This window comes from Lepidochelys kempii, chromosome 6 (genome assembly GCF_965140265.1).
Source record: "Lepidochelys kempii isolate rLepKem1 chromosome 6, rLepKem1.hap2, whole genome shotgun sequence".
NCBI classification, from domain to species: Eukaryota; Metazoa; Chordata; order Testudines; family Cheloniidae; genus Lepidochelys; species Lepidochelys kempii.
Genome location: NC_133261.1, coordinates 119,559,940 through 119,848,297, shown reverse-complemented (window position 1 = coordinate 119,848,297; position 288,358 = coordinate 119,559,940). Strand labels below are relative to the sequence as shown.

Genomic DNA, 288,358 nt, shown 5'->3' with positions numbered 1-288,358 from the left:
GCCCACTGCCAGAGACTTTCACTGATACATGTAGCTACACATCACAGTGTGGACGCAGCTTGCTTTTCACTGTGGCATGTAGCTACACATACACTACACCCTGCCGCCAGTGGTGAGCAGTGTAGACATATGTTAAAAGATGACATTTTTCATGAGCAAGAAATCCCACATTTCAGTCAACTCTAATCAAAATGCTTTTTTTCAATATGGTAAAAAAAACCACATTGTGTTTAATTTGTTTTGACTTATATTTTTGTGTATATTATATTTAATATTTTATATTCTATTATGTTTCAACACTGTCAAAATGAAACATTTGGTACTGTACTGATAAAAGTATTTTGACATTATCAACTTGGTTCGAGGTTTCCAAATCAAAACTTTTTCAAAATTTCCATTCTGCAAAACATTTAAACTTTTCGTTTCAGTTTAGAACAAAAACATTTTTTTCCTGCAAAATGGAAATTTTGAAAAAAAAATTGGAAACATCAAATCATTTTGATGATGTAAAAAATATCATATCATGCCCCTGATAAATAATAATACTATGCCTGTGATAATGTCAGAGTTCCCCATGGGAATGAAAGTCTGTTTTCTGACCTAATTTAGTCTAAAAGTGACTGGCACACAGTTTAAATGAGTGGAAAAACCACATATGTCTTCTCTGCACGTCAAAAGAAAGATGGATTACATGCACCTCCCTTTCTCAGCTGTAGCTTCAGGAGCATCTCAATTGCTGGATACAATGCACAGCCACTCTTGGGCTGAAATTTGACAAGGGAACACTTAAATCTACTTTTTCCTCCTGACCAATGAGATTTAATTTGCAATGTTCAATTCGCCATGACTGCACAATAATTGCAGGACTAAATCACCAATAGCTGTTTACTGTTGGTGGAAACGAAGATTATAAAGCACCAAAGTCCACCGAATACCAGCAGCTACAGTGGCCATTGCTGGAAAGCAATTTGTCACTGCAGTTAGGTACAGTTGCTTCCCTGGCAAGCAGGGGAGGGAATTATCATACCAATTCTCCCATTCTTTGTTTTCCTAAAAGGCGAAAACTTTTAAGTCCACCTAAGCCTGAACGTCCACACTGCAATTAAATGGCCTCTTAGCCCGAGTGCAAGTCAGCTGGTACAGGCCAGCCATAGAGTTTTTAATGGCTGTGTAGAGGTAATTGCAGGGAAGGCGCCTGGGAGTGAACCTGGAGGGTTGTTGGGTGTGGGTGAGAGAACTCCTGCCCCTGATGTCCCTGCGCCCCCCCACTCAACCCCCTGTCCCTCGTCCCCATGTGGCTCTGCACCTCCCATCCCATGTGTCCCTGCACCCGCACTCAGTCACCCCCTGCCCTCTGTCCCCATCTGTCCCTGCACCCCCCATCGCCATCTGGACCCTGCACCCCCGCTCCCATTTAGCCTCTGCTCCAGTCTGTTCCCGCAACTAACACTTCTGACCCCAGTCTATATGACCCCCCCACAGCAGCCCCAAGGGCCCCACTCTGTCTTCCCTTCCCCCCATATCTCCTCACCTGGCCCCGCGGGCAGGGCGCTGTGAAGAATGCAGCTGCTGCTCTCTCCCTGTTGGCTGCTGACTGCTATGGCTGGTGAGCTGTGAGCCACCTGCCTCTGTTCTGGCACCACAGCAGCCCCTGGTGGGTGAAAGGCAAAATTGCAGCACCTCTCCAGAAGAATGTATTTTCCATGGAGAAAAAAAAAATTCTGTGTAACATATGAATTCTGCCATGTGTGCAGTGGCCCAGGATTCCCTAGGAATAAACAAGGTGCCAGTAGTGGAGGAAATCTGAAACTTAAGCCAAGATTTCCAAAAGTGACTAGTGATTTTGGGTGCTTTATAGGGGTGCTGAACACCCAGTCTCTGAAGATTCAGTCCCTTTAAGGTGGCTCAAATTAGGTACAATGGCATAGCTACAATAAGAAAAGGAGTACTTGTGGCACCTTAGAAACTAACCAATTTATTTGAGCACAAGCTTTCGTGAGCTACAGCTCACTTCATCGGATGCATACTGTGGAAAGTGTAGAAGATCTTTACACACAAAGATCTTCTACACTTTCCACAGTATGCAGCCAATGAAGTGAGCTGTAGCTCACGAAAGCGTATGCTCAAATAAATTGGTTAGTCTCTCTAAGGTGCCACAAGTCCTCCTTTTCTTTTTGCGAACACAGACTAACACGGCTGTTACTCTGAAACATAGCTACAATAGTGCAAGTGGTGCAGTCATGGCAGGACCCATGCAGTTATGGGGGGCCCAGCCAAACAGTACAGCTCTCTTGCACTTCATCTGGTGCACAGGGTCACAAGACACTCTCTCAAATTTTGCCCTGGTGCCCCTCCATTGATGGAGGGGCAGTGGGGGGCCACATTTGAGTGGCATTGCAACTGGGCATGCTGCCAGGTTGCAGCACCATTCAGGTTTGGCTCGTCCATGCCTCCATCATGATGGTGGGGCATCTGGGCCAAATTTCAGTGAATATCATTACAGTGGGTTCACAGCACTACTCAGGATTGGTCCAGCCCCTCCTCCATCACTACAAAGGGTAGTGAAAAGGCCAAAAATGAGTGGCACTGTGCCCCATGTACTAGGTCATAATGCCACTCATCACTCAAATTTGGCTGGTGCTGTGTGAGTGTGGGGCAGGTAATGGGAGCACATGGAGTTGCTGAGCAGCCAGGATTAGGAGGAGCCATCCTAAATCAGGATCAGAGCAGAACGCTGAGCTGGGGGCACCAGTAAGTAGCCAGGAAGGTCCCAGGACAATTGGTGAGAGGTTGGGAGGGCTGAGTTGTTGGCGACTTACTGGTGAGTGGGGAGTGTTGGGGAACTGCAAGGTGAGGGGGATGGGATGGGTGGATAAGCAAAATTTTAGATTTTGGAATCAGGAAGGGGACCCCTAATCTATTCTTGCACCTAGGCCCTTGTTACCCCACTGGTTGGGAGCCCAAAAAATTGGGGCACCCAAAGCCACTGTTGAAAACCTTAGTCTTGGTGGCTACTTCTAGACTTACTTTTAAATAGAAGAAGCTGTTACCAATCGGTCCCAGGGGAAATGTTAGAAATAGATGTTTTACATGTCATGTATTTAGCCAGCACCCCTTTGTCACCACTGACCCATTAAAAACAGTAGACAAAAAGCAGTCTCCATGCAAGAAATCTGAAACTGGAAAAATGGGACTTTCTGAACAGGCTGAGTTCCCATTTCTAAACCCCTGACTTTAAGACTCTTTGTTTTGTATTGCCACAGAAGTGGGCTCCATCGGTCATGAATATGGGTTGAGAGACTCTACTATCAGGCTTTAAGAACATAGCATGGGAGGACTGGAAGGATGGCCCAGTGGTTAGGGCAGCAGCCTAGGCTGTGAGAGATTGAGGTTTAAGTCCCTGCTCTTTGTGCCTCAGTTACAAATGGGGATAATAGCATTGCTCTACCTTACAGGAGAGCTGTGAGGATAAATACAGTAAAGATTGTGAGGCACTTGGATACTATGGTGATGGGCCATATAAGTACCTAAGACAGATACAGGACACTTGCTAGCCTCAAGGGCTCTATTATGCAGCAATACCACCAGTACAGAAGGGCCAGACTCATTTGGTTCATTAATTAGGAATAGATTCGTTAAAAATATATTCCTCTCAGCCCCTGCATAATTTGATGGGCACATTGTACACAGCAGAGAAGAGATCTTATTTCAGGAGGGCCCTTCTAGCCATCAGTCCCTAGGGCAGTGGAGTGGTGCCATCCTACAGAAGGTGATGAGAGGGTGGATGGTCATTGGCCTGGTATCAGATGACTTCTGGTGCTCAGCTTGCATCCATCTCAGAAGCTGCAGCTGGCGTGTCCTCCCAGCCTTTCAAGGGGAGTGAGTCTTTCAGGGAGCACATCAGGTGCTTGGGCATTTATCTCACTGGTATTGGTGGGAGTATTGCCTGAGAAAGGATCTGAGCCAGTGCTGCAGGATTTCCCCCATATCACTGTCTATATTTAATGGGACTCAAGGTTGTGTTTGCAGTAGGAAGAAAGATAACGCCCAGCAAATCTATGCAGGGACTAGAAGTTCTGTTCCAGGGGAAATGCTGCAATTTCAAAATGTGTTTTTGTTCTGAAATGGAATGAAAACACACAAAAAACATTTTAAAAAGTGTTTGGTTTAGGACGACTGAAACATTTCATTCCAACTAGGACTTGATTTTAAAATTAATATAAAACAAACTTCTAATGAAGTCATTTTGGAACGAACACCAAACATGTTCTATTCCAATAAGGAAAGCTTGGTTTTGATTAGTTTTTTCAAAACAAAAAGTTTTGTCACAATTGACACATTCCCTTGGAAACTTTTAATTTTACCGTGATGTCATTTTCTGACAGGAAAACATTCCCCTGGAAAATTTTCAACCACATCCAGTTCCCAGAATAATTGGTTAAAGCACTTCCAGGATCCAGTGAGGACCTACCATTTATTCTGTGGCAGAGGAAACGATATGTCAGGATTGACGGTACTTCAGATCAGAACAGATTCTGATGAGTTTATACTGACTCTTAATGTGTGTACATTTTTCACAGGAGGGCTTGGCGGGCTCCTAATTACAGTGATGAACACTGGAGAAATGCCTAAGAGTATAAGAAATAATGAATTGCAGCAAATTTATGTTTTCAGCTGTACTTTTAACACATACTTTCAATTTAATAAAGCCTGATAGTCAGACTAACGTCATCACATCCACGACTGTCTTCTCCTGTGACTCCCTTCTGGGATTACCTAGCATTCAGCCTCCTTCCTGCTGGTAAGCTTGTGTTGATAAAATATGTATCATCACAGAAAAGAACAGTGCAGGCCTTCTTAGAGGTGCTTTTCAGGGGTTGTGAGTCAAAAGCACTTATGAGAGTTGTTATTTTCTGATCTATTAACAACTGTTTGCTTGTGTTACACAACATTTGCATTAGGAGATGGTGAAATCATTTTAGTAAGTATTAGGCTGGGCATGTCCCCATTTTTTTATAGAGATTTATACAAAGGGAGAACACTTTCATGAAGGAGTCTAGCTGAAAGATGGGAACACTCTAGGCAGCCTTACTGGCAATATAAAAATCATTATCATCAGAGATTTCATACAAGTTTGGCAAATAAAACACACACACACACACACACACAAAAGAGAACCCAAGATGTGCAGCAACTCTAGAGAAAGTTGTGGGCTCGGAAGTGTTCCAAGAGAACATAATGGTTCAAGATGTGGCCAATAGCAGTGCCTTGTCCTAAGGAGAATCAACTGTATAGGCTGCTGTCCCTCATAGGATCTTGCTTCCAGTCCCTGCAAAAGGAGGAGCAGTCTTTCCTTAAGCAGTGCTACAGTGAAGCTGTAAGGCTGGTCTAGTATCCCAAATTATACACATATGCCATTCACCTGGTGTTATCTGGACCGGTGATCTGCTAGGTCACTCTAATCCTCGACTCTAGGATCCAACCTTACCCTGCTCTGTTCTGAGAGCCCCCGCTCCCGGGCCGTTCACGCACAGCTTCTGGCATGTAACCTGCTCCCAGCTACATGAGTGAGCATTTTTGGCCAGCCGCTGCTTGGATTGTTTTTAGAGTAACAGCCGTGTTAGTCTGTATTCGCAAAAAGAAAAGGAGTACTTGTGGCACCTTAGAGACTTACCAATTTATTTGAGCATGAGCTTTCGTGAGCTACAGCTCACTTCATCGGATGCATACCGTGGAAACTGCAGCAGACTTTATATACACACAGAGAATATGAAACAATACCTCCTCCCACCCCACTGTCCTGCTGGTAATAGCTTATCTAAAAAAGAAAAGGAGTACTTGTGGCACCTTAGAGACTAACCAATTTATTTGAGCATGAGCTTTCGTGAGCTACAGCTCACTTCGCTCATGCTCAAATAAATTGGTTAGTCTCTAAGGTGCCACAAGTCCTCCTTTTCTTTTTGCGAATACAGACTAACACGGCTGTTACTCTGAAGCTTATCTAAAGTGATCATCAGGTTGGGCCATTTCCAGCACAAATCCAGGTTTTCTCACCCTCCACCCCCCCACACAAATTCACTCTCCTGCTGGTGATAGCCCATCCAAAGTGACAACTCTTTACACAATGTGCATGATAATCAAGTTGGGCCATTTCCTGCACAAATCCAGGTTCTCTCACCCCCTGTGCAGGAAATGGCCCAACTTGATTATCATGCACATTGTGTAAAGAGTTGTCACTTTGGATGGGCTATCACCAGCAGGAGAGTGAATTTGTGTGGGGGGGTGGAGGGTGAGAAAACCTGGATTTGTGCTGGAAATGGCCCAACCTGATGATCACTTTAGATAAACTATTACCAGCAGGACAGTGGGGTGGGAGGAGATATTGTTTCATATTCTCTGTGTATATATAAAGTCTGCTGCAGTTTCCACGGTATGCATCCGATGAAGTGAGCTGTAGCTCACGAAAGCTCATGCTCAAATAAATTGGTTAGTCTCTAAGGTGCCACAAGTACTCCTTTTCTGCTTGGATTGTGCAACTGAATGACACGAGCCAATATCTCCGGTCCCAGACACAACCCTAGGACCCTCCATCTTGCAGGGTCCAGTTATGCCGACTGGACGCTGCAAGCTTATATGAGTTTGTCAATTTAACAAAGAAATTGATATGTACCAGGCTTGTTATCCCAAGGGGAGTCTCTGACATGCTTCAAACCAAACACACTGCTTCAGGTAAAATAAACAAACAAATTTATTAACTACAAAAGATAGATTTTAAGTGATTATAAGTCAAAGCACAAGAAATCAGATTTGGTCAAATGAAATAAAAGCAAAACACATTCTAAGCTGCTCTTAACACTTTCAGTGCCCTTACAAACTTAGATGCTTCTCACCACAGGCTGGCTGGTTGCTCTTCAGTCAGGCTCTCCCCTTTGATCAGCGTTTCAGTTGCTTGGTGGTGGTATCTGTAGATGGAGGTGGGAGAGCCAGCGTCGCAAACATCTCTCCCTTTTATCATGTCCTTTCTTCCCTCTTGGATTTTTCCCCCCCTTCAGAGTCAGGTGAGCATTACCTCATCATAGTACTCAAACTGACCAAGGGAAGGGGGGTGACTCACTGGAGAGTCCAACAAATCCTTTGTTGCTGCCTAGGTCAGTGTCCTTTGTTCCTGTGAGACTGGGCTTGGTTTGTCTCATACACACGCTGATGAGGTGTGAACTGCCTCTCTGCTCCTGGAGAGTTTTGCCTGGGCTTGTTTTAAGCCATGAGGACATATTTTCAGCCTCATAACTATACACATGTAATTACAACCTATAACATTACTATAACAACAATGTTCAGTGCATCATGAGCCTTCCAAAGAAACCAGACATGACAAACTTTGCATTGGATACCAAACAATTATATTGTAAGGATGAACATGGGGGTTCAGGGGGTTCCCCCGAGGTACAGAGTGTCACAATACAGTTAACTTGATTTCAGGCTGTCACTCTAAGGGCATTATACCATGATGATGACCACAGTGTAAGTACCATCAACCACTCGAAGGGCCCTGCCAGAACAACAGATGCAAAACCTGCAGACAATCTCCACCGCTACAATGATATACACCCCCACAACTCACCTTTCAAGATCCTACACATGCCTATCACAACATGTGGTGTACCTCATCCAATGCACTAAATGCCCCAATAACAACGTTGTGGGTGAAACCAGACAACCATTACACTCTCAAATGAACTCACAGGAAAATGATAAAAGACAAAAATATCCTGTCATCTGTGGGTGTACACTTTTCACAAAGCGTTCTCTCTATACCTGACCTCTCAGTCTTCATCCTCAAAGGAAACCTGCACAACACTTTCAAAAGACGAGCCTGGGAGCTTAAATTCATAGCTTTGCTAGACACTAAAAATCATGGACTGAATAGAGACGCTGGAATTATGGCTTATTACAACAATTGGTAAGCCACTAACAACCTTTCCCCTTATGACTGGAGTGGTGTTAATGGGTCACTTCACCTTGAATAGTCCTTTGAAATATGTGTTCACTACTTCTGCTAAACAATCTGTTCCATCTTGTATTTGGCTGTGACCCTTTTAGTACGTTTCCCAGATCTGAAGAAGAGCTCTGTGTAAGCTTGATAGCTTGTCTCACTAACAGAAGTTGGTCCAATAAAAGATATTACCTCACCCACCTTGTCTCTCTAATACCCTGGGACCAACATGACTACAACGACACTGCATACTTGGTGTCAATGTCATTTACCATTTTTCCTGCCTCTCTTCTCCTGCCTTGCACACAATCATTAAGACATAGCCCCACTGACTCTTGTTGAGCTGTACTGTCTTTTGAATTTCCTCCAAACCATTCACTCTCTTTGAAGAGCCTGGGATTTACAAAAACGTTGGTGCTTTTTCCCAGAAGATAAACTTACTTTCCCCCATTTGTGTATTTACGGAGCAATTAATAGCAAAGACCAAAAAAATCAAATGGCAAGTGCATCTGAAAAGCAACAGAGGAGAGTTTCACTGTCCTAAATGTACATGGATGTGATGGTGTTTAATTAAAATGCTGCAGCAAATAATACTCATTACAATTAACAAAGAAAGCAGAAAAGGTTTGCTTTATATCCAAATAAATGAGCAGACAGCCCAAATCCCTAGAGTGAGGGAATGAAATAGCATTAAGCTGCCTGCAATCATTTTTCCTCTAAAATAATCGTTTCTGGCCACTGTATCACAGGTGCATCCGCTTTTCAATTTATTTCTTAATTACATTTTCCTTTTAGAATTTTCCCTCTGACTTCAAGTGCCATAATTCATCTATCTCCCTTCCTTCCTTTCTAAAAGTTTCCTTAGAATCAACAGTAAACTTCAATGTATGAGCAAGCCAGGAAATCGGAGAACCCTGATCTAAATGGGAAATGGCATCTCTTTAGCTTGGTATGAAAACAAACAAATGGAAGAATTTTCAAAAAATGCAATGGGAGCAGAATGCTCATGACGTGTCTGCAGTAGTCTTGGCTTTAGTCTTCCTCAACCCTCTTCCAAAGACTAATCCTCCAAATCTTTAGCGCATACACAGCACTTAACAAGTTTGCAAAGAACTGGTCAAATATTAACTAATTAATCCACCGGGCACCAATTTTGGGGCCTGATCCCACAAACCATCATGGGATGCCTAGTGTTCACTCACTAACGTCAACCAGACTGCTCCTGCGTTGAAGGAGTGGTGTCAGCGAGGTCTGGCCCTCTGTTAGTTCCAGAGAAATTACATGGCAACTGCTACATTCTGAAATAATACATGGGACGTGGTAAAATATGATGCACTCTAACTATGCCATATGAATTTCACCTGACCACCTACAGCGTGAACCTCTCTATAGTAGAACACCTGACATGTAGTAATACATGGAACACAGGGGGAAAGTGCTCTAGAACTGTAATTTTTCTGGGGGGGGGGGAAGTGTGCTGAAGACCCATTTAAATCAACAGGGCTTCATGTCGGGGCACAGCTCCACCTACACAGGGCAGTTTCCAGGATTAGAGTCCTAAATTTATCATGTGTAGGCCCGGTCCAAGCCTGTGAAGTGAGTGGGAGTCTTCTGTCGGCTTCAATGGGCTTTGGATCAGGCAGCATGTGCAGAATGACTCATGGGGCCGCTATCAAGCAAGGAAACTATCTGCACTTGTTTCACTGGGAACGTGGAAATCAGCCTTCACTTTCAGCAGCAGCCTTTGAGAGCTACCCAATGATATTCTTACAAGTCTCAGAAAAGACAAGTTTTTGAATCCATCATAATGTGTTTGTGACTTTCACCGTCTTCATTTTTTTTTATAGACAAGGCATACAATTTTATATGTATTTTTTGCTAATGCAATCTGAAAACCTATTAGTAGCGACTTGTATTTTTATCAGTAGAAATGCAGATTTAATCTGAAATCATCATCAACATGTTCTCATTACGCCTCTGGCATTTAGGGCAGCGACGAAGCTCCTCCACTCCTGTCTGTTTCTGGTAAGTCTTTCAATGGTTCCCCAGCTGTGCCCCAGGTTTTTCAGCTCAGCTTCCACAGCTCTTCGCTATGTTGTTTTTGGGCCGCCTCATTTTTGCTTGCCTTCCAGTGTCCATCTTATTGCTACTCTGGTGATGGAATCAGTTTCCACCTGAAGCACATGGCCGATCCATCTCTCACACCTCCTGGTAATGATAGTGCTCATATTCTCTTGGCTGCACTGTGTCAATAGATCTTGGTTTGAGATTGTTCTGGGCCAAAAGGTACGGAGGATTTTTCTGAGGCAGGTTGTAGAGAATGAAGACAGTTTGGACAAGTCATACTTTCTCATTCCACAGCATTCTGCACTATAATGTTATGTTGAAAGTATGCAGCTATGTAACCTACTAATCCATTAGGACTTGGGCATTTCATTAGTACAGAGAAGCTTTCATTGCCTGCTCAAGCTCAGGAACTTGTTTACAAGGGAAAGGCACATAATTTAAACTCGTAAACTTGGGTACCACCCACACATACACAGATGCCATAGCAATCTCCTTGGATTCAAGGGGCAGCTGATGGCAGCATACTTGGACTTTGCTTAAAGTTCACAAAGCAAGGCCAGTTACTCCCCACACTGTTTTGTGCCTGGCAGCATTGCCTATGCAGTCACTATACTGGTACTGTAGTGTGTACTCAGGAAGGAATGACCTGAGTACAGTCAAATGCTAAGAAATCTCAGTGATCCATTTTAAACTGGTAAACAGCACCAATAAGCCTGCAGTGAGTGTGACAGCATCTGAACACAGAGGGGTAGAAAAGTGCAGAGGAAAGGAAATGCCATTTGGCAACAGTCCCAGGAGATCATTCAGCCGGATTTTTTCCAACCAAGATCAGAAATGACATTTCCCCCTTAGATTTGCCCAGACAGTTTGATGTGACTTACGGGGGCCATTAGGAGTTCCTCTCCCTACCACTGCTCCATCCCTTACGTCCTGTCCTCCTTTGACTAAGGATATGTCTACATTCCCAGCACTACAGGTGCACAGCTGCATCTATACTGTTGTAGTGTAAACACTTACTACAGTGACAGTAGGGGAGTTTCCATCGCTTTCGTACATTCACCCCTTTTCACTCCCCTGAGTGACATAGGTAGGTCGACCTAAGTTTTAGCTATAGACTAGGCCTCAGAATTCTTTCTTCTCTAGTTTCCCATCTACTCTGTCTTCCCTTGTAGTTCACTGTCCTTTTCCAATGTCCCTTTCCTCTATACTGTCTCCTCCTGCTCTCCCTGCCTCTCCATATCCTTACCCAAGCTTTCCCACATGGTCCTCCCTGGTCTGGCTGGCTCGCAGTTTTTCATTCCCGAGACATAGGAGGATTCCCGGGAGCGGATCCTCCTTGCAGATCGTAAGTGGTATAAATAGTATTCCACTGAATGTGACCTCCACAAAAGGAAGTGAAACCAGTCTGGAAGGTGAGGGCACATGCTCAAAGTGCTCAGGGAAGAGACCGGGACATGTAGATGTTACTCTGCTGTTGGAGTGAGAAATTCTTTGGCCTTGTCTACACCAGCATTTCTCTTCCAACCATCTGCTACAGCTTCACCCACACTAGCAAAGATAGGAGCACTAGTGTGGACAGGCTCCTGGCATTTCAACCACTCTGTGGTCTGGATCTGCTGCAAGCTGTGGGTGGAGCTGCACTTGCAATAGGAAAATGGTGGGAAACTACAAGAAAAAACATGAATCTGTAATAGCCAAGAAACTGCTGTTGTAAGAGCCAGTAGGATGGTTCAGCTCCCATTTATACCAGGGTAAATCCACAGTAATTCCTCAGTTAACAACCACAAGGGGTCCAGCGTAGCTTTGAGTTCTTTTACAGCCCAGCAGCAGTCCTCTCATTTTTTAAAAATAAGCTCTTCATTTACGGGGTGGGGCTGGGGTTTGCCAGGGCCAGGCCGAGACAGACTTGTGTCAGCTGGGCACACACCAAAGTCATCCAGGCCTCATCATGGCAGGATGAACTACCTTCCCCTACTGACTCAGGGGATGCTAGTGCATTGGTGGGGCCAGCATTGGAGATGATGCCCAGGTGAAGAAATCATTTCCTTTCCCCTCACATCAGGATACAGACTCCCTAGGCTTTGTCTACACTAACACTTTTGTCCGTTAAACTTTTGTCAGTCAGGGGTGTGAAAAAACACACCCCTGACTGACATAAGTTCCACTGACAAATGTGCTGGCGTGGACGTTCTCCTGCCAACATAGCAAATGCCGCTCATTAGGGGTGGTTTAATTATGCCACCAGGAGAGCCCTCTCCTGCCGACATAGAGCGGCTACACGGGAGACCTTACAGTGGCTCAGCTGCAGCGATACTTGCAGCTGGAAGGTCTGTAGTGTAGACATAGCCTCAGTGAGGGTCTTTTTAAGTCACTTAACCTCCCAGCTGTCTGCTTATTCAGCTGTGGACAACCTGCCATTTAACTCCTAGATCTTCTGCTTAGGTGGTGGAGGCAAAACTCAGTTACCTGACACGTCAGAAAGGAGCTGGTTCTGATCCAAACATGCACAGTGCATGAAGAAAGAGACAAAACAATCAGCATATTTATTTGACCACTTGAGCCATTACACAGCTCCTGTTTGCAAATATAGGGCTGTGTCTCATAGCTGATGCATCCTGGCTCAGTTAAATTTAAAATTTGCTCTAAGGGAATAGTTTGTAATTGGGTTATGCACGTTTTAATTAGTTCTACTTCAAAAAAAGCACACAATGCAATTTCCGAAATCAACAGCTTGCAGAGCAGGGTTTTTTTTGGTTGGTTGTTTTTTTGTTTTTTTTTTGTCACAAAAGCAAAGTCAAGTTAGTTGTATTTAATGGTGTGCTTAAACATATCAAACCCCTCCAAATTTCCTACAAAAACAGGGGACCTTTAACAAGTCTAATGATTAATGATACTTTTCAAATGTTAAATGCCTTGTTGAATAATTAATACATTTCAGTTGTTTCATTGTAGATTACCCCTTTATCTCTGTGCTAGGCTGTTTAATGTTTCTTAAGGCAAGCACCCGTTAAGTAGCCACACAGAATGTTAATGGGGCAAGCAGAAGGATTTTAACTATAGGAAGAGAAATAAAAGTCGTGTCTAACTCTGCTAAAAATACTGAGTTTACCAATAATTTTTAGAACCCAACTCAGCCCTAGGTGAGAGTGATGTCAGTTTGCCAGCAAGTGTAGATGGGGCCAAATTGTTAGCATTGCTGAAAATGGCAGCTGCAGAATTGATACCCTCCCCTTTTAACTGGAAGTCTAAGGGCACTTTCATTTGTGGCTAAAATAAAAGGCCGAACACATTACGTATTATATTACTGCTACTGAAAAAGCATTAAGATGCGTGTTATTTATGTTGTGCAGAGATTTTAAAAGATAAAAACACCCAATTTTACTTTCAAAGCACCCTCTTAGAATCTAGTGCTGAGAGACTTTCACGTCTTTATCCAGTCGCTGTGAGGAGAAGAGAAGAAGAGCAAACATTATTCGTCATCACTTAAAGCGTGGAGACTTGCGTGATACAGTTTTAAAAAAATTGGAGTATCCAAAGTAGCTTGGAGTGGCTTTCAAAAAGTATTGCATTTAGTATAGTACAAAACAGGACTTTTTTGTCCCCTACGTGGGCATGGCCTAATGGGAACGTTTGCATTTCGGTAGCTAAATACAACTCTCTCAATGGTAAAACGTTCAGGGTATGTCTTAAGGCCCGGCTTGACAAAGCCTTGGCTGGGATGGTTTAGTTGGGGATTGGTCCTGCTTTGAGAAGGGGGTTGGACTAGATGACCTCCTGAGGTCCCTTCCAACCCTGATAGTCTATGATTCTATGATACACTGCTGCTGGGAGCATGCCAACTGGACAGGCAGACGCATGCTAGATTGAGCAAGATTAACACACTAAAAATATCAGAGTGGACACTGTTTCATGAGTTAGCCACCTGAGTTTGGACCCAGGGGGCCAGGTGGCTAGCTTGTGCTCATATGGCTAGGCCATGCCACTATATCCACACTGCTATTTGTAGTAAGCTAGCTCGGCCAGAGCTAGTGCATGTCTGTCTACCCAAGGTGGAAGGCATGCTTCCAACTGCAGTGTAGACAGACCCTCAGTGACTTCTCTGGCAGCAAAGGTAGCCCTTTGGAAAATGTCATCGTCAGCCATTTTATATACACATTACTCAGAAAAAATAACTATCTTAAAAGAATATTAAAATTGCGGTCACTCACTCAAAAGTGAAGAAAGTTTTAAAGGTGCCTGTGCAATCTTACTGCAGCCCTTTTGTGTGCATGTATTTTGATACAGTCTATAATCACATAGAATCATAGAATATCAGGGTTGGAAGGGACCCCAGAAGGTCATCTAGTCCAACCCCCTGCTTGAAGCAGGACCAATTCCCAGTTAAATCATCCCAGCCAGGGCTTTGTCAAGCCTGACCTTAAAAACCTCTAAGGAAGGAGATTCTACCACCTCCCTAGGTAACGCATTCCAGTGTTTCACCACCCTCTTAGTGAAAAATTTTTTCCTAATATCCAATCTAAACCTCCCCCACTGCAACTTGAGACCATTACTCCTCGTTCTGTCATCTGCTACCATTGAGAACAGTCTAGAGCTATCCTCTTTGGAACCCCCTTTCAGGTAGTTAAAGCAGCTATCAAATCCCCCCTCATTCTTCTCTTCTGCAGGCTAAACAATCCCAGCTCCCTCAGCCTCGCCTCATAACTCATGTGTTCCAGTCCCCTAATCATTTTTGTTGCCCTTCGCTGGACTCTCTCCAGTTTATCCACATCCTTCTTGAAGTGTGGGGCCCAAAACTGGACACAGTACTCCAGATGAGGCCTCACCAATGTCGAATAGAGGGGAACGATCACGTCCCTCGATCTGCTCGCTATGCCCCTACTTATACATCCCAAAATGCCATTGGCCTTCTTGGCAACAAGGGCACACTGCTGACTCATATCCAGCTTCTCGTCCACTGTCACCCCTAGGTCCTTTTCCGCAGAACTGCTGCCTAGCCATTCGGTCCCTCGTCTGTAGCTGTGCATTGGGTTCTTCCGTCCTAAGTGCAGGACCCTGCACTTATCCTTATTGAACCTCATCAGATTTCTTTTGGCCCAATCCTCCAATTTGTCTAGGTCCTTCTGTATCCTATCCCTCCCCTCCAGCGTATCTACCACTCCTCCCAGTTTAGTATCATCCGCAAATTTGCTGAGAGTGCAATCCACACCATCCTCCAGATCATTTATGAAGATATTGAACAAAACCGGCCCCAGGACCGACCCTTGGGGCACTCCACTTGATACCGGCTGCCAACTAGACATGGAGCCATTGATCACTACCCATTGAGCCCGACAATCTAGCCAACTTTCTACCCACCTTATAGTGCATTCATCCAGCCCATACTTCCTTAACTTGCTGACAAGAATACTGTGGGACACCGTGTCAAAAGCTTTGCTAAAGTCAAGAAACAATACATCCACTGCTTTCCCTTCATCCACAGAACCAGTAATCTCATCATAGAAGGCGATTAGATTAGTCAGGCATGACCTTCCCTTGGTGAATCCATGCTGGCTGTTCCTGATCACTTTCCTCTCATGCAAGTGCTTCAGGATTGATTCTTTGAGGACCTGCTCCATGATTTTTCCAGGGACTGAGGTGAGGCTGACTGGCCTGTAGTTCCCAGGATCCTCCTTCTTCCCTTTTTTAAAGATTGGCACTACATTAGCCTTTTTCCAGTCATCCGGGACTGCCCCAGTTCGCCACGAGTTTTCAAAGATAATGGCCAATGGCTCTGCAATCACAGCCGCCAATTCCTTCAGCACTCTCGGATGCAACTCGTCCGGCCCCATGGACTTGTGCACGTCCAGCTTTTCTAAATAGTCCCTAACCACCTCTATCTCCACAGAGGGCTGGCCATCTCTTCCCCATTTTGTGATGCCCAGCGCAGCAGTCTGGGAGCTGACCTTGTTAGTGAAAACAGAGGCAAAAAAAGCATTGAGTACATTAGCTTTTTCCACATCCTCTGTCACTAGGTTGCCTCCCTCATTCAGTAAGGGGCCCACACATTCCTTGGCTTTCTTCTTGTTGCCAACATACCTGAAGAAACCCTTCTTGTTACTCTTGACATCTCTGGCTAGCTGCAGCTCCAGGTGCGATTTGGCCCTCCTGATATCATTCCTACATGCCCGAGCAATATTTTTATACTCTTCCCTGGTCATATGTCCAACCTTCCACTTCTTGTAAGCTTCTTTTTTATGTTTAAGATCCGCTAGGATTTCACCATTAAGCCAAGCTGGTCGCCTGCCATATTTACTATTCTTTCGACTCATTGGGATGGTTTGTCCCTGTAACCTCAACAGGGATCTATGTCACGTGCTCTCTTTCCACAGGACCCTGCCTCATTCAGTCACAGGCGGATGGTGCTGTGGGGACAGAAGTGTGGGTGGTCATGCCTAATGGTTAGAGTCAGGTGCAAAACCAAAGGTCAGAGCTGGAGACAGAGTCGGGTGCCAACCCAGGGATAGAAGCCAGAGTCAGCGTCAGGATAGGACATAGGAGCAGGGACCTGGAGTAGGCAGGAACTAGGGACAGACAGGAGTCTGGGATAAAGAGGAAAAGGACTAGGAACAGGCAGAGCTCAGGAGTCAGGTAAGTAGGTAGCTTCCACAGTAGCAGTCAGTTAGTCAGGGCTTTCTCAGACCACTTTCTATACCTTTTTTGGGTCTAAATAGAGTTTCCCAGCCAACTGATGGCACTGGACGTTTCTTCCAATCAGGGGCTTTGTGGACAGGGCCTTTTGCAAACTAGCACGTCACTTTCCGCCTTCTCCAGTTGTTCGGTGAGCTGCGAAGTGGTGGCCATAGTGTGAGCACTGCCCGTGGCCTACGTTCGAGGCCTGCAACCGCTCACAGATGCTCACTTAATGAGCTGCTAATCAGTTTTATTTTATCCTCGTTGTTCAATGTGTACCCCTGCAGCCCTGGTCTGATGCATGCTCAGTCACCCTGATGACGGTGCTTGCACAGTCTGGTTACTCAAAGGAGCCATGAGGGGATGGAGCATGCTCAGTGAGGACAGAATCTTCAGAGATTGTAGTTGTGAAGCTCTAACAAATCTATTGAAAAACATCTCAGTTTGCACATGCTCAAATTCGGGTGGATTTTCTCAGTAAAAAGCATATCACTGGTTTAGCACCCCCCTTCTCCCCCCCGCCCCCCGGCAAAACTTCAAGTCCCTGCTCCAATGCATGGTGGCACTAGAACTTCTCAAACAAAGGTTGCCAGAATGTTTTTTAACATAGCAAAACAATGTATTTTCCCTAGTCTCATTCTCAGAAATAGCTGAAGCATTTTAGCTGAAAATGGTCCCAGAAATATCCACCTATGGCAGTCACCCACCAGGTTAGTTTCAGCCTGAGCAGTTAAAGTTTGGCAATATTATAAGCAACTGAAAACAGGGTCTTATAATGGGAAGTGTTGGAGAACCTTAGTATACATATACACAGGAACACTTATTAAATTAGTTATGAGGGAGTCAGATTTTCAGTAAATGGTGCTACTCTTCATTATTTCAAAAGGTAAAGCTGGTGTTAGTGAAATTTAAACAAACAAGGACCAAGATGTATTGGTGCTTCGCCAGCTGAGGATCTGGCCCTAAATATGAGTTTATTGTTGGTGAAAGGTTCTGGATTATCAGAGCTGAAGACAAAAGCCCTCTTTTTAGACACAAAGCAGGCACAGAATGGACAGTAGAAGATCAGGCTCCCCATGTTGCTCAGATTATGAAGCCCAGTGCTGTCATCAATCTGGGAATATTAAGATTAAAAATTCTAAAAATAAAATCATGAGCGAGCGTTAAATTTCACCACTCAGTTCAGTTACATTCCTTCCCCTGGTAGTGTCCCGACTTGGTATGTCAACTATACATATAAAATGATGGAGTCTAAATTAGCTGTTACCACTCAAGAAAGAGATCTTAGAGTCATTGTGGATAGTTCTCTGAAAACATCCACTCAATGTGCAGCGGCAGTCAAAAAAACGAACTGAATGTTGGCAATCATTAAGAAAGGGATAGATAATAAAAGACAGAAAATATCATATTGCCTCTATATAAATCCATGGTACGCCCACATCTTGAATACTGCATGCAGATGTGGTTGCCCCATCTCAAAAAGATATATTGGACTTGGAAAAGGTTCAGAAAAGGGCAACAAAAAAGATTAGGGGTATAGAACAGCTTCCGTATGAGGAGAGATTAATAAAACTGGGAGTTTTCATCTTGGAAAAGAGACAACTAAGGGGGGAAGGGGTCTATAAAATCATGTCTGGTGTGTAGAAAGTAAATAATGAAGTGTTATTTACTCCTTCTCATAACACAAGAACTAGGTTTAGGCAGCAGGTTTAAAACAAACAAAAGGAAGTATTTTTTCACACAATGCACAGTCAACTTGTGGAACTCCTTGCCAGAGGATGTTGTGAAGGCCAAGACTATAACAGAGTTCAAAAAAGAATGAGATAAATTCATGGAGGATAGGTCCATCAATGGCTATTTAGCCAGGATGGGCAGGGATGGTGTCCCTAGCCTTGTTTGCCAGAAGCTGGGAATGAGCAACAGGGGATGGATCACTTGATGATTACCTGTTCTGTTCATTACCTCTGGGGCACTTGGCATTAGCCACTGTCAGAAGTTAGGATACTGGACTAGATGGACCTTTGGTCTGACCCAGTATGGCTGTCCTTATGTATGTTATATACACAGACACCAACTTCCAGGAAATAAAGGAAGACACAATGAAGTGCACAATCGTGAAACAACTGTTCATAAACAGCTTGGTAGGTGAACCAATGCCATGGCAAGCGGAATCTGATTGAATGTTGCTCTCCATAAGGACAACAAATAGGCAGCGAATATGGTCCTGTTACTGTGATACTTAACCAGCCACATCCTAAAATGTAGCTTGGTTAATACAAGAGATTGTATGTGACAGCTTGATAACTCATAAGGTGATTTGGAGAAAAGGAGTCTAAGGTAACAGAATGGGCTGTAAGTATTTCATGGGCCTGAGTCTCAAGGAAGGATGGAATTCTTCATAGAGTTGCTGGGTAGGATAATTAGGAGGAACACTATGAAACTGTGCCAAGAGAAGTTTAGTGTTAAATCAGTGTGGACCAGATTCTGATCTTAGTTACACTGGTTTAAATCAGGAGTAACAACTGAATTCAATGGAGTTACTCTGGATCTATCCCTATGAAACAGATCGGGATCTGTTCCTAAACATCAACTTTCAGTTTTGTATCACTATTAACATACAGCACCTAACTCATGTGCATGGCTTTTGCGAGAGGGATGTGTAAAATAAAACATCATAGCAACAAATAAGAGATAATGGAAATAGACTAAAACACGTCTCCCCTTGAAATATCATCGTGTTGTAAAGTTTTTCCCAAACATCGTCTTTTCACCAAAGATCTAAACATTAGAGAAATGGTGCTCTTTTATAAATCTGCATAACAAATAACTTATATTCCATGTTTAAGAAGTAGTTGAATGCTAAAGTGGTAACCAGTGCAGAAAATTGTAAGCTGTATAAGCTAGAAAATGTCATTGCTAAATTTCAGGACACAGATTCTCTAAACACTAGCTGCTTTTCTACTTCTGCACTGATATCATACTTTGGTGTTTAATCTCCAGTGAAAGAGGACTGGGGCAATAAACTTTATAATCAGGTCTTCACTGGTGACATTGCAAATGCTGAATACTTGGAATTCAGTGGAATGCCTTGGTTTGGCGCAAAAGGTTTAGGAAACTGTATATCTCTTCGTTATTGAACCATGCTCCTGTTCAGAGCACTGCATGAACCCTAAATAAATTGCTTTGTGGAGAGCTGAAGTGAGAGAAAAAAAAAGTATAACAAAGGAAACTTGAGATCGAGGGTCAGAAAATGCAGCTGCCCTATAAAACGAGTATTGTTTGCAGAATAACACATTCTTCCATAAGGGCCTTAAAACTCAACTTATGTAGGAAAAATCTGATCCTAATGTCTGACAGAGTTGCTGAACCCATACAGCAGTTTAACACAAATCCAGTTTGTGTGATGATTTACAATGCCTAGGCTGCTGGAGCAATCTTGCCAATGTAAGTAGGCTATCAGCAAGCAATGGAATTAGGCCAAAAATAGTTCTGATGTAAGCAGGTGCAATTCCATCAACCGGGGTGAATTAGGCTCAGAATTGGTAGAATCATGATGAGATAAATGAAAGATGCTAGAATAAATCCTACATTAGGGTGGGTCACCATTTATTCAGTCAGAAGATTGCCAGTACTTCTATCTAATGAAATATGGCTGTTTGTTTTTCCTGCTTGCTGTCAGAGGTTAAGGATCAGGGACTGTGGTTAAATCAAACTCTGGTTCAGCAGACAATTGTCCATAGCTGTTGGGACTAATAGGATATGACTGTAGGTCATCGTCTTTATCAACACCTTGCTGTTCCCTTAGTACATACGGGACTGAGTATGGTACTGTATGTAAAGGTTGGAAAGCCAAAAATTTAACAGAGTAACTTTAAAAAAATGTCTGTAGGTGAAGTCCATAGGGTACTTTCTGTTCCACTTATCTGTCTCCCAAAACAAGCACTTCAAGGCAAATTTTCTGTGTAATAACATGAGAGCCACTGTCATAAATATAAAGGAAAGGGTAAACCCCTTTGAAATCCCTCCTGGCCAGGAGAAAGCTCCTCTCACCTGTAAAGGGTTAAGAAGCTAAAGGTAACCTCGCTGGCACCTGACCAAAATGACCAATGAGGAGACAAGATACTTTCAAAAGCTGGGAGGAGGGAGAGAAACAAAGGGTCTGTGTCTGTCTGTCTATATTCTGTCTTGGCCGGGGATAGACCAGGAATGGAGTCTTAGAACTTTTAGTAAGTAATCTAGCTAGGTACGTGTTAGATTATGATTTCTTTAAATGGCTGAGAAAAGAACTGTGCTGAATAGAATAACTATTTCTGTCTGTGTATCTTTTTTGTAACTTAAGGTTTTGCCTAGAGGGGTTCTCTATGTTTTGAATCTAATTACCCTGTAAGGTATCTACCATCCTGATTTTACAGGGGGGATTTCTTTATTTCTATTTACTTCTATTTTTATTAAAAGTCTTCTTGTAAGAAAACTGAATGCTTTTTCATTGTTCTCAGATCCAAGGGTTTGGGTCTGTGGTCACCTATGCAAATTGGTGAGGCTTTTTATCCAACATTTCCCAGGAAAAGGGGGGTGCAAGTGTTGGGAGGATTGTTCATTGTTCTTAAGATCCAAGGGTCTGGGTCTGTAGTCACCCAGGCAAACTGGTGAGGCTTTTTACCAAACCTTGTCCAGGAAGTGGGGTGCAAGGTTTTGGGAAGTATTTTGGGGGGAAGGACGCGTCCAAACAGCTCTTCCCCAGTAACCAGTATTAGTTTTGTGGTGGTAGCGGCCAATCCAAGGACAGAGGGTGGAATATTTTGTACCTTGGGGAAGTTTTGACCTAAGCTGGTAAAGATAAGCTTAGGAGGTTTTTCATGCAGGTCCCCACATCTGTACCCTAGAGTTCAGAGTGGGGGAGGAACCTTGACAGCCACTCGTGTGCATATGTTACAAGTCTATGTCTGCATATATACAGACATCACTGATCATGCGTATGACTAGAACCCTTAACCTTCCACATCAAAAGCCCCTTTGAGCTAAAGGAGTAACTCTTTGCCATAAATATGTAGTTGGTTCTTTCAAATGATTCTTTCAAAGTCTCCCCCAACCCCAACCAGTTTTAGTGATGAGAATCTGGCTCATAGTCTTTAATGTAGCTAGAACAGAAAGAACAATTACTCTTTGAAGGACACAAGTGGAGTGGCATAAAGGATACATTTTGGACAACTTTGCAGCTAAGTGCAAAAATTGCCATGGAAAGGCATTTACCTACAAAAGACTCGCATATTCAGGGCTGGGGGAGTTCACAAATTCACTAAGGTCTAGTTGCCACCCTTACTCAGGATTTAGAGTTGGTCTGGAATTTTTCAACAAAACGTTTTTTTGGTCCAAAACTGCCTATTTCTCAAAAGCAAAGCTTTTTGTAGAAACATACTGGTTCTGACTATCCTTTCGTCAAGAAGGTTTCTCAGGTCCAGGATAGAATTTCTGGTCAAAACCAGAGGCACATATTCAGAGCATGGACTTGAATCTACATCACCCACTTCGCAGTCAGGTGCACAAACCGCTTAGCTATCTGGAGTGGCTTTTCTTTCTCTCACATACAAGGTTTCAGTTTTGTTCTGATGAGAAATGGGAAAAATTTTTGAAGTCTCAAAAATTGTCATGGGACAGACAGAAAAGCCATTTCCTGCCCTGCTGGTCTCACGTTGAGGAGCACTATATTCCCAGTGATGTCCGTGGCACTATTTGAGCAGTAAGGTAATCCTCAGTGCCAGAAAAAGTGCCAAAATCTGGCCCGATGACAAAGGCACAATAGGCCATGACCATAGCTGCAGTGAAATGGTAATAGCGAAACAAATGGCCTGATAAGATTTTGTATATTCCAGTTGTTTTTAGTCATGCCAGCTTTGTCCCTCATTCTCTAATAAGATTCTCAAATGCATTCTCAAATCCCTTTATGAATTTAAAGGACCTGGTAAATGTAAGTAATTAAAAAGAAATTAAATTGATTTTAAGAATGAATTTCGCACAACACTACCGTATATAATTATCAAATATAAAAGCACTCTGGGCTAGAAAATGTGCTTTGTGAGGTGGACTGTGTGGTATTTTCATGATTTCCATTCAATACTCAGTAACTGTGTGAGTGGATACTGGTGTGATTTCACTTCTCAGCATACCACGACAGCAGGTGAATAAGGGAAGAGTTATTTTTGGAAACAAATTGCCAAATGAGAAGCAGAGAACCATATCCTCAGCTGGTGTAAATCCCCAGAGCAGCACTGGCTGTAACGGAGCTATGCCAACGTACATCGGCTGAGGCTTTGGCCCTGAAATTCAGTTTGCCATAATTGTCCTTCATTTGGATTTGCTTTGTGCGAGCCAAGTTTTGTTCACAACACTGTTAATTATAAATGGATTTCAGACCTATAGCTAGATCCCATCTTGTAATGAAACAAAGTTCACGTGGACAGAAGCAGAAGTCAGAGATGCCCTGGTTTTGCTCAGCCAGTTTGATATTTGGTTCTCCCAACTCTGCTGCCTTTGCGCCCCTGTGTGCTGAGAAAACAGTGCCGGGGAGATGGGGACAAGTATCTCTGTACCAACACATCAGGGGTTCCAATCCCTGTATCTAGGAATGAGGCCACACATCCTGACAAAAACTGCAGCCGCTACTTAACGTGTCACCCCATCTCCTTAGTAATACTGGTTTCCCCAATGACTAGAGAGTGCACTTCTGAGTCTCTGACCTCCTGTCCAAAGCCCTCCATTAGACTGGCCCGAAAAGAGAACCCCTCTCCCTCTGAGACATGCCACAACAGCTGTGCTCCCCTGGAATAAATTAACCTCATCGCCCAATGGGGGAAGCTCGTGAGTGTGGGAGACAGAACTTTCAAAGGAGCTGGTGCCGCACTACGTAACCCAGCACCAGAATGACACCCATCCTCAGTGTGTTCACAACTAAGTACAAAACCCCCGTCTCTAACATAGCTCCCCCTCTGTGCATTCGCTGCACACCAATATGCACACTAAGACAAGCTCACCCAAAGCTATACACGAATAAAGATTTCTCCTGCTGATTGGGAAGGAAGGGTGGAAAAAGGTTATTTCTATTTGTAAACATTTGGGAGGTGCTCAGATGGTAAGGCGACAGAGCTTGTATACTAACCTAAACAGATCCAGTGAGAAGGATTTCTGTGACCCGCTCGCCTGACTTTAGAATTTCCTAAACTTCAAATCTAGTTATCTCTAGAAGCACGGCAATTAAGCAGTCAACAAGTTAAACATTTACTTGCCAGCAGCTGGGTAACTTCCATGTTGGGTTACTTCGGCAACCAACGCTCTAGAAAAACCTAGACATCGTGACAGACAAGAGGAAGCATTTTCTGTCCCATTGGCTTGATGTATGTCACTTGGGGCAAATCTTCAACTGGGGTAAATCAGTGTAGCTCCATTAAGGTCAGAGCTGTGCCCGTTCACACCAGCTGAGGAGTTAGCCCACTGAATTTTTATTTTTGGCCCCATTTAGTCTTATTTGTTGATAGACTGCTCTCGCTAGTCACTGTGCTGTTCTAGTTTGCTAAACCTCTAGGAATTCTATGTTTGGCTAGGTATTCAATTTTATTTTCCCATTAGCAGAAGGTAACTGCTTTCAAATGAATATTAGAAGAACATTAAAGGTTCAGCTATCCCTAATCTTTATGGATTCAGACCAGTTCAAAACAGATCCTTTGGTTTATCCTATGAGCTGAGAGCTATCTGTTTGAGGGACTTAGTCCAAAGATACAGTAGAAAGCAGATAGCTTGGCTAAGCTGATTTCTGCTGCACAAGTGGGTCTAAAAAAGCACATCATATCCAGGATTATCTTTATATTTGTGGTTAAATTTGACAGAATTCAAGCATTCTCCATTTATTTCAGGGTATAGACTGAACAAAGTAGTTACTTTAGTGGTTGGTACATAAAAGAGTTTTTTATCCCAGTACAGATCATTTACATGTTCATTTGTCGGTAGCTCACTCCGGAAGAAAATCAAGATTTCAGCAGCTTCTATCACACTGCAGGGGAACAAAGGAAACCTCATTCGTTCAGGTGTTTGAATATCAGGTTTATAAAAACTGAGAGATTATGGCTGCCCAGTTTGATCCGGTGACAAACTCTACATGGAATGAGATCCTAGCTAGACGGAGTTAAGAGTGAGAATGCAACATAAAATGTATTTTACCTTTTAGAGGGAGCCCTGAGAAGTATTGTAAAATAATGATTGAGCCTTGGAAAAGAGCACAGTTCATCACACAGCTCTGACAACCCAGATGTATGTTTGCTGGAGGCGTTCTCTCTGCTTTGAAAGGCTGATCTCCGGTGCTTAATTTGCAGTGAAAGAGGTGCTGGAGCGCTAGCAATTAGGTGCCGGGGCTTGAGCAATTTTTTTTTTTTTACATTCATAACTGAGGCGGCAAGCCCAGACGTACTGGGGCGATGAGAAGCACTGGCACAAATTAAGCAACAATCATCTCTAGAAAACAATTCTCTTCCTTAAAGGTTAGGTCTCTTACTTGGCCAAGGAAGCCAAAACAATCCACCAGTTAGGTCAGTGATATTTCAATTGAGCAAGATCATTAACACGATGCTCAAAGTGTTCACGCTTTTGATGCCCGAAGTTAATCCATATTTAGGCATTTAAAAACTGGTCCGATTTTCAGAGCTGCTGAGTAGTCAGTGAGCGAGCCAAAGGGTGTGACAAACAGGTGATGTGCAATCTCCCAGGCTTCTACTGCTCCTGGGCAGCAAAACACGAACAGTGGCCAAAATGACTTCTTCCGGCTACAACTAAGCATGACACCCTGCCCATTGCTGTCCAGTGAGTGCATAGCCAGAGTGACCTACACTCTCCTGGCCCCCGGACTGTGATACTGCCAGGCACTCTGCACCGAGGGGTTGATGACAAAGGCCAAACAAAAGTTCATTGTGAGTAAGGATGGCACAATCACGGCCTGAGAGAAGTTCAGCATTACTGCTGCTGAGAAGTAGTAGGGCTCACTAAGATGTATCTTTTTTGCAGTGTTCATGAAGAGGGGAGTGGCAATAACTCACCTATTAGAAGAAACAAACGTAGTAGAACATGCCTGCATTGCTGTTCTTTAAATGACAATCCTAACAGCCTTGTCTAGGTCAGTGTTTTTATCCCAGTAGGCCTGCGGCAGCCACCGTTTCCTCTTTGTCTGATTTGTAATCACAGCAGATACTTCTCCTCTGTGGCTCCCTGGGTTCAGTAACTCTGGGTGCATGTGTGCATGCATGCATTTTGTGCTTTGCATGGTACATTTCTTATTGATATATTTTGTAGGATGCACCATTCACCTCTTAATTTGACAGCAAGTGACTGTTATACACATTCATTCTGGCTTGGAATGAAAGCCAGAGCCTTGTACCTCTATTACTGAATAACATCTATGCAATGCTGGGAAGGAACTTCACTTGTATTGCTATCAGACCATGCTTCTATCTTTCCTTCCCAGTTTCAGAAATGTTAGCAATGTCACCGAACGATTGCCTTTGTACTCGGCTCTTGGAAATGCCCACTGCACAGCCCCACTTCTCCAGCATAATGACAAAGCGGGTATCCCGAGTCCATCAAAGACGAGGTTGAAAGTGTAGGTACGTCAGGTCCAACAGTAGAAGTTCAAAGCAGAATGGAATGGTATTGATTTAAAGGAACAAATGATGAAAGTGGAGGTTGGCAGAAGCCCTGCAGCCCAGTGAGCATCAGCAGTGCACTTTCTGCAATGCAGCTATCCGAAGCTCAGCGTATTAATTAGTGACGCCGCCTCACGGACCTAGCATTTAAAAAGGACAAGGAGAGAGGTTTGCTTAGCTTTGTTACGTTTACTTCAACTTATTAGCACAAAAGGGGTTATTGCCTCTCCAGTGTGGTCTAGTTCTTGTTCAAGGTACTATACGGCTGTACTGCACTATGTATAAACCACAGACGAAGACAGTAGCTTCCAGAATATTGTAGGATCAAAGAACTCCAGTCTCGAGGACTAATTTAAATTTAAAATTTCAGTTGGACTTTGACAGCCAAGGCCCTGAAATACAGAAACACACATACTCGCCAAAGCTAGATTGGGTTACTGTTTAAAAAGCAAGCCAGCAGTGAGGAAATGCAGGATGGTGTTAAAACTCCGAAACGAAGCCCTGTTACAGCAAGGTTAATCTCCATGGTCTCCGGTATTCAGTACCGTCAACCCCACCCATAGTTTCTGAATGTTCCAGGCTCCCCAAAAGTCATGAGACTGGCTTAAAAATAGTAAGATTCTTAAAGTAATACATTTGGAGTTCTTTTTATTTGCTTTCTGGCTTTTACACCTTTGGGATTCAAGTCTTCTCAGCAGCCATAAAGGCTAGAAATGTACTCCCTCCACTCCCCCCAAATGAAAACTGAGATTCTGTTGTAGTCACATGACGCCAGCATCTAGGATCTTAAGAAAACCACCAGGTATCACAAGACTCAAGAGAAAAATAATGAGAGTTGGTAACACTATCTGTGGTAGAGCAGGGAAATGATCCCATGTCTCCGGCTAGTCCCCTAACCACTAGAGATCCAGCCATTGACAATAGGAATGGGCTCCAAGAGCTGGATCTGCCTCAGCTGCAGAACAGGCTGCTGCAGAAGGAACCAAGCTCTGGGAGGGAGTTTGGGTGCTGGAGGGGGCTCAGGGCTGGGGAAGGTGGTTGACGTGCAGGAGGCAGTGCAGGCTCCAGGAGGGAGTTTGGGTGCTGGAGGGGGCTCAGGGCTGGAGCAGGGGGTTGGGTGCAGAAGGGGGTGTAGGGTGCACACTCTGGAGGGGAGTTGGGATGTGGGGCGGGGCTCCGGGCTGGGATGCAGGAGGGGGTGTGGGCTCTAGGAAGCAGTTTGGGTGCGGGAGGAGGCTCAGATCTTGGGCAGGGAGTTGGGATGCGGGTAAGGGGTGTGGGCTCCGGCCCGGCAGCGCTTACCTCAGTCGGCTCCCGGGCGGCAGCACAGCAGGGCTAAGGCAGGCTCCCTGCCTGCCCTGGTTCCATGCCGCTCCTGGAAGTGGCTGGCATGTCCCTGAAGCCCCCACCCCAGGGGGACAGGGGGCTCTGCAAGTTGCCTCTGCCTGCAGGCACCACCCCCACAGCTCCAACTGGCCAGAGTTCCCGGCCAATAGAAGCTGCCGAGTTGGTGCTTGGGGCACGGGCAGCACGCGGAGCCCACTCCCCTCCCCCCAATACCCAGGGGCTGCAGGGTGGTGCTGGCTACTTCCAGGAGCAGCACAGGACCAGGGCAGACAGGGAGCCTGCCTTAGCCCTGCTGCGCTGCCAGACTTTTAGTGGCCTAAAATCTCCCAATTTGACTTCAGTAGCCTCTGGGAGACAAAGCCAGATTCTGGGAGACTCCCGGTGAAACCAGGAGGGTTGGCAACCCTAGATGGATCCCTCGATGACCTGTTCTGTTCATTCCCCCGAAGCACCTGGCATTGGCCACTGTTGGGAGAAAGGATACTGGGCTAGATGAACCTTTGGACTGACTCAGTATGGCCATTCTTATGTTCTATTCTTTGGCTGTAATTTGTGGTTGTTATTTTAAGATGGGTATTTTGTTTGATTTGCATTTGATTTTCGTGGGGGTGGATAAAAATGGAAGGTTGTAACTGTAATTAGCTGAGTCAGTGTATATAGAGACACAGCATGGGACAGGGATATAACCTGTCATAACCCTGACCCTTGTCATGTGACTGAGACCGGGAAGTAAAGTTTGGTCTTTCACTTGCATTCCCATGTGACACATCTTGATTAACAAATTCCTGTCAGTTTTAATAGCGTTTTTAGAGGACTTTGGTATCTTTACATTATTAGAGAATCCACATCCAATTTCCTTCTCTATAAGAGGGTTCTAATAATCTATCAGGCAGGTGGCAAATGTAATTACTTGCTTTGGGCTATTTTGGAATTTTTATTGCAAAAGCCAGGTATGTTACTGTTCATGGGAATAAAGTAACAGCTTGAAAGATCTACAGGTATCACCACCAGCACCTCAGCTTGCAATGCAGGATAGTCACTCAAAGAGAGGACAGGACATTTTAGATATTCCACTCATACTACACTTTAGCTTTGCTGAAAGCTCGGACTGCTAAGAGTTGAAACCTTGAGGAAAATGCTTTAAAGTCCTTGAGGTCTTGATCTTGCTTAACCCAAGGGACTAGTGCTGAGTCAACCATTGCAAAGCAGAAAGTAATGAGCAGGAGCAGAAGTGTAGGGGAACTCATGCCTGCATTGAGGACAGCACTGTTGCATGGGCACCAAATTACTCCTAGCAGAAGCAACGAATTCAAAGAGCAGCACCTTTATCATTTCTAAACAGAAATTACTTTGCACACTCTCTTCATCTATATGCTTCCAAATAATTTAAACATCTATTTTCATGTTAGTTTGCAAAGGAATACATTCCTGGGCTGACACGTTGACTCGCAGTGTGTGCGCATATGAGAATTTGGCTTGTATGTTACATTTCAACACAATGCAACTTTACAGCTGATGCATAGGCCATCAAGATATAGACAGATATTACACCTACCACTGCCTGGCATGCTAACCATGTCTTATTGTTTCTTTGTATTCCTCCATCTGTCTGTCCCCGTTTGTTCTCTCTTAGATTGTAAGTTCCTTGGGGCTGGGACCATCTTTTTGTTCTATGTTTGTACATTGTCTAGCACAAGGGGGTCCAGGTCCATGACTACGGCTCCTAGGGTGCTATGACAATACAAATAATTAGATATAATAAAGAGATAGGGGCCATGTAAGTTCTTGAAGATATATGGGAAATATCTATTATAATATCTATTATTATAAGATGGAATAGCAAGTCTCAGAGCCCAGGCAACAGAGCCAGGCTCACGAGGCTCATGCTACGGGTAGAGCCCTGCAAATCCAGGGATTTCTGCTTCAGATCCGTGGATCATTTTTGCGGATAGTGGAGCGGATGCGGATACAACCGCGCAGGACTCTATGGATCTGGAGCGGAGACAGAGACATGTTCGCACGGGGCCGAGCCAAGCTGAGTCATGCCTGGCCAGTCCCAAACCACTTTGGAGGCGCTTTGCCTCTTCCCAGCGCCCACTGGGCAGCTTATAAAGCACAGCCTGGTCCCTAGCCCCCTTTTTTGTGCTGTAGAGTTGTAAGGCCTGTGAGCTCAGACAGCAGAAGAGTGATGCTGATGGAGCTGCTAATGATACAAAAGTTGCTGTACCTCTGGCCATAACAATGAGGTAAAAGCAGTTTGCTGCAAAAGCGTGAGACTGGCCACACGTTCTGACAACAGTGGAAAGAAACGAACGTACATTCCCGGCTGCCTATTGTGAAAGCTCGTTTTCATGTGATTTCCTTAGAAAACAAAGCCAGTGATTCTCTAGGGCTTTGTAGGCAGGCTTTAAAATTGGTATAAAAGAGAGAGAATGGCTGCTCCCAGATGATACCTCAGACACAGGCAATGCTTGGGAGATGTGGCAAACAAAAGTGAGTACAGAGAAATAATACAAAGGGACAGGTGGGATAGAAATACGAGTTGGAAAGAAGATGAGATACAGTCTGCAGAAGTGCAAGCTACCTGGGGAATAATGATCCAAAACTTTTACAGTGAGGGAGACCCTCAGAAACAGCAATGCTGAAAGAGACGAAGGCCATATCCAACAAAGCACTTAAACTAGTGCATAATTTAAGCACATCATTTCAATGGGACTATTCACATGCTTCAAGTTAAGAGTGTGCATCAATACTCTGACAGATCTGGGCCTTAATGAGTGTGGACAGTAACTTACATATTTCAGTCACGGGATATTGTAACACCCAGCTCATATGATTCTGGTCCACATATGCAGTCAAACCTCACGCACCCCGGAAAAGATTACCTTTGTCTACACGGAAATGAAGATCAATTTCTTAATCACTGACGTACTTCTGTTCCATGTGTATTTTGCAACTAACATTAACAAAGTCTCAACTGGCATTTTCAAAATAGTTGAAAAATGAAGATCACTTAGGTGTCCTTTCTCCCTCCCGTGAACTGCTTATGAGATTTCTAAGTAAGATATAACAACCATGTCTAACTCAGATTATAACCACCTTCAAGTTATTTTAGTTTTACCTAAATTCTTTCAACTCTTTCTGTAAAACACATCAAAATTCATCTGTACAAAAGGATACAACATCAAAGAACTCCTATGCATTAAATGTCAACATGCTTTATTCATTATGAATTAGTCTATTTACATCTGCCTTGACTTGAACCAGGAAGATCTAATTTTAGCATCTTTAAAGTGAGTTAATTTAGTTTTTTAAGCAGGGAAATAAAAACTGTCCTATTAAGGTGATACTTACATTAAAGTAGAGGTTAGTGTCGCTTTGTTTTTAATTACATCACATTTAAGATGAGAACATAGGGGGAAATAGCATTCCACTGTTATTATGAAAATGTAAAGGGGGCAGCTCACCTGTACCCATTATGAAAAGCTTTTATTTTTGTGCTAATTTAATTTAAACTATGGAAAATATTCCTCTTAAACTGGTTGTCATGGTTATAAAATCCCCTAAGAAATTATGCACATCTGCCTCCACTGAGGGAAACATTCATGGCATGATTTAGCATGAAAAACTCAACCACTCACCCATTTTCAGACGTACTTATTATGTTACTTTATATTAAACGCCCCCGCCAAAAAAAAAACAACCATCACCACCAACCACCACTCCGCTCACACAGTTTTCACCAAATATACTATGGAGGGCAGTTAATCTTGACAAGTTCTACTCTGTTTTGTTTGTTGTTTTGGGTGTTCATTTTTAAGGTAAATTATCTGGAAATTAATAGTCATACACAGACACACATGAATTGTAAAAGTGCATTTTGCTTCTCATCTTAGAGATGCAGCCAGTGCCTCAGTTCCCCCTCATTGCATCTTGGTTTCCTTCTCCCTGCCAGAGTAGTTCAGTCCTGTGGCCAAAACGAACCCTCCCACCCCCTTCTGGGATAAGGAAAATTCTAACTGAACAGAAGTCCAAAACCTTCACCCCTTGGTGCTGAGGCGCACAAAATGTCTTCTACTACATGAAAAACTTACCTCTCCACAAGGTACACATTCCTCTGTCTGTCTCTAAGCCTCCTCCCTTGCCTTTTTCCATAACCCCTCTCATTTGGGAGCTCTGTTGCAAGTGTTGTCCAGATCTCTCCCAGTTCTGATGAAAGAGAGATTGTTATATAGTCCCACCCCATTACCCAGCAGGCATTGCTCACAACTCCCAGAATGCCTAGGCTCTGGGCTGCAAGACTGTGTGGGGCCAAGGCATACCCTTTAAAGGAGCAGCACACCTTGTTACAGAATTCTGTATTTTGTCTTGGATGTCATCTCCTGAGACTTGTTTTTGTTTTATACTTGGAGTAGATAGATTTGTGTGTAGCTTTTATGAAACACATGCAGCTCTGGAATGAGGTAACATTCTCTAGGACCTTAAAAGGAAAGAGATAGGAGAAGAAGGCAACAATGGGACAGATCCTCATCTGGTGTAAATCAGCATAGCTCTTGCCCCTACAAGTCTCTAGCTTAACATAGCCCCAGATCAAATTACAGATACAGAGAAATCTCGGATTCTAGATCACTCTATTGCTTGTATACTTACCAGTGGCCAGATTGTTAACTGCTTATGGGACTTCAGGTGTCTGCTCGTGCCTGTAACTGCTTTTCATTGGGAGAAAGAGGATCAAAATGTGGCCCTGAAAAGATAACAAACGGGAAGGTTGGCATCTTGGCATGAATGAGGAGTTCAGCACTAGGTCTCCCTCAAACAATCACTAGGTGAACCAGCTTGTAAGGCTTTGGATACCTTCATGCATAGATAAAGGCCCATGGGAAAGACTCACCCGACCTACTTTCAAACATGGACACAGTGTTACTCTTTTCTGTATTCTGTTTTTAATAGAAAATGAGTCCATTCCCTTCCCGTATATCTTCTCATGTGTGCATGTTCCAAGATCCATCCATGATAATCTGAATGGAAAAATAGAAGAAACTGAAAAAAGGACAATGTCTGTCCTAAACTTACTGGCTCCCACTTCTCCACCATAGCAAACACGAACTATTTGTCTTCACTTTCTTGACCCTTAGCAACCCACCTCAGCTCTACCTATCATCTCTCAGATGCTGCTGAGATATCTACTACCTGTCTTTGCTTTGCTAACAATGGCAGACTTGATTGCTCATTTGCCACATTTTCCAGCAAGCCTCTTCATGCTTTCTCCCATGTTGCCTCTCCTGTAGGGGAGGAGCTCTCCCATAAACATACCATGCTGTCCTCCTTCAAATACACCTCTGCCCCGATTCCTACCAAAAAATCTAGACAAAAGCAGCTGATTTTCTGCAACTGCTCCTTATCACGCTGTCCACAGTCGTCTCAGTGTTGTCTTGTGCTTTCTTCCAGTGTGTTTGCCGTATCCACCTGTCACTTGTCTTTGACTTAGATTGGAAATTCTTCAGGGCAACGGCTGTGTTTTTGTTATGTGTTCGTACAGCGCTGAGCACGATGGGGCCTGGGCCTTTAAATAACAACAATAATAGTAAACCAATCATTGGGCCGGCTCCTGTCACCTTTTGACTTGTTGAATATGACCTTACTCTCCAAGTAGCTCCATAGAAATAAATGGCAGCTCTTGCAGAGTTGTATGTATCCCGTATGGTTTGCCACTCAGTCATATATATGAGTAAATGCGACAATTCTATCTATCTATCTATCTCCTTAGTCTCATTCTCATACATATTATCAATACATGGATTTCATAAGCTCTCAAATGACCCCCTCTGTCTTATGTTGTGGAGAGTGCCTGTCATTTGAGGCCACTTGAGACTGATCATCTGTCCATTCTGCCTCTGTCAGTAGAGCATTGGTCTCTCCAGTGTCTGAAGACAATTGGCTTCACTGCTATCACAGTTGTTCAGAACTGCATTGCCCTGAGAAAGGAGGACAGAGTTGTAAAAGTTAGCAATGGAAAAGGCTTATTAAATCGACCCATCTATCTTCCTGCCAATCAAGGATTATTCCCTAGAGTGCATTTTCTAGGGTTTTGCCCAGTCTAGTTTTAAAAACGCTCTGTCCTCTGCTTCCCCTGTGCACAGCCTAATTCATCTCACTATCAGGATTGTTTGCTTGGTCTCGTCTTCAGTATCATTTCTTTGTCCTGAACGGTGATCACAGCTCCTCTCAATTCACTACCATCTGTGAATTTCATGACTGTGCTATTAACTCCCCTTCCCAGATAATTCAAGGAGCTGTTAAATAAAACTAGTCCTACCAGCAATGTCTGTGGGCCCAGACTGGACACCTTGCCCTGAATTTGATACATTGCTGTTTATCAGTACCTTTTGTCTGATGTCTTTTTGCCAGTTTCCAGTCCACATGACAGTGTCGTCAGCCATGCCAATGTGAAACGCGAGAAGCAGTATCAAATCCTTTACTACAATATTTAACCTGCTGTAGACACTTTGTTCGCTCATTTAGTCTGTGAGACAAAGCAAATACATCTTTAAATGGGATTTTTAAAGGTATCTATGGGAGTTAGGCACCCAACTCTCTTTGAAAGTCAATAGGAGTTGGGCACCTAACTCTCCTTTTGAAAATTTCCATCTTAATATACACTGAATATTACTGGCCACATAGTTAATTCCTAGACAACGGTGCTTTTTTCTAGTGCTGGAATCCATCACCCAGGGTGAGTGTCCTCTCCAAGCAGTACAGCATTAGCCAACAAAGACTGAAACAACATGACATATGCATTGCAGCTCTGGCATTCCATGTGCCTGTATCAAGATGGGTTTAGTTACCTATATCTGTCTATGTCTCTGCAAGACAATAGGTTGAACATCCACTAGTGGACACACAAAGCTTTAAGTGAATCAGAATACAGCATGTTAAGTTACCCCCAACTAGCACCCTATTTCTTGTTTTCCAGTGGATTAGAGTTTGTGAAAGAAGTCACCCTGCTAACCCTGCAGCCTCAACTCTGTCCATTCACAGCACAAACAGTGTCAACTCAGGCATCTCCCCAACTCATTGTTTCACAGTCATGACCTACAGGGATGGGATAGTAGGTCCAGTAGCAGATTAGCCATTGGGCCTATAGGGTCCATGTCCAGGGCCCCTGGAAAAATGAGTGCCCCTATGCCCTGATCTGCTGTGCCCAACTGCCCAGCACTCCTGCAGGGGAGTGTAGCAAGCCCCTTACACCCCAACCCCGCTCCCCGGAAGGAGCACTGGGCAGGCAGAGCAGGGCAAGCCCCCATGCTGTGACCCCACTCTCCAGCAGGAGCGCCGGGTGCGGGAAGCCCCCGTGCCCCAACCCCATTTCCCCAGATTTTCTAGGATGCCTCCATTTTTGGCTTTGGCTAGATTGTCAGAGGTGCTGAGCACCCATCACTGGAGTGGGGGGTACTTGCACTTCTAAAAATCAGGACTCGAGGACCCAAATCCTCAAATGATTTTAGGTATTTAATCCCCACTGAAATGGATAATTCAATGGGATTTGTAGGACTTAAACACCTTTGAGGATCTGGGCCTGGGAGTCTCTTCTCTGCCTGCAGAGTGGGAATAGATTCCATATGTGTATCAGACGTCCCTCTTCTCTCCAGTCTCATAATTCACATTGTTCTCATTGAGCTCATTTTTATTCCCTCCGACAGCAAGTTCACAGTGGAGCTGTTGGCAGTTGGCCCTGAATAGCCTTTAACATGTGAGTGGCCTTCTTATATTGCTGTACCTTGTGATCGTGATGAACTTTAGAACAAGGAGCCTAAAAAAATAGTGAAAACACTTTCTCAGCCAAAACACTAGGTCCAAATTCCTAGGGACCAACTCTGTCCCAAGAACTGAAGAAGAAACTGCCTGACAAAACTAGCAAGACTATAGCATTCCTTCAAAGACTGGACAGTGCTCCCCTCTTAAGAAAAATAACTTGTCAAAGTTTGTGGTCCAGCCTCTCCTGTTGACTTGTTCCATAACAGTATTACCTATACTGGACTACAGCCAAAAGTTCCCAATCAAGATCAGGGCCTCCTTACACCAGGCACGGTACGAACACTTTCGTTAACTCTTGGCACATAACTGCCAGAGCCTTTTAAAAAGGGTAGTATTATTGAATCCAATTATTTTTTACTCACCTCCATGTTCATAGAGGACATGACCTTGAGGTGCTGAGCATCTGCAATATCCATAGACTAGGGGATTGTGGGAACATAGCACCTCTCAGGATCCAGCTGGGAGCAATTAGACCAGAGCATTGCTCCATTTTGAAGTCCAGTGCAGCGAAAGCTAATTACAGAAGCTCCTGAAGCTCAGACTCATTAAAAGATATCTTTGATCGACAATGGCTGATGAGAGACTGACATCACCAGTCTTTGGATGTCTCGGACACGGTGTTTCAGTTCACGAGGGTAAAGGTGAGAAAAGCGACCTTTTGAACGAAAGGACCAGGGTTAGCGTTCTAAGGCTGTCACCTACTGTAACCCCATTTAATATTGGTCCACCCGATCTTGGTGCCCAGTTCAATTTATTGATGTTAGTACATTTCAGTTATTTTTAAAATTAAAAAGTTTCTATAAACTTAGAGGAAACAAATTTTTTTATTTGCTTACATATCGCATGAATAAATACAGATTTACAGATCCTAGTGTGCAAATGTATTGTCTTATATGTCAGGGATAAATCATGCATGCAAATTGTGCACCAACGTCATGAAATGGGCTACAAATGCAATAAAAACTAAGGTATTCAAAAGCTGAACAAATTAAGAGGGGGTGCCGAAGATGCTCCTCACCTGAGGTGCTATTTGTTCTAGGACTGGCCCTGGGGCCATATGGAAATCATGGAATCATCTGAGAGGGCCATGGATGTTATGTGAACTCTAGGTTAGCATGGTCAAATAACCTTTCTTTATCAATCCTCTGAGACATGCACTCAAAATGTTCCGATTGTTTAGAAGTGAATGGTGCAACTTGTGCTGTGAGATGAGCAGATGCAGCAAATTTAATGGTATAAGAATTTCCAATGTAACAGAGTTTGCTCATTACATCTTAGCTACTTTATTCTGTCTAAAGTTTATGATGATCACTTTAGCCTCACTCTCTTTTAAATGATGCCATTGTGGACAAATTAAAAGAGAAATGGATATAGGAAGTTCCCTGGCAAAGCATGGTCTGATCAGAGGAAGGAACCAATCAGAATCAATCTTCTGTCTCTGTGTTGTTTCCCTATCTGAGCTATCTTATATGTAGTGTTTATTTGTTAGCTACTAAAAAAACAGTAATATCAGCCTTGAAGTGTAAATCTTCAATGCAGCCTGTTGGGTGTTAATGGAATTTGTGCATACTTTATCATTTACTTTTCACTAACTTTTAGGACTTGGGAAATTTGCGCTAGCATAGGTACATCAATGCCATTACACTGATGTAACTCTATGATGTAGACGCAAAACATCATTGTTAAATTGGTCTAGTACTGTGATAAGTTACATTGATCCAAGTCCCATCCATCTTCCACATGTGCAGTGCATCTACCGTGGCTAGCTACACCAGTGCAAAAAAAAAAAAAAAGTATAGATAAGGCCTTGCATCTTACTAACACAGAGACATACATCACCATGCCCTGTATAGGACAGCCAAAACCTCATTAAATGTCAAACTGTAGTAAGGTCCAGTCAATTCAGTTTGCCTTGGAAAATCACTGAACCTTTCAGTCCAAACTTTCAGTAAGCCTCTTAAGTGTCTTAAGTGAATGTTTGCAAGTTCATATATCTGCATACATAAAGTGCCTCATTTGTGCATCTGTATCAATCTGGATGGAATTTGAGGAATGAGCACAGGATACAGGAAGGAAGAGTTTGAAGGAGACACCAGGAAGTCAGTCTGTGTGCATGTGGCTGGAATGCTGACTGCAGTTGCAGCATCTCTTTAAAATAATTCTCTTAATAAAAGTGAGTTTCGTTTTACAAGCATCAAGTCTGTTCATGTTATTACCCAGCACAAGGTACATGACACACATAAACAGACATTGGTCGACGTGGAGCAGTAAATGCTCATCTCCCTTCTTGTCTGCATGTTCATCTGCAGGGCACATGCTCACTGTGCACATGCAAATGCGGGTGCTCACCTGTTAAGAGGCCGAGTTCAGGAGGCCAGCTGAAACTTTACGTTCACGATTGCCCAGCTCTTGTAGCTCTTTCAGAGGCACAACTTCCCGTAAGGTCAACAGGAGCTGCATCTACCAGGGACTGCAGGATCTGACCCTGTGTGTGGTGAGCACTTGTGCCATAAATAACTTCAAAAATAAGCAGAACTCCCACATCACACCTGCATGGCTAAACATCAGATGGTACCATCCACCAGTCACAAATCAGCCCCTACAAATAAAGCTGTTACCACCCCAGTATTGGTCTCTCTTCGAGTCATCCTGGCAGCTCTCCATCTAAACTCTGGTTCTTGGAGCTGAGACACACACAGAATTAGAATGGTCACAAAGCCATGCAGAAAAGGCCACCCCCTTGACACTGCTAGTTTCCTAACTGGCAAAAGCCTACTGTAATTACAATACAAGACAAGCAGCAGAGGCAGTTCCTGCCACTGGTTTTCTGAGATGAAAATTATGGCCTGCCTTAACATGACTTTTGACAAGTATTTCACCTGTCCTCCCTCTGTGTTTAAGCCCAGTGCATTTTCGGTGCAGCTGAGAATGTTGGACCTAATCGATAACCCTGTGTGCTAAAAGAGTACAGTGCTTGATATTTTTCAAGGTAAATAGGAAACACTTTCTTTCAGGAGATTCTGGTTCTATAGACAGTAATACAACTTTGCATCCTGATGATAGCATTTGAGGCATAGTGTCAGTCCAGGTAAGAGGTTACAAAGTTAGAATAAATCTTTGGAACATGAATCCCATGGTACTACTTTCCTGATGGAGACATGACTGAGTAAAAGACTGCAGTGACATATCTGGAGTTGGTGCAGATCCTGCTTTCCAGAACTCGAGGAATGCAGAGACCATGTAAGTATTTGCCTGGACTCTCTGACAAAGAATGAATTTAGCCCATAGAACCTGACGCAAAGCCCCTCAAAGTCAACGTCTGTAAACCTCAGTGAGTTTGGGATAAGGCCCACAGTTTGTATAGTTGTTTGAACAGTTAATGTATAGAGTTGATAGGGAATTTCCAAACTAAATGTTTTTCCTTGAGAAAATGTCAATTCGTCAAAAATGAAACCATTTGCGGGAAAGAGTCAGTTTCAACAAATCTCCCAAGTCAAAAAGAATTTGGATTTTTTTTTAATGATTGAAATGTCTCATTTTGATATTTTTGAAACTACTTGTTTTGTTTTCCAGTTCAAAATCAATTTTTGTTTTGAAATCTCAGTTAATTTATAGTAAAAAAAAATTAAAAATAAAAAAATGAAACATTTCGAAAATATGAAAACAAAATGTTTTGATTGACCCACTCCATTTTATTTATTATTAGTTTGCAAAACTTTTGGGGATTTTGACTTTTTATCCTGATTTGGGACAGGAAAAAAACCTGAAATCTTGAAAACCATCCTGGTATGGGAAAGACATTTCCCACTGAACTCTATTAATTTCAGCTTGTCCGGGGCTAGAAGTGAGCAGCACTCCATGGGAGGCTCTGTGCTGTACCGAATCTCAAGTCTAACAATAGTTTTTGTAGTTCACAAAACGCAGTAAAAATGTGCAGGAAATAACTCTGAAAATGGAGCATGTTTTCTGCTTTGGCCAGACTCAGCTAATATGTAAACAGAAGTAGTTAAAGACCCAACAGAGGTAACTACACAGCCATACAAGTTCAATAAAATGCACTTTTTATTCTGTATCAATGAAAAAAAATCCACATTTAAATAAAGATGTGTGAAAAAAAACCAAACCCAAAGTTGATCCTCCCTGATGAAGTACAGTTTATTGTGCTGAAACCCATAATCCTTTTGGGTTAGAAACATATGCCTGCTAATGCTTCTAAAGTGACACTCATTTTCCTGTTGTTGAATTTTAGAAAACCAGAAACTTGCTGTAAGTGATCCTATTTTGATCACACATTGTCACTTCATAAATTGACACATTTGTCACAGTTAGTTAAAGCATTCCCACATACTCCCTGTCAACAGTCATGTGATAGGTCAAGGGTGCATCTGCTATTTCTATAATACAAGTTGACATACAGTTTTCTCTGCAGAAATACAGTCTTTGCCTGACAGAATCTGAGATCATTGTGTAGATTTTGGGTATGGTAACAGAAGTGCATTTTTATTATAGCTGTTTAGTTTGAAATTCTTATTTTCCACTAGTTTTTACAAGCTTCCCTCTGTCAAAATACAGGTTTAAATTGCTTTTGTAGAAATAATCCTGAAAGGCAGAGGCATTTAAAATCCCCAAATCCCTAATATATTAACAACAGCAAAAAGATATTTTAGGATGTTAAAAAATATCAACAGTAATATTAGTGCCATTATCTGTGTTTGCATTAGGAAGATGTACAAAGAGCAGCAACTAGGAACAAAAGAAAATATTCTACAGGCAGTGTGGGAAAAATAGGTTTTCTGTTCTTTGAAGCCGATGGCTGAGACTTGCTCACTTTTAGCATTGATATTTATGCTATACTTATATTTTTCAGAGCGGTGATGGAAAAAATATTTCTGGTACTGCCCAACATCTATATGACAGTTTTACAAGAAGGATTTTAACATCTTGTTGCAATACACACATATTCCAATGCCTTGGAATTTTCAAGCAGAACGATGGATTATAGAGCAGCAAAGGAGGATTGGGTTTATTAAGTGCTAGACTCGACAGAGTGATTGGGTCACAACCCAACAATAAATCAGTAAGCAGCAGGCTTATGGCACACAGCTGACTGCTGCCAGCCACCATGGACCCATGGAAAAAAAATGCATCTTGGATGCAAAGCTGCACGCTCAACCCCCTCAGATCACAGCTAGGGGGAGAGTAGCATGTGTGCTTAGCCCTCATGCATAAACCACACTGTTATCTGTCTGTGGTGGGGTAGGGTAGGGTTTTTAATTGGCAAGTGTCAATGTTGTAGTGGATCCAGGCTCAGTTTAGCTTTAAACTGTCATTATAGGGGAATGAGGCTTTTAGAAAAAAACAGAGCAATATTATTTTTATTATAACTGTAAATATATGTAGATACTAGGGAAATATCCTCCTGCCCCTCAGTCTACTACCTGCATGAAAATGCAACGCAGTGATGTCATAATTACACTGCCCCTGTCAGCAAGTGAAACGCACATTGCTGCAAATATAAGCCCATCCCCACCAAATCAAGCGGGGCCCGTGTTCCAGTGGGTTTTCTCCACATGGCGGTCCTCAGGCCACGCACACCTCACCAAGGGAATTTTCTTCTTGGCATTCTAAATATTTACAGTCAAGTGCCTTGTGGAGCCCAACCCTCTATTAGCTTTGCTGTTTTTAAAAGAACGTGGGTGAACTCCTGACTCCACTCAAGTCAATGGCAAAAATCCCCATTGACTCCAGCAGAGCCAGGATTTCATGCCTTGAATCACAGTCGTGGGGCTAGATTCTGCCAAGTGCCATGTAATCCACACCCAGTCAGGGCAGCACTCTGTCCCTCTCTGGTGGTGGCTGGGCCACATATAGAGGCTGAGGAGGTTGCTACAGCGCTGGCTGACAGAGCTGGGTCTTTTAGATCCGGCAGTCAAGGGTCATGGAAAATGACAATGATGCTGGTTGGGGACAGAGCTGTGCAAACCCAGAAGTGCTTTAGCAGTATCAGCAGCTTCCCTGCTTTGGGTTGCGTCTCCCTGTGGTGCAGGAGTCCAGGCTGAAATGTAGCTAGTGCCTTCTGTCTACATTATTTGCTTTTTTCCTGGCAGAAATAGTTTTATCCTCCTTGTTATTTTTAAATATGCTTCTTCCCAGGAGATTTTGCATAAAAAAATCTAGAGACTTATTCTAGAGTATTCTAGGCAGCAGTGAATTTTTAACAAGTATTTTGGATGGAGATTACTGGCAGGTTAAACACCAAGAATAAGCCAATAGATCAAAGACCTTCCTCATTAAAAAAATATCCTTTCACTGGTGGGTCGAGCTGATTTTATGATAATGTTATTCACTGTCCCAATTGTCAAAAGCAAACTCTAAATTTCTGCCTGCATTTCACACACAGTGTTTTGTGGATGTAATATCTTGGATTTATTCACATTAGAGATGGGGGATGAACTAAAACCCTGGATCCAAGCAGCCCAGGCCTTGAGGAAGTTCTGATCCAGATCAGAATACTGTGCCTTGGCCCCATCTGTAAATGCCTACTCTAAAGGCCATACAAATTAATGTAAAGGCTCCTATTGACTTCAGTGGGTTGTGGATCAGATCCTATGTTATGTAGACAAACCAGTCAGTTAAAGGTCTGAGTGGCCTGTACAAAATGCTGTTTACACATGACAATCCATAGCCAAAAATGTACATACTCAAAATTACGAGCACAAGTTTAGAGGCTACTTTGATCACACAGTAGATCACACAGTCAATGGTTGGAATTTGCGCAGATTATTATAAAATCTGCAGTAACTGTAGTTGCTAGCAACACACAGGTTCTTTCCGGCATACACAGGAAAACAAATAATTGCCCCATTGCTTACGCCAATGGAACATTATGTCAGCAAGCCTCCTACTTCTACATGATTTCATTTTGAAATCCAAGCAGGAAACAGAGGAAACCGTTTTGTTTTTAAAAAAGGAAAATATCCTGGTTTTTGTGCTAGGTTTTGTTGTAAATCTATCCTTCAAGAAATGCAAATATTAGCACAATACATATGTCTGTGTATGTATGCACAAGTGCAGTGATGTGCAGCTACTAAGGTCGCTGAGTAAGGTTTTTTCATGCATAACAGAATAAATTGTTTTGCAAAGTTTAGGAAGCTTGTCAAGGGTCTAATTATCCTATTGATGTGAAGAGAAATTTGGCATATGACCCCTGCCAATACTAACAGAATTTTGGTACATAAACTCCACATGCAGGCATGGGATTTTTAGACATCCAGCATGCGAGCTTTTACTCTCTGTTGTTTGGTTCAAAATATCCTGAACATTCATATCTCCTGTATCCATGCACTATATGCCCCTATGTCTGCTCTGTATTCAGATGTACAGCTGGCTGCCTGCGTTTGTTTGTAATATGGAGACTCATAATTATGCAAAAAATAAGTTTGTGGCCAAGCAACACTTGACGATATAACTGCAGAAGGTGGTAATTAGTTCTGCAGGGACAACTGAGGACTAATTAGGAAGACGAATATGGATGTTGGTTTTTTTTAAAGAAACCTTTTCTTTCATAATTTGGACAAGAAACCAGAAATACAAAATCAGATGAAGCCTCAGATTAATTGGACAGCACAGGAGTCCTGAGAATAACATATCTAGTTACTGAGCATAACTGAACTGCTTGATCTTCAAATAAAAATCACCCTGTACACCTCTCCACTGTCCTGAATTAGATAGTAGTGAGTCATGAATATCTTTGAAGTTTGGTGGCACCTTAAAGACTAACAGATTTATTTGGGCATAAGCTTTCGTGGGTAAAAGACACTTCTTCTGATGCATCTCAAGAAGTGGGTTTTTTACCCACGAAAGCTTATTCTCAAATAAATCTGTCAGGCTTTAAGGTGCCACTGGACTCCTCATTGTTTTTGTGGATACAGACTAACACGGCTACCCCTCTAATACATGCATATCTTTGTTCCTTCTTAAGCAATGGCTTAAAAAAGTGGACCCCACCAAATATGCTCTCCTTTTTGGGCATAAAAACTAGTAACAGAGGAAGCCGGCATGATGACTCAGGAAATTCAGCAGAAACCAGGCCCCTGAACAGGAAAGAAACTCAGTGGCCTGGCCTAACAGCAATGGAAATATTGACTGGAGCAAAGCCCCAGGGTTTGCCAGAGGAAATGGAGAGGAACTTTTCAAGCAGCAGACAGCATGAGTATAGAGTGAGGGCTATGGTAAACTTCACTTAAAGTGCAACTGATGGAGGACAACAAATGGAATGACGCTGTCTGGTATAGGATAGAATGAGTTCTGGCATAGTGTCTCACTGGAGTCCCAGTTAGCATACTAGATGACTGGAGTAACCAAAAATTTAAATCTGGGTTATTTCTAAAGGCCTGATGATTATTAAGGAGAGTAAGGTTTGCAGGACTTGATCCTGAAATGGGTTATTGAACAAAACCTTCATTAATGCTGGGTATTGATTTGCACTGTTATTCATGACTCAACATCGGGGACTGGAAGCCTTAAACTCCTAAACCAGCATTTGAGTGAATGTCCCATTTTTGAAAGTGACATTCATGTAGGAGCATAAATCTCATCAAATGTTAATTGCAGTTAGGCTCCTATGGCACTTGGGTGCATTTGAAAATTTTACTTTAGAGTTTTTAAATGTTTGATCTCAATATAAGCCATCTGTGATGCTCCTCCATTCTCCAGTGCTGCAGTTTACTTTAAAAGGGTGGAACAGATTAACAGTGGGATGTCTGTCAGTCTTGACAATATCTATTTAAACCACCGGACATATAAATCAGCCCCCCCACCCCAGAATAATTACAGTGTAAAGAACATATTTGCAAAAATACTGCACATTTAAAACATCTTCTTTACAAAAGTAAGAAACAGGTGCTGTATAAAAAGACAACTTATTTCATCACTCTTTACATTTCAGATTTTGGACTCTCTATATAAAGCTTCTGAACAAGATGGTAAGACAAGTATGTCGTTAATAATGGGAAAACACCCAACAGTTTCGTAATCCATCTGGGGATTTACACTTGAGTAATGATCTGACAAGACTGTGTTTGCAGGTGTAGATGGCTCACAAGTATTGGAATTAGATTTGGGTGTTATTTATTGTCTTGGCTGAGTTGTCACTACGTTTTGCATCATTTTATGCCATAGCTTATTTACAAAACCTGTACTTCTAATTTCAGATTTTAGATAAAATTTACTCACTGGAATTTCATTTCTTGACAGAACAGATGCAAGTTACTAGGTCTGAGCATTTATTACACAACACAGGGAAGGAAAGAAAAATCCTCTTTTAGAAGCGACATATAATTTCTCATTAGAACCTCACCTACAACCCTCTTGTTGTAGCGTGTCTGAATTAGAACGCAAGCTCATTGAGGCAGGGACCCTTTTAATGGTCTGTAAAGTACCACACCCACGCACCGACCGTACATGGCTGTAGAATCAATTCTAAATAACAATCCGAACAGATTGCAGGGTAAACATACCGGTGAAAGTTCAGATCATAGGCTCCGACTCTGTGGGTGCTCCAGCCCTGAAGCAGCCCTGGAAAAAAATTAGCGGGTGCTTAGCACCCACCAGCAGCCAAGCTCCCCTTCTCCCCCCAGTGCCTCCCGCCCGGCAGCGGCTTTGCTGATCAACTCTTCCCCCTCCCTCCCAGAGCCTCCTGGACACCGCGGAACAGCTGTTCTGTAGCCTGCAGGCGGTGCTGGGAGGGAGGGGGAGGAGCAGGGACGGGGTGCACTTGGGGGAGGGAAGAGGTGGAGCAGGGGCAGGAAGAAACAGGGTAGAGTGGGGCCTTGGAGGAAGGGGTGGAGTGGGGGTGGGGCTGGGGGTGGAGAAGGGGCGGGAAGAGGCAGGGCAGGGGTGGGGGCTTGGAGGAAGGGGTGGAGTGGGGGCAGGCCTGGGGCAGAGTGGGGTTTGAGCACCCCCCGGGTAGAGAGGAAAGTGGTGCCTATGTTCAGAATTATAAAAGCTTAAAACCCAACACATTCCCAGTTCTTTGGGTTTCGGCTATTTTTTCTAAAAGATCTGCTCTAGAAATTATTTTGGGGGAGTTCTCTAGTCCATGTCATACAGGAGATCCAAGAAGGTGATCACAGTGGTCCCTTCTGGCCTTGGGATCTAAATATTTTCTTCAGTGAAATAATAATATTCTGTATGTGAGACATTCCTGCTTTATTTCTTAAACAGCTTTCTTTTTCACTTAATTCCCTTTCTTCCTTTCTGCTCACTTTTCCTGCTGTCTTCCCAGTTGTATGGCACCACTCCATGGCGCTCTGCAGGAAAGTGTTGCCATCTAGCCAGTTTCCTAGTAAGTTATCCATTATTTAGCTCCAAAGCTCTCTTTTAATTACTTGTTCTCATGGGACGACTCTATGTGTTGGCCTCATTCCACTGTCCCAAATGTCAGTATAACAATACCCAGCTTCTATCTCTCTCTGTAGATCTCAAAGCATTTTACAAAGGAGGGCAATAAAATATCTCATTTTACAGATGGGGAAACTGAGGCACTAAGCCAAGACATGACCAAGCAGCAGAGCCAGGACTAGACCCCAGGCCTCTCAAGCCCCTGGACAGAGTCCAATCGACCAGGCATCCCACATATAGGTTATAAAACCAAATGATACCCCACAAATCTCAGTCTGTACCCCACACCAACCCATAGCCTGCCATCTTCCCATTTTTTTCTATGCCATCATCACTTGCTGCGTGTGTCTAATTCAATTTAAAAGCCCCTCCTGGCAGGGAGCTGGTTGATTGTTACACGCCACAAACACCTATGTGTCATATGAATCATATACAGCAAAGGGCCTCTGTAGGTATGTCTACACTACATTAAACCTCCCCACCCCTGGCCCCGAACCGCAGGGCCCAGGTCAGCTGACTCAGGCTCACAGGGCTCAGGCTGTGGGGCTATAAAATTGCAGTGTAGACACTTGGACTCGGGATAAGAGACCCTCCCTCTTGCAGGATCTCAGCACCCGGGCTCCAGCCAAATGTTTACACTGTAATTTTGTAGTCTCGCAGCTCAAGCCCTGAGACTCTGAGTCAGCTGGCCCAAGCTAGCTACAGCCATACCGCAGGGCTTTACTGCAGTGTAAACACACTCCGTGAGGTCACAAAACTCCCCGCAAAAAAGTTGAAATTTTTTTTAGAGAATTTTAAAGAAACCTGTGAGTGGGGAGTAGGCCACCACAATACCATGCTACAGATTTAAGGTCAAATTTTCAAAACTGATCCATAAGTGACGTAGGAGCCTACGGCTTTGTCTAACAGACCAATGTGGTACCATTTTAACTATCCCCATGCAGGTAAAGCAGTACAGCCCCCTTGTAGGGACACAGTTATATCTGTATCAATGTACTTCTGTATAGGAAGGGGAATACGCGATACTAGCGTACTCCATTATCCCGGTCCAACTGCATCTCCTATTTAGTAACGAATCATGCCCATATCCAACCTAGTTATGCTGGTGCAAAAACCATGTGTGGATGAGGCCCAGATCCCATTTCCAAACATGACTGAGGCCCAGTCGCCCAGATCTACCAATGTAGTTAGGCACCGAACACCCAAAGATTTACATGGGAGTTAGGCGCCTAAATGCCTTTGAGAATCTGTGCCTGAGGTACTTAGTAGCCTATGGGTTCATCTAAACAGAAACAATGAGCTGCAGTGGCATGTCTCAGAGTCAGGGTCTACAGCTTTGGGCTTGTACTTGGGTGCTCAAAATAGCTGGGCATGAGCTGGGCTCTGAAACCCACCTCCTTCCTCAGGCTTCGGAGCCCGAGCTCCAGCCTGAACGTTAACATGGCGATTCCTAGTGCTGTAGCATGAGCCCTGTGAGCCTGTCTGTAGATCCAGGCCCTCAGACTTGGTGCTCCAGAGGGGAAGCGGGGGGAAGAGGGGTTGCCATGTAGACAAGAGGGTTTGTCATTTAGGTAAGAGGGTAAGCCTCTAACCCCTCACTAGGTTGTGTCAGAAGGTCCACCAATAGTTGGCAAATACGTTTACCACATTCTCACCGAGCCTGAACGGTGAGATACAACTTGCTGAACGGTTGTATCATCTGAGTATGCAATCTAGCCTGCAATATACTGTCCCACTGCAGTACACAAGGCCATTGGTCTTTATTGCTGAACACTCACCATGGCTAGTGATTTGATTCACCATGCTTTAGGGGTCTCCAAGCTGTTGTGTGTTCTGTCTTTGCATCTATTTTATCAACAAAATATTCTTTGATTAAAAGAACTCACTCGTTTTTTCTTCTAGAACGAATGCGGACTGTTTCATCTATTATTAAATGCCCTACAATAGTCCGCTGGACAACTTGTGCTTGATTATGAAACATTCTGATCCGCATGGAAGATTAAAACAATCTCGAAATTAGAAATCTCATTTGTTACTTGCATCAAAAATTAAACGTCGAAATTATCTAGAACAAAGTTATCTGCATGCATGTGATTTAGTTGGGGGTTGGTCCTGCTTTGAGCAGGGGGTTGGACTAGAAGACCTCCTGAGGTCTCTTCCAACCCTAATCTTCTATGATTCTGTGTGGAAACCCAGACCCCTAATCCTGCAATTGGGTCAGCTTCTGCAGACCCTTCACCCCCACCAAAGTCAGTGTGCTCTGTATAGGTCTACGTAAAGGGCCAGGGCCAGTCGGTCAGAATTACATAGACAAGTGCTCTGCTCCCTGCCCTGAACTCCCAGAGAGTAAGGATTTCGGGATAGTTTCAGAAAAGACAAGAAAAATACAATCTACCTCTTTCCAGTCCTCAAAGGTACAGAGCACTCTCTGCTCACACTGACGTGAATGGGAGATGGAAAGCTCACTACCTTGCAGATTTGGGTCTTTATATGAGGAGCCCAGCACCCCCATTTCTCAAATACCCTAATAAAAGTATCCTGGCATCAGGATTCTGAAGTGCTATAGAAGGGGCTGAGGGCCTCACAGCGGAGTATTTATTTATTCAAGAGACTAAGTGTGGTTCTGCACTGAAAACCAATTGTAAAATGGCATGGTTGGCATTACTGATCCAATTTTTTTTGCTTTAAACAGTTTTCTTATGGAAAATGCTGTTTCAACAAAGGAAATGTTTGTGTGTGAAATCCTATTTTGATGACATTTCGCTTAGGAAAAAAATTGGAAAAAACATTTTTAAAATGTTGAAAGATCCCCTTTTTCCACACTTTTGGAATGGAAAGTTTCAATTTTTCATTTCAAAATGACTTTATCCAAACAAAACATTTCAATTAACCCAAATTTTGCAAAAAATTTTCAAAATTTTGGCTTTTAATTCTGATTCCTTTGTTCAAAATCTCCAAAATTTTTCATGGGACAGAAAATCTGTTTTCCAACCAGCTTTAATTGAGGAGCTTCGTATTTATGGTTACTTGATGATTTCTAGTTCAACTGTGCTCAGATTACAAACAATGAAATGTTATTTTTCCAACGGTCAGCTCTGCAAACTCAGCCTGGGATCCAAAAATTAATCTGTATTCTTTCAGCCTCATGCATTTTCACCAGAGTAAAGACTTTTGTAGGCCAAAATCAACCTACAGTTCAGACCCGTTGCTTTCAATGAAGTTGGAACTGAGGGATGAATTTGGATCTATAATCGGAATTTCGCTCCAACATGCTCATTCAGGAGATGATCCTTTCTCATTTATGCCAAAGGGAGATTTGCCATTGACTTCAATGAGAATAAGAGCCAACTCTTATAGCTGTGTTGGCTTTGCTGTGCTAACAGGAAGAAAACACAGCAAAAGCATATTTTTGCCACACAAGTAAATCAGTTATACCCTAATCCCCAGCCCTCTCTGAAGAAAGAAAACTTTCACAAATCAGAAATTAGAACAGTCAGGCAATATTTAGCTACTTAAGCTTCCATGGTTTAATTACTCAGAGTTTTTGAGCTTGATGTAATTCTACAGTTTTGCTCAAATTATGTCTATAATATTATGCAAAATTATTATTAAAGGTGTTTCATTTGTGTTGGAAAGTGAATATATACACTTTTTCCTGACAGGTGTCTTGTCCAGAAAATAAAATCCACTTATGTGTTTGTAAAGCGCTTTGAACACATAAAGCGCTACATAAGTACTAAGAATTATCGCTCTTACGATTATGCAGCAGGAGCATTTGTATTTTTACACATATCTCAGAAATAATCTTAACGCATGCAACTGAATGCTCCCGATATGTCTACTAGAGTGCTGATTCAGGCATCAGAGGATTTTTTGTTTGTTTGTTAAAGTAGGTTTCACTTCAAATCAAGTTTGATTTGGATCATTAGATCACTGTATTGCTCTGCTTGGAAAATTAGAGTGATATTTACAGGGTTCATGAAACTCATGCTTCCTTAATGAAAAGAGTATACCTCATTCAACATCACCATCAGCCACATCATGCAAACAAAGGAACAAGGGGACTGGAAAACAAGATAAATGACCCTTTCGGTAGCTACTTCATGAAACAACATGTAATGCATTGTTCATTTATAGTCAAAAATGCATGGGCCAAATTTTCCAGATGGTAACCACAAAGGCTGCGCCTGCAAAATGTGCCTGCAAACACACCTTTGAGCTGCAAATGGAGACTGGAGTATCCAATTTGCATGCCCCAGTTATTGTACGAATAGCCACTGCAATCCCGTTGAAAATTTGGCTCTGTATGCATTGCCTCATACAGGATATGAATGGATTCAGTGGATCTTTGTGATGATATAGGAGTACCATCGGGGTGCCGGAGCAATTTTTATTGTGGGGGTGCTAAGAACCATTGACCCATTGTAAACCCTGTATATGATGGAAACCACTTCAAGCCAGCCCCTAGTTCCGGCACCCATGAATATCAGAGTAAGAGCAGCACAGGGACAAGAATTGACACTGAACCTGGAAAAACCTTGTATGTTCCATGAACTTACTAGTTTATAGTATGCATAGCTTTTAGCCAGTATGCATTTTTAACCAGTATAGTTGTACCTGAACTGTAATTGATACAGTTATCTCAAAAATTTTTCAAGGTCAGTTTAGTTTAGTTACATGTTCTCTCACTGTAAAGCCGCATGAAGTTACACCTAATTTAAAGAGTGTAAAAAAAATCCTCTTACATGCCATGCAGTTCTGGTTAACGTTAGTTACAGAGAAAGAACTAAATCCCCCACAAAGGCAAAGAAATTCACAGTTAAGGCTAAAGCTTCCTAACACATCCTGTTATACCCTGCAGAATAACACAGAGGCATATTCCCCTCCTGTTTCATTCATGTAACTTCCTGTTAATATGGAACGGGAGTTATGTGCACATGGGTCAAAGTCCTGTCCCCTGTACAGTCTGAATAATTAGGCTATTCACTGGGAGGTTCAGGGGGGATGAAAGGGCAAGAATCCTCTTTTCTAGGCAAATAGGCGCTACACCCATGGGGGTGCCTTCCCACACAGTGGAAGTGGCCAGCGATTGGCATAGTCACAGCTCACCTGGATCTACCCCTGGGGCATTCCTCTCCCAACCTCATCCTCTGTGCTGAAGTGCAGGGAGCCACAGCTGAGTTGTGCACCACAACATGCAGGGGGCTGCCGAAATTTTGCCCTGGCTCCCAGAATTGCCATTCAGGCCGTGCAGCAAAACCATAGAATCATAGAATATCAGGGTTGGAAGGGACCTCGGGAGGTCATCTAGTCCAACCCCCTGCTCAAAGCAGGACCAATCCCCAATTTTTGCCCCAGTTCCCGAAATGGCCCCCTCAAGGATTGAACTCACAACCCTGGGTTTAGCAGGCCAATGCTCAAACCACTGAGCTATCCCTCTCCCCCACATTGGTTCCACTGCAATGGAGGAGAGGGGAGATGCGGAGAATATAACACCTGGCAAGTTTGCTACTACCAACCACAGTCCTGTAACATGTGCAGCAGCTAGGAACATTGGAGAGAGATCCAGGAAAATTAATAGTTGTGTATAGGCTTTAACCAGAGATTAAAGTCACACACTTAAACCTGTAAACTTACCACTTAAGATGTATCCACAAAACGCATGCTGCATATGTAGCCCCCACACCTCTGTGGACACATAAGGGCTTAAATCCCTAAGTCTGGCCTCCCTTTCTCCAAGTGCAACTTGTATCCCCAAAATGAACTGTGGTTGCCCCATGTATCTCCAGCTACCTCATTTGTACCTGCAGTAGAACAGCAGATGCAAAAATGCAGCCACAAAAAGGAAGTATGTGACGGAGCAGAGTGAGCGGGCTGCGTAGGCACCAGGCTTTGAAAATAATTGTCCACAATTGTTGTTGAAGTGGCATCTCGCCCTCCCCCATCAACACACCTTGTGAATTTCCTGAAGGAGGGGGCTTGAGGGGAAAAAAGAAAAGAAAGAAAATTGTGTCCTAAAAGCCTGTGAGAATTGACACAACAGCCGCAATGACGTCTTTGGCTTTGTTCTGGTCTTTTGTGGAATTACGTATTTCAATTTGATATTAAGAGGCATGTTCACCCTGGGATGAAAGTTTGTAACTTCCACTGCTATAAATGATTCCGTTTGCACAGGGGAACTGTTTTGGGTTTGTTTGTTTTTTAGTTACCTGATAAAAAGCAATGGCTCTGATCGTCTAACTGGTGAGGATGCGTACTAATTATGGAAACTGATGTATTTTACCGGACTGATTGTAAAAGCTTTTTGTGCAAATTTGTATTTGCTATAGGCACTTTTTAGAAAGTGGGATTATGACACAGGAGGCCATAAAGCGTGTTACTGAACTCCTCCGTTGGAGTCAGTATGGTCCATTGGGTCAGCCTAGCATGGTCTAAAACCCCTGTGGGCACTGTTGTTGAAAAAAGCACCCTCACAAGCAGCATTTGCCCTGATCCGCAGCTGGTGTAAATTGGTGTGGCTCCGTTACAGTCAATGGACCTGTGTCAATTTCGGACAGCAGTGGATCAGGCCCAAGTAGATTTTAAAGTCTTGCTCGTGTGGGAGATCCATCTTTTCAAACTCCTGTAGCGAGCTGAGTAAAGTTCACCCATGGCAGACAGTGCCGGCGTAAGCACCCTTCCTCACTAATGCCACGCACTGGCAATGCATGACTGTGACGCTGTATGCTAAGCAATCGCACAAACGGCATGTGGGCTCTCGGTGTGTTGCTCACCAGCCGCATGGAGGGCGCTGATGGGCTATGGTAAGGGGTTATAGGATCAAATGTACAACTGGCATGCAGGGGCTGCAGTCCTGCAGCTTCAGCCTGATCCAAAGTCCACTGAAGTCAAGGTTAAGTTCAACAGCATTTGTATCAGGCACCCAGTCCTCAGATGGGGTTGGATTTCCTCTCCCCAGCTTTCCCACGCCTCTTCCTCCCACAGTCATATTACCCTGGCTCAATGTGGGTGAAGTGAATGTCTCCCTTAGTGAATATACAGCCTGATCTCTCTCTCCCACCATCCCCGCCACTGGCAATTTTAGAGTTACAAACATCGTTTTAAAAAGGAGGAAGAATTAACACAACCATTTAACATCAGGCTTTGGACACCACTTGTTACAACCTCCCAATGAGTTGAGCCTAGATTTCCCTCTCTCTCACTGAGACCTTTTGTGTGATGTCTCAGCCAGGAGCAATTTTTTGGAAGCTGCCATCAACCCTTGAAAAAACTGAGTTTCTAATAAAGACATTGAGGTTGTGTCTACACTGCAGTTAGACACCCGTGGCTGACCTGGGCCAGCTGACTCTGGCTTGTGGGGCTCGGGCTAAGGGGCTGTTTAACTGCAGTGTAGATGTCTGGGCTCTGACTGGAGCTTGGGCTTTAGGACCCTGCAAGGTGGGAGGTCTCAGAACTTGGGCTGCAGCCCAAACCTAAAGGTCTACACTGCAATTAAACAGCCTCTTAGCCTGCATTCTGTGAGCCCTAGTCAGCTGGCATGGGCCAGCCACAGGTGTCTAACTGCAGTGTACACATACCCTGACAGACTCAGACACTGTAGCCAAATACTGGTACAAAAATCGACATAACGTTATTCTGACAGGAGGCTTTCAAGTAATAGTTTCTGCCCTCCCACACGCAAAAAGAAATACAGGGCGTGTGTGTGAGATGTTTTGTTTTGCTATTTTGTACATAATCTTTCATTATTATTGTTTCTTATGTATAATGTTGAGAGGAGGAGGGCAGCTGAGATAAAATGCATTTGCATGCAGAACACCCCCAGTGATAATTTCCAACATTTTAGACTGTCACCTACTGTCCCTTTAAATTCAGCTGACTCCTCCACTTCCTTTGTAGGAAACACAAATCTATCACTAGATATACATTATAACACAATGGAACGATACCAGGAAGTGATTCTAATAGAAGACTGAGCATGTCTTCGGCCTCATGTTAATCTACCGTTTAACTCAGCAGAGAGGACAGTGAGGAAAGAAATGCTCAATTCACCCAGCCCGAGATTAAAACTGTCATGGCAATATTGGCAGGTTGGACCCTGATTCTTTAAATAGTAACATTGCCTTTGTTAAACAAAAGTAATCCTTTTATTACATAATAGAGATTATAAATAAATGTAAAGTGTGCATGCAGTCAACTGCATATTATACAAGCAATATCTACGTCAATAATTGTTTTCTTTGGCAGGCCAGAATCCAGCTGGACATGCAATATTTACATATCAAAATCCTTGTTGTGTTCAAGTCATATTGGATGCAAGTGAAAATATATATGTATATATATTTACTGTATACACACACACACATATATATATGTATACAGGCATATATACACAATTACATATATACTGTATACATATATACACATAGGTATATGTTAAAAGTGGATTTCATCTTTTTCTGATTCAGGTGATGCAGGCCTTGAAACACTAAAAATATCTTGACAAGGTATTTGGGGGGGCAACTCGGGTGATAAATGGGACTTGGGGGAAGAGGTCTGGGACACGTTCTTTTCAGACAATATTTTTAAAATCTCTGCCACCTGTTTCTCAAGGGCAGTCATCCTGCTGCTTAGCAACTGGATATCCTCTTTGAGTTCGTGTTTGACTTCCTGTAGTGTGGTTTGTAAGGCCTGCTCAGGAATGGGATAAAATGGGTGTTTTGCATCAGCTTGGATAGGGCTGTGTTCCAGGGGGCTGCGAGTCTCACCAGCTTTATCCAAACGAAGGTCACTTTTTGTTATTCCACTGTCACAAGAGTCTGTTTTCCTCAGTGGATTTTTAGTTACACTGTTCTCTGAGTCATTGCACTTGGGGTCGTCGGACAATAGCCCCATTGACTCAGCCTTTGTGACATTATTCCAGTCTTCCTTTTTCTCCTCTGGGGCTCCCATATTGTTCTTAAGTCGAAGCCACCCTTTCCCATTCCCATTCTTCATCCTGATGGGACTGTTAACTTTGAGACATTTTTCAGGGTTGCCATTTGGCTTAAGTTCCATTGTGTCCCTGTTGTTCTGCTTGATTGTGTCACTGGTTTTCACATAAGCCAGGGATGTTTGAATGGGTGTGATCTGAGACACAGTGACCACACTTGTGCCAGTGATGGAGGCCCCATTCTGCATGGTACGGCTCTCCACTTGAAGCTGGTTCCTCTCTGGGTCGATGTGTGTTGTGCCTTGATTCCGCATCTCCTTCTGCTGCTTGAACTTCTGAAAGAGCTTTCTCACGGGGTGGTCCACAGGGATGCTCAGGGTCACTTCATTCTTCTGGCGCAGGCGCTCCTCTTCTTCCTTCTTGACATCGCTGATTTTTCGGAAAATGATCTGTGAGGGATAAACCCAAAACACGGTGAGAAGACAATGGATTTTGAACACCAAACTATGGCTAATGTAATTCGAAGATGTAGAAACAACACAGTGCTGATCAGAAAAGTCCATGCCCTGAACAGCTTCCGGTTTAATTTAAGACAAGAGGGTGTATCAAAACAAACCAATAAGGGAAGAAGCATGGGATAATGAGGGTAAAAGAGACAGGAATATAGGGTTACACAGATGACAATTCCTCAGTTTGGATGTGTCAAGTAATTCAAAAGTGAGAGTTTTTAAAGACTAATGTAATGCAGTTTATTACAATATCATACCTGGTGCATAATTTGTAATGATAGAGGTGCCAGGGCTCAAGCAAGTAGGTGCCAGAGCTCCAGCAATATTTTTACTTTCATAACTGAGGTGGCAAGTCCCGGCAAAAATTAAGCACTGATCATACCACAAGCTTCTCTGGGAGAATGAGCCCAAGGCTCAAGCTCAGGAATTGGTTTGGAACTAAACCATACAATGACCCGATTAACTGGTCTTTATGTGGTATGTTAGGAGAAAACAGGATTTCTGTAAACAGAGCTAAACAGAAGCTGCATAAGAACTAGAATGTGGATAGGCTGGTAGTGGGTAATCGCAGGAGAAAGTGGGAGGCAAATGAAGGTGGCCTAAGCTAAGAAAGAATCAAGGATGTCATGAGTGAGGTCAGGAGAACTGTTGTGAATCAGTAGCAATCAAGGAACAGACCTAGTCACAGAAAGAGAGTCATAGACACAAAACGGGGCACATCTAAAGCAGATTTAGTCACAGAATGCCAGAACGGGCGTGAAGGATGAGATGGATGAAATTTATTGCATTTGCTTATGCAAGGTGATTGAGAGGCATGTGCCCTTAAAGGCATTGAACTGAACAAGCCAGGGTAATGTTACAAACCAGCCTGCTAAACAAAACATTCCAAAGGGTGAGACTGATCAGAGCCCAGTGCTTTTTGTTAAAATGTCTCAGTCCCATTTTGCTAGTTTGGGTTTCTTTCTTTTTTTTGGAATAAGCGATTGCAAGGCAGGACAGGAAAACTCCCTTGCACCATAGTCTGTGGTGTGAATGATTAGTGAGGCCCACGCGTCAATCAAATGTCTCAGCACGTCCACTTTAAAACAGATTTTGGGTGCACAGTTGATTCCACTTTTTCACAAAGTAAAACTCAGTCTTTTATGTTTATGACAATATATTATTTGTATTGAGTATCATGGACCAGGGCACTAGTGTGCTGGGTGCTGTACAAACACAGAACTAGAAGACAGTCAATGCTCCCAAAGAGCTTGCAATCTAAGCATAAGACGAGACAGATGGATACAGACAGAGAGACTACAAGAATACAAGAAAACAGTGAAACAAGGCGGCATGATAGGGAGTGATTACAACACCGCCAGTGGCCATAATAATAAATCATAGTAATACGTGTCCGTAATTAAATATTTTAAAAATATATACTTCCAAGAGCTGTCTGTATATGCAAACACATATTTCTTTTCAAGCCTCACATAAAATGAAACCTTCTTAATTGCATTGGCTTGAATGGAGTTACAGTAGGGAGGAATTTAGCTCACTGAGATAATCTGAAATCAACACGGACATCAAAGCTCCCACGGCTTCCTCACAGAAACCTTTCAAATACAGTAAATATATTCTTGTGGGCCACTAGAAGATGCAGCTGCTTATAATAATGTAGAAAGTTAACACGTTTATTATAAGCCCAGTTTAAAAGGCATGGACTCCTGGAAGAGGCTTTCATCTGACTCATCTGATCTAGATGCAATACATTCATATCTTCATTTAGAAGCTGCCCTTGATTAGCGCCTGCCCTCTTGCAATAGTAACACCTGTATCATGCAAGCCACAGAGGACAGAAAATACATTTAATAGAAGGTGCCTTTGATTAAAGAGGGAATTAATTACATTTAATTGAAGCCACAGTCTCTAAATGAAGATACAGAGGTTTGTTATTTTTTCCACGGGAGACCTTCTACTTAGGCAGAGCATATGCATATCTCTCTGACCACAGAACATTGAACATGCACAGCTGGTGTACCAAGCCCAGTGGTTGACTGGTAAGGTATTCACATGGGTGGTTCACAAAGATGTCAAAGGTTTCCTTCCCCATCCCTGCTAGACTGTAAACTTCTAGACTGTAGACTGCTAGACTGTAACAGTTATGCCATGGCTTTGTTTATGGGCAGGTCCCAGGAGGAGGACTGTAGAGACTATGTCTTGTGCAGACACAGTCCCTCTCTGGGCTTGTAGGAAGGTTTTAGAATAAAAAGGGTTAAGGTTAGTTTAGCTTGGGTAAGAAAATATATCAGCTTATTAACTTGTGTACAAATGTAGGCAGCTAAGCAAGTGTAATAAGTCCTTGCGAAAAAATAGATTCAAAAATGTAAATAAAATGTAACAGCAAGCAAGACAGGTCTGGAGAGGATGCTAAGCTTAAAATATGCCTGATAAAAAAAAGAAGGGCTTCTAAACTGGTTTTAATAGACAAAGGAAAGTTGTGTTGTGGTGTAATAAGCTTATAGTAACCTCTAACAGGCCAGTCTTATTTTCAAATTTGGGCCTATGTGAGACGATAAAATACCAGGTGTAGCCATCCATACCTTTAAAATAATCTAAAAGGAAGAGGACCAACAGCCATATCTTGTTTTAGTCAAGGCCAAGAAAAGGCCAAGAAAGGGGGCAAACCTGAACTGACCAAAACCTGGCTTTCACCTCAAATAATAATTGTCAATATAACATCACTTGTTTATTATACTGTATAAGAGAGTCAGGCTTGCTAAAGATAGTTATCACATCCTACCTGATCATACTGGAACCAGCCAGGATAAGTGGGTTGCCCCAAGGATGGATCTTTTCAAAAGTCTCTTGATCAAACACTTAGGAATGTTTGTTACTGTATGGCTGTATTAATTGCTTATTACTTAGAGGTTTAGATGTGTTAAGAGAAATTGCATACATATCATTTGGCCTTTGGATTTAATAAAGGAATATACCATGAAATCAGTGTTCGCTGGTACCCTGTATTACCAATATCTATAACAACAATTCCAGAAGAGCTTCTCTGTGAACATGGAAGATGAGCAAGCTGCTCATCCACAGCTAGCCCTGCTGTGTGGTTTGTGCAAGGGCAAATTGAAATCACAACCCCATCTTTCCATCCTGTCCTTCTCTGATCCTTTTCAGCATCTTGCTCTGCAGTCGTGAGCAACCCCCAAGTTCCCAAGGACTGCTACTGCAGGAGCCCTGGCACAGCTACACAAGGAAGGGCTCTCCCATTCCTGCCAAAGGCACGAGTTTTCAGGGCTCACTCTACACGCAGGGCATTACAGGGTGCAGCTTCTACTGGGTATTACTGCACAGGGACAACCTGGAGTCATAGGAACGGACTGTTAAAACTTCCCCTATGCAGCTGCAAAGGTAGATTAGTGACAAGAATGAATCAGAGGAAAGTGACGTCTTTCTCTTCATCACCCATTACTAACAGAACACAAACAATATTGACCATGGTCCTGTTTTTAACTGAGATTGATTTCTCTTCCTCCCCGCAGGACCAAACACTCACAATTCACCCAACACTAAACACACCCTGTTCTCATTCTACTCAGATTTTTTTAATTCTCCTTTTTATCTCCCAAGTACAAAAGGAATCTGGCCAGTGGTTAACTTTAAACACAGAACAGGATTCAACATGAATTCAACACCCAAAAGACCAACTACCTGATTTAACGGAGTCCATACCTTACCCTCCCCAAGTGGACCCTTCAAAGCTCCAGAAAATTAATGCTCTTCTCTACTTAATATATGGGAGGCATCTTTCAAGAACAGCTTATCCACGTGGATATTAGATATGGGCAACACTGAGACACGTGGGTTTGGGTTCTGTCTTTCTAGGTGACCTTCACCACAGTCTCTGAACCCCTAGTTAGTACAATGTTTGGTGAACCAAAGTTATTCGTGCTCCAGAGATGAGCTGCTCCAGCCTGGTAAGGTATGACATGTGACATATGAGTGACAAAGCAATTCAGCTAATGTTTGGGTGTGTGGCAGACTTCAGTATGCCATCTTTATTAGCTTTCAGGTCTTTAGGGGAAAGATGGTCCAGGGCTTTGGTTGCTAGCTCAGGACTCAGGAGACCTAAGCTCAATTCCCAGCCCCAAACTTCCTGTGTGACCTAGGGCAAGTCACTTAGGGCCAGATTGTTAAAAGTATTTGGGCACCTAATTCCCATTGATTAGTCTCTCAGTGCCTCAGTTCCTCATCTGAAAAATGGGGATAATAAATAGTACTTCCTTACCCCACAGGGGTGTTGTGAGGCTCGACAGACAGATAAACAGATTCCCCAGACTGGATCACTTTGTCCTAGTGGAAATGTGACTGCTGTAACTGGGAATAAAGTGATGATTATGCACACAATTTTCATCAGATTTTAATCGTACTGAGGAAGGAAATACTGATAACTTGCTCATCCAGGACAAGATTCTGAGCAGGGCTCTAATAGTAGGAGGAAGAGGTAGTGGCTGGAGCTCCTAGGAGGGAATTCTGGATAAGTCAGACAGAATACCCACAAAGCTCCACACTCCAGAGCAGTAACCACTCTTGGACACTCACTGAGCTGTCCATTCTGCCTCCACCCAACAAAGGAGGCACAGTCCATAGACCCGCCTTCGCCCAGTCCCTTTCAGGGATCTAGAACTCACACCAGCACCAGCTGGGAACAAGGCTTCGCTCATCAAGATTCTGGCCAACATTGGGGGAGAGATAAGGGGAGCTCCTTGCACTTTCTATGGTCAGTAAAAGGAGCAAAGAGTCCTGTGGCACCTTATAGACTAACAGACATATTGGAGCATAAGCTTTCGTGGGATGCATGTAGTGGAAATTTCCAGAGGCAGGTATCAATATGCAAGCAAGAATCAAGCAAGGGATAACAAGGTTAGTTCAATCAGGGAGGATGAGGCCCTCTTCTAGCAGTGGAGGTGTGAACACCAAGGAAGGAGAAACTGCTTTTGTCGTTGGCGAGCCAGTCACAGTCTTTGTTTAAATCCTGAGCTGATGGTGTCAAATTAGCAAATGAACTGAAGCTCAGCAGTTTCTCTTTGAAGCCTGGTCCTATGGTCAGTGTAAATAAGACAGATCTAGGACACAATAGCATATTCCTGACATGTGTAGTGTGTGTATGTAGATGTCATAGGCCCCCAGAGCAGAATAGCTTATCCCTGCACTGATTAGACTGCATGCGAGCAGGCAACATGCATTTAGTAAAGAATAACATTCCTGACTCGTGCAGACTGTGTGTTATATGTATCTAGAAGAGAAGAGCGCGTTTCTGGCAAGTCTGGTGTTTGTGTGATGCGTGTCTAAAATATTGCAGCCTGGTTCTGAGGTATGCAGTGCAAGGAATGTGCATCTAGAACCAAATACTGTAGCATGTTTCAGCTCTCTTTTGTTTGTACCTACTTATACCTTTAGAATGTAAGTTCTTTGAAGCAGGGACAGTTCAACACAGTTCATCTCCTGGCCCAGACCATGTACATGTTGGGAACTATATATTGTTATTTCTAGGCAAGGTGTTTAATAGGGATAGGCCTTGAACACAGAACTGCAGGCCATATGCTCAGTAGATGTCAACTGGCACGGCTACATAGGCTTCAATGGAGTTATGCCAGTTTATATCACCTGAGGACCTGGCTTAGCATGTTTCTGACACACGCAGTGTGTGTGGGAGGAAAGACAGATTTCATCACAGTTACGGCATGTGCAGGGTACACAGGGTGGGTGTCAGGCTAATTCACACCTTCTTCCCCCCCAAATATTTCGGCTCTTTGATTCTAGTCATAGCAAGATTAGCATTGGCATGAACTTTTTCTTATTTCTCCATTTCAGGGTGGCGTTGTCTATCCAAGCTACAATGGCTATTGTCTCTGGGATCACTGTTATTCTTAATCACAAGGATGTGGTACATGACTGGAAATTAAAATGAATATAAATCAAAGCCCGTCCGCAATTTTTCAAAGAATATACAAGAATCACCTAAAGGGGGCACAACACTGTTGGTCAGGCAGCATGTAAAAGAAGGTGTATCTGTGTCTGTGTGATTGTGGTGCGGGGGGTGTGAGAGTGAGAAAGAGAGAAAAAGAAAAGGTTGGAGCTGGGAAAAAAAGTCCTGTGTTCTCCTTCCCCCCCCCCTTGAAATCAGCTGTGAGGAAATGCCCCAGTAATGCCATCCTTTGAAAAACACTGGCTTTTAAAATGCTCTCAGACACTGTGTTATCCTGTTATTTTTTAAATGGAGATTGAGTTAAGCGAATCTCTCCCATCACCAATCCATTTTAGATATTAAATTTGCTCAGTTAGGCAAAAGGAAAAATGAAGGCAGCATCACTTTTCAAGCAGGTACTCAGCATGCTTACTGAAATTCCTACTTCCTAAAAAGAAAAATCTGCTGAGAATACTGAAAGGAGATATGTTAAAGGCATATTTATAGAGTGTTTTTTTACCCACAAAGGATCCTAAATTGCTTTACAAATATTAAACTGATATATGAACTCTGCTACATAGACAAATCACTTCATCCATTGCTGAAATGCAGCCAGCTCTGGGGTGAAATGTAGCATCTGTATAAATAGTTCACAACAGAATAACAATGTAAGCTAGGAAACTAAATATACTTTAGCTATGTGGAAGAGCAGGGAGAATGATAGGTAAGGAAAATAAAATGATCTGAGCTGCAGTTTGGCCAGGACGCCAGAGTTAATTCTTTGAGAAGTGCCACAAGATTTATAAGGACTACACTTAATCAAGACTTTGGGTTTACATAAAATCCAAAACAGCCCTGCCAACTGGGCATTCATTCAGTATTAACTCAGAGGAAAGAATGCAATCTACTAAATCATCCACACTATTTCCTGCAACAAGCAGGAATTATTTGAGGTTTCCCATCCAACTATCACACTGGTCCAACTCTGCTTATTGTGTGAAATCTGATGAAATCATGGCACAAAGTGATATGCCGGTAGGTCATAGCTTTTCATTATAAGAAAAGCTGCTGTATAGATAGGCCACAGTTAACATCTTCTGTGGCTGCACACATATAGGCAAAGTCTTGTTTAACATCATTCCTCTTGTACGGAGCTATGTGTTTTTCAACCTGTCACCCTTTAAAAGATAACGGCCCTGAGGGAAAATTACAGATCTAGATTTTCACCAACTATTTAACAGAGTTCCATGCCAGAGTTTAGGGCAGGGGTCGGCAAATTATGGCCTGGGGGCTGCATCTGGCCCTCCAGACATTTTAATCTGGCCCTCGAGCTCCTGCTGGAGAGTGGGATCCGGGGCTTGCCCCGCTCTGCGTGGCTCCCAGAAGCAGTGGCATGTCCCCCCTCTGGCTCCTATGCGTAAAGGCAGCCAAGGAGCTCCGCACACTGCCCCCACCCCTGCAGTTCCCACTGGCTGGGAACCATGGCCAATGGGAGCTAAAGGGGCAGTGACTGCAGACAGGGCAGCATGCAGAGCCACCTGGCCATGCCTCCATGTAGGAGCTGGAGGGGGGACATGCCACTGCTTCTGGGAGCTGCTTGAGGTAAGCGCTGCCTGGAGCCTGCACCCCGATCCCTTCCTGCACCCCAATCCCCTGCCCCAGCCCTGATTTCCCTCCCACTCTCCAAACCCCTTAGTCTCAGGCCGGAGCACCCTCCTGCACTCCCAACCCCTCATCCCCAGCCCCACCCCAGAGTCCACACCCCCAGCCAGAGCCCTCACCCCCACCCTGTACCCCAACCCCTTGCCCCAGCCATGTGCCCCCTCCAGCACCCTGAATGCCTCAAATCTGGCCCCACCCCAGAGCCCACACCCCCAGTCAGAGCCCTCATCCCAACGCCCAATTTTGTGAGCATTCCTGGCTCGCCATACAATTTCCATACCCAGATGTGGCCCTCAGGCCAAAAAGTTTGCCTACCCCTGGTTTAGTGGCTACAGTTGTGGAACAGGATGCTATGAAAAGGGGCAAAACAGCCAGGAAGTTGGTTACAATGGATAACTCAAGACCACAATAAATAGAAATTCAATACACACAGGCAAAGAATTATTATTTATACTGGCACTGTAGCCCTTCTTAGAAGCCCCGACCAGGATGGGGGCCTATTGTGCCAACTGCTGAATGAACACAGAGTAACTGTGGGCTGCAATACCTGGATCTGATTTTGCTTGTTGGGGTTAGTGTGAGCTGGGTGGTGCTGGTGGCCTGAGATATACAGGAGGTCCAATTTGATTAGCTGATGCTCCCTTCTGGGTTTGGACTCTCAGCTGCCTTGTCAAACCCACTAAGGGGCAGGGCAGAGTTTGGGTCTTTGGTGAGTTCAACCCCGTTTTTCTACTTGCCGTGAGCCTTTGTAAAGTGACTAAACTCTCGCAAGATTGAAAGAAGCTCAATTCAAGAAGGAAGAATACTGAACTCTCACCATTTGAAAGACAGATCCATGCGGTTAGAAATCAAGAAATTACTTAGAAATCCAGAAGTATCCAGTTACTGTACACAAGGAGCCATATTTTCTGAAAGCAAAGCACAACCTACACTCACCTCTGTGCAAGAAAAACCCTGCCTTTGCGCATGAAAAAGCGGATGCATGTGCACACACAACTCTGCCTCTGCTAAAACTTGGTCCTGAAACGTACATGTTGGCAAAACCTCAAGTCTCATTGGAGGCAATTGATAAGGCACTGGATGGGGAGTCAGGAGACCTGGGTCCTATTCCTAGCTTTGCCACTGAACTATCGCGTGATCGTGGGCAAACCATTTCACCCTCTGATTCCCATCCTATCTTTGCCCCTCTTGCTTATTTAGATGGCAAGCTCTCCAGGGTAGAAACTGCCCATCCCTCTGTAAGTGAATACAGTGCCTAGCACAATGGAGCTGCTAGATGTTCCTGGAATAGAAATATTAAAAAAATCAGAATACTACATAGACCACAAGAGCTGAAATTCCTTGGAAAATGGTGACATGCTTATTTTAAACACTTACACCGGGAGAGCTAGTTCTTCTTCCCTCAACACTTTCTAAGAGAGGTTACACACTGATATTTCCAAACGCAAGCACTGGAAACAGAAGCAGACCCCAGAGGAACTTAGTTGGAAGAAACTAAATTAATCTTTATGTACAGTGCTTCTCCCAAGGTAAAGAAACATACTCCTTGTTCATAGCAAGTGCTAAACCTCTTAACGTGATGGGAATTAAGTGTCAGAATTCATTTCCTTTATGCAAGGGACTATGACCATGTGCTCGGTGACACAAAGCTGTGTTGTGAGACCGGGCTGCTGCTTTCCTTCCCTTTGATGTATTTATTTTTGAAAGGTTATTTGGGGGTTGCATGGGGAGAGAGGTTTGCTATTGCGCTAGTGAAGGTTAAGTAAAGGTTAACTGACTGTCAGCCCTCAAAACTGAAGAGTTTTGTTTATCTACAAGGCAGGAACAGTAAAGAGAGCAGTAACCTGAGATTCTCCATGCTTATCTAAACCCTGATCTCTCTTCCATCCTCTCGTGTAATGAAAGGTAATTCAGGCTGAATGTTAATCCAACCCAATACTGGGCCAATTCCAAACAGAGACTCTACCTGCTGTGACCAATACTGAGCAATAGTTACATTTGCTACAGAGCCATTCCCAGCAGGTAGAGTGCAGTGTAACCAAACCTAAAGACAAACCTTGAAGTCTGAAGCAGGAATGAAGGATGAGAAAACTAGTTCAAGCCTGGGACATGCAACGGCTCTTTCTTTTCCATCCATTCTGCTGTATCTATGAACTGATAGCTTTGTCCACCACTTTGCGATGTAACCCTTGTCCTTCCCCTTGTTTGAACATGCCTTGCAAGTAACTATTCCCTCCATCCCCGTAGGTCTCAGTACCACCACTGTCAAAAGTATTTTCAAAGGCCACCTGGATCTACTTACAAAGGACACAGAATCGGTGAGTTCAGGAGATAAAACAGAAGAATAGGACAGGTTTCAGAGTAGCAGCCATATTAGTCTGTACTTGCAAAAAGAAAAGGAGGACTTGTGGCACCTTAGAGACTAACCAATTTATTTGAGCAAAAGCTTTCTTGAGCTACAGCTCACTTCATCGGATGCATTCAGTGGAAAATTCTGGGTGGGGTTTCTGTCAGCCACTTGGAGAAAAACGGAAGTAGCTATCATCAGACTGTATCATTTGGTACCACTGCTACTTTCTTATTAAGTACGTCAATTCGTCTCGCTAGCACATTGAAATACATTGTCAAGGGGCTGACAGAAACCCCACCCAGAATTTTCCACCGAATGCATCCGATGAAGTGAGCTGTAGCTCACCAAAGCTCATGCTCAAATAAATTGGTTAGTCTCTAAGGTGCCACAAGTCCTCCTTTTCTTTTTTCAGAAGAATATGGTGAGTGAGTGGAAGGATGGATTACAATAAGCTTTAAAAAAGACATATATTTCATGCCAGGTGATAACTTCCTATTGCTAGGATGTTGAATTGTTGTTCTTATGGAATATAACACATGGTTGCACCTAGTCAAATGAAATGTGTGGAAATACATGTGTGAGATAATGGCTCTCATTTTTCATGGTAACAAGTACAGTAGCAAAATCGAGAGACATACTCATAGATTCTGAGCCAGAAGGGACTACTATGATCTAGTCTGGCCACCTGTATTACATAGGCCAGATGACTTCCCTGAATTGATTCCTGTTGGAATTAGAACATCTCTTTTAGGAAAACTTCCAATCTTGATTTAAAAATTGCCAGTGTGGGAGGATCTAGCACAACCCCTTAATACATTGTTGTGTTGATTAATTACCCTCACTGTTAATCATTTGCGCCTTATTTCCAGTCTGAATTTGTCTTGCTTCAACTTCCGGTCATTGGATCTTGGTTGGCTGGATAGATCAAGATTTTCAGAAGTGCCCTCATTTTTGGGTGACCAGCCTGAGACACCTTAAAGGGGCTTGATATTTCAAAAGCACTGAGCATCCACCTGTGAAGGCCAGATGCCACCTAAAATGGAATTTGTCTGGTGAGGCAGGCTCAGTGATCTTGTTCACAATACATTCCAGCACCTCCTTACCTCCAGTCTCAGGGAAAGCTTGAATCAGTGCCAGCTGCACACACTTTTTAATTGTTCACTGGGACACTCATGGGCTTCCCAGTGAAGAGAGAGCGCACATGGCCATGAAATGGCTGGATCAAACTGGGTAACCAAAATCACTGGACACTTTTGAAAATCCTGTTCTGAAATTAAACGGCAATGTTTCTTTAGCTATGGTTCTAATAAAGTCTCCATCACCATAGTAGCTGAGTGGCTCAGTTTGAAGTATTGATCCTCAAACAGCTCTGTAAGGTATGGAAGTACAATTATCCCCTTAACTGAGTCACAGAGAGGCTAAGGGCTTGTTTACATGGGGATACTCACAAAAGTTAATCCAAACTATCTTTTAAAGTGTATTAACTAAACTGCATCAAACCTCTGTGTGGACACTTATTCAGCATTAAAGTGGCCAAAATCTGATTTAGCCTTGGTCTACACTATAGACCTAACTCTGTAAGTGTCTACACATGTATCTCACCCACTACACTGATTTAATAACTCCACCTCCGCGAAGGGCGTAGTGCTTATGTCGATGTAGTTAGGTCGATGCAGTGTCAGTGTAGAAGCTGCGTTACTTACATCGACTGTTGCTGCCTTTCAGAAGCCATCCCACAATGCCCCACACTGACAATTAAATTGATGCAAGCACTCCTGGTGAGAACATGCACCTGCTGACACAAGCAGCATAGTGTGGACATCCAAAAGCAGTTTAATTACTTCAGTGGCTGTAAGTCAATGTAACTTAGGTCAACTCAATTTTGTAGTACAGACTTGTCCTCTAGAAGTGAATTAAACTAAATCGAATTAAGGTCACTTTAATTCTGAATACGAATATGCATACGGGTAAATGCAGTCAACCAAGGGCTTGTCTATACCTAAAGTGTTTCAGCGGTGCAGATGAACCGAGGCAGCTGCATTGCTGTAGCACTTAGTGAAGATGCTACCTACATGGACGGGAGGGCTTCTCCCCTTGGCATAGGTACTCCACTTCCCCAAGAGGTGGTAGCTACCAGAGCTCTGTCTACACTGGGAATTTGGTTAGTATCACTCAGGGGTGTGGATTTTCCAACCCCCTGAGCGACGGACGTAGTTATATTGACATAGGTTTATAGTGTGTACCAGGGCTAATCCTCTTTAAATTCTCATCTTCAGTTAATTCAGATTAACTTTCTTGAGTGTCCCTGTGTAGACAAACACTAAGTGATCTGCCCACACTAAGTCCAGGTCTACACTACAGACCTAAATCAAATGCCAAGTGAGTGGACCTCTGCAGCCACAGGGGCTACGGTTAAGGGGTGGAGGGATGAGAACAAGTTCTCAAGCCAAAAGGAGCAGATGCAGCCAGCAGAAGGACAACCATACAATTTGTGACAACAGCAAAGCAGCAGCAAAGAACGCTGCAGTGCATTAAGTGTCTGAGCCAACTTCCATTAAAATCAATGGAAGTCTTCCCACACGGGATGGATTGGGCCCTGAAGTGGCCAGTCATTTAGAATCCTGCACTGGCTGGGTTCCCCGGCCAGCAGAAGGCACAGGGCAGTTGCTCTGCCTGTCCTTGTGACTCAGCTTTTTACACACACAAGTAGGACTTGGCCTTTACATGCAGAAATGAAGGAAAGCTAAAGCTGCAAGAACCAAAGCAAACTTCTTGCGGTATCACCGGCGCTCCTTTCCTAATGCAGCACCTGGACTCCTATTTCAAACTCCGGCTTGAGGCTGCTTCATTCTATTCGCTCCCCTGTAAATCTTTACGACTTCTTAGCTCACTCTATTAATTTAAATTCCTGGGATGCATAATGGATGGATGGAAATGACGGCTTTATTGTTCTTCAGCCCGGTGTACTCTTCAGATATCTTTACTTTGATGTGAAAGTCAGCCTTAAAAACAAATTATTCTAACCAGTATTTTAATTGCTCTCCAATAAATTCTGCTTAATCCTCCTGTACCCAGAGCAGTGTTTTGCCTTTAAAACATTGCTCCATTTGCAGGGAGGGAAGAAATCACTATATGTGACTGTGCAATGAAAATGATTGATTACTGTGCAATTAGTTAATCTCCAGAATAGGAATGCTTCATGAAGAATCTTTCATGCTGGATTTAGGAGGAAAAGAAGATTTCCGTGGCTTAGTCTGCTGGTTGCTTGAAAGAAGCTGTAGATAATAACCTTTTTTTTTTGCAAATTTTCATTGATCCTGACTTCACAGATATTATAGCACGCAAAGGAAAAAAGGCTTCCTGCCAGGGACATTTTAATTTTGCTGCAGAGAAACCATATTCATATAGTTTCATTGTAAACTATTAAAAAATTGACCGGGAGAGGTATGAAGATTTCCATCAAAAATAACAAAGCAAATGTCATTAGCGGGCAAAGGGGTTGAAAAAAACCTTTCAAAGGGAATTTAAGAACACGTGTTGGAAAGCACGTCATAGAAGATTAGGGTTGGAAGAGACCTCAGGAGGTCATCTAGTCCAATCCCCTGCTCAAAGCAGAACCAATACCAACTAAATCATCCCAGCCAAGGCTTTGTCAAGCCGAGACTTAAAAACCTCTAATGGGTTAATCTCATTTCTGAAGCAACACTCAGGACATATAAGGTACACTCTAAGTAAGGAAGGGGTTCTAACTGGGGGAGACCGACCAGGAGAACTGCACAATAGCCACTCTCAGGCAATTTACAGGAGCCCAACACCCCCCATCACCGCTTTACTACTTGCTCTGTGCTGTAGCCATTAGATATTTTGGACCAAATTTTTGAGTCACTTTCCAATCCGCATTCATGACCAATTTGCATGGCACCCACTTGAACTCAGAGAGAGGCATCCCTGCACACAGACTGAGCAAAGGAGGGTGATTGGTTTGCAAACAGGCAAGTGTATTTGAGAGAGGCTAGTTGGAAATTTGGCCCTGTCTGTCAATATGCTTGATGGGGATCTGAATTTCTACCGAACTATTTCAAAACACATCTAGCTTGAAGAACAGGCTGTGATCTCAGTCCCATGCATCACATGCTTTGCTAAAGCATTTAACAACTGGGAGAGGTCGACCACTGGCTAGTAGGAAGGAGGAGCTATTTTCAGTTTTCTCCTGTATATTCCACAGTGCCTAGGCTGAGAGATTAAATTAAAATACAATTAAAGGTTTACCCTTTCATGGGAATTCAGTTTAAGATTAAGGGCCCAGTTCTATAGGCTTGCGTTGACTGCAGTGTTAGCTCGAGGTGCAAATTGAGTGCTGCCCCTAACCAAACTCCCAGGGGTACACAAAAATCTCTAGTTTGAGTTAAGTGATGCTTTAAACTCAAGCAAGCAGGGGGGTGGGTTGAAGGTGGCATACTGCTGATGCTGCAGTTGGTAATACAGTGGGAACACAGCTATTCTGTACAGCTTGAGTACAGGTTTGCAGCAGCGCTGCTCCCACTCAGGCTAGGTTAAATCCAGAAGAGTGGAGTATGGATAATTTGAGCTAACACAGCAGTGAAAACAAGCATTATGTTGTGCTGAGTCACTTAGGCCAGGGTTTCTCAACCTGTGGGTCGCGACCCAAAATTGGGTCACCAGAATGTGTCAAAGGGTCTTGTGGGAAGCCCAGGAGGGGAGGAGGTTGGGTCCTGCCCCCGAGGATGTGGAAGACCCTGAGGGGGTGGGGGGTGCAGAACCCACCCCATACTTGCACTGCAGTCACCCCACAGTGGCAGCTCCTGAAGCAATGGTCCTATGGAACTGGCGTGGGTCAGCTCCCAGCTCCAGGCATTGGAATCTGGTGTCTAAGGTCACGGCACCACTCAGGTTTGGCCCTACTGCCCCTCCGTCATGATGACGGAGGGGCTTGCTAGGCCAAATTTGAGTGAGTGGCACTGTGACCCTGTGTGCCAGGTCACCACACCACTCACACAAGATGGCTGGCTGGCTCCCCCTTGGTGGAGCTGAGCCAAACCTAAGTGGGACTGCAACCCCGGAGGTCACAAGACCTAGAGCAGGGAGCTGAGCCCTACCAGCCCCACAGGGCAGGAGCAACCACTATGGTTTGCACAGTGTACCTATTAAGTTCTCAGTACTTATTATGTTAATGTATATATTATATATGGGGGGTAAGAAATATTTAGTAACCAGGTGTTTTTTGCACTAGGCTATTTACTGGGCTGCAACAGGCTATCAAGGTTTCCAAATGGGTCCCTGAGCCCAAAAAGGTTGAGAACCACTCACTTAGACCAGTGCAAACTGGATGTGAAATGCCACCAAATCAGAACAGCATCATTTTACACCCACATTGCACTGGTGTAAATGTCTGCACAAGGTGCAGGGTAAGGATGAATTGGGCCGCTATCTTGGGGGATGGACACTGGATCCTAAAAGTGGTATCAGAACAGGGTTAATTAGAGATATGCTATGCTTTTAAATTAGGGAACAAAATCCACCCCCGACACACACACACTTTTGGGTAATGTTAAGTTCCTTGAACTACTGCAAACACATTTTGTGAGGATAGGAAAGTCTCACATCACATATGTTTAGACATCAAACCAACCTCCCTTTAAAGTAACACACACTGCTCTTTGCACCCTCTAAGGAAAACTCATTTGTTCTCATTGTTGCTCATTTCACTTTGCAGAGAAATGCAACTGCCACTGGCCATTCTGACCTATTTTGGTTTTTACGCCATACCCATCGCTTGCTATCTGTGCCTAAGCAACACGACTCACATCTGACAACGTGGATTTCTCCCCTCTTCTCTGGGGGGAGGGGGGCAATTTTTGTTTTTTTGTTTTTTAATTTTAATGGCTGTATTTGATGCCTGCTGTACTCTGGATTTCTAGTTCTGAAGGCACGTTGAAGAAGTGCTTCTTGCACCTCGGATAGACAATACGATGGAAACTCAACATACAAACAGCCACTGTTATTTTAAACAGTAATGTAACAGCCAAGCACAGAACGGTGATGCCCTGTCAGATGTACCTGCTCACGCCTGAAATGCTTCAATCCTCACATAGGGCTAGATCTAGACATTAGGCTCGGCCCAGAGTAAGGGGCAGCATGTCTCTGCGCGGTCCCGAGAGAAGGTGCAGGGGGGTACTGAGTATAGGCGCTGACTTCCTAATGTGCTAGGGCAGAGGTGGGCAAACTAGGGACCCTCCGGCCCGGCCCCTGAGCTCCTGACCCGGGAGTCTAGTCCCTGTCCCCTCCCCTGCTGTTCCCCCTCCCGAGCAGCCTCACCTCACCTCGCAGCCGGCACCATGCTCTGGGCAGGGGGGCTGTGAGCTCCTGGGGCAGCGCAGCTGCAGAGCCCGGCCTGACCCAGGGCTTTGTGGTGCGCGGTGCGTGGCTGGCTCCAGCCGGGCAGCATGGCTGTAGAGCTGCCAGCCACCGGTGCTCCAGGCAGCGCAGTCAGGGGGCAGGGGGGGTTGAACAGAGGGCAGCGGAGTTCAGGGTGGTGGTCAGGGGGTGGGGGTATAGATGGGGTCGGGGCAGTCGGAGGGCAGGGATTGGGGGGTTGAATGGGGGAAGGGGTCCTGCGAGGGGCAGTCAGGAAGGAGATGGGGGGTTGGATGGGGCGACGGGGGCCAGTCAGAGGCAGAGGTTCTGGGGGCAGTCAGGAATGAGAAGGGGGGTTGGATGGGGCAGTGGGGGGCAGTCAGGGGCAGGGGTTCTGGGTGCGGTCAGGGGACAGTGAGCAGGGGCGGGTGGATGGGGCAGGGGTCCTGGGGTGGGCAGTCAGGGGCCAGTGAGCGGGGGGGGCAGGGGTCCTGGGGGCGCAGTCAGGGGTAGGGGTTCTGGGGGCGGTCAGGGGACAGTGAGCAGGGGCAGGTGGGTGGAACAGGGAACCGGGGGGGGGGTGGGCACAGCCTCTCCTAACCGGCCCTCCATACAATTTCCTAAACCTGATATGGCCCTCAGGCCAAAAAGTTTGCCCGCCCCTTTGCTGGGGGGGGGGTGCTCCGCCCTGGGCTCTGCCCCAGGCCCCACCCCCACGCCTCCCCTTCCCCCAAGGCCCCACCCTCACCCTGCCTCTTCCTGCCACTGCCATGCTCCTGTCCTGCCTCTTCCTGCCCCATTCCACCCCCTCCCCTGCAATGCTCCCCGCCCTTGCTCCTCTCCCGTGTGCCCCAGCACCTCCTGCACGCCGTGGAACAGCTGAGCAAGAGGCGGGCAAGAGGTGCTGGGGGGGAGGGGGGGCGCCAATTGGCAGGGCTGCCAGTGGGTGGGAGGTGCTGATGGGGGCTGCCAGTGGGTGCGCCCACCTTTTTTTCCCCCAGAGTCGGTACCTATGGAACTGAGACTCAGAGAGGCACAATTCCTCCCCTAAGCCCCCCTTGTTCTGATGTGGGACAGTCAGTCACTCCTTCTCTTTTCAGGATGCAACTTAGGGCTTATCTACATTGACTGAAAAAGATATTCCAAATAACTGTTCCACTGTAGCTATTCCAGAACAACTCCCTGTGTGGACCCTCTTATCCTGGAATAGCTATAGTTCTTTGAATGCACATCTTGCCCTATTCCAAAATAACATCCCTGTGTAGACAAGCCCTTACTGTGTGCCTGACTGGTGGGAAGAGGGAGGGCAGACCCAAATCTCCTCCAACTCCCCACCCTTCTCTCTCCCTTCCTGCCCACTTTCTCACAATAGGGAGTATCAGGGGGTCAGCCTTTGCTCGCCCCTTATCCCCACATTCAGAGCTGGAGCTGCAGCTGGGAGCAAAGGGCAGGGGGGCTTTATGCCCCTTTATTCCCTTGAGTGGCCAAGTAAGAGCTATGGAAAATCTAGTCCATGGATTATTCATCCATTTAGTAGTCTTGCTGTCCTCCCGTCTTGAGCCTATTTCCTGCTTTGTGGGGAGAATTCTACTGAGTTCCTGTAAGAAACAGAGTCATGCTGCTCCTGTAGAACACGGTGGGATTTTGAACTCTTGGGGTGAAATCCTGGCAGCACTGAAACCCATGGGAGTTTTGCCACTGACTTAAGTGGGGCCAGGATTTCACCCTTGGACTGTATAACCAAGAAGAATCACAGCACCTTCGGCCCTTGTTCACAATAAAAAAATGGGCTCTATGGCTTTGTGAAGCAATTTTTGACTGAATTAACTGACACAACCGCTCAATAAGCTGAGTCGGAGCATGAGCAGCCCCTGACGCACTTGAGAGATTACCGCTCAATTATCAGCAGCCCATCAGCATTACTGCCTTGGGAATCACAAGGCTTAATAATTAGCCTGGGGCTTTCTTTTCCCCCCCTACCCAGCCCAGGAGCAGGAGGAGGCATTCATTGAACAGCATCAAAACAAACAAATCAGGCACATATGGCACTAACAAACTGACACTTGCCATGGGATCAATACCCATTATTGGCACCAGTTGGACGAGGCTTAGCTGGTGGCTGCAACACACAGCAGCATTAATTGATTAGGATTTTGCTGCGGTTCAGAGGTGATCCAGGCTGTGACTTAGAAAAATCGATCACTGAGGAGAAAAAAGCCTTTCAAAGAAAGCGGTCTCCAGTTTGCTCAGTGCAGCATCCTTCATATCCACACAGTCCTCTCGCTGAGTGCAAATTGGGAACTGTCATTTTGAAACTGCAGATGACATGCCTTAGCTAAGCTTCCTGTGTGGCAGCCATCTGGCTGAAAAATGGCACTTTTGTGATAGCGCGAAGAGAGATGCCAAGGAATCTGCAAACTAAACTGATTTAACCATAAATTAAACCCCAATAATAATAATACTTGACACCAATCTAGCACTCTTCATTCCCTAGGCCACAAAGTACTTTACAAAGCTGTACGAGTATCATTGCTCCTTTCTACAGAGGGTAAACCAAGGCATAGAGAGGTCACATGACTTACCCAAGGTCACTCAGCAGGTCAATGGCAGAGCTAGGAATAGAATCAAGGTCTCCAGATTGTCAAGATGGTGCCCTACCCATGTTCCCCTAAAAACAAAAACCCTTATTGTATAAAGGTTGACCATAAGATCTCTTTTATTCACTACAGTTTGGCTCAAGCTGGAAAACTGGGATCAGGATTTCAGACAGCCCAAAGTTGAGGGCCCATCTCTGCATTTAATTGATAAAGCTGGGGAGCAGTTTTAACATCTCTGACAATACGTCCTCACACTGCCAAGCCAGACATCTCCCCACCCACGCTGTCAGAGATATCAACTGTAATTCATATTGTTATTTTTAAACACATCTCACCTTTTATACATCGTGAGAAATGCTTCTCACAATGTGAATATTCAGAACATTACAGTACAGTTTCCTTGTAACTCAAAAAGGTTCATACAGTTTAAGGTCAGAAGGGAGCACTCCATCATCTCCTTGACCTCCTGTATAACACTGGCCATTAATTCTCACTCAGATATCCCTATATAATAAGCCCAAAGACTTTAGCTAGACCAAAGTACTTCATTCCTTGTGAGAGTCAACTGTGTGAAACCAGGAGAGAACAGGATAGATTAAGGTGCCTGAGGCCCTGGCAATGGCAGAGAATTGTTTAGGTGAGATCTGCCCAAGCAATCCCAGCAGGTGTCTCCCATTCCAGGCTGCAGAGGAAGGCCAACCCACTCCAAGGTCCCTGACAAACTGATTTTGGGGGAAATTCCTTCCTGACCCGAAATCTGGTGATCAGTTGGATCCGGAGCATGTGAGCAAGACTAACCAGTCAGGGATCTTGAAAGAGGATTCTCTAGACTACCTCAGCAAACCGGTTCAGAGCTTGAGTTCAGGTATCAGCCAAACAAGCTTTCTGCTCCCCCTTCCTGTCAGATTTTTCATTTAGTAGCAGTGTAAAACATTTTCTTCAGTAAAAAAAAAATACACCTTGATTGTGAAAAATAGCTAATCTTGAAGGATATCACTATCTCATTAAGCTTCTTGCCCCAATCACAGTACATTTAATGTATATCTAATGCAATCTCTAATCTGCTTGACCGTATTTATTACGTGCCCGTAACTACCTGCTGTTGTCCCCAAGACAAACACAATTGTTACTACCAAGAGCAAACTCACACACATGTGCACTGGGCCAGATCCTCAACCAGTGTAAGGTGCTGTAGGTTCACTGATGTTTTGGGAGCTATGCTCATTTACACCAGTTGAGGCTCTCATGCACTGTGATCACTTTAAAGGCTGGCAAAAAGAAAATGAACAAGCCCACATAAGTGGAAAGAAAACTCCAATTTAAAGCATTTGAATTAGCTGAACAGCTTGATTTCACCAGTCTACAGGGCTTAATACTCATCCCAGCAAACATGTGTCCATTGCTCATGTTAGTTAAGCAGTTTATCATTTCAGCCTCCAATGCATTTTGTGCCACATTTATCTGTCTGGAGTGGAACTGGAATTTTCAATGTGTGCAGCAGTTGTGGTTCTGCTCCTGGGGCACGGCCCTACTCTCTGAAAGGATAAACGCGATCAATTTAAAATTATTTATCTTCTTCCCTATTGTATATGTCATTCATAGCGGTCAGCTAGGGTGAAATTCACACCCCCCACTCCTCCCACAGGCAGCCCAAGTAAACAGGCTTTGAGCAGGTGGACAACATGGGGATGACTATCATGGACTCCTCCTCCCTAGTCAAAGGGAGGGACTGGAGGTAGATGGGTCCACTGTCCACTGGATCCGTTCTGTTCACAGGGCTATTAGCCACACCCCATCATTCCCTGACTGCCCATTACTACCTCAATATTATATGTGAAACAGGAATCAGCAAGGAGCTCAGCTCTGTGGTGCATAGGGGACTGCAAAGTCTCTGTTGGCTGCTTTGCGTTTTGTGCCTTCAGTTGGTACGCAAGAGGGGCAGGAGGATTTCACCCTTAGTTTCTATTTGGAAGCAACACGTGCAAAAGGATCTCAGTAAATGCATTGATTTCTAAAGGGGAGAGACTCCTTTCCAAACAAGCATTAGAGCCGAAAAATCTAAAGTTGCCAAAAATGAGCTACTCTCTTACTTTAGATAGGGTGGAAATGTACACTCATTTGAATCTTTAAAATGCTTTTCCTTAAATGTTATAGTGGTAGGATATCTATCTAGTGATATCTGGGATGTTCTATTAACTCATCTATAGCAAACTCTGGCTTTATACAGAAGCTGCTAAAAGTGATGTTGTTTATTCACTTTTTCCTTTCCAAGGTTTCCATAATTACTGAAATGCTTTTACTGCAGTCATTTTGGTAAAAACTATGAATTTCTGACTGCATGCACATTAGAACATAACCACTTTTGTTTGGAAATGAACAGTCATAAATAACTTATTTTAAAGTGCAAAACTTCAGATTCACAGGTTCATTTGTTTGAACTGTGACCGAGGCCAGTCTCTTTGTATCAAATCTGCCTTTGCTATGAGCTGATGCACCAAAACCCAGTGTATTTTTCTAACAAGGTGATTTTAGATGTATACAAATGGAGCAGTCATGCCTGCTTTGCTGAGTCAATATCAACCTTTGACCAGAGGAAGGTCAAATAATTAGTTATGGGAGGAACAAAGATTCCAGGCAGAAATTCTAGCTAATGCAAAATCTGGCAGCCCATCCTGCGTGGGACAGGCTGCTGAAAATATATCACAATGGGGCTGAGTGTTTTCACTGGCTCTCACTTGCCTCTGAATCCAGTTCAAGGTCCCCATCTTTAGAGATGGGCTGAGACTGGGTGATCTCAGACATTGCTTCTTACTTGTGACCCAGAGAGACAGCTGCACACATCAGTGAAAATGTAGCCAACATGGCCCATGGTCTTTGAAATAACCTCAGGTTTTTAAGAGGTATCCCTAGGATGCTTAAGCGAAATCTTTCCACCAGCGTTTGTCAATGTTGCCTGACTGAAAGATGCACTGGCAGCTTGTTAGGAAGGGAAACCACTCTTGGAAACAGATTTGAGCCACCTTCCACATTAATATGGTGGAGCCTTCTGCGGAGAGTATAGCTTCCTGCACACAATGATCTTTCTTCTTGTGAACTGACAACTGCTGATGACTGCCCAGTTCAAGATGAAACATTCTATGACAGGACACGTGGCTGCATCCCTATAGAATAAAGACTACTTCATGACTACCTCAATATGGATGACTACCTCACTCTTATGGATGGGCCACACTTTAGCCAGGTGCGCTGGCTACAGGGCTGCCACTCACAGTGTTTTACTCTATACGGTCAAGGGAATAAAGTTTTGTGGAAATGTCAGTAATTGCCCCTGGCACAATGACCTCACTGGAAAGGTAGTTTGTACATAAGCCATAAACATAAAATTTAATCTAACAGAAAGCTTTTAGTGGAGCAAGACATCTATTTTACTGATTTTTTGTAGAAATACTTTATATTTCAATCAGCATCAATTAGTGGGGAGCCTTTTTCCCTTAGGGATGGAGAGGGGAAGGAACATGAGCACTGCAGCTGTCACCTTTCTTTTAGGCAGAGTGGCCGATAGCCAGGAGAGACTCACTAGAGCCACGAGGGAAAGCCACTGATCAATTAGAATGCTGTCTGTGACAAAGGGAAGAAAACACAATGGATCTGGAGAGTTTAAACACAAGGTGGGCCCAACCCCTGGTGGGGGGTATTCCCTTGAAAAGGGAGCCCCAGGCTTTGCCTCATGAAGGGAAGAAAGCAGCGCTGAAAGATATTAGTGATATGGCAGCCATGCTGAGCAGATGTGCTGCTCTAGTATAAAGCCTGCTGAAGTGCCAAAGATCTTGGGTGGTTTGAGGGCACCCAAAGGAATGGCTGGATCCAATTCTTCCATTATTCTGGGCACACCTGCATCACGCCTGCACCTTGAGAACCTAGCTCCAAGGAATCCTGTAAACGGTGACTCTGCAAGGAAGCCCCACCTTTGTGTTAATCTTGGTAGGGGTATCCCCAAGGAGCTTGCACATTTGACAGAGCCTGGAAGGCTAACTGGGACGATGGGTTGGTGAACTGTCGTATCCCTCCCAGTTATCTCTGCACTTGTTAAGTCAATCCCTGTGCTTTTTGTGTTACGTGCCAATAGGCTGAGCCTCTCTAGGAGAGGATACTAGGGATCTGGCTATACAATAGAGTAAAGGGAGCTCTAATTGTGAGTCTCTTGTGTGCTAGCCATTAGCTAATCAGAAGTTGGGTAGCGGGGGGGAAGGGATCCTACAAGCTCCCCTCTGGTTCTGGATGATTTTCCCATTTTCCACTCTTCCTTACCACCTGCATCATGCTGACCTTCTCTTTGAGGAGCTCTGGATATGAATCCCCGCAAAGCTCAGATAGAGTTGCTGTGTGTTCCTATCAGTGTGTTTACCGAGTAACGCAGGATGCTCCTCAGGGGCTGAGCCTGCTGCCTCTGTTTATCTCATTGCTCCAGACTAGAACAAACCGGTTTATAATCCTCCGGTTTGTACACCTTGGGAACGCTGGCTGTAAGTGTGATCAGAAATGGCTTCCTCATGGACACTGAAGGTGGGCCGCTTGATTAGTATGCTGCACGTGTCTGGTGCTTGTGTGGAAGTCCTGCACTGCCAGGGGGATAGTCTTACAGATCTTTCCCTTCCCTGAAATCGATAATTCTGTACTTCCATGTTCATCGCTATGTTTTGCCCTGGTCACACTCTATTAGTGCCCTTTACGCTGTTCTCTCTGCATGCACAATTAACAAAACAACAGCTGGCACAGAATGAGCACTCCTGCTGCTGAGTAGCACCAGATGGAACAATCACAGAACTCTACCTCTGGCTCAATTACCTTAGTTGTCATTCAGACTCTGCATTCGTTTCAAAGTGCTCTGATTGACCTCTAAGGCCCTTCAGGATTGAGGTTAAAACATACATATTCTCTCTCTCTCAATTCTGATCATCCATTATACATCAAAGTCCAGGAGAGGTCATCCAATGCACACCAAGTTAACTACAGTTCCTAAGCTTCCCATATTTAACGGCCAATTCTCCAGCCATTAACCACAATGTCTGTAGTGAACTCCTTGTCTAGAGGTGTCTAGGATGCTGGCGCTCGGGTCCTCCTTAAATCAAAACTGAAAACTCAATTTAATTAGTTTGGCACTGACAAGAACATTCATAAATTGGTCTACATCTTTTGTAGAACTCCTTCAGATTACTTGGCACAAAAAGGCACTCCACAAATGGAAAATGGGGATGCTGTTGTCCACTGCTTCAAGTGTTATGATACAAATAATTAGCAGAACTATAACTGGAGAGTCTGAATAATCTGTTCTGTTGTTACAATTAAAATAAATGCAGCTGTTTGTTTGACGATTCAATTTAGAAAATCAGCATGGATGATATTCAGAAAAGAACTGTGATAGGAACAGAGCTAAATATGAAGCACTAATCAAGAACATATTCTGCATCTGGAAGATCGGCTGCAGAGCTGGCATAATAATGTAACTTTTAGTAAGAGGCCAAAATGAAATTAGAGTCCCCAAAGTTCAAAGGTGCTCTGACAGTTTGATTAATGAAACTGTTGAGGACATCAGAGACTCTTGTACGGATCATTTTTACTGTACTATGATTTTTCTTCACAAATAACTTGTTCCTGAAAGGAAAGGAGTACTAGTGTTAGTCTGTATTTGCAAAAAGAAAAGGAGGACTTGTGGCACCTTAGAGATTAACCAATTTATTTGAGCATAAGCTTTCGTGAGCTACAGCATGAAGTGAGCTAACATGGCTGCTACTCTGAAACTTGTTCCTGAAAGTTATATTCCCTCAGAGATTTCCATCACAACTTTAACCACCACCACCCATTCATGAAACTCTCTCAAGAGCACTCCCACACCAGCATCAACTTCCTAGATACCACAATCAGCTTCAACAATGGAACCCTACAAACGACTATATACAAAAACCCCATGGATCACCACACTTACCTCCACAAATCCAGCTACAACCCAGACACACCAAGAAATCTGTAATATACAACTTGGCATTCAGATACCACAGCTACCTGCTGAAGGTCAGAAAGTGTAGGGAAAAAGTGAGAACTGCCAAAAGCCAAGCAGAGCTGGACCTTGCAAAGGGAATTAAAACCAATAGTAAAAGGTTCTATAGCCACATAAATAAAAAGAAAACAAGTAAGAAGTGGGACTGCTAAGCACTGAGGATGGGGTGGAGATTAAAATTAATCTAGGAAAGGCTCAACCCCATAATGAATACTTTGTCTTTGTTTTTAATAAGCGTAATGAGGAGTTTAGGGGTAATGGCAAGGTGGCTAATGGAAATGAAGATATGGAGATAGAAATTACCACATCCAAGGTGGAAGTCAAACTCAAACAGTTTAATGGGACTAAACTGGGGGCCCGGGTACTCTCCATTCAAGAATATTAATGGAATTGACACATGAAATTGCAAGCCCAACGTCAAGGATTTTTCATGAATCTGTAAACTCAGGGGTTGTATCCTATGTCTGAAGAACTACTAATATTGTACCCATTTTTAAGAAAGAAAAATAGTGATCCACGTAACTAGAGGCCTGTATGTTTGACCTCAATTGTATGCAAGGCTTTAGAACAAATTTTGAAAGAGAAAGCAGTTAGGACATAGAGGTGAACGGTAATTGGGATAAAATACAACACGGTTTTACAAAAGATAGATCATGCCAGATCAACCTGATATCTTTCTTTGAGAAAACAACTGGTTTTTTAGACAAAGAAAATGCTGTAGGTCTAATATACCAGTACGGCATTTGATACAGTTCCACATGGGAAATTATAAGTTAAATTGGAGATGGGGATTAATAATGAGAACTGAAAGGTGGGTAAGGAACTAGTGAAAGTCATGCTGAGAGATGAACTTTCAGGCTGGAGGGAGGTCACTAGTGGAGTTCTTCAGGCATCGGTCTTGGGACCAATCTTATTTAACATTTTTATTAATGACCTTGGCAGAAAAAGTGGAAGTGTACTAATAAAATTTGCAAATTTCTGGAAAAAGGGGTAAACAGTGAGGTGGTAAAATTTGCAGATGAGACAAAACTATTCGTTTAGTGTGTGCATAGTCATCTACCCAAGCAACAGCATCTTCAGTGGCGTGATGCAGTTCTTCGAGGCCACCGCTGAACCTAGTCAGCAGGCATTCACTGACACTGTGCATCATCAGCTGTCTTGTGCTGCAGCTGCACAAAAGGGCTGTCACAAAGACCCCAGCGATACTGGTTGGCTGCACAAAGACCTTGCCTGGTCTGGAACCTGTTCAACAGGGACCATTGGCGATGGGGCAGGTCCAAACCAGGCGGGCAAATTGCGGGGTCGGCGACGAGGGACTGGTTGGGGATTATAACAGATATCCATTCCTCTCGCCAGAATGTTTCCACCCTAACATTCTGGAGTGGTGCATGAGACCATAATGGGCGACATGATGGCAAACGTGCAGCAGTGATTTAGAAAGGTCATTGTGCAGCGGCAGGCTTGAGTTGGCAAGTACTTTCTCCAGTAACTTGCCAGTGGCAACCTCGTTAGCTATGAGGAGGAGCAATGTTGCTCAGAACTGGAAGCCACAGGAGTGGTGTTGGACGCAGGGTGCCAGAGAGGATACACATGGCAGCATATAACTTTGTATCCACCAGTTTGGTATGTGACGATCGACTCCAGACTGGTGGGCAGTACTCCACCACTGAATAGGAGGTGGGAAGAGCTGACATCCGCAAAGTTGGAGCATGAGCATCCCATGATAAACCTGCCAGTTTGCCAAGAAGATTGTTGCATGTCTTAACTTTAGCTGCTATTCTTCAGTCTTTAACTTTAGTCTACTTCAGGTGGGCATGGTAACTCAGTGTGCAGGCTAAGGTCACACCTAAATAGAATGGTTCTACTTCATGCTTCACCTTCTGACCATTCAAATAAACATGAAGTTCTCAGGTTGCACTGTCATGATGAAGATGGAACAAACTGGAAACTGTTTTTATGACACTTGGCTGGAGGTGCCAAGTCTTACAGGAGTCAGGTAACGTTATCATGCCCTGGTTTAAGGTGGCATCAAGCTCGTGAAACGTCCAGGCCTGGGTACCGCAACAGATGTCATCTGCACAAATGAACTTTCATGACTTTGTTGTTGGCAGGTCATTGATTAAAGAGGTTGAACAGGGTTGGAGAAAGCATAAAGCTCTGGGATAACCCATTGCTCTGTCATCTCCAAGCACTCGTCTGCTCCCTCATATGGACTCTGAACTGCTTATCGTGGAGGAACAGTTCAACGACACCTGTGACCCAAGGTAGCAGGACCCGTGATACCTTCACGAACAAGCCAGTTTGCCATACCATATCATACGCTGTTGTTTGATCGATGAAAACAGTGTCTGTTTTCAAGTTTCTCTGGAAGCCATTTTCAACAAATGTGGTCAGCGTGAGTACTTGGTCGCATGTGCTACGGCCTTGGCAAAAGCCAGCTTGGTCGAGGCTCAAAATTCTCTCCACCTTGGGTAATATGCGCTGTAGGACCAAGCGCTCCAGTGCCTTGAAGCACACCCAACAATAATGACAAAACAATTCAAGATAGTTAAGTCCCAAGCAGACTGCGAAGAGCTACAAAAGGATTTCACAAAACTGGGCAACAAAATGGAAGATGAAATTCAATGTTGACAAATGCAAAGTAATGCACATTGGAAAACATAATCCCAACAATACATATAAAAGTATGGGGTCTACATTAGCTGTTACCATTCAAGAAAGAGATCTTGGAGTCATTGTGGATAGTTCTCTGAAAACATCCACTCAATGTGCAGTGGCAGTCAAAAAAGCGAACAGAATGTTGGGAATGATTAAAAAAGGGATAGATGATAGGACAGAAAGTATCACATTGCCTCTATATAAATCCATGGTATGCCCACATCTTGAATACTGCGTGCAGATTTGGTCACCCCATCTCAAAACAGATTGGAATTGGAAAAGGTTCAGAAATTGGGCAACAAAAATGATTAGGGTTAGGGAACTGCCGCCATCTGAGGAGAGATTAATAAGACTGGGACTTTTCAGCTTGGAAAAGAGATGACTAAGGGGGGATATGATAGAGGTCTATAAAATCATGACTAGTGTGGAGAAAGTAAATAAGGGAGCGTTATTTACTCCTTCTCATAACACAAGAACTAGGGTTCACCAAATCAAATTAATAGGCAGCAGGTTTAAAACAAACAAAAGGAAGTGTTTTTTCACACCACGCACAGTCAACCTGTGGAACTTCTTGCCAGAGGATATTGTGAAGGCCAAGACTATAACAGAGTTAACAAAAACGTAGATAAGTTCATAGAGGATAGGTCCATCAATGGCTATCAACCAGGATGGGCAGTGATGGTGTCCCTAGCCTGTTTGCCAGAAGCTGGGAATGGGCAACAGGGGATGGATCACTTGCTGATTACCTGTTCTGTTCATTCCCTCTGGGGCTCCTGGCATTGGCAACTATCGAAAGACAGGATACTGGGCTAGATGGACCTTTGGTCTGACCCATTATGGCCGTTCTTATGCAGATGACACAAAGTTAGGAGGTATTTCAAATTCAGAAGAGACTGGAATACCATACAAGAAGATCTGGATAACTGAAAACTGGAGTAAGAGAAATGTGATGAAATTTAATAGCACAAAGTACAAGGTGCATGCACTTAGGGACTAACAACAAGAATTTGTGTTATAAGCTGGAAATGTATCAGTTAGAAGTGATAAAGGAAGTGAAAGACCTGGTGTATTGATTGATCACAGAATGACTATGAGCTGCCAGTGTGATGCGGCTGTGAAAAGGCTATGCAATCTTAGGATGCATGAGGCAAGGTATTTCCAGTAAAGACAGGGAAGTGTTAGTACCATTATACAAGTTTCAGAGTAGCAGCTGTGTTAGTCTGTATTCGCAAAAAGAAAAGGAGGACTTGTGGCACCTTAGAGACTAACCAATTTATTTGAGCATAAGCTTTCGTGAGCTACAGCTCACTTCATCAGATGCATTCAGAAGCTCACGGAAGCTTATGCTCAAATAAATTGGTTAGTCTCTAAGGTGCCACAAGTCCTCCTTTTCTTTTTACCATTATACAAGGCACTGGTGAGACCTCATGTGGAACACTGTGTGCAGTTCTGGTCTCCCATGTGTAAGAAAGATGAATTCAAACTGGAACTGGCACAGGGAAGAGCTACTATGATGATCAGAGGAATGGAAAACCTAAATACCAGGCAGGGAGAGGCAATATTTAAGTGAAGCACCAATGGTGACATAAGAATAAATGGTTATAAACTGGCCATCAACAAGAAATTAGATGGTTTCTAACCATTCCAAGGGGAGCAGTGGGGGCAAAAAGACTGAGCTTGGTAAGTTTATGGAGGGCATGAAATGATGAGACTGCCTACAATGGCATGCAGCCGATCTGCGACTGCTAGCAGCAAATATCCCCAACAGCAATGGGACACTGGATAGGGAGAGCTCTGAGTTAGTACAGAGAATTCTTTCCCAGGTGTCTGGCTGGTGAGTCTTGCCTAAATACTCAGTGTCTAATTGGGGTGGGGAAGGAATTTTCCCTTTAGTCAGACTGACAGAGACCGGGGGGTGCTTTTGCCTTCCTCTGCAGTAAGGGGCACAGGTCACTTGTAGGTTTCGGCTAGTGTAAATGGTGGTTTCTCTGTAACTTGAATCACGATTTGAGGACTTCAGTAACTCAGCCACAGGTTAGGGGTCTATTGCAGGAGTGGGTGGATAAAGTTCTGTGGCTGCAAGGTGCAAGAGGTCAGACTAGAGGATCATGATGGTCCCTTCTGGCCTTAAAGTCTATGAGTCTAATTTTCTCTGAAGAGAAAGTCCAGGGTACACACCTAAACACACTTATAACCACCTTCTCTAAACAAGGACACTCCACCAGAGAAGTACTGTAGATCACACCATGAACAGGGCCACCCAAATATCCCAGAAGAAATTGCTTCAATATGGGGGGGGGAAATCCCCCACTGATTGCATATCCATAGTTGTCACCTACCATACCACACTAGACCCCATATGGGGTATCATCAAACACTTACAACCCATATTTGATGGGGATCACATCCTGAAAGAAATTTTTCCCAACCCCTCTGTTCTGGCCTTCAAACAACCCCACAACCTCACCAAACCCATCGTCAGGAGCAAGCTCCCCACAGACCAGGACGCATCAACACAAAGCAGCACCAGACCCTGTCAAAACAGATGCAAAACCTATGCTTCTATGATCAATAACCCCCTCCCCCGACACGCCTTTCAAGATACCGGAGTCCCACACATGCCTATCCCAACATGTGGTGTAGCTCATCAAGTGCATCAAAGGCCACAACATCACTACACTCCCCAATGAACTCACGCAGAAAAATGATAAAAGACAAAAACACCATATCACCCGTGGGCAAACACATTTTATAAAGCACCATATTTGACCTCTCAGTCCTCATCCTCAACGGAAACCTGCATAACACCTTCAAAAGATGAGCCTGCGAACTACAATTCACAAATCTGCTGGACACTAAAAACCATGGACTTAACAGAGAGGCTGGTTTTATGGCTCACAACAATTTGTGATGCACCCTCCTGCCTGCTAACCCTTAACTGGTCACTTCCTTTTCACTAGTCTGCAACAGCCAGTGTGAACCCCTTATGCTTAACATTTACCTTAACCGAACACGACTTTTGCACTGGTTATCACCGCAAAGAAATGCTACGTGCTGGAAAATGTTGTTAAATTATATGTGGAGGGAAAAAGAAACTTTCCCAAAAAGTTTGCGTTAACTCATTAATCTTAGTTAAAATAAAAAACCAAAAACAAAACCAGCCCATCCCTTCAAACTTAGCAATCACCAGTTGGTTGGTCCCTTTTTAGTGTTAGCATGTTGCTGTGATTAGCAAGCTATATCAGTTTAAGAGCTGTGCAGGGAAAGCCTGGAAAAGTGGTTTCTAAATGACTGACTTACATTCAACCAGCTCTTGTTGTGGGAATAGCTGTCAGTATGGGCAGGGAACTTGTGGAAAGTCCTGCAAATAAACTGGGACCACTAATACTGGAGTAATGAACATCATGCTGGAAGGTAAACAGAAGCTGAGCCACTGCATTTAAGAAAGAATGCCTCTTATCAGTGCATTACTTTTTCTCATACTGTTTATTCATATACTCCTCTTCTCCCACAGTCCTCTCTGTCTTTATTTCCAGCTGGCCCTATAAAAGCCAGTGAAGCCAGAAGCAGAAGGACCCTCTCTCTAGCCTGTTGTGAGGGACGGACCTGGCTGCTGGGAGCATACCAAGCTACCTGAGGTTTAGCAGGGATGGGGGAAGACCAGAGGAGCTGGGGAGCTCTGGCCTGGAAACCCCCAGGCTGCAGGCCTAGTGGAAGGTCAAATAGGTACTGGAGTTGCAGAGGGCAGCAGGTCCAAACCCCCCTTGCCTATGATGAGTGGCGCTTACACTGCAGTCTATGGCCACTGCCAGTCATCCCCTAGCCCCTGTTCCCTGTGGGAGAAGAGGCGAGGTGGGGGTAAAGGGTTGGGGGTTCCCTGGGAAGGGGAGACCCAGATCTGTGTGGGGTACTGTAGGTGGCAGCACCTCGGCGTGAAAGGGGGCACTGGGGTTCAGGAGGGACTTGGGCCCCAGCAGCAAGCAGGACACCAGCCTGCAGAGGGCATTCTGGAGGCTGGAACGTTAATTCCCTGGATGACCAGCAGGAGGTGCCGCAGGGGTGAGTCCAGCACCGCTATAGGTTGTATAAGTAGGGGCATTGCCAGCAGATTGAGGGACATGATCGTTCCCCTCTATTCGACACTGGTGAGGCCTCATCTGGAGTACTGTGTCCAGTTTTGGGCCCCACACTACAAGAAGGATGTCAAAAAATTGGAAAGAGTCCAGCAAAGGGCAACAAAAATGATTAGGGGGCTGGAGCACATGACTTATGAGGAGAGGCTGAGGGAACTGGGATTGTTTAGTCTGCAGAAGAGAAGAATGAGGTGGGATTTGATAGCGGCTTTCAACTACCTGAAGGGGGGTTCCAAAGAGGATGGATCTAGACTGTTCTTAGTGGTAGCAGATGACAGAACAAGGAGTAATGGTCTCAAGTTGCAGTGGGGGAGGTTTAGGTTGGATGTTAGGAAAAACTTGTTCACTAGGAGGGTGGTGAAGCACTGGAATGGGTTACCTAGGGAGGTGGTGGAATCTCCTTCCTTAGAGGTTTTCAAGGTCAGGCTTGACAAAGCCCTGGCTGGGATGATTTAGTTGGGGATTGGTCCTGCTTTGAGCAGGGAGTTGGACTAGATGACCTCCTGAGGTCCCTTCCAACCTTGATATTCTATAGCTTTGGGTGAAAGGATGTCTGAAAGGAGGCTGAGGTAATATAGACTTGGTCCTCATTCCCCATGGGATCCTGTCTACGCACACTCTGCTTACTTGAACTTCTGTGGGTTTTGAGTGGGGACGGTTCCATAGTTGGTCAGGGGTAGGGCAGAACTACGGGGGAACCACTTTCAGAAGTGCCAATCTTCTGGAAGCCAGCAGGGATACTGCAGAGTAAACTGGCTTCTCTCAGCAGTAGCATAAATGTCCTCTGGTTCCACACCTTCCAAGTCCCCTGGATGCACTAGGCTAGGCACAGGTGAAGAAGCCATGATAGCATGGCTCTTTGGGAGGCACTGGAAACCCAAGATCGGAGAAGCAGCATTGATTATCTGGAGCTACACACAGATGTCCTGAGGTGCAAGGGATTTCACATGGGGCAGGGATATCCTGTCTGTTCTGTGGGTAGCAAACCAATCCCACCTCCCTGACCACATAGAATCATAGAATATCAGGGTTGGAAGGGACCCCAGAAGGTCATCTAGTCCAACCCCCTGCTCAAAGCAGGACCAATTCCCAGTTAAATCATCCCAGCCAGGGCTTTGTCAAGCCTGAAGTGATGTGAACATGATGTGTTGAAAAACCCATGTTCTCAACTAAATGGATTTTTTCCACCCAGCTTTAGTTCTCCTATGGGTTATTCCACATGAGGCAATATCTGAGGCAAGGCGCTTGTAGAAGGCTTGCAGTGATTGTCTGATATGCTCCTGTTCCCAGTTAACCCAAACAGCTTTCTAAGCATTAGCTTTGTTTTCTATTCAATAAGAATTCCTCCGTAGTGTTCTTGGATTTCTCTATCCCTCCCCCACCACACACGTACAAACAAGGAAGGCTCTCCCCTTTGAACTGCCACCATTCAACCAATAAGCTTTATTGAACTCTACTGTTTTCATAGACCTGACAGGGCAGTTCTTCAGCACAATCAATGGGCAGCAAAATGAACGAAATTCCAACCTTGTAAAAACCCCTCTCCACTTCTTTTGGATATATGCCTAACTGAAGAAGAATCCAAGCACCATATTTCTAGACTCAAAAGACCGATTTGTGAACAGAAATAGAGAGTGAAGACCCATGAGGTGGGAAAGTATTATAGTAGCAGAACAACCTAGAGAACCAGAGTCAACAAAATACTAGCAGAATGATTTGCCAGTGAGGGAGAGATTAAAGTGGCAATCAAGATTCTTTTTCAAAAATCTGCTCTCAGTGGTTCTGTCCCAGCCCAATAAGTGAGACCCAAACAAAAAAGATCCAGATGATTATATTTTTCATTCTCCCAAACAGTGAGTTCCCACAGATTAAGAGTTACTATCCTACCCACATACATACACAAATTCACACCACATGTCTGTATACATAAATGAGTAGAATATATGACACTGTGGTTTAAAGATTTTATCACCACAAGATTGGGATGGGCTCATTACTCACGAATGGCAAAAGCTACTTGAGTGGGACCCGCCGACTCTCTCAATGCCATACCGCTGCAGTTGAGGTAGGAGGAGAGCCTTGAGAAGCAGTTTCCTGCATTTAACAGAGAAGGGGCAGGCGGTAGTGTTTTCAGCTGTGGAAGCAGCTTCCCGCTTTGGTCTGAAAGAGCTGGATCTGCAAGGACCATCTGTTCGCCTGACTTTTTTAAGAGGATGGAGGTGATTGTTTATACAGGATGGTTTGGATGTAGAATGTCCCACCTATTGGACTGTGTTGGAAGTGGAGTTTTGCTGGAGTTTGCTGCTAGTTGCACTGTTGGTTTTTTTTCCCAATAATATCAAAGGAGAGCAATACCCAAGCTATCTTACTGTCAATAAACAAAATTAAAATGGAGATATTGGTCCTCCACTTTCTGCAGCACAGCATACTCTTATTCCCTCCCAGCTGCGGAAGAGGGAGATGAAAGTATCAGTTTCACACAACAGAGAAGAAACACCATAACATTATTTTTTAAAAAATGTTTAAAGGGTCAAAAACTTAAAATAAACCCCTTTATTTATTTAAGTGGTCATGCAGGTCGTGTACAGAACCATCTTTGATCAATGTTACTTGATAGCCTACATAATGCTTGGGTGAAATAAGAAGCATCCGTTAATTTTGAGAGCATTGTTAACAGAATAAAATAGGTATTAATTTACAAATAGTGCACCTTAATAAATCACCCTGGAGCTGGATCGTCCCACAGTGTAACTTCATAAATTTAACTAACTACAAGCTAACGTAATTAATTTTCAGTCATGTGCAAGTGACCATTGTAATTGACTTTAACCTGTTTTTCTATGAATGAGCTCGGTCTCTTACATATTACGGATTAATAGATTTGTTAATCCATTCAGATTGCATTTCTTCACGTGGTTGAAAAAGAGAGCAGAGAGCTAAATCCTCCACTGGTGTCAATCAGCATAACTCCATTTACATCAGCTGATGATCTGACTCTTAAACATGCAAAAAAAAATGTGATTTTTTCCCCAGTCTGTATGCACATAAGTACACCCATGTACTGTAACATTAAAAGACCCTTGAAGGAAAAGCACTGTAACAGGCTTGTATTCTCCAGTAAAAAAAATCACCACTGAAATATTGTCCTGACAAATGAAATCAAAGGCTCTTTTGTTTTACATTTTGGAAGAGAAGTTTTGTAACTATTGAAAATTAACAGGCCACCCTTGGTGTGGCCAAGGGTTACTAGTTGGGCCAGTCCTGCTGTCAGTGGAGTCACTGGGTATTTTTCCACTTGCTTAAATGCAAGCAGGATTCAGACCTCTAGAGTAGGTATTTAACAGAGTGATTACATCCACAGTAGAAAAGGAGCCAGCTAGTCCCTTACAGGATTAATGTGGCCTCGGGATAGCATTAACACCGTTAGCACATTGGTTAACCTCTGGATCAGTTTACACTTCAAACATAAAAAGAAAAGGAGGACTTGTGGCACCTTAGAGACTAACCAATTTATTTCAGCATAAGCTTCTGTGAGCTTCAAACATACAATCTACAGGGCAGACCGTGCCTGGCCCCTATGTGAGTGTTAGCACAGTGAGAGCACGTTAGGAGCCTTCCCCCTCTCCCTTGTGCAGCTCATGCAAAGGCAGGTATGACTGCATTCCCTCCCTGAGCTGCTAGCTAGCTAGGTTTTTAGTCCATCCCCCTGCTATCTGAGTACCTGAGGGGGAAGGAGGAGGCAGGACTACAAACCTGTCAGCCATCTCCGCATCAACTCATGGAGCTGGCCAAATGCCTGGGGTGGGGAACACGCTGCACCCTGGAGCGGGTGCAGGAGCAGGTGTGCTTATAGTCCCACAACTTTCTGCAGCGGCCCACTGGGGTGACATGAAAGCCAGAGCAGTTTTCTCTTTGAATCCGTATGCTGTTCTTGTACCCGGCGGAGACATCCGCAGCCCTCCAACGACCCACTTCCCTGCTTTGGCCACCTCAAATTCAAATCTCTGTGTCCTAGAAGGGGTGCAAAAATGCGAGGCATCCCTCATCAGCCAAGAGATTGGAGGACAGAGCTGCTGAGAAACTCCGAGCTTGATTCAGTAACTTTACACTGCAGCAGATGGGCCTGCTCATGTGGCTAAAGGGAGTGGCTACAGACTAGGGGCCGAATGGCTAGGCAGCAGTTCTGCAGAAAAGGACCTAGGGGTGACAGTGGATGAGAAGCTGGATATGAGTCAGTAGTGTGCCCTTGTTGCTAAGAAGGCCAATGGCATTTTGGGATGTATAAGTAGGGGCATAGCGAGCAGATCGAGGGACGTGATCGTTCCCCTCTATTCGACATTGGTGAGGCCTCATCTGGAGTACTGTGTCCAGTTTTGGGCCCCACACTACAAGAAGGATGTGGATAAATTGGAGAGAGTCCAGCGAAGGGCAACAAAAATGATTAGGGGTCTAGAACACATGACTTATGAGGAGCGGCTGAGGGAGCTGGGATTGTTTAGTCTGCAGAAGAGAAGAATGAGGTGGGATTTGATAGCTGCTTTCAACTACCTGAAAGGGGGTTCCAAAGAGGATGGCTCTAGACTGTTCTCAATGGTAGCAGATGACAGAACGAGGAGTAATGGTCTCAAGTTGCAGTGGGGGAGGTTTAGATTGGATATTAGGAAAAACTTTTTCACTATGAGGGTGGTGAAACACTGGAATGCGTTACCTAGGGAGGTGGTAGAATCTCCTTCCTTAGAGGTTTTTAAGATCAGGCTTGACAAAGCCCTGGCTGGGATGATTTAACTGGGAATTGGTCCTGCTTCAAGCAGGGGGTTGGACTAGATGACCTTCTGGGGTCCCTTCCAACCCTGATATTCTATGATTCTATGAGTGTCTACATGGCAAATGAGGGTGTGATTGTCACACAGACAAACATATCCATGCTAGCTTTAATCTAGCTAGCACAAGTAACAATAGAAGAAGGTAGCGTGGTCTAGCAACAAGAAATCAAGCCCAGGGAGCTGGTAAATACTCCAGTGGCTAGTCCATATAAAAGCCCATGCCACCATGCCTACATTACTGCTGTTATCTGTTCAGTTTACATTAAAGTTGGCATGGGCACTGCCTAGTCATGCTACAATCACACCCTCACTTACTGTGTAGACATACCCATTGTGTACTCAGGGTGGCTAAAGGTTGCAGAATTGGGCCCTTTGTCATGAGATGGGGTCAGAGAGATGCCACCTGATTGGATACTGACACAATGCTTCACTGCAAACATCATAATCTAACATCAGAGTGCTGCACCGTAATTAACTGCCATTAGATGCAGTAGCTCTTCACCACTCAGAAGTTAAGTGACTAGGATCAGAAGCTAACATAACGGCAGGTTCTAGAGGAAGAACCTGGAAGGAATTGTCACTAAAACAAAAACAGGTGATAAAACATTTTTGTCATATACAAAAGCTTCTTAAGGTCATAAAGGATACCATGAGGTCTGTTAGGATGTGAAGAAAATGAAATCATATTGATTTTTGTCCAGCATGGCTGCTCTACCCTACAGTCTAGCTAACCTGTATCTATAGGACCTCACTTCCCTGGAGAGCACATCGAGCTAGAACAAGGACAGCTAAGGGGCGAGGAAGGGAAGGGACAGTGTAAAACGATCGTTCCTTTTGCAGATAGGGATGGAGAGGTAAGTGTGGTGAACTCCAAAAGCAAGGCTAAATTGTGACTTGGATTATGCACTCATGAGGAATATAAGAGGGAGTGAGCTCCCCTTTATATTCATGCCCACCAGGCTCCTGGGCTTAGGGTCCGAGCACACGGTAGTAAGAATGCGTTGAGCACTCGCTTACACTGGAACAAGTGGGTGGGAAGAGGCAGGCTCCACTCCCCCTTATTGGCTCCATTCCCACCCTAGTCACTTGCTAGCCCAGCTGAATGGGTTGCAGTTTGCTGCTGTCATAGGCCAAATGCCAGTTACTAGCCATCCCAAAGCGAGGGCTGTGACTGAAGTTGTTGTCTTTGCCTTTGGTAAACGAAAGGGCAGGTACGTTTCACAACGCTGTGTGCAAGAAGCCTTCTAAGCATCCCTGCCTTGGGTCAAAGTGGCAAGTGACTGGTTGGATAACCCATGGCCCAAAAACATATAAAGAAACAAAAATGTTTTTGTCTGAGTATTTGAACTGAATTGATATCAACAAGAAGTGGGTCAAATGAAAATTCATTAGGCACGAGCCACCCACAGTTTGAAAATGAAACTAGAGTCAAAGGCCCAGCAAGCTCTATAAGCCAAAATAGAAACTGGGCTATTGGTTCTGACTTCATACAGTCTTGATCCTGTGCCGCTGACTTAAAATGAGCAGAGAATCATGCTCCGTATAAGAAAGAAAAACATCAACAATGACAGGTTTGGTCACCGGGATTGCCAGGATGCAGTGCCAGAATACACGTGGTGGTCTGTTCTCACTCATGGAGACAGAGACATGAATTCCACAGGATCTTTCATTGACTAATCTATTTCCATTATTCGTGGACAGCTTCTTTTAATTAATAATGCTGTGGAAAATTATTTAACCAAAATGGGTTCTGTTTTTGTCACCACTGGTGACACCTCAAAAGAGGAATCACTGTCACAGGACAAGCAGTGAATCACCGTTTCTAAGGATTCACCAATGGGGTGAGGCAGCTTATCTCAGGAATAGGAAAGCTCACCAATTGCCTGAGTTATATAAGGGCCAGACTGTGAACGCAAATAACCCCATCAACTTTAATTGGACTAAGTCTGAGTAACTGCTGCCTAATGTAAATGCGGGGACTCACAAACTGACCTAAATAACCTTACTGTAGTGTCTACAGCATCCTATATTAAAGTATAGGGGAGTATGAGTGAATGCTATGGTAACTGTATTAATTTAAGGGAAAAGTGGCAAGTTTTTATAGTTCACCACTGCAGTTTATACTTAGTATACCTCTTGGTAATCTCCTCCCAACCCCAAATGGGTGGCAAAGCCCCTCAACATCCTTACAGTATTTCTTACGAAACACTCAAATGATGCACATATGAGAAGCGACCAAAAAAATTTTAGTATTAGTCATCCAACATAAAATTGTATTGATCTAATGCCTCATCCCAAAAGTTTCCATTCCATTTAGCCCAAAGTCCTAGATTAAATGAGACCAGTAATTTGATCTTAGTCTCAAAGGCAAGTCTTTTGAACCCTTTAACAAGGAGGAAGTCTACATCCACCATGCTATGTTCTTTATCAACCAATTGCCAAAGAAAAGCTGAGTGCAGAATCTATTTTGAAAAGTGCAATAAACTCACAACACAAAGGCTCATTATAAATGGCAAAACTGCATTGAATAAAGTGGGAACAATTGTATGCAAAGTAGACTGCCACCGTGCTGAATGACTTTTCACAGCAAACATGCAAAAGTATCAGAGATCCCCAGGACACTTTTAAGCAGATGGAACTATGCATGAACTCTGGAAGTTATATAGTTCTAGGTTCCCCAATTTTAATATGTTCTTAAATCCACATGCTCATTTAGTTTGCTTTCAGGAAAGCCTCCAAAATGGACAAGAATGTGGATACCAACAAAGACGTTAATATGAAACTCGCTTTGAAGAGATACAAGTATTTGGCTTAAATGAAAACAATGGTATTTTTAAGGTCTAAGATTAAAAATCACTAGCAAAAAACAGGGAACTGATTAAAAAATAAATTGTTCTAATTTCAAGTATAGAGAAAAACAATGGGCCATGACATGACATGACCTGAGGATCTGCAGGTAAATAACCTCACATGTTTAAACTGTGTTAGATGAATTATACATCATCCATTATATATTTATATATAAAGACATTCCAACTGCCTTAAATGTATCCTCTCTCTCTTTGCATTCCTATGCCGCATTCTCTAACACACATTCCAACAGTGAATATGCCAGAGATCCTATAGGTACAGTCTTATTCATCACACATCCCTTTTTCAGTCCCTGAGCACCATCTATCCTGTGCACTGGATCAGACACTGTGGAAAATAACAGCATGCAATCATTTATATTTAAAAAACACGGGTGAAATATTGGCCTCACTGAAGTCAATGGCAACACCCCATACTGTAATGCACACCGTACAAAATATATAATATATGACAATCTCTCTGCTACCTGGGGATTTTGCCACTAGTTGGAAGTGGTAGCAAGATCTGGAAACCTGTGTATTTAAAAATATTTGAACTAAGTACTTGTTTTCTTCAGGAACCTATTTGCTGACTCAAAATAGGTCTTGTAAAATGTTGGCCGCCAATAGTATGTTCATTTTTGTGTGTTTGACTCTTTACTAACAATTTTTTTTTTAACTCCACTTGCCAGGGTCTGATTGCTCTGATTGCTCCACAGGCCAAGCTTGTAAAACAAGGCCCTAATCCAAAGAGCACAGATTCTCAAAAGGCATTTCATGAATTACATGTTATAAATATTCTCTCCCACATCGGAAGTTAGTAACTGATTGATGGGCCCTTCGAAGCGCTGGTCTTTAACCTTTAGTTTTCAGAGATGGACATGAATCTCATTACAGTTTTCAAGAATATTTCTAGTTTAATTATTTTCTCTACTTGAAAAAAGTTCCAAGTTCTGTTCCTGCCTTGCAGTCCGGATTAGTGAAAAGCTAGCAGCCACTCTCATTTTATGGGCCCATAAATTTATTGTGATGGATGAACTATCTAACCAACAACAACAACAACAAAATATCTTGAGTTGGTAATACCACGCTGCACAGCTCTGTTAAGTAAGTTATTCAACATGCCAGGTCTCTGGATATTATTGGGGAGTGAGAAAACATTATTTCTCCACCTCAATGTGTCTGTCTCTTTTCTTGTCATGTGGAACTAACCTTTCAGGCTTAGTACTATTACTAATTTATTAGCCTTTTAAATGCCTCAATTGCTGTACAGTCTGTGGATTAAATCTTAATGCTTGCTGAAGCAAAGAGTGCTTTAGAAATGTGTGCGCACGTGTAAAGCAATAAACCAGATGGGGGAACAATTCTCTGTACCTCTGCGTTTGCTACAGTGAGAGCAAACAAACAACCATCTTCTTGAGCACAGAAGAGCCAGCAGTTGATGTTTGTTATAATTAAATGGTGACTCTTAGAAGTGATGACTTAACTAAAAAAAAGATGTTAAATATATTTCTGTTCAAATCAATTAAAGGAGAAAATGATTTTCTTTCCATTTAGGTTAAATGACTACTGCACAAATTGCTGTCATACAATTGTGCAGCCCTGTCAGTCCAATCTCTTGTGACCTGATCGACTGCTTCTGCCCACTTGATGGGACCATTTGTTGGATAGTTAGGGCCACATTTTCTAAGAAATGAACCTTTAAACTAACTGTTTTGTCCCTAGTATAGAACACAAGGGGAAGCATGAACATTTTCTGCCGATGGAACTTAATCCAAAACCCACTGAAGTCACTTACTTAATTGGATTTTGGATTGGGGTATGGTGTTTAAGAGCATAAAAATCTATCTAGTGCCTAGGAATGAAGCACAGGAAATCCCTGCACCAGACTGGCTGAATATCCCAGCATTGTTCTTTTAGGAAAAGGCCTTTCCCCCCACCAAACCTAGTTCCTGGATGTTGAGAAGCTACAGATAGACATCATGTGTGATTCCACATAGCCACGTTCTTCAGAACCTTTTACTGCCAATCCATTCATATTTACTGCTGCCCTACATACCCAACAGGGATCTCTCTCTCCTCTCCCGTGAAAGCCAATCTACATATCTTTCTTTATAAGCTTCACTATGAAATTCAGCTCCTCTTTGCTTTCAGCCACAGCAAGAAAATCCTCCTGGCACAAATCTTCCCTTCCAACGCTCAGTCCAAATACCAGGCTTTGCTCTGGGTAATTCCACCAGTGAAAAGAATTCTCCCACCATTACCGTCAGGGTGTCAAGTGCCTGCATAGGCACTCCACCACCATTACTACAGCCCCTGCGTAGTAACTACCATGGCTGTAACACAGAGGATCCATGTCTAAGTGCTCCATGCAGCCACACTGTGGGCGCTCGCCAGACTGCACCTCCTGGTCCGTAGGGGTTAGCATGCAGGGAACTCGGTTCTGCATTGCACATCTGTATCTGTGCAGCCATCCCTTATATTGCACCCCACCTTGTGGAGCACACTGGTCCCACTGCCAGAAGGCCCTCTTCCTCCTTGGAGGAAGGGAAATTTCCGCTATGTGAATAGCGGAATTGCAGTCCACTGCTTTGTCAGCAAAGTGTTCACATTGCTTTCGGTAATGCAAAGCTCTGGCATGCCTCCAGAGGAAAAGGTGTAGTTTTAGGAAGTCAGTTTAAGTGACAGGTTTTTAGTCACAAGAAGCAAAATTTATATTTTGACACAGCATGAGTTGTATTAGCTTGTCCCATGAAATTGCCTTCAAGCATTTCTTCCCTGGTCTCACATCTGTCCTGGTTCTGCCCAGGTTCTTGAGCAGCGTTTTCAGCTCTGGACTAGCAATTCATAGCACATTGCAGGTAGCAAGGTGGGAATTACAAGAGAGGGTAAGATGACAATCTTAAACCTAAACTGGATTTTTGCTGTGCTCTCTTTTTCGGCCTTAACTCAGACTGGGTGCATCTGTAGGCCCATTTTAACCTCTCCCAACTCTCCCCCTGCTGAGTCACTTCCCTACATCCTGTACTTTGCTGGCTGCATTGACAGCACTAAAGAACCATCATTCTTTTTTCTGGGCAGCATCTTGTACAAGCTACTGTTGCCAGAATGATACTAGGCTCAATGAACCACCAGTCCAGCTGCGCAATTCCTATTTTACTATAAGCATTGAGCACCTTTTTCTCTATGGCTGAATTGTCTTTAAAAAATCATCATAGCCTTACAGTAACTTCAGATGAGATGCCCTAGATGCAGCTATAGAAAAAAAAAGATCCATTTCAACTGTAAAAGGATTTCAGTTAACGCTCAATAATCTATAAATCACTGTTATGAGATTTTCCTATGCAAATCAAATGTATATGATCCTCATCAATCTTTAAAAGCACCTCCATAAAGATTAAATTTTGCAGCTGCAATGCGAATTAAAGGATCTGTTAACTTATTTTCAAGATACATCTTTATAGCTAATTAATTTTCAGATCGAGTGTTCTTTGAAATGACTCATGGATAGTGAGCTTTGCTGATTGATTATAAAATGAGAAGGTGGGTTAAAAAAAGAGAGAGTTGTGAATATAAAATCACTGTCAAGATTGATTAACCTCGACATATTAAAATTCTAAACTGAGTAAGCAAGAGAAGCGGGTATTAACATAATACCTTTGTGGAGTATAATTTATTATTTCACATCAATAAATTCCTCTTAGTTGGTCCATGTCCCATCAGCAAGGCCTCTGATCTAGATTTTAGTAGATGGGAGAGTGAACTTCATTTTGGAAGAAGTAATAATTTGGATTATATTGGACTATAAAACACAGCCTTATATATGATGTAAAAGGAATGAAAAAAGAAAATAAGTGTCATTCATATGTCACCCTCATCGGCAGATACTCTGAACTTCAGATCTACAGGGAGCTTTTAAGGAGCCACCATTAATGAACAGCCACAGCTTTTACTGAAAGTCTAGTTAATCTGCACTGACCTGAAAACATCAAGACTAAATTTGGGATTGCTATTTGCCACACAGACTTTGTGAGCGGTTCTCAATCACTTTTCCCCTAGAAATGGTGAGAATTAGACCAAGTGCATTACCCGTTTCCTCAGATTGCAAGTGAGCGTGAGATTCCTGGAGAAGGAGTTTGCAAAAGCTGTATAAAAGTCCAGAACTTTCAGCAAGGCTTCCCGTTTAATAATATGTAAATCGCAGTACGTCAGTGCCCGGACATTGGCACACGCATGGGCCAAAGTGGTTTCCTTCCAGAAGATATCGCCAAACACATCGCCTTTACCTGCAAAAGAGCAGGACACATTTATTAAACCACACATATACACTGCTCTTCAACAAACCAATTAGTCCCTTCCCCAAATTTTCTTCAGTTCCCAATTATTCTGAATTTAGGCCCAGATTTTTAAAGGTATTTAGGCATTGCTCTGTTCAGCATTGCAAGGCATAATGAATTTTGGATCCTAGGTCTCTTTCAATGAGACTTAGGCTCCTAAGTGCAAAAGTCACAGTCAAATATAAAGGGAAGGGTAACCACCTTTCTGTATACAGTGCTATAAAATCCCTCCTGGCCAGAGGCAAAACCCTTTCACCTGTAAAGGGTTAAGAAGCTAAGGTAACCTCGCTGGCACCTGACCCAAAATGACCAATGAGGGAAAGAGATACTTTCAAATCTGGAGGGAGGGGTGAACAAAGGTTTTGGTCTGTCTGTGTGATGCTTTTGCCGGGAACAGATCAGGAATGCAGCCTTACAACTCCTGTAAAGTTAGTAAGTAATCTATAAGTAATCTAGCTAAAAAATGCGTTAGATTTTCTTTTGTTTAATAGCTGGTAAAATAAGCTGTGTTGGATGGAATGTATATTCCTGTTTTTGTGTCTTTTGTAACTTAAGGTTTTGCCTAGAGGGATTCTCTATGTTTTGAATCTGATTACCCTGTAAGGTATTTACCATCCTGATTTTACAGAGGTGATTCTTTTACCCTTCCTTTAATTAAAATTCTTCTTTTAAGAACCTGATTGATTTTTCATTGTTCTTAAGATCTAAGGGTTTGGGTCTGTGTTCACATGTACCAATTGGTGAGGATTCTTATCAAGCCTTCCCCAGGAAAGGGGGTGTAGGGCTTGGCGGGATATTTTGGGAGAAGACGTCTCCAAGTGGGCTTTTTCCCTGTTCTTTGTTTAAAACGCTTGGTGGTGGCAGCATATGGTTCAAGGACAAGGCAAAGTTTGTACCTTGGGGAAGTTTTTAACCTAAGCTGGTAAGAATAAGCTTAGGGGGTCTTTCATGCAGGTCCCCACATCTGTACCCTAGAGTTCAGAGTGAGGAAGGAAGCTTGACAGTCACTTTTGAAATTGAGACTTATTAAGCTCCTTTTAAAAACTGGATGGGGGGGCAGTTTTTGAAAATTTCACTCTTAAGCACATGCTACAACTATGCATGTGCTATTAAGTGCTTTGCTGAATCTGAGCCTCACTGAAGTATCTAACGATTAGAGCCAATCAAACTATTAATTAAGAATAACATTTGCTAAAAAAATCAACTCCCTTTTTGGCTAGCAAATCATTCACAAATACACCCTGATTCCTGTGAATGAACTTGTTCATTTGCATTCACTGAATAGTTCTGACAAAATAATTTTCTAACTACTTGTTGTCCATGACTGTTTGCATTAAATATTTTCGAATTGTGTTGTGCAGTTGGGCATCTGTTTTTACTCCCTAACTGAATGACATTTTATTTTTAAACAGGAGAATAACAAATGGTAAGTAATTTGTAATGAGCTTGTGTTTTATGTTGTTTTCAGCTGCACAATCATCTGCTCTAAAATTTGTGAAATATTGAGAATTTGTGAACATTTTGAAGAATGTCCAACGGTCATTGCAATGAAAAATTGCAAACAACAAACAAACTGACCCCACAAATCTTAGTGAACTGAACATTGTACTTATATTTAGTTGTATTTGACAATCTGATTTTCTGCCATTTGACCAGTGCTGCTAACAATTAGATTAAGTGATTTTTCTAGATGAAATATTATTAATTATCGATGTTACAGTATTGTCCAAAAGCCCAATCAGGATCAGAGCCCCACTGGATGGGCACTGTAGAAACATATATGAAGACCTCATTCCTGCCTTGAAGATTTTACCAACTAGATTAAGACAAAACTAAATATCTGAACATTTACAGGTACTAGTGTATATAAAATCCATGCCTCCAAAGCTAGGTCTGGCCAAAGCTATTAGGAAGGTAGTGGCTCAAACTATTCATTTTATTTGGATGTTGTAAAGTGAAATGATAGGTACATATCACATTCTGGGTGACAACTCTTCACTGGTCTGAAGCTGATTCTGTCGCAAAAGCAATTTTCGCTATTTTTAGCAGATTGGATTTCCCTAAGGAGATTTTACCTAACTGTGGGTCAAATTTCAGGTCTCAGCTATTCAGCGAGTTATGGAAGTTGTTTGGGGCAAAACAACTAAAAGCCATCCCATATCACCCAGAGACAAATGGTCTGTTGGAGAGGTTCAATGGAATTCTAAAATCTAGGCTCAGAATCAAATAGGAGAACCGGAGTCTGGGACAATGTCACTAACTGATTGTTACCCTATTTGCTATTTGCTTATAGGAAAGTGCCCCAAGAGTCAGCAGGGTTTGCCCCATTTGATCTTCTATATGGAAGAGAAGTGAGGGATCTTATCTGAGACTTCTGAGAAGGGTACACTGTTACAGAAGTTAATGGACTTAATGGAAATGGATCAGACTAACCTCAGGAACAGTCCAAACAAAAGGTGCAGTATGGCCAACATACTTGTAAATGCTCTTTTGAAATGGAGGATCTGCGGTTAGTGCTAAGCACTAAAATGCAGAATTCTTGGGAAGGACCTTTTGCAGTGACAGAAGAGGTGAATGAAGATACAGATCATGTTAAAAGGTCGCATGGTAATGGTGTCCCACAGCTAGTGCATGTAAACAGATTTAAAGCTTATCACAGCAGGCAAGCTATGGTCAACACAAGCTGTTGTGTAGAAAGGGAAACTGAGGCACATTACCTCACTGAACGTCAACCTGACTCACCCATGGAAAGCATTGATCTCTGTGGTGAGTTAACACCAGTTGAAAAGGCAGAGGTGTTATCTGTGCTGCAAGAACATAGACAAGTGTTTTCTAGCAAACCAGGGAAGACTCACTTGCTGACTTATATGACCATTACTGTAGGATTACAGCCATCCCAGCAGGTCCTACCGCACCACTGGCAAGGTATAAGAGCAAATTTGCACAGAAATTCAAAGCATGCTGGACCAGGGCTGCACCTATACACAGACACCCAGACTGTGACCTGCATGCTGTTTGGCTGTTTGTGAACATCCCGTGCTGGGAACTACAACAGCAAAGCATTGTGAGGCACCCAAGGTTATGGGGCAGGCAGTGATACAACCGCACACTGATCTGGATCGTACCCCGGAATGTGACAGTCCAGTTTTGCATAAAAGAAAAGACACATGGTTCAATGTCACAGCTAGAACCAAGTGTCATGACAAATATCTCAAGATTAAAACCTTTCCTCATATTTACTGTAAACCAGAGAAGTGGCAGATCTGAAGTGTAGATCTGCAGTGCTGGTCACTCCATCTCAAAAAGGATATTTGCACACATGAATAACTTAACTCATATGTGGCAAGTTATATGCATAATTATTGGCAAGTTTGAGCCCTAAAATAGCTGTTCTGACAGTGGTTAACAGTTGGGAAGACACCCCCTTTGAGTAGCCAAAATTCCCTTCTCTTGCCTAATTGCTTTTCTAGCAATATGCTGAGTGAGGTCCAATATTTGGACTGTGCCTGATACCCAAATTACCTGAAGCAGCCACTGTAGAAAAAGTGAATGTATAAAAATGAGGGTGGCATTCAGAAGTATCCTCCTCATTTCTTACAAAATGCTCACCTTGATTTTAACAAAAGTTACAAACATTTTTAGGACCCTTAAAAGGAAACAAAGTATAAGGGATTTGGTGTCTAATTCAAAACCCAGTAAAGTCTTTTCATAGAGATTAAGGCCAGATGGGACCATTAGATCATCTAGAACTGAATGCCTGTCAATCACATTTCACCCAGATATCCCTATATTGAGCCCAATTACTTTAGTTAAACAAAAGCATTTCAGTCCTCAGGAGAGTGAACTGTTGTGAGCCACAGGCCAAGACCAGGAAAGAGCGAGGTGCCACCAATGCCCGGGGCCCTTGCCGTGGCAGGAAAATGAAGAGGTGAAATATGCCCAGATGATACCTGTGCCCCTTGCTGCAGAGGAAAGCGAAAAAAACGCAAGGCCTCTGCCAATCTGACCTGGGGGGAAATTCCTTTTTGACCCTGAAATCCGGCGATCAGTTTGACCCTGAGCATGTGAGCAAGACACACCAGCCAGGCATCTAAGAAAGAGGTTTCTTAGCACTCTCTCCATTGCTTTCAATAACCCTTGGATTGGGCCCCAGTGAGGGTTTATTTTATAGCTTGGAGACTTTATTTTCCCAAGGGAAGAACGATAGTACATGTATAATATTTTTTATCGCCCACACTCTCAAATATTTGCAACATTTTCTAAGGATACTTTGCAGCTTTGTTTTGGGAACTACATACACTAACCAAATTAACAATCTAGCTGATCAAACTGATCTCATTGTTCCATGTGGTCTGGGGTTTTATTTCTGTGTACTGTCTATGGTATTGTATGTGCATAATATTATTCACTAGATCTTTGGAGGTTTGCAAAACATGAATAGGAATTTCTATTTGTAGTAAAGTAAAAATTGCTGATGCTTGTCTTGGTTTTATTCATCTCTATTTTACATTCAATAAAAAATAATGTCTATATCTTGGAATTGTCTCTTCTAATGAAGATTATAAAGGCTTTATTTCTTAGTCTGGTTTTCAAAGGATTTTTTTAAAAAATGAGGGTGAATATGGAATACATAATCCAGCTAATGCATTTTACAAAATGAGATGGCATAAAGTTTAAATGCTTATTGCAGAGCATTTATGAGTAATTTATCACTTAGCTAATGTACTGATTTTAAAATTCCTTTCTGTAGTTAATTGTCCTTGTTCATAAACGCAGTTCTGTTTCATACACACACAACACAGTTATATAATTTATTGAAAATAGACCACTTTTTGAAACATGTGCAACAATGCATCAGTTATTTTTTCTTTGTGATGTGCACTTGGAAAAACTGGAGTTTAGCTTTGAGCAACTACAGCCTGCTGTTGAAAATAAGCAATATCGTTGAGTTGTCTCTTATCATTCTCCTCCCACAATGTAAGCGAAATGTTTCTTTTCTTTCTAAATGCAAGGTAATATTACCCAGCAAATTAAAAATAAAAGGTTAAAAGTAGATGATACTTACATGCAACCCTTGTGTAATACTGAGTGTTAAACAATGTACCACAATTTTTTTATAAATGAATCATCCTTCAGAGAAATGAACAGATTTTCATTATTGTTGCTGTTCTGTTAAATAACAAAACAGCAGTGGGATCATCAAATAGATGCTGAGCCACTACAATCATCCAGAGCAATTCATTTATTCACGAGTCAGTTGCCTTTTGAGTCAAATGGCAGTGCGGTAACTTGAAGTGGGGAAGGATTTAAAGGACAGACACAAAAGGTAACACTGACATTTTGTACTTTACGGACGCTGTATGTTTCTTTGAACACAAAGATAAATAGGAGCATTAGCTTCCATGGCACAGCGAAAGCATGGTGATATTATGCTGTGTTCAGACAGCATGAAAACAAGAACAAATAGTTCAAGACTCTTCTGAACTTTTTCCAAATATTTGAAAGCTGCGACACTTGTTAAATCAGCCAAATTTGTTAACAAATGTAATGAGTGAAAACAAAATAAAATCCTGCAACACAATAGAGTTTTCCCCATCAGGGAACACTCAGACACTAATTACATATTATATTTTATCCCCAGCTCACTGATGGCTATTAGTAAATGATGGCAAATATTCATATATTTCTCTTTCACTCTCCTTTCAGATAATTGCAAAGGCTAATTTAGCTAGTTGAAATTAAAAGTCAGATTTTCAAATATAGTTGAATGAACAGCATGTATCTAAGTTATGCAAGCAAATATGCACGCACATATTGCAATTTAGGTATTTAGGCAGGTATGCATGTACAGATATAGCCATGGGCTGGTGTTGCAAAATGGCTGCTTTGAGAGATCTGTAGGGTATACATTTTTAAAATCTGTCTCCACAGTTAGACTCTGACCAAGACTCCTTTAAGGACTTATCCACATATGGAGTTATTCAGGAATAGCTGTCCAGGGATAAATCCATGTGTGCACACTCTTATTCTGAAATGAGAATGCCTTTTTCTGAATTAGCTTAATCCACTTGGAAAATTGAATGAACTAAAAGAGGTACTTAAAAAAATGTACAGAAAAAGGTACTTTTAATCTGGAATAAGAGTGCCTATGGGCTTGTTTCCACTTACCGGGGAATTGACATGTTGTGATTGATCCACCGGGGGTCGATTTAGTGAGTCTAGTGAAGACCTGCTAAATCGACTGAAGATCGCTCTCCCGTCAACTCCAGTACTCCACTGGAACAAGAAGCATAAGGTAAGTCGACGGGAGAGTTGCTCCCGTTGACCCAGTGTGGTGTAGACACTGCAATAAGTCAACCAAAGGTACGTCAACTCCAGCTACGTTATTCACATAGCTGGAGTTGTGTATCTTGGGTCCATCTAGCCCTATAGAGTAGACCTGACCTATGCATGGAAGTTATTCAGAAATAGCTACTGTGCTGTAAATTCATACCCTATCTTATTCTGGAATAATTTTTGACAAGCCTTAAGGAAAGGATCCTGTAGCATCAACATGCTAGGGCCTGATGCACCACTGTCTTTCACCTTGTGTAGACATTACACCAGTGCAAAATGGATGTAAATCACTATGGCTCTGATTCCCATTATCACTAAAGCCTCATCCCACTGCTCTGATAGTGTAAAAGGGGCCTTAAAGTGGGTGAAAATGTGAAAGCTACCAAACCAAAATGGGTAGTTTTTTACATGCACTTTTTACTAGTGTAAATGACTACACAAAGCAAAAGGCAAAAGAGAATCAGGCCCTGGATGTTCATGTGGTTACTACCGTTACGTTGATTTTTGGACTAAAAGAAAGACTGAGATTGGGTCTGCACTTGAAAATTGTATCAGTTTAGCTCTATCAGTTAGAATTGTGATTTTTTTTTACTGCAATAGTTACACAGGTAGACCAGTGGTGCAAGTGTAATCCATTTCTTACAGGTACGGGAGGGCACTTGGGGGGCACGTGACCTCCTCACATGACCCCCACGTGACTCCTCCCTGCCTTGCCCCTAGCCCAGGGGCCCCATGCCCTCCCTGTCCCCTCCCCATGATCCACCCCCCTTATCTAGGGATGGGGGGCCCCTCTGTCCTCCTCCCGCTGCACCTTCGGAACCGCAGCGGTGAAAGGAGCACGGTCCCACGCCCGCAGCTCTTCCGGCATGGCTGTATCGCCCCACCCTTCCACGCAGGGTCTCCTCCATCTGTACAGCAGCCCCGCTCGAGGACAGGGCTGGGGGCAAGGCTGGGGGCAGTACAGCAGCCACACCAGAGGGGCTGCTGGCATGGGGCCGCCCAGTGACCCCATGTTCTGCTCATTTCCCCGCTGCGGTTCCCAGGAGAGCCCGTAATGTACCGCCTTACGTGCACTGCTGAGGTAGACCCCCTGGCCTGGATGTAGTTTCACTGATATGAAGATGCTTTGTACCAGTATAGTTATGCCCCATCCCGTGTGGGAAAAGTTACACCAGTGTAAAGCACTTTTACAACAATACACCTGTGCACACAATAGGGATGGTTGCATTGTTTTATCTAGTTTTAACAGATAAATCAATACTATATTTGAAGGTAGACAAAGCCCTACTCACTCGGAGTTTTTAGAAGGGAACTATCTGGTATAAATTCTAAATGATCTGTTGGATTAAGCCTGAGGAGTTCTAAGTATACATAACAAGTTCATTTTCTTGGAAAACGTGTTCTGGGAGAACTCAGACCTCGGGTTACATTTAAAATTTTTTTCACAAGGAAGCATATTTCCCAGTCTCCTTAATATCTAACTAGACATCCAATTGGTAATGACAGCATTTTTGAAACTGGTTAGAAACATGTAAGGTTTGGGGCCAGATTTTCAGCACAGCCATGCTTGATTGGCTAACTGCCAATTTGTAAGATTCTGCAGTAAATACTCTGACCTCCCCAATGAAGAACAAAGCTACAAGACTTATCAACTTGCTTGGGGCCTGCAAAGACGCTCACAGAAGGTTCACAAAGGTTCCAGTTAAGCTGACTTTCAGAGCCCTGCACATGTCTATATATATATATACACACACACACACACCCCATATATATTTCTCCATCTTAAACTGGCAACAGAAACTGAGCAGAGAAATATCCTAGTAGATGTGAGAGCCGGATAGGACCTTTGGGAAGAAGTCTAGGCAGATACGGGGGAAAAAAATCTCCTGGTAAAAATTATGTAGAAAGGGAAAACAGATAAAAGGGCCCAATCTTCCTTTCTGAAATTATGGCTACCAAGATAAACACCTCCCAGGACAGGAGCAAAAGGGAGACAGATATGAGTGGCTGGACATGGTTTAAGGAGAGCCAGGACAGGTCTCAGTTAAGGCTGGAAGCCTGAAGATTGGGGACAGTGAGTTCGCACTTTCTGCTCAGAATGGGTCACAGATTTATGGTGGCTCAGAGACTGGATTCACAAGGGGTTCGTGTGATGCTGCTGGATCCACAACAGTGCAAATTCATCAGCCATCGCCCCATATACGGAAGGGAGTACAGCCTGATGCTGCAGTAGACTGTGGGATATAGGTACTTTGTTCCCATGAATCTCATAAGCATACAACCCTGTTATTTGTGTTGTGCGTTGAGAATGGTACATGGGCCAAAATCAGGGAATGATACAAACCACCAGACAGTTTGTTTGTTGTTCTATAACAGCTGTTTATTCATACAGGAAATACTCCACAGGGCACATGCCTAGTTTCACCCACCTTCAGATGGATTTTCTCAGATGTTTCCTTTCAGTTGTTTTAATCAGCCAAAGACCAACTTTCAGCAAAAGGGCATCAGGTGTCAAAAATACATAATATCCTGTTAACAGCACTATATGGCTGAACGCTGCTGGAGCAATGTATTTGGACTCAATTTAAAAATGTAAAAAGTTATCTACAGACTACAATGCCTAGAAAATCTTTTCCAAACCTAACACATTGAGAGGAAACTGCATGAATTAAGATTTAATTTGTGTTAAAGCTCTGCATCTCCCCACTGATAAAATATTAAAATGTAAACAATTCTCTAACAAATGCTCTATTCATCAAGGACCTGGGCGGCGTTTACAGGAGGGCTGTCATTATCTAAATGGCTGAGAAGAGCTGCAGAGTCCATGTTTCTAGGCAGTTAATGCAATATATTATCCTGAATCTCTGGCTGCAAAGTGAAATCATAAAATACCGAACCTGGGTATGTGCCAGTAAAATGTTGATGAAGAAGAGCAATTACATGTAACATAGTAAATTCTGCACCAAGGGCTACACAGCAACTGCTGGAAGATACAGTATTTGCTGGTAATTTAGGATGACTCCTAACTGACCACCTGCAAAGCCTAAAATTATATTGCTGGGTGTTGCACATATATATCCCATCTCAGGATTTAGTCTAGTGTGTCTAAATATTTTAGCCATGATCATGGCCTGTGTTATGTCAGAGGTTACACTAGATTAGTTTAAGGTCCCTTCTAACCTTAAAATCTATGAATCTACACTAAAGCAAGAAGGAACTGGCCAACTCTAAATAATCAAAAATAAATATAGGAGAAAACATGTAACATGAAATGCTTTGATTGGTTCATTCATATATTTTTGACTTTCTGTCTTAAGCCCTAGAAAACATAGTGGGGTCTGGGCCTGTAGGTCTTGAAGTCAATGGATATTTTGCCACTGACTACAGTGGAAGTATAACTGGACCCTCTTGGCTAAATTTTCAACAAAGCGCTCAGCTGAAAATCCAACTGTTATTTTGGTACCCAAATGGGAGCAGAGCTCATTTGAAAATCTGGCCATAATTGTGGTCACTGAACACTTGAAAGTCTGGCCCTGAGCTCCTTTGGAAAACCTGGGCCTACCTGCTGCATGGTACTACATAAAATGACAGAATGAAAGAGGTCATTTCAAGCACTTTGGAAAAACAGCAATGGGTTCAAAAATGGCCAATGGAGGGAAAAAGCAACAATGGTATGGAACATGTGCAGAAAGCCAGCTGAACACTGGTAAAGCTTTTTTTGTAAATAATTATTAAAATACAAAATATAACGTGGCACAACTCCAACCTTGTCCCTGTGGGTCCCGCATGTCCAGGAGGTTTATGCTAGCTTCAGAGGCTCACTGCAACCCTCCACGTAGCCTTTCTCTCTAGGGCCAGGGATACAGTCTACTGAGCCCTTTTCATCATAAGCCAGCAATGGAAGTTGGTGAGAGAATTCCCACAGTCTCTGCTGCTCCTACGGCCTCATGCCAAAACAGTTTAGCCTCCTGTCCTGACAGGGGCCTGTTTTCCCCTCCCAGGAGGTGTTTCTGTAGTGTTGAGTTGGGGGGAACCTGGGCCCGCCCTCTACTCCAGGTTCCGGCCCAGGGACCCTAATGGTAGCAGCTGTTGGCAGCCAACCTTTTACCGCCAGAGTTGCTCCATTTCCCTGGGCCACTTCCCCACAGCTCTCCTGCTTCTCCCTTCTTCACCCTTACCTTAGGGCTCCCTTACCAATGACTTGAGGGTGTCTTCAGTAACCAGCCCTTCAGCTGCACTTCCTCTCCTCTGGCTCCTCTCTGCCTGACTGGAGTGAGCCCTTTTATAGTATCAGAGGGGCCTTAAATAGAGTCAGGTGGTCACATTAGCTTAATGGCCTCACCTGACTCTTTGCAGGTTAATTGGAGTCAGGTGTTCTCATTAGCCTGGAGCAGCCCCTGCTCTGGTCAGTCAGGGAACAGAAAACTGTTAATCCAGTGGCCAGTTTATCTGCCTTCTGCTACTCTGCTGTACCCAAATGGCCTGGGTCTATCACAGTAAATAAAACCTATTCAAAGAAACAAGCAACAATAAGGAACCACCAGGAAGAGGAAAAGGTTTATATTAGATCTGACCAGAGGATGACAATTCAATTCCACAGCAACATTCGCTCAGCATAACATCAAGTAAATTCAAAATGTTAATAGGGCTGATGGATGGATTCCTAATACTGCAATTCTAAAGCCTACTTGCATAAATCCAAAAGCCGCTGAGCACTGACTTCACTGGGAGTTGTAATTGATCGGCACCTCCTAGGATTCGCCTCATGCTATTTGCTAGAAGAATCAATTTGTTATCCCTTTGAACCTCAGAATACAGCTGCAATATGGGGTGGAAAAAAATCATTCCCAATTTTCAAATACCTTACTAAAACCAATGAATTATATGCCACTTGCTATGGCGAGCTTTCCCTAATGTTCATGTCTGATATTTGGTAATATTCAGTTTCTAATTCCACTAGGAAGAAATAATGCCTTAAAAGATAACATGTGACCCTGTTTAAAGGAAGCTTAATAACTGAAGGTCTGGGCTTCTGGTAAAATAAAAAATCCAATAAACAACAGGGATGTAGTGGGATTATATGAAGAACACATATAAAAACTGACATACATCACATTAAAATAGACAATTTATCTGATTACATGTGGGGTAAGATCACTAGTGTAGATGAAGTACAAGCTGTCATATATTCATACTGCCTGGGCTACCAAAACTGCTTTCATTCAACAGGGATCAATCACACCTAGGAATTCAGCTCCTTATTATATTTTAATCAGCCCTTTGGGTTGAACCAAATTATTTTTGATCAGTTCCCAGAATCAACATTTAAGTGTAAAGTCATTACCTTTCTTCTGGCATAACATTTTCTTCAAAATACGTTACTTAATCTTCAGGTTTAAAGCAATTCTATGAGTTCTACAGTAAACCATACTATTAAAGGGAGCATCTAGAAATACTTGGTCGGCATTTAACACCACCACTTACATAAGATTCTTTGCCAGACGCAAATTGTCTGTAACTGCAGTAGGGTGAACTACTATCTGCCCCATGTGAGTGGACACCTGATTTCATTAGCTTGCATTTACTGAAACCTGTTTGGTGGCACATTTCCGCATATAAAGCGATTCTAGTTACTCTATCAAGTTCTACTTGTGACTGGAAAATTACGAAATAGAGTTCTCAGCGTGGCCTGACTTATCAGCAAAGTTTATGACAATTAGACATAAGATTGCTTACCCTTGCCGGTTATTCTTGCAGTTGCAAATGTAACATGGTAAAATTACTAAGCTGTATTCTGCTTCATTTTCTCCAGCTTCATTTTACACCAGAGATGAATTTGGTTTCTTAGCTATTTGATTAGCAGTTATTTCACTCAGACGGTAGAGGAAAATGAAGGTCGTAACAGAGAGAACTTAATGGCACACCAGGGTATTTTCATTAAAGAATCCCAGACTTTGCAGATCACAGGGCTCAATTTGAATTATTCACTCAATTTACTCATTTCTATAATGCCTATTGCTACAGCAGCCGGGTACCTTAATTACAGAAAATTAAGGCACAAAACAAGAACGAAAGCATAACAGAGCTAAACAAAATAACTAGGTCCTCCATCCTGCCCTGAAGCTCACTAGATCCAGGCTCTCATGAGCTTCTAAGGGGAGCAAATTCTAAAGATGAGGAGCCAAGGTCCTCCAAAGCCCTGCCCCTAAACACAAAGGGTCAAGCGCATCCCTACTGTAAGTCCAATGAAAATACTTGTCTGGGACACCAAACCTACTGAGCAACATGGCTGCAGGAGGCGAAAGTGGGGTGGTGAGAATGAATGAATTCATGTACGTAAAGCACCGTGAGATCCTCAGACAGAGTCACACAAAGGCAGTGAGCAAAGTGGGAGAGGTGGACTAGGAGGCACACCAGGTCATACAAGAGATTCGGACTTGATATATATTATTTGGATAGAGCACCCCATAGGAAAGAGGAACACATGATCTCTCAGCTGAAGCACAGAAGTGACAGTCGGAGATCCTGGTTCTGCCACTACCCTGCTGTTCAACCTCAAGCAAGTCACTTGCCTCGCATGTTATTTCTAAAATGAAGCTAATATTTCCCTGCAGAGTGGGGCAGGGTATGGTGAGAATTTAATTAATGTATGTAAAGCCCCTTGAGATGCTCAGAGGACTCCTACAAAGACAGTGAGCAAAGGAGAGGTGGAAGGGAAGAGCCAGGTGACGTGCAGTTTCTTTTCCCTTCTGTGTGAACTGCTTATGGCAGGACAAACTGATAAAAATGGTGTTCTCCATCCTTTGATCTGCACTGCACCATCTTATTGTCATTATAAATGCCTTTGCAAATGCCTCTGAAAGGGATCCTCTTCCAGAACTCCTGAAAGTCTTGCAGCTAATCAGTTCAGAGCAAGAGGAAATCCCCTATTTTGCTTATTATCAGAGTAACAGTTTATCATCCTTTAAACTAGATTTATGCTGTCTACCAATCCCTATGCCACACAATAAATGTAACTCTGTTTCATTGAATTAGCTGTCAGCAGTGATGGCAGAATCGAAGGCACTTCCAGTAATTAAAGCCAATTCTCTTTAACTCAATGTGGTTAAAGGTCTCTCCAGTCAGACAGCACGTAACATAGCTACTGGATTTACGAAATGTAGGAGGTGGAAGTAAAGATCTCTCACCATTATTGCAGAAAAATGATATTCAGTAATGAACAACAAAGCCTACATGAAATTCACTTAATGTTTTTCAGCGCAGCAAATTAGTAATTTATGCTTTGTTTTATTGTAACACCCTCAAAATCATTCATTTGGTAGCACACAGCTCAAGCCTTTCTTCTTTAAAGAGCTGTAACACAAAGAGAGAGGGATCCTTTTTGTCACTGAGATTAGTATTTAGCAGGAGATGGTTCGCTAACTTGACGTACAAAAAATATTTTGATAAAGAAATTGCTGATTTTAGCTTTCGGCATAGCGGCTTCAACCCGGAATACTAGACCTGATGGCTTTTTGCATAAAAACTGTAGTTTAAAATGTCTTAATATCTTCAAGAATGAAGGGAAATGCATCAGGTTTGTGTGTATATGCCTCAATTCAGATTCTCCAGCTGGTACAAACTGGGGATGCCCCTTGGACAAGCTATGTGAGTGCACAAAAGGGCGCACACACGTCTGGCAGTGGGTCAGGACATTTCCTCTCTTGCTCTTGTTCCTTATTTCTTCCTCCGTGCTGCATCCTGCCAGGACAGAATGATGTGATGTGATGAAGACCTGCGTCGACTGGTGTGCTCCCTCCGCTTCCTACATGTACATTAGCCACTGCACAGGTATTGCTTTCTGTCGTCTCCTCTTGTCTCATACCTGGCAGAGCAGCCTGGCGTAATTACAGCCCCTGACGTCCCCAGAGTACCGGCCCAACGAGACATCATAGGAGCCTTCATGCACCAGGCCTTCATGCACCGAGCAGCCCAGCCGGGGCATATGATGCACCTGCTCGAGGGATGCAGCAGTGAAAATACTCCCGCACAAGCTAGGGAGCTGGAGAGAGAATTCTTGTGCAAACACCCTTGGGGCAGTGCAGCTCTGCCGCACTTCCAGTGCAGGGCTCTGCCTTAAAGGCACAGCTGAGGTCATGGCTAGGGGAGATGAGGAACTCAGCCTTTTCAGGTGATTTAGAAAGACAGCTACTCTGTCTTCTCCTTCATTTCAGCCTCCATTAGTTACTCCTGAGGGCATTCTGCGCAAAAAAATTAAAAAATCTGCACACAATATTTTAAAATCCTGCAAATTTTATTGTTCAATAAAACTTTTATTGGTGGAGGTTCCAGCATGGCATTGGGGAGCACAGGCCACAGGCTGCACAGAGACGGGAGATCACGGTACAGCTCCCCGAACCCCAGACACAGACTCAGTGGTGAAGCTGCATCCAACCCTGACACAGTGCATGGACTGGGACTGCCAAAGAAACACCCCAGGGCCCTGCCCTCTTCATGCCAGGTACGCCAGGTGTGGGCAGGCAGGCTCAGCAAGGCAGGAGCCAAGTGTGGAGGGGCTCAGTGTGGGGGGGATCCATGTATGGGCTGAGAGGGTTCTGTATGGGGCAATCCGGGTGTGGGGGGGGATCTAGATGCACAGGGACTTGTTAGGGGGGTGCCGGATGCAACGGTAATAGGACACTGCTGGGGGGTCCAGGTGAAGGTGGTTGGGGCTCAGCTGCAGGGGAGGTCTGGATGTGTGTGTGTGTGTGTGGGGATAGAGCTCAGCAGGGGGATTTGGGTGTGGAGGGCTCGAGGGGGGGGTCCAGATGCTGGGGGAGTGGGGCTCAGTGGGGTGGGGATCCAGGTGCGGCTGATTGAGGCTCAGTGGGGTGCGGGGGGTGGATGGCTCCTCAGGCTGGTCCAGGCACAAGGGGAGTGGGGCTCATCAGAGGGGTTCTGAGTGCGGGGGGGTGGGGGTGAGGCTTGGTGGGAGGGTCTGGGCATGAGGGGTTATGGATGCACAGGGGTTAGGTGGATGGGGGAGCAGCTCCTTGTACAGGGATCCCCCACCCCCTGCAGCTGAGGAGCGATGGGTACAGGAAGTGTGTGTGTGGAGGGAGTTTGCAGAGCTTCCTGCAGCTGGGGGAGAGATTACAGGGTGGGTCTGACCCAATCCCGGATGCCGTGCAGGGGAAGAGGAAGTCCCATCCTCCCTAGCCCAGCCAGGACTAGCAGCTGAGCCTGATGCAGGGTGGGGAGCCACGTCTTCTCCAGTCCTATCCCCTGCCCCACAGTGATTTACCTCTCTGCCAGCTTCCCTGGCACCCAAAACATACTGCTGGGGGGGGACGCATGACCACTCTTGTGGTTCCCCTTGCTTCCCTGTCAGAAAGTCATTTTTCTGTGGGGAAGCAGAGAAATCTGATGGGGACATAAATTCTGCCACGACAGTCAGTGAGAGATTTGTGTTAGGACCAGGTCAACTAGTGCTGCCAAACTTGTAACGACAGGGGGCTCAGCATGCTGTGGCATTCAACCTGCTTTGGTGATAACTGGAGTCTCTTGCATTAGCTGCATTTCTTGCACCTTAATGTGGCCCTGGCTGGGGCAGGTGGCATACTCCCACCTCTTCTTGTTTAATAGGAAAACTGCACCCATTATTTCCCCCGCCCCAATCCCTAGACAAATGTACATTCTGTTTGTACCCTCCCACCAACACTGACCACCTCCTTCATCAACAGGTGGCCTATGTAGAAATTTGAGGATGGTCCAGGGGGAGGAGAAGGTCACGGAGTGAATCAGAGGCTTTCCAGCCAGGGGGATCAAGCAAAGGCCTTCATAAGGGACCTAGATTTGCTTGGGTCAACCCTAATTTGCATGTCTATCTGGCTCAAACCACTATTCATTTTCTGTGGTATTGGCCTGAGGGCCAATTCACAACAATGATGTAAGTGTGTCATTTCACTGCCCAGCAAAGAGTTTCTGTGTCTTTTGTTTCTGACTCAGAAGAAAATTTAGAAAATTTATGTGTCAGTGGGGAAAGAAAAGAAAAAACAACCCAGACTAGAATACAGGCAAGTGAAACAGGCCAGTGTGAAGGTAAACATGGAAAACACTCCTATGAGAGCATAAAAAAACTTTACACATTTCCTCCAGAGGAAGATTTAAAGAATTTCAAGCACACAGATGCCATTCTGTTGTGCTCAGGGACACCCTACCTCTGACCAGTGAGCCAGAGTAGGCAGAAAGAGCACTCCTACAGGAATAAAATGTGAAGGATTTACTGCTAAAGGAGTCTCTCTTGAGACAAAGTGTTTCAGTGCTATGACAACCATTCATCTTTCATGGTCCCAATGCACTGCTACAGTGCCACTGGGCAAGACCAGTTATTATTCGAAGCTAAGCAGAAGGAAAGCATATCCACAGCTCACTGAGCAAATCATTTCTGCTGCGACAAAACTCGCTTGATACAGAATGTCCAAATATCACTCTCCCCTCGAGCTCCGTCGCTCTATTCTAAGAGGAAATTTATCACAAGGTGAAGCTGTAATTAACAGAATACAATGCTGCAAGCCGCTCCATGTGTGTTTCCCTCAGGAAGGTCATTCACTGCAATTGCATTTCCCGACACAACTGCTTCACGATGCTAAAACTGCGCATCATTTTATGATCTCTGGCAAAGCAAGGGCAAGGGCTTTCTAAGAATAGCAAATGAAGTCCACAAGATTTGCCTGAGCAATTTTCCTCTCCAGACACATATCTCACCCCCTTAATTATTTGTTTTACATTTATCTACTCTTCATCCTGTATCCTCTCTTTCAAGATTTGCCAAGATTCATGATCCTCCAAGACAGCTTGTGTTCTACAGGTACTAGGATAGGATAAGACACAGAGACAGAGCCTTTTCAGCAGCTACACCCCAGCTGTGGAACACCTAATGAGGGCAGCCAAAGCCAGGTTTCGATGGAAGACCCACCTCCTGGTAAGTCCTTCCTCCAGGAATAGCATATTCCCAGGATTAACTCACAATTGTAGAGATAGGATGGAAGGAAAAACAAAATGAAACTCACACAATCATGCGCGCTGGGAGCAAGGCAAGTGGTGAGGGTTTTGCCAGTCAGGGAATACTCAGGAACAGCTTTAATTGGCGTGAAGCACTTAGACACAACGACAATAAGCACCTCTGCTTAGACAGGCTGAGACACATGACTGAGTAACTTACATTTCAATCTGGATTGTTAGATAAAACTTGGGGAGCAGCTCCCCATTATTTATGTAGGGTACGACCATTTCAGTAAAGATCACAGTACCTAAAATAGCAACCACCTCATCATCCTGTATGACTTCTAGGGATCCCGACACCACAAAGCAGAGCGCATCTACGCTTTCTCCAGCATGGTAGATGAGGTCTCCTGGAGCACAGTGAATAGTCTGAAACTCCACAGCCAGGGCCCGCAGACAGCCATCACTAGCCAGTCGAAAGGCAGGGTGCTCGTTAAAAACCTTCCGGTTCAGATGCACGCAGATATCTGCCCTCATGTCCTTGGGACAAATGGAAAGAACCTGAATAAAGAAGGGGAAAAAAATCAGCTGGGAATATGATACAAGATCAGTAGGTGTTTTAAGAAAGAGACATTCCTACAGCAGAATATTTTTACCATTGTCACCTTCAGACAGTATTCAGAGAGAGTTTTCCACCTATGTCTGTGATATGGGGATAATGATACTGATCTCATTTGTAAAGTGCTTTGAGATCTACTGATGAGAAGTCCTACGTAAGAGCTTGGCATTATTACATTATAATATCAGTTCCTACGAACATAAATTCTACAAAACACACCATTTACAGTTGGCACTAATTGGCACCCTTACTGGCAGTCTCAGCAGCCTTAGCATCTGAATAACCCACTGATTGACAGAGACGGTCCCTGCGAAAGCAGAGAATTGAGGCAAGTTGATAAGGCAGTGGTGGAAGCAGGGCTGTTCCCTGCTTCAGTGCTTTTAAATGGGCAAGAGTAGGAAAGCAAACCCCAGCACTTGCGCCTTCAGATCACGTTTGTAAAGATGGGAAACTATGCACAAACCACCTAGTTATCTGTTCAGCATGTGCACATGTGAGCTATTGAAAGGGCTACTGATGTATGTCATTTAAATACCTGGCCACCAAAGCCTTGAAATAGATGAGAATTTATTACATGCATTATGGAAGCACCTACAGTCTCAACTGAGATCAGATCCCCATTGTGCCTGGTGCTGTATAAACACATAATAAGGGATGGTCCCTTCCACAAAGAGCTTAGACTCTGAATAAGATACCAAAAGAGCTTCAAGATTAGAATAGGAACAAAAATGTTATGCAATCTCACAATAAGAAATATAAAGCACATGTGAGTGAAAAGCTGCACTGTGACCCTGACGGCAGCCAATGATAGATCACTTGATGTTGGCTGTCCCATGAGACAAATTCTTACCTTAAGTGGCTTTTCCAACAGATACAATAAAGGGAAAGTTAGCAAAGCCTAACCAGTTAAAGAAAGAAAGTGACAAACTGTGAATCACCAGTAATTATAAGAACTAGGCTTGTGAAATGTACATTTAACATGAGCAAATTTTCTCAAACTTGCTAATAGTGATGTAAATCCTAAAGCACATGTTAGCTAATTTACTTGGGAATATTCCCTTTTTAAGACGGCTAACAAAAATGTATGGCAAGGTATAAATTAATCCCAGTGGACACAAATTAACTACCCTGTGAAAGTCTAATATATAGAGAAAATTGCAGGTCAACAAATAACACTGCGCAAGTTCTCACATTACTGAATTAAATCAGTTTGCTCCACAGGCAATAGTGGGAGCCAGTCCCCAGTTCATGAATAGTTTGCCAGTCCTTAGAATGTCAAGGTACACTTTAGCAGAGAGATCCAGGCAACACTGAACTAACTTTGTGGCAACCATGCTCATGTTAATGTAGGAATTAAAGTTAGAATTTTAATTTCTGTTCAATCAAGGTCTGTTATAAAGAATGATATTATTATTATTGTACGATATTGCTAAAAGGTCCAAAACACAGAACTGGCAGACAATAAACTATCCAGATCTTAATTAATTACATTAATGTGTCCCTTCCTTATTTTAATAGATCTAAGTCATATTGTTATCTTTGAGATAATGGATTGGAAAACTGAGAAGGGGATTTACTATCTTATCAGGTACATTATGACAGTCAAGGTAAATATTAAGCATATATATTCACAAATGTTTAAGGCCAAAAGGGACCATTATAATAATCTAATCTGACCATCATCATAATACAGGTCACAGAACCTGGCACAGTAATTTTTACATCTAGCCCATAACTTCTGGTTGAACTACAGTACATCTTTCAACAAGACAATCTTGATTTAAAGGCTCCAAGTGATGGAGAATCTACCATGTCCCTCAGTAACTTCTTCCAATATTTAATTACCCTCACTGTTAAAAATTTACATCTGAATGAATTTGTCTAGCTTCAGCTTCCAACCATTGGAGCCTGTTAAGCCTTTTTCTGTTAAACAGCCAGCTACTATCAGAAATCTCTTCCTCGTGTGGGTACTTGGAAACCATGATGAAGTCACCTTGTAATCTTCTCTTGGATAAACTAAATAGATTGAGCTTCTTTAGTCAGTCACTATTATGCATGTTTTTCTCATGTCTCCTGTGGGATCCTGCAAAAGACGACAATGGGATGGAATCTTCCATAGGATATTGGTTTCTCATTTACAATAACTTTTGAGATCTACCACTTAGCCAGTTTTTAATCAATTTAATAAGGGCTACACTGATTTTGTCTGTGATTTTTTTTGTCAGAATGTCATGCAGGACTAAGTTAAATGCCTTACAGAAGTCTAGTATACTATGTCATCAAAAAACAAGTTAGGCAAGACTTGTTTTCCATAAAGCCATGTTGCCTGCCACCATCTTTTAATTCTTTACTGACTGTGTCCCATATCAGTCTTTCCCTGATTTGGCCCGGTATCGATGTCAAGCTAACCAGACTATTAATTACCTGAGTTATCTCATTTAACTTTTTGAAATATTTGCACAATATTAGGTTTTTCCTCTGCAACATCCCGTTTTCCATGATTTGTTGAAACTGAACATTAATGGTTTAGATAGCTTCTCAGCTAATTTTTTTAATACTTCTGGGTGCAAGTTTTCAGCACCTGCTAATTTCAAAATGCTTACATTTAATAGCTGCTGTTTCAATCCTCCCTATTTACTTATGGAATAGGGAAACTTCTTCCTTATTACTGGAAGATATGAATATATGACCCTGCTGCTTTCCAATAATAATTATTGAATATTTCTTCCTTTTCTGCATCATGACTGGCAACTTTACTATTCTTATCTAGTATCGGACTTATACCATTGCTAGGATTTCCTTTGTTAACAATGTCATTCTTTTAACAATATAAATGGCTTTGACTAAAAGAGGCCATGATCCTTGAAAATTTCCAAACCCTGTGTTCATAATGGATCTTACAAATACCTAAATGATTTTGGCTTCCAAACCTTATGTTCCAATCTTCTATACTTTGGAAGGAAAAAAGAGTGTACTAAAAACCTCTCAAATTCTAATTACTGTAAAATATTACAGAGGGAGGACAAGAATTGTATCCTGAGAGTTTCTCAGATTTCCTGGTTGGTTTGTTTGTTGTTTGGTTAATATAAAGTGATCATACTCATCAAAAATAAAAGACATTCATATACCCAAGAAACATATTAAAACCATTTCAAATACAATTCAATGAGTTAAAAATACAGTACCAAGTGATCAGTCATTCAAACACTGTTCCTATCTTTAAAAAGGGGAACAAGGAAGATCTGGGGAATTATAGACCAGTCAAGCTAACTTTGACACCTGGAAAGATACTGGAACAAATTATTGAACAATCAAATTTTAAGTACCTAGAGGATAACAGGGTTATAAGTAGGGCTGTCAATTAATCACAGTTAAGTCACGCAATTAACTCAAAAAATTAATCATGATTAAAAAAATTAATTGCATTTAATCACACTTTTATTGTCATTGTTAAACAATAGAATACCAATTGAAATGTATTAAATATTTGTGGATGTTTTTCTACATTTTCAAATATATTGATTTCAATTACAACACAGAATACAAAGTGTACAGTGTTCACTTTATATTATTTTTATTACAAATATTTTCACTATAAAAATATAAACAAAAATAGTATTTTTCATTTCACCTTATACAAGTACTGTAATGCAATCTCTTTACTGTGAAAGTGCATCTTACAAATGTAGATTTTTTTTGTTACATAACTGCACGCACTCAAAAAACACAACAATTTAAAACTTTAGAGCCTACAAGTCCACTCAGTCCTACATCTTGTTCAGCCAATCATAGAATCATAGAATCATAGAATATCAGGGTTGGAAGGGACCCCAGAAAGTCATCTAGTCCAACCCCCTGCTCAAAGCAGGACCAATTCCCAGTTAAATCATCCCAGCCAGGGCTTTGTCAAGCCTGACCTTAAAAACCTCTAAGGAAGGAGATTCTACCACCTCCCTAGGTAACGCATTCCAGTGTTTCACCACCCTCTTAGTGAAAAAGTTTTTCCTAATATCCAATCTAAACCTCCCCCAATCACTAAGACAAACAAATTTGTTTACATTTAAGGGAGATAATGCTGCCCACTTCTTATTTACAATGTCACCTAAAAGTGAGAACAAGCATTTGCATGGCACTTTTGTAACCGGCATTACAAGGTATTTACGTGTCAGATATGTTAAACATTCGTACTCCCCTTTATGCTTCGGCAACCATTCCAGACGTCCTGCTTCCATGATGATGATAATCATTAAAAAAAATCTGTTAATTAAATTTGTGACTGAACTCCTTGGGGGAGAATTGTATGTCCCCTGCTATGTTTTACCCACATTCTCCCATATATTTCATGTTATAGCAGTCTCGGATGACAACCCAGCACATGGTGTTCGTTTTAAGAACACTTTCACTGCAGATTTGACAAAATGCAAAGAAGGTACCAATGTGAGATTTCTAAAGATAGCTATAGCACTCAACCCAAGATTTAAGAATCTGAAGTGCCGTCCAAAATCTGAGAGGGACGGGGTGTGAAGAATGTTTTCAGAAGTCTTAAAAGAACAACACTTTAATGTGGAAATTACGGAACCTGAACCACCAAAAAAGAAAATCAACCTTCTGCTATTGGCATCTGACTCGTGATGATGAAAATGAACATGCCTCAGTCCACACTGCTTTGGATTGTTATCAAGCAGAACCCCTCATTAGCATGGAGGCATGTCCTTTGGAATGGTGGTTGATGCATGAAGGGACATATGAATCTTTAGCACATCTGGCATGTAAATATCTTGCAAAACCGACTACAACAGTGCCACTCAAATGACTGTTCTCACTTTCAGGTGACATTGTAAACAAGAAGCCAGCAGCGTTATCTCCTGCAAATGTAAACAAACTTGTTTGAGTGACTGGCTGAACAAGAAGTAGGACTGAGTAGACTTGTAGGCTCTAAAGTTTTGTGTTTTATTTTTGAGTGCATTTTTTGTACATAATTCTACATTTGTAAGTTCAACTTTCATGATAAAGAGACTGCATTACATTATTTGTATGAGGTGAATTGAAAAATACTATTTCTTTTGTTTTTTACTGTGCAAATATTTGTAATAAAAATAATAGAAAGTGAGCACAGTATATTTTGTATTGTGTTGTAACTGAAATCAATATATTTGAAAATGTAAAAAAGTCCACAAATATTTAAATAAATGGTATTCTATTATTTTTTAACATCGCGATTAATCGCACAAAATTTTTTTAATTGATTGACAGCCCTAGTTGTAAAGAATAGCCAGCATGAATTTGTCAAGAAAAAATTATGTCAAACCAACCTATTTTCCTTCTTTGATAGGACTGCTGGCCTAATGGATAGCGGGGATGCGGCAGACAGGGTATATCTTGATTTTACTAAGGCTTTTGACACAGTCACACATGACAGTCTCATAAGCAAATTAGGGAAACGTGGTCTAGATGAAATTACTGTAAATTGGGTGCACACCTCATTGAAAGACTGTACTCAAAGAGTAGTTATCAATGGTTCTCTGTCAAACTGTGAGGATATATCTAGTGGGGTCCTGCAGGGATCAGTTCTGGGTCTGGTACTATTCAGTATTTAATGACTTGGATAACAGGGTGGAGAGCATATTTATAAAGTTTGTATACAACATCAAGCTGGGAGGGGTTGCAAGCACTTTGGAGGACAGAATTTGAATTTAAAATGACCTTGACGAATTCAAGAATTGGTCTGAATTCAAGAAGATGAAATTTAAAAAAAAACGTAAGTGCAAAGTACTTCACTTAGGAAGGAAAAAAAATCAAACGCATAACTAGAAAACAAGAAATAGATTGGGTAGATGGTATTACTGTAGAAAATGGTCTGGGAGTTAGAGTGGATCACAAATTGAATATGTATCGACAATGTGATGCAGCTGTGAAAAAGGCAACAATCATTCTGGAATGTATTAACAGGAAAGTCCTATGTAAGGCACGGGAGGTAATTGACTTTCTTTACTTTACATGAGTGAGGCTTCAGCCAGAATATTGTGTCCAGTTCAGGGTGCCACATTTCAAGAAAAATGTGGTTAAATTAGAGAGAGTTCAGAGGAGAGCAACAAATGTCATAAAAAGTTTAGCAAACCTGATTTATGAAGAAAGGTTAAAAAAACTGGGCATGTTTAGTCTTGAGAAAACAAGACCGAAGGGGGACCTGACAAAAGTCTTCAAAATCTTTAAGGGCTGATATAAAGAGGACTACGATCAATTGTTCTCCATGTCCACTAAAGGTAGGACAAGACGTAATGATCATAATCTGCAGCAAGGGAGATTTAGGTTAGCTATTCGGAAAAGCTTTCTAACTCTAAAGGTAGTTACACTCCTGAATAGGCTTCTAAGGAAGGTTGTAGAATCCCCGTAATTGGAAGTTTTTAAGAACAGGTTGGCCAAACACCTGTCAGGGATGGTCTAGGTTTACTTAGTCTTGGTCAGCGCAAGGATTTGATGACTTCTCAAGATCCCTGTCAGCCCAACTTTTCTATGATTCCTAGTAGTGTTCTTTTTTATAGGTACAGTCGTATTTTTATCATCAAACACTATAACAAGAAGGAGGGCAAGAACTCCATTGCACAGAAAATGCCAGTTCAGTAAATCACACAGAATTCAGTAATTTAACTGAAGTCATGATCCAAAAGACTCCATTTAGAAAGTGACTCTTCTGATAGCACCTTCTTTATATACACTGAATCTTCATTCTTTGGCAAGCACAATAGTAAAAGAGCAAGGAGAAAAGATCTAGCCACAGGCTGAACAATTTCATGTTTACAATATGTTGTTCTCCTTGAACTGAGAACAGAGAATGAAGTTGAAGACAACTAAATAGGAAGCATTTTGTGTTAAAAGATTTTACAAAGGATCTTAGATATACAAGAAAATAAAAAGTAAATGTGCAAATACCAAGGGAAAATAGTGAGAAGATGGGTAATCTCAATTATTAATCCATATACTGTATGTTCCCAGCACAGGACTCTACAGTCTCTGACGAGCCTTTATTATAGCTCCTTTCTGAGAGTACAAATGCAAGCATCAAGGGTTCAGAAGGTGTTTAATGGAGACCATCAACTCCACTAACATGACTCAGGGCAGCACTGTAAGAAGGTGATTTGGTGGCACAGAGCAGATTCTGCATGGTAGTTTTCCTGCTGATGTAAAGAAGATTCTGGTGTGGAAACATAGTTCTATTTTCTGCAGGAACAAGTTGGAACCTTCTGAAATTACTAGAAACCTTGTGAAGTTACAAAGAGAGCACAGTAAGAGATGAGGAGTTTCTATGTTATATACAAGCTGTCAAGGTTCCTCCCCCACTCTGAACTCTAGGGTACAGATGTGGGGACCTACATGAAAAACCTCCTAAGCTTATCTTTACCAGCTTAAGTCAAAACTTCCCCAAGGTACAAAATATTCCACCCTTTGTCCTTGGATTGGCCGCTACCACCACCAAACTAATACTGGTTACTGGGGAAGAGCTGTTTGGACGCGTCTTTCCCCCCAAAATACTTCCCAAAACCTTGCACCCCACTTCCTGGACAAGGTTTGGTAAAAAGCCTCACCAATTTGCCTAGGTGACTACAGACCCAGACCCTTGGATCTTAAGAACAATGAACAATCCTCCCAACACTTGCACCCCCCTTTCCTGGGAAATGTTGGATAAAAAGCCTCACCAATTTGCATAGGTGACCACAGACCCAAACCCTTGGATCTGAGAACAATGAAAAAGCATTCAGTTTTCTTACAAGAAGACTTTTAATAAAAATAGAAGTAAAGAGAAATAAAGAAATCCCCCCTGTAAAATCAGGATGGTAGATATCTTACAGGGTAATTAGATTCAAAAACATACAGAACCCCTCTAGGCAAAACCTTAAGTTACAAAAAAGATACACAGACAGAAATAGTTATTCTATTCAGCACAATTCTTTTCTCAGCCATTTAAAGAAATCATAATCTAACACATACCTAGCTAGATTACTTACTAAAAGTTCTAAGACTCCATTCCTGGTCTATCCCCCGCAGAAACCAGCATATGACAGACACACAGACCCTTTGTTTCTCTCCCTCCTCCCAGCTTTTGAAAGTATCTTGTCTCCTCATTGGTCATTTTGGTCAGGTGCCAGCGAGGTTACCTTTAGCTTCTTAACCCTTTACAGGTGAGAGGAGCTTTCCCCTGGCCAGGAGGGATTTCAAAGGGGTTTACCCTTCCCTTTATATTTATGACACAAGCCCTGTTGAGAATGGCCCTTAGTCAGCAGAGTAAGAACTAGACATTCTGATTACATGGTTAAAAACAAAGACTCTAAATTGTCTCCTGAAACGTCACATTTTTAAAATGGCATGTGTCCAAAGAGGATACAATATACCTGTTAGTTAATGGTTTCTATTTTTTGTATATTTTAAGCGATGTATCAAAAACCATCTTCCAGTTTCCAAAGAGGTAAGATTTTTCCAGAGGAGTCTTCGCTATTATTTTTATTTTTTTGCGTGTGCGTGGAATCCTTGTTTTATGAGCAAATCAATATGAAGGTTGCCGACTACAATGCTTTACTATTTGATAGCTTCAGAGCATAAGCTTGGGAGAATACAGTCTGCAGGGTTCTATGTAATAAATCTGTGGCCACAGACTTCACAGTCAGTAACTATTGCACATGCATCCAAACATCATAAAGAACAGAACCCACTACCTTCTGCTGCCAAAACGAAAGGCAATGTAGACTCCCACTATGCAGAAAAACCTTCTTTAGCTCAGTTGATAGAGTCCTCTGATTTTTAACAGAGAAGGTTCTGAGTTCTGTGTCACATGTTCATGGTGACATTTGCATCTGTGAAGCCACCGACTGGTATCTATTGGATTGAACCACTGTAGACCCCTAATCCCCGAGGGACAGCTTTGCTTAACTACTGAGAGCAAGTAATGCACTGAAGAGGTGCCCACTTCTGCGTGGATAATCAAACCTGTTCAGTTGCTTACAAAAAGAATGCTCAGATTTGATTTTATCATCATCTTCTAGCCTGCCCATAGAGGATATAAGCCATAATACAACCACAGCAAACAGACAGTTTCCTTTAGCACATGTGGTAGTCGTTCATATTTCTAGAACGAAGATGCTAGGTTCTATCTCTGCATGTGTGCACTTTAGATGGTGAGTGAGATGTCTATGTATGTAGCCAGAGACTTGTGACAGTGGTATTAAAAGCTCTGGAATACTCACGAATAAATGGTACAATACACCCACGTCGCTGTGCTAAACTTGAGATCTGGAAGGTAAAATTCCCAAGGAGGCTTGTCTGATTTTTTTTTCGTCCTAGCATTTTCTAAGTGTACTCAGGCAGTTTAAGATAAGATTCCAGAATAGCTCATAGAATTCTACGCGGAGCAGAGATTATAAGAGTGCTGCAAGAATAGCAAATTAATTAAAACAAAGATGTTGTGGATTAAGATGGTGTACAAATAATGTCTGCTGGAATAGTTTTAAATATTTCTGAAATCGTCTCCAGTTTGAGAAGGCTGCTGAATGGCTTCATGGACATTACAATATCTCTGAAGTCATGACAAGGAATGCCAGACTGAGAAATCACACAATGAAGGAGTCTTACAATGATCTAAATTCTCATTCTCTCACCGCACCAGCCATGAGATTTATTCAGCGGTGGCAGAATAACTTTTACACACAATTAATTTTGACTTGGGGGAGGAAGAGTACGCCCACTTTTGTCTGGGAGCCCGCAGATCAATTCCTTGCTGGGAAGAGGCCATTAAGAGCTAGATTTTCAGAAGTGCTCAGCAGCCACAATCAAGGTCAGACTTTCAAAAGAGCTCAGCTCCTATTAGGCATCCAAAGAAACTGACTGCATTTGCATAAAAACTCATTAAGTCAGGTGCTGAGCTCTTTTGAAAATCTGGCCATACATTTCACAATGGGCACTGGATGAGCTGCTTAAGAGGCAAAATTAAGAAACAGCTGATATGCAAATCACTGAGCACTTTCATACTGTAACTTGGAACTTTTTACAAATAGTTAGGCAGATTGATCAGAGTTATTAACCCTGCACGGATTAAGATGGTTTTTAATAGATTGGACCGAACATGCTAACACTGAATATTTTATGTAAACAAGGAAGGTTTGTTACTATTTAACTGAACTGTCTAAAATTCCAAGAGAGATATAAGGTGGGTGAGGTTATATCTTTTATTGGACCAACTTCTGCTGGTGAAAGAGACACGCTTTCAGGCTCTACAGAGATCATCTTCTCGTCTCTTATGTAGTTTGCTTTATATGATGAAAGCACCAGATCTGCAAACTGAGTTTAATTACATTTTTTAAGCAATACAGAATATGAATTACACTGGTGACCAGAGCATTGAGACAGATTTGGCAGTACAGTAACAAGAAGGAAAATTTCTTAATTGAATAACACTAACAAGTGTTGGAAACATATAGAAATGGCTACAAATTATTTTGGATTAAATTTAATTCAATCTTCTCAACACAGATAAAAACTGGCTGAAGGTCTTGAAACAACTGGTGATGATAAATTACACCATATTATACTGTGGGGACACAACTGCTGGAAGGTCTGGTTTGATTTTTTAATAGATTAATAAATGCTCTGGAAAATGTAGTAATGAGCACATTAATGAAATGTGCAGATGATACAAGGTGTAAGATCCCACCCTGTGTTGTGTAGGTACACTACAGAGGGAGTGCTCATCCTTTTAAGTCATATTATACACATATCAAAAATATAGACATTACATAACTCATTAAGGTGACAGTACATTAGAAGTCAGCCAACATCATTAAGAAACTCGTGGTAAAACCAATTTTTGCGATAAGAAAAAATCTTGAGATTCACACTGCAGAATTTCACCATCTCCAGCAATAAAATAAAATAAACGCACCCACAGTTTTGGGACTGACAAAAAATTCCAGGCTCTAGTTCTATCACCTACATGGGGAACTTTTTGTTTCAATCTGGGCCATAGTGTCATTAAATAAAGAGATAATTCAGATATCAAAGGATGCAAAGGATACAAAGAAGAGATTCTCCCTGAGGCTAGACTTTGCATCTCAGCCCTGCACAGGAAGCAATACAAAGCTACATTGCCCCGGCAGGAGCAAACATGGCCATTCACCATGGCACTCTGTCTCCCTCAAGTGGTGGCTGGGTCACAAACGGTTGATGGGGCTGCCACTGCCTTAGCTAACAGACGTATCTTTTTAGTTCAAGCAGTAAAGACTCACGTTTTAAGATTTAGATGTCCCAGGTTCCGTCCTCCCTCTCGTGACAAACCAGGGACACAGCATTACTGAGGGTATGTTCCCACCTTGGGTGGACACACCCACCGTAGCTCTTTGAGCTAGCAAGCTAAAAATAGCAGCATGTCAGCAGCAGGACATATGGTGGCCCAAGCTAGCCACTCAAGTACAGTCCCACCCATCCACCTGGGTCGGTACTTGGGTGGCTAGCCTGAGCCACCGCCTGTGTCACATGGTCACACTGCTATTTTGGGGCATTAGCTCAAGGACAGCTAGCACGGGACTCGTGCCGCCCAGCCGCTGTGTAGACAAACCCTGCGTGGGTATGGGTTACATAGGCACCATCTTTCTTGGTGCTGCTGGTTGGGCACAGGAGGCAAGTAATCAGCACCATTCGTTAGGAGGGAGCAGAGTGCTCCCACCAGTACACAGACCCTGTTCTGTAGGCGTGTGTGGAAGGCGGGTGGCCCATGGTTCTGTTTCTTCCCTTTTCACCTTTCTGCATCCTCCCCTCAGGGGGAGTGGACTGTAATGGTGAGTGGCCCTTGAACAATTCTGCGAGGTGAGGGAGACTTCTTGTTCACCCACTGCTGACAAGCGGCCCTTGCAATGTAGGGGCAATATTTGTCCAGATTATTTTATTTTTCCTGTTGAGTCTGGAATCATATGTACATTTCATGGTTGTTGCACCTTGTGTATGGTGCAAATTCTGCATGGCAAGAAAACAGAGAACCTTTGCTCTTGATCTTACAGTATGGGGACTATGCTGGTGGTAGAGATAGATGGCAGCAGAGGTCATACAGACAAGTTTCCACCATGAGACCATGTAGAAATAGCAGCCTGATTTTATAGGGCATCAGGACACTGGGAGAAATGTCTTGAGGCCATGAATCTCAGGTTTCAGTACTGGGTGTCAACAATATTTCATAGGACCACTGAAGATTTCACGAACAGCTGAGTGGACTAAATTCCCTTGTATTTTCTGAGATTTATGATTCATAAAATTGCAGCCTGAAAATATTTACCATAGTCCTGTCTCTTCTGCATTACTGCATATTGGGTCATGCCATTAGCAATGAATAGTTTTAATGCTGTATTGTTTTCCCATTGTTTCCAATTCAGGAGTGACAACGTGAAACTAACTCTGATAGATTCCTATGGAAAAGCTGAGGAATAAATTGTTTCCTTTCAACCTGTGTCTTTTATTGTAAAGTGGACCATTTAACCATGTTAGAAATTATCTGGCCATTGGTTTTATTACTTTCTAAGAGAATCTCAAGCCAAACTTTAACTAAGAGTTGAAGGAAAGAAAATCTTTCCGCTTTATTGACATCTCAAAATTTTACCATTAGGAGAGTGGGACCTTAATAGTAACAGCTAAATGTAAACTAACGGTTGTGCAAGTTCACATGTAATGACCTATTTTTAGAGGAGAGCTGCAACCTATTAATGTTTCATTTGCTGTCAAGCACATTTTGATTAAAACTGAGAAGCTCAAATTCAATGTGAACATTTTAATATATCAGGCTGTTACTATAAATATTTTTACAACTACTTAAAAGATCATATTAAGTACTCCTTTTCTTTTTGCGAATACAGAGTAACACAGCTGCTACTCTGAAACCAGAGAATGTTCTGGCTCACATTTATCTCTCTCAGCAGAACAGGTTATAATGCGCAATGCTGCCTTTGAGAGACTTTTAAATATATAATGGCTGCTTCGTTTTCCCATGAATTTACTCATGATCTGAATTTAATTCATTACTGGGTGAATAACCAAGGTACCTTGAGCATGAAAGGGGCTGTATAAAAACAAATTCCCTCCTAGATATGAGCTATGTATTACCATATTATGGTATCTACAGTGCATATGTAATGTATTGTGTGTATTGTCCTAGCTGTCAATGTTAGAGCTTTGACTTCTAAATGTTTTAATATGATTTATCACAGGCCACTTGCTTCAGTTTAAATAATAAAAATAAAGGGACACTCTTAGTTTCATCGATTCTCTATTCATAGGCATGCAGGAAGGAGGAGTGAGAAAGGACAATGAGCACTGTGGGTTGAAGATGGAATTTGAGGACAAATTATCACCAAAGACCCATCCCAGATTGGTCCTTTAAGGCAGGGGTTCTCAACCTTTTTCCTTCTCAGGCCTCCCCAACATGCTATAAAAACTCCACGGCCCACCTGTGCCACAACAGCTGTTTTTCTGCATATAAAAGCCAGGGCCAGCGTTAGGGGATAGCAAGCAGGGCAATGTCCCAGTGCCCAGGCCACAGGGGGGCCTGCGAAGCTAAGTTGTTCAGGCTTTGGCTTCAGCCCTGGTTGATGGGACTTGGAGCCCTGGTCTTCAGTCCCAGGTGGTGGGGTTTCAGCTTTCTGTCCTGGGCCCCAACAGGTCTAATGCCAGCCGTGCTTGGCGGACTCCCTGGAACCTGCTCACGGCCTCCCAGTGGGCCCTGGACCCCTGGTTGAGAACCACTGCTTTAAGCCCTGCACTGTGGAAGCTCAGGGTCAGATCCAGCACACAACGAAGTCAATGGGCACTGGATCAGACCATCTGAGAGGAGTTTTACTTCAGGCAGCCAGCTCTGGATCCATGGCTCTTTTCTTCATTGTCCTCTTTGGGGACAGGAGTAACATCTAGTCAACCTTCACTTTGTCCGCACTGTGTATCTGCACAAGAACCAAACACTAGGCTCTCTGGATTTCTTCTTTGTTGTTGGTCTGAGTGAGATCTTCAATGGCATTAAACACTAGTATCTCATATATGACTAAGAATAGATATTTAACTGCACTTTTTGAATACTATTTCTAACAATTAATTAAAGCACATTTGTTAAAGGTATAGCGTTCTCAGCAAAGGCATTTGCTTATATTTTAGTCTCAAGCACATTTCTTTTAAAAACATTAGCTGTCACAAAAACGACGAGACTTTATCATGCTATATTGGCCTGTAGTTACATACAGGACAGTTGTTCATCACCAGAAAAAACTGCGTATTTTTGTGTCAACATGTGAGCTGTTCATAATTTATTGAGGAAGAGTCAACATGGTTGTAGTAAAGGGAGATCATGCCACACCAATCTACTAGAATTCCTTCAGGGGGTCAACAAGCATGTGGACCAAGGGGATCCAGTGGACATAGTGTATTTAGATTTTCAGAAAGCCTTTGACAAGGTCCCTCACCAAAGGTTCTGAAGCAAAGTAAGCTGCCACGGGATAAGAGGGAAGGTGCTCTCATGGATTGGTAACTGGTTAAAAGATAGGAAACAAAGGGTAGGTATAAATGGCCAGTTTTCAGAATGGAGAGAGGTAAATAGTGGTGTCCACTAGGGGTCTGTTCTGGGATCAGCCCTATTCAACATATTCATAAATCATCTGGAAAAAGGGGTAAACAGTGAGGTGAGGTGATAAAATTTGCAGATGATACAAAATTACTAAAGATAGTTAAGACCGAGGCAGACTGTGAAGAGCTACAAAAGAATCTCTCAAAACTGTGTGATTGGGCAACAAAATGGCAGATGAAATTCTGTGCTGATAAATGCAAAGTAATGCACATTGGAAAGCATAATCCCAACTATACATATAAAATGGTGGGGTCTAAATTAGCTGTTAGCACTCAAGAAAGAGATCTTGGAGTCATTGTGGATAGTTCTCTGAAAACATCCACTCAATGTGCAGCGGCAGTCAAAAACGAGAACAGAATGCTGGGAATAATTAAAAAAGGGATAGATGATAGGACAGAAAATATCACATTGCCTCTATATAAATCCATGGTACACCCACATCTTGAATACTGTGTGCAGATGTGGTCGCCCCATCTCAAAAAATCATATATTGGAATTAGAAAAGGTTCAGAAAATGGTAACAAAAACGATTAGGGGTAGGAAACAGCTTCCATATGAGGAGAGATTAATAAGACTGGGACTTTTCAGCTTGGAAAAGAGACGGCTAAGGGGAGATATGATTGAGATCTAATAAAATCACGACTGGTATAGAGAAAGTAGATAAAGAAGTGTTGTTTACTACTTCTCATAACACAAGAACAAGGGGCCACCAAATGAAATTAATAGGCAGCAGATTTAAAACAAACAAAAGGAAGTATTTCTTCACACAACGTACAGTCAAGCTGTGGAACTCCTTGCCATAGGATGTTGTGAAGGCCAAGACTATAATAGGGTTCAAAAAAGAACTAGATAAATTCATGGACGATAGGTCCATCAATGGCTATAAGCCAGGATGGGCAGGGATGGTGTCCCTAGCCTCTGTTTGCCAGAAGCTGGGAACGAGCGACGGGATAGATCACTTGATGACCTGTTCTGTTCATTCCCTCTGGGGCACCTCACACTGGCCACTGTCAGAAGACAGGATACTGTGCTATATGGACCCTTGGTCTGACCCAGTAGAGCTGTTCTTATGGATTTGATTTAAAGAAAAAATCATTTCAATGTGCTGAGTTGTGCTGCATGCTTGACTGACTGAAACGTATCCTAATAATGGGGCAAATGACATCATAATGCACACGTGAACACAAAGAGAGCAATAAAGTATATTTATTTGGAACTAATGAAGATGTAATCAGTAGAGCTAGATGAAATTGTTTGGCTGAAACCTTTTTCGGGGGAGAAAAATGCAGATTTGGCAACGCTGAAATGTTTCATGAATTCATGTCAAATATGCCAAACTGTTTTGGTTGAAAATAAAAACAAACAAAATATGAAAAAAATGAAATGCTTCATTTTGACATTATCTGAATGAAATGTTTCAATTCAAAGCGACTTTTCCATTCAATATTAATTTACATTTTATTTTAAAAATTAAACATGTTAAAAATGCTTGCAATCTAACTGAAACACTATCTTGGGACGAATGAAACATATGGTTTGACCAATATCAATTTATTTTTTTACTTTTCGATTGGCCAAAAATTTAAAGAAAACTGTGGTCAAGCTGAAACGAATTTTTTTTTTCCATGATTTTTTAGAATTTCCAGCCAACTGAAAAGTCTGTTATTCGCTCAGCTCTAGTAATGATGCCTATATGGAAGAAAACCATCCATAAATATTAACAATTGCCAAAGTTTAGAGGTTTTTTGCTAATTATTTGCACAGTTAACAGAAATCTTTGCTGAAGAATAAGAAATATAGAAACAGACTAAAATGTCCACACAAATGTAAGGAGTATGAGAGTTACTACTATGCATAATGATAGTCTGATAAAAAAATTATGTGTTGGAGACATACATCCTGTTTTGAAGGACATGAGGAATGAAAAACACTGGCGAAATGATTCAAGTGATAGATTACTGATCACCTGGACAGGACAGTGAGCACTAAATGAAATTAAGAAAGGGAAAATATCTGTTGAATTTCATTAAAAAACTCTCCTACAGTGAGATATATTAGGCTATGCTAGTCTGCCAGGGTTGATTTAAAAATCCCTGGTGATGGGCTTCAAACTAGACTGGATATAAAAACTAGGAAATGTACTACTGGGAACAATTCTACTGCGGCACACAGGTGGACCAACAAATTTAACAGTTCTTTTCTCTCTCTTCTATATTTCTACTGCAGGATTAAATCAAGCTTATGATCAAAAGATGGAAAAGTTTTCAGAATAGAAAAGTTACCAGGCCCCAGAGAAATGGAGACACATTATTTAAAAGGATGTCAGCTCCTGAACCACTTGGTGCAATATTTTCCTATCTTCATTGTGACTGTTGTGTTGCACACACAGTAAATAAAACTTCTATGACATGGTGCTGTGCAACCTGGTTTTTTTCCATAAATTTTAATACAGAGGTCTTATGATTTTTCCCAAATGATTTTTTAAAACATTCCTACCTGAAGTGGTTTGTAAAGTGCTAAATTTGCCCTGAACATGAAGGAGAGGATCTAGTCTATGTGACTGCTGTATTTTTTAGGTTTGCCAACTTGGAAATACAACATTTTCTCATTTGTTATAATTGAGATGTTTCATACTTCATTTCAGAATTCAAAGTTCAGATGGGCCATGTGCTTTCACACAGCTTTCCACCTTTCCCCTAAGAAATCTTAATTTTGGTTCTGATCATGCAGTTGACAGCATGCAACTACTGCATGCAGGAAAACCCGCATTTGCTTCAATGCAACTCACAGCAGTTGCAGCAAGGTACTTGAGCAATAGCCATTGAAGGTTTATAGCCTTTGCTGGATGCTGTGTAATGGAATATTTTAAAAGTTGTAACCATTTTATAGCTACTCTCTCACTGGTTGTCAAAATATTTTAACTGAAAAACTGTACTACATAAAAGCATTAATGGCCTGATCTAAACACCATTTAAGTCAACACGAGTCTTTCCATTGACTTAAATGGTGTTTAGATCAGGAGCTATGTTAGGCAGGCCTCCAGTGTGGGAATACTGTTAAAAACCTAAATCACAGATTTTTATAGCCTTATTAATTATCTAGCTAAGCAACCACTACTACCATGCAGACAAGTGAATGCTGCTTACTAAAAGCCAATGATAAGTATGTTTATGGGCTATAACTGCATTTTTACAATCTATTAAACTGGATATGTGGAAATAATGGAAAGAAATCTCAGTAATTAAAGCAAAGGTTCTTCTAATTCACTGCAAAGCACAATCAAAGTCTAATGGAACTGCAGCAGAAATAATTAAAAGGAGATAAATGAGAATGAAAATTGAATTTTTACACATATTTGGCTTTTCACAGCAGAACTGAGTCCATTTACAGCAATTACAACAAATTTGTTAACAACAAACTGAATGAACACATTTGGAAGTTAGAATGTCACTGTATAAATGGAGCTGAAATTAACATATTAAAGAATCAGGCATACTGAACTACAAGAATCCAAGAAACCGAAAGCCTTATCAATTAACATAACAATAATAGACAAAAGTTGCATAGTTTTGGAAGCTAATTGCTAACTGTGAAATTCAGGTTAATTAGTTCGATAACTATCATTGTATGGGTTTATAAGAAGACTTAAAGCTGTCCTTGTTCTCACAATAATTCCATTTTATCATGTTATAGTGAGATAGGTTCTGGTGGAACTCAGATTACACCTACCACACAATGCAATGCAGTTAACTGAAACAAGAACCTCACAGCCCTGTAAGTACTGTAGCACAGCCCAGCAATATTCTATCACAACTTTTCCTCTGTCAAGTGGCTTTAGGGTTCTCAGTACTAGACACAATGTCCAGTTCCCCGATGGCGTAAATCCGCATAAATCCACTGAAGTCAGTGGAGCTAAGCCAACTCACACCAACTGAAGATCTCACCTCTAGTCTCCTTTCTTAATCTCCGGAGCAGGTATAGAATGACTAGCAGAAACACAAGCTTTCCCAAACTTCCCTGCCAAAGGGCCTTCAGCCCAGGCCTGGAGAGGACACCTCAAAGAGGTCAGTCTCCATGTCTATAGAATCTTGTGCTAACTGTGATGGTAGCAATTATGGTCCTGTCCACTGGGAACTGGTCCAAGGCAACCAAACTCACTTCATAAATGCTAACAAACCCTCAGATGGTAACAACTTTCAGTCACTACTGATCTGCGCCAGATTCCAAATGGTGACCTGAGACCTGATTCGAAGTCCAAACACCCAATGACTTTAGTGGGCTTTGGATCAGGAACAAGAGCAGGAAAGATCTATATGCAGTTCTCAGTCTCCTGAGCCAATTAGTGCTCTGCTATTCACCTTTTAACCAGACCACAATGCTACACCGATTTTTATTCTCTTATCATTACTGCTACTATATTATTATTATATTTTATTATATCAGCAAGCACTGGAACTACAAAAGTGAGTAAAGGATGGTTTTCTGCTAGTGTGTGTAATATGTATGGAAAGACCTGTTGGATATATTTTTAAACAGAATAAAATTGCTGACATATGGTCTTTCTTAAAGTGGAATGGTTCATGAAATGTACATTTTCCATTTTCCAAAAAATTTTGGAACTAAAACATTTAGCCTTCTAGTTGCTCTGTGAAATGTTTTGTTTGGTTTCAGTGTTTTTTATGAGTTGTTTCTATATGGCCAATTTGGATTATTCAGCCCCATCAAATGTGAGTTTTTTCCAAAAATGAAGGATATCCTTTTTGAGATTTTTCTCTTCCCACCCCCTCAAATTTTTCAAAAACTGTTTTTGTTAATTTCAAATCTCAAAACACAAAAAAAGTTAAAATAATTCCAAGGAAAATCTGGAAAGTGAAAAATCCGACCATACTGAAAAGCAGGGGAACAGAACGCACTACCAAAATTACTGATGTTTCCACTTTTTCCCCCTAATTTTAAACCAGCTCCCTCTCTCTGAGCACAACTATGAAAGTATTAATGGAATCACATGTGGTTCAGATCTTTTTTTCCAGCGTGTTTACAGTACTCAGAACTGTTTACACTACTGGAAAGGACACAATGGATTGAAAGGTACAATATCTGAGTTTTTACCTCATGCACTCATACCTTCTCTGTGTCGATCCCTTTAGACATGGACCATGTTGAGACAATATAATCCATGACTCGTTCACTAAGGCCTTTTGGGACTTGATATAATTTTAGGAAATCCCTCACATTGTTCAGCATCTCATGGTATCGGTTGGTGTTGGCATACATTTGCTGGAAAATGGTGGTGACATTTCCAAAAATAGTTGCATAAAGAAGAGCTGAAAGAGAGAAAATGGCAAACAAAGATAAATGTCTATACTCCACAAAAAGACTTAATCGTTTCAATAAGTGTTTTGCGAGAAAAACAACTGCAAATGGTTGCAGACTCATTTGTGTGTGCTGAAAAGTTCTAGTTACACACACTCATATATTCACATACTTATACTCAGAGGACTTTTTCTTATGTGAACTTACGTTCCTCTTCATCCATCATATTTAATTGGCTCATATGACTCCCACCAACAGAAAACAAGGAGGAAAATGCCACTAAAAGGAAGAACTGCTGAACAACTGAAAAGAAACAAGTCAAAAATGGCCCAAATAGAAAAAGCCTTACACTAAACCTTATCAAAGGAATTCGGTGAACGTACTCTGAGACACAAGGTGGGTGAGGTCATATCTTTTATTGAGCCAAGTTCTGTTGGTGAGAGAGACGAGCTTCTTGAAAGCTCATCTTTCTCACTAACAGAAGTTGGCCCAATAAAAGATATGACCTCACCCACCTTGTCTCCCTAATATCCTGAGACCAATACGGCTACAGCACTGAAATACTCTGAGAGACAGTTCAATGGCAGGGACCAGGAACTGAGAATGGGGTGGACCTATCTTGATCCAGATAAGACCATGGACCAGAGAACTGAAGCCTGGCAAGGATATATCTGGACAGACAGTGGTCCAGATCCTTAGCTGTGGCCAAGGACGACACAGTGCAGGTCATGAGGATGTTGTATCCTATATCCTGGACCAGCTGTGCGTCAGCTCTGATGTAACATGAGCTCTATATTATGTCAACTGACGGTGGCCTCAAGAACAGAAAATGGAGATCAGAAAGATGTAGGGAAGCCTCAGTCACATCTCCTTGCCACTGGCCTCATCTCTATATCAGCAGCTGAGCGTATGTGGCATAGAAGCCACCACACCAGATATATACCAGAGGCGTATCCCCCTCTGCTGGGGTGGTTCCCCCACCCTACCCAGCAACACCAGTTTTAGGGCCAGACTGTGCCCGCAACGTTGTGCAAAGCAGCTGCACCATATCCCAGGATAAGGAAGTCAAGTAACTCAGATCTAGTGTAAAGGCTTTCCATTAGAGATGGGCCTGCACCAAATCCCTGGGTCCAAATATTCCAATTCTTTGAAAAGTAGGAGCCTCAACTCAAAACCAGACCCAAATTTCAAAGCTGTGCCCTATCACTCTGATGGGCCAAACCATAGCACATACATCCAAACGTTTCTGAATTTGCAAGTGTGCAAAATCTGAATCCATATCTAAATGCTGTGGCTTGGCTCCATTTCTATATACCCCATACATTTCTGCTAGCCCAGAGCAGCCTGAGGCCACTTTCTAGCATTTTCCAGCCTCAGCTTAATGCACAGCTAGTACATTCAAGGAAACACCACTGTCTCCACTTTTGAAGGGAAAATCATTAATGATAATAATGGGACTAAATGGGACTAAAGCATGTGCTTAAATGCTCTTTTCAATAGGGATGGACTTAGGCATGCTCTTAAAGGTATTTAGGTTTCTTATTGATTCGGTACCTAATTATTCTTGAGAAGAAGCCATAAATAAATAAATAGCACTCTTCTCTTAAACACTGTAGACTTTACAGAAAGAAAATTATTTTGATTTCTTCAAATACCAGTGTGTTGCATTTTCATTCTGTCCTTGGCATCAACAAATATACGGAAGTGTGTGTGTCATGTTTAATCATCTTTGCTTGGAAGTACTAGACTGCAGAATGCAGCTGTGTTTACATATGCTTTTTTTAAAAAAAACATGTAGCGTACAAATAGGAAAAAATAAGCCATTGTGGAAGGATAACTACTTTCTATCTCCTAATGCATAACAGCTTCCTTTTGTATACAACAGATTATTCACCTCACTCCAGAAAATTGACTTAATTTTATGGACATTTAGTTCAGTTTATCACCGCTCTTCCAGAGGCAGCAATTTTTTTAAAGACGTGGGGTTTGTTTAAAAATACTTGAATAGTAGAAATATTGCACGGACATTTCTCAACAATTTCTTGACTATTTAAATGTAAAAATGAAACACCAGAATGAAGCAGAGATATGGTGTTCTCTGCCTCGTCAGAGTCTAGGGGGACTGCATTCTGACTGGTTGGATAGACATATGAGAGCTATGACCAGGTAAGGTCACAGCAGGAGTAGCACCTATGAATATGAGGTTTCAATTTTGGAAAACTGGGGAGATTCATGTTCTCACTATATGACTGTACAAGAAATCCAGTAATAGGTATATATCTTGTTCCTCTTTGCTTTACTGATTATATATAACCACAACTGCTGGCTACTAAAATGTTTACACAATACATTACATATATACACACATATGCACAGTACATGCATATACACAGTATAAAAGTATGTGGGTTACACATGCATACACTCAGTTGTACATTTTTTCGCTTTTGCTGTTCTTCCCAGTTTTTGTAGCATGTTAAATTGGATGAAGTGCCACTTCTTGTAAATGCTACTCCCCTATTCCACTCACGTACATTGGTTGAAAGGTTTCAGTTAATTTGATGAGTGACTCTACAATATAAATATATTTTCAGTCTTGGCCTGCCTTGTTTTATACCCATTTCTGTACTGAAAGGGATTGTGTCTATAAAAATATATGCAACCCCCTTTTGCAAGTGCAAAATAGGACAGAAAAATCAGAGGCTGGCTGACAATGTGGTATTGCCCTATCATATGAAAAGAATAGATTCAATTCCTGATCCTCATACCACACCAGCCAGACTGGAAGTGGCTAAGAGTGCCATGGTGGAAACACAGTCTGACTGTGGTGAGTGCCTGTGATGGTGACACATTGGGCCCCTGAGGGTTAAAAGGCAATACGAGGACCAGGTAGCCTCTGGGCCTGCCGAGCATGCTCTGACTGGAGGAGCAGGTTAAGAGGGAGCTCAGAAGACCACATAAAGGGGGTAGAGGAGAGAGGAACCTTTCGTCCAGAAGCCACAGAGAAGGTTGAGCTGAGAGGGGACCACAGAATGGATAAGGCGCACAGACAGTGCCTTCCTTGACCAACCTGCCCCCTACTTTGAGAACCAGTGGGTCCTGCAGGGCTCTGCTTCTTTGGACTCTTTTTCTGCTAAGCAGCTGACTACTTGGACTACAGCAGACTTACTGGTAGGAAGTGACCCAGAGAAATGAACTTGGACTTGCTGCCAGTGTTGCTTCCCACAGGGCCAGAGGGAGGGCCGGGGTCCCCCTCCCACACCCCCTTAAAGGGCAAGGGCCAGATGCTGGTGGAAAGCCAAAGATCCTGAATTAAGGAAAGGACAGCACGTCTACTGCTTGGACAGAGGTGGAAGGGGCCAAAAGCTGGGTGCGCTAACCCCTTGGCTGTTGGCCCTCCAAGCCCCCTACCACAATGCTACTTATTTCCTCCCACCAAAAAAATCTCCTTTAGACTGAGAATATTCATGAAAACTATCCATTTAAATGGTAATTTTACCCAAAAGTAATAAGTGCCTGAAAACAGGAGCTTGGAATGAAAATGCCTCTTTGAACATAATTATTGATATAATGAATCATCAGATCATTTCTTGGAAACTGAAATTAAAGAAAATGTTGCATGCTAGTCTACACACCACACAATCTCCACATGCAAAAAAATACTAGCTCATTTCAGTATTTGGACATTGTAATGTGTGTCACATTTTGGCAAACATTGTAAAGGCATTTGTGGAACATATTTAGGTCTTGGCAGGATTAGAGGTATGCCTCAGAGATGCTCCTTGCATTTGGTTATTTCTTATTTCAGCTGTTGGCCATTGTTAGTTATTGTGTTTCAAGAGGGAGATTATTTTTCTTAATTTAGCACGGATACTCTATCCATGTCCTGTACTTAGTCCCCAGTCTCACTGTGTATGACACACATAAAAGGGTTAAGATGGAAAAGCCACCATTGGGTATTTGCCAGGCCACAGTGTTCTGCCCTCATAAATGTTCAGCAAAATTAGTTTGTTCTGATAACGCATTATGCTTTACCCATTATCTTGGGTTTCATTGGTTTAATGTGTCGTCACTCAGTATCCTATTGAGGAAACTCTGGCTGATGGAGTTTTGTGAAAAGAAGTCTGAACCTAAGTTCGCTCTGAGAGGCATGCCTGCGCAGCCGTGCAGGAGGCCACCAAGGGCTGTGTACTTAATTCCCCCAGCCCCGGGGCTACTGCGGCCGGGAGGGGTGCCTCTCCCCCAGCTCCAGGCCCAGAGTTGCTGCGGCAGGGAGAAATGCTCTCTCCCAGCCCAGGTGCTGCTGCAGGGAGAGAGGGCTGGGGGGAGTACTCTCTCCCCACCACAGGTCCTGGTCACCCTGCACCCCAAACCCCTCATCCCCAGTCCCACCCCAGAGCCCGTACCCTCACCCGGAGCCAACACCCACTGCACCCCAATCCTCTGCCCCACATCACCCCAACCCTCTGCCCCACATCACCTCCACATTGGTACACATAGCAAAATTCATTCCGCACATGGAAGGGAAAAATTAGAGGGAACATTGGTCTGAACTGTTGTTAGCTAGCCTTGGGAATACAAAATGCCTGATTTTTCTCTCATTTACATCTCTTTAAGGCTGGTGTAACTCCATCAACTTCAAATACTACAGAGACTGGGATGAAATACTAATGTGGACACAAGAACAAATGGATATACCCTAGCCACCAGGAAGTTTAGACTTGAAATTAGACGAAGGTTTCTAACCATCAGAGGAGTGAAGTTTTGGAATAGCCTTCCAAGGGAAGCAGTGGGGGCAAAAGATCTATATGGCTTTAAGATTAAACTCGATAAGTTTATGGAGGAGATGGTCTGATGGGATAACATCATTTTGGTAATTAAATATTCATGGTAAATAGGCCCAATGGCCTGTGATGGGATATTAGATGGGGTGGGATCTGAGTTACCCAGGAAAGAATTTTCTGTAGTATCTGGCTGGTGAATCTTGCCCATATGCTCAGGGTTTAGCTGATCGCCATATTTGGGGTCAGGAAGGAATTTTCCTCCAGGGCAGATTGGAAGAGGCCCTGGAGGTTTTTCGCCTTCCTTTGTAGCATGGGGCACAGGTCACTTGCTGGAGGATTCTCTGCTCCTTGAAGTCTTTAAACCACGACTTGAGGACTTCAATAGCTCACACATAGGTGAGAGGTTTTTCGCAGGAGTGGTGGGTGAAATTCTGTGGCCTGCGTTGTGCAGGAGGTCAGACTAGATTATCATAATGGTCCCTTCTGACCTTAGTATCTATGAATCTATGAAATAAGTCCCTAGATAGACACAAGGGGCCAGATCCCCAGATGGCATGAATACACCAGCTTACACCATCAAAGACTTCTGTTAACCTTCATTAATCCATTAGCTATCCTGATCTCACCTGACTGCTGGACCAACAGCTCTGATCTTTAAACTTGTGCTACCTGTACATTTGCATAAATGTGGGTGCAATTCAATATCGCTAATGAAGCACCAGTGGATAGAAGAAAATTACAGCTGTGATCACATGCATGCAAAAGAATGAATACCTAATATTTCAGGTAGTGTTTTCAACTGTTTCTTAAACAATGAAAGGTTTAATTGATTTGAAACATTGATTTGATTTGGATGACCCCAGTAATTACCAATCAGAGCTTTATCAGAACACACCTTGTTAATGAATACCCACAATATTACATTTGAGCATCACCCTTTGCCCTTTTAAAAATGAGACAATAGCAACAATTCTCATCTCTATTTCAGTTTGTTTCATTTTAATTTTTTTGGTTGTGGCAAACAATATTTGCAGAGATTCGGAGAGATGTAAACCTCGGTGCATCTCTCCAGGATAAGAGGATTTAAACAATTTTCAGAGAGACACGGACATGTACATATGTACCTGATTAGTTGTAATTTAGTCTCTTCTTTTATGAGAAGCTCAGGGAAAACAGAAGAGATCATGCTACCCAAACTGTAGGAGAAATTACCCTCCCCAATTCCCTGATTTCACTTGCTGGTTAGGTCAGGCAGCATTTGTTCATCTTCTCACTAATGATTCTTATTTATGTGAATTTTTTTTTCTTCATCTGCTCCTGCTGACATCTAACATTTACTTCTCCTAATTGTCTTCTACATGTAAATCATGGAGAGTCCTCGCTTCATTTTGTATAGAGCAATTTAAAATAATGATGCAGGAATATTTTCCTCGCAACCCTTAAGGCTATGCAGGTGGTTCAACCATTATTTCAGATTTCTATTTTTATTCTCCAGTTCTCAAAAGACAGATATACATTGTGTGTATATACATATATATAATTAATTTCTGGAGGATTTTGTAACAATGTCCTACATAAATCTTTTGCATCTGTTTAACAACAAGCAATTTTCTTGTTAAAAATGGCTCAGACTGGTCTAAATTAACCTAGAGCATTTCAAATTGATTACTACATTGACTGCTTTCTCAATATATCTTCAGGAAATGAGGCCTGGACTAAGAACGATTTTTTCCTACATTCTGCTCTCTATTTCATAGATTACATGGCCAGAAGGGACCATTGTGATCATCTAGTCTAACCTCCTATATATCACAGGCCAGAGAACTTTCCCAAAACAATTCCATGAGCAAATCTTTCAGGAAAAACATCCAAACTTGATTTAAAAATTGCCAGTGATGGAGATTCCATCACAGCCCTTGGTAAATTGTTCCAATGGATAACTGCCCTCCCTGTTAAAAATGTACACCTTATTTCCAGTCTGCCCAGAGCTGACAGCAGGAACCCCTGCCATATGGAGGGCTGACATCAGGAGCCCTGGTTGCCAGACCTGGGCGACTGGTGGCTGGGGTCCCGCTGTCAACCCTGGGTGGCTGGGCTCCTGCTGTGAGCCCCGTATATTGATGACTGTAATATAGTTACAGCAAAATATCTGGTTATCAAAAAAATTAGCAGGCATTACAGAATACTTGAGTGTTTATATTGTTCCAGCAAATTTTTCTTAAACAAATAGGTCTTCTTTGGCTTTTCCAAATTACTGCAATTAATAAAGGTCCATTATTACTTTTCTGTGATTTTCCATGTCTTGCCCGCAACTCAGCTGCAATTATTTGGCAATCATCCCATGACTCAAGTAGGGCCTTACTCAGAATGTCATTTACAATATGCTTGTACAGCCCCCAGCACTATGAGGCTCTGACCTGCTCGAGACCTCTAGATCAGAGCTTCTCAAACTGGGGGGCAGGCCCACAGGCCCTGGGGCAGTGTAGAATGTATTCTGGGAGGGTGGGCATGAGAAGCTTTTGGTGGGAAAAAAATGACTGTGCACATTTTACCCACAGCAAAGCTGATTCCCCCCAAAGCTATCAGGCCCTCAGGGGCGCTGTGCATTTGACTCTAGATGGCACTCTAGATGGGTTTTGACGGATGTCTGTTAAACTTGCATAGCATTATAAAAAGTCATTGCCGTCTGTCCGTTAATGCATTTGCTATGATGCAATGTGCATGTTTAATTGTAAGCATTGACCACAATCATAGTTTTCCTTTTGTTCTTATTATAATGGATCATTGGCTCTGTTTGAATCAATGCCTTACTGTTTTTAATATCTAGTGAGAGTTGCATGTTGATTTTTTTTTATCGCGTTGCAGGAGGGGGGGATAGAGTACTACAGACACAAAGAAGGGGGGGCGCAATCAAATAAGTTTGAGAAGAGGAGGTTATTCACCTGTGCAGTAACTGAAGTGCTTCCAGAGACGTCCCTGTGGGTGCTCCACTCCAGGTGTTGGTGTGGCCCCTGCGCCTTTGCTCAGAGATTTTTGCAGTAGTACTCACACGGGCCGCACACACACGGTGCCTGCCTCAATAATGCATGCACATGGCCCGGCTCCTCAGCTCCTTCTCTACAACGGAGACTGCTCCGAACTCCGAAGTAGAGGGGAGGAGAGGGGGGTAGTGGTGCACCCGCAGGGATGCTCATCTTACTGCACAGATGAGTAACCTCCTCTTCTTCTTTGAGAGATGTCCCTGTGGGGGCTCCACTCCAGGTGACTGAAAAGCAGTACCTCTTAAGAAGGTAGGGACTTCAGATCTGGTAAGAAAGCTGTAGACAGCACAGCTCGGCCCATTCAAAGGTCAGTCAGGGGTCCCTGAGTAAGAGCATAACGTTTAGCAAAGGTGTGTGCTGAAGCCCAGGTGGCGGCTTTGCAAATATCTGTGAGGGGAATGTTACATAAGAATGCCACAGAGGTGGACACGGATCTGGTAGAGTGTGCTCGAACAGAAGTTGGAGGATTCATCTTCTTTAGTTGGTAGCGCAGGCAGATGCAGCCTGCTATCCAACTGGATAATCTCTGGGTAGAGATGGATTTGCCTCTGGATTGTTCTGCGACTGAAATGAAAAGTTTAGGGGAAGCCCTAAGGGGCTTAGTCCTATCCAAATAAAAGGACAATGCTCTGTGCATGTCGAGTGTGTGCATTGCTGATTAAAAGTGTTTGCATGCAGTTTAGGAAAGAAGGTTGGTAGATGGATAGGTTCATTGAGGTGGAAGGAGGAATGCACCTTCGGGAGAAATTTGGGATGCATTCGGAGTGTGACTTTGTCCTTAAAAAATATAGTGTATGGTGGGTCAGCCATAAGCGCTCCAAGTTCTCCTACATGTCTGGCAGATGTAATGGCAACTAAAAATGTAGTTTTCATGGTTAGATGTAGGAGGGAGCATGTTGCAAGCAGCTCAAATGGATGGCACAAGCAGCATGGGAGGACCAAGCGTAGATCCCAGGGTTGAGTGGGTGGTTTAATGTCTGGGTATAGGGCCTGGAGGCCCTTGTCTTACTGTGAAACACCGTAATTGCTGCTAGATGTACCTTTATGGAGCTAAAGGAGAGCCCAGATAATACAAGTTCTAAAAGATAGTCTAGTATTAGTGAAAGAGGGGTTGAAGCAGGAGCGGTTCGCTTGGTGGAACACCAATGAGCGAACCTAGTCCATTTATGGAGATAGGTGGTAGGTGCAGATTGTATTCTGCTATGTAATAGTACTCTTTGTACCTATTCAGAGCAGTCTACTTCCTCATTAGAGAACCATTGAGGAGCCATGCTTTGAGGTACAGCATCATTACATTGGGGTGGTGTAGTTGACCCCTGCGTTGTGATAATAGGTTCAGAATGGGGGAAGTGGAATCGGCGGGCAAACTGACATCGTCATTAAAAATTGGTACCACGCCTGTCTGGACCATGTAAGGGCTATTAGTATGATCCTGGCCCTCTCCACTTGTGTTTTTTGTAATACCCTGTAAAGAAGTGGTATCGGGGGGAATGTGTATAGGAAATTGTCATTCCATTTAATGATGAATGTGTCTCCCATCGAGTGCTTTCCTAGACCCACTCTGGAACAGAATTCCGGGCATTTTTTTGTTGGTCGTGGTTTCAAAAAGATCCAGTTGCGGGTAGCCCCATATTTTGAATATGTTGTGTAGGATGGTGTAGTTTATCTCCCATTCGTCACCTAGGGGAAAAGATCTGCTGAGCTTGTCCACAGTGGTGTTTAGTGAACCAGGTAGGTAGGAAGCTGAAATTCGGATATTGTGTTGGAGGCACCAATTCCAAAGTTTCTTAGCCTTTGTGCAGAGTGAGTGGGATCAAGCTTCCCCTTGTCTGTTTATGTAAAACATGCAGGCAATGTTGTCGGTCATGATCCTGATGTGCTGGTTCTGGAGATGTGCGGGAGAAATTGGATGCAGGTGTTGCAGACCGCTAGAAGCGCTAAAAGATTTATGTGCAGTGACGCTTCTACCAGGGACCGGAGTCCCTGAGTGGTGTGGTGTGCCATGTGTGCTCCCCAGCCCATGAGAGAAGCATCCATGATAATTATAACAGAGGGGGACTCCTGCACAAACGGGACCCCAGAGCAGAGGTTGTGTGGAAAAGTCCACCATGTGAGTGAATCCTTGACTTTGGTAGGTATGGACAGAATTCTGTTTAGGCCGTGCACATTCGATCTGTAGACAGTGGTCATCCAACCCTGCAGGCATTGCATGTAGAGGCGTGCATTCTTGACCACAAAAGTGCAAGAGGCCATATATCTGAGAAGTTGCAGACAGTTGCGGACAGTGACCTGTGGGCTGTTTTGAAACTTGGCAACAAGATTCTTTATGGTGTTGAATCTGTCAGATGGGAGAGGTGCAGTCTGGTTATGGAACTGAGGTGAGCACCTATGAACTCTAGTCCTGAGTAGGAGTTAATGTGGATTTGTTCTTGTTTATTTGTTGGCCCAAACTCTGGAAGCAGTCGATGGTCATCTGTGTGGCTTGGATGGCCTCCCTGAGAGTCTGGGCCTTGAGCAGGCAATCACCCAGGTAAGGAAAAATTTTGACTCCTTTTTTCTGTAGGTGCGCCGTTGCCACCACGAGAATCTTGGAAAAGACGCTGGGTGCTGTTGAGAGGCCAAAGGGCAGAACCCTGTATTGGTAGCGACTTGAGTCCTTAACAGATCTGAGAAAACGCTTGTGGGCGGGGTGTATACTTACATGAAAATAAGCATCCCACAGGTCAAGGGCTGAAAACCAATCTCCCTGCTCCAGCGCTGGAATTATAGTTGTGAGGATAACCATTTTGAATTTTTGCTTTTTGATGAACTTGTTGAGTCACCTGAGGTTGAGGATGGGTCGCCATCCCCCACTTTTCTTTTCTGTCAAAAAGTCGTGGGAATAAAACTCCTTTCCCTGATCAGGCACCGTCTCGATTGCTCCTATTTTTAGAAGATGTTGCACCTCTTGATGCAGCAAGTGGTCACGAGAGGGGTCCCTGAAGAGGGACGGGATGGGAGAGGGTATAGACAGGAAGGGGATGGAATAGCCCAACTGGATGACCTCTAGGGCCCATCTGTCTGTAGTGATGGCTCGCTAGTTGTGGTAGAATGGGAGTAAACAGTGACCAAAAGGTTGGATGGGAAGTATAAGCGCTGGAGTGTGTGGGAGGTCTTCTATACCCTTGACCAAGGCTTCAGATCTGCTTATTAAATTGAGGGGGTTGGGACGGTACCGACGTTGTGGGGCATCGTCACTGATGGCTGGGTCTTTGGTGGTGTTTCTGCTGGTGGTCTTATGGCCTCTGTTGCTCCTGTGGGTAGGCCGGGTATCATGGACGTTGTTAAGGCTGATACCTGAATTGTCTTCTTCTAGCTGACGGTGTATGGATGCCTAGGGATCTGAGCGTCGCTCTGGAATCCTTCATGGTGTGCAGCACCTCATTGGTTTTTGCTGCAAATAACTTCTCGCCATCGAAGGGGAGATCCTCCACGGTGTTTTCTATCTCACGTGGGAAAGAAGAAAAGGTAAATCATGAAGCCCGATGCATCACTATGGCCATCACAGACCTGGCAGCTGTGTCCACAGCATTGAGGGCAGCCTGCAATGCCATGAGGGAAATAATCTGCCCTTCAGAGACTACTGCTTTGAACTGTTGTCTCTTGTCCTCTGGGATGTCATTAATAAAGTCCATGAGTTTCCCGTAATTTCTGTGATCATATTTGGCCTGTAGGGCCGCGTAGTTTGCCACTCTAAATTGTAGCGTGGATGATGCATAAACTTTGTGCCTGAGTAGGTCCATTCTTTTGTTGTCCTTGTCAGAGGGAGTGGACCAGAAATGCTGCCATTTGTTCTTTTGGTTGGCTGCTTCTACCACCAGTGAATTTGGTGATGGGTGCGTGAAAAGGAATTGTGAGCCCTGGCAGGGGACATAGTATTTCCGGTCTGCCCTTTTGCAGATTGGGGGGTGCCAGATATTTTTGGCAGGGTCCATAATGGCTCCATTAATAGGTAAGGCAATCTTGGATGAGGCCGAAGGTTGTAATATGTCAGTCAGCTCATGCTGAGTGTCCGACACCTCCTCCAGAGTGATCTTGAGCTCATTAGCCGCTCTTCTGAACATGAGTAGAATCATCCGTTGTTGTTGGGAGTGGGGGCATAATAGCTTCTTCTGGTGAAGTGGGTGAATTATTATTATTTGGAGAGGGTTCAGGTGCGTCCTTGTCTGAGTGCACCATTACAGGTTGCTCCTGGCCATCCGTCGCGGAAGTGTGGACGGATACAGGAGGAGATCTAATGTGGCCTCTGCATGGGCTGTACCGGCTACTGTGGTGCCTGCTGCAGGACCCCCATGGGTTCCAATAATGCCTTTGTCTGGGGAAGGGCATGGGTGGTCCCATCCATGGGTGTCCATACCAGAGTGGTAAGTCCCTTGACTATAAGGACCTTGGTCTCCCATGCTAGCAAAAGTGTGAAGGGGGGAGGAATGGTATGGTGAAAAAACTGCCTCCACTTTGTCATTCTCATCAGTAGAAAAGCGAGAGGGGAGAGGGGACAGCTGTCGGTGCCATGGCGACGATCCTGGTGAAAGATTGGTACCAATAATGGGGAATCTGGAGTTGGCGAGATTACCAAATCGCTGGAATGAATAAATTGTGGTGCTGAGATAGAAGGAACTGGAGTATATAGCGCTGGGCGCGGCGGCGGTGCCGATTGGTGCAGCACCGTATGCAGAGACACAGATGATTGAGGAGTCAGTGCCGGGACAACAACTGTACTTGTGTGTGGCACAGGCAGGCTCAGCTGAGTCGGCACCGAGTCCTTTGCGGTGCTGTGCGGTGCCGTACTAGAAGAAGCGGGCAACTTTAAGCTCGGAGCCTTGGCACCGGAGTGGCACGTACCGGCAGCGGTTGGCGTATGGACAGTGCCAGAGGTGCCTGGAGTGTCATATGTGCTGAGCAGCGGCACAGTCGGCACCAACAAGATGGACCTGGTCAGAGGCTGTTTGGATGCCATCTGGTCTCTATGAGGTGATGAAGCTGGCCGTTTTTTTGTTGTTTTCTTGTCCTTAGCGGACTTAGGAGGGCTCTGTCTCAAGTAGGACTCCTGACCTGGGTCAGAGGCAAGTCTGAGGGACTTCTCCATTAGAATTAACTTGGGACTTCCCCAAACAGCGAACACATAGAGACTGGCCATCAGAGACCGGGATGGCCTCTCTGCACATAGTGTATCCCTCAAAACCTGGCGAACCAGGCGTAGTATAAACTCTATCTGACAGAAAAAAACTGGGAAGGAAAAAAAATTTAATAGAAGAATGGGGAAATGAAACTTATCTGACTAAAAAAAAGCCTAGATAAACTGTATAAACAACTATCTATCTAAAGCAAGAAATAATTGAGCGAGACTGCTGAGCTCCGTCTCAGGCTGGGGATGGTAGAAAAGGAGCTGAAGAGCCTGGGCCATGCGCACGTTATTGAAGCACATTTGGTGCATGAGGCAGGCACCGTGCATGGGTGGCCTGTGCAAATACTGCTGTAAAAATCTCTGAGCAAAGGCACAGGGGTGCACCAACACCTAGAATGGAGCACCTGGAGTGGAGACCCCCAGGGACATCTCTTGAAGAAGAACCACTGCTCTAGACACTACTGTAAAATAAACGTTAAATAAGGGTAACAATTACATAGGCAAGACTCCCATTGGCGTCAACAGGATCTTTGTCTAAAAGGCACTGTAGGATCTGGGCCTATTGTGTAATGAAGAATGCCTGTAGTAAATTGATGATATTTATATATATGTTTTTTTTATAAAGCATATTCTTTGCACAACAGATTGGAACAGCTGCTTTGGAGCCTGACAAGTCTAAGCACAATAAGGCATTCAGCAGCCTTTATGCATAAATCCTCAAAAATATGTGGAAACATTCTGCCACACTTGCACATTAGCTAATTTTTAAATGGTGATAGTTGGGCCATTTTTAATAAGAGCAATGAGATAATAAATTTAAGACCCTGTCATTTTGTTTCAAACTAAGATGCTCTTGCACTATACATGTACCCAAAAGTGATTCAGATTGCTAGCTAGTGTGTTTGGGAGGGGGATGGGGTTATTATTGGTCTTTGTTAAAGGCAAGTATGTGTATGTTATATTCATTCATCCTGACACAATGTGGATAGGGCACATTTGATAAATGCAATAATAAATGCGTTAATTAGTAAAATAAAGAACCGAGAAATATTCTATGCAAAAACTCTATGCCTATCCAGAAATCCATGACTTTTCTACCAACTCTCGTCACTTGACATGCTGCATAACATTCCATGCAGTGGTGAATGCTAATTAAAGTACAACTGTCTTGCTAAAGAAATTGGACGTAGTGGAGAAAGAATGAAGAGATTCGGAGGATAGCCAGAGTTCATCAGAGATAATGTTCACCGTGAATGTCAGCCAACAATGCACCCGTAGTACTTTGCTCCCTCTCTCATTTGTCATTTTCTCCATTTTGATTATCATTCTTGATACTGGTTCTTTTTAATCCCCCTTTCTCCCTCCTCCTTTTTTTATGCAAAAGTCTAAATTGCACCTGTCAAACAATCTCCACTACTCATTCCGTAAACCTGTCTCTTTCCTTTCCCCATCAAAGACTGGAGAACCTACTTCTCCACAATATGCTGTCTTCAGCATTGTTACTGGCCAATGCTGACGTCTGTGGATTAAAATCATGCCATGTTTCTTCCACTGTATGCCTCACTGTGTCAGAAATGTCATCTGTAATAAGCACAAGACACAAAGGATCTACCACGCTATTGTATGGAAACGTGGAAACTGACAGTGGGTCAAGAGTGATTGTTGACATAAAGGGGCTCTGTGAGTAAATTTGGCAGCGGTCAGTATCAGTGTGAGACAGGCTAACAGCTTGTTACGGGGTTTGGGCTGATTATTATTTCTTTTTATTATAATTTTTCCTTGGCAAATTTTCTACATGGACACAGAGTTCCTGTCAAAATAAGATGAACGCTGGATAGCAGGCAGTCACTTTAGCCAAAATACCTAAATATCACTCTCATACTGACAAACACCACCTGATCTTTGTGCCTCTTAAAATACAATGGGAAATTTGTAAACACACCTTTAAACTACCAGACCTGGATTTGAATGTACAGAACAGTATTTCCAGCTCCCAGTTTTAAGACTCTCATTTTCTATCCATGCTAAAAAACAAGATTGTTTATATTAAATGGAGTTAATCTGTTTCTATCAGCTAATTTTGTTTTCAGTTTTTCAATTTGCCATTCTTTCTAGTGTATCATCTAAACCTGCTTATTCTGTCTTTCCTTCTTAAATTAATTGTCCAATTTTGTATCAAAATACAGTTAATAAGATAAGAACAGATTTTGTGACAGTCAGACAATTGACTACAGTAATCTTCATACAACATAGGGCATGTATGCCCCGGGACATAAGAAAAAACATATATAACACTGTTTCATTTGTAAAATATGTGCCACAAAATACCTGTGATATGCAATGCAGTCACAATAATATTGCTTTTATTTTTCTGTTCCTAATTTTTCTATTTGAATTATTCAGCCTGAATTCTACACAAGCAGTTTTTGCACTTAATTATCTGGGTGTTTTTAGAGGGAAATAAGATTAATGTGCTTAATAAAGTTAATATTAAAATGCTCCCAGTTTGGTTTTGGAGTTAATATCAAAATGCATTAAAGAATAGATCAGCTTTGTAAAGTAACTGCAAACATAGTTTAATGGAGTTTCAGGTTTATTGTATCTCACTGGTCTCCATTTACAAGTTAAAAATAGGTTTTTCTCTAACTGCCAGCCCTGCAAATTCAACCTGTGCTCTGAGAGGGGAGTTAAATTCTTTCTATCTCACTCAGCAGCACCGGGGCTTCGCTTCAGCAAAGCACGTAAGCACGTGATTAACTTAAATCACATCCATAAGTCCCATTAAAGTTAATGCTTAAGTGCACTGCTGAATAGGGGTAGACAGGTTCTACAGGGCAAATTAGACCCAGAGTGACACCTGTGCAATTCCACTGCTTTCAGTGGCGGTCCACAGGCATGACTGGAATTTAGCCAATAGTTCTTTTGATGTACAAACTGGAATAGAACCTGCTGCTTATGCCATCTTCATTTTGTTCACTCTGTGGGAAACTTTAGATTTGTCACTAAAGTAAAGTAAAGACGTGATTTTGAATACACACAATGAGGACGTCTCTTGAGAAGACGGGGGATATTTTTACAAAGGGCCAGACTTTTAAAGGTATTTAGGCATCTAAAGATACAGATGGGTGCTCAGTGGGATTTTCAAATGCACCTAATAAGAAAATACTATTTTTCAGAGTGGTGTCATGCGTTAGCTATTAATTACCAGGCACTTGCTATAACAGATGCAGAAAAGGAAAAATATGGGGAGAAAATAAATATTGCAAACTATACAAGAGTTTGGACCTGGCTTTAGAGATCAGGGAAATCCTATGGCCTGTGTAATACAGGAGGTCAGACTCAGTGGTTCTCAACCTATTTACCATTGTGGGCCACATCCAATACCACCTGTATAGCCCTGAGGATGCCACATGGGCCGCAACTATGTGCTGATTGGGCCGCAAACTGCCCAGGAGCTGTGGGCTGAGAACCAATGGGCTGGATGATCACAACGCTCCCTTTCAGATTTATAGTCTTTGAATCAATTACATTAACCTCTCCTACCAGAATATCCATATAAAAAGGACGGTAAGACCAGTTTTTTCAAATGTTTTTACCACTGCAATTTTCTCAGATTGTAAAACTGAATTAATTGTACCCAGCTGTGATTATAACACCGTAGAATCTTTCCTTCATCCTGTTATTGATCTAAGTATGATAGATGTTGAAATGTCATTTGGCTTGACAGCTTCTCTGAAGCTTTGCCCATCGTTATCTTATAAAATGATCGATAACCACATACGGTAATGGATGCAAAAAATGAGCACATTTTCCATCTCTTCAGTAAGCAAAACTGCATGTAGCGTTCAGTGCAGGAAAAGGAGTTCTTAGAATTTTTCCACAAAAAGATCAAATCAGTTTCTTATTTCAGCACTCACTATTGTAAAATACTATTTTGTATCTTAATACATTATTCACCCATCCCATGACAAAATCCCAAGATATAACCGGGCCTGGTTTTCATTTATACTAAGACCCTGTTACATGGATCTTGCAGTGTAAAGAGACCTTTTAGTATACTTATGCCAGCCAGAGCAATGCAAAGGGATTTTAGTGTAAATGAGAATTATTTATATCTGACCACAGTGGTAGATACTGGCCAGGGTTCATCTGCTATAAAATTAAACAATACCCAATACAATCTTCTACATTTTATAAGATTTTAAGGTACTCAGGAATGCATATATTATGCCAAGACCTTTAAGCCTCCTCTGGTATTTATTTGGCATTCCATAGTCAATTTGCTAATGACAACTGATGTTCTATTTAAAAACTAACCTCAAGAGGGCAGGACCACAAATGTATTTGTGCATTTTCTATGCACACCATAAAAACCTATATTAAATAGATGTAAAAATTTGATACTACAAGGGATGCATATAAAACTATTTTCAGCCAAACCAAAAATTGCTCCCTCTACTGTAACAAAGCAGGTTACCCCACTTTGTTCCACTCAAACCCTGATGTCCTGAGGCCACACACATCTTCATTCGTCTCTTCTCAAAGGAAAGATCCCGCTAAACCCCATCTCACTCCCAACCTCTGACCTGCACTGTTCTTCCATCTGATTACCTGTCACTCTTCCTGTTCAGTATTCCAGAAAAGAGACCCTGCAACTGATTCCACTGTAAGTTAGCAGCGATTTCACTGAAAAGAATGGAATTACATTAGTGTGAAAGCAGAATCAGACCCACTGTTCACTTACCCTGGGACCTCGAGTCAGAGGCCATCAGTTAATCACCCCAATTGCCTCATTATTTAGACATACTGGACCAGATCCTCAGCTGGGTGCAGCTCCATTGAAGGCAATGGAGCTGTGTACATTTACATGAGATAAGGTTTGACCCATGGAACCGAATTTCTAACTACCCCACTGAAAATCTGAAGTGATACCAAGTAACACAATCAGATTTACAGCATGGTAACTGATCAGAATTGGTCTCACTTTTCTCAGAGACAGGACTTCACAGTAGGTAGGCAGGCAGGCAGAAAAGAAAAAGAAAAAAGATGAAAGGGTAAGCAACTGGACTGGTTTGGCATGTCTGTTAGTAGCACAAAGTAACATGACCAACTCATGCCGCTATTGTTAAATATCATTCTAGTGAGTGTCCTGGGGATCAAAATAGCATTATGAATAATACGGTATTGCAAAGCTGCTGTTTGATCAAAACGTGGCTGCCTCATTTCGTTCTGACCCCTGTATTTCATATTTAATGACTATACGTTTGTAATTGAATACCTCTTTGATTGCCTGACAGACTGAATATACAGCAGCTGTCCCTTGGAAAACTCAGGTGAAAAACATGTCATGCCCCGTGAAGCTGTTGCAGGGAGGAAGATTTTAAATTTATGAACAGATATTTATAGGCACTCAAAGTGCATTGCGCCATGGAGTGAAAATAGCTGGACAACACACACAAAAAGCTGCATTTGAATTATGCAAACCTGTGTGCCCAGAGGCCGAGCAGGAGGCAATTAATGGGCAACTTGCCCTTCTCCCTCTCCACACTTCACAGAATGCTCACCAGCCGACATGGAGGGAAAATTCTCTCCAAAATAAGTGAGGCCACGTTTTCAGTGTGTGTAAAATGGTGCTTCATTTCAGCAGACAGAATAACTGGAATAATAGAGGCCTCTTGTGGCTTTGCCACAAGCCCTGCGTTAGGGGCAGCACGTTTGCTGTGTTGACTCTGGAGCAGCCTAAAACATAATCATCTTCCCGGGCCTCCTGCTGCTCCAGGGACAGAGTTTGCTATGCAAGTGCAGGCCCCAGCCCAACGCACGCTCCCTGATGGACGGCCAGGGGTGCTGCTCTGGCCACCCTGCACCACCCGCCTGTTTGGGGAGGCAATGTAGCAGCTGTGTGGATCCTGTGTCCCCTCCTGCCCTGCTACCCATGATGTGCACAGCTGGCACAGTGGCAGACTGATGCCCCACAGTTTGGCCCAAAATAACATAACATCAAAACTACACCTGCTTCCTGCTGGGGGTGGTGTTCTTGTTGTCTTTTCCCTCTGGTTTAAATGTTTTCGTTATATCGCTCCTCAACTGTTCTTTAAGTCCCTGCTTATTTCTGGTGAACCCCTTCTAATCTCTTTCCTTCCGTTTGCAATTCCGCGCTCTCTCTTTGCTTACTTATTTCTCTTCCTGGTATCTGCACTGTGCCCCAATTTGCCCCCTCTCCACCTTTGCTCCCTCTCCCTTAGCGGCAACGTTTCCACAAGCCTGGCAGAGACGTCTCTCCCTGCTGGCCAGTCGACCACAAAGCTCCTGGTCACCTAGCATGAGTTCCCCCTTATTAGGCCACATGGTTTCCTTTGCAGAGCAGTGGCAATTGAGCTAATCCCCTGCTGAATCCAGTGTCGGTCTCTATCACAGAACAGCCCCAATCCTTGAATCAGGGAGCATCCAAGAAAACATGGACAATTTAGAAATTCCTGGATGTTCCATGGTTTGTGGATTGGTTTATCCCTGTCCCTTTTACTGGTGCATTTTCTTCCTCATATTTTGAGTTTCGTTCTATTAATTTTCCTCATCATGAGAGTGTTCTATCTTAAGGCCACAATATTGAAAACACTTTGATCCATGTACAATTTTAGCCATGTGAGTAATCCGAATGAAATACTGTGGGAACATAAGGAGCTTTATTTTGATCTTATTTACACTGGTTTAATTATATTGACATCAGCAGAGCTACTTCTGGTTTACACCAGAATCTGGCTCAAGGTGTTGGTCTGATGGAAGATTGGAAGTTATGGATTACAAAGTGCTATCATACATCTCTGTGAAATAGGCTGCATCTGCTTAAAAAGAAATTGAAAACTGTCCAACTTTATGCACTTTCAGTTGGACGCTTTACTGTCTGAGTGTCGTAAAGACAGGCTTTGACACTGAGGAAAAAAAGTCACACCTACAAACACATATTTTTATCTTCCTCTGGTTTTTACATAATATTTTTTTTTTACCTTTTTTGCTGCTGTTGGCATGTGAAAATGGTTTGCTTCCTTAAAAGTGACTCACTCCTCCCACTTGATCCTGTAGGGAAGTTATGCTCATTGGGACAAAGTCAAAGTCAAGATGCCAGGATGAATTTGCCCAGTGTACTGAATTATGGACATCACAACTGCTTCCACGGCAAGACTGTGATGTCTCAACTAGAGGACTCTGACTTCAGGATTAACCAGAAGGAGAACTTGTGTATTGAGGGGGAAACATCTCATCCAAATACAACTATAAATTAGCAAACGAAGAACATCTGAGGTGGTGTGAGGTTTTCCTTGCTCAAAGTTAACTTTTTCCATGTTTGTTCCAATGTCAAAGCCCTTCAGTGAATTTTAAGTCCCACTGACTAACACCCTATGTTCAAACAATATATCTCCCATAGGGAGGACCATATTTTTCTTAGAGCAAGGCAAACATGGACGAAACTGGGTTTTGGGGGATTTTAACCACACATAAATAAGCCAAATCCTAAAAGCTTTTTGGAGTCAATGAGATATATGCCATTATAAAGACTTCAGGATTTGGTCCAACAGGTTTTAATATTTAAGTATGGGATCTCACTAGAATTTAGCAATAACTGTCAAAGTTTCTCTGTTAAAGGACATGCTTAATCTTCCAGACTTGGAATTATATCGTAGTCCCATTGCACCTGCCATCCAAGAAAGATGCTAAATCACTATTGTCTTTGTTCAAGTCACAATATGATTACACATATATGCACTAGAATAATTTTACATATTACACTAGAATAATTTAAATTATCTGTGTTTAAATGTATAAAGCCAAGTTATAGCTATTTAATTATTGTTTCCCCTCTACCTGCATATTTGCCTTTATGTGAATCTTAGATAACTCTCAGATGTGATGAGGCATTAGAAGCTGGCCGGGGTTCCATTAATTTCCCTTGTCGTGAGGGAATTACATTTTAAATTAGTGTGTATGCAGTTGGGATCTGGATTACATTTTATGTGATTTGTGCATCTAAACATCAATGGTTCAATCCTATAAATCTTACTCGTGTATGTAGTTCTCACTAATGCAAATAGTCACACTGGATTCTCCCATGAATAAGAAATGTTCACAAGATCTAGCCCTGCAGAATGGAGCCTCAAAGTCACTGTGAAGCAAAGGACAACAATATACTTGTTAACAAGTCTTCAGAACCCTGGCTGTTCTCAGGGCTTTTCTGTTATTAGCTGCATATTAGATGAGTTTTAGACTAACCTATTAACTCTGATTGATTTTGCAGAGTGGTGTTCTGTACACTTTAAGTTTGGTTTTACAGAACTGATTATATTTCCCAAGAGAATTTCACTCCCTACAGTTTGTTTAATCTAATGTTTGCGTATTTTCTTTAATCTTATGAGGACTATGGGTCTCATTCTCACTGGAGCAGAGTGTATTCATCTTCTCTGTTCCATCTGATAGATACCAAACGACCTCCCTAAAATATTTATCATCCAATGCTATTATTTATTCATGTAAGTATGTGTTTGTGTATAATATCTGTGTACATTTACATAACCCACATCAAACCACTTTAAACAAAATTGGCTAGTGAGGTTATCCTGGTTCTCAATAATACTGAAAGCATTTTCCACATGGAGCCTGATCCAAAGTCCACCAAAGTCTATGGGAAGATTCCCTGATGTCACTGAATTTTGAAACAGGCCTTTAAGGAATATGTAACTTCTCACTTCAAAGTAACGCACATACACTACCAGTCTCCTCATTGTCAGTAACAGATGGCCTATGGAAAACCATTTGCTTTCTTTCACAGTGAATCTATAGTAAGTTTCCTGGAACTGGGACACTGCATATAACATGCTAGATATTATTATTAATCAAAAAGGAGAGGAAATAGTTACCAGAGCAAAACTAGAGCTGGACAAAATTTTGTGGGTTTTTTTGAAAAACATTTTCAAAAGAAAATTAACAGTTTCCATTTAATTCAACAAATTTCACTTTCTCTCCTGTTTTTCAATGAAAAAGTTAAAAAAAAAATTTCATTGTGAAAAATTGTTTCAAATTTTCAGTTTCCCCAGTCCCACACTTTATTTTATTACTTTTTCTGTCTTTTTTATCCCAATGGAAAAGTGTGAAAGAAGTAAAACTAAGAAAAGCTCTCTCTCTAGCATAAAGGAAAAAAACCCACAATATTGTAGTGGAAAAAATGTTTTAAAAAATTAGAAAAAGTGGGAAAAACTCATGTTCTCTTTTCTGTTGTCTCTCTTTTTCAACTGGAAAGCCTCAGGGGGAGGGGAGTAAAAGTTTATCAAAGTAACAGTTTCTTTCAGTTTTCAAAACTTAAAAATACTTTTCCAGTAGAAAAAAGTAAATAAGGGAAATTGTTTTCCCCTTCTCCCCAACATCTTTTCCAGTATGTGTGGGGGAAGGGTGAAAACAGTAAAAAAAAATTCAGAGAATTTTCCAACAATTTTGAAAAAAAAATTCAGATAAGAATATCTTGTTTTTAAATGTTTCATTTGGAATTTCTCCCCATCAAATATTTTTTTCAAAAAAATCCCACTTTTCAATTAAAATAATTTCAACCAGTTAGAATTAATGTCTTTCTCCTCATGAATTCCTATCAATTTTTCTGCAAATTGTTTAAATTCTCTGCCATACCTCCTCTGACTTTACCATCATCTTTCTAAAGCCTTCCAAATACATTGGTTATTATTCCTTTTGTTCAGAAACTTAACTTCCCCTCCACTGACACAGCGTTTTAAGCAGCTTTTGTTTATTTTATTTGACAAGTCGCATTATTCCTAATGAAGTCATTGACATGGCAGCTCCTCTGTGTAAATCTGGTTGCCATAGCAACCTTAACAGATCATCTGGTTTCCCCCAAATCCTTGTGCACGCGGAAAAAGTCACATACAGTATCTTCCCCGTGCTGCATCTTGAGCCACAAACACATTTTAAAAAAAACCTGACAATTTGTTCAGCCAGATTTGATCAGACTAATGGACCTAAGAGACGTACTTTTATAAATAAAACCACCTCCTCGTTGGATAAAGGCTCAGAGCGGATGGCTTTAACACTGGGCCACGTGAAAGTTGTCATTACAGTTAATGCTACACACTTGTTAATGAACCTTGCTCTATGAGGCACTATGAGTTTATCCATAGTGGCTTCACACAGCTAGCTCTAATCCCAGGGGAGTCCGTTCACAAATGTAGCCATCATGAATGTCTTCATCGGTTTCACTCTGGTGCCCACTGGCATTGAAAGGAAAGCCATATAGATCCCTAGAGTTTAAGGCCAGATGGGACCATTAGATCATCTAGCCTGACTTGTGGTATATCACAGGCCATTCATTTCACCCAGGTTTCAGAGTAACAGCCGTGTTAGTCTGTATTCGCAAAAAGAAAAGGAGTAACTTGTGGCACCTTAGAGACTAACCAATCTATTTGAGCATAAGCTTTCGTGAGCTACAGCTCACTTCATTGGATGCATCATTTCACCCAGTTACTCCTGCATTGAACCCAATTACTTGTTTTTGACTAAAACACAACTTGTGTTTGGCTGAAGCATATCAGTAGTCCTCCATGAGTCCTCCTGTCCTGTGTAAACCTGAGATGCTTGTGTTCATATGCTGATTTTAATCTCCTGGGCATTAGACTTGCTTGTTTTGGCCAAACCATGCCTCATTTGGTGGCACTGGGGCAAAGAAGCAAGAATCATAGAACCTCAAGGTTGAAGGGACCTTAGGAGGTCATCTCGTCCCACCCCCTGCTCAAAGCAGGACCAATCCCCAATTTTTGCTGCAGATCCCTAAATGGCCCCCTCAAGGATTGAATTCCCAACCCTGAGTTTAGCAGGCCAATGCTCAAACCACTGAGCTATGCCTCCCCCCCAAACAGAATGGCCCCCTCAAGGACTGAACTCACAACCCTGGGTTTAGCAGGCTAATGCTCAAACCACTGAGTTATCCCTCTGCCAAACAACTGCCCAGGGAGCACCTGGATTTGAACCAGGGACCTCTTGATCTGCCGTCAAATGCTCTACCACTGAGCTATACTCCCTGTGACGAGACCCAGTGCAGCAACAGTTGAAAGTACAGGATTCTACTACTCCTGATATGTACATTGTTTTAAAGATACTGTAAAAGGTAAAGGCAAAAATCCCCCGAACATAGGGTACAGCTACACTTAAAATGCTCCACTGGCACAGCTACATTACTGCAGTGCTTCAGCGTGGACACTCACTACAGCAACAGGAGGGGGTTTTCTCACCTCTGTAGTTAATTCACCTCCCCAAGAGGCAATAGCTAGCTCAATGGAAGAATTCTTCCATCCACCTAGTACTATCAACACGGGACTAAGGTAGGCATAGCTACATCTTTCAGGGGTATAGATTTGTCACACCCCTATAGCTATGCCCATGTAAGTTTTCAGAGTAGACCAGCCCATAGGGAGACTAAAGCACCGTTTGATGGTGCGAGTCCTTGCATGGTGCATTGCAACCCTGATACCAAGTTACTCTCTCCTACCTCTTAGTGGGTTGAAAAATTTGCTGAATATCCAAGGGCAGAATGGAACCACTGTTACTTAAGGAATAGATTCAGTAAGACTTTTGTAATATGCATCCATCTTTCTTCTAAGCATAAGTGTCTACATCTCAACCCACACCCTTTAATGGGCAGCATCTACTGTACCTAAAAATCTGTCTCCAAATTTCAGGTCCTGAAAGAGCATGACTGGGCAAATTATTATTACTATTATTATTTATTTGTATTAACATAGTGCCCAGGAGCGCTAGTTGTGGACCAAGACCCCCTTGTGTTAGGGACACAGAACAAAAAGACAGTCCATGCCCCAAAAAGTTTACAATCTTTTATGCGTGTAAGGCAAGAAAAAGCAAATGGATGCAGACAGATGGTGAAGTACAAGGAACCAATGAGATGATATCAGGTCAGCATGGTAGACAGTGGACTCAGCACACCTGCAGTCAAAGCACTGTTAAGTTTTTTGATGCATTTTATAGGAGGACTTTGTAGGAGGATACTGAGTAGCTTTGTGGCGGTCTATGGGGAGCATCTTCTAAGGATGGAAGGCAGCCCTGGAAAAAGTACGAAGATGATCATTTGAAGAAAAAAAAGAGGGCGATGGGAGCTGGCGCCATAGTCAGCTGGAGGCGGGAGTCAACATCTCGATAGTGAGTGAGAGATGATAGGTCGGGTGGGGATAGGCCATAAAGGACCCTGAAAGTGAAGACAAAGAGCTTGTGTTTGATGCAATAGAGAAGGGGGAGACAGTGCAGGCATGCATAGATAGGGGTGACACGGTCAAACTGATGGGCTAAAAAAAATTATTTAATTAGTTCATATACAATTTTGATGCTCATTCCATTAGCCTGTAGCCACAGCAGACCGAATGTACCTAGATCTCATGAGCTTAGATCATTCTTGAATGTTGATTATGCTCTTACTGTTTGATCTACATGGTGAGTGGGATTTGATCCACGTATTGGGTGTGATTCAAGCGCGTAAAGTGACCATGAACCACCGCTGCTCTGTGATCTGCACAGGCTACCTGTGTATTTCGGAATGGAATTCAAAGTATTATTTCTTATCCTATGCCAAGATCACTCACTATAGTATCTCTGAAACATTTAGTGTTTGGGTAATTGTTGGTGTAGTATGAAGTTGGAGGTATTTAATTTATTTTTCTGTAATTAGGGTGGTATTATTGGGCAGGCTGTTATTAGTAATTGTCATTAATGATATTTTACCTATTGAGAAGTTAAAGTTATCATTAGTGAGCTCAAAGTGCTGGATGGGATCTTTTTCAATATTATAAATGACAATAAATAAATTAGATCAATAAAATATAGCCCTCAAGATCTGACATGAATCTGCCAAAAATGAGAAAATTCAAATGTAAGAATGACATTATGGCTGAGGTTAGAAATGTAATCAATCAGAAATTACTTCTTGGGGTTCTTTACATATTTTTCATCTAGTGCCTCCCTACCATATTTGTGTAAATTACAAGTTAGAGCATTTTTTTTAGCAACTGTCACAACTCTGACCGCAACCTATATGAGAAATCAAGTTTAATTATTTCTGCTTCACATATTATCGACAATTAAAATTTGGGAAGCAGATTTCACCTGGCAGTTGTGTTGATGATGCACAATGTAAAGTTGAACATAACTTGCTCTGTATTATTAAATACTTGTTGTCAATGGAGTAGGAAGTTATGTCTCAAAAGGCAGATAAGGAGCAGTTCTTCTTAGTAATAAGGTGCTGTGAATATTTTTAGTAATTTTCCGTATAACTACAGTTAGACTTGCACTAGCGTGAAGAAAAGGTAAAATGATACATGTGGTGAGGACAGCTGTAACTAGGGCTGGTGCAAAATTTCACATCAAAACCATTGTTGAGGTAAAATTGAGTTTTAGATTAAACAAAACTTTTTTTGTGAAAAGTGTCTGCTTTCCATGGAAAATGTTATTTTCATTGAAAAACTGAGTACCTGGAAACCAGAAAAATTTCAGGTTTTGAATGGAAAGCAAAATATTTCAGTTAAAAAACAAAATATTTTGATTCTGAAATGCCACTGCAGTGCATCATGGGAGTTGTAGTTTGGGTACTTCGTGTCCTTATTTTTCTACTGGCAGGGCTCATGAGCCAGACTTCATCTTTTGTGATGATGATGCACCATGGCCCTGGGACTGCCATGAAATGAAGCAAAAGTACATTTAGTCCATTTAAACAACATTAATGGTCAGACTTAAAAAAAACAAAGCTGGACTCCCTGGCCTGATGTACCATCTCTCTGCACTCAGATAGAAGATCATGGTACATCAGCCAGGGAGCCCAGCCTTTACACAAAAATAGGAGCATGTGATCCTGCACTAAAGCTCCCTGAAGTAGGGTGGCATTTCAGAGTTGAAATATTTTTATTTTAGACTAAAATACTTTGGATTTGCATTTTTTGCTAATAACATAAAAAAATTTGTTGTTGTTGAAATTTTCCATGGGAGGCTGGGGGGCACAACACACTTTTTGACCATCTGTAGGTATAACAGTTGTCATTCGGACAATTCTTGGCTTTAGTCTGTTAGGTCTGACCATTAATGCTATTTAAATGGACCAAATGTACTTTTGCTTCATTTCATGATTTAAAATTAATTTTGAGTTTTTCAGACCTCTCCTGCATTTATATTATTTAATATGTGCAAATTGTACTTGTGAAATGAAAGGAACAACCCCAACCTCCACATAGTGAATTAATTCATGTTAATTGCAACAAAACTGTGCTAATGCAAATCTTAGGAACGCATATTCAGATAATAAACATGGTGTGATGCTACATTTAAAAATGACAGGTTTCAGAGTAACAGCCGTGTTAGTCTGTATTCGCAAAAAGAAAAGGAGGACTTGTGGCACCTTAGAGACTAACCAATTTATTAGAGCTCTAATAAATTGGTTAGTCTCTAAGGTGCCACAAGTCCTCCTTTTCTTTTTACATTTAAAAAAGATTTTTCATTTACAAACTCACCTGTTCGTGTGGATGGCTCATAATTGAAACCATGCAGATGTACTTGAATCCCACCCCATCTATTTCAGATTCTGAGTGTTCTCAACCTGCTGTCTAGGCTAGGCATGGATGATGCTGGTGAGACCCATGTAGTACTTGCTTTCCCAAACAAAACAGGGCTTCATCCAAATCCCACTGAAGTTAATGATAGGACTCACACTGACTTCCTCAGTAAGTTCCGGATCAGGCCCATATTGGACAACACCTTGCTGGCATCAGCTGCTGCATACTACCAGGGAACTACAGGCCAGTCAGCCTCACCTCAGTCCCTGGAAAAATCATGGAGCAGGTCCTAAAGGAATCAATTCTGAAGCACTTAGAGGAGAGGAAAGTGATCAGGAACAATCAGCATGGATACACCAAGGGCAAGTCATGCCTGACTAATCTAATTGCCTTCTACGATGAGATAACTGGCTGTGTGGACGAGGGGAAAGCAGTGGACGTGTTATTCCTTGACTTTAGCAAAGCTTTTGACATCGTCTCCCACAGTATTATTGCCAGCAAGTTAAAGAAGTATGGGCTGGATGAATGGATTATAAGGTGGATAGAAAGTTGGCTAGATCGTCGGGCTCAACGGGTAGTGATCAATGCCTCCGTGTCTAGTTGGCAGCCGGTATCAAGCGGAGTGCCCCAAGGGTCGGTCCTGGGGCCGGTTTTGTTCAATATCTTCATAAATGATCTAGAGGATGGTGTAGATTGCACTCTCAGCAAATTTGCGGATGATACTAAACTGGGAGGAGTGGTAGATACGCTGGAGGGGAGGGATAGGATACAGAAGGACCGAGACAAATTGGAGGATTGGGCCAAAAGAAATCTGATGAGGTTCAATAAGGATAAGTGCAGGGTCCTGCTCTTAGGACGGAAGAATCCAATGCACCGCTACAGACTAGGGGCCGAATGGCTAGGCAGCAGTTCTGCAGAAAAGGACCTAGGGGTGACAGTGGATGAGAAGCTGGATATGAGTCAGCAGTGTGCCCTTGTTGCCAAGAAGGCCAATGGCATTTTGGGATGTATAAGTAGGGGCATAGCGAGCAGATTGAGTGCGGGAGGTTTAGATTGGATATTAGGAAAAACTTTTTCACTAAGAGGGTGGTGAAACACTGGAATGCATTACCTAGGGAGGTGGTAGAATCTCCTTCCTTAGAGGTTTTTAAGGTCAGGCTTGACAAAGCCCTGGCTGGGATGATTTAGTTGGGGATCGGTCCTGCTTTGAGCAGGGGGTTGGACTAGATGACCTCCTGAGGTCCCTTCCAACCCTGATATTCTTTGATTCTATACTCCTCTAATAGCAGCCTCAGATCTAATGAGGCGCCTCACCTATTAAGCTGATTCCCAATGAGTGGTCAGACTCCTTCATTCAGGGCACCGATATACTTCTTACATCTCCTAGTCTATCACAACCACCTTGATTTTATTGAAAGTGAACCTAGAACAGCTCCTTCGGCACCCTTCTCCAGTCTCACATAGATATGGAGTCATTCGTTCTGCCACACTAGCAGGATCAGACAAAACAGAGTTGAGTGCCCACAGCATACTGGATGCACTGCAGCCCATGCCTTCTTACTTCCCCTCCAGATGCTACATACATATGTTGTGAGAGAAGACAGAACCCTGCTATACACCATATGCAAGATCACTTGGCTTAGAAGAGTCGCCTCAAACCACCCTCTGGAATCATCCATATAAAAATCAGCAGAGTCACAGTCACACAGCTCCATTTGTTCCAGTTAGAGACCACTGATAAGTCAACATCTCATGCTCAAGGGTACCCAAAATAGCTTATAAATCCAGAAGAATCAATTGTGGACATGTTTTCTTCATCCATGGCTCAAGAACATTATCTACCAATGCTACCAGTGTGGTTCCTGTCCCATTCCCAGGTCTGTAACGAGATTGTCACTCTAAGGATTCTAGTTACCTGAGCTGGCTACTCTGATACAACCTTCTCCACATCTCCCTCCCCTCACAAATGGAAGAGTTTGCTAAGACTGATAATTGGCAAGATCATCAGCTTCAAGAGAGCAGAGGCCTCACCAGTGCCTCAATAAGAATCCCTAGCACTCTGCTCTCACAAAGGGAGGGAGTGACAATCACCACAAAAAATGGGCAAATGTCTCTGTGGGCTTTAGCCAGTCAAGGGGGGACTGAATTCCTAATCACAGGTTGTGACTCAAAGTTTCCCAAACTCCTCCAGAACTTCTGTGAGTGAGCGCAGACAAAACTCAGGCAGCAAAGACCATGCACTAATCCCCCTCAAGACAGACATAGCTAAATTTGAACCTGGGCAAATTCATCCACAAAATAATGCTTGTTCCTCACAGTGAGGAAAAACCTGATTCTGTAACGAGTCATATTGCAAAATCAACAGAACTAAAACTGTCTGAAGTGATATTGCCCTCAATGCATGCCAGTAACCTCCACTGGCATCAACAGACGTTGGACTTATAGATCAAGGGCAGTAAATGCTCTTAAATGTTATTTAAATAGAGTTTTAATATTTGGTAAACCAAGACAGAACCCTGGTCCCCTTGAAGTGATGGCAAAACTCAAGTTAGAAGAAAAAGGCCTCCACCAAGTACCTGGATTTGAATACCACTTGAATTTTGGGGAAGTTTGGATCAGCATGTGGATCTGAAATTTGCACTGCAGATCCATCTCCACAATAAATCAACAGGGCCAGATTCTCAGCAGGTGTAAGTCAAAATAGCTCTATCAGAGCTACACCAATTTACACAAGCTGAGTATCAGTCTTCAGTGCACATTTTAAATGGGCTATATAAAATTAAATGGTGTTTGGACTTTGGCAAATCTCCCAATGGCTTCAAAACATCAGTAGGAGCTTCCTGTGCATAAGGACTACCTGCCCAGACCCATAGGTGCCGACTTCTGCTCCTACTGGTGGGTGCTCAACCCACCTCTGCCCCCAGCCACGCCCCCACTCCACCCCTTCCATGAGGCTCCGCCCCTGCCCTGCCCGTCCCATCCCTGCCCCGCCCTAACTCTGCCCCTTCCTGTCCCTATTCCAACTCCTTTCCCAAACCCCCCCCCCGACCCCAACTCTTCCCCGCCTCCTCCCCTGGGCATTCCATGTTCCTGCTCCTCCCACTCCCTCCCAGAATTCCGCCAAACACTGTTTGGTGGCGGCCGGGCAGGAAGTGCTGGGATGGGAGGTAGGCGAAGGAGCAGGGAGGCGGCGCACTCAGGGGGTGGAGCGGAGTTTGGCTGCCAGTGGGTGGAGAGGGCACATCCATCACATTAGAAAGTTAAGACTACTGCTATTAAAATGTGAGTTGTGTGCTTTTATTTGTAGAACAAAAAAACTTTAATTATTATTAAGATTTTTTTATATAGCGCTTTTATCCAAAGCGCTTTACAATAGTTAGCTAATGGTACAAACATTTGGAAAGATCATTAAGTGGTCCACCGGGACCCTCAGCACTTTTCAAGTGGTCTGCGAAAAAAAAGTTTGAGAACCACTGAACTTGACCAAATTAAGACCACTTAAATTCTGAATTGGAGTGTCTACACCAAGTTTTAATGCAGTTTAGCTAATCTATTTAAATTCATACCTTTAGTTAATTTGAATTAATTTTCCATGAGTGTCCACATGAGACAAGCAGTTTTAGCCATGTTGTTCCCAGGATATTAGAGACACAAGGTGGGTGAGGTAATGTCTTTTATTTGGACCATTTTACGTTGGAGAGAGAGACAAGCTTTCAAGCTACAAAAAGAGATCTGGGTGGCTCGAAAGCTTGTCTCTCTCACCAGCTGAAGTTAGTCTAATAAAAGATATTACCTCACTCATCTTATCTCCCACAAGACAAGTGCTTAGTCCATCGTAGGTTTATTTCATATTTGCTTTCTAACTGTGTAGTACGTTTTAATTTGTCCCACTGTGAACAACCACCATGTATGCTGATGTTCCATAGCTTAATTTCCAGTATGCATTTGAGCCCAAAGAGATTTTCTGTAATCATTTTAATAGGATTTACTTTTAATATCATCTGGAGTGCTAGAAATAAGCACACTGCAGTACTCTACATGCACACAAAAAAATCTCATAATTCAACTGCTGGAGTTTCCATAAAAACTCATTCTAGGCAGTATGGGCCAAATCTTGAAGTCCTTACCCAGGCCCAGTTACGACTTCAGTCAGGACTTGACCCCATTTTTACCTAAAATGTTATATTTACCTCATTATCTCTCAAGAACAATGTGTACAGATGTGCAAGAACTGGATTTTTCATTTCACTGGAAAATCCTCCATTTCAAAAAAAATTTCCATTCCAAAATAGAACGAACAAACAAAATATTTTGAAAGTTTTCTGTGAAACAAAATTTCAAAAATAATTCACTTCAGGTCAATCAACATGTTTCATTTCAGGTAAAATAAAATATTTTGTTCCAATAAAATCAAAACATTTTGTTCTGACTTTGACTATTATGTAAAATAAAATTACAAATTGAAATGACAAGTCATTTTGAAATGGAAAAGTGAAACATTCCCTCCTCAAAAGGTTGAAACAGAATTGAAACACTTTTTTTTTTAAATCAATTTTTCTTTCAAGGGGAAATTTTGTCAGAATCAACACATTTCTGCCAGGTTAATGTCTTAAGAGCCAGGCTGTTGTGATCTTATACACATTGAATTTAACTGTATTGAAGTCAAGGGGACTATTTGTGTAAGTGTTCACTCACATAAGTAATGGTACCCCAACCTAGCACTAATAAATGATTATGAATCACGATGAAGTAAATAAACACGTAATATTTTGACATTTAATTAAAAGAAGACTGTCAATTTGTGTTCAAGGTGATGATAAGCACAGAGCATTTAGCTGGTGTCAGGAAAAGCTTTTTGAAGTCATCTAGTCATCATGGACGTCCCACATTTTATTTTATTTTTTTGTGTCACTGTGTTAATTGACTAATTTTCAATAACAGCTAGAGAAAACCATATGTGGGTCCCTCAGAAGCAAGCCATTTCCCCAGCTCAGCCTGTTTTGCACCTATTTTATTTAAAGCAGAATTTAAAAGTAGTGACTGTGGTCAGAGGGACCATGATAAGGGATGTGGAAAACATGATACAAACAGAAGTAACAGATCACTCACTGGAACTCATCTCTGTGAAATCTACCCATCCATCTAGGTACTTACATGGCCCTTAATACAGCAAAAGGAAAAGGAGTACTTGTGGCACCTTAGAGACTAACAAATTTATTTGAGCATAAGCTACAGCTCACTTCATTGGATGCATTCAGTGAATACAGACTAACACGGCTGCTACTCTAAAACCTTAATACAGTAGTATCTTAGTATTTTCCTCTGTTATGATCAGGATTACTAATAGTAATAAGACACTCAGTCTTTCTTGCTTATTTCTGGAGGGTAAAACCTTAAATAACCTTCAGGATTGTACATGGAAAAAAATGAATATTGAGTGTGGTTTTAAACATGCCGGTCATTCTTTGGAAAGGAATTCCATCACTGAGGTTCAGCTTCTATCAAAGTTCCATCTCCAGTACTCATTAATCTTCCCTTATTGGCTGCAGTGAATAAAATGTAGCCTTGGTCATGGAGTAAGAGGTGAACTCTCAGGGAATTTGGCCCAATTCCATGAAAGGCTTTGAATGTCAGGGCAGAGACCTTGTATTCACTGGGGAGTCTGTGCAGAGAAAGAAACGCTCAGATGACATGCTCATGGCAACCAGTGTTGCTAAGCAAGGATTTGTTGAGTTTTGTATCATGTGTAACTTTTTCAGGGTGCATTAATTCACACTAATCAAGCCCAGTGGTCATGAATCCATAGATCACTGTGACCAGGTCTGAACGTGATGGAATGGGGCAGTCTTCTGGGGGACAGAAAGACATTAGTGGTTTTTGTACCCAGGGTCATTTGAGTCACAACACTAAATCCAACAAGATTCCAAGACTGTAACTTGATGCAACAATTTGTACGCCACACATGCAATAGCAGTGGACAATCCTTTTAAGCACTTCCCTTTTTCTACCAACATCACCTCCATCTTGCCTGGGTTTATCTTCAGGCAACTCCTCTTCCTGCAGAAAACAACCTGAGCTATGTATTGTGACAGCTGGGAGATGGCATTCTTTACATCTGACAAAGCTGATACTCGGTGTAGTAGGTGCTGTCTGCAGACTGCTGGACAAGTGGAGATCACTCAACTGAATAATGTTTACCTCTATGCATAGGTCTGGCCTGAGCAATGAATGAAAGGGATCCATGATGCTGGCGGCTAACAAGCGAGTCTATAAACTGTTTTTGACTTGCTGGGCAGTAACTGGTGAGGTCATCATCTTGGAGAGACAGTTTCTTCAGTACTGGCAGGATTAATGCATGCATTAAAGTGGGCCTCAAGATTCCTCACTCAAGGAGATGTTCTCAATCTCTGCTAGCTGTGGTCCCAGACATTCTCTGGCCTCTCACTGGCCAGGAAGGGAAGGAATCATTTCCACTGAAGGAACTGCCAGCAATTTTGCAAGACAATGAGACATCCCTAGCGTAGATGCACCCGCACCTCTCAGCCAGATATTAATAAGCACATCAATTAGCATGATGAGACTTTTGTGACACAGCCTTCTGTAAACATGGGTTAAATAGCAGCAATATTGCACTGTAAAATAATTAAATTAGTCTGGTGATATTGTGCACGAAAAAGAATCTGAAAACACCTTAAAAGGAACTCTCTAAATCTTTATGTAAAAAAAAGAACCCAAAAAAGCAACATTACCCAGCACTTTATTTTCAAAATAATCTGTAACAGAACCTAAATGTATGGTTAGCACATCTAAATGAAAGAAAACTAAAAAGACTCTATATTAGAGGCAATACAATTTATTTAGAGGGAAGTGATGAGCAAAGTTCTAGAAATGTACATCATATAAAGCTGTCAATATAAAATCAAGGAAAGTTCCCAAAAAAGGATACAGTTTTGAAAAGCTGAGTGAAATACTGTTCAACAATCCCTTTATCTGACATTAGGAGAGAAGGAAAAGAATGAAGAATTAATACAGGCTGGAGTTTCATTTGCAATGTCTTAGATAATCATTTTGTCAGCTGTGGGCAAAAGAATGTCGGGTTTTAGAATTCCATTGCCTCTATTACGTATCGAGTGCATGTGGCCCATTTGAAACCCGTAGAGGAACGCTGCAATTGATTTTCTGAAAAAGAAAACCTGTATAACTCTGAATTCTTTCATATAATCTACATTACTGAAGGTGTTAAATTAACATAATTCTGACTGCAAACCACTTTCATTACCTCTGGCAACTCAGACACACACTTCTCTGAGATGAGTATTGCTTTGATCACTGGTGGAGGGGTGAGGGCAGAATTAAAAAGGAACACCAAAACATGAAAACACATCCATGTGGTTACGTTGGTTGGCACAATTATTAGATTGTTTTTGACTCTTACAAAACAAATTAAAATTTGGGATGGTCCCAAAGCAAATCTCTCGGTTGAAACGCCCACAAGTCTTTGTTGGAATTTGAACTCCAAACCTGTGTCCAAATTTCACATCTCAGTCCGTAAATTCATTATAGGCAGACCCAAAACACTGCCCTACTGAACCCCAGATCATTTTAGGGTGTTTGAAATGTGGGTCTGAATTTTATGGCCCATCCTTAATCTAAATAGAAAAACAGCAAACAAAAAAATGTTCCACAGAACACTTACATAGGAAAGTTCATTAAAAATGCACCAAAAAGCAATTAATGTTCTCTCATTCTTTTAAAAGATTAATACAGCTTTTAGTGAGTGCGGCTGAACTGGAATTGTCAGAGCAGATGGAACTTTATGGTTTTCTACACAAATTCCAGCGATAAGTCTGAAGTGGCACCAAAACTGGACTAATTCCCTGTCTTCTATTTATTTTAGGGGTTTCTGTAACTGCCTACTACAGGGTTTCTTGCCTTGGGTGTTGGCCACTGCCATTGACATGACAGTAGACTAGATAAACCACTGTTCTGATCCAGTCTGGCAATTCCCAGGTCCTACGGGCTCATCACCGTAGCTAAATACTTCCCTGGCACCTGATGCACATCTTCAGGCACTCTTAGCAGACTTCATACATTTTCCACTATTCTTCCCTGCCTGGATAAAGAGGCTCTGTTTGGGGAATCATTTTTTAAAACTGTCATCCTTAGAGCTATTTGCAGTGTAGTTTTACCTGTGCTGGTCCCAGGATACTGCAGAGACCAGGTGGGTAAGGTAGTATCTTTTACTGGACCAATTTCTGTTGGTGAAAGAGACAAGCTTTCAAGCGACACAGAGCTCGAAGAAGCAGCTCTATGTAGCTTGCAAGCTTGTCTCTTTCATCAACAGAAGTTGGTCTAGTAAAAGATATTTCCTCACCCACCCTGTCTCTTTCATTAGAGCTGGGCAACTAACCAATTTTTCAGTTCACAGGCAGTTTCAAAACCTTTGGTTCAGGCGGGACTGAAACCATTAGTGGCAATTCATAGTCATTCATAATGAACATAATAAAGAATAGTCATTGGGGCAGAGAACAAGAGTAAGAATGACCCTATAGCCTGATGGTTAGGGGCCCTCAACAGGGAGGTGGCAGACTCAAGGTCAAATCCCTCCACTAATGACTACTTAATTACTTATAGAAAGTGGAACAGCTTCAACAGGAATGACTGAGAGCCCCCCATATCAGAATATTCAAGAACCTAGTGGCTAGAGCATGCTCCTGAGAGAGAGGAGACCCAAGTTCAAATCCCTTTTCCACATCAGGTAGCAGGAGGAACCAAAAGGTTGTCTCCCACATCCCAGGTCAGTGCTCTAACCACTGAATCAAAGGTTAAAAGGGGAAGGTTACCACCTCCTCCTCACTGTTTCTCTGGAAAAAACTATTCAGCGAATTTGTGTAAAATTTGTAAACAGTTTCAAGTTGACTAACTAAAGTATTCATCTGAAAAACTTCCCCCAGCTCTAGTCATCATGCTGGTCAAGGTGGAAATGCTTTGTCAAAAAGGAGAAGATTCTGTAACGTCTCCTGAATGTTTTCAGACGCTGGATTAGTCTGCTCTCCTGCAAAAGTTCTTTCCACAGTTGAATCCCCTCCACTGAGTATGATTTATCTCCAGCTCTGAAATACTTTGTCCCGGGCTCTGCAAACTGGATTGCCCCACAGAAATGCAGCTGTCTCAGTGAGACATGGACAGAGATACATTTGCTGATGTAGTTGTCTGACCAATTGACAGCTCTGAAGTTCAGGACCAAGGCTTTGAAACTTGATTTTCAGTGGTACTCATTTAAGTACTTTGGAAAATTTTGCCCAATTTCCCTGAACATAAGGTATGGCGATCCCTTTATATTTATGACAAATGTAAGGGTAAACACCTTTAAAATCCCTCCTGGCCAGAGGAAAAACCCTTTCACCTGTAAAGGGTTAAGAAGCTAGGATAACCTCGCTGGCACCTGACCACAATGACCAATGAGGAGACAAGATACTTTCAAAGCTGGAGGGGGGTGAAACAAAGGGTCTGGGTCTGTCTGTGTGATACTTTTGCCGGGGACAAAACAGGAATGGAGTCTTAGAACTTAGTAAGTAATCTAGCTAAATATGCATTAGATTCTGTTTGTTTAAATGGCTGAGAAAATAAGCTGTGCTGAATGGAATGGATATTCCTGTTTTTGTGTCTTTTTGTAACTTAAGGTTTTGCCTAGAGGGATTCTCTATGTTTTGAATCTAATTACCCTATACGGTATTTACCATCCTGATTTTACAGAGGTGATTCTTTCTACTTTTTCTTCTATTAAAATTCTTCTTTTAAGAAACTGAATGCTTTTTCATTGTTCTTAAGATCCAAGGGTTTTGGTCTGTGGTCACCTATGCAAATTGGTGAGGATTTTTATCAAGCCTTCCCCAGAAAAAAGGAGGTAAGATTTGGGAGGATTTTGTGGGGAAAGACATTTCCAAACGGGCTCTTTCCTAATAATAATAATACCGATGTTAGACGTTTGGTGGTGGCAGCGAAAGTCCAAGGGCAAAGGGTAAAATAGTTTGTACCCTGGGGAAGTTTTAACCTAAGCTGGTGAAAGTAAGCTTAGGAGGTTTCATGCAGGTCCCCACATCTGTACCCTAGCATTCAGAGTGGGGAAGGAACCTTGACAACATTCAATCCAAAATAAGTATCAATGGCTTATTATGACAAATTGCTCAAATCTACTGAAGCACGAGGTTCTAATATGTGATAACAGTATTGCTTTAATATTTGAAACAATGTAGGAAACTCCTGCGTATTTTATAGGCGGGTTCAAAAAAGAAAACATACTACAATGACAGATACTATAGCACACGTACAATTAGAGCTAGTTGAGAAATAAAAGCTTGTTTACACAAAATTAAAAGTTTCAGAGTTGTTTAGTTATTTTCTAAATGGACCCATTTTTGTTTTTTTCAAAATGTTTCATGATTTCCCCCCTATTTTTAAAAGCCCAGTATTGAAAAAGGCTATCCATTTTTGTAAATGTTGATAACTTATCAATTTGTCATGTTTTTGATAAAAATGTTGAAAAAAATATTCAAAAGTAGCACAATATTTTTCATCAAAAATGACAACTTTTTACATCAACAATTTATTTTACAAAAAAAATATTTAAAAACTGGCCACTTTTGGACAAAACAATTTTCAGTTCAATAAAATTTCAACAAGCAAGAGATAGATTTCGATGTTGCTGCTGCTTCTTGAGACAGTCATGCAGGACATTATGGCTGAAAACATACTGAAAACAAACAGTAACTAATTCATATAAAGCATTACAAAGAGATCAGATACAGTCAACGTAAATGTTAAAGGTAGGGAATATCTCTCACTACACGTTGGCACAGTGCCTAGCACAATGGAATCTGGATCTCTGTTGGCATTTTGAGCACTAACTCAATGCATATAATTAAATTAATAACAATGATCATAAAAATAAACTGACAAATTTGTCCACAGGGAAGGGTTTCTACTGTTCATGTAATCTTTACACAAAAATCTCTCTCCCACTAAACTATGTTCAACTCACAGAGATGTTGCTTTATAGATCATCTTCCTCATTTACATATAGCTGGATCTGGGGACGACATCCAAAGTTTATGAAGAGGTCTACATCTTGAGTAACTGGCTTAAAGATTTAGTGTTAATGTTTTTTGCTTGTCTCTGATGTTCATGGAGAAACATGTCTAGGCAACAGTAATTTAGGTCCGTTTCACAGTGTGGGGGGTTTTCAGACACTTTCAGTATGAAAAGCAGAGATTTATTTACTTCCTGTAGTGCTACCAAGTTGACTCCCTTCCACTATCATATCTCTGTCAAAACTTTTGTATTAATTAAGAAAGCTGAGGCTGTAACTAAGGAATTGGAAAGTGCTCTAATGGAATGACCTTCCTCGCATGGCTTTAATGTTACCGAAGTGTAACAAAGTGTAGCAAAATTTTGACAATTGTCTTAAAGATAAAGAGCCAGAACAAATGCCCTACGCTTTTTCAAAGAAATCATCATGATATAAATTAGTAACACCTTCTACGTTATCCTTAACATGTGCATCAATTATAGCAACCTGGGTGACTGCAATATCTGTAAGGCACCTGTCACCGGATAAGAAAAACTCTGGCCTGAGAAATGTCCCAGAGGACTGGAATCATAATAAAAATGGTATGTATGCTGCATGTTCCCAGGGCACATAAAATTAAATAAATGGTAAAATTAAATATATACTTCAGTTTGGATTCACCTTCAGAGATTCAAGAAATTATTAAAACCATTTTGTTATTCGGCTAGCCAGCCTTTACGGTTTTGCCATTACATCAGAGCTCTCTTCCATTTATTAAATGACGTCTACCATCCAAGACCTGAACTCTTCTTTTCCTCTAATGCCACCTTACATGAGAAGTTAAAAGTTCTCCCACTTTTCTATGGTGGGCATACTTCCTGCCATTCCAAGGAGCAAGTGGCAAACAAACAACTTGCTGCTCCACAGCTGGCACCATTTAAAGACACACAGCTTTAGGGGCAACTGTACTCCTCCCTTCGGGAGTGTCAATGCAACTCCTGCACTACAAACCTTCTCATGGCTAGTCTAAGTGGCTTTCAACACCCCGTAAGGTGGGAACTGCTCATGCGTCTACATCTCCAGCATTACATGCAGGTCTATAGACCAGTACAGGTTCCCCAGGAACAAAAAAGTCTCTTCAAGTCCCTTCTAAGCAATTATTTCCCTTGACAGACACCCCATAGTTATTAGCTACCGTTGTTTCAACATAAAATGTTTTTTCTTCTGTTGAAGCTTCCTGCAAACAAACTTAGCATCCAGCTTGTATAACTTTGCCAGGCCTCAGTTATGAAACAGCTGTGCCATCAATGTGGTTTGAATCACAGCTGAGACAGGACTTTATTCCGTTACCCACTGAAATTATTGTTAAATTGGCACCTGAAACACACAGGCAGTGCTTTGCCAGAAGCTCCAATGACTACAGTCAAACAAAGGATTTGTGCCCTAGTATCTATGTCATCGCCATTTGGTCTGCATTTAAACAAATACCACACAATAAGACCGTCACCCTAATGTTTTAGTGAGTACAAAACAAATGGGACGGACATCACCATTTTCGCTGACCTAGTGTCAGGCTATGACACAGCCATCAGTGTTGCTTGCCTCAGAGCTGCTTTAAGACTTCATTTTGGAACCCAGTGATTATACTGTGGCAAGAATTTCACTCTGCTTATCTGAGATGGTAGAAAGAACTCCAGACTTTTCAGTACATGACATTACTGAATAAATAATAAATTTGCACTATGTTTGCCCCATGCATATTGGTAAGGTTAACAATTTGGGAATAGAGCTGCTTTAAAAATGGATTTTTTTCCCTACAATTCTTGCCTCCACCCCCCAAAAAAATTCAAATTGATTATTTTTGTCAAAGTGTCAAGATTTTTTTGAACTAGCTCTAGATTAATTTTTTACCAAAAAAGTGTTTTACAAAAATTCACCTAGTTTTTTTAAATAAAAATTTCAACAACAAAAAATCAAAATTCGGAAGATTTCAACCAATCACAATATTTGTGATCATTAGTTGAGCATAGAATCCCAAGTTTTGTCAGTGTAGCTCTTTCATCTCCAAACTATTCAGAAGATGTAGCCTTTTCTTCCAGATATGAATCTGCCTACAAGGGACCTAGAGGATAGATTACTGCAGGACACTCTGTTGAAGTCCGCTCTTGAAAATCGCTTACTGATCACAAGTACAAGAGTGCAGACTGTAGCAATGTAGTTACATAAGGGTCTCAGGCTGTGGGAGTTGGTGGTGTCCCAGCTGCATGAGCTTCACTTCTGCTTATTGTTTAGTGAGTCAAGATCTGAACATCCCGTAGATAAAGGATATAAAAGCACATAAATCCCTTATTGTATCTGCACATAAAGAGCTTGGCACAGAAGAAGCAAATTTAAAATGAACTTTCCAATTAACATTAGATCAGATCTGCAGTGTGACAAAAAGAAGAGCAGGAAAAGAATATAGGAAGAAAGTGAACATTGAGAGTGAAGAAGTGTAAGTTAGGAACAATTTTACATAACAGGGTACTATTACGTCCAGAGGAAAAGGGGGTTGTAAGGAAACAGTGAAAAATTTCTTGCCCAGCAGTTAAAATGTAGCCCAAAGTCTCATGTCAAAAATTATTGCGCTAAGGAGACTGGATAGTTCATAAGAAGAAAAGTAATGGGATACAAAGTATTTCCCCTCTACATCTTTGGTGTGAATTAAGTGCTGCTCAGTAGCCATTGTATTCCTTTCTGAGCTCAAATTCAGGGAAAATTCACTGAAATCCATATCCTTAGATTGAGTCTGCAGAAAAAGAAGGTACAAGGCTAGACCAGAAGAAGTCATCAGCCTGGTATGCCCCAAATATGCCAAATTCTAAAACTTATTTATGAAAAACTATTCAACCAAGAGGTCAAGGAATAGAAAAATTAGCAAGGGGATTAAAACATTTCTGCACTGAAGTACCTTGTCCTACCTCCTCTCAGCAGACATTCAGCAGCAAAAAAGCAGGGGGGGAAATCTTGAGCATTGGTGGTAGAAAATATATTCTGATACAGACAATCTAGGACAAGAATTTCTACAAACGTACAACACGGTGGCAAAGGAGGCGAAGAGAGCCTTCCTCTCCTCTACTATCAAGGCTACAAAATCTCCCCCCCGACAGAACATTTCTGGACAGCAAATTGCTTTGAAAGTCCAGGCTGCCTCCATTCAACCACAAAACAATATATTTCACCTGCATGTAGCATGGCTTCGATGACCACCAAGACACTGAGAAACAGAACACATACTTTTATTTGAAAGAAAATGTTTTCCAATGAACCTTGTCTGACCATTGAATAAATTAAAAGTAAAAGGTGATTTGTAATCTAGCTAACCATTTCTTATTCCTTGCCCATTATAGAACATGTTTAGAATGGTCTTGGTTAATGAATGCCAAAAGGAGATTCAGCTACTATACCGAAGTAATCACATTTCACTGAACTTTCTCAGATTTTGAGAGAGAATAGCTATCTTTCAATTTATGATTTTTTTTTTGAAGAAATCATTCCCCTTCCTCGTACTGCTGAACAAACAAACTATCGCTAATGCTAGAATCTGTGCATTGTAAGGAAGGGCAAACTTCATACAAAAGGGACTTGACCACTAGCTTCTCTTTAACCACAGACTTAGCTAATCAAATCATTACATTATTCAAGGTTAGCATGTGACCAATTAACTCAGCACTGTGAAAGAATTAACCTGATGCATTTAGGAGACTTAAGCTTTAAACATCTGAGACACCGGATACTTTCACAAGGATGGCGTGTTACTTTTATCAACAAATATCCCAACGGACTTACTTCAGCTTGAGGCGTAAGTGTCATCACGTGTGGGTAGCTGTCACAGAGTAGATGCTGCAGTAAAATAACGAGTCATGGAGGAGCATGCCTCTTGCAACTCCATTAGTATAATGCAGCAGCAAACCTGATGTGCTACAAGAGCTCACAACTCACCGCAAAAGTTATTTTACTCATTTACCAATGAGGCTTATTCAATCCAGCTGATGCCCATTATCAATATCTTATTTTAAGATGTTAAAGAAGAAGGTAGACTCAGTGGCTCAGCAGATTGATACTTGGCTCAAAGCCCCCCCCCCCCCCCCCACCAGACCTAGGTGTGACTACAGCCTTTACTGGTAGACTATCACCATCTGATCACACGTCTCCAGTACCCTTCATTTCAAAGAACTTCACTCGTGTTTAGTTCTAATATTCCCTGTATGCCACACAAATTTGGCCTCCATTTGTATTGCTGAAAATTATTTAGAACAGAAATCCTGAAACTGAGGCTATAGAAAGTTATTTACATTAAGATACTGAATCCCAAGACATTTTAAGTCTCCTGAATGAATAATTTGGGTGTATCCCTTGTTTTTGGGTCTTTGTTCAACACTATGTCCCTCATTTGGGCCGCAGCAAGTTGAGAGGTCAGTGGACTATGGGAAAGAGTTGGTGATCTCAGTCCATTTTTTGGTGTATATCACTTACCAAGTGTTCTACTTGTAATTCTCCATTGCCATAGGAAACAGGCAGACATTCAGAGGGAACTCGCTGCAATGTTTGCATGCATTAACGCAGGCTTCTTTATATTGCTACAATGCAGTATGAATAACATTTAAGTATTAAAAATTTAACTAGATGTCTTCTACAGGAATTAAACAAATACGTCACGAATCCTTTAAATGGGCTAAGTTATTGTTAAACTTATACTGCACAACTGAACATATGCGAAAGAGCAATATTTTAAATCTACTGGATAAGAATAGATTTTTGCTGGCTCACAGTTAAATTGATTTTCTCTTCAGATGGTACTGCTCAGAGCACAAAGCACTGCTATTTTCTGTGTGAGAGGTAAATCATATTCACTTCCAGCTGTTTCCTAATAAGTAGTGCCCTTCGTATGCAATTAACTGAGCTCCATTCTTTTTATTCTATTGGGAGTATGTATGTGACGCTACTTAACGTGGTCAATATTTTTACAATACAATTTTAAAGTAGCTCCCAAGTATAAAAGCCACTCAGTCCTGCTATTCTAATGCACCCAATATCAAGTATGCACACACAGGAATTCATTGTATGACTCTCCTAGGAGCACAGCTAGCTAATACACAGGAATGTAACCTTCTCCGGCAATTCCTGTTTAACATTTAGTGAAGTTACACATGTTCCACAAAAGACGAATATATGCAATTCTCTCACTGTTATTACATGACTAATAATTGTACTGAAATGTAGTCAATATAACTGAAAATTAAAAAGGAAGAAATTCCGTTATACTGGGTATGCATACTAGTGATTGTACTGCAGCTGTTCAGACAGAACTAAAATAATAATCATTAGAGCTGATTATTGTATTAGGTTGGGGACAATATGTTACATTTCCACTGTCAAACCAAAACAAAAGTATCAATTTGTGTGTGCAGTCCCAGGGTATTTAATGGTTTATTCATAAACTGTTTCTTTCAATGCTGTGTAAATGCTGCTGAGTGTAATTTTTCCCGGCAGGCATTAGGTTTGTGGTGATTGTATAAAGCAGCACACTCAGCTCCTCTTGTTGAGTTGTATTTGCCATTCCTTATGAGATTACCCAGGGACAAAAGAAAATATATGGCAAGGCAGTAATTTATCACTGTTCCCCCCCAAAAGGAGTCCAACAGCACCGCTTAATTTGTGTGTTAGACTTGGGCAATTTGGCTAAAAGGAAGCAGTTGATTAAGAACATGCTATCAGCTGGCTGTACCATACAGTTTGGTGCCTCTTTTCGAAAGAGGGGAAAATAAAGTAGGATTGTACTGCTACTTTGTTTAAAGCGTTTCAGTGTTCAAAGTCGTTTCCCTGGATCATTTACTTACAATGACAGGGACTGCTCCATCTTTCATTGACTTCAGTGGGGGTTGGACTGGCTTACATTGAATAGGATTTCACAGGTGGCCAATGTTAGACTCACTTTTGCAGATTACTAATGTAATTTTAAATTAAGCAATCTCCATAGAATAAGGAAAAACTGATTAAAGTATGGGCTATATACAAATCAGAAAGGAGAACTGAACCTGGATTGAAAGAGTAATAAAAATACAGAAATTATAAACACACATAGAAACACCTAACTAAAATATATCTCCACACACATATACTCCCCAACATGCACACTCTACATACAGGCACACACAAAGTAACAGCCATTTATTTTGCCTTCAGAACACTACCGTTCTGTAGGATGGGAATCATAGCCTTATGACAAAATATTTACCAGCAATGTGCTGAACTACCTGTTTGATTACCTGATTTTTCCCACAGAATGGCATTGTTTTTATAAGGCTGATGTCCATGTTTCAAAAACTTTTTAGACCACACAATAAAGTTATAATTCACTTATAATTTTAAAAGCCCCAATAATTTAAAAAACGGTGTGCAAAACACCATATACAGTGTCCTCCCTTGTGTAGGAAATATGAGAAAAAAGCACAATGGATGTTATGATAGGGAAAATCCTCGAATACACCAATAAGCCACAATGTGATGGCAAGAGAGGAAATCACACAATTTACAGCAGTGGTTTGAACCCTTTTTTCATTTGCAGACCCCTAAAGAATTTCGAATGAAGGTGACACCCCTTTGGAAATCTTAGACATAACTACAAGTATCGGGGGTAGCCGTGTTAGTCTGTATCCACAAAAACAACAAGGAGCCTGGTGGCACCTTAAAGACTAACAGATTTATTCGAGCATAAGCTTTCGTGGGTAAAAACCTCACTTCTTCAGTTGCAGACTTTCACTCCATGCATCTGAAGAAGTGAGGTTTTTACCCACGAAAGCTTATGCTCAAATAAATCTGTTAGTCTTTAAGGTGCCACCGGACTCCTTGTTGTTTTTTAGATGTAGCTAGCGTACCACATAATCAAAATGCAAAAATGGGTCACATGAAGGGGCCCCACCCCCTCTGTGGCCCTACTCCCAGCCCCTTCTCTTCCCCCTGAGGCCCCACCCCCTAGCCAGGCTGGAAGCCAGAGCCAGGCAGTGATAAGAGCCACCCACAGAGTCGGGGCTGCTGTGGGGTGTCCCAGACAAAAGTTATGTATAAAATAAATTGGGTCAGAGGAGGCTATTTGTCCTTTGAACTTCTGTATACCTTCTGACTAACAGGGTTTTGCAGTGTTTCCTATGTTAGAAGAGTAAATAAACCACCTTTTGTAGTTGTTCACAGGCATAAAACTAAGCCACAGAAAAGATACAGCCGTCTTTCGCTATCTTTTCCTTTTCATAACATAGTAAAACAGGGCCATGCATGACAAATACTGCTTTTAAGAATCAGCATTAAATACTGAAAAGACTTTCTGTTTGATGAAGACATTTCCACTGTATAACCGGCCACAATGTTTACACGACTCCTTGCGCTGAATGTGTGTGCCTATTTAACTCTCAACTCCAACTGAGAATGCACATCAGGGTTATTAAGGGGTTCAGAGCATCTATGCTCTTTTTTATTATTAAATTAGGGGTGGGAGTGAGGTACCTAACTGCCATTTGGGACTTTGATAATTTCCCCTTATAGTTTATTTACATAACATTTTGAAACTATATACAGTTTCTGCGTTGGAATGAAATCTTTGCCATCACACAAAGCCCAAGTAAATGGACTTTGTGCAAGTGGAGCACTGACAGGAAAGAATCCTACCTCCTAAATCTATTCAGCACACATGCAGCTAGCTATTCAGTAGTTTCTACATTCCCCTAACACAGGATTCCCATTAATGAGGAAACTTATTTCTTAATGACTTTCTTTGTTGTGCACTTACAGAGTATTACTGAAGGGTGCTCACTTATGTACTAATTTTAAAAATTCATGAAGGTGGCGAGAAAACCCAACTGGACTTTATTGGAAAAACATGCGTCTGATTTCCAAGTAGAATGCAAGTAAGATCCATGCAGAAAGAAACTGAACAATTATTAAAAAATGGACCTAAAGTGCTTCTTGATTATATTTTTAAGTAGTTCCAACATTCTATACTTACTGACATTGACAACCTAATTCTGCAAAAGCAGCTTATATATCCTTCACAAGAATACAGAGTAATAACCACCATGTGGAAAGAAAATACATATAGCGGTGAAAAGGGCTTTGGAAGATAGCAGAAAATCTCTCTTCTATCAGCATAAGGAAACCCACTGACCCTTATCCTACTCCATTTATACATTCAAGTTTGGATAAAATATGATACAATGCAAAAGTCCTGAGTGTAGCTGTCATGCTCCATGGTGCAATCCAGACCAGTTAGGGGTTGGGTCACCCCTTGCCCTGCAACAATATTTTGCTGCTCTAACTCCCAGCCTGGGACACTCAACCTGCCCACAAGCATGCAGGTCACACCCTGAGTTTCCATATATTGGACAGCCGCAGCAGCCTGTCTACAGCTCCACAATCCCACTCTGTCTTCTGCCAGCCTGGGTTACAACCAGCAGAGTGACCCCAACACACTTCCACAGTGCTGAATTTTCACAATTCTACGTGCTCTGTAATGTCCATCCCTTTCCTGGACAGTTCAGAGAAAGAATATGGTTTATTTGTTCCTCTAGAGGCACAAAAACACATCACAGCTTATTAGCTTAACTGGGGAAAATAAAGCCTTCCATTTAAACACAGCACTGAGTTGTTTTCTAGTCAAAATAAAACAAAAGTATTAACAAATAGGACATAGGTTAAGTGATGCCAAGTGAAAGGAATAAAGTTAGAAAGGGTGACAAGCACATCGAAGTGAAAACGCATTTAAACTAAAATGTTACCTAGCAAGGCACAGGCTTTGTTCACGGTGGTTTCTCACCTATAGTCCATTTCTAGAGACTTCAAACCCCCGCTCCCTGATTGAAGGACCCATCTTTCTCAGCTTGCAAGGTCTGGCCTCTTGCGTCTGTCTAGTGATGGATGCCAAAGATGGTGTCTGTCTTTGCTTATATCTTCCAAAGTTCAATTACTTTGTTTCAAGAGGCAGGATGACCTCATGCTGTATGTAAATGGAGCCTCCATTGTTTTGATTCCACCATGCTTAATTTACATAGGAGACAGCTAAATATTGTGTTCATTATGTGGAGATGGTTTGCTTCTGCAAATGCAACCAGACATGCTCCATGATCATTTCTTACATCTTTACTGAATTTTCTCATGTAGTTTTCTTTCTCACTCTCCTTTCCACCTGCTATTGCATTGAAGTCCTCTTGGATAATTGTGTAGCTGGATCTTTTCTGCATTACCTTCTCCAGCTCTTCGTAGAAGTGCTCCATTTCTTTGGCTTGCTGCGTGGGAGCATACAACTGAACAATCGAATTAAGAAGGACCTTGAGATGCAAGAAAGAAGAGAACAAGCTGGTTTCCGCTCAGGGTATTCGACAATTGATCACATCCACTCAGTTGGGCAGCTCATTGAAAAATGCAAGGAATACAAAGTACCATTGTCTATTGCATTTATTGACTACAAAAAGGCATTCAACTAGGTGCAGATTAATGCTGTACTCAACACACTCAATGAAATCAGAATTGACCAGAGGTATGTTGACCTGCTGGAAAAAATTAATCGCAATTGGTCAACAGAGATAACATTATTCAATGTCCCCTGCATTATTACTATATATAGAGGAGTCAGACAAGGCAACACAACCTCACCGAAGCTGTTTGAAACAGTACTGGAGTCACTGTTCAAGAAATTGAACTGGGAAGGAGGACTCAGAATTGACGGAGAACAGTTAATGCATCTTCTCTTCACTGATGACTGTGTAATGCTAGCAAAGGGCAGAACTGGAGAACAAACTGCAGCACTTCAAACACTTTTGCATGACATCAGGTTGTAAGTGAACACATCGAAGACTAAGTGGATGCGGAATGAGCATTGTGCAGAAGGAATCATCACTGTAAATGCAAATGAAATTGAGGAGGTTGACAAATATATTTACCTGGTTCAGCAGCTGAGCAGAGACAACGCATTTGAAGGGGAATGAGTAAGAGGCAAAAGGCGGGGTGGGCAAGTTTCCACAAAATAAAGACATCTCTAACGGATGACGAACTGCTCTTGAAGAAAAGGAAAGAACTGTTTAACTCCACTGTTCTGCCAGCAATGCTATACGGAGCAGAAAGCTGGTCAACGATGAAAGCGGAGGAAGAAAAACTCACTGTCACCCAGAGAGAAATGGAAAGGTGAATGTGTAAGATATGGCTCCATGATCACATACCGAATGAGGAGATCAGAAGGCATACAAAGGTGACCAATGTAGTGCAGGCAATGTACCATTCAAAGCGAAGACGGACGTGTCATATATTCCACGGGCAAGACAATAGGTGGACCACCCGCATCAATGACTGGATCCCCAGAGACCACAAACGACCACTGGGCAGACCAAAAACACACTGGGCTGATTCCATGACAAAACTCTTTGGCCAGAAATGGAAAGAATGTGCTGGCAACAAAACAGAATGGTGAGGTGTCAACTTACATTCATGAAGGGACAGAGGAGGACAAGCCAGACAAAGGTGACAAAGGTGAGGTGACAGGTAAATAGCTGCCTTCTCTCCTGTCTGGGAGGGAACCTGTTTCCCCCTGTTTGATCACAGACCTTAAAGCATAATGTCATGAAATATCCATATATCCCCATTTAGTGTTAATACAGACATTTCACAAGGATATTAATTACTAGTGTGTCATTAGCGTCCAGAAAAGACCTCACTCTATACATTTTATAATATTGTATACAATCGGTTGATTCAATTCCTTATTACTTGAGGCTGAGACCTCCCCTGTCTTTATAGACGAGTAAACCTTTGAAATGGATTCTTCTGAGGGTCCTCAAAGTAAAATGTATTCAAGCTGTGAGGAAAGCAACATGCTGTCTAGTAGTAAAGGAAGCTCTATAGTCTTTCTTCCCCCTTCATTGTCTTTGCCCTTTGCTGAAAGATCGGGCTGGTCAGAGAATCAAATACACATTTGTTTGTCTAAGGAAGACCTATACAAACTCCTCCTGACATGCTTGGTTCAAACACACTTTAGTCATTATACAGGCGTATATCCACAACATTCAAGAATATTAACGATCAGTGAGTTATTAGTTTTCAAATGATACTTTGATAGCTTTCATGAGGCATACTTTGTACAAAGATTATTACAACTGTGTGTAAGGTGTGAATACAGGGGAGCTCAGTGTCACCACAGCTAATTTTAAACTCTTCTTGTTTCAACTTGATCCATGCTTACAAACATTTTTCTTAATCATCCCTTGTAAAGACACAACTAAACATTTAGCCTAAATAAGATTATGGAAATGTTTTTAAATTGGAAAATGTAATTAGCAGTAATTACTTCACATACCATTTCAACTAGTATTATGGTACACTGCTACATGGATAATTTCATAATGAAATCCAAAAAAACCTCTTCTTTCATAAAATCATGGTATATCAGGGTTGGAAGGGACCTCAGGAGGTCCTCTAGTCCAACCCTCTGCTCAAAGCAGGACCAATCCCCAACTAAATCATCCAAGCCAGGGCTTTGTCAAGCCTGACCTTAAAAACTTCAAAGGAAGGAGATTCCACCACCTCCCTAGGTAACACATTCCAGTGTTTCACCACCCTCCTAGTGAACAAGTTTTTCCTAATAACCAACCTAAAGCTCCCCAACTGCAACTTGAGACCATTGCACCTTGTTCTGTCATCTGCTACCACTGGGAACAGTCTAGATCCATCCTCTTTGGAACCCCCCTTCAGGTAGTTGAAAGCAGTTATCAAATCCCCCCTCATTCTTCTCTTCTGCAGACTAAACAATCCCAGTTCCCTCAGCCTCTCCTCATAACTCATGTGTTCCAGACCCCTAATCATTTTTGTTGCCCTCCGCTGGACACTTTCCAATTTTTCCACATCCTTCTTGTAGTGTGGGGCTCAAAGCTGGACACAGTACTCCAGATGAGGCCTCACTAATGTTGAATAGAGGGGAACGATCACGTCCCTCGATCTGCTAGCAATGCCCCTACTTATACATCCCAAAATGCCATTGGCCTTCTTGGCAACAAGGGCACAGTGTTGACTCATATCCAGCTTCTCATCCACTGTAACTCCTAGGTCCTTTTCTGCAGAACTGCTGCCTAGCCATTCGGTCCCTAGTCTATAGTGGTGTATGGGATTCTTCCGTCCTAAGTGCAGGACTCTGCACTTGTCCTTGTTGAACCTCATCAGATTTCTTTTGGCCCAATCCTCTAATTTGTCTAGCTCCCTCTGTCTCCTATCCCTACCCTTCAGCTTCAGAATTGATTCCTTGAGGTCCTGCTCCATGATTTTTCCTGGGACTGAGGTGAGGCTGACTGGCTTGTAGTTCCCTGGATCCCTCTCCTTCCCTTTTTTAAAGATGGGCATTACATTAGCCTTTTTCCAGTCGTCCGGGACCTCCCCGATTGCCATGAATTTTCAAAGATAACGGCCAATGGCTCTGCAATCACAGCTGCCAACTCCTTTAGCACCCTTGGATGCAGCACATCTGGCCCCATGGACTTGTGCTCGTCCAGCTTTTCTAAATAGTCCCAAACCACTTCTTTCTCCACAGAGGGCTTGCCACCTCCTCCCCACGCTGGGCTGCCCAGTGCAGTAATCTGGGAGCTGACCTTGTTCGTGAAGACAGAGGCAAAAAAAGCATTGAGTACATTAGCTTTTTCCATATCCTCTGTCACTAGGTTGCCTCCCTCATTCAGTAAGGGGCCCACACTTTCCTTGACTTTCTTCTTGTTGCTAACATACCTGAAGAAACCCTTCTTGTTACTCTTAACATCTCTTACTAGCTGCAACTCCAGGTGTGATTTGGCCTTCCTGATTTCACTCCTGCATCCCCAAGCAATATTTTTGTACTCCTCCCTGGTCATTTGTCCAATCTTCCACTTTTGTAAGCCTCTTTTTTGTGTTTAAGATCAGCAAGGATTTCACTGTTAAGCCAAGCTGGTCGCCTGCCATATTTACTATTCTTCCTACACATTAGGATGGTTTGTTCCTGTAACCTCAGTAAGGATTCTTTAAAATACAGCCAGCTCTCCTGGACTCCTTTCCCCCTCACGTTATTCTCCCCGGGGGACCCTGCCCATCAGTTCCCCGAGGGAGTCAAAGTCTGCTTTTCTGAAGTCCAGGGTCCATATTCTGCTGCTTTCCTTTCTTCCTTGTGTCAGGATACTAAACTCAACCATCTCTTGGTCACTGCCTCCCAGGTTCCCTTCCACTTTTGCTTCCCCTACTAATTCTTCCCAGTTTGTGAGCAGCAGGTCAAGAAGAGCTCTGTCCCTAGTTGGTTCCTCCAGCACTTGCACCAGGAAATTGTCCCCTACACTATCCAAAAACTTCCTGGATTGTCTGTGCACCGCTCTATTGCTCTCCCACCAGATATCAGGGTGATTGAAGTCTCCCATGAGAACCAGGGCCTCAGTTGCCGTTAGTTGCTGGAAGAAAGCCTTATCCACCTCATCCCCCTGGTCTGGTGGTCTATAGCAGACTCCCACCACAACATCACCCTTGTTGCTCACACGTCTAAACTTAATCCAGAGACTCTCAGGTTTTTCTGCAGTTTCATACCGGAGCTCTGAGCTGTCATACTGCTCTCTTACATACAATGCAACTCCCCTACCTTTCTGACCTGCCTGTCCTTCCTGAACAGTTTATATCCATCCAAGACAGTACTGCAGTCATGTGAGTTATCCCACCAAGTCTCTGTTTTGATGTGATTGGAATAATTCCGTGACTGTGCCAGGACTTCCAGTTCTCCCTGCTTGTTTCCCAGGCTTCTTGCATTTGTGTACAGGCACTTAAGATAACTCGCTGATCATCCCGCTTTCTCAGTATGAGGCAGGAGCCCTCCCCTCTTACGTTTTCCTGCTCGTGTTTCCTCCCAGTATCCCACTTACCTCAGGGCTTTGGTCTCCTTCCCCCACTGAGCCTAGTTTAAAGCCCTCCTCACTAGGTTAGACAGCCTGCTTGCGAAGATGCTCTTCCCTCTCTTCGTTAGGTGGAGCCCGTCTCTGCTTAGCACTCCTCCTTCTTGGAACTCCATCCCATGGTCAAAGAATCCAAAACCTTCTTTCCGACACCACCTGTGTAGCCATTCGTTGATTTCCACGATTCAGCGGCCTCTACCCAGGTCTTTTCCTTCCACAGGGAGGATGGACGAGAAGACCACTTGCACCTCAAACTCCTTTATCCTTCCTTCTTCCCAGAGCCACATAGTCTGCAGTGATCCGCTCAACAACTACATCGGCTACTATGATACATAACATGAGCTTCAGCTGCTATCCATATACTACATCCACATATAGAAACTGATAACTCTAAGCTAATAAATATTTACTGCCAAACTGTAATACCACAGGGGCATCCAAATTTGGTCCAACTGAGGGACACCTCAGCAGTTTGAGCATTGGCCTGCTAAACCCAGGGTTGTGAGTTCAATCCTTGAGAGGGCCATTTAGGGATCTGGGGCAAAAATTGGGTATTAGTCCTGCTTTGAGCAGGGGGTTGGACTAGATGATCTCCTGAGGTCCCTTCCAACCCTGATATTCTATGACACACTGAATCTACTTTTAATAAGAGAGTAGACTGCAGCTTACCCCTATTTTACTAGGAATTTGAGGCTCCCAAGTACTATAGGTCCCAGCAAACGTCGGGTTCCATCTTGATCCAGTGCGATAGGGTAGGCTGCTAGGACCAAGATGGAGCGCACTCTGCGTGATTGGGCCTGTGGTTTCCAAAGGCCTCACTTCCTTATTAAAACAACAGCAATGAAATTCTGGTTCTGTTGAAGTCAATGGTAAAACTTCTACTGACTTCTGCGGTGAAATCCTGGCCCAGCTGAAGTGCCAGTGATGGCATTGTTCCATCTATAATCATATACCTGGCCACATCCAAAGTTTAACAGAAGAATCGCTGCTTCAGTGACCTCCTTGGGAAGTATGAAAAAAAATGAATTTCCATCTATACAGAAAGTCTTTTAAGAAAAACAGAATGCAAGGAATAGAGTCTCTGAGGATCACAGCAGGACAGGAAGCCAAACATCTTTGTCCTACATTACTAGGCTTTCAGACTGCATAAACAGTAGGTGAAATGGATTTAGAAAAATACATTTTCTATATTTGGCTCCAGAATGAAAGAATATGAAAGAAGACTCAGAGGAAAGAACATAAATTGCACATGATGTTAGAAGCATTCCTAGGTTCGTGCAAAAAACTTGTACATTCGTTTTGTGACTTGTTTTAAGCCAATCTGTAAGTAGTTTAGGCTCATGTTTTTTAGTTAATTTTTACTTTAAGTGAAAAAGAAATTACTGTGAAACTCAAAAAGAGGTGGACGTTTTATGAACATCTAAAACGATCATGAAATTTCATTTAATTTTTGACCATAAAGAGAAGTAATAGTGGTCATATTTCACCAATGTAGGTTTTGGGGGATTTAAACCAAAGGTGGTGATTGTGTTTTGGGAAAGAGAAAGCAAGAGTGTTAAAATATTTATTAGTGTATAAGCAATTAGTGTATTTTACAGTTCAGACTGAGTTTCAACTTCCATTCTAAGCCTCCTTCGTATGTGTTAGACTAATTTCTTTTGACCTGATATTTTCCAAAATGTCTCAACCTCAGGGTAAATGTTTTTAGAAATTTTGAACAAATTCTTAAAAAAAAAAAAAGTACACACTATCCCATTCATTTGACCCTGAAAATGTGCAGAAAAACAACAGCTGAAAGGAGAAACATCAAACAATTTATTTTGTAGCTCTCATTGACATGTAAGGTTTATGCCAAGTAGAAGAATCATTTCAATATAATGAGCATGTAACAGGGAGAAATGTTGTGCACCTAACATAGAATTTTATGATATATTTTTTTTCTTTGTTACTTTGGTTCATCTAAAAACCTTGAACATCTCAGAAAGACAAAGGCAATTTTTAAAAAATGAGGCAATCTGGTACAGGAAGCCTGAGTTAAGTGCATCTGTGTTGAAGAACTGGTAAGCTAAAGAGCTCCAAATCAGGAAACACTGTGGGTCACAAACTGAACAGCTTGCATCTTTTTCCTTTGTTTTTTTCTATTTTTAAAAAAGACTCAAAAGCTAATGCGATATCCAGGCTGAGAAACCAACCACTCCAAAGTCAGAATATTCAGAGTTAAGACTGAATGATTAACCTCTACTCTGCCCCCTTGTTCATATGCCTTAAACTATAATAGCTCTTTTTATCAGTGCATAGAATACTTAAATTTTAAATTTCCGTAAAGCTATGACAATTTACACTAGCTGAGGGTCTGCTCCTAAAAATATAATAAACACTGGCAACAGATAAAATTTCCAAAATTACCTCCGTGACTCAGGAGCCTAGGTGCTTTGAAAATTATGCCCAGTATTTTACACAACCTCACATATTGTACATATAGGCTGAGGTTTTCAAAGGTGCTTGGGGATATGGATGCCTTATATAGCTTTTCAAATTTTGACTATGTTCTGTATGCCACACTATGCTATTGTATAAAACTGACTCTGCCTTGAATCTACTAATATGACAATTTAGAATATGAGGAATTTGATATTTAAGGAATTTCAGCAATGGTCCTGTTGTGTTTATGCCTGCACTGCTTCACCATCTTTCCTGATTAGACCATCAAAGTGTGTTAGAAAGCTCATGATGATGGTAATTCTAGTACACTTCTTTGCTGGGTCCTGTGGCCCGATTACTATCCTAATCCACAAAATGTTTATTCCCGGGCACAAAGCTTATGATAGTAAGCACAGCATCCAGTAATATTTGTATGATTGTGACCTATGTAAATAAAAAAGAAAATATAGTCTTTATTATTTTTTTTTTTTAGCATGAGTAGTAGATGCAGGATATTAGATCTCATTCCATTCCGCTTCCAGCTGCCCTTCCGTGGACCATCACGAACTTCTGGCCGTCACAGAATATGTTTGAGTGAAGGTGTGGCAGTGGGAGGTACTTGAGAGTGGGTTGTACACCTCATCTCGCTGGCCTTTCCTGAATGTATACAACTTGGTGAAATCTGGATCTCTGTAGCACTCTCTCATAGTTGACTTGAGACAGGAGTCCGTCTTTACTTATGTGAATAGACCAGCAGAATAACTTAAGGGAGTTAATCCTCCTCTTTGCTACTCTTATGCTATTTACTTATTTTTTTGTATTACAGAAGTACGTACAGGACGCAACCCCAAGATCGGAGCCCTATAGTGCTAGGCAATGTACAAACACACATTAAGAGAGAGTCCCTGCCCCCAAAGAGTTTACAATCTAAATAGACAAGTCACCCAAAAGACTGGAGAAGAAACAGAGGTACAAATGTGAAGTGCCTGCCCAGGATCACAAGTGAGTGACAGGTCTGGAAATAGAACCAAGACCTCCTTATTCTCCGTTAAGTGTTCTGTCCAGTAGACTACACTACCTCCTTTCCTCCCCAGTTGAGTTACTCCAGATTTACACCATGTGAGATTGCAATTTAACACTCTGCATCTTTCCTGTATGGATGAAAATAGCCCTATTTAGCAACTTATGTGTCATTCTTTTAGTAGTTAATGAAGAAGCTCTGTTTCCATAATATCCAAGACAATAAACAAAGAGAAAGTTTAAGTTACTCTGACATTTTGATTGTAACAACATTAAAACAATTAAAAAGTCATACTACTGCACAGCTGTGTGTCATATTGACAAAATGAAATGCCTTTAGCCAATATAAATTTTGTTAGAACAGAAGTATGTGTGTATTATAAACAAAGAAAAGAATAAATATCTGTCACTGAGATAAAGAATACAGCACTATGTTTAGTCCCTTTGATTTTATAGTCACATAATGATATATTTTTGCAAACATCCCATTTGTTGCTTTCTCATCTGGCTGACAATGGATTGCAAGATGAGAATGCATAAATTCTTCATGTTCCATTATTTTCTATAATCATCAGAGGGGAGGGCAGCTATTAGAGCATTTCTTAAAACTTAAATAGATTGCAATGTTTCTTCACCAATGTGTACGTGTATCAATAATAGACTGACTTTTGCCAGCCTTGCAAGTGGCTGTTGAAAACAACCACCACCACCACCTGACTCATTAGTCTGCATCAAATCTGTTTGACTCTAAATCCTGTACATTCAATTCCATCTGTTTGAGTGGGTGTTCACAAATTATACAGTTTCCATTTCGGACTCAATCCTGTTCCTTTCAAAGCCCTTTATGAAAAATACTGCAAATGTTTACAACTCCGTTTACTGTTTTTTTCGTGTTTATAGGAAGCATTTTAATAAAAGGATTTTCCTACTTTCTTGTGTGGTAGTCTATAGCTAGTGATTTCCCAAGGCATTCTAGTTGGGAGGGTCCCAATTTTTCTCATTAAAGCCCCTGGTTCAGCAAGCACTTTAGCACAGGCTTAACTTTAAGATCATGTGTAGGCCCACTGGAATCACTGGGATTACTCCGGTGCTTAAAGTTACGCATGTGCTTAATGTTTTGCTGAATTAGGGCCTAAAAGAATTGGGGGATAGGTCCATCAATGACTATTAGCCAGGAGGGACAGGGATGGTGTCCCTAGCCTCTGTTTGCCAGAAGGTGGGAATGGGTGACGGGGGATGGATCACTTGATGATCACCTGTTCTGTTCATTGCCTCTGAGGCACCTGGCATTGGCCACTGTCAGAAGACAGGATACTGGGCTAGATGGACCATTGGTCTGACCAGTATGGCCGTTCTTATGTTCGTATGGTAAAATATACAATTCAGCCAATAGGTCATTTTGAAGCTTTTCTACTTGTACTGGGATCCAATCTGAACCTTAGAAAATCTGTTCTCGGTTAAATTCAGCATTGGCAAAAATATGCTGTGGTATCTGTGACGTTACAAGCTTCCTAAAATTGTAATCCAGATAGATACCCTTTTAATGCAGCATGAACGATGCATCTCTGTTATGATCCCGGATAAATATTAAAGAAGCTCTGTCAGCAAGAAGAGAATTTATTAGTTTTGAAATCCAGTCTAATGCGACAAAAAATCATCTCTAATTCTGCATCATAAAATCCAATCTAAGGCTAAACGCAGCTGCTCATCTTCCAAGAGAAGACAGCTGAGTAATCTCAACGTGCCCACTGCCTTCTGTGGTGACGATGGAGAGAGCACGCTTGCCCTTACCTTAGAGGGCCACAGGGGATGAGGAGCTAAGTGGCACCAGCCGCATGAGCCCCCACAAGGTCCCAGCACATGCTGCCAGGCAACCTTCATTTCACTTTTAATCAAGATCAGCATGCTACAGCATACGCTCTAGCTAGCTCCAGGGCTTGACACCTCCCCCCACTCGCACAGACATCCTAGCAGACCAGAGTCCGACAAGGATGTAGTGCATGGGATGGAAGCCTGGCCAAGTTTTTCCCCAAGGGCACTGTGCCTTGCAGAGCGTGCAGAAGGGAGAAATGGTTCCCTAATCACTTGCTCCCCTGCTACTTTCTTCTTCCTCATCTTCTTCTAGGCCATTTGATTGTATGTCCTTTCTTGCATGACCTATCTTCATCCCAGTTTCATTAATTTAGGAATCAGACCCTTTAGCATTCTCAATAATTTCATACACAACACTCATGCCAGCAACCAAAAGCTTTTTCTCTTCATTTTCAGCTTCCTTTTTTTTCTTTTTTTTTTAGTTTAAGTGCTAATATGGAAAGTTCATGTCGGATTGAATATAACACTGCATTTCCTTTGGCAAAGGTGGACTGTAAATTCAGGTGTAAAATGTCTACAATAATGAGAGTCATAGTAGTAACTAGAGGGAAGCTGGAAATAACAGCATCGCCATTGCTATCTATGCATCAGTAAAAAGGGGATGTCTAGTGGTCAAGTGGCTAGGGTACTGGTGACCTCTGAATCAGGAGATCTCAGTTCTAGTCCCCACCCTACCACTGACCAACTTGAGTGGCCTTGGGAATGTCACTTACTTTCTCTACACCTCAATTTTCCCTTCTATAAAAACAGTGCCGGTAGTACCTACCTACTTTTATAAACTGCTTAGAAATCTATGGACAAAAATATACTATTATTATTCAGGGGGAAAACAATGGGGAATCTGTGATAATATCTTTAATATATAAAGGAGCGAAAATGTATTCCCATGTCATTCTAACATTCCGTGGAAAAAATGTCTGTGCTGTATGTATCTAGAGATGGATGGTGGGATTTTGAGAAGCACTTACAGGAGTTAGCAGTACAAGTTCCACTGACTTTCAGTTGATCGTATTCGCCTAATTCACTTGGCTGATCCCACCCATCCACCAAAGTGTTTCCTTCATTACGGCACCAACCCAGGACATGCTTCACTTTAAGCAATATTGAGGTCAATGGAACTATTCATGTGCTTAAACGGAAGCACATGATTAAGGCCCTAATGCAGGAAAGCATCCCATTCAGGAAATCTATTGAGTATGTGGTTAAGTCCTTTTTTGAATGGGGATGGATGTAAGAATGTGCATAAGTGCTTTCCCAAATCAAGAACTAAGTGCTTTTACCGGATCAGGACCAATCTTTTACCTTTTAGTCAATGAAGCAAATTGTATAGCACATTTCTAGGAAATGATTGGCAAGAGAGCAGGCTTGATTTGAATTCTATAGCCATTTGACTGAATTTTTTAAATGATTTGCTTGTAATACTCGGTATGTTTCTGTTGTACTCAATAATTACAATGAATCTTGTGAAATTCAAGTTTTAAAATGCAGTTATTTTATCTGTATTATACATACATGCATGAATTATAGGCAGGGCTGGTAGCACTGCATATTATTAGGGTTGCCCCACACTTCCCATTATGAGACCCCATTTTCCATTGCTTATAACTTTGCCAAACGCTAACCACGTGGGTTGAAAATGTCCATGCCGGGTGTCTGCCTCAGGCTGAATTTTTTGTTGGAAAATTGCAGGGAAAATGATTCAGCCATTTTTAACAACAAAGTTAGGGGGGAAATTCACTGTTTTGCCCACATTCAAAAATTTGGCCACCTTTTCCTAGAAAAGCTCAAGCGCCCCCATGCTTTTCACCAGGAACTTGAAATTCAGCAGGGGGGTGACCTGTGCATCAGGGATGAGTCTTTTCCAGTATCTGTGAAAATCTGCCCAAATTTGGCCAGGTTATAAACCCTTGAAAAAAATGCAAGTCATACATATTCTGTAGAGACTTCTTAGATTTTAGCAGTTACATTTCCCAAGATTCTATCCACAATAAGCACACTCCAGCCCAAGGCTGGACAGTCCTTTCCTTGCAATTGCAGCTCTGGGCTGCTATGAGCTGTTCTGAGTCTGGGCCCTAGAGCTGGAAGGAGGAAGCCTGTCTGTTCGGTGCACTCAACGACGCTGCTAGGCCCATATAACATGGAGGAAGAAGCTGACTGATTTGAATGTAAAGGGGAGAAGAGCTAAACCTCGGGAAGCAGAGGGACTAGATTGGGACAGGAGCCTGAGGGGACTGGACAGTATGACTGGAAGTTGGCAGAGCAGGGGAGAGGAAAGATGGAACTGGGAGTTTGAATGGGAAGAGACCAGAACTGGCTGGGCAAAGAGATTGGGACAAGGAACCAGGGTGGGACATCGAGATTGGACAATGTGCCAGTGGAAGGAGATTGTGACTGGGAGCCAGTGGAGACCAGGAACATACGTGGAGGGAGGACTGGAGGCCAGGAGATGTGGAGAGAGATGTATGAGGAGCTGGAGGCAGGGCGGGGGGAACTGGGACTGGCTAGGCAAGGAGACTGGGATGTGGATGAGAAGTCTGGGGAGAGGGGACTGGGTTTGGCTAGATGAGGAGAATGAGCAGATAGGGATGGAAAAGAGGCAGGTAGGATGAGAGACTGCAGAAGAGCTTGTGCCCACTAGAGCACACTCCTTTCCAGAGCTTGGAATGGAACCCAAGAGTCCAGAGTCTCGCTATTCCTCAGCAAATATCTGTGAAACCAACTGGCAAAGCATTCCACCTCCCTCCACTGCTGGACTACGCAGAGGATGACAACTTACTACTCCTACCAGTTACTCAGTTAGCTTACGTGGCAGAGATCTGTGGTCATGGATCTAAAGGTTCCAACCCCACTGAGGAGCCATGTTGGTGTCAATGTGATGCCACATGACATAATTTGCTTTTTCAAATTGCCTTCTTAAAAACCTAGGCAATTGCGCACAAAAAGTATGTTAAAGGAACATTTTTAATGTTGCCAAGTCAAGCACTGAAAAGTTGGGAAATGCCATAATTAAGGCTGCCATCATGGCTAAAGTCTACTATATGTTTTACACACATATAGGAAGACACAGTCCCTGTTCTAAAGCGCTTACAATCCAAAAACACAATGAAGAGATAAAGAGATGTAAGCACAACAAGCATGATCAGGGTGCTGGAGAACACATCCTTTGTCCATTTGAGCATTTACTGTTTTAGGGGGGAGAAATGCACCAGGCTGTGTGGAGCAGAAAAAGGACATTTTGAATTCAAAAATCACGTGGCGTTGTGGCCATTTAAAAGTAGTCTTTTTTTGCTCAGAAACTGAGCATCTTTCACTGAGAAGCAGCAAACCTGGAACCACAAGATGCCATTTGTACAGAGCTGTTTTTCAGAACAGGAAAAGAATTTACATTTTAAAAATGGCATTACAGAGCCTTCAATGAGAAGGCAATGAGAGCCATCTCCATAAGAAGTGATGTCACTTATGACATCAGCATCACGGAAGAATTTGTATAACCTATTTCCATCTTATTTTAATACCGGTTAAACATCAGCAGCAGGACTGGTCCAAAATTCCATTTTAATTTTCACAAAAAAAAAAAAAAAAAAAACTCAGAATAACTGAAAAAAAGTGTTCTGTTCAAAAAATTTCTGGATTTTTTTAGGCTTTTCAACAACATTTGAAATGAAAACAAACAGAAGTGCTTTTATTGGTTATATTAAAAATATCATTATGGTTTTTGGATTGTTTTTACTTTTCTTTCTTTGTTCACTTGTTTAAAAGTGAGAGAAAATACACACACTCACTACTGGATTACTAAATACTCTCTATTTCCTCTTTTAAATAAATAACACCAATACTATTTCCTAAAATACTAAAATATTCGTGGGTTACACTCAAATCAGCTAGGAATGGATGCCCTGCCCCCAACATGGTCCCTGCACAAAGCACTGCAAGGAGGAAGGTAAAGACGACAGATATGCTGGCTCTTCATCCAGTGTGGACTTCCCCAGGCTGTGAGTATGTCAGGGATTAGGGCTGGATTCCATCAGATCCATGGCACTTGGACTGAAGACATGAGAAAAATGTGCAAATGTTGAGGAAACCTGATATGGGTTGCGGTGTGGCCATTAAATGCAATAGGATTCTTCACATTTTACAGTGTATAGCATCTTATATCTGAAGAACTTTAAGTCTCTTTATAAACATTAAATATGTTGTGTTATTCCATGACAACAATGTGATTAACTTGCAATGCTACTACACTGTACTGTTCCCTCCCACTGGACAGGAACTTTGTTTCCTACTGTCAAACTCATCAGTCATTTTCCAATGTTTAAGCCTCTCCAGACATACAAAGGTGTCACTTTTTTCTCCAGTTCTGACATTTAACAAGGACAAAATCTGGGCAGGGAAGTTTGACTTAAATGAAAGGTCAAGATTTCCTTAGGGCAGGAGCTCTCCAATTTTTTCATATTGTAGCTTGCTTCTTAAATCCTGCTCTCTGGGACCCCACCTCTCCTCCCAATCCCATACATTTCAGAACTAGAGTGCTTTGTTGCAGAAAAAATTAGCTCATTATTACATAAGAACGGCCATACTGATTCAGACCAATGGTTCATCTAGGACAGTATCCCATCTTCTGACAGTGGCCGATGCGAGGTGCTTCAGAAGGAATGAACAGAACAGGTAATCATCAAGTGATCCATCCCGTGTTGCCCATTCCCAACTTCTGGCAAACAGAGGCTAGGGACACTTCAGAACATGGTTTTAAAGGAGACAAGATGAAAATATTGGTTTGCAAACTGAAAATGCATATCTAACATGCACACAAAGTAGAAGTCTGCTGACAACGTGTCATGAATAGGGCCCTACCAAATTCACAGCCACGAAAAGCGCATCACAGACCATGAAATCTGGTCTCCCCCCATGAAATCTGGTCTTTTGTGTGCTTTTACCCTGTACTATACAGATTTCACCGGGGAGACCAGCGTTTCTCAAATTGGGGATGCGGACTGAAAAAGGAATTGCGGGGGGGGGATCACAAGGTTATTTTTGGGGCAGGGTCACAGTATTGCCACCCACACTTCTGCGCTGCCTTCAGAGCTGGGCGGCCAGAGAGCAGCAGCTGTTGGCTGGGTGTCCCGCTCTGAAGGCAGCGCCCCGCCAGCAGCAGCGCAGAAGTAAGGGTGGCAACACCACACCAGGCCACCCTTACTCCCGAGCTGCTGCTTTCAGAGCTGGGTGGCCGGAGAGTGGCAGCTGCTGACTGGGCCCAGCTCTGCAGGCAGCAGCACAGAAGGACAGGTGGCAACACCATACCATGCTTTCCTTACTTCTGCACTGCTGCTGGCGGCGGCTCTGCCTTCAGAGCCGGGCTCCCAGCCAGCAGCCACCGCTCTCCAGCTGCCGTCAGCAGCAGCGCAGAAGTAAGGGTAGCAATATGGCAACACCCACTACCATAACCTTGTGAGCCCTGTCCCGCAACTCGTTTTTGCATCAGGATGATCCCTATAATTACAACACTGAAATTTCAGATTTAAGTAGCTTTAAATAGATTTAAAATCATGAAATTTATTATTTTTAAATTCATATGACCATGAAATTGACCAAAATGGACTGTGAATTTGGTAGGGCCCTAGTCATGCACGTTCATAGACTCATAGATATTAAAGTCAGAAGGGACCATTATGATCAACTAGTCCGACCTCCTGCACAACGCAGGCCACAGAAATTCACCCACCACTTCTGCGAAAAACCTCTCACCTATCTCTGAGCTACTGAAGTCCTCAAATCGTGGTTTGAGCTACTGAAGTCCTCTAATCGTGGCAAGTGACCCGTGCCCCATGCTACAGAGGAAGGCGTAAAACCACCAGGGCCTCTTCCAATCTGCCCTGGAGGAAAATTCCTTCCTGACCCCAAATATGGCGATCAGCTAAAACCTGACCATATGGGCAAGATTCACCAGCCAGATACCCAGGAAAGAATTTCCTGTAGTAACTCAGATCCCACCCCATCTAACATCCCATCACAGGCCATTGGGCCTATTTACCATGAATATTTAAAAATCAATTAACTACCAAAATCATATTATCCCATCAGACCATCTCCTCCATAAACTTATCGAGTTTAATCTTAAAGCCAGATAGGTCTTTTGCCCCCACTGCTTCCCTTGGAAGGCTATTCCAAAACTTCACTCCTCTGATGGTTAGAAACCTTCATCTAATTTCAAGTCTAAACTTCCCGATGACCAGTTTATATCCATTTGTTCTTGTGTCTACATTGGTACTGAGCTTAAATAATCCCTCTCCGGTATTTATCCCTCTGATATATTTATAGAGAGCAATCATATCTCCCCTCAACCTTCTTTTGGTTAGGCTAAACAAGTCAAGCTCCTTGAGTCTCCTTTCATAAAATAGGTTTTCCATTCCTCGGATCATCCTAGTAGCCCTTCTCTGTACCTGTTCCAGTTTGTAAGGCCCCAAAGCAGCTATAAGTTCTATGTGGACACACCTTTGCACTCATGCAGGGCCCTACTTATTTTGATGGGGCTCTGCAGTGGGTCTACCCACAGAGAACTCCCTGTGGGGTCGAGGTTTTAATCATTCAATTTACTATTTGATTTAATGAAGTGATCTGCAACTAAACTTGTAAATTAAAGATCCATCACTAAATGGTCTAGTGGGGTACCATAGGATTTGTTTATATATGTTACCTAATATAACACACTAGGTCTTTTGTGGTCTAGATGCTAACTAACCCTTGCTAACTGAGAAATAGAGAGGTTCTGGGAACACCCGGAAAATGTGAGCACCGCCCCCACATCATGAGAGGACGGATATTTCAGGTGCTCAGTTGCATAATCTGTAAGTAAGCAGAAGCACTGCCTAGGGGTTCCCCCATATATACTTGGACATCTTTTTTTTAAATCTATGACTGAGTAATTTTCAGTCATTTTAGATAACATTGTACAGTAACAGCTAAATACCATTCCTTCACTCTTTCCTCTCCTAATCTCTGCCTCCTCTCCCTAAAGACCACAAATCCATTTAAATGAATCCACTCAATAACAACAGAACTAAAGCATATATAAACCTGCTCTAGATAGAACTTCGCAAGAATTCCACTAACACTTCCCAAAGAGGCTGTTTTATAGTGTACAGCTGTTTGCATTAGAGGCACATGCGTTTTTGCTACAAACTAACTGCCTGAATATTTTTAAACCTGCCACCATTTCAGAACACAAGCAAAACAAAAGAGTACACACCCACAGTTCTTCTGTCAAGAAAATCCATTGTATCCTCGCCAATCCTTATGGACTGAATACTCATGAAAGAGTGCTGCATGATCCGATTCTTTTTTTTCAATTCCTCTGACTTCTAGGAGTAACTCTACTGCTGTTTAATTTAGGCTACTCATTCTTTTACAGTCTGACTCTTCCCTCAACAGCTAGAGGAGAATTTCATATAAAATACTATGATATGTTTAGAGAACGTTAAGGCTGCAAAGTTGAGAATGGCCCTGAAACCATTCTTCTGTCTGAAAACGTTTGACCTGCTATTGCTACAGGTAACAGCTAAGATCACTATACCTGCAAAGCACTAGAGAGAGAAAAAAACAGCTCTGGTTTTTCAGCTTGTCTACTTTGTACATTTCATAGCACTTTGTATCTACTTCAGCGATTCTCCACCTTTTCAATACCAGAAATTCCCAGAGAATCTAGATGGGATCCAGCTTGGGCCTAACTCTCATTTAGCAACACCAGACGGCCAGCAAGTGATTGCAAGGAGGTCACAACCAGTCAAGTTGAAAATCTCTTGTCCGGTCAGTTTGATATTTACATATAGACTATATTTTTTCCCATATAGAGTCGGTCAGTTACCCCTGATGTTTGTATGGGTCTTTCAGCAACAGGGAAGAGAACAATGTTTAAACAATAACAAAATATGGCTGTGAAACAACAAGGTTGGCAGGAGATTCAGGGACATGTGTAGCACTGGGAACTACATTGTGATTTGTTTTTGTTTGACTTACTAGGCTTCAAGTTGATGATGGGTAAAAATTTCAAAAGTATGTGACTTAAGATTCGAAGTCTAATTTTCAAAAGTGACTGAGGGATGCAGAACACTAAATTTAATTGAAAATCAATGGCACTTAGGTTCCTAAGTAACCTGACAAAGCGTAAAAATATAGTTTCCCCAAGTAGAGCTGGACGAAATTTTTAAAACAAAACTTTTTTGGTGAAAAAGGCAGATTTGGCAACACCAAAACATTTCACAAATTCATATTGGTTTTGCCAAATTGTTTCAGTCAAAAAGATCAAAATATTTTGTTTCAACATTTTCAAAGCATTTTCAGTTTTTGGTTCAAAACAGGACTTTCCATTTCACAATTTCCTATAATTATACTAATAAATCAATACAAGTTTTAAATGGTTGACATTGAAACTAAACATTTTGATTTTTTTGTAACAAAATGTTTCTTTCAACCCTTTTTTTTTCTTCAAATTTCCATTTACCAACAAATTTTTTTGGTTTAACCGGAAACAATTTTTTAAAATTATTTTTCAGAATTGCCAACAAACCGAAAAATCCATTATTCACCCAGCTCTACTTCCAAGTGACCTAGATGCCTTTTGAAAAATTTACCTAGTATCCCTTTAGCGCTAGAAAGCTTTAGAAAATCAAGAAATACTGATATTTAGAGGGTAGGCATGCAACTTTACCCCTGCCATCTGGCAAAGTAGGACAGGTTTACAAACTTATCTTCAGAGAGTTTTATGGAAGGGGGGAGCAATTATCACACCCACTCACTCACATTAAAAGGGTGTGGTCTGCCAAAAATGGGGTGTGGCTATACTCCAGAGGCAGATTTTTCAAAGATACGTAGGCTCCTAAAGATATAACTAGATGCCCGGTAGAATTTTGACAAGATTCCTCACTGTGCTGGAGTGCCTTTTTGATACCTCACTAGGGGCCTATCAGCATTGTTTGGCACCTAGATATCTTTAAAAATCTGGCTGCAGGTGACTAGCACACCAGGATGCTGTCTGCAGCATATGGTAACGGAGGACACGTGTTGCCTCCCTTACCCAGAAGAAGAGAACACCCCAGTGTGCATCATGGTTACCTAAGGGCTCTGGTGTGCAACACATGAATGAAACCCCCTCTGGAGCACCCCAGCGCCTCCTGTTAAAGGCAGGACTTCACTCAAGATGGCCAATGCGATCATGCTTAACACACGTAAGGTTTGTCAGCAGCACAACAAGGCAATTAACCCAAATGCCAGTACATGACTGATTTAAACTGCTCAGCCACAGTACATTTTCACCTTGCTATCACCAATTCAATTCATGGCCTGGCTGGAAAAGATCAAAACTGGAGTGTTTTAGAGAGACTGATGCTGGCAGAAACCATGCCACTGCCTCTCACGAGACGGCTTCTCTCACCCCAGTCATCAAAGCAGTGGGGTCAATTCCTTACAAGTTTTGTCGCTACCCTTCCTTGCCCTTAAAGCAGTGTCCAGCAGTGCCTTCTTTCCCTTTCATCCTGCTACACCCATTATCTCCGATTCAGGCCTCGTGGTAGTGATTCATGCATCTCGTGTCTAGAATGCTCTAACTGCCACCTATGCTACCTGGCACTGACCCTAAGAAACATTCAGAAACTTCAGCCAGAGCAGCACACAGCATTCAGCCCTCTAAATGTGGTTAACCAACACGAATTCATGACTCTGTGTTGCAAGGCAACCAAATTCCTGGTCCAGATAGAGGGCTTTACCTTTTATATCACCTAGACTCATCTCTCTCTCACTCTGCTCTCTACCAGGTCTGCTATAGTAGCAATGCTTTAGGTGAATGAACTTGCCTGCCCACTTTTGAACTTGCAATGGTTGTGGGCAGGCAAGGCTTAGAGGAGGGTCTAAGAACTTACAGAACTGACTTCACAGGGTAATCAGACTGAGCCCAAATCTCACCAAGCAGGCACCTGCTTAAGCCAGCTACAAAAGACACTCAAAACAGCTCTCCTAGAAAACCCACTGGCTCCTGATCCTGACAAGAAGTCAACGTAAAAAGGCGGTGAAAGGGGAGACCTTCCCTGAAGAGGAACCAGGCATATCTTATTTTGTAAAGTACCCATTACCAGTGTTGGATGTATACAAATAGCAGGGAAACCTGACTAAGACGACACTGCCCATCACCCATGCTCCAGTCCTGTTGTTACAAGACACACCTCCAAAGAACACCAAAACAGAATGGTTACAATTCTGCTCCGCCTTTATCAGAGGGCCATCATCAGTTGTTCTCAACAGGCTTCATCGTACACATTACATGTCTGACCATTTTTAGAAAGCGCCGTGCCTTTGAAACATTTCACTAGGGCAGAGTTTAGTTCTGTAATGTATCCTTTCTTGGGAGAGTTAGGAAAGCTACTGGTGATGAAAGTCCCTCACACATCTCTGCCAATGCACTTCAATCTTGACCTGCAACACTCCTGGTGCTCCAGTTCTGGGCTTCCCTGGGCAGGTGCCAATCTACATGGTAGTTTCAGGTTTTGTAATACAGTCAAGTGTCCACAAGCGAGAAAGGGCTCAATCCTGCCCTGGGGCACAGTGCGGGGAGGAGGAACAAGTGGAAGTTAAAACCATGTAGACCGCTCCCTCCCCTAGATCAAGAAGCAGAGCAGGATCTCTGTATTGTGTTCAAGAAACTGCTAGGAAAGGAGGCCAGCTATAATGCCAGCCTACATGCTACCTCCTTCACAGGACAAGGTTTGCAGACCAGCCCTCCTAGCCCATATGTCTCTGTCAGCAGATGGCTGTCCATGTGCCTGTCACATTTTTGGATGCTATGAACATGACACATTTTAACAGCAGCAGCTAGAGCGATCTGTCAGTTCGCACTGCTCTTGTTTAAAGGAACTGCAGAGGGCTCCCACCCACCCATTCTCACCCACTGGCCTCGTACTTCCAAGGCACTCGAAGGGAGGTCTACACTGCACTGTAAACCTGGGCTCAGACCCAGGTTTGAGCTCAAAATTCCCTACCTCCTTAACTCCCTCACACAAATCTTTCTGACTCAGGTCAGCAAGCACTCGGGACCTGAGTCCTAGCACGAGTCCTGCTGCGACTCAAGTCCAAGCCCTGTCCTTTGGCAGTGTGGACTCAGCTCAAGCCGCAGCCCTGAGGCACAGAGTCTGTGTAGGGCAGAATGGACGCTGTAGCATGGCTGTCAGACCCAGATCCAGCAACTGTAAAGCCAGGTTTACAATGTAGTTTGAAGACTTGGAAATGTGGAGTCCACAAGTGCAGGTCCCACAGACCGGTGTTCACAATACAGTTTAGACATGCCCAAAGGTGCCAGGGAGAGTTAGTAATGAGGCCTCCACTGGCTGTAGAGAGGTCAAAGCCTCCTACTGCCCCAGGAGGAGAATCATGTCCCTCCCACACCTCCCACTGCTGATAGGAGAAGCAGAAGGAAGAAACTTCTGTACATAGGATGAACCCTCGTATGAGACAGTAAAGTGCTACATTTTATTCATCGTTAGACATACAGTCCAGTGCATTCCTGCAGACATAAAACCTCCTCATGAAAATGCCATTGCAAGCCTGCTATTTGTTGCGGTGCAAAGTATGATTTAATCTTCATGGCTGGTAATGATTTTTCCTGGGAGCGACTCTATTACATATATTTTCATAGGGATTAATACTAAATCCTACAGACCCTTGGGACTGCTTGCCTGGAAATCTGCCAGACAAACTCCCGCTTCCAATTAAGGCATCATACACGGCTCAACTGGTGTAAAGCTTTTGCCATTGCTTAACCCATTTGCTAGATAACCCTGTCTGGGTCATGCAAACAGCACGCAAGTGGCTGACTACAGTAGGCTGAAGATGAACTGACTAACATCACTTGAACAATAAAAGAATACCCTCGAATGAATTATTTGCTGGCTTTTAGCAACAACAACTTATCTTCGCACTGGAAGCAGACCACATCACACTCCCAAACCAGGGATCTGAACCTGAGAAAAAGCAAACCGTTGGGTAGGAAGTAGAGCTGCAACCTTCAGAAGGTCCTGTTTCAGCACAGTTCACTCACAGCTCATTAGGAAGGGCTCTGTTACAAGGAAAGGTGGATCAGATGAGAACACCTGACCCACTTTCTGCAATAAATGTCTCTCCAGCTTGTAAAACTAAAATAGGGGAATGTTACTGAAATGAGAGCCTCCCACAAACCGTAACAAGGCTGAATCATACCCACAGTCAGTAAATGACGATGTTTTCACTGTTTCCAATCTACAGATGCAAGGCATCGCACTGTATATGTTCAGTGCCAAAAGAATTGTCGTCATTTTGACCTTTGAAGGCGGCTAGCAATTCACATGATAATACTCTGTAACTGCACTTTGTGGAAACTGCTGCAGTATCTGCTAGAAATAGGCAAAGCTTCTGGAGGAGGTTTACAACCACATAAATTCTGATGAGCCATCACAAAACTAGCTTGAATTAGCAAACTTTGCCCTCTGTAATTTAAACCCAACGATTCTTTTAAGGATAGGTAAATGTAAAAAAAAAAAACCCAAAGAACAAAAAACAACAAACAAAACCTACCGGTATTTTTTACTCTCAAGGGAAGCCTGGCCTATGTGCTACAATACCCATTCAGAGGTAGAACGGCCATACAGAATTTCAAGGCTCTTCAGAGGGCTAAGGCATGAACGAGAGATTCTTCTGGGGGTTTCATATTCAGAGATAGAGCAGACACGGTTAAACACTCAACATCCATTGTCTCGGGTGTTCTTCAAGAACATGGCTATGATCTTCCACTTATTGTTACCCAATACGGTAAATTTCACATTCCTGGTCCCACACTACCTGAAAGGGGGTTCCAAAGAGGATGGCTCTAGACTGTTCTCAATGGTAGCAGATGACAGAACGAGGAGTAATGGTCTCAAGTTGCAGTGGGGGAGGTTTAGATTGGATATTAGGAAAAACTTTTTCACTAAGAGGGTGGTGAAACACTGGAATGCATTACCTAGGGAGGTGGTAGAATCTCCTTCCTTAGAGGTTTTTAAGGTCAGGCTTGACAAAGCCCTGGCTGGGATGATTTAACTGGGAATTGGTCCTGCTTTGAGCAGGGGGTTGGACTAGATGACCTTCTGGGGTCCCTTCCAACCCTGATATTCTATGATTCTATGATTCACACCTCAGGCTCATTATCCAGCATGTTCAATTATGTGAAACTGACCAAACCCATGCAGTTATTCTATGACATCAACTGAAGACCTAGTATAACAGGGATTTTGTCGGAGGAAATCACAAAGGGGGGGAAGTTGGAACACATAAGGGGAAAGCGTAAGTTGCCAAGAGCCAATGGGAGGCTTGAGGGAAAGGTCCCTCATGCAGGATAAGATACCGCTGCTTCAGGCAAGAGACTTGACAGACATATCCACTCTCTCCAATCTGTGCAGTAGATGCAATGACCTAATCAAAGCAAAATGAGCTATAATAAACTGAATTCCCAATGCACTTTCCGCCTCCAGAAACAACAAAAACAAAATACACATTTATACAGCACAATCTTCACTCAAGAGAGTCACAGGTGCCTTACAATAAAAGCAGCACAGTTTAAAGTTCAGATGCAGGAAACAAAGCTAGTTTTTCTTAGCATTAAACACCACGATGGACTGAGTAAGTCAGAGAGATATCCAAGGTACGTTCCATGAGCATGGAGTATAGTTGTTAAAAGCACTCTCTCCTGAAAGAGGAAAGGTGATCTCTCTCCGAAAGACTAAACAACCTGCTGAAGGTGACCACAGTGAACAGCCAGGTGACCAAAGATCTGTCAAATGTACAGCCGACCACATTCACTTTGTTTTTCCATAAGGCAACTTGTGCTATCAGCTGCACAGCTTTAACGCTTCATTAGTTTTCAAATGTATGCCTTTTTGTAATGCTGGCCATTCATATAATCTCTCCAGATACACTTTCCTCCTCCAGATAACTTCACCATTGAAAATAGCAGACTTCTGGCTTGCACAAGTCACTGCTTGTTGATAATACAGCAAATAATTTATTCCATGGCTGAAGATTGCATGCTTAGGCAATTGGGATTGTGATGAATTACTATCTCTGTTTCCAATGCTAAGCTTAAAACATTTGGCAGTTAGAAAAATGTTTCCAATACCAAACTACTGGTATTAGCAAACATTTACAGGATTAGCACTATAGTTTAGCATCTCCCAAAGGAAAAAGTTCCTTTCTGGCTTATTACAGTTTCTCCTGCATGCTTTCTTCCTTGTATAGCTCCTTTTTGTTTTCATACAGACAGATTGTCAATGATGTACACACTCAAATACACATGCACAATCCAGCAGGTCTAATTAGTGTACGCATATACCATGACTGCAAAGCACAAGCTTGATATTTGCAAGCAGGCATGGCTAGTTAGCCATCTAACTAGCCATGTAAGCAATCAAGTGACCCATTTATTTTATTTAGATTTAAGTTTACATTGCACTCACAATTGATACCTGAATGCACAAATTAGGCCCACACAATTGGGCATGTAGATTTATACGGGCCCATCTTTGACAATCAGATCCTCAAGCATTCACTATTAAATCTGCAAAACACCCAAAATTCTACTGATGTAATTTTAAAATATAGATAAAAAATTAGGTTCTGCTCCCTGTACCTCCCTTCTACGGGCAAAATCCTGTTCACCTTACTCACATGAGTAGCTACACAAATGCCAGTGAAATTATACACTTGAAAACAGCAGGTAGTATTTGGCCCCCTTACTGTTCCTTCTCTGTACATGCAGATTTTCAGGCTCTGTCCCACTTCACCCTAATCCCCACAATCCCAGTCACCAATTCCAGCGGATAGTTCTGCAGTGCTTGTGATGTGCCCAGCCTGGGTGTCACTTTGGAAACATTTAGGATCACTATCAATATCAGCCTCTGGGATGGGCAAAGACTTTTGTCAATATCAAACCTTTGGTTCCAGCATGTATCTTTCATATCTCTGCCACATGTTTCAGAGAAGAATGTAGAAACAATGTGCCCAGTTGCAGGAAATGCAAATAAAGTGACAAGCCCCATTTCCTCTGCTCCTGTCCTGCCCCAGGTCATTTAATGATGATGTTCGATTACCTGTGAAAGTCCCTTCCTCTGCACACCATTAGAGCTCTCCAAAAAAAGCAAGGAAAATAAGATGATTGAAATATTTAAGATGCTGTAAAACCATCCTACTGTCCCAGTACTTAGACATCTGCACATAGTATTAAACACATCGACAAAACGTGTATTTTCTATGTCATACACACAGTAGCTCAACAACAATCTAGCTTTTTGGAGTTGATTTTTTATAGATTGCAAGGTTAACTGAAACACATTACGTAAAAGACTCATTAAAAGCAAATTGTATGACACCACGCTGTAGGCATGCAGTCAGATTGCTGATTCCCCAATCTTAAAAACAAACTGAATGTGTTAAAAATAGTAAACAGATTTAACAAGCTGAGGAGCTTAAGAAAGTTGCTTTTTACAGTTCAGTATTTTGCAAAGATGGACCCAAGGTGTTAGCTGAGTTAATTAGCACAGAGATTATGCAGATCCTAATTTGATAGGTTTTGTTTGCATCCTTGTTATATAATCACTTAGTGGTTGTACAGAGCTTTGGCAATGTAAAGCATTAGTAGAAATGCCAAGTATTGAGATTATCAAACAGTTAAATATTTCCCTCTTTCACCCACATTATATTAATATTTATTACATCTTTCAACAATCCCCTGCTATCATTTGCCAGCTACTCAAACAATGCTATATTTTGAAGGTTTCAGAGTAACAGCCGTGTTAGTCTGTATTCGCAAAAAGAAAAGGAGGACTTGTGTCACCTTAGAGACTAACCAATTTATTTGAGCATAAGCTTTCGTGAGCTACAGCTCACTTCATCGGATCAAGTGAGCTGTAGCTCACGAAAGCTTATGCTCAAATAAATTGGTTAGTCTCTAAGGTGCCACAAGTACTCCTTTTCTTTTTATATTTTGAAGATGATTCTTCACCAAAAGAACAGTCCGATGCTCTTGCCTAGACAGTATAAAACAAGAAACAGTCCTTTGTACAGCCATTTTAAAGCCATTTTAGAGGAGCTGCGAAATAGCAGGAAACTGAGAAGAGGTACAATAGTGTCTTGCAATGATCTCCTCTACCTCCAGCTTCCATGGTGACAAAAGTTACCATTCTCAGGAGATAAAAATAGAGCTTACAGTAAAACCAAGCCAATGAGATAAAAGGTACAACCACCTTATGCAATCTTCATGCTTTTTTGAAAAACAAACAGTTGGGTCACCTTGATTGTTTTAATACTATGGGCTAATTTAAGCTGGGCACCATCAATGCGTTTGTGTGCAAATTTTAACCAAATTCAAATTAAGACACTTAAAATGTACCCAAAATGATCTTTAAAATGCAAAGAAATCCTAGTCTCACTATACACCAGTGATCATACTTAACCTACACTGTATCTTGCAATCTAATCACAAGCTCTGACAATAAAATTGTTCAATTTTTCAGTTGTGGTTTCAGCTTTATTCCCTGGTTATTTATCTGCAGTGGAAGATGCTAAAATATACTCTACGTGTCAAGAGTGCTGATGCCAAGCATAGGAAACTGAAAATGCAACTAATTGTGAACAGTACAAGGATCCAATACATATGGTTTAAATATTTCTCTTTTCATACTGTACTAATGCAAAGATCTACATGCAAAATAAAATAAAATGATTCTACTTACAGCCAACCATCATCATGGCCACCGAAAAAATCTTCTCTCCATCTGTGGTTGGAGCTATGTTTCCAAATCCTATTGTTGTAAGGCTTGTCATGGTAAAGTAGAGAGAGGATATATACAATGAGTCTTTGCTGGGGCCTCCTTCCCACTGCCCTGAGCCGCTGGTATTGTACCGATAGGGTGCCCCTATACTCAATGCCAACTGGTAGAGCCAGCTGTCTGTCTTGATGGTATTAGTGACTTCATCTATAACTTCATAGTCCCCAATGCTGTACCATATACAGGCTAGCCAGTGGGCCACTAGTCCAAAGACACAGACCAACAGCACTAGTACTGCAGCACCATATTCCAGATAATGGTCCAATTTCCTGGCAACACGACCAAGGCGTAGAAGTCGCACCACTTTTAAGGAACTGAAAAGGCTGCTGATCCCCTAGAAAAGAATAAGTTCCATTACATCATCAGAAATACACTATTGAGTAAAACAGCATGTAACACAAAAAGAACAGGAGGACTTGTGGCACCTTACAGACTAACAATTTTATTTGAGCATAAGCTTTCAGGAGCTACAGCTCACTTCCGAAAGCTTATGCTCAAATAAATTTGTTGTGGCACCTTAGAGACTAAGTCCTCCTTTTCTTTTTACTATTTTAAAGTCAATGGGAGGTTTAGCATGGATTTCAGTGGGAACAGGTCCAAATTTAAGTATACAATCCAGAAGGAGGCTTCTCTAAGTTTATCAAAGAACTGCACCCCCTGCAGGACAGTAAATAGGGACACAGAATTGCCATACTGGATCAACCAATGGACCATCTGGTCCAATATCTTGTAGTCAGTGCCATATGCTTCAGAGGAAGATTCAAGAAAACTTGTAAACAACAGCCATGGAATAACCTGCACACAGGGGAAACTTCTACTATGCCACCCATCAGTGAGTGGCTGGCCAACATCCTGAAACAAGAGGGATTACATCCCTTATTATTTGTAGTCACATCCAGTGTAATGTGGATGTCCTTTTATCCATATAGATAGCTCACTAATTCTGAGGGTGGGATACTACCTAATCACTGACAGCCCATTGCTCTGTTTAGTGGGTATCATATACACCAAGCGCCACTAGTCAGAAATGTACACGAAAGAGAATTTACTTGCTGGTCAACAGACAGTATAGATATTTCCCTACAGTACTTTTTTTTTTACTCAAGAAAAGTACAAATTAATAGAAGCACAAATACTAGGAAATAGAAGCACACAGAAATGTTTTTAAAGTAATGGAAACATTTGGGAAGGAGCAGAAAGTGTGTATATCCCTCTGAACGCAAGTATGATTCACAATGGTGTTAATGGAAGTTATACATGCAGAATGAAGAAAAATAAAGCTCCCAATTTATTGTAATCCCATGATATAACTAACTTCTGCATTAAATTAATTAGTGATTCAAAATAGAAGCCGTACAAAGGAAGAGTTCTAATATAAAATACTAAAAAGTCACAGACATTAAATTTAAAATAGAAATTAAGGCAATGAGGCAAACATTCTAAGTTTCTATGCGAAGATTAAATTGTACTTTTCTATGCATCATTATTGAATTAGTCAAAACATTAGTTAATTATATTACCAAACTGTAAAATACGAGAATTCCTGTAGTTAATTTCAGCATCAAAAAACCCTTATTCCCCTTATGCATCTGTGTCTCCTATCGCAGGCTGTATTTGAAGGGTAACCTACAACTGATGTTTCTAGATTCAATACATTAGACAATGGTCTTATTTTTCAAATCCAGTACATTTTTCACATTCAGTCATTTTGTTTCAGACCCCCAAATCCTTAAATTGAAGATCTGTAACTGCATTGGAGTGCATACAGTGACTGACACTAAGAAAGGAAGTGGAATTTTCCAGTTTTGATTACGATAGTCTGCATTTATGTTCTCTCAATTTTACACAAGCTATCCTTACTCTGATTTCCAAATGAGCAGATGCTGGTTTGTTTATTCTGTAATACGTGGTCATTGGTAGAGCCCTGCAAATCTGCGGATACCCACTTTATATCCACAGGCCATGTTTGTGGATCGGATGCGAATACAAACTTTGTATCCGCACAGGGCTCTAGTCCCATTGGGCCATGGTACATTGTGACCCGAATGTAAAAACCATTGAAGTAAGTGGAAAAGATTCCCACTGATTTCACTGGGCACTCGGCTGGACCCAGCCCAACTACAGTCTAAGAGACCCACAAAGCAAAAGCCCAGAGCACCTATTTTTAAAAAGGGGAGGATATTCTTATAATACTACATTGCACCAAGTTCATCCATGGTGTCACTCCACTGAAGTCAGCACTTTACAAATTAAAGGCCTAATCCTGAAAAGTTCCAAACATCTTCTGTGACATCAATGGGAAAAAAAGAAGAGAAAGGGAGAAAGTCCCTGCAGGACAGGGCCCTGTAATGGGGACACCATTTGCCTGGCTCCCTCATGTGGCCAAGGTGTTTCCACCGCACCCCGTCTGCCTCTTCTCTTTGGGGCCCCTTAGAAGTGCCATACAGTCTCTCAGGGGAGGGTGGATGGTAACCCTGAGAAAATGGGCCGGTAGCCCAAAGTAATTCAAGATAGTCCTCTGCATCCCAAACACAAAGTTCGTCATAGCAACCCCGTAGTTTGTACCCATCTCCAAAGCTCCTGCTAACGGTTAGCAGGAGCTTTGGAGATGGGTACGAACTACGGGAAATTCGTCATAGCAACCCCGTAGTTCATACCCATCTCCTGAGCTTTGGAGATGGGTACGAACTACGGGGTTGCTATGACGAACTTTGTGTTTGGGATGCTGAGGACTATCTTGAATTACTTTGGGCTACTGACCCACACCGAGCCTTTATTGGGCCCAGCAGAAGCCTAGCCTGCCAGCTCTGCCTCCCTTCAGTGCACGCAATGTTGTGAGAGAGAAAGCAGCATGTATACTCCTCTCCTTCTGATGGCTCCTCCTGATTGGTAGGGAGGGGAGCCCTGCCCAGCATGCAGTATAGGGCTCCTGATCCCAGGGCCTTAACTAACAGTCTGCCCATCCCGCTGTTAACTGCCTGGAATCACCTCCTCTCTTCCTCTTTCAGCCAGTTTCCTAGCATGTGCTTACACCAATATCCCTGGGATGGGGGTCTTCTGCCCACACCCACATCCTGCTTAGGTTTAAAGGACCAGTATACCCCATTACAGGCCCCAATACCTCTGTCAAGTAGGTATGTATTATTCCCCTTTTACATATGGAGAGACTGAACCAGAGATTCAGTCCAAGGAGTCACTGTCAGGTTTGGATTAAAACTCAGGAGTTTATTATTATTATTATTTATCATCTGTATTACTGTAGGTCCCAGGACCCCCAGTCATTAACCTGAATCCCATTGTGCAAGGTGCTGTACAAACAGAAGGACAGTCTCTCCCCCAAAGAGCTTACAGTTTGGCTCATCCTCCTATGCTCACACTCAATGTTTTCTCTTTCTAAGTTATAAAGATAGGTTAGCAGCACCAGTACAATTATCCTCAAAAATAACATTTAACTCCAAGTCTCAGAGAAAGTCTGTGTTGAAAATTATACCCTTTCCCAAACTTACATAACGATTACCTTTTATTTTGCATCACTGACCCAGGATCTATTTATCATACCATGAAACAAAGGGGAACACTCAATTTTAACTGCTGTTGATATATGCCTTACCTGAAATAGTACTACTGTGAAACTTGTTCAAACGGCCTGCTAGTCTCCAAGCCAATTTAGTTGGATCAATTGTTTTAAGACCAGTAAAAAGAGATTTACAGTCTGCTTAAACTAAGAAGGTGAACAGTTTAAAAAATCTTTTCCACAAAGTACTGTACCAAGGCCCCAGTTCAGCGAAGCACTTAAGCATGCACTTGACTTCAAGCATATGAGTTTTCCTATTGAAATCAGTGGGACTACTCAGGTGTTTAAGTACAGTGCTGGGCCTGAATGGGTACCTTTGATACTTCCTCTGACACAAAATATCTCCTGAGGATAATGGTGTAACTGATAGATTGTTCACACAGGGCTTTGCCAAAGATTCAATAGAGGTGGAATTAATTAGGGTAACTGGATTTTAGTGTCAAATTAATGCCATAAAGAACGTAGGTTAACACAGGTTGTTTTCTTAATCCAACAGCTTGCAATTTCTCTTTGTGTTCATTCTCCTTTCAAGCGGCAGGCTGTATTTATATTATATTATGATAACTTATGGATCACGTAAAAAAACAAAAAACCCTATGTTGGGAATCCAACACTATTTTAAAGGGGGGTTACTAGTTTGGCCCCAACAGCCTCAAGAACTGTGGGAGCGGAAAGGGGATTTAGAGCAACCTGAGTGGTGCAGCTGTGGATCTAGTCCAATTTTCTCATAATATCCTTCAGATGTTGTAAAATACATTTTTGACACTGCAGAGCCAGCCTCCGAGGGAGGATAATTTGTCATTACATTAACATATCTGGGCAGAAAGTCAATTGAGCCAAATGCTTGCAATATCTCATAGACTACATGTTCTCTGCTTGAGGACATCAGATTATATTATGAGCATGAACACAATCTGAAACCACATCTCATGAAATGAAAGGGTTGTGGACAGGGTATTAAATCATGGCACAATGAAACCAGGCCATTTTCTCATCTCACAGCTTGTCTGGTCTTCAGAATTTTCCTAATTGAAAAACTGTTTACGCAGAAAAGTCATTTCATTTGTACAGATTTGGAAGTATTAAATCCAAAAATAATATTCAAAATCCATTCATGATTTTCGTGTTTTAAAAAGTTCAGGGAATGATCCAAAGTCCATTGAAGTCAATGGAAAGATTCCCCTTGACATCAGTAGCCACTGAATCAGAAAACAAAAGAAAATAAAAATAATCAAATGGTACTTATTGTGACAAAGCCAGACATTTACAGGGGGAAAAAAGCAAACTACGCTAAAGTTTAATAGCCCCTGTACTGCATATGCTGTTCTCTAATGGAGATTTGCGTTTACTCCAGTTCTTCTAAACTCACATTTTTAAAAAGATACGGTGGCTAGAAATGAGAAAATCCTGCCACTATTCTCACTTGAGATTATTGTGATGTTCTCACTCTCCTGATGTTCAGAATGTGGCCAACTGTTGCTCCATCCACAATCTCATTTATTTAGTTAATACTGAATCCCCAACTTCCTTGGCTCTTCTCTGTGGTTTTAAGTCCTTGTGTGGTATGCAGACTTGGTTGCTTGACAAACTACTTTGGACAATGGAAAGAGATCACATGTGCTTGCCGATTCCTTTAGATCTATCAGCAATTTTGGTACTGTTGACCACAAGGAATCAGGGACAGTCTTGAAGACCTATGCAGGGATAGGTATAGCTGAGTGGTACAGTTCATTTCTTCTGGAAAGAACACAGCCAATAACATTGGGCATTTGCTCTTCTGATCCATGAGCTCTTGTAATGAGTACAAGTTTCTGAACTAGCATCCTTCCTATTAAATAGGCACATAGTGGGGCTGGCTGTGGTGTCTTCTGAATATTCAGATGGTAGCAGTTTTCCTTCTGTACTTAGCAAGGAGAGCATTTTCAATGAAGAGTCCTTCATTTACTCATCATTAAACAAAGCCACATTTGTTGACTTGGGAATATTGCTAAGTCTATTTCCTCAAACTTTCTTCAATGGACATGTTGAACGAGGAGATTAGTTTAGAGGGTTGAGTGACTGAGTATTTATCTTGTTGAATTATAGGCTGGACTGGTATTAATGTTGCCCGACACTATTATTAAGGTTGCCTGACACCTCCTATTATAAGACCCTAATTTCAGTCTCTCTTAACTTTGCCAAACTTTAACCAATTAGGCTGAAATTTTCCATTTGGGGTATCTGCCTCAGGCTGAATTTTTTTTTTTAAACAAAACTTGTAGCCAACACAATTCTCTCTTTTCTGAGAATGAGGTTAGAGGAAAATATTTTTTTTTGCCCATGTTAAAAAAATTCTGGCAACCTTTTCTTTTAAAAGCTCTAGTGCCCTTATGCTTTGGAAAAGGGCTTGACGTTTGGCTGCGGGGGAGGGCTTCTGTGTCAGAGATGTGCTTTTTCTTTTCCCAGTGAAAATCCACCCAAATTTGGTGAAGTTCTAAGACATTGAGAAATCATAGCTTGCATATGCTCAGTAGAGTCCTCTTAGATTTGAGCAGCTAGATTCCCCAGAGATTCAATGGACACTGGGGATGCTCCAGCCAGGAGCTGAATATGACTTTCCTCTGCAGCTGTAGCTCTGGGCTGCTACAGGATGTGGTGAGTCAGGATGCCTGAAATGGAGGCTCCCTGTGCTCTCAGTTCAGGTGCTTTCCTGGATGGGTCCAGGCAGCATAGAAGAGCAAGGAATCTACCTGATTTGAACAAGGAAAAATCAAAGGCCAGACCTGCAGAGGAGGTAGGGGGACCTGATTGGGACAAGGAACCTAAGGGGTGGGGAATAAGACTGGAGGCTGGCACAGGTGGGGTGAAGAGGGTGGCCTGAGAGTTGGGGTGGGGAAGGAGACTGGGTGCCAGGGAGGGAAATGGGAGGGTGGGGGACTGGAAGCCAGTAGGTGGGAGGAAGCTGAGACTGGATGAAGAAAGGGAGGTGACTCAGACTGGATGGGCAAAGAGTCTGGGACTCAGAGTGAGGGGGAACTCTGATACTGGATGAGGATCCTGGGGAATGAGATTGGGACTGAGAGCCAGTGGGGACAGGGAACATGGGTGGAGATGGTGGGAGAAGTGGAGCTGAGATAGGGGAGATTGACAAATCAGATGAGGAGTTGTGTGGGGGACTGGAACTGGCTGATGAAGGAAATGGAGAACAAGGACCTGGGGGTGGAAGTTGGAATGGCTGGGCAAGGAGACTGAGACCAGGATGAGAAGCCTGAGAAACAGAGACTGCGATCGGCTAGGGGAGAGGATTGGGACTCATGCCTCATTCACTGTACACACAGATCCTGCAACAAATGAAGCCAAGTGCCCTACAAATAAGTCTCTTTCACTACCCAATCCTGATTCATCCCCAGAACAGGTCCATCCTGTGCCTAAATGAGGTAGAGGTCCTGTGGAAAAAATAATATGTAATCAGGTCATTAAAAACTATCATAATTCATATGCACAAGGAGCTAATTTGAAGCACAGGGAACCTTAATTCTGGCATTTCCTAACTTTTGAGTACTTGATTTTGCAAACTTATTAATGTTCCCCTAACATAGTTCTTTGTGTTTATATATATAACGTGCGCACAGAGACAGAGACAGAGACACAGAGCCAGCCATACACAGGAAATAAGCACCTAGGATAGGGCTTTCAGAAGCATTCAATGTTAGCCAAACTCTGCTCCCATTCACTTTCCTAGGAGCAGATTTTGGCCAAAACTGAGGACTGTTAAAAATCCCATTCTTAGAGTCTTAGGGATAGCAGTATTTTTATAAATTGATATAAAAAACATAATACCCTGCAATTATATTTTTATACGCAGCCATGAAATATCACTAAAAATCCCTTTTAAGCTAATATGTAAATTTGTTTGATTTTAAAATGTCATCAGCACAGTTCTGCTATCATTTATACAAGTTTGAGTTTGACATAAGTCAATGGGATCTGAATGGGGCACATTTTATTCTGAAAAGAAAATATTCTACAGAATAACATCTCTGTAAAAGACTTGTAACTGAATCAATTAGTTACCTAACAATGATAACCTAAATTATCTTTCCTAAGGTTTGGAAATCTCTTTCAAGCATAGCATTGTAACATGTAGGCAGAGCCTTCCTTTAGCTAACAACACTAACAGCATGTTGGACCCTCGTGTGCACTGAATTGGTAAATTGCTCTGTAACTTTTTAATATTACAGGATGATTTTTTCCTTCAGATACATCTCAATTTTAAAATTTGATTTAGTTTGACCTTTTTATTTATTAAGCTCTGGGCACATAAACAAAAAAAAATCATTAAGAACCATGTCTGACACTTGAAATCCTCCCAAACCCACAAATCTGGGACTCCAAGCCTGGGTGTGAGTAGCCACACTGCAAGGCCAACTCCAAGTTAGCGTGCCCTCATTGGTGCTGCACTTACCAGTTTGTGTCCCCTTAGGACTTATGGGGGCATATCCCATGATTCTTTGTGCTGCAATAAGTTGAACCACTCAGTGATTCTTTCCCAGTGAATTGTGGGAGAACTTGTCTGCCGCCCTTCTGGGCACCCAGGAGAATTGTGGGAAGGCACTGGAGGATTATCAGCACTCACATGGTTTAGCCTGTGTCCTCACTGCAAAGTGGGTGGGTACCAGCCTAAGTGAAAGCTACACCTGGTCTCTCACCTATTGCCTCAGACAGGCCAGCTAGGCTGAAAGCACCACTAGCCTCAGGACAGAGGTTTTGTGTGTGTGAACATAACTGGGTTTAGGAGAAACACCTGAATATGAGCCTGGGTTAAGTCTGCAGTGAAGACATAACCACAGAGACTCATGGTTAGGGCTCCATGTCTGTCACGGAGGTTGTGGAAGTCATGGATTCTGCAGCGGCCAGTATGGCTGACCCCAGGGCCACCCAAGTAGCAGGACCTGGTGGCCTTGGGGACAGTCACACCAGCCACTGTTGGAGAGGCTCTGCAGCCAGCCACACCAGCCACTGTCCCGGGGACCACCCAAGCAGTGGCCAACCCAGTTGGCCCTGTGAACTGCCAGCAGCGGTCCCAGGGCAGCCGGAGGAGCAGCTGGCTCCCTGGGGCTTTCCCCTCACACACACAGCAGCGGCCGAGCAGCAGCGGGACCCCCTGAGGCTTCTCCCCTCCCCGCAGCTGGTGCCGCAGACCCCCCGTTCCTCCTCCCCCCCACCCCCAATTCAATCAGGGGTATTTGTATGGTATAAGTCATAGACAGGTCATGGGCTGTGATTTTTTGCTTCTTACCCATGACCTGTCCATGACCTTTAATAAAAATACCTGTGATGAAATTGTAGCCTTACTCATGGTTTTAGCTGTGGAATTCCCTGGTTCAATCCACGATATCGGTAAAAATGGGGTCTGTCAGAAAAGCATAAATAAAACATACTCCCTGAACACTCTGCACTAGCTAAAGTTTCCATCAAATTGAAATCAAAGCTGGGGGGCAAGACAGAGATGAACATCTTGATCAAGATAAAAGTTTGGTTTCCCCCCCACCCTCGTGATTTAGTCCTCAGGCCAGCTAAGCTTGCCTGGATCTGAAACATGAACATATGTAAATATAAGCTTAAGAATACTGTCCTCTCTAGCTCCCACCAAGCTGTAGATCTTTTTGGGATAATTAACAGATCTCTCCTCTGGGACTGGGAGCCTGCTTCACAGCTCCTTGGAAGGATCAAAAACAACAATGCAGCAGAGATTCCAGACTTGACCTACCTCAGTTTGATTCAGAAGTTGTCTAGACCTACTGCACTGATCTGTAACGTTAGATTTCGTTACTAAGCAATTAGTAAGTAATAAGCAAGAAATAAGCACATCTCCAGAAGGTACATAGCCGTGCAGTGAAAAACAAGCACTGCTTCGTGACATATAAGCTGTCTGAAATTTTAGAAGTAAATCACTCTCAGATTTTTTCTTCAAATTGAGCTACTTAAATAGAGCTTAGCCTTAAAATCCATGGTTAACTTCTTAATGCTTCTTTTCTGAAGTTCATGTTCAAATAAATCTTCCAACACATCACATATGCTCACAGGCCTTTTTTAGGTAATCAATTAATGTACCAAAGCCTCATGGATACTGATCTAAGTGCTAGTGCAAGAAAAATAAAAAGCAACTTTTTAAGGACTAGATTCATAGAATATCAGGATTGGAAGGCACCTCGGGAGGTCATCTAGTCCAACCCCCTGCTCAAAGTAGGACCAATCCCCAATTTTTACCCCAGATCCCTAAATGGCCCCCTTAAGGATTGAACTCACAACCCTGGGTTTAGCAGGCCAATGCTCAAACCACTGAGCTATCCCTCCCCCCAATCCTACATGTCGCCATGTGGCCATACGGGCATAAGCTCTGCACAGCTACTGAGAACTTTGATCCAGATAAACAGAATCCCATTTACACCACTGAAGTCAAAGGGAGTTTTGCCACGGACTTCGATCAGTGTAGGACTGAGCCTTTACTCCCCTCGCAGAGCAGGCTGGCAGGGAGCGGATGAGGAGGGGCAGGGACTGGGTGAAGTCTTGGCTCCAACCTTCCCACTAATAGCCAGAAAGTGGAATGATGTAATTTGCTGATGATAGGCCAGCAGCAAACTACCACACCCTCACCCCCAGATCAAGGAAAGAGCAGTGAAGGAATACTCAGAGGGGTTTCTCAGGGTATGTCTACACTACAAACCTAAGTCGACCTATATTAGGTTGACTTACAGCCACCGCAGTAATTACTGCGGTAGTGCAGGTCCACAGGACACTCCTTGGGTCGGTGGTGCCTGTCCTCACTAGGAGCACTTCCACCGACCGAAGAGGGGCAGTGTGGGGAGCTGAGAGTCTGATCTCTTAGCTCCATGGGCAGCTCCCTGCCAAGAGCCAGGCTGTCCCCCGACCGGGGCTTCTTGCCTCTCCGTGCCCTGCCGGGAGCTAGGCTGAGGGAAGCCAAACAAGGCTTCTCACCACTGGGGTCCAGCTGACCCGGCTTCAGGGCTCTCTCTCCCTCCCTCCCCACCTCCCTCCCCAGGGGAGCTGGGCAGTCTTGTCAATTTCATGGCTCACTGTGAAATTAACAAAGCTGCCCAGCAGCAGGGGGCCACTCGGGCTTCTCATCTGCCTAGCTGGGCGCAAGGTCCAAAGCTACCCCAGATTCTCACTCCAGCTCCTAGCTGGGCACAGGTCCAGCCACTCAGCTCACCAGGGCAGGGGGGGCTTTCTTGTCAATTTCACAGCTCCTGCCCTTAGCATGCCTTTAACAAAAGTAAGGACTACTTAAAGAACTACACAGTTCTCAGTAGCCCTGTTTGTCTTTCTTCCACAGGAGAGAGGCGACTTTGTGTGTACAAAATGCAAACTGGTTTCCATATTGGAAGAGAAGGTTGAAGGCCTGGAGCAACAGGTATCGACCCTGCGTTGCATAAGAGAAACTGAAGATTTCCTGGACAGAAGTCAGGATATGCTTCTACGGGCACAAGGTTCTGAAAATTCAGAGCAGGCTGCACAGCGGGGACAGGAGGACGGTGAAGAAATTTGGCAACATGTGACCTCCAGAAGAAGAAGGGGGAACGTCCATGTACCAGCAACGCGGACACAGGTAAGTAACCGTTTTCATGTTCTCTCCACAGGTACCATTGAGGGGAGTGGCCCAGATGATATGTCTGGGGGAAGGGAGCAGAAGGAGATTCCACCAGTTGAAAGGCATGAGATGCACTGTCCTAAGGTTGAGGGTTCCACGACCACCACTCCCAAGAGAAGGAGGCAGGTGGTGGTGGTCGGGGACTCTCTCCTCAGGGGGACTGAGTCATCTATCTGCCGCCCTGACCGGGAAAACAGAGAAGTCTGCTGCTTGCCAGGGGCTAAGATTTGAGATGTGATGGAGAGACTGCCGAGACTCATCAAGCCCTCGGACCGCTACCCCTTCCTGCTTTTCCACATGGGCACCAATGACACTGCCAAGAATGACCTTGAGCGGATCACTGCAGACTACGTGGCTCTGGGAAGGAGGATAAAGGAGTATGAGGCGCAAGTGGTGTTCTCATCCATCCTCCCTGTGGAAGGAAAAGGCCGGGGTAGGGATCGTCGAATCGCGGAAGTCAATGAATGGCTACGCAGGTGGTGTCGGAGAGAAGGCTTTGGATTCTTCGACCATGGGATGGTGTTCCAAGAAGGAGGAGTGCTAGGCAGAGACGGGCTCCACTTAACGAAGAGAGGGAAGAGCATCTTCGCGAGCAGGCTGGCTAACCTAGTGAGGAGGGCTTTAAACTAGGTTCATCGGGGGAAGGAGACCAAAGCCCTGAGGTAGGTGGGGAAGCGGGATACCGGGAGGAAGCATGAGCAGGAGCGTGTGAGAGGGGAGGGCTCCTGCCTCAGACTGAGAAAGAGGGGCGATCAGCGGGTTATCTCAAGAGCCTATATACAAATGCACAAAGCCTGGGAAACAAGCAGGGAGAACTGGAGGTCCTGGCAAAGTCAAGGAATGATGACGTGATTGGAATAACAGAGACTTGGTGGGATAACTCGCATGACTGGAGTACTGTCATGGATGGGTATAAACTGTTCAGGAAGGACAGGGAGGCCAGAAAAGGTGGGGGAGTTGCACTGTATGTAAGGAAGCAGTATGACTGCTCAGAGCTCAAGTATGGAACTGCAGAAAAACCTGAGAGTCTCTGGATTAAGTTCAGAAGCGTGAGCAACAAGGGTGATGTCGTGGTGGGAGTCTACTGTAGACCACCAGACCAGGGGGATGAGGTGGACGAGGCTTTCTTCCGGCAAGTCGCAGAAGCTACTAGATCGCACGCCCTGGTTCTCATGGGCGACTTCAATAATCCTGATATCTGCTGGGAGAGCAATACAGCAGTGCACAGACAATCCAGGAAGTTTTTGGAAAGTATAGGGGACAATTTCCTGGTGCAAGTGCTGGAGGAACCAACTAGGGGCAGAGCTCTTCTTGACCTGCTGCTCACAAACCGGGAAGAATTAGTAGGGGAAGCAAAAGAGGATGGGAACCTGGGAGGCAGTGACCATGAGATGGTCAAGTTCAGGATCCTGATACAAGGAAGAAAGGAAAGCAGCAGAATACGGACCCTGGACTTCAGAAAAGCAGACTTTGACTCCCTCGGGGAACTGATGGGCAGGATCCCCTGGGAGAATAACATGAGGGGGAAAGGAGTCCAGGAGAGCTGGCTGTATTGTAAAGAATCCTCATTGGGGTTACAGGGACAAACCATCCCGATGTGTAGAAAGAATAATAAATATGGCAGGCGACCAGCTTGGCTTAACAGTGAAATCCTTGCTGATCTTAAACACAAAAAAGAGGCTTACAAAAGTGGAAGATTGGACAAATGACCAGGGAGAAGTATAAAAATATTGCTCGGGGATGCAGGAGTGAAATCAGGAAGGCTAAATCACACCTGGATTCGCAGCTAGCAAGAGATGTTAAGAGTAACAAGAAGGGTTTCTTCAGGTATGTTGGCAACAAGAAGAAAGCGAAGGGAAGTGTGGGCTCCTTACTGAATGAGAGAGGCAACCTAGTGACAGAGGATGTGGAAAAAGCTAATGTACTCAATGCTTTTTTTGCCTCTGTCTTCACGAACAGGGTTAGCTCCCAGACTACTGCACTGGGCAGCACAGCATGGGGAGGGGGTGGCCAGCCCTCTGTGAAAAAAAGAAGTGGTTTGGGACTATTTAGAAAAGCTGGACGTGCACAAGTACATGGGGCCGGATGCGTTGCATCCGAGAGTGCTAAAGGAGTTGGCGGATGTGATCGCAGAGCCATTGGCCATTATCTTTGAAAACTCATGGCAATCCGGGGAAGTCCCGGACGACTGGAAAAAGGCTAATGTAGTGCCCATCTTTAAAAAAGGGAAGGAGGAGGATCCTGGGAACTACAGGCCAGTCAGCCTCACCTCAGTCCCCGGAAAAATCATGGAGCAGGTCCTCAAGGAATCAATCCTGAAGCACTTAGAGGAGAGGAAAGTGACCAGGAACAGTCAGCATGGATTCACCAAGGGCAAGTCATCCCTGAGTAATCTAATTGCCTTCTATGATGAGATAACTAGCTCTGTGGATGAGGGGAAAGTGGTGGACGTGTTGTTCCTTGACTTTAGCAAAGCTTTTGACACGGTCTCCCACAGTATTCTAGTCAGCAAGTTAAAGAAGTATGGGCTGGATGAATGCACTATAAGGTGGGTAGAAAGTTGGCTAGATTGTCGGGCTCAACGGGTAGTAATCAATGGCTCCATGTCTAGTTGGCAGCTGGTATCTAGCGGAGTGCCCCAAGGGTTGGTCCTGGGGCCGGCTTTGTTCAATATCTTCATTAATGACCTGGAGGATGGTGTGGATTGCACCCTCAGCAAGTTTGCGGATGACACTAAACTGGGAGGAGTGGTAGATACGCTGGAGGGTAGGGATAGGATACAGAGGGACCTAGACAAATTGGAGGATTGGGCCAAAAGAAATCTGATGAGGTTCAACAAGGACAAGTGCAGAGTCCTGCACTTAGGATGGAAGAATCCCATGCACCGCTATAGACTAGGGACCAAATGGCTAGGCAGCAGTTCTGCAGAAAAGGACCTAGGGGTTACAGTGGACAAGAAGCTGGATATGAGTCAACATGTGCCCTTGTTGCCAAGAAGGCCAATGGCATTTTGGGATGTATAAGTAGGGGCACTGCCAGCAGATCGAGGGACATGATCGTCCCCCTCTATTCAACATTGGTGAGGTCTCATCTGGAGTACTGTGTCCAGTTTTGGGCCCCACACTACAAGAAGGATGTGGAAAAATTGGAGAGAGTCCAGAGAAGGGCAACAAAAATGATTAGGGGTCTGGAACACATGACTTATGAGGAGAGGCTGAGGGAACTGGGATTGTTTAGTCTACAGAAGAGAAGAATGAGGGGGGATTTGATAGCTGCTTTCAACTACCTGAAAGGTGGATCTAAAGAGGATGGATCTAGGCTATTCTCAGTGGTGGAAGAGGACAGGACAAGGAGTAATGGTCTCAAGTTGCAGTGGGGGAGGTTCAGGTTGGATATTAGGAAAAACTTTTTCACTAGGAGGGTGGTGAAACACTGGAATGCGTTACCTAGGGAGGTGGTGGAATCCCCTTCCTTAGAAGTTTTTAAGGTCAGGCTTGACAAAGCCCTGACTGGGATGATTTAGTTGGGGATTGGTCCTGCTCTGGGCAGGGGGTTGGACTAGATGACCTCCAGAGGTCCCTTCCAACTCTGATATTATATGATTCTAAGGACCATGTCAAATTACAATGACATCTACCTTTGAAAACAAGGGATATTTTTCTATTTAGCCATTTAATTTTTTTTCCTATGCCATCTTTGGACTCCATTTTGCGTATGAGAACTTTATGCTCCAAATATTGTAAAGTGTACCATTCCCTCCACTTCCTTTTGCATGAAGTAATTTGAATATTACAGATTTGTGCCACTGCAGTCAGTGCTATTTAGGTCTGCATCTGAAAAGGTTCCTTCAGTTGCCTTGATTTCTTCCTAAACCCTCTCCTCCTTATGCCAGACAGACAAGCAGGCAGGTCTCAATGCTTCCCTTGAAAGTATTCCACATGGAATTAGCCCAATTAGACTCTGTGTTAGTTAGTGTATGTTTCACTAACGGTATGAACTGAAATGACTTCTGTCCCACATCTGTTTCCCAGTAATGTATACAGTACATTAAAAAAAGAAAAAGCCAGATGAAAAGCGTAATTAAAATTCAATATCCTATACTTTAAATCATTGGCTATAAACGTTGAATAGAATCCGACACTACAGACAAATACATTGGAACAAATTCATTCCCGGTGTAATTCAGAAAACTTCAATGGACTTGCATTAGGAATGAGTTTGATCCATTATCACTGTATGGTATGCTTTAAGCAAGACTAAATTTATTCTTGACCATGCTAAGCAAGCCATTGTATTTATTACATTGTATACTTTTCTGCATAGCAGAACAGAGAGAATGTGGTATTCTTCATATATAATAACTTTCAGACTGAATGGAAATGAGAAATTGCCAAGGCTCAGTCTGATCACTTCTGTCATTGTGTTACTCGAGTTTTCAGCATGGTTTAACACTTAGCTTCACTAGTGATTCAATTCTGGGTGGGTTTCAGAGTAGCAGCCATGTTAGTCTGTATCCGCAAAAAGAAAAGGAGTACTTGTGGCACCTTAGAGGCGAACAAATTTATTTGAGCATGAGCTTTCATGAGCTGCAGCTCACTTCATCGGATGCATTCAGTGGAAAATTCTGGGTGGGGTTTCTGTCAGCCACTTGGAGAAAAACGGAAGTAGCTATCATCACACTGTATCATTTGGTACCACTGCTACTTTCTTATTAAGTACGTCAATTCGTCGTGCTAGCACATTGAAATTAGATCTCGTAAACCCTTAATTTAAGTACTTTCGGAAAGGTAACACTTTTGGTAAGTTATTGTAAATGGTATTACTGATGAACTAATTGAATCAACTTTCAATTTATAACAATTGCTATTTTGGCTAGTAAAATTAATGCATGGAAGTTTCTGCTACCACTATAGCAGATCAAAATTGGTAATAAAAATGATATTACACTGTTAACCTCTCTCTGTCTCAGTGTGATATGTACAGATTCGTGTATTTCATCTAGTCTGGCTGCCATAGAATTTCATCATGACTATAAAGAAAAGGAGGACTTGTGGCACCTTAGAGACTAACCAATTTATTTGAGCATGAGCTTTCGTGAGCTACAGCTCACTTCATCGGATGCATTCAGTGGAAAATACAGTGGGGAGATTTATATACATAGAGAACATGAAACAATGGGTGTTACCATACACACTGTAATGAGAGTAATCACTTAAGGTGAGCTATTACCAGCAGGAGAGCAGGGGGGAATTATCACTACAAAAGGTTTTTTCCTCCCCACTCTCCTGCTGGTAATAGCTCACCTTAAGTGATCGCTCTCGTTACAGTATGTATGGTAACACCCATTGTTCCATGTTCTCTGTGTATATAAATCTCCCCACTGTATTTTCCACTGAATGCATCCGATGAAGTGAGCTGTAGCTCACGAAAGCTTACGCTCAAATAAATTGGTTAGTCTCTAAGGTGCCACAAGTCCTCCTTTTCTTTTTGCGAAGACAGACTAACACTGCTGCTACTCTGAAACCTATCATGACTAAAGCATATCTTCTAGAAAAGCATCCAGTTTTCATGTGAAGAATTTAAAAGATGGAGAATCCACCACGTTCCTTGATAGTTTGTTCCAATGACCAATCACCCTGCCTGTTAAAAATGTGTGCTTTACAGTAGAACCTCCGAGTTATGAACATCTCGGGAATGGAGGTTGTTTGTAACTCTGAAATGTTTGTAACTCTGAACAAAACATTATGGTGGTTCCTTCAAATGTTTACAACTGAACATTGACTTAATACAGCTTTGAAACTTTACTATGCAGAAAAAATGCTTCTTTCCCTTTATTTTTTGGTAGTTTATGTTTAACACAGTACTGTACTGTATTTGCCTTTTTTTTTTTTTTGGTCTCTGCTGCTGCCTGATTGAGTACTTCCAGTTCCAAATGAGGTGTGTGGTTGACTGGTCAGTTCGTAACTCTGAGGTTCTACTGTATTTCCAATTTGAACATGTCTGGCTTTAACTTCCAGCTGCGGGTTCTTGAACTTTAACGTTAGGTGCAGAAGAATGTGCCTAAAACGAACCATTTGAAAACCCAGGCTGCTATCCAGTTCTACAACCCCACAAATCCACCTCCATATCAAGACTTCCTACCTCACTCTTTACAGTACCGGACGTATTATTCTAGGGCCATTTTTCTTGCAGTGATGGGCTAAAACTTCCACTTTTTGCTTCATTACTAACCAGAAACCTCATTAATTTAAACCAAAATTCACAGCAATATTAAGAGCACTAATCATTTAGTAAAACTATGAAATCTGTGCGTGAAGGATCCAGCCCTATTTAAACTGATGGGAAAACAATTTGAAGGAGTGTCTTCCACTTTCCAAAGAACTAATTTTTGGATGATTCTATTCTACTTGAGTTATTTATACTGCACTCATCACCCTAGTATCTAAGCACCAGTACCCAAGACTCCTCAGTCCTATGCCATTGAGAAGTGGCCTTGAGAGGACTGACGCCACCATTGGCCAGAGGCTGGCCCTTTGGGATCACGTCACCCACCTTGGAGACAAAGTCCCCACACATCGAACGCTGAAAAAAATCAGATCTGAGGTCAGGAGGGGACACTGCTCAGTCACAGATTGTCAGTGGTTGCATGGTCACCCACAATTAACCTGGCTGCACTAAATCAGTACTCACACTGTGGAGCACTTAGACGCCTGGAATAAAGCCCTACAGTGCGGTCACGGCCATTCAGTGCTATTGACCTCCACAGCGTAAGCATGGTATTGTTGCTGCTGTTGTTGCAGACCTGACATATTTATAAAGACCACTGAAGTCAACAGGAGTTTTGCATGAGTAAAAACTTCGGATTCAAGACTTTGTTTAAAAAAAAAACTGGTCCCAAATCTTCAAACTTTTAGACCCCTTCATTTTTATTTTAGAGGTTAACTAGGTGGCCTGATTTTCAGAGCTGTGAACCCAGATTTTCAGAGCTGGGTTAAGATGCTTATACTTCCAAGTCTGAACATTTTAGCCTTTTCTTTTTAAACCAGCTTAAGCTAATAGTGCATCTAATATTTTCCAACTAACTATGACACCTGGCATTTTTCTGATTTCCAACCCTGTGTTATCCTACCCATTTACCTAGCTATGGCAGGTGATCTGCAAAAGAATTATTCAATTCCTCTCCAAGTATTTCTCTTCAACATGTTTTACCATGTTTTCCTACCTCCCTAATACCACTTAAACACATAATGTTCCATCTATCATGTCAATGTAGATTGCTTTCACTGTGTGGTTCTCTCTCTCTCTCATTATCCTACCTTTCTCCCTTCCAGTCACATCATCCAAATCCTCTTAAGCTCTTCATAAGATGCCTCTATAACTCTTACTGCGTAAAGCTACACCTCTTCATCTGCATCAAATCGTCCTAATCCTCTCCTCCTACATCTTAGTGTCATAATCCTTTTCCTCCACATTTTACTGCTGTGACTTTATTTCCACTGAGCAATAAAATGCAGTCATATACACTTATGGCTGAATTCTCAAAAAGTTCTCAGCGCTGGCCTAACTCTGTTCCCACTGAAATCAGTCATAAAACACCCAGTCTAGCCAACATTCCCTGCTTTTGAACATGCTAGCCCAGCATTCTCTTTCCATACATTCCCTCATTTCAGGTTTCTTGGCATATCCTTCCTATTTCTTTCCTAACTACAGTAACTGAATTATGAAATAGTTAATTATTCACACTGTGGCCTGTAAAAGAAATACTGAGATCCATATGCTTATATTGCAATAAATTAATTACTGTATAAGAACCTACAGGAACCCTCTGACCATTCATATATGTTAATTACCATTAATTACCCATGGTAGCAATATGCAGTTGAGCATGGAACTGGGAGGGAACTCATTCAATTACTAGAAATTCATCCTGCTGCTACAGGAGCCTGGAACGGTTGAGGACAGAAGGCAGTAGGCTACCCCCTCCAAACAAACACAATCCCAAAGGACATCGCCATTTCAGACTGTGCAGAAGAACATTCATATATATATATATATGAATGATCAGGGGTTTCCTGTAGGTATATATACACACACACATATACACAAAGATAGATAGCTAGATAGATATCATTAGTTTATGGCATAGAATTGAGAGTGTGTATCTTAAAGTGGACTGTGGGGAGCTAGTAGTCTACATTTTGTTCTCTCTGGGCAAAATTCAGATGTGTGTGCACTGTGCATGCAGGGCTACTGGTCTCAGAGATCCATATTTTAAAGCTCCTGCCCTTCCCTTCAACACTCACGGAGGATGCACCGTAGGGCACTAGAGAGGAAAATCTACAACATGGGCTACCACTCTATCACCTGCCTTCATCCCCACCAGAAATGGCCAGGGCATCTGATGAGCCCTGTGGGGAAAAATGGGGGTTGGACTTATGATCTGCGGGGTCCAACGTAAGAGCATAGCCCAAAATTTCCAGAAGCAAAGAGAGCCAAGTATTTCCTCCCTCCTTGCTGTGGGATTGGAGAGGAATGTTGGGCCAGGATGCAAGTTGAAGAGCCTGTATAGGACTCTGTAAAGCCTCTTGGGATTAACCCTGCCTTTGGGCCATCCTTCATTGCCAAGCCATGTGCCCAAAATGGAGCAGAAAACTTTTCATAAGTGCTAGGTCAATAGGTGCTGATTCCACAGCAATGACTTCTGATGGATATGCCTTGAGCATTGCTTCAAGATGCAGCTTGTAGCCAAGTTCCTTACCCATTCCCTTCTTTTTTCTTCAGTGCCACAGTGAACAATTTGAAGTCAAGGCACTTTCCAGAAGAAATATCTGTCTTTCTGTTACCTAGCTCCAGGAGGAAATTGAGCCACCTTCTCATCAGACCTATAGTACGTGAAAATATTTCTCACAGCACTTCCAACCTGAGTATCTCAATTTCCTTATCACATCAATATCATTTGGGAGAACTGCTGGTACCAAGCCCAAAAGTTCTCTCTCAGGAAAGCCGTCAGTTCAAAAAAGTCAAAGCCAAATGAAGAGAAAGCACAAACGACAACCTTTTAGAAAACAAAAAACCTGCAAAAAAGATGTACATTTAAACTGTAATAAATGAAAACACCTGCCATCTCTATCAGAAAAGACTCTGCTGGCACGCAGAGAAAAAGGAAAATTGAGTAGGGGAGAAGAGCTCAGTGCCTTATTATACAGGTGACTTCAAAGGCCCCTACAGCCTGTTTCTCAGGCACTAGTACTAGATTCCTAATAGCCATCCTTCTTTGAAATGTTCCAGATCTACCTGATGAAATGTGATGAAAGAGAAATACAACAAATTGCTCGCTCACTTAACAGGAGCGGAAACTGTCAAATATCTACTTTGTTGGCAGCTTGGTGATAATTGCTCTAGGCCTAGAGTAGCTCACAATCCCCTTTTTGTTAGTGTTTGTTGTTGGTGAGGGTTTTTTTAATATTATACACACACACAGAGCCAGTAATTTCTTGTATAATCAATGCCCTTTTACAAATATCCGAAGTGAGTTGCTTTCCATGACGCATTAGAGAAAGACGTTAGCAATCTGCAAAACTGCATATATAGTTTATATGCCGTGATGCATGTCCTGCTCGTTTTCCACATTCAAACACACAAACCTGAACACCCATTATATTTTTGTAAAATCAGGTTCTTGCTAACATGGAACTAGTATTTCTTCTTATGTTAATAAGCTATGGTACATTAACAACCTTGTTAGGATCAGCTTCTTACATTGATTGTCTGTATAACTTGATTCCAGAGAGATAGCCCTCATATAAGCTTGCATTTAAACTGCAAGGATTATTACTTCTGTTACATTTTCTATAAATAAAGTGGAACAATGTCAAAAGATTATACTGAGTAGAGAGGTAGGGGTGGCATTTAAAAAGAGCTTTGCAAAATCTGTACCAAAAAACCTGCGTTAAGAAATAGGGGTATGGATTTTTTTAAAGTGAGGCTATATAATTGCAGTGATGAGATTTCTTTAAGAATTAAAAAAAAATCACTTGTACTGTTCAAACAAATAACAGTTCAAATAATAAAAAATGAACAAAGACTTTTTCATCTGTTTAACGTCCGAAGGATACGAGGCCCCAAAGGGAAATTAAAATGAGTTCTGATACCATTATGGCTGCATTTTAATAATGAATTTTGTCTACAGTGTTTCATGTATGCATTATTAGTTGTATTTATTGCTTGTTTCTCCATTATCTTAGCCTACAAGCTTGATTTTTTTTAAAAAATGTTATTAGGGCTAAAAGTTAAGAAGCTTTAATTCAGTGGCCTTTTAAGCTTTTCACTTTTTTCTCAAGTAGTCTATAAAAATTCAAGATATGGGTCTAATTAAGCCTTTTAAAATGCAGACAATACAGACAGTAGTGGAGTTCATCTCTCAAACAGAAGTTGAAAAAGACGTTGCAAGGAGGAAAGGAAAAACAGCAGGGTATAAATAGCAATTCTGGCCAGGATTTTCAAAACCATTCAGAGGTGGACTGGTCTCTGCTCTCACTGAAGTCACTGGGAGCTTTGCCATTGACTTCAGTGGAAGAAGAGTTAGATCAACAGTGAACAATTTTTAAAATCCTGTCCCATAACTTTATAAATCACGCACACCATGGATATTCTTTTGTTTTGCTTAGCAAGACACTTTCCCTTCCCATACAGGACAACACTGCTTAGTGAAAAGCCCAACAGCCAAATTTTATCCTCCAATGTTTGCAGAGTTTCAATTCACTATAGTGAGTATAAATGGGGCCCTAATTGAATTCAAAATTAGAAATAACCCAGGGCAGTCAATTTCATACAGATTGAGATTGCTTACCTCGTCCACATTCTCAAAGGCATTGATGATGTCATAAGGTAAACAGGACAGGAGGTCTATCACAAACCAAGTTTTCAGGTAGTTCATCCTTATGAGTTTGGGATCAGATATAACCTCTCCCCCAGGGCCAACAAAGGTTGTATGAAAGTTTAAAACAATGTCAACCAGAAAAATAACATCCACCACACTGTCCAAAACCAGCCAAGCTATGTTGTTCTGTTTTGTTTTGAAGGAGACATTGTAGGGGACCATAATTGCTGTATAGAAGGTTAGAATTAAGATGACCCAGTCCCAGGTGGTCTTAAAAGCACAATAGTGTAAAATAATGTGTGGTGGAGTCTTTGGAGCTTCTTGTTTATACTGAGGAAGAATATCAGACCCAAGCTGGAGAACCTATAAAAGGAAAGAAACACAGATGTTATGGCGTTCAGTTAACATTCGTTATAATGGGTGCCTTCTGAATTTGTGTAATACACAGAATTAAGGAGAGAATGTTTTCGTTATACCCTGAAGGTTCAAGGCTACCTGTAGTTTCTAAATTATTTAATTAGTTAATCTCATGAGCTCATCAGTGCATAAATCATGTAGGAATGGGTGGAGGTAGCTATCACTCAACGAATGGGAAAAGTGTAAAGCGTAAGGGTAATCTTACAAAAACAAAGATCATTTGCAGATGGACAGAGCGAAAACAAGGCCAACAACTACTGCTCAAAAGTTCAAAGTAAAAGTACTCTGCCAACTAACTGGCATGAGGCCCATCTGAATACAGCTGTGCCAGCTCAGGTCCTGCAGCTAAAAATATGAGATCCCATTCATACCTACAGGTCCTGGAAAGCTTAGCTTTCATATCTGAACTCTATCTGAATCTAAAAAGTAGCCAAAACATTATCCTGCTCAACGACCTACTGGACTGTAGCCTCATTGGCTGACTTCCTTTTAAAGTAAAATACTAGGTTCATAAGATCTGGTCTAACTGCTTGCAATTGTATGACTAGATGGGGTTACAATGTATGCTTCCTTACCTTTCTCTCCAGACTGCACAAAACGTTGTTGCCATTAAAAAGTCAATATGAAGTCATCATTGATGTTATTTTTCATTTGCACAGTCTCATTTCCAACTCACTAATGAAAACACTGAATAGTACTGACCTAGGACATATTTATATATTCAATACAGTTTCAAAAGTTTGTATTTTCCCAGTATCTTCTGCACACTCACCTTTGTAAAATCTAGAGCTGCAAACCTTGTAAAAGAGCCAAAACAATTTATTCTAGCTAGTCTGATTATCACTTATCTCAATCCAACATGAGAAATTAAAGTGGGAAGGAACAAAACAGTGATGACACTGGTTTACTAACTTATTGAGCTGCCAAATGAAAGACCTATATATACTTTGGAACCAACAGCAGATTTAGGATTTAGGATTCCAAATGGGTATTAGGATAGAGTACATGCATTCAGTCTCCAGGAACTGATTGTACTACTACGTCACTTTCAGTACCCCTTACTGGAGCTAATGTACCGTATTCACAGTGGCTGCTACATGGCAAACAGAACCGTCATACTTGTCAAAATATTCAAATCTGGAATGTATTCTTGATGACTAGGGAGTGAGAGAGTCTGAAATAAACAGAACAATATTTAAGTGCATGAAACAAAGTATCAAAGTGTTGCAATTACAAATTTGCAATTAGTTAATGTTTTTCATTCTTCCTTGTAGGAGAGGAAAGGTGTTGCTAAGATTAGGGTGTGAAATCCTGGCTGCATGGAAGTCAATGGCAAAACTCAATGGAGGCAACCAAGCAAGGCTTTTACTCAGAGAAGACAGTGAACAGTGCAGTGTTGTTAACAAAACATTCAAAATCAAGTTCTCCAATCCCTCCTTAAGTCCTTCCATTTACTCTTCGCCCCCTCACTTCGCCTGCCTGTAGCCTTGCTCCCCCCAGTTCCTCTGCTGGAGCCTGCTCACTCCCGGCAGCCTCTGTACTTCACTCTGGTACCCCTGAGCATCCCACTCTCTGCAGTGCCCCACTGCTCTTTATAGGGGAGCCAGCGGATCCCTGCTTGCATGTGCCGCTTTAGTAACCAGGGCTGGCTGGCCCCAGATCTCTAGTCTCGCCCTTAAGGTGCCAGCCACTCTGTTACAAATTAAAAGAAAAAAAAAACACTTTCAAGTTACAAGGTGTGCAACAGCTAACGAGGTAACTGTGATCCGATGGACACTACCTTCAATACCCTCTACTCTTTGTTGCTCTCAATTGTTGAGTCTCATTTCAGATTAAACTGTAACCTCATTAGAGATTAGATCATGTCTCTTTCTGTGCTTTAAATATCCCCATGCTGTGCTTGATGGCATGTGGGAAGCAACAGGTTTGCCTGTGGAAGACCATGAGTTAAAAGGATCGTTCCACTTCATGCTGCTCAGTTGTACTCGGACTTGTTTTCGTCTGCAAATGACAAACCCTGCTAATAGTATTGAAATGTAGGCAGCATATTCTGCCCTGCATAAGCTGTATCTCATCTGGAGCAGCAAGCTTCTTGCCTAGAACCACTGGACACAACCAGGTTCACAGAGCACTGAGAAGTCATTGAGACAGAGAAGCTAGAGATAGGATCACCTCAGCTGTCTCAGTGGCTGTGGCGGATAGTTCGTGGGAAAAAACCAGCAGTGAGAAGAGTGGAAAACAGAAGAAGATTTCAACTTTGATTTCATTAAAGCAGAACCGTCATTATAAATGTGCACAAAAACTACGAAGAGAAGAGGATACATTTTATGCTGCCATCAGTCTTTAACACTGAACTCAGTACAAAAGCCCTCTGGCACAGAGAGACTGGGACTGTCATTTTCAGTAGCTCATCTGAGGGGTGCTGAGATGGGCGGGGCGGTGTTAGGCTGGAAGGGGTTAATTTCTGCCATCAACTGGTTCTTTGATCTACAGACAATTCTAGAGCTGAATTTGATGGCTCTGGAAAAAAATGGAAAACCCGGAAGGGAGAAATGGGAGATACAGAGTCCCTGTCTTCTGGTCAGCAAATCTTTTTTAACTGGTTAACCTGAAAGCATTCACCTGTTGCATTATTTGCACTGTTAAAGGAAAAGTTTGCAGGCTAACAGTGGTTTAATTTACAGCTTTTAAAGAACAAGATGTGACAAAAATACAGCAGGAAAGACTTTAAAGCTGGGTGCAACAGATGCATGAACAAAAGCACACATGCACTCTCTGTGCAAGCAAATCGCCATGCGGCCAAACAGGGACTCTTGTGGGATAGTACCTTAATCCTCAAGCAGTCCAATTTATTTCATTGGGATTACTTGAGGAGCAAATTACTACTCACTGGGAGTAAAGGTGTCACAATCTGTTCATATGTGAGTGTAAAACTGCATGCAGACGACATAACTGTGCACTCTGAGGTGTGCAATTACCTGATTAATGCACCAAAATGACAGTTACACAAACACAAACAAAGGGCCATGCAGGTAATAGAGGTCTGTGTATTTTTGCAAGGGAACCAGTCGTGCCCCATCCAGAAAAGGTGGCTGTATGTATTTAATATGCTCTTTCACATAAGTAAAAAATGTATTTTGAAATCAACAGCAGGGAAGACTATTCTTTATATTAAAATGTCAGTTAGTAATGATGCCAATTCTTTTATCCATCACCTCCTGTCTTTTAAACAAGGGCAGTCGGGAGTCTGTCTCACACTTACTTCAGCTAATCTTGAGTGTTTGTGCACCACCTCAGCTTTGTTCATTGGCGTTAGCTGCTGCAGAACACTTCGGCTGTTAGTCAATGCTCGTGTCAATCGAGCAAACTTTGTCCAACCTGTGAGGAAGAAGAAAATGTGCAAGTTGGATTTAGTTACAATTCAGCAAATAGAAACCTCATTCGTGTGGACTGATGTTAGTTTCAGATTTGAATGGTCTCTCTCTCAGTTACTGCTTGCCATGGCATCAGACTCCAGACTTACATCCTCCGCAAAACAGAAAAATACCAACGTGTGCTGTAGGTACCTCTGCTAATCAAGAGTAAAAAATGAGTAAAACTAACACACTTTGGCATTTTCTTTCTTTTGTGTTTTTGAGAGACAGTTTATGCCGCAGGTGGAGTTATTCTGGTGTTGGAGCCAAATTCGAAGGCCACTGGAGTCAACAGAAATTGACTCCCAAGGATTTCCGTAGTCTTTGCATCAAGCCCGTCTTGAGTACTGCTGCTGTAATCCAGAGAACTCTGCCAGGGGCCTGATCCAAAGCCCAGTGGACAGACTCCCAGTGATTTATGGACTTTGGATCAGGCCCTACATAGCTAAAGTTGACCCTCTTCCTTTACCCACCTCCCACCCCCCAAAAAAGATCCAACACCAAAAATAAAACTATAGAAACAAAACAAAAAAAATACAAATTGAAATTAAAGGCATGTTGATATCAATGCTGCTGGATGAAAATTCATACAGGTCTCAAGAAGTCACTTAAATAGATAGACTGAGGGCTACATTGTAAAACACAGTTAAGAAATGAATTCAGTTGTTAAACTAATGATAAAGAGCTACCTTAAAGGTGGCTTGGGAGCCACCCATTGGGCTGCCACCGGCGAACCCGCTTTCATAATTCAGCATGGAGCAGTCTTTGCTTTATCACTGATAGCAACACAAACTGGGAGCTGCGGCACTATGCGTTCCCAACCAAACAAATGCCAGTATGTTAGAGTGGTCACATATGTGTAAATGGATGAGAAGGAAAAGGGAGAAAAGAGAGGCAATGAAAATCCAAGGCCCTTACGCAGGATAGCATCCAAGCTTTGGCCATAATGAAAATGAAGATCTTTTCCTTGGATGCTGGTGGGAAGGAAACACTCTGGAGCTACAATCAAATAGATTTAATTATTTTTTTTAAAAAAGCCTTGCTTTAATGTATGCTTTTTTGTATTGTGTATACAAGTACATATATGTGATGCGAAAGTCACTTCCTTGCCAAATTTCAAGTCCCTGCTCCAAAGCACAGCAACAGTACAGCCTCTCAAATTAAAAGGTCAACAGATTTTTTTTTAACATGGCAAAACAACGTATTTGCCCCTAACCTCATCCTCAACAACAGCTGAACTAATTTAGCTAAAACTTCCCCACAAATTCCAACCTGATGGAGATGCTCTGCATGGAAAATTTCATCCCAAACCATTGCAAGTTGGCAAAGTTCTAAGCAACTGAAAACAAAGTCTTATAATGGGAAGAGTCAGGCAACCATAATGATAGGCAGCACTACCAATTCTGCCTATAATATAGTAGTAAGTATTCTATGACATATATACAACAACTGAAAACAGGGTCTTATAATGGGAATTGTCCAGCAACCTTAATAATAGGCAATATTATTTGCACTCACCTATAATACAATATATATTTTAGTAGTGTGTTTTAAAAAATTATCATTATTAAAGCTACATATCCCTTCCTCTTACTTAGTCACTATCAGTCCAACTCTAACGGTCTTCGAGAGGGCCACAAAAACAACCTAAAGGGTTTTTCTATAAATAAAAAACATCAGACCTTTAAAGTCCTTTATCACAGGAGCTTCCAGGACTAGAAGGAAGTGCTGGATCCTGTTGTAAAACCAGAAATCTCCCCATTTGCAGTAGGATAGAAGCCCAATTTCTAGCCATGCAAGAGGTGAAATAAAGGGTCAAATGCTTTCTCTGTACAGAAAAGCAGTTGAAGGTGAAAGATTTAATCTTGCCTAACATGGGAACTGGGCAGGTGTAGTATGGGGGAATTCCACATTTGGGAAAGGAAGAGGGAAACATTTCTATGTTATGCTGATTCCTATTTTTAAATAGCAATTGTTTGAAGCCACTCAGGGATTTGGAATGTTAGGAGAGCCCCCCTGATTAGTGGCCCAAAAGCATGTGGGATTGTCAAAGGTGCTTTACTTGTATATCGCTAAGTCGAAACTGCAGTGTAAAAGTGCATAGCATCCCTGAACGTTTTTTGTTTAATAATCCAACTATAAGCCTTAATTGTGAATTGCCAGTAACATGGTATGTTCTTTCTTTTCAGTAGTTGTTGATATTCAATTAGGAACATGTACTCTGCTCTGTTACACAATGTCAAAACAGATTTCACTGTTCTGAATATGAACTAATAATTTCTAGAGCAAAAATCTTCCGTTTTCTTTTGTTTTTAATTGCCCTACAGAATTGGCAGGAAAGAGGGACAAGGAAAAAGTAAATAAAAAATGTCAGAAGAGCTTTATCTTTCTTAACCAGTGATTTCAGAGAGCAGCTGGGCACATTAGTGGAATTATGACAACTCTATGCTGATGTTTCACATAATTCTTAGAGGCCACGATACACCACACGGATTCCATTCAGTACTTTCCAGTCACACCACAAGAACCACAGACAAAGAGCAACTCTGTTAGATGGTGGGATCACCCACCCACATACAACTGTCAATATAGGGCTATATGGACACACTTATGTGGAACTTCCACTGGTATCAGTGGGAGTACACAGAGGCCAAGATTTAGTCTTTAGTCTGCAAGCATTTCCTACAACCCAGAGATTACAGGACCAGGGAGGTCATCAGTGAAGCCAAAACTGCTACTGCCAAATATCTGGACTCCATCCAGGATTCCTTCATTTGTCAGATTTATATCAGCTTAGTCAAATAGACAGAACTTTCTAACGGCAGATGGTCACTGAGTCAAAATTTACTTTGTTCCCTGAAGTTTAGGTCATTAATCTGCCTAGTGATTAGATGAGGATATTTTTGTTTGGTACTGTAGATGATAGGGAATGCCCCGCAAGTCCTTTTCTCATGTCTCTTCACATAGCACCTTCAATACTATGATGAATTGCTGGTGGTCTTCATTTAAGAGAAATTTGGATTTAAAAATACCTCTTCTGTTGCAATCAGAAACCTGGTGAGAAATGCCTAACAAATCCATGGATAAGAAAATCATCTGTTCTGTGCTCTGTATCCACCATGAACAGGTGATGACTAGGGCAATCCTCTGGGGAAGACATACAAAAAGGGGTTGGATGAGTATATAAGACCAACTCAATAATAGTGCACTTTTAGCTCTAGGAGAAAAGGCAGGAAAAATATAACTTTTAAAATAAATTCATCTTGGCAAGTTTATCCAATGACACATGAAAGCCATCAACCAAATTTTGATTCATAGATCTGGAGGCGAGATGGGACCATTGTGATCAACTAGCTTGACCTCCTTCATGACACAGACCATAGAATTTCACCCAGTGCTTCCTGCAGCAAAGCCCATAACTTCTTGTTGCACTAAAAGCCAATCTTTTAAAAAAAAAATCCAATCCTGATTTAAGTTCTCAAATTCCGCACTGACTTCCACCTTGTAAAGTTCTACTGAAGCCAATGGGTTTGCTCGGGAAGGAAAGCGGTATGTAATATGGCCTCAAGTGACCCTACAATAAATCACCATTAGGTCCAGCATACTGTTTTCATCTAATCTAATCTATCTGGCTATGATGTTACTGAATAAACACCAAGCTCATATATGCAACCCAATAAAGACACAGCAACTGCAAAGTACTGGGGTCTGAGTGGGAAGACGAGAATGAATGCAGGCTGTCCTGTTCTCCTTTTGCATCTTAAATAATCATTACAGGATACACAACGTTATTTCTTGATGCTGTTGTAGACTAGCTAAATGCAAAATTACATTTAAAAGTTGTGTGTGTGTTTAAATATGCAAGACACTATTTACATGACTGGCTAGTGCTGTCAATGATCTTTCAAATGTCACCCAATTTATTCCTTCTCTTTCCTGCTTCTTTTTAAGTCTCTGCTATAAAGAATGATTATTTTATCATGTGTGTGAGTGACCTCCAGTCCTAGCAGTTACTCTCACTGTGGGAGGAGTGCAGACTTGCAGATTGCAGACATAAAACAAAGAAAGAATACTGTGGGGGAAAAAGAAAAGTCTGTGTCCTGCTCACACAGCTCCATCTGAAAAGCCTGATGTTGAGTTAACCCATTCAAATTGCTAGGAACATAGGAAATACTAGACTAGACCAGACCTGAAGCTGATCCTGTCTCCAACAGTGGCCAATAGCAGAGTGCTTCAGAGGAAGATGAAAAAAAGCCAGAAAACAATTTGGGGGATAACCTGCCAATAAGAAAAGTTTTTTTCTTAAATTAGTTTCTGGTTCATGCACTGTGTGATGCTGTATGATTAAAGATGACCATTTATGTCATTGATATTACCACTGTTATACAATTAAAACAAATCTTGCACAAAGTGTATCATGTAAGGTGTCAATGGAAAAGTTATAATCTATCAAGTGTGATTATCCTGATTAAATCCATGCATCATCCTTGTATCTGAAGTTATTAATATTGGCTATGTATTTGTATCTCCAACATGTGTTTTGTTCATGGGTGACAGCCTCCAGATAGATTTGCATCACGGCTAGACAACTATGTGTTGATGGCCCATTAAGGATACTCCACTCTCACAATGGGCCATCGAAGAAACTCATCCCGTCCAGTTACCTCTTCCTATGGATACCTCATCCAGTGAGGAACCAATAGCTATGCCCTGTGATTCAGCAAAACATATAGGGGCATGTGATATGCTCATGTGACCCTCTACTCCATCTTGGGCCAGTAACTTTCCATACACAGGGCCTTTGGGCTTTGTTTGGGACAGTAAATTTCCATGCACACAGCAAAAGACCTCTAAGGCAACTCCATTTTGCCTCTATCCTGCTCTAATTCTCTGGACTGTGGACTTACAACTAAAAAGGAGCATCTTGAACTATGGATTGAGGATCTTCCGAAGTTACCAGAGAGACTTTGCACGCCAGCAGTCTATTCCATCTCTGCTACAAACCTGATATAAGGACTTTGCAATCATTTGCATGTATATGATCTATTAACCATTTATAACTCTTCTTTTCTTTTATTAAGCGTGTTTTAGTTAGTTTACTAAGGATTGGCTGACTGTGTGATATTTGGGTAAGATGAGAGATACATATTGATCCTTTGTAATTAGCAAGAACCTCACATACGGCGAACTAGGTTTTCAATAACCTTTCACTATATTAGATTTGGTTATCTGGGTCAGAGTCAAGGGCTGGAATGGCTAAAAGGGACTTGTTATTAACCAGTGTGGTGCTATAGACGTTCTTTGTTACTGACTTGCTGAACCTAAATATAGAATCAACCACTGTCTATGCTGTTTCTTGCAGTCTGCCCAGACGTGGCATTCTCAGTGTGGTCCACCCCAGGCACCCAGTCACACACTGAAACATGAGAATTTACATCCCTGTTTTTAAAATATCTTCCATAATCTGAGAATGTTCTCATTATCCATAGAAATCTTCTATCCTTAAATTCAGGAGTCCATTGAAACCTTTCTCAATCCTGCCTGTAAACTCGGACTGAGACTTCTGCACATCCAGGAAGTCAAAGGTACAATCACATAGGGCTAGAAGGGACCGCAGGCGTCATCTAGTCTAACCTCCTGCAAGATGCAGGATGTGTGTCTAAACCATCTGAGACAGATGACTACCCAGCCTCCTTTTGAAAACCTCCAGTGAAGAAGCTTCTATGACCTCCCTAGGCAGGCTGCTCCATTATCCTACTGTCCCAATCAGTGCCAAGTAGAGTGGTACTATCACCTCCCGTGACTTGCATGCTAGGCCTCTGTGAACGCAACCCAAAATTGCATTTGCCTTTCCTGCAATAGCAGAACATTGATGACTCAGGCAGTTGTGTGTGTTCAATAGCTCCAAAACTAATGTGAGCCGTAGGGCCAAAATGGCGGTGGGCATGAAAGAAAGATTCGGAAGCGGAATGACAAGAACTCGTCCTTCTCCCTTTCCCACCTGTGGTGCATGCCACTACAGCTGAACTCTCGTTTTCCACGCTACAACACTTTTCCTCTGCCGTTTTCTTCATAATTTTACATTTTACCTCAAAGGATTCTCTGCACCTCTTGTTCTAATTAGAGCTGTTATTGGGAAGGGTCTGAGGGAGAATGCGATGTCCTCTCATCTTTGGGCTGTAGGTTAGAGTCACAGTACCAAGGTGCCAAAACCTGGGTCCTGCATGTTGCCAGAGATGAGTTTGTGTTGTACCGGAGACATGCTGGGGCAAAGGTTTCTCGGAGAGGAGAAATATGGTAACAAATTTATCTTTGTTTAAAAAGAATTTTTTTCCAGCGTTTATTTTAAATGTGAGCTGCGATAACACAAGGGGAAGCTGTCACTGCTGCACTTAGCCTAGAGCTTGAGGGAGCACAGGAACATGGAGCTGCCATGTATGCTCATCTACTGAACCAGACACGGAGACTGAAAGTCTTCTGGCCCCAGGGAAAAAAGCTTTTGCAGATGGGATCGTGTTCATTCAACCCCTCCCTAAATGAATGAGCTGATTCAGAAATAACTTCTTGTGTGGTGCCTTGGCAGGACACGATATTTCCAGCTTTCCTATTCTTTAGTCCAAACAACACAGGTAAAGTATGGTGCCTTGCCTAGAACAAATATATTATTAGATAAGATTTGGTCCTATAGCCTTTACACCAGTGGTGGGCAACCTGCAGCCCATCAGGGTAATCCGCTGGCGGGCCGCCAGACAGTTTGTTTACATTTGCACAGCCGCCCGCAGCTCCCAGTGGCCGTGGGTCACCATTTCCAGCCGACGGGAGCTGCGGGAAGCAGCGGCCAGCATGTCCCTGTGGCCCACACCGCTTCCCACAGCTCCCATTGGCCGGGAATGGCGAACCACAGCCACTGGAAGCTGCAGGCAGCCGTGCAAATGAAAAAAATTTTACCCTGACGGGCCGCAGGTTGCCCACCACTGCTTTACACAGTCAAAACACCCTAACAACTTTAACGGAGCCACGATTCTCCCCAATGAAAACCTGTTCATTCTCGTGCCTGCCTTTCTACTGGATGGATACTAGTCTAATAGTGTGGCTATGCTGATGCAGCTTTCCTCTCCAGGTGCTCAATCACCTGGCTTTACACTGGACAGCTGGAACGGGACCAAATCTGTTACTACCTGCTCTTGTTATAGCTGTACTCTACTTTCTTGCTTAGAGCTTACTTTGCGCACTACCAAGTTCCACTGACTTTGGTTTTAGCACACTCTGGAGGAGATTTCACATCCCCTCTTCAGAGCCCCACGTTATTTTACTATTAGTACAGGCTGGTGATCAATTAAGGATATAAATGCTTTTGTTCCTTTCTGATGTAAAGCTGCCCCTTTGTGTTTGGGGCCAGTAAGTCAGAATAAACGCACTGAGCTGTAGTGCAGCCTTAAGACGCTGTGGCAACACACAACACAGGAAATGGACCAGCAGAAAAATTGTCAAAAGAAGGAGTGACACCTGGGGTCCTTTCCAAGAACGCTTCTTCTGATTCGGGACATTTTAAATGGAAGCATGTAGCTTCCCTTAAAGAAGTAGTTGTTAGGGCTTTGCTCACTAAAATCATCTCGTCCTAATTATTACTTGCAGCCAGATCCTTAGCAGACCCCAAGAACCTGGGGCTGGCTGGGGGCTGAGTAGGTACCCTGCATAAGTAAAAGCAGCCTGGAGGCTCTTTAACCTGGTGAATTCTCCATCACTAACCATTTTTACATCAAGATTGGATGTTTCTCTAAAAGGTCTGGTCTAGGAATTATTTTGGGGAAGTCCTGTGGGCCATGTTATACAGGTGGTCAGACTAGATTATCACAATGGTCAATTTTGCCTTGGAATCTAGGAATTTAACCTACATCCCCGCCCATAGCCCCAACAGGCAATGTCTAGCAGCTGCTCCACATGGACCCTATCCCTAGGAACATATGGTATGCCAGGGCCGGGTGGCATACAGTTGCTAGGTCAGTTCTACACCACTGACTATTTTCCTTCCATGGGGGGAATCCCTAGCTAGCCCATTCAGCCAGCTTTCCAGCACCATGCTGCTGCAGTATGTTGCTAATACCTTGGCAGCCATAAAATGATCTGTCCACCACACTAACCAATAATGGTCAAACCGTGATACTTAAAGGTTAGGAACTTGGATATTTTGACACCTAACTAAAGTGGTCTGATTTTCAGAGGTGCTGAGCACCAGACTCTCTGTGACTGTGAACCCACTGCTCCCATCCACTTTGCTTCACACTGTTCAAAGACCTTCTCTTGTGCGGATACAACTGTGCTGTAATTTACAGCATTTCACTCCACCTGCACCTTCTCCACACTAGTGCAGTCACACAGTATGCACAATGTCATTCAGTGCTACTACCCCTTCACCAAAGTAGGGGGTGTCTCCTCCCAGGGCTCTCCCTTTTGTCAGGCCCTACTAGCCTTGTCTGTCTGTCTGCATCTGTATCCCGCTCCTGCTTCTCTCTCTCTCTGCAGTTCCTTCCCAAGCTCTTTTATCCTGTCTCCTTGTTAATAGGACTGCTGGTAATAAGTCTGGGTTATCTTTAGCCTATGAGACTATGTCCTTGTCTTTTTTTCACTCCTCCTTTGCCTGTCGGGGTACTCCCCCTTTCTTTATCTTCTCTCTGGCTTGTGTCCTCCTGTCTAATATTTTCCAGCCCTTCTATACTTAATGGCTTTTTCCCCCCTGGGTTTCATTCCATTTCTCCAGGGTTCCGGATGCCCCTTTGCTTTTCTAATAGGAAAGGGTTCCAGTCTGTGCCTAATATGAAGGGGTGGAGTAACCCATCCACTACTCCACCCCATTTCCCTTTGAACTTCCCTCAAACTTCCAGGGGTACTCGTGCCACAGGGCAGAGCTTCTTATTCACTCATATATGCATACGAGCCACGCCCTTGCTCCAGGAAGTTCCACCAACTCCCACCTGATTAGTGAATAGGCGGAGGCAGTGTCCACCAGCCCCCTTTGATACCTTCTCCGCAACACTACAGGAACAGTTGGTAGCTTCCTTCTTTCTCCCTGCTGGGAGTCCCGGTCCAACCACAGAAGTCTGTAAACCTTCACTCCGTGTATGGGCGGTCTCTTTTTACACATTCCTGCTGCCCACACTGGTAATACACAATAGACAAGACCCCGTCGATGTTCCTCTGGGCTCCTCCCTCTCCTTCTCAGTGCTCTTTCTGGATGTAGGTTCTCTGGTCTTCCTCCCCAGATCTGGCCACTTAAGCTGCAAGCAGCCAACTCTCCCCACCCCCCAGGAATGTCCAGCACTGCAAACTATTCTGTTAGTTTAATTGCCATATCTAGGGTAACAGATTGATGCCACCTGACCCATATGTGGTTATCCACCAGCAGAGGAACTGTTCAAGAATAACAGCGTCTGTAATGTCCACACCTTGGATGTCCAGCCTCAGACAAGTGGCCTAGTCTGTTGGTTTTGGGGCAAATGCCTGAGGCCATAATCCCCCACTCCATCCATCTTGCAACTCAACATTTTTACTGAGACTTGCCCATCGAAAGGCCCATCTAGTCTATGCTGGCCACATTAACCATTTTGCAATCTCTTGTCAGCTCCTCACTGAGAGCCACATAGGCCTCCTGAGCGTCTCCTGTGCTAGCCATGGCGCCCAGTCTCCCTATTCCATCCTGCCCCCAAAGCCACTCTCTCCAATATGACCACAAAGGCATCAGGGTCGTCTGCAGGGCTCATCTTGCAGGGGCCTAGACCCGCACCCGATTGCCAAGCCCCACTTTGTAGTAGTTGTTGCTGCACCTGGACTTACTCCTTTATAAACTCCTGCAGGGGTTTTGGTTGTTGCTGAGCCTGCCAGGCAAGCAAGAAGATCTCTCTTCAAATGGCGGGACTGTTAGAAGTTCCGCAAGGTCTTCTGCACTTGTTTCTGCTGTTCGACCAGCATTGGAAAGTCTCCTCCATCGCTCAGCCTGCCAAACATTTACACCAGTTCCACCATCACCTTCTTTATCGGCAAGAATAAAGGAAGGATCCGCCAAGTGTGACAGGGGTACCACTGCTCCCGACCTCTTTGCTTCGCTCAGAGACCTCTGCTCAGATAGGTACCATCATGCAGTTTGTTTGCAGTATTTCACTCCTCCACCGTCTACATATGAGTAGACGTATAGTACATATAACATTTATGGACGTTCAGCCATTCAGATTATTACATCAGCTAAATGTTTGTTCCTTATTATGGATAAAGGGTAGCTGGTGAAATGGACTATTTTCTATGATAAATTTTTCCACTATAATGTAGCTTTACCGGGGATAGAGGTGAATGGATATAAAAATAAACAAACAAGCAGAAATTAATGGGCCAGATCGTAAGACTTTTGCAGGCATTAAGTAGTGCCTTACTCGACAAGCAGGCCCACTGAAGCCAAGGAGACCACTGAAGGAGCAAGGTGTTACTCAATGTGCACAAAAGTATCCCATCTACCTCAGTAGTATTAGGCCAAATTCATTGACTTCAAAATTCCATGTAGTCCCTTGTTTTATAATCTGCTGCAATGCTAGGATACATTTAAATGCGTGACTTCTGTTTTTGCACAACTATTTTTGCATGCACCACTGATTGCATACTAACAAGTGGGCACACACCTATGTTGCATTCACATCCAGCCACTGGTCAGCTCAAAATGGGTGCATAATCACTGGGTGAGCTTGGGCAAGTCACTTTACCCCTCTGTGCCTCAGTTTCCCTATCGGTAAAATGGGGATAATGATACTGCTCTCCTTTGCAAAGTGCTTTGAGATCTACTGATGAAAAGTGCTATATAAGAGCTAGGTATTTTCATATTATATGTATTTTCTGCCTTTCCTCTAGCTTAACTGTGATTCCATATTGTGCAAACACATTCAAATGCAGAACATTCCATATTTATCTTGCTGTTCATTTTTTCTTAACAAGTTTCATGACTCTGCTGCTGACAGGAATTTTTAGATTTAACTTTAATAATAAATGCAGCTATTTGTTCTGAGCTGCAAGTACAAAAAAATGCATTAAAAACCTGGATACCCAAAACTATATTCATTATTTCATATATTGCTTAGGAGCTGTTGGTTTTATATGTAGAAAATGTACCCATTTAAACAAACAACGTTACTCTTTTACATCAATTTTTATTTTAATTGTACCTCTCAGGGGGTTAGATTTTCTTTCAATGGGATTATTCTCTCATTAAACATTAACTGCAAGAGATTTATAGACTGTTGATGTGGTTTTGGGTTGTGTACGGAACAGAACTTTCTATCAGGAACATTCCTTTAAGTGGCATTTTCAGATTTTTTTTAAGTGAATTTAGTTTTTGTGAAAGGCACTACTAGACAGCCCTGAAAACTTAAGCCACCTGTTTATCAACAGAACAGGTGTAGGACTGGCAACAGCAATGCAAACTTATGTGCAAAATTCAGGCCTAGAGGAATCACTTCTAGGAGTCAGATAATGGCTAAGCCTCCATCCCTGCTCACAGAGCCAACAGTGGTGCCAGCTGCAATGATGATTTTTGCCCACTAGAAACTGGACTGAAGCCATCAAATCCAAAGAAATGCTTTTTGGCAACCTATCAATCTGGGACACACTGAAGCCAATGACACTGAAGGGAAAGGTTCCATATCCTAGCACCTATCTCCTGCGTCACTGTCTAATTGTTATTATTTTAAAGACTATCTGCTTGTGCTTTGCAGGAGTGAGATATATTATAGCTCTAGGATATGGCAATACGCTTACCGATCCTGCAGAATACATTGGTATGGCAGGATTAGTACATAATGACATTGATATTTTATTGCTGTTGAATTTTTCATCTTAAATGAAACAGACATCTTAAATAATAGACTACTCAAATACACCATTCATAGTTACAGTGGGCATATGTTTTACTTATGTATTATGTACTTCATAGCCCTGGTAGACTCTCGAAACAAAAAAGTCTTTTTAAAAAAAAAAAAAAGCCCTTTCAATGACAAATTCTAGTACTTTAAAGCAGTATTTTACCATAGTGCTTTTCATAAATGCTTCTAAATTTCCCAGTAAATTGTAATTTATATATCTATCAAGCCCATAATTCAAAACTAAAGTGCTCTGAGAGCTTGTGAGCATACAGCAATGTTATCTGCAAGAAAAATGAATTATGCATACCCTATAGCACTACATCTGACAAAGTAGTTCTGTAATTCCAGTGCAGTGGGGCAATACAGACTCATTCATTTGAGATCCAAAAGATTATGCAACAGTGCTGGGGGGTTTTCTCCCACATGCTCATAGAAGCATAGAATATTAGGGTTAGAAGAGACCTCTGGAGGTCATCTAATCCAATTCTCTGCTCAAAGCAGGACCAACGCCCACTAAATCATCCCAGCCAGGGCTTTGTCAAGCCAGGCCTTAAAACCTCTAAAGGATGCAGATTCCACCACCTCCCTAGGTAACGCATTCCAGTGCTTCACCACCCTCCTAGTGAAATAGTGTTTCCTAATAACCAACCTAGACCTTCCTCACTGCAACTTGATGCATAATGTTGCCAACATTTATTGTTTTATATTTTCAGAGAGAGAGAGAGATGAACAAACATAGGGAGTTCCTCCTGATTTACATCAGTGTAAGTGAGAGGAAAATCAGGCCAATGATGTGGGGTTAACAGGCTTGGACTGGATATTTTATCCAAAGTACTCTGATCAAGTGCTGTTAGACTTCAGCCGCATTTCTTGGTCTGCCCACGTGAAAGCAGAAGACAATATGCTCTCTTGCCCGGAAAATAGGCTTTTTAAACTTGCAGGTTAAAGTCTCAGCCTGCTATAGGGCAATATTTTGGAATGGTGCTTAAATATAATAATTGGCATTTGAAAATAATGAGAGCCTCCCATTTCAGACAACAGCAATAAACAGAGAGAATTTTCACAGCTTCTTAATATTTTCCCCCATAAACACATATTACTGAGGTGGAACCAATATGGATGCTCCAACCCCATCCCCCAGACTGGGGAGAAGGAAGGTTCATTATGCCATCCACTACCCCTTCTTAATAAGCACTCAGCAAGTATCTATACAAGGGGAAGGGCAGGCAGTTAGCTAGGGCTGGGAAGTGGACAGCCCAACAAGCAGCGAGGGCAGGAGAGGGGAACTGCCATCCCCACAGAGGTTCCCCAGGAAAGCTCAGCCAGCCTGGGGAGGTAATATCATTGCTCTGGTTGGGATTCCTCTTTAGTAGGTCTCGCTCAGGCAGCCACAGCCAGGGGAGGCTTTGGTAACACAGCTCCATTGGACCTGTGCTGCAAGAGAGTGGCACAGGGCTTCTTTACCTAATGCAGCTCCCTGGGGACACACAGAGTTTGAGGGCAGATTCCATGAAGGGCAAAAGGAGTAAAGGAGAGGAACTCTGTGCAGAGATTTCCCTGCTGAGCATCTCCTTATTTGCTAAACCCCACCCATCCCCATTGAGTTTGGGGAGGGAGGAGAAGGATTTGTCCCCATATCATTACACCTGTCCAATTAATAAGTCCTTTCAATTAGTTGGGATTTACCTTGAAAGTTTCAGGAAATTGTTTTCCAGGCTGAAGCAGTGGTCATGGGCATGCTTCAGACCATGGAGTTTATTGTGCAACGAAGAACTTTTAGCCAGTGTGACGGGGTCGGGCCAGATGGCTACAGCAGAGTGATCCTATTGGGATCCAGGAAGTGGGCGGGCACAAGCCCGCCCACTTCTAAAGGACCACACACACACACACCCCACCCCTCAGCCTAAGGGGAGGATCCACAGGACCTGGAAGCCAAGTGATTCCAGAGGACAACTAATGAAATAACAGAGACGGGAGTGCAGTCAAAAGGGTCAAACGAAGGGAACCTGATTGGGACACCGAGCAAAGAACCCCAGACAGCGCCCACTGCTCCTCGAAGGCGTCAAGGGAGCCAGTGGACACCGCCCAGAGGAACTCTGCCCGGATGCATGAATGGACGGAGGATCGGAAATGGGGCCGCTTGTGACTGTGGGGCCTGTCAGCCAATCTCCTCTTCATGGTTTTATAGATGGCTCTTTTGCCAGGGCCAGGAGGAGGTTGACCAGGAGGTCCCGTGACTTTGTGGAGAGTGATAGAAGGCAGATATATTAGCCCCAGGTTAAGCAGGTCCCTTTTCCCTGGATAAGGTAACAGGGGCAGTTCCAGAACAATCAACAAGTTACTGAGACCAATTAAGGCAAACAGTCTAATTAGGACACATGGAGATAATTAAGAAGATGCTAGAACCAATTAAGGCAGGCTAATCAGGGAACCTGATTTAAAAAGGACCTCACTTCAGTCAGTGAGGGGCGCGCAAGGAGCTGAGAGTGAGAGGGCATGCTGCTGGAGGACTGAGGAATACAAATGCTATCTGGCATCAGGAGGAAGGTCCTGTGGTGAGGATACAGAAAGTGTTGGAAGGAGGCCATGGGGAAGTAGTCCAGGGAGTTGTAGTGGTCACACAATTGTTACATGAAACATTGTAGACAGCTGTGATCCACAGGGCCCTGGGCTGGAACCCGTAGTAGAGGGCGGGCACAGGTTCCCCCATCCTCCCAACTCCCTACTGGATACAGGAGGAGTTGACCTGGACTGTGGGTCCCACCAGAGGGGAAGGTCCCTGGCCTGTCCCCCGACCCACTAAGTGGACCAGCAGAGACTGTGGGGATTGTTCTCCTTCCTTTTCCCCATGCTGGCCAGTGATGAGGTTAGCTGAGTGAACGGCAGGTTTGAGCCACTAGCAAAAGTGGCCAAACTGAGGGCTGCCGTGAATCTCTGAGGCAAGCAAATCCACCAATAAGCACAGGACCCACCAAGGCAGAGGAGGAACTTTGTCACACCAGATACTAACTCCATCTAGTGGCAGCAACAATATTGCAATGGCTGAGAAGGCATTTCCATTTCAGGTGTCCTTTCATGCTCTTATAACTTCACAAAGAATTCATCTTTGGACAGAAATTTCTCATACTTGGTCTTAGCCCAAAGGTGGACTTTTTAAATTATAAACATATTTATTTATTTGTTTATTGAGAATCTGAAGTAAATACTGACAGACCAGGTGCCAACTCATGCCGGGACTCCTAGGCCTCACTGAACACTGACAAATGCATAGCTGGAAACCAGTCTGGCTCACACGTGCATTAGTATTGTCAAAATAGCTATTAGAGTTCTAAGAAGGTGTTTAGACTTTATCAAACACTTGTAAATTGCTGCATGCATTAATCTCACTTATAATATCTGTATCCTATGATATAAGGTAGTATTTACGTATTTGCTTTGTAACTATAAAAAAAAATGTTTGCTCTAAAACTGTAAACCTGCCCCACCAGAAGAGAAAAATCATCAAATGTGAAATACTAGTTTACCACAAGAGGGGTCATCTCCTGCCCAACAAAAGAAGGCCTATGGGCATCAGACAAGCCATTGTGGAACATCATTGGACAAAAGACTTTGTTGCTTGCCCCCCTCCCCAAACATCCATGAAACGGAGATGTGCACAAATCCTCACCCATCAGCTTAAGCCCTGGGGGAAAGGGATAAAAATCTATGTCAAGAAAAGCTTATTATGCTGCTTGGAATGGGAGAGGGCAAAATCTCTATGCATAAGAAAGGGATCCCCAAGCTGTTTAGCCTGGGTTAGCCCTCAAGGACACAAAGAGCTTGCATATTACAGCAACATCTAATACCTGTTGATACCTAAGACTGTAACTCATTTGTGTGTATATGTTTACCTGCTTTAACCTTGTAAATAACTTATTTTTTTCCTGGTAGATAAACCTTTAGTTAGTTTAATATAGGATTGACTACAAGCATTGTCTTTGATGAGAGATGTAAGGTACAAATGACCTGGGGAAAGTGATAGTTCTTTGGGACTAGGAATAACCTGAACATTGTGATTTTTGGTGTAAGGGACCATCTATCACAAAGGCAGGCTTGCCTGGGTGGCAAGATAGATCAGCGTGCCCAAGGGGACCGTCTGGAACTCCATGTTAAGGCTGTTATAGTGTCTGAGGAGTTCACACTTGTTACTTGGTTGGTGAAATCTAGTGATAGCCAGTTTGGGGTTTGTGTCCTGTTCCTGGACAATCTGCCCTGAGGTTGGCACGCATGCTCGTAAGCCTCTCCAGACAGCCTGACAAATATATTCAGTAACTTTTGAATTACCTGAGCATGGATAATCAGATGTTATCCACACTGTAAGAAAAATCATTCAGACTCTGGTTTTTTGCACTTGGATGACACCAAGAGTCTCTCTTTAAAGCTTTGGGTATTCATAAAAAGAAAGAGTACTCGTGGCACCTTAGAGACCTACCAATTTATTTGAGCATAAGCTTTCGTGAGCTACAGCTCACTTCATCGGATGCATACTATGGAAAATACAGAAGATGTTTTTATACACACAGACCATGAAAAAATGGGTGTTTATCACTACAAAAGGTTTTCTCTCCCCCCACCCCATTCTCCTGCTGGTAATAGCTTATCTAAAGTGATCACTCTCCTTACAATGTGTATGATAATCAAGGTGGACCATTTCCAGCACAAATCCAGGTTTTCATAGTTCATAGTTCTTCATGAGAAACACAGACTTTGACAAGTTTGGGGAGTGAGCAGAGAAAGGTGAGGAATAAATAAACGATAAGCAAATGCAAAGCAAATCTTGTATGCAACAGGATATTATTTTCCTTAACCAAGTGTGCACTAAGTATAATTAGAAAAACAACACACATAAACTTAGCATACAGCAGCCACGAAGCACAGAATATGCCTCAGGATCAAGAGAGACAGTATAAACAGGTCCTTTTTACCCTTCCCCAGCAGCTGTCCTTGGACAAGGCTGAGGATCTGGCCCTGGATGTTTATTTGAATAGGCCACTGCACATCCAAATGAACACCATCTGCAGCAGCTGTTAAACAAACACACACAACAACCAGAGCTATGTTGATATCATTGCTGGCAACGAGGAACAAGCGAAATGGGCCATTTCATTGTAATTTCACCTTCAACTTGAAAACAATATCAGTACCTCATCACCAAGGGGGGGAAAAGGGTTTACTAAATGGAAAATTATAATCTCCTTAGGGAAAGATGTTTAATTTTCAATCTCCTAAAACAGTAAAGTTTAACAAATAATTAAAAGTGGCTAAAGATGTCTCAGAATGATACTAGTTTCGAATCTAAGCAAAATCTAGCTGTGCTGAAACAATCAGTGAAACCATACCAAAAAAAGAACAGGAGGACTTGTGGCACCTTAGAGACTAACAAATTTATTTGAGCATAAGCTTTTGTGGGCTACAGCCCACTTCATCGGATACATACCAAAAAAGAAGATACACCAAGTCTAGGGATAGTTGCAGCATCTTGTTAGTGAATGTTACATACATAGTGCTTGATCTTAGAGTTTTATACCACAAACGTAGCAGAATGCTGTCAGAACTTTTACATATTGCTAAGCATTTCCTGAAGCCAAGAAACACTTCACATTCATTGTTTGCTTCTGCTCTGAGGTTCAACTTGAATACGTGTATTTTAACATTAATAATAAAATTATTTTAAAAATTACCTTTTGTTGAATCATCTTCAATTGGTTGTTTGAACAAAGTGATATCTTTAAAAGTGCACAGGAATAAAACCACTTTTTCATGTTCATTTCTTATAGGTGCTATTTGCATGTAGAACCAGACTGGGGTTCCTGGAGAAGAGAGAAAGAAACCAGGGCCATGTGGTAGAGCACCAGCTTTCCACAGCTCCGACATGTTTTAAATGCTGTATTACATACATTTATCTGAAAACCATTTCTAGATAGCTGTACCTTTGCCATGTTTCTTTGGGTCTATAATATATTCACATGCAGATTAAAATGAGAAAATGCTAGCAATCCAATTAACTACCACAAGTAACCAAAGAAAGAACCCCAATAATCTCTGCCATAACACTGTTTTATTGTTCCCCTTTTAGTCCGGTCTCTGCCTATCATTCTTCACCCCCTTTGGAGTTTAGGTAGTTCTCATCCTCAAGGTAGGCAAAACTTTTTGGTATTTCTAAAGTAATAAACAAGGCGACAGGAAAACCTTGAAGGTTCATGTTACACATCACAGAGAACCAAAACAAAATGGCAAAGACACCTACATTTTTCCTTTGCTGGCCACCTCTAAAAAACAAGCTTTAGATTTTTTTAAAAACATTTTTAAATGTCTCTGTAAAGTAGGATGATGCTGTCAAATGTGCCATGTCCCAGATTTGACACTCTACCACACATGAAAAAGAACATTCGCGAGATGAGCTCAGCCATCCTGCCTCCCAGTCTCCTGGGCTAATCACCAGACCATACCCAGACCCACCCCCACAGCTGGATATAGAGCACAAGAGGTCTGACTCCCAGTCTCTCTGCTCCTCTAACCAACAGACGATATACCCACCGATATATCTTCCTCTTAGTATTTGAATTCAAGGCAAAACCATTTTACAATTCTGGCACTTTGGTTAAGCAAACAATCAACAAAGCACCTAAAATGCTAGAGTGGTTAGGAGAGCAGATATATATGCACACAGCAGGAATGTAATACGCTTACTGGTACATCATGCAGGAGAATGAAACTAGCAAGTGTCCTGTTCTCTGTATGGTCAAATTCACCCCTGTGTAGTCAGCCACCACAAGGACTGTGCACCACATCAGTTCTATTTCTGCATGCTGATCTGCTGCAGGGGAGGTAGATTTTACTCTTATTGATTTGGGATCCTAAACAGTTTGTATAGAGATACACAGTTCACTTGTATGAATGACATATCAGTAAAGCCTTACCTCCACTAGAAAACATGGACCACCCTGAAAGTCAATTGCTCCCCATAGCAAGCTTATAACACCCCACATCCATACACAGAGGTGCTCCAAATGGCTTAGTATCATCAGCACAGGGCATGGCCTCTTCGCAAATTGCCACATGGATTAATCTCTGGCAAGGTGCTTAAGGTGGTGTGATTGTACATTCGGTTTATATCCACCCCTGGCAATCTTGTCACACCACCGAAGCTTTTGGCAACTTGGGATTGTCGGCCAAGTAGCAGCATTCCTTGGTACACACACTTTGAAACTGGTTGGCCATCTAGTCAAATAATATGTCCAGGCCAAGAAAGCCACTGAAACTGAACTAGCGTGGATGGAGACGACTGCTAGTTCGGCTTTTGAATATCCTCATTTCTGATCTTGTCCTGCCACTTCATATGGAGAAGTGGACGGAGACCACGAGAATGGAAAACATCATTCCAACATTCTTCAGCTTTCCTCTATGCCCACATTTCACTTCCATTCAGCGGAGTTGGTCTAACTGTGGTTCCATAGATCCGCAGCTTGACAGCAAGCTTGATGTCTTGACATTCTTCACTGAAGGGCCAACAACAGGGCAGCAACGGCTACTTCTCAGGCATCCACTTCTTTTGAGCATCTTCAGACCTCATGCTGGAGAATGGCTTAGCAGAATGCACAATGCCACTTCTTTTAGACATGCTTTCAGCTGGGTTAAAAATTGTTTTCAGTCTGAACTGTTTTGGTACCAGTATGGACACAGACTAATCCATCCACAATGCATTGTTCGCCTTTCAAAACCTCCCACCAGAGGGCACTGAAAATAAAATGGTTTAGCATAGGACTAGTGTGGACAGGGTCAAAACTGCAATTCACCATGGCTAGTGTGGCTACATTGAACTGTTTGTGATTACACCAGTACCATAATAGCAGTAAGTGGTACAAGCACAAGGAAGGCCTGTGGTTTAGTGTGTATTCCAGGGACATTGTGCTGACTCAATTATTTCAACTCCCAATGGCCAACTCAAGATTTACAAACCTGGACACTGGCTTCTAAGAGGTTTGTAATGTGCAGCTCTTTGGACAAGTAACTAATTAAAAAGCAGAAGGCACTCTAATAAACATAAGGAAACCAGGCAGCCCTCATACCAGCAAGCTTAAAATGCTAAGTAAGTGCCTGAGGGCAGCAATCCTGAGGATAATGCCTGAAAGCAGCATCCCCTAGATAATACCTCTCACTATGCTGGAGGCAAAGGAGAAGTCAAACAAATCTCAGTCACTACCAAAAAGAGTCTCTCAGGAGAAAAACCTACACAACTCATGAGCAAGAACACACAGTACTGCTAGGCACAGGGTGGGGTTTGAAATGAACACTGGGTGTTCTCTCACTTGGTCTATGAAAGTGCAGTGAACTCAGAGCAGAAGGCTGGTGACACACCTGACCTCCAGTGGGAATAAACTGAAATCCCTCAATCTGGTAACAGTCAGCATTTTCTGCAGGTGTTCTAGAAGAAATGTACACTACCTATTTTTTGCTACAGTGTTAACCTTAACATGTGCTTTTGTAGTGTGGTCACTGTAAGGACATATTTCAGAGTAGCAGCCATGTTACTGTGTATCCGCAAAAAGGAAAGGAGGACTTATGGCACCTTAGAGACTAAAATTTATTTGAGCATAAGCTTTCGTCAGCTACATCCAATGAAGCGAGCTGTAGCTCACAAAAGCTTATGCTCAAATAAATTTGTTAGTCTCTAAGGTGCCACAAGTACTCCTTTTCTTTTTATAAGGACTTAGTTTTGCCAACCTGCAGGAAGCCAGGTACAGATTATGACTGGGTAGAACCAAGTGCTGGACAACGCATTTGCTGAGACAGAAGTCGGACAGTTAAAGTGTTAGTACCAAAGGAAGTCTTAATTCTTGGCTTTTGGGGAAGAGAGAGAGAGAGAGAGAGAGAGAGAGACTGAATTTAAGGATGGGATCTGATCCAAGACTGAACAGAGAATGACCCTATAGACTGTACTTGGATATTTTCTTATTACAAAGTCCTTCCGTTATCCCGCATATCTTATAAAAAATATAGACAGAAGAGCTGGAAATCTGGGCACAGCTGAAGGTTTTAATGAGGAAGCTGTGTTTCAGGGATTTATTGAGAGGCAATCCACTCAATTCTTTTTGAAGCAAAAGCTGTTGGCCTGATATGGGAAAAGATCAGGAGAAAGCTTTTAGCTTTTCTATTTAAAAATAAAAGGGAAAGGAATTTAATGAAAGACTGAGACCTGTTAACCAGGAGCTGCCACTTCAGCTTATTTTTCATAACATAACCCACTAGCAAAAAGGAGAGTTGATTGCGAGGGATCCATTCTGTTACCAGCTGGAAACAGGGCATGGCAACGATAGAAGCCTCTTCCAGTGGAGAAATGCAGGGCAAACCCATCTCAGGACATTTTCCTAACATGTGGGAGCAATCAGGCAGAGTGCACAGACAAAAGAGCAGAGCAGCAGAAAAGCAAAGGAACAGACATGACCATATGCCAAAGACCAGAATGGTGTCATTCACAGGACATGGCAAGACACCTGCAGCAATACTGGCAATGAGAGCTGCAATTGCTCTTCTTTCAATGGAAAAGTTTGCTAAAATACTTCGGGATGGACAGAATTTGGGGGATCTTAGGATACCTTATTATTGCTTAAGTGTGTGCAAGGCAAAGGATGAGATGATTTCTCCTAAAAAGGGAAAGCTGAATTAAAGTATAAACACCACACATACCATTTCAGGAAGTCTTAGCAGGTGCAATCTCAGGGAGCAGCATTGTCTTAAATCCTCAGTTCATAGTTAGAGACAGAAGTGTTTGTAGTGACATACAGCACAACTATTGGCTGAGGCGCTGGAACATGATTTGCCCTTTCCTATAGTTCACTATTTTCCTGCAACTGAAGTACACTAGGAAAAGCTGTGGACCCAATCCTGCAAGCTACTCCATGCAGGCGCAGGGGTCTGCCCGTGGAGAGCAGCTTGCAAGGCTAGGGCCTATCACAACTGAATGAACATGCAAGTTACTGGGTCAAGCTTCCGTGACCTCATGGCAGCAGCATTCTTTGAATAGTGATTAAGTCCAAGCATAAAAAAAAAGAGGGACTGAAAGAGTTAAAAACACAGAGTCTGTAAACTCTGCCAGCCAATCCACAACTGACAGATTGTGTCCAGTATCATGTTAAATGTTGAAGAGCAAGAACAATGCACAGGAGCAGCATAAACACCTAAAGAGAAAGAGTAGGATGGCAATATGTGGTGGCAACCTGATTCTGAAGTAAAATCATCTCCAGTTCTTCAGACCTGCTGGGAGAGGCCAGCCAGCTGCAGGAGAGAATTGGTCACACTGTTGAGTTACTACATTGTCCTCTGCCTTCTAATAACCTTGTATTAATTCTTGACTGGGTCTTATGTTTGGTGGTCTCATTCAAGTTCCTAATGGGTGTCTTTATGCACCATAGAGCCATCAGATCAGTAAGCACAATTGACAGGACCATAGACAGCTGGGACATGAGTGTTCCAGCTCATCATTGAGGGACATTCTCCAATCTGCATGGAGTACCTCACACAGTGCTTCCTACCAATGTACCTAGTTTGTTCACCTTTATATACCCCAAAAGTTGCAAAAATGAGTTGTGTTTCTGGGGTCCTCACCTGAGGCATTTTAAAGGAGCCAGACTTTCAGAAAGTGCTGAGCACCCACCTACTAAAAACCAGACCCTTTTAGGGGGTCTCAAGTGGTCCATTCAAATATTAAGGCACCCAAAATCACTAGTCACTTTTAAAAATCTTGCCTCAAACTCCCACACAAATGTTAAAAGAAAAATTGCTATTGCTCAATTATTCATTTAAAAAATGTACTGTCAATTACCACAATGTTATACATACTGTTTTTCTTGTACAGGAGAATTTCAAAGCAGTTTGACTCATAGTTGTCAAAAGTCTGTCTGACTTTTTCAATGGTCTTCTTATCCGTCAGTTCCCCATACATAAAACTGGAAAAGAAAAATCCATTTCTGCTTTTTTCCCCACAGTCAAGTAACAACTTATAAACATTAGCTATGCTTTAATAGTTATCCACTGAAATTTAACTATGATTTACATCTCATTTCAACATTTATGGTATTCCAAGATTGCCATGAAACCTACAAAACAAACAATTGTGGCTGCTTATTTATTGTAAGAAAGATTTATGTGCTGTCATTTTACATAAGTGACTTTCTAGGTATACATTCAAGGCTAGAGTGTTAAAAAAAAAAAAGAGCTGACAATATACACCACTGGGGCAACACATAAACATGCTACAGTGACAAAATGATAAAGTGGAGAAGAAAACTCAACAAAAACCATGCAAATTCTCAAAACCTCTTAGAACCCCTTATACTTCTGAGGCAGAATGGAATCCACTACAGATAAATCCTAGGGTGACCAGATAGAAAGTGTAAAAAATTGGGACGGGGGTGGAGGGTAACAGGTGCCTATATAAGAAAAAGCCCCCCAAATCGTGACTGTCCCTATAAAATCAGGCCATCTGGTCACCCTAGATAAGTCCTGATGATCCAAGCATTAGTTATGAGAATGCTGAGTTACCCAAAATTTGCTTCCATGCCCCAAATCCAAAATTCAGACAGGGACCAAAGTTCCGTTCTCTAAAATTATGCAGAGGTACCCCAAGACATTCAGGTAATCCGAGTTTACTTATAAAGGTCTGATTATGAATCAAGACAGGATTTCACCAACAAGAAATAAAGGCTGCAATTCTCTTGCAAATAGAGTCCCCAGTCCAGCACAACTTTTAAGAGTATGAACTGCCCCACTGAAGTCAAGTTTGCATTTATCCCATGTGAGTGGGAAGAAAGTCACTGGGAGAGCTCACACGTGTAAAGTTAGAGATGTGCCTAAGTCCCTTGCTGGATCAATTCCCCAGCTACCCAGTTCAACATTATACCTTTCAAACAGTGCATTCCCAACATCAATTATATAAGTGCCAGCACCTGTAATTCATATTGGCAGGGTGAATTTCAGTGGAAGGGCATCCCTGGTTCAAATTCTCTGTGCTGCTGTAAATATGCAAAACTCCATTAAACTCCTCTGAGGTTTACTTACATAATATTTACCTCACTTGGCTAATTTGTGGAATAAAACAGAACTGTATGCATTGCCTTTTTATTGCACAAGTTAAGAAATCAAACTGCTAGACTATTACACAACTTTTTGAAGTATGCAAATACATTTATTTATTTCATGTTATTCAATTAATTTTTGTATCACACAGTTTGGAAATAGTACTAAAATGCATCTGTACATTCCTCCTCCCCTCCACTAAGCAGGTATCAATGCAAACTTAAGGAAGGTGTGGGTCTGCTGCTCAATGGAGAAGATGAGCTGGGAAGGGAAGATGATAGGAAGGCAGAGCTGCTCAATATCTACTTTGCTTCAGACTTCTCACAAAAAAATAACGTGCCCAGATGACTAGCGAAGTTATCATAGACAATACAGGGGAAGGGATGTAGACTGGGATAAGTAAAGAACACATCAGACCGTCTGACCAATTTGAATGAATTCAAAACAGCAGGGCCAGATGCTCTGCACACAAGGGTACTGAAAGAATTAGCTGAAGAAATTTTGGAGCCACTGACAATAATATCTACAAACTCCTGGATGACAGGAGAGGTCCCAGAAGTTTGAAGAAAGGCTAACATAGTGCCCATCTTGAAAAAGGGGGGAAAGGAGGAGCCGGGGAACTATAGAGCAGTCAACTTGAGCTTGATATCTGGGAAACTACTAGAGCAATGTATAACCATTCAATTAGCGAATAGCTGGAGGATGAAGGGGTGATCATAGCAGCCAGCATGGATTTACCAAGAACAAATCATGCCAAACCAGCTTGATTTCCTTCTTTGACAGGGTAACTGGTTTGGTGGATAGAGGGAATATGATAGACATAATATACCTGGACTTCAGCCAGGCTTTTGACACAGTCCCACATGACATTCTGATAAGTAAGCTGGACAAATGTGGACAGAACTACCATTAAGTGGATACATAATTGGGGGGTTCCACAGGGATCTGTTCTGGGTCTGGTGTTGTTTAACACCTTTATTAATGACCTGGATGGAGGTATGGAGAGCAGGCTGATCAAGTTTGCAGATGACACAAAGCTAGTAGGGGTTGCCAATACTTTGGAGGATAGAGCTAACATTCAGAGGGATCTTGAGAAATAGACGAGCCGGGCTAGAGACCACAAAATGACATTCAGCAAACAAATGCAAGGTGCTACACTTAGGGAAAACAAACTAAATGCCCAAATACAGAATGGGGGATAACGGGCTTGGCAACAGCACTGCTGAGAAGGATCTGGGTGTTGTGGTGGAGCACAACCTCAACATGAGTCAGCAATGCAATGCTGTTGGGGGGGGGGGGGCGGAGCATGAATGCAATTTTAGGTTGCATTAACAGAAGCATCGCAGGCAAGTCATGGGAAGTGATAGTACCATTCTATTCAGCGCTGGTTAGGCCTCAGCTGGAGGACTGCATCCAATTTTGGTCACTGCTGTATAGAAAGGATGTAGAGAAACTGGAAAGGATCCAGATGCGAGAGACAAAGATGATCAAAGGGATGGAATGCAAGGCATGTGAGCAAAGGCTGAGGGAACTGGGTATGTTTAGTTTGGAAAAGACGAGATGGGGCGGGGGGGACATGATAGTGGTCTTCAGATACTTGAAAGGCTGCCATAAAAAAAGATGGGAGAAAAGTTGTCCTCTCATTTGTCCTGCCCTCTGAGACAAGGGTTCAAACTACAGCATAGCAGATTTAGATTAAATCTCAGGAAAAAGTTCCTAACTGTAAGAACAGTAGAACAATGGAACAGATTGCCTATGCGTCTTCACTGGAGGTTTTCAAAAAGAGGCTGGTATGAATGGGCACAGCTCCATTGACTTTACTTCAAAGGGTATGTCCACGCTGCAGCTGGGAGCAGGGCCACCTGGGGGAAAGGAGGGCGCAAGAAACACTGATGCGTGGGATTGCAGCACCATTCAGGTTTGGCCCAGCCACCCCTCCGCAATGGAGGGACCACCAGTCCAAACTGAGTGGTGCTGCAAGCCCGTGAGCCAGGTCACAACACCTGGAGCAGGGAGCCGGGCCCAGCCCCGTAGGACAGGAGCCAGCACTATGGAGTTGCAGGGGAGGCTCCTCTCCATATGTAATACCCATAGCACATAAACATGCACAAAAACACTGCTAGGCAACAAACCTTTTGGCACCTTCACTATCTGAAGTATGATTGAGGGGGTATTTTTAATAGGAGAACTCATAAGTCCTCATTTTTCAAAGGTGTTTAACCAAAATTTTCCTGTATTTCTGTTCTGTATTTTGTCATAAATATAAAGGGAAGGGTAAACCCCTTTAAAATCCCACCTGGTCAGAGGAAAAATCCTCTCACCTGTAAAGGGTTAAGAAGCTAAAGGTAACCTCGCTGGCACCTGACCAAAATGACCAATGAGGAGACAAGATACTTTCAAAAGCTGGGGGGAGGGAGAGAAACAACGGGTCTGTGTCTGTCGGTATGCTGCTTTTGCCGGGGATAGAACAGGAATGGAGTCTTAGAACTTTTAGTAAGTAAGCTAGCTAGGTATGTGTTAGATTATGATTTCTTTAAATGGCTGAGAAAAGAACTGTGCTGAATACAATGACTATTTCTGTCTGTGTGTCTTTTTTGTAACTTAAGGTTTTGCCTAGAGGGAGTCTCTATGTTTTGAATCTAATTACCATGTAAGGTATCTACCATCCTGATTTTACAGAGGGGATTTCTTTACTTCTATTTACTTCTATTTCTATTAAAAGTCTTCTTGTAAGAAAACTGAATGCTTTTTCATTGTTCTCAGATCCAAGGGTTTGGGTCTGTGGTCCCCTATGCAAATTGGTGAGGATTTTTACCAAACCTTTCCCAGGAAGTGGGGTGCAAGGGTTGGGAGAATTTTGGGGGGAAAGACGTGTCCAAACTACATTTCCCAGTAAACCCAGTTAGAGTTTGGTGGTGGCAGTGGATATTCCAAGGACAAAGGATAAAATTAATTTGTACCGTGGGGAAGTTTTAACCTAAGCTGGTAAAAGTAAGCTGAGGAGGTTTTCATGCAGGTCCCCACATCTGTACCCTAGAGTTCAGAGTGGGGGAGGAACCTTGACATACTTGTTATTGTTTTAATTCAGAGCCGTGCTAAAGAGGCTCGGCTGGCAGCAAGTAGCTGCTATTGATGTGTTTTGGTACAAAGAAACTGTAGATGCGATCACGGGAGTGCAACAGGGCAATTCTATCAGTGCATCTGGGATGGCTGTGATGAGGTTGTCTCCATTAGCCCCCATGAGTTTGTAAACTTGGTTGCTATTGCCTGTGTTCAATATTGTACAGTGACATCGCAATCTTGTTCCTATATCATTGTCTGCTATAGGAAGCCTGCATACTTTCAGGAATCTTGGATTCCAAAGGTTCCCCTCCTCCTCCTCCATAGAGAAAAGCAGAGCAGGCTATGTTTCCATAGAATCACAGAATATCAGGGTTGGAAGGGACCTCAGGAGGTCATCTAGTCCCACCCCCCGCTCAAAGCAGGACCGATCCCCAACTAAATCATCCCAGCCAGGGCTTTGGTGGTGGAATCTCCTTCCTTAGAAGTTTTTAAGGTCAGGCTTGACAAAGCCCTGGCTGGGATGATTTAGTTGGGGATCGGTCCTGCTTTGAGCAGGGGGTTGGACTTGATGACCTCCTGAGGTCCCTTCCAACCGTGATATTCTATGATTCTATGATCTCCCTAGGTAACACATTCCAGTGCTTCACCACCCTGCCAGTGAAAAAGTTTTTCCTAATATCCAACCTAAACCTCCCCCACTGCAACTTGAGACCATTACTCCTTGTTCTGTCATCAGCTACCCCTGAGAGCAGTCTAGATCCATCCTCTTTGGAACCCCCTTTCAGGTAGTTGAAAGCAGCTATCAAATCCCCCCTCGTTCTTCTCTTCTGCAGACTAAACAATCCCAGTTCCCTCAGCCTCTCCTCATAAGTCATTATGTTTTCCCATTAGCAATGTGCTTGTTGCCTCTTGGTGAAAATGGAATGGTAGTTAACGTGCTGCATATATAGAGTCAGATTTGCTCCCTGCGTTGCTTCAGTTACCAGCAGTGTAACCAGGTGTGGGCCCCGGGTAGCAGCCGCTCTGCCAGGATTCTTGATGCATATTCTCTATGAACCTTGGAGTTGGTTAACCCAGGCCAAAGAAAGCATCTCCCAGGGATTCAGTGATCTCCCAGAACATCTCCCAGGCACTCAGTTGAGGAGGCTAGGATGGATGCCCAGCCATAAATTAAAATTGTCCTCTCCTGACAGACCACCAGACAAGGGGTGACAGTACATCCACCTGCTCTGAGGGATAGCTGCCCCGATGGTGACAGAGAGTGCAGTTTCCACCTCAGTGTGCTCATGGGGGTAGGCCTCTTGCGAGTCAATTAGAGTGAAACTAGTAAAAAATCTTCCACTTGTGTGGACTGAAACCAAATTTTTAAATATCCTACCATGTCTGCACCTCTCTTTCAAATTCATTACAGTGCCCAATTGTAACCTTGCTAATACTGGTGTAAATCAGGTGCAATCCAAGGCAAAGGAGAACCTAGCCCAGAGTTTCTAAAATTTTCCTTTTCCACTGAAGATTTTTCTTCATTCCTGCACTGCTCAGAATGTTTATACCATCAACAGCCATTACAAGGCAAGTCACAAATCCCACAACTCAGGACCTGGCAGCTAATTAAAAGGAAGAACTAGCTTGTTTTCAGAATATGGATGGCAGAAAATATATTCATTGGTAAATTTTATAAACTAAAAACAAATCTATATTATCATCAGAATCATTTCATTTATGGCTCAATCCTACAACATGCTGAGCAGTCTGGCCCTGATACAGCAAAAGCACCTAAGCGTGTACTAAACTTAAAGCACTGGATTAGTTCCATTGACTTCAGTGGATCTATTGACTTCAGTGGAACTACTCATGCATACAGTTAACCACATGTTTAAGTGCTTTGCTGTATCAGAGACAAGGTGCTCAGCACTGTGTAGGATCCAACCTTTAGAGTTATAAATTCTATTGACTGCATTGGTACCTTAAATAGTTTGTTTGTAAAATTACAAACTTTTAACAGATCATTTTTAAATTAAGGCTTTCAAGATCATTTAAACATTTTAGCAGAGTCCTAATTTTCACTCAACATAAATAATTTGTAAATATACAGAGGTTACATACCTGCAAGTGCTACTCTTCTGCATGACGTCAGCTCGATGATATCCAGAGAGTTTACAAAAACCGTCATTACTATAAACTACAGGCCAGTCCACAATCTGGGCATTTCCCAGTAAAAAACTTGATTCTAAAAAGAAAAAAAAGAGAGGAAGATTTGTAGTTAACCACCATGTAAGTTTAAATAATCCTTGTGTTATAAACCAATTGCAGACAGTTATTCATATTGATAATATCAATCGGATAGGAGTTTAACAGATAACCAATTAAAGAATCTAAAGAAAGGATATGGCATGATAAAATGAAAAGTTACATTTGATTGGACAGGATTTGTTTCTAAAATGGTTTGAAGCTTCTTTCACCTAAAAGTACTAAAACAAGTACAGCTCTTAGAATTTACTGTATGAATTGTTTAAGAATCACCTATTATCAACATCTGATCAGGATATTGTGCCTTGATATCAACCCTAAACTACATTATAAATTGTTTATTTATGTGTTAAATGGTCAGTGTGCCTAGCACTGATGACAGGCATGTTACATAATAAGACAAATAAAATACTGGACTTTTCACAGTTCCCAAAGTCTTTCACACAACTATTCAGAGGCAGCCACCTCTGGGGTGGAGGATGGCCACCAACACACAGAGAGAAATTTGCACAGCTATGCACTGTGCTATATGTGCTTACATGAGAGGAAAGTGATCAGGAACAGTCAGCATGGGTTCACCAAAGGAAGGTCATGCCTCACTAATCTAATTGCCTTCTATGATGAGATTACTGGTTCTGTGGATGAAGGGAAAGCAGTGGATGTATTGTTGCTTGACTTTAGCAAAGCTTTTGACACGGTCTCCCACAGTATTCTTGTCAGCAAGTTAAAGAACTATGGGCTGGATGAATGCACTATAAGGTGGGTAGAAAGTTGGCTAGATTGTCGGGCTCAACAGGTAGTGATCAATGGCTCCATGTCTAGTTGGCAGCTGGTGTCAAGTGGAGTGCCCCAGGGGTCGGTCCTGGGGCCAGTTTTGTTCAATATCTTCATAAATGATCTGGAGGATGGTGTGGATTGCACCCTCAGCAAGTCTGCGGATGATACTAAACTGGGAGGAGTGGTAGATACGCTGGAGGGCAGGGATAGGATACAGAGGGACCTAGACAAATTGGAGGATTGGGCCAAAAGAAATCTGATGAGGTTCAATAAGGATAAGTGCAGGGTCCTGCACTTAGGACGGAAGAACCCAATGCACAGCTACAGACTAGGGACTGAATGACTAGGCAGCAGTTCTGCGGAAAAGGACCTAGGGGTGACAGTGGACGAGAAGCTGGATATGAGTCAGCAGTGTGCCCTTGTTGCCAAGAAGGCCAATGGCATTTTGGGATGTATAAGTAGGGGCATAGTGAGCAGATTGAGGGACGTGATCGTCCCCCTCTATTCGACATTGGTGAGGCCTCATCTGGAGTACTGTGTCCAGTTTTGGGCCCCACACTACAAGAAGGATGTGGATAAATTGGAGAGAGTCCAGAGAAGGGCAACAAAAATGATGAGGGGTCTGGAACACATGACTTATGAGGAGCGGCTGAGGGAACTGGGATTGTTTAGTCTGCAGAAGAGAAGAATGAGGGGGGATTTGATAGCTGCTTTCAACTACCTGAGAGGTGGTTCCAGAGAGGATGGTTCTAGACTATTCTCAGTGGTAGAAGAGGACAGGACAAGGAGTAATGGTCTCAAGTTGCAGTGGGGGAGGTTTAGGTTGGATATTAGGAAAAACTTTTTCACTAGGAGGGTGGTGAAACACTGGAATGCGTTACCTAGGGAAGTGGTAGAATCTCCTTCCTTAGAAGTTTTTAAGGTCAGGCTTGACAAAGCCCTGGCTGGGATGATTTAATTGGGAATTGGTCCTGCTTTGAGCAGGGGGTTGGACTAGATGACCTCCTGAGATCCCTTCCAACCCTGATATTCTATGATTCTATGATATCACGCCTATAATTAATGGCAGATAATAGAGAAGATGAATGGAACTCTAATATAGTGATGGGAAGCAAGAAAAGTAAAAAATTCAAGGCTGAGATGAGAAAAGAAAACAGCATTGTAGATATAGACTGGAAATGTCTATTTTACGACATAACAGGAGGTGCTGGCTCTCGTTAATTCTATCAGCCTATATCAGTTCCTGTAAATATGCTAATATTTGCCGGGAGTACTTTCAGGAAGCTGACCGCATGTTTAAATATCGCTTCAATCACCTGTTCTTTTAGTCAGCGCCTACAGCTCATACAGATGGATTGGCACAAACATATTAGGAGCTAGTCCTAAAATAACCAGTTTGGAACGTTGTTCCTCCAAAGCTCCTTCTAGCAAGGTGTTTCTGAAGCAGGAAGTATCCATTTTCTTCAGCTGTACTGAGTGTTATATGCTCATCAGCAATGCAAACATTTCTAATATTGTTCCTGTAACAATGTTCTCCCTATAGCCTAAAACAGAGGTTCTCCATTTATGATCCAGGGTCATCTTTGAGCATTGTGTAAATGTGTTTTTACTGTAGCTATGGAGCTATCCAGTAACTTTCACCACTGGAGTGGTGCAAAAAAGCTAATGAAATGTAGCCATTAAAAGTCTCTAATGTACAAACTCAGTGATGATACAGGTATCTTCCTCTCAGCACAAATATTGTCCAAAAAAGGTCTAGAGGAGAATTTTTAGCAGCTATCATTATAATAGTGAAAGGATAATTATGCCTACTGCTTTTGTTTATTTGATCTATTTACCTTACTTTCATATCAGAGCGATAATTTGTATTTTTATAGGTTCTACACTGAACTCTTTCCTATGGTTTAGAGGCTTGAATGTAGAGTATATAATTCAAATACTATTCTATTGAACATGGAAGTATATTGCAAAATTTTTGAGTTTCTACATACATCTCTCTCACATACTTTACAAACTTGAATTTAGGGGGAAAAAAACATCTGAAGATAAATATTTTTCCTTGTGAAAATCTAATAAAGACAGAAAGATGTAAGGGTAGAGGTTTGGATTTCGTGAACTTCAACCTTTTTAGAGTCGTATAATTAGTCTGAGTTCACCCACAGATATTTTTTAAGCTTGTTTTTCTACCTAAAGGGAAGCAAGTGACCCAGGTCCATGATTGGAGCTTCTACGTATACCACAATACAAATAAATAAATACATAATATCAGATGACAATGGAAGCTTTGCCATTGACTTCAAGAGAGCTAAGATTTCACCCACTGTACTGATACTCTAGGTATTTTTTTCCTCTTCCCTCTACTTTCTACACAGTGTATCCCTGTTTGTTACCCTCTCTGCACCATTTCCCCACTACTTTCTAATTGGACTTTCTTCTCTGAGAGAGAGAGTGTGTCTAAGCAGAACACTAGTCCAGTAATGTCTGGATGCGAGTTCAACTTTTGAACCCAGGACATTTAGGTGGGTGTAACAAGTGTGTGCATCAGTAATTGCTGAGGCTGTAAAAAGGGATTAAAGAACTGCATGGGAAGCACAAAAAAACAACATCCCAGGACCGTGATGAGTGACTGTAAAAGAGATGTTCATACTTTGGAGACGTGACCAGAGTTCTTTTCCGCACCACTGTTTTATTTTGGCAGCCCTACTGCAGCACTAATGGAACCTTATCCATTAGTAACACCCCCCGTTGTTTCCAATTCTGAACACGACTGTTCCCATACGACAGTTTTTAATTTTATCCAGTGCATCTGCATATCAGCCAACCCCCTCTCCCCGATTAGAACTACTGAATAGTCTTTACAACATTCACCCCAATTAACTCCTCTCAAGTGGGCTGGAAGATGTGCACAGTTCAGAGTTGGTGCAGGACTTTAACGTTCCCATGAGAGGAAAATCCTACTTGGGAGAGACTGTGTGAATCTACAAGTATTACATGAGTGTTGAATCAAAAACAGGATTGATTTTGCACACACTCAGTATACTCATTTTCTATAACTATCTTCCCTCAGATGTTCTAGACACTTAGAAGTAAGAAACACCTTATATGAAAACAGGAGAGTCCTCCATTCACCAGAAGTGAACTGACTGGCTGACATTTCTATTGTATACATCTTTCAGTAGAATCAGATATCCAAACACAAAATCATTCAGGGATATCATGTGGATATGTGACACACCCCGGAGGACCTGAGATTCATAAACCAATAAAAAGATTACATAGATATGTAGTCTTATCATTTGTGACAGAGATAATCTTGATCCTATATTCCTGTTATGTAACTGTTTCAGAACACAATGTACACAGTGTAAGAGGCACGTCACAGCCAAGAGCAGACATATGGCATGCCTGATATTATATTTTTGCACTTTTATAGCGGCTTACATATCAGGATTGCATAGTGCTCGAAAAGCATTAATTAACAAAGCCTGACCAAACTCATGGGAGATAGGAAAGCAGCACTGACTTTGGGTTATTGTTTTGTTTTTGCTTTATTGATTTTTCATGAAAAACACAAAAATTAAACAAAAAATGCAAATATTTAGCAAGAGGCTAAATTTAGTACAATGATCATTGTAACAAGCATCACGCCAAAGACAAACAAATATACAAGTCTCTTGCTTTGTGTATTTAGCTTCTTCTCTTTAAAACTTTGACAAAGGAAAGAGCCCATAGATATACCAGGGGATCAGTGTATAAAAGTTTATAAATGCAATCTGAAAAATGCTGATTTAGTAATGACATCCTGAGTCTTCTTATATCATAACCACATTAATGCATGTGTATAACACCAACCTGTCTTTTTCCCCCCATTTGATTGCTGATAGAGTTGTTTTCTCCATCAAAGCTGTGTTTGACAATTTTTACATTACCACTGCGATTTTGCCAGAATAAAACTCTAAACAGTTTTTTGCTAAACACCAGAGCTTCTACACATAAAGCAGGGTTAGCTGCCCCTAGTCAGTGCTGGAAACAACGCCAATCATCGACTAACCTGTCCCATATAATTTTTTTCTTCACACACATTCTAAAAATACCATAGGGGCCTGTGCAAAGGTCTTTCAACAGTTCTGAATACAAAGATAGGACCCGCTCCAAGCATCTGTAAATTAAATGAATCTTCCTGCAAACAGCAGGAAAAGGGCACTGACATGTCTTCTAGTATCAAGAGATGAAGTACTCAGGACATAGAAATATAATACACCTCCACTTTATGCAGAGAGGAGTATTAATAAATTATGCACTGGTTTGAGTGACCTGCACAAGGTCGCACCCCAAAACTCTGGCAGAGATTGCACCCAGGAGTCCTTGCTCTTAACCCTCTGTTTTAACTGCTAGTATACTATGCAATGTTTTGAATTTTTGCACCCCCTTTTATTTTTTTGAAATCTAACCTCTTGGTAACAATAGACATAACTTAACAGAGGGTACAGTATAGCAGTTTATGGGGGTTTTGCCTGGTTTGAGATGTGACAGCTTTGGATCACATTGTCTGAGATATCTAATTGTGGGCGAACATTTAGGTTTCTGCAATGACTATGAGCAAGGTTTGGTCCTAACGGCGAGTCTGGGACGAAAGTTACCTATTTGCTGAGGCAGATTAAGGTTTCCTGGGACCCTGGACCAGAGCAAGTGGGGGGCCCCTCCCCATCCCTTCCACCTGCAGCCGACCCTGTTCCACTCTTTCCGCCTGCAGCCCCACCCCTTTCTGCCCCTTCCCTGCAGGCAGGGCCCATCCCTGTTCCACCCAGGGTCCTCCGCGTTCCACCCCCCCACTGCAGCCCCGCAACCCCTTTTGCTCCTTTCTCCACCATCCCCACTGCAGCCCCAAGACAGGAGAAGCTCTGTCCCTGCACCACGGGGTCCACCGCAGGGGTCTGAGTGCTGGGTCTTCACCCACCAATGCCCGCATTTCTGCAGGAGATCAGGGCCAGGGTACTGGGGCTTGTCCCGCCTTTCCCGCCTGGCGCTTCTGCTGGAGAGTGGGGTCGGGCGCGGGAGCTTCCCCTGCTACCCTGTGGCGTCTGCCAGGGATAGGGTGACCAGACAGCAAGTGTGAAAATTGGGACGGGGGTAGGGGGTAATAGGAGCCTATTTAAGAAAAAGAGCCCAAAATTGGGACTGTCCCTTTAAAATTGGGACATCTGGTCACCCTAGCCAGGGACAGGTGGGGAGGGAAGGCGCTGTGGCTTCCCCATCCCGTGGCTTCTTCTGTGGTCGGGGGCCATTGGAGGGGGGCTTCCCCTGACCTATCTGCCCAGTGCTGCTGCTGGGGAAGGGGGTCAGGGCACGAGGGCTTCCCCCGCCTGGCGCTGCTGCAGTGGAGCAGGGTCAGGATGTGGGGGCTTCCCCAGTCCCACCCACCTGGCAGCCAGGGCTCTGGGCTTACAGCATCTGGCGGCAGATTTATTCCAGGGCCCCCCAGTTGGCTGGGGCCGCAGGGCCCGGGCCTCGTCAGCCCAGTGGCTACTCAGCCACTGCCTATTTGGCCTAGTTACAAAATTATACAACCTACCTACCTAAGGAATGGTCAGCACTTGCAGGACAGCTTTGGTCAAAACTAGTACTGTGTTGTGCTTCACGTTCAAATCTGAGTCAACTTTGGGTTCATTCTATTCTCCTCTGACAGGTTGTTCCATATAGCCAAGGGCCATTGAGCACTGTGGCTAGAACATTGTCCAAGAAGCATTTCCCAGGACGCTGGCAATGAAAGAAGGCATTTTTTGCCTCTGCTAACATTTGGGTAGTGATAAAACTTCAGACTACTTCGATAAGCAGAGTGAGGCAGTATTCTGGTTACCTCCTTAGGCAGTTTTCCTCTTTCTGCCAGTGCGCCCGTGTCAACTCCAATGGACTGAGAGTCCAGCGATTAAAAGATTATGACTGTACACACACACACACCTATGTACCAGAAGTTTAGTGGGGCATTCAATCCCCACTTGGTACAAACTGTGTTCTTAGATGAATTTATATTTATTTTAGTTTTGTAGAGTTTGGGAAATTTTAATTTTAGTGTTTCTTAGTGTTGGTTTTAATTAGATGAATCAATAAAATTAGCACATGCGGTAAACTAATATATACATATATAATTAGAACGACAAGAGCCCTACAATAAAGGGGAAAAAAAATACAGAAACACTTACATCTACCTCTGTATTTGGTACTAATATTTTACACAGGTTATATTTACCTAAAAAAATTTAAAACCAAAATTTAACCCTATAACTTTCCTGTACAAACTAATAAAACAATTCCTTGCACAGCATGAGGTTACTCAGATGAGCTAAGACAGTAGGATCAGGACCACAGCATGTAGTCAGCCTATGGAATTAATTGCCACAGGAGAGGCAAGCTGTCCAGTACACACTAGCTTTTAAAAGAACTGAATTATTTTATGAGCTATAAAAGAGTTCAGAAGTTCTGGATGGTAGGAGGGTACAAGTAAATAAATCCTGGATTAAATATGGGTAATTTACACTCATGTAAACTAAGTGCTGCATGGTATAGCTCAGAAAAGAATATATTTTCCTTCCACGTACAGCAATGCACAACTTCCCAGGCACATTACGGAGGAGGTAGAGAAGTGGGGAGCACTTACATCGGGACCATTCAATATTGGCCATTGCTGACCACCAGATACTAGATGTGATAGACTCTAATCCAACATAGGAATGTAGGAGCCGAGAATTTCCCAACTAGCTAACTGGCAATAAATCATTATTTGAAAAGATTCACATGCAGCTAACTTTAAAACTTCCACAATTATTAAGTTAAAATATCTATTAGTGTATTCCCTCTTGCTTGAATTTAATTGATGTGCCTAAAATGCACTTTCATTTTACATCTCCTTTGAGAAAAGTCAATTTTTATGATTTCTAAGCTTGTCTGATGGCACTGGGTCCACCAGGCATTTTTCCCACCTCCATCTTGTTGGTGTGCTGCAGAATGCCTGAAGCAAAGTTCTGTAGGATATATATATTCCTTTAATAGATACTTCTAAAACACTGATGTCTATAGGAGAACAGGAGTGCAGGTCTCAGGCATTGGATATGCCTGCCTCAGAAAGAGTTCCTAGCATCTCAGAAGGGTCAGCAGCCCTTTTAATGAGCTAACATTACTCTCATATTTACAAACTTTAATACAGATGGCAAGCATCTGTACTACTGAATGAACACAGTTAGCAAATATTCTACCTTTTGCTAGCACTGTTTCTTGTACAAATCAAATATATTTTAAGTTTCTCGTGCTTCTATTTTGCACATAAGCTCCTTCATATAAAAAGGTAGGGGACTATGTAGTACAGCACCAAACCTTTAATATTATCTACACAATCTCACAATGGCTAATGTTCAGCTTTGTTCTGAACCTGGGAACCTTGTTTTTAAAAAATGAGCACAATGTTCAAGTAATTTTTTTTTTAACAACAAAATGCCCAAAGCAGTGTAAAAATACATGTTACATAATGATGGAAAAGCAAGAACAGCTAAATCACTCTAGGAGATGTGTTTAGCCAAGTGAAGACCATCATCTCTGCTTAGTCTTGTCTTAGAAATACTCAAGTACAATTTGTAAAAACCATCATTTCATATTTACATCTCCTCCCAGGAGAATATGCAACTAATCTTTTAAGGAACCAAACAACTATGTTGGAAGGAGGAGATATACAAAATCAAAGACACAGTAACACAACCAGAAATAAAAAATAGGAAAAAATAAGAAAAGAAAAAACACATCTTCCCATCTGAATAGATTTATTATCCAAATCAATTTTACAAGCACGGCACTTCCAATCCAGACTGAGCGCAGCCAGGAACTGACAGGCTGTGTGAAAATGCCTGGAATTTGGTTTCAACTTTGGCTTGCTTCTTAACTCTCTTATGAGAATCCCAAACCACTTACGTGACTGTCAATCAACTGTCCCAATAACTAAACCGATATCAGCATATCCATGCAATCTTCACTACCTCCTCTCGGAAAACTCATGAGACTGTACAAAATAAAAAAACTTTTCAGATTCCCCCCTTTATATTTGATTTCCTTTTAGCCAATCTAATCAAGCCCTGACACAGACAAATAATGATATTCTACTGAATTTAGTCAATGGATCCAGCTACACACTCACAGCACGGCACACAACCATACAGAATGCAATAGAAAATCCTGATCCTGCAAGCTGACCTGCATGGGAAGAGCCCCACTAAAGCCAAGGGGACTCTGTGCATGTGTAGCAGTCTTCCCATGTGGAACAGTTTGCAGAACCAGGGGGCCAAGCTTGGGCCTGGTGGTGTAAATGAGCCATTACATTGATACCACAAACCTCCTTATGACATTCTTAATCTGTACTGTAAAGGGCGTTCTACATTTTCTAATAAAGTGGTTTTTTTTTCTCGTGCCTTTTAAATATGTAGAATCATGTCAGTCTTTTCAAATTCATCCAAACCTAGCCCTTGAGATCTGCTTGACAGATTCATCACAGAACATCTTCCTGCTTCAGATATTTATTTGTACTATTACTGTTGTTAATATTTATATTACAATAGCAAACTGAGGAGCAACTCACGATTGGTTCACCATTGCGCTACAAGCCAAAAAGCTGCTCATCAAAAATGATAAAATTGGGTACACAAATATATGTTTCACTGTTTTATCACCATGTACCTGTAGTTTGTAGGACAACTATGAGCATGGCAGTTGTCAGCAATTTCCAAGGCAAACACTAAAAGAAAAACGTTATAATCTGCATTTAACTTATTGTCCAAAAATTCAAAAGTTAAACTGGTTGCTATACAACAGGCCTAGTCTCATGGATGTTCTGATCCTTCACTCTTTACTGAGGCAAAACTCCCACCTACCTCAATGGGGGTTTACATCAATAAAGACAACAGGTTGTCCCCATTGCTTGTCTGCAATGCTATTTTATTGCATGATGGCCACAAGTTTTACACTGCATGCCTTCTAAGGACATGTCTATACGTACAGCACTGCAGAGGCACGTGTGGTGAAGATGCTCTATGCTGTCAGCATAAAAAAACCCACCTCTGCACGCGGGATAAATTATGTCAGCAGGAGAGTACTTTGTGCACACGAACACTTACATCAGTGTAACTTATGTCGCTCAGGGGAGTGGAATATTCACACCCTGAGCGACATAAGTTTTGCCGACATAGGCTGTAGTGTAGACACAGCCGAAATGAATTACCACAGAGTTAAATTAGTTCAAACCTGTCACAGATACCAACAAACTACCCATAAAATGACCAGTGAGTCAGTTCTCTATTAAAATTATGTGCACTGCAATTGGACCAAATCCAGCCTGCCTTGTTTACCTGGGTAGTCCCATTACATCCAAAGGGAATCTCATAAGAGGAAGGCAAGCAGGATCTGGTCCACTTTGTGTGAAAATGTCTATTTCAAAAATAAATACTAATTTGCTGCTAATCGCCACTTATCTGAAAGTATTATGGAATCTGCAGAAGCTGAAAGTGAAGGTGTTTGGAAGTTATATAAGAAATGGAAAGCTTTTATACCATCTTATACCACTAAGGTAAGTGTTTACACGGTAATTAACGAGAGAGTAAAACCTGGAGGAAAACAAAAAAAAAAAAAACACTCCTCTGCCATTTATAGTGCTACAAAATATTGTATCCCAGGGCCAAGATTTTCAAAAATAGGAGCCTAAATTTAGGATCTTAGATCCATAGTTAAGGCGGATTCAGCAAAAACATGTTTAATTTTATGCATATAAGCATCCTACTAACGTAAATGAGACTATTAATGGGTATAAAGTTAAGAACAGATTTGCAGGACCAGGGCCTTCTTGGTACCTACCTACTTTTCATCAGTGCTGAGCATCCAGCCTCTCCCATTAAAAGCAAAGGGAGCTGTTGGGTGTGTAGCACTCTTGAAAATCAGGCAAGATCCTAAATATGGATTTAGGATCCCAACTTTAGACTCCTTGTTTGGAAAATCTTGGCCCATAATTTTAGTTGTACATAGGACCTAATCCTGAAAACACTTACACGTGTAACTACCCATGTGAGTAATCCCACTAGCCTCAATGTATTTATAGTTCAAGAAATTTGTTTTGACAGAGAACAATGTCTGATTTTCACACTCTAATTTGTGAGAAAGATTGACAATGTTTTGAAAGCTAAATGCTATGCACACTAGGCATTAGGGCCCAATCCTGCAGTCCTGACTCCATCAAAACTCTTAATAAAGTCACTGGGACTGCTCACAAGTTAATCGGATCAGTCTTGTAATTTCAAACGTGTACTGTTCTCAGCTCCACACCAACTCTGAGCCTGATCATACCATCCTGACTCAGGAAAAACTCCCCTTTACTCCAGTGAGATTCCCTCCCACTGGGAGCCAGGACTGCAGGATTGGTTCCTAATAGCTGTTGAAAGCAGTTAGCTTTCAAAATATTGTCGGTCAGTCACAAAAGCTCCCAAGTACGTGAAAACCACACATAACTCTTCTTTGTCAAAACAAGTTTCTTGAAATGCAATTTAACTTGAAAGAATTATTAGCCCACAACATTACCTCTTATAAACTCCCATCAAACAGAAAATACTGTTTTATTCATTTTTAAAAAATCCTTTGTTTCAGTCATTAAATGCTGGCTAGCCACCAAGTAATACAGTGATAAAGTAGGCAAACTACATGTATTTCCCATTCAATTAACTTTCTTACATTTCTTGCTGGTTATATAGCTCTTCCAGTAACAACAACAAACTAAATGTTTACTCTAAAAGCCAATAATATCATTTTACTGTTTTCTTTCAGATTTAAACACCCATCTGTAGATGCAACAACACTTAGAGCGCCCTCTTGTGCCATATACTGAATGCTGTTCTCCCTGAATAGAAGTAACAATCCCTTTTCCAGAGCAGCATCCAGCTGTCATTAACTTGAAAGAAAAAGTATTTACAAACGTAAAAGATATCTTCATTGTAATCCAGCCAATCAAATATCAGTAAAAAAAACCTCTCTCTTCCCTTAACCAACAAAATGGTACGTACACATTTCTAAACTATTGGTATCAATTTTTCATGATCAAATTTTAAGTTTATTTTTTAAAAAAACACTATAAATAAAACTCCCCCTGGTTTCAACAGGAGTCACAGGCACTTAGGGCTTCAGGATCGGGCCCAGCAAAGGGAAGTCTCTTGGGCAAGAAGGGGGTGTCTGGGAGAGAAAGCACTGCTCAACAATGTACTGCAATCATTATATAAATTCACAAAAAGAAAAGGAGTACTTGTGGCACCTTAGAGACTAACCAATTTATTTGAGCATGAGCTTTCGTGAGCTACAGCTCACTTCATCGGATGCATACCGTGGAAACTGCAGAAGACATTATATACACACAGAGACCATGAAACAGGGAGGAGGTATTGTTTCATGGTCTCTGTGTGTATATAATGTCTTCTGCAGTTTCCACGGTATGCATCCGATGAAGTGAGCTGTAGCTCACGAAAGCTTATGCTCAGATAAATTGGTTAGTCTCTAAGGTGCCACAAGTACTCCTTTTCTTTTTGCGAATACAGACTAACACGGCTGTTACTCTGAAACCTATATAAATTCAGTTTCAAAATCCATCCTCAGGCAGACTTATAAATGAAACCCAAGAATTTAATCAAATTCCAGTTGTAATCATCTGGATATTTCAAAAGCTAAATGATCCACTAATTATAATAAACTTATTAGACCAAGTTTATCACTGACCTGACTGCAATGTAGCCAAACGAGTTAGACCAAGAATTAATTTGGCCACTGGTTTATAGCCCTTGTGCTTAAGAATTTAGGTACTTGTGAAAGGTGCTCAGCCCTAGTATTTCTACTAACTTGTTGTAAAGAATTTTCACAATGGAGAGAATCTTCAGTTGTATCAGGGTCAAACAAAAATCCATTTAATTATTGTGAGTTTTTTTCCTTGCCAGACTTATAAGGCATCAGACAACTCCTGATGGCTAGTTTGAGGGACAGAAGAGGGGAGCTGACACTTATTTACATATATACATTTTCAATATTTAAAATGTATATAAAAGGTTACATATATGATCGTACACCTTTCCCCTCCCCCTTTGTGTGTCACTTGTCTTCTTAGCCCCGGACCTTCCAACTGGTTCTACAAGGGGCAGTTCCTTTCACATATGTGGAACCCCACTGACATCACAGAGCCTCATCAGGGAACAAGATCCCTATGGATCTGATTGCAGGATTGTGGCATTAAATTGTAAGTTCTTCAGGGCAGAAACCAAACTGGCCTCACTGAAGTCAATGGCAAAACTCCCACTTCCTGCAGCGGAGCCAAGTTTTCTCCCCAAGTATTCATATGTATTTGTACGATGCCTAGCACAACAGAACCGTGCTCCTGATTGGGCCTCTAAATGTTAATGCAAGAGAAGTAATAAATAATCATGGTAATTATAACTCTTGGTCTTTAAAGTAGGGCTTGCTCCCCTGTAAACTACTTTTGCTTTCTATTGCATCCTGCTGAGAAGTTCCAGTTACAAACCTGTACATGTCTAGCTAACCAGACTGTGTCCTAAACACAGGTTTCAGACTTTACTGATGAATTATGCAAAAGGAAAAGATGGACAGCGAAGACAAATTTCTCCTCTCTTTATTGACACAGCTCAACTTAGTGCTCAGCTTTAACATTTGGCTTTCCCTGCGTATCTTACAGAGATGGACCCGAGCTGCAAACTTCAGCTCTGGAATCAAAGCTGGGGGATGTCTGGATCCAGGTCCCATCTCACATGCTTCTGTCAGTGGAAGCTCTGCCCGTCTAGGGGAATCAAAAAAAAATCAAAGGTATGCACTACTGTGATGAGCTATGAGGAAGATTTTGCCCTAAAAAAGAAAAGTCCTTTTCGAAACCTCAAATTCTAATAAAGGTAAAATGAAACATCAGTGATGTGTTCTAACACAGTGCTCTCATACACACAGAATTCTCTCAGTTTACATGAGACCTCATTTACTGGGGTAAGCAAGCATACTTGCAACGGGAAAGGGTAACGAACTAGGGACTCTATTCATTTGCTCATTTACTTCAAGTTTCTTATAACCATAAGCAAGGGGGAAGGCAACAACACATGGGAGGAAAAAGAAAAAGGTCTGGCCCAAAGCACAAGCAGGTCAGTTAAACAACTCCCATTGACTTCAGTGGGCTTTAGATCAGGCCCTTCAAGGGCTTTTTGTTTTGTTTTGTTCCTGGAAAATGTACTGACAGAGTACATTGATAGTATAGCAGAGTGACTAGCTTAGGCAATATCAGCTGTGGCTGGATGAACAAAGACCCAGAGTTACCATCCTCTGGGAAATCCTTTTCAAACTACCTGATGGAGCAATTTGGTGCTGCCCAAAAGGCAAAATATTTGGCTCTTCAAAAGTACTCTACAAGCTCCAGGATGAAAAGTCACTCCTGGCAAAGCTGATTTAGAAGAACTCAGAGCAGGTGGGGTATAATGCCACCAGAATTAAAGGAGGTCACCCCAAATCTTCCCATACTTTTCAACTGGGGGGTATAATTTTAACCAAGGGTTTCTGGAAGTCCACTCCAACATAGGATCACAGAAACACAGTGGCCAATACATTTCTTTGTACTGTATATGCATTTTCACTCTTTTCATGAGATGTCTCTTGAGTTTAATCTATTTTGTAACCAAAACTGGGGGAAGGGAAAGGTTCTTGAGCTTCCTAAACAGAAAGTTTCCAGTTCATGTTAAAATCAACCATATGACTGTTTTTAACACCAAGGTTTATCTACCACACTCAATCTGTGCACAAAACTCCCACTGTCAAAAGGCAGAGTCAGTGTGAATTTCAACTTTATAAAATTACTGTAATTCTATATATAAATGTTCAGGTGTTCAATCAAAACATATATCCATAAAGAAGTCTGACGGGATTTAAAATGTGATGAGAAATCACAAACAAAAATAGCATTATTTAACCTAGAAAGAAATTAGAGGGGACTAGGCTGAGCTATTCAAAATGTTAAAGATTATAATAAAAAATAAGCCCTTTTTGTTTACCCTGTTCCATGACAGTGAAGAGTGACTTGAAATCTGTGAGTACAAATATAATAAACACAAAGCAATATTACTTCACAGGATGTATAATCCTGCTTGCTTTACACTGACTACAGACAAGACTATGGGAGCAGGATTTGACCCACTCAAGAGCCATTCATTTTGGCCCAGTCAATATAGAACTCACTGCTAATGAAAGATGTCATGGAATCCAATAGTCCTGCTGATTTCCAAAAAACATGAATAATATTATGACCATGACAACATTAGTCATTAAGTGAAATAAAGATAATCTAATCTCATGCTTCAGGGTATAAAACTGATTACCTGCATGAGCTAGGAAGACATTCCCAACCCATCCATCAATGTACAACTGGCTTGGTGCATTATGGGGAGTTGTTGCATTCCTCCAGCATCAGATATCAGCCGCTAGAGGAGGCAGATTAGAGGAATCAGTGGTTTGATCCCATATGACAAATCCCATGTTCCCATTTTTGGTCAAATTTAAATTGCATGGAAAATAAAGTAAAATACAATTAGAAAAACCTACTAAACTTTTATACTTTTTGGTACCTTAAAGCCTTATTACACTTTCATTAGGATAGCCATGTGACCTAATTAGAACAAGAAATCAAGGGTTCTGTTGCCAGCCCTGCCACTCATTTCCCATGTAACCTTGGGCACAATAATTGAACTGCCCATGCCTTAGTTTACTCATCTTTAAAATGGGATGCTAATGTTTATTTACACCTCCTTAATCTTGTTGTGAAGTGTAATTATAAATTCATCCAATGCTATCTACAACTGCATTATTTAATCTTTCATTTAAAATTCTGGTGAGTACACTATTGCAAAAGACCCCAGCTTTCCGTGATCCTACCGCTATAGAACTTGACACAGAATCAGCAGCCAAGCAGAGCATTTGATATTGGCAATACGAGAGGAAGAAAAAGATCAAAATGTTTGCTGGTTTATTATGAAGCTGACATTTTAAAACCAAGAAGAACATTCTTTGACCAACAATTTCTAGGTCCCAGTTCTGCTCCCATTGATGGCAATGGCAAAATTCCCACTGACTTCAATGGGAGTAGAATCAGCCTCCAGAGTCTTCATCTGACATCAGTGCCAAATCCAACACACCGTACCACTTCAGGCAGAAACATGAAATGAACTTAGCAAAGCTCAACTGAAGGCATGGAAGGGACTGGATTTCAGATAAATATATTAATGCTAACGATACATTCTGCAACTTTTTAAATCGCTTTCCTCCCCTCTGCCCATCTTTCTGATTCATGTTACTAGACTAATGCAGAGATTGGCAGCACATAAATGGTCAGTGTTAGACATCATGTTGCTGATCTAAACTTTTGTAGTCTAAAGAGAAACCTCCATTTGGTATCAATAGGGCAAATTCTGAGGTCCTTTTTCCATTTTTATTCATATAAGCTCCCACTCACTTCAATAGAAATTTGCCTCAGTGAAGACTAAGCAGGTGGTCAGGGTTTAACCCAAAGTGTCATCTGTGTTTTGTTGGTGGGATGATCTGCACCCATTTCATTATTTTTATGTGGTTATGTGTGATATTCTTGATTGTGTCTCCTAATGCACTGCAAGGGTAAAATAGATTCCAGAGGCAATGAATAATTTTACGGCCATGGAATTTTAAAAACCAACAGTCCTGTAATTATATGTATAATCGAGGAGTCTGCGGGTGTGGAACTGCAGACAATACTTGGCATGTTTGCACAGCCACAGAATTACCACCAGTCAAGTCACTGTAAATCCTAATAGCATGGTTGCAATAAAAATTAGTTTTAAAGCGCTACAAAACTCTACAAGCTTTAGACCACAGAACAACAATGGAAAGATAAAAAGTGAGCCTATTAGAACCATTTTTAAAGACATAGAATGAATTAAGTATATAGTGAAGATAGTTTCAAAATATGTTTTTGATTATTTATTCTCAGAACTAGTTCATAAAAACTCAAAGTATTTAAATGCAAATAATAATAATAAAAATAATAAAGTTGGCATGGACTAAAGAAGCTAGATATGGGGGGAAAGGTACCAGAGGAAGAACAGCAAATGCTGGATAGATCAGATTTCTACAGCTACAGGTAAATTATGTTCTCTATGGAAATCATTTTTATGGAAAATTAACAGCATGTTTTGCTATTTTAGTGGAAATACACACACAGGCTTTTTCAGTTTAATTAAATACAAAACAGAAAGTGGTGGCTAGGATGAGAAAGCTGAACAATTTCACAATGAAAGCATCTTCTCTAATTTGTCAACTGTGTCTATCTCTATTATCGCTGTCAGCGTGGGACACTCTTTTAGCTAGATAGCTAAAGTTACCAATGACGGATGACGAAAGCTCCCGAAGAACTTCAGGCATCCCGTGGAATTAACCAAATTCCTTAAATTAACAGGAAAGACAGCTGCTAAACAAATCGGGGCTTTATTTCTGTCTGACCTTCACCTGCTGAAGATACAAATAATCAGGGGGAGCTTCTTCAGTATTGCACTGATGGGGGTCAGAGGTTTTGTGGGATTTGTTTTGGTTTTTGTTTTGTTTTGTTTTTTTTTTTGAAAAGCAAAGGTATTAAGTTTTATTTCCCCAGCCACATATTAAAAGCAGATCAGCAGCATCGCTGGGGGGAGATTAAGAGCATGCCCGTGGCTAGCGGGCGGCATCCAGGCTAACGACACCCAGCACACCATAAAGTTGCGAGGATAACCTAGCCCAGCGGCAGCTAACTTTCCCCCGCTCCGGTCCCGATCCGCCAGGCAGCGGCCCCCTCCCGCGAGTGCCGGGCGGGGCGTCCCTAGGCGGCCCCGGGCCGGGCAGGGGGTGACCTGCAGGGAGAGCTCTTACCGCTGGAGCGCCGGACGATGTTCTCCAGGAAGGTGTTCTGCGGCGCCACCAGCCCTCGCTTGCCGCCCGGCATCCTGCGCCTGCAGAGCCGGGCTCTGGAGCGGCAGGGGCGCGGCGGTGGCGGCTGGGGGCAGCCGGGGAGGTGTCTCGCGCCCAGTGCCGGTGAGTCGCTCCGGCGAGGCTGGAGCAGCTCATGGTAGTAGCGCTCGGGCGGCGGGGGGAGCCCAGGCTGTGGCGGTGCCGCACGCCGGGCTCGGGAACCGCAGGCTCCGGGCAGATTGCGCCTGCGCGCCTGCCGGGCCGCCGCTGCCGGGCAGCATGGTCCCGCGAGCTCGCCCCCTGCGAGCCTGAGCCCGCCGGGCGGGAGCAGCGCGCGCGCGCTCCGCTCCCCGCGGCGCTGGAGCAAGCCGGGAGCCGGGTGGGGCGCGGGCCCCGAAGGGCGGCTGCGGCTGCCCCCGGCCCGCCCCCTGGACGGCCGCTCCCGGCTTAGCGAGCGGGACTCGGAGCCCCCCGCAGCCTGCCTAGCTCCGCCGGACCGTGCAGCTGGGGCGGCCCCGTGCGCGCCGCGGAGCGGGGGATGCGCCGCTCCAAGCCCCCGCCGAGCCCCGGCTGCGCAGGTTGCGGGGGGGGGGGTGCACGAGGCAGAAAGCCCCGGGGCTGGGGGAGGCAGAGCGCGCTGCCGAGGAGGCTGCGGGATGGTTTCCCGGCAGGCTCCGACCTGCCCGCTGCCGAAAAGTTACGGGGCGCTGCTCCAGCGGGAGCCCCGTCCTGCGAGGGGGCGGGGGGAGCGCAGCTGAATAATTCAGGAGATTTGGGCGTTTGATGCAAGGGGCAGGCAGCCAAGCAGCCAGCGCTGCCCGGAGCCGGTGGGGGGTGAGGACAGGCGGGGAGATGGGGCTTTAACCCCTGGCGCTCCCCGCCCGCAACACCAAGCTGGGTTGGGGCCGGGGGCGAAGCCTCCCGAGCAGAGACGGGGCTGCCGCGCCTGGCGTGGGCTCGCGGAGCGAGATGCGGAGCAGGAGTGAGCCCGAGGCTGGGCGAATCCCGCTCCAGCTGGGGCTGAGAGGGGCGCGGGAGAGACCCTCCCACCCCCAGGGATCTCGCCCCCTCCCGGCGGGAAAAGACCCTCAGCTTCCGCGACTGGGCACCTGCGGGCGGTGTACTACAGCCTGGTTGACCTGCGCCCTGGGATGGGATTGCCCGGGGACAGGGGTGGGGAAGAGCCCTTCTCTCCCCCAGACTCTTCTATCTGAAGGTGCCCACAAACCCCTGGCCTAGGGGGTTATAATCCCCCCGCCCTCCCCGTGCAGGGGGGTTTAAACTCCCCTAGGCTGATCAGAAACCAAGCTCCAAGGAAGAGGGGAAATGCTGCAGGACAGGAGCTGGTTGAGGAAAGGAAAGTAGGGTTCCTAAGCCTCCAGGATTGTCCTGCAGTCTCTAAGAATTAAAGATTAATCTTTAATTAGAGATTACATCATGTGTTGAAACCTCCAGGAATACATCCAAACAAAACTGGCAACTCAAAAGGAAAGCAAAGCTGAGGATGAAGGACATAAATTGGTTAGTCTCTAAGGTGCCACAAGTACTCCTTTTCTTTTTACCCCCTGACCCGGCTTCTCCCAGCTCATCAGCCAGGCCCTTCCTTGCAAGCTTTGGAGGTTGCTGCCCCTGCACCCAGATTTTCCCATCTACATAGTGTTGCCTCTTGTTAGTGAATTGTGGCAAACAGCCCAATTTACATCGGTGAGGCTCTTCCTTAGTATCTGGTTTAGGTAGCACCTGTTCCAGGTTTGGGAGGCCTTTGCCTCCTACTCCTGTGTGCAGCGCTCTTTAAATGGTAGTTGTATAAGCCCCAACATACCTGCTTTTAAAAGGAGACTCTCATCGTTTTTATACCCCAATCCGATCAGCCTAAAGCAGGTTTATAACTGATGGGGGAAGTCCTCCACATGAGGCCACCTAGCCCCCTGGAGCCACCATAATGCATGGAGCAGGAGTAAAGATGCTGCATTCAAGGGTAGAATAAAACATCAGCCTTACATGGGGGTGATTTCCATCCACCCGTCCCATGGCAAGTAAAACTGGCTTTATGGTCAGGTTATGGCAGCAGTATGGCCCAGGTCAGTTGCAGCACTCCAGAGAATTTGGCCTTAAATGGCTTCTGCATTTTTCAATGTACTATTGTATCACTGAGAAACAGCCCCCAGCCTATCACTACTTTTTTGTTTTAATCACTAAAAAACAGTGCTTCATGGTCTCGCTACAGCGCCAATGTAATAAACCTAATAATCACTATAAGACTTGTGCTAACATTAATATATGATGACTTACATGAGAACCCAGCAACTCCCCATCAGGATGTGGGCTTTAGTAGGCTAGGACCTGTGTAAACACTGCTAGACATGGTACCTGCCCCAGGCAGTTTACAGTCTACAAGACCAGCAAGATATAAAGGCTGGGAGAACAGGAAGACTCAGATACATATTTTTATATTTACACATTTTTTAATGTTTATAATTACATAACTAAGTATCAACTTTCTTTCACTATCAGTGTTCTGCCCCAACTGGTCCTCAGTCTAACCACTCAGTCTAACCATTAAAAGTTGGCTGATACCTTGCAGCTGTCATGGCAGAATTGAGTCCAGATTATAAATGCCTTAGGACAGGTATGGTGTTCTACTGTGTTTCTGCAGCACCTAGCACAACAGGTGTGACTGAGGCACTATTCCAATACAAATTATAAAAACTAATGCAATATTGCCAACTACAACCATTCAAAAATTATGAGTCAGGCACACACAATCACTCAATTAGCTTAAAAATTATCATCTTTAAACAAATAACATCTGGGGTTCTTTCTGGCTTTTGAGCCTCGAAATACAAATAAAAGCTGAGATTCTCATATATTCACATGACCCCATGAGCTGGGGCTAGGGGAAAAAATAAAAAATGAACACAGGATAAAAATCACAAAAACTGGCAACCTGGGTAATGATCTGTGACACAGAGCAATGTTTTAGCAGAAAGTGTAAAACTGGCCACACTTGGATGGTTATGCATAAAGAGAGGGAGGCAGCTGGGGCAGTGATGTCTCGGCCATCTACAACCCTTTTATTTTATTTTGGTATCCAGCACTATCGTACCCCTCCTTTCCTACATCAGAGTCCCAAAGGAACAGATGAGTCAGTGTGTGGTAAGGGAGTGCACCTTAATTGCTGTGCATGCTTTTCTATGCTCTTGACCAATTCCTGTTTCCCCCTCCAGCATAAGTTATATAGTAATTCTGACAATAACTTGTCAAGGATTGGAGAATAAAATCCTGTGAATGTGGCAGGGATCCTGGAAGAAAGCTGTGTGCCTATTGTTTCTGCTTATCCTATTTTTTAAGAACCCTTTCAGACTACATAGGATCACAGAAGGAAAGATGGAGAGGAGCTATTAGGTCCTCTGA

At 42.5% G+C, this 288,358-nt stretch overlaps 1 protein-coding gene and 1 non-coding gene across 2 annotated transcripts; both read right to left on the bottom strand.

Moving 5' to 3' along the window:
* Positions 1-54,405: 54,405 nt before the first annotated feature.
* On the bottom strand, positions 54,406-285,028 carry KCNH5 (potassium voltage-gated channel subfamily H member 5). Its single transcript, XM_073350736.1, has 11 exons — positions 284,906-285,028; positions 267,011-267,134; positions 260,609-260,715; positions 255,451-255,579; positions 237,683-237,798; positions 233,974-234,366; positions 211,804-212,233; positions 136,906-137,105; positions 116,833-117,085; positions 98,958-99,154; positions 54,406-55,350 (listed from the first exon to the last, which is right to left on the bottom strand). The coding sequence occupies exons 1-11, from the start codon at positions 284,976-284,978 to the stop codon at positions 54,406-54,408; spliced, it is 2,967 nt and encodes a 988-aa protein (XP_073206837.1). The 5' UTR covers positions 284,979-285,028.
* On the bottom strand, positions 161,084-161,155 carry TRNAC-GCA (transfer RNA cysteine (anticodon GCA)). Its single transcript has one exon. It is a non-coding gene; the product is annotated as a tRNA-Cys (tRNA).
* Positions 285,029-288,358: the final 3,330 nt, after the last annotated feature.

What these genes read in the sequence shown, in the direction of transcription:
- KCNH5 (XM_073350736.1), bottom strand. Translation starts at nt 284,978, where the DNA reads ATGCCGGGCGGCAAGCGAGGGCTGGTGGCGCCGCAGAACACCTTCCTG. An exon ending in CATCGTCCGGCGCTCCAGCG is followed by an intron (nt 267,135 to 284,905) that starts GTAAGAGCTCTC and finishes TTTTCTTTTTAG; the next exon opens with AATCAAGTTTTTTACTGGGA. An exon ending in CCTTTGAGAATGTGGACGAG is followed by an intron (nt 212,234 to 233,973) that starts GTAAGCAATCTC and finishes ATTCTTTTCTAG; the next exon opens with GGGATCAGCAGCCTTTTCAG.